This window comes from Thamnophis sirtalis, unplaced genomic scaffold, assembly GCF_051295495.1.
Source record: "Thamnophis sirtalis isolate CommonGarterSnake01/CBP01778 unplaced genomic scaffold, rThaSir2_p1.2 scaffold_9, whole genome shotgun sequence".
Lineage (NCBI taxonomy): Eukaryota > Metazoa > Chordata > Lepidosauria > Squamata > Natricidae > Thamnophis > Thamnophis sirtalis.
The window spans coordinates 24,742,128-25,030,485 of record NW_028261389.1 but is presented as its reverse complement, the minus strand read 5'-3'; the positions used below and the strand labels follow the sequence as shown (position 1 = coordinate 25,030,485).

The 288,358-nt window shown below is 38.6% G+C and overlaps 6 protein-coding genes across 10 annotated transcripts in view; 2 read left to right on the top strand and 4 right to left on the bottom strand.

Moving 5' to 3' along the window:
- Nucleotides 1-704: 704 nt before the first annotated feature.
- Nucleotides 705-36,147, bottom strand: RIC8B (RIC8 guanine nucleotide exchange factor B). The gene is made up of 10 exons (XM_087723099.1): nucleotides 35,984-36,147; nucleotides 33,982-34,029; nucleotides 27,739-28,347; nucleotides 23,043-23,137; nucleotides 17,644-17,806; nucleotides 16,846-16,941; nucleotides 14,794-14,938; nucleotides 13,166-13,310; nucleotides 11,212-11,331; nucleotides 705-1,878 (listed from the first exon to the last, which is right to left on the bottom strand). The coding sequence occupies exons 1-10, from the start codon at nucleotides 36,059-36,061 to the stop codon at nucleotides 1,767-1,769; spliced, it is 1,611 nt and encodes a 536-aa protein (XP_087579225.1). The 5' UTR covers nucleotides 36,062-36,147; the 3' UTR covers nucleotides 705-1,766.
- A 7,917-nt stretch (nucleotides 36,148-44,064) lies between these two features.
- Nucleotides 44,065-127,516, bottom strand: RFX4 (regulatory factor X4). 5 transcript variants are annotated; one of them, XM_087723098.1, is made up of 19 exons: nucleotides 127,408-127,516; nucleotides 98,064-98,150; nucleotides 91,685-91,745; nucleotides 89,867-89,953; nucleotides 83,114-83,237; nucleotides 80,386-80,447; nucleotides 77,974-78,187; nucleotides 76,923-77,000; nucleotides 73,056-73,219; nucleotides 70,889-70,989; nucleotides 67,994-68,052; nucleotides 66,142-66,286; nucleotides 63,661-63,755; nucleotides 61,112-61,229; nucleotides 57,983-58,102; nucleotides 55,527-55,688; nucleotides 51,357-51,519; nucleotides 50,595-50,733; nucleotides 44,065-45,901 (listed from the first exon to the last, which is right to left on the bottom strand). In XM_087723098.1, exons 4-19 carry the CDS (start codon nucleotides 89,884-89,886, stop codon nucleotides 45,629-45,631), a joined length of 2,037 nt encoding a protein of 678 aa, XP_087579224.1. In that variant the 5' UTR covers nucleotides 89,887-89,953; nucleotides 91,685-91,745; nucleotides 98,064-98,150; nucleotides 127,408-127,516; the 3' UTR covers nucleotides 44,065-45,628. The 5 variants fall into 5 exon arrangements, with proteins under 5 accessions (XP_087579224.1, XP_087579219.1, XP_087579221.1 ...); XM_087723093.1 differs by lacking the exon at nucleotides 89,867-89,953; XM_087723095.1 differs by lacking the exon at nucleotides 89,867-89,953 and having other exon boundaries at nucleotides 51,357-51,471.
- A 4,810-nt stretch (nucleotides 127,517-132,326) lies between these two features.
- On the bottom strand, nucleotides 132,327-206,621 carry POLR3B (RNA polymerase III subunit B). Its single transcript, XM_087723092.1, has 28 exons — nucleotides 206,220-206,621; nucleotides 204,232-204,264; nucleotides 203,340-203,396; nucleotides 202,616-202,680; nucleotides 201,923-201,998; nucleotides 201,465-201,565; nucleotides 197,138-197,229; nucleotides 196,268-196,385; nucleotides 194,370-194,478; nucleotides 188,668-188,790; nucleotides 187,591-187,707; nucleotides 185,947-186,081; nucleotides 180,599-180,760; nucleotides 178,827-179,027; nucleotides 177,895-178,057; nucleotides 176,353-176,506; nucleotides 173,844-173,918; nucleotides 172,297-172,395; nucleotides 171,724-171,851; nucleotides 167,394-167,603; nucleotides 164,831-164,989; nucleotides 164,294-164,411; nucleotides 163,479-163,621; nucleotides 153,995-154,098; nucleotides 152,358-152,524; nucleotides 150,078-150,191; nucleotides 148,266-148,439; nucleotides 132,327-134,064 (listed from the first exon to the last, which is right to left on the bottom strand). The coding sequence occupies exons 1-28, from the start codon at nucleotides 206,283-206,285 to the stop codon at nucleotides 133,935-133,937; spliced, it is 3,393 nt and encodes a 1,130-aa protein (XP_087579218.1). The 5' UTR covers nucleotides 206,286-206,621; the 3' UTR covers nucleotides 132,327-133,934.
- A 5,317-nt stretch (nucleotides 206,622-211,938) lies between these two features.
- Nucleotides 211,939-226,237, bottom strand: TCP11L2 (t-complex 11 like 2). The gene is made up of 10 exons (XM_087723091.1): nucleotides 226,175-226,237; nucleotides 225,451-225,610; nucleotides 223,117-223,252; nucleotides 222,518-222,638; nucleotides 220,619-220,839; nucleotides 218,500-218,636; nucleotides 217,870-218,060; nucleotides 215,933-216,114; nucleotides 215,662-215,834; nucleotides 211,939-214,777 (listed from the first exon to the last, which is right to left on the bottom strand). Exons 2-10 carry the CDS (start codon nucleotides 225,587-225,589, stop codon nucleotides 214,533-214,535), a joined length of 1,545 nt encoding a protein of 514 aa, XP_087579217.1. The 5' UTR covers nucleotides 225,590-225,610; nucleotides 226,175-226,237; the 3' UTR covers nucleotides 211,939-214,532.
- A 17,913-nt stretch (nucleotides 226,238-244,150) lies between these two features.
- CKAP4 (cytoskeleton associated protein 4) lies at nucleotides 244,151-252,837 on the top strand. Its single transcript, XM_014070690.2, has 2 exons — nucleotides 244,151-245,147; nucleotides 250,099-252,837. The coding sequence occupies exons 1-2, from the start codon at nucleotides 244,770-244,772 to the stop codon at nucleotides 251,422-251,424; spliced, it is 1,704 nt and encodes a 567-aa protein (XP_013926165.2). The 5' UTR covers nucleotides 244,151-244,769; the 3' UTR covers nucleotides 251,425-252,837.
- Nucleotides 252,838-267,341: 14,504 nt separating this feature from the next.
- NUAK1 (NUAK family kinase 1) overlaps nucleotides 267,342-288,358 on the top strand; it is a 64,769-nt gene continuing 43,752 nt past the window's right edge. The window contains exon 1 of the mRNA XM_014059718.2: nucleotides 267,342-267,752. Within this exon, the coding sequence (XP_013915193.2) occupies nucleotides 267,411-267,752 (342 nt within the window). The 5' untranslated portion in view covers nucleotides 267,342-267,410. The remainder of the gene's footprint in view (nucleotides 267,753-288,358) is intronic.

Below are 288,358 nucleotides of genomic sequence, written 5' to 3'. Positions count from 1 at the left end.
CATGGCCATTTTGGTGAAGCGGGTGGTGCTTTGGGAGGCAAAAAATGCTGTATTCAGTGTATAAGTCGCAACCAGATTTTCAGCCTCTTTTTTGAGGGAAAAAAGTGTGTCTTATACTCTGAAAAATACGGTAATGTGTGTCAGAGAACAGATACTATAGTCTTGGTGTTTGGATGATTTACTAATAGGGGTTTTAAATAATGTGTACAAACAGATAAAATAATGTGTACAATGTGTAAAAGGAACAATATTGAAAAAAGCAGCTGCCTCAACATTACCCATTCAAAAGTGGTAAAGCTATTTATTATATAGAACTTTCTTATAATTCCCTTGCAAGACAGAATAAGAAATTATACTACTGTCAAAGCTAGTCTATAATTAGATATTTCAATTTATCCCAGATATCTGAGTAGACTGAAATTGAAAGGCTGAGCAACTCAATAGTCCCCTACTAGCACACAAGATTGATCTTCCTTGAGTTTTTCATGTTGATTATTCTTTGCCTTAGTTTGATCAGGGCCTCAGTATAGGGTAGCATCTTGCAAGAACAAGAATATTCTTAGCCTACATTAACAATGGAGAAGGAGAGGGGTATAAATCACTCAAACATTCAACCTGGTTAAATTTAGTGTGGGGAAAAAAATGACCATTCCCTAATGAGATACTATTTGAAGATATGGGAACAACACAGTAGAACCATATGCTTACGTTGTATATAAAGTTTTATTGAGAGCTTGCAATATATTTCCATATTTGTTACAGAGCTAAATTGTTCTGACATTAACACAGTTCGAGACAAATTGCTTGTTTCCTCCTATTATAAAATTTTATTGTATCTATTTTTTTTCCAAAAGGAATTTTTAATACAGTATTTGCCTAGCCTTAAACTTTATATAACTTTTTGAAGGATGGCTATCCATTATTAAGAAGCCCATAACTAGTGATAGGGTTGAGACTATACTAGAATTGATATAGGTTCATACTGAATTTATGAACTAGCCATTTCAGCAGCTATCCTGCAAATATGGGGGACAAAACTGTTTTCCGAACTGGACTTGAGGACAAAATAATGATCTGTGTGAACCTGTAGTTTTAACTGTATAAAAACACTGAATCCATTTATATAATTTAATGGTAAAAAGACATTGATTCATCAAAATTCAGCATCCCTCAGATATTGGACAAAATAAAGGGCAAAATAATAGGAAATAAGAAAACAACCAATAATAAATCAAAGGCATCTGATAGATAGCTGTTTCTTTAAAGTGACAGTTTAATCATCATTTTAAAGATTTCACGTAATTTTAAAATCTAGATATTCTATTTCATACCTCAAAACAAGGAAATAGAGTACCTTTAAAACATAAAAAGCAGTACAAACTTATTATAATTACGTGAAAAACACTGATTTGTTTTTTTAAAAAAACAGAAGCTACTTGAAGGGCTTTAAAACACCTTCTACTTTCCTATTTCATGAATTACTCTTAATAGGGTTGATTTCAAAGCTAAAGAACAACATTGTAATCTTTTCAATTCTACACCACATTTTTCATCTTATATTAAACACAGTTACCTTGACGTTAATAAATGTTATTTCTTGTTGCTATATAAACTGGTATTTTAGAAATGCTAATAAGTACACCACATAATTTATAATTTAAACATTTCGATTTATAAAACGGTTGCAACAGTGCTTTAACATTCAGATAATGAACAATGCCACACGTAAAGGAAAAAGAGTGAAATGATGTGAAATAGCTGATATTTTAGTCAGAATCTGAAGTTTCATGCTCATTAGCTTGATGCTGAGAGACTATTTCTTCCAAAGGCGTCATGGTGCCATCTGGTCGTACCCCCATGGGTGTAATAACTTTGTCCCTACGTAAGGGAAAAGAAAAAGATTCAGATTTTGTCTTGTCATACAGTTAAAAATGGCAAATAACACGATTAGTCTATTCACATATGCATACATACAAATACAGGGAGTCCTCATGTTACGACCACAGTTGAGCCCAAAATTTATGTTGCTAAGTTTGAAATGTTTATTCCATTTGTATGCCGCCCTATTCCCGAGAGACTCAGTTAAAAACACAGCAACAGTTGTGGAGGAAGAAGGCGGGGCTTAGCAGTGAGAAGATGGAGTTTCAGGCTACTCCTGAAATTCCTCTATACCGAAGGATTTTTGGACGGGTTCTTTGAACTCTAGCTGTCCCGGAGATGACAGTGAAGGTGAGGAGAGACCCAGGACCTCAGAGACACCCGCAAGTCTCTGGGGGGGGGGTATTAACTCCTCGTGCCAATTCCTTTCTGGATTAGCTGCGTGCTAACTGAAACTGCAGGTTGCCCCTAAGAATGGTAGAAGTGATGTCATCTGGTAAGCTGATTTTATTATCCAAGAGAGACTGTTCGCGTTAAAAACTTAAGCTAACCTAAACCAAAGAATAGGAAAATTTAGCGGCAAATTGGCTTTTTTTAATGGATTTATGGCCGGTGGTTACTTTACTTCTTAAATGCTTCAAGAAACTCCTCGACATCCTCCCCCCTCTGACTCTCCTTAAGTGGATCGTAAAATTTATTTTCTACTAATTAGCCCGTCACGATTCGACATTTTTATTACTTTATTACTTGGCTCTGTTTACGATCAGATAAGATTGCACAGCCTGCAAGAGAATAAGAAAAGTGCTTTGAAGTCTGTGGGGAAAAAAAAAAAAGAGCTTGCAATTTTTAACTGCGACACATCATGGCGTCTCAAAACACCTCTAAGATTTCATTTCAGACTCTTTTTTCCGCATGTAGAGGGCTTTTTGACTCTTATCAAAGGCTGGAAAGAAAATTGGATCATCTGATTTTAAAATATGAAGTAAAAACTGAGATCGTTGAATGTTTAAATGTTCCTGAAATACAAATGGAAAATGTGAGAAATGGTGTCTGGTCTATCTCAGAGGAAGAAAGGAGGGGGGGAGCTATAAAGAAGACTCATTTAAAGAGACAGAGTGCAGGAGGAATGGAAAATCCACCCTTGAGAATCAAAGTTAATTTGGAAAATTTTACAAGCCCAGGACATTATTATTATTTCATCACTGACATTCAGAGTCCAAAGGTGCGAAAATATCTTTGTCTGGATTTGCTTATGAAAACATTTGGTAAATTTATCCAACGCGTGGCAATTGGTTTGAGAAGATTTTGCTATTGGAGAGACACTGGCTGGCAGATGGACACTGGAGAGATAGACACTGGAGAGATGGACACAGAGGGACACTGGAGAGACACTGGCTGAACAGATGGAAGAATGTAATTTAAAATTAGCTAAATCTGATTACCTTAATGTGTAATAGATATAGCTGAATAATGACTGATATGGATAGTAATATATATAATTTGGAACTGGCTGATAGATTGAAGAATACAATTGAAAACTAGCTAAACCTAATTGCTTTTTTTTGTAACAGATATAGTTGAATAATAATTGATATTGATAGTAATGTATATAATGTGGAGTTGATATGATAACTAACAATTGGATATGAGAAAACATCTTTAGATTATACATAAAGAGTATTAACTACAATAATTATCACTATTAAAAAAATTAAATAAAATACATACAATCAAATGTTAATCAATACTGGGAAAATGTTATGATATATGATATAATTAAATATTATGGATGTCCAGCTAAAATAGGACATGAGGATTTGATGATAATAGAGGATTCTACAAATAAGTAAATGAATTGTCAGCATGTGTTATGGATTAATTCTTTAGCATAGCTAAGGATGAAGGATGTTTAAATAACCATAGGTAATTAAAACTGGAGGTATAATGATGTTGATATGGTAAATATCCGAGTTAAGATATTTGAATTAATATGAGCTAATGGAAGAGAAGCACCAAAGCATGTTGTAACCAGTTGATATACTTCTTTTTTTTTTCATAATAGACACCTGTGTTTTGTTTTGTTTTCCTGCCTTGTCTCTTGTCGTTTTTGTCTTTTTTTGTATTATTTTTATTTTTTATTTTAATTTTTATTTTTTATTTGCCCTTTTTTTATTTTATTTTTTCCCACCAGTGTGGGCAGGTATTGTTCAAGATTATTACTTTTATTAATATTTCTAAATAATAATTACAGTTAAATGAAAATGGATATATAATAATGCTTGAGTTAATATGAGTTATGTTGGTTGACTGTGGAGGAGATGTACCAAAACTTATCTGTAATTGATTGATACATTTTCTACAGATGTAAAGAAAGATGCTGTACCTGTTTTAAATTAAAATTAAAAAACATTTATTAAAAAAACAACAACACAGCAACAGTTGCAACAATTCAAGTGGGGCTGGGAACTCATCAGCCCCAGGCCTGCCAGAACAGCCAGTGGCTTTGCGGAAAGCCAGAAGGGTGGTGAGGGTCCGGCTCTCCACGGGGAGATCGTTCCAGAGGGCCGGAGCAGCCACAGAGAAGGCCCTCCCCCGAGGAGTCAACAATCGACATTGGCTAGCAGATGGTATTCGGAGGAGGCCTAATCTGTGGGATCTAATTGGTCGTAGGGAGGTAATTGGCAGGAAGCGGTCTCTCAAGTACCCAGGTCCAATACCATGTAGGGCTTTAAAAGTAACCACTAGCACCTTGAAGCGTGTCCGGAGCCCAACAGGCAGCCAGTGCAGCTCGCGGAGGATAGGTGTAACGTGGGTGTACCGAGGTGCACCCACAATTGCTCGCGCGGCTGCATTCTGGACAAGCTGGAGTCTCCGAATGCTCTTCAAGGGCAGCCCCATGTAGAGGGTGTTACAGTAGTAACTTTTACAGTAGTGACTTTTGCCCCATTTAACTACCTTTTTTTGCCACAGTGGTTAAGTGAATCACTGCAATTGTTAAGTTAGTAACACAGTTGTTAAGTGAATCTGGCTTCCCCATGGATTTTGCTTGTCAGAAGGTTACACATTACCCCAGGATATTGCAACCATTATAAATAAGAAACAGTAGCAAAGCATCTGAATGTTGATCATGTGACTGCAACAGTCGTAACTGTGAAAAATGGTAACAAGGCACTTTTTTCAGTACCGTTGTAACTTTGAATGGTCACTAAAAGAACTAAGTCGAGGATTACCTATTAGAACAAAATGTGCAGTATGGAATTGCCAGCTGCTTCTTCTAGCTCATGTCAGCAATTCAATGGAATTATAAATAAGAATTTAAAAAATGAGTTTATGAAGTATAAAAAACAAAATCTTCAGAGCCAGTAGATGCTATCAAAAAAAAAGGGCAGGGGAATAATGCCAAAAGGCAGTTTAAAGTTTTGAAGGAATTTAGACCTCAAGGACTACGAAGATAAATGGGGTTACCCCCAAAATGTGTGCTGGCTGAGTGGGGGAAGCAAGGAAAAACATCAATAAAGACTCCATTCAGACAGCACATGTGCACTAAGTCAATTAAGGCCTATCTGAAAAAAAGAAATCAATTACCAATGGATTAGACCAAGAACAGATTCATTGTTGGTTAATTTTTTTTAAAAAAATGAGTAAATAAAAGGCAGCCTTTGCTTACTCCTAATCTGCCAAAGTCCCACCTGCCAGAGAATAGTCAATTCTCCCAGTTCAAAATCACAACTATATACATATGAATTTCACTGAATGAGAAATCAATCAAGAAAAGAGATATGTCTTATCAAACCTGCTTCTAGTGGAGCTTACGTACTAGAGCATTCACTGAGAGGCAACCGGATTTTTTTTCTCTCTTTCCCACTCCCTTTAAAAAAATACTGTTGCTTTTGTGTGCAGCTGTTTAATTATACGATTGACAGCCGTTTTAATCTCTTCAAAAGCACTCGGGGCCTCTCACCGTTAATCCAATTATATCTACTCCACAAGCTACAGCCTCCTATCAAGATGATTAATTATTGATTAAGCCAATCAAACAGTATTAGCAGAGACTTATTTAAGCTCTTCATAATCTTATTTAATATTTGTGGATTATGGCGAAGGTCATCAGGACAGTTACATTCTGATCTTCTGAAAAAAAAATATTCTCCATATTTTCACAGATGTAATAAATCAACAAACAAGGACATCACAGTGTATCGTCCTTCCCATTGTCCTTATCTTAAGGAAGCTCATCTGGGCATTAGAACCTAACAGCAGAGTAATATCTCTATGCACAACCGTCACTGACATTCCCCTAATTCATCAGAAATAGATCTGAAATCAGGTGATGTACACAATATCCCCCACCCCACCCCCACTGGGGCCATTCAACCCAACCCAGCACATTCAGATGGGTTGGGGCTACGACTGTTAGAATTCCCAGGTTGCATGTTGGCTGGAAAAAAATTGAGAGCTGTATTCTCAATGCCTCTTCTAGACACCCACAGAGGAATATGTGTAGTCCTCTACTTATGACTACAACTGAGCTCAAATTTTCCATTGTTAAAGCAAGACAATTTACAACTTTTCTTGTTAAGTGAATCCCTATGGACTTTGTCAGAAGGTGGCAAAAAGGGATCACATGAGCTCAGGACACTGCAACCATCAAGAATGTGAACCAGTTGCCAAGTGTCCGAATTTTGATCAGGTGACCACAGGGAGGCTGCAAACAATCATAAGCGTGAAAAACAGTCACACAGGTGCCACTGTAAATTTGAACGGTCACTAGACAAGCAAAGGTGCCACTGTAAATTTGAATGGTTACTAAACAAATTTGTAAGTTGAGGGCTACCTGCAATAAAAAAGGATCGCCCTAAAGCAGGGGTGTCAAACTTGTGGCCCGCGGGCCAGATGCGCCACACGCTGACCACGCCCACCTGTTTTAGTGAAGGGGGGGAAAGCCACAATACATCACGTGACGCCGTGACGCTGTGAGTTTGACATCCTTGCCCTAAACATTCTTCTTCTTAAGTTGCAATAAGCAATTCCTCCTAGAATCGTATTCCAAGCAGACACATATGTATATAAATATATTCTTTTGAATGTACTTGAGTAATTAGGGCTGGATAACTTCCAAGGCTGCGTTTTCTTTCAAATAAAAAAGGATATATTCAGTGCTGTTTGTTGGCAAACATGACAAAATGAAACGTTTAATACAAAGACTTTCTTCTTCCTCACCTCCAAATCTTTCACTAACGCTTCAAATTTATCTATATAACGCTTGTTTCTGCTTTCTGCTTGCCATTTAGTTGGTGAACTCCCAAACCACTGCCTTATTTTTCAAGGGTCTTCCTCGCCTGCTCTGCGCACAACAGCCAGTATTAACACACGGAACTAATGATAGTTGCCTGTAATAAAGCAAACGTATTGCAAACATTGGCCTGTTCCTTTGATAAAATAGTGTATTGGGGAATCCATTCACCTCTAATTGAGTGCTGCATAATAGTGCTGACCCTTTTATATACACTATTTTGTTCCACAATTAGAAAAGGAGAGAAAACCTGACAGAGGCACTGTTTTTTAAAGCCACTACTGTGATTAATTCTGCATTTTTAATGAGCAAGGCTGCTACTTAGGCTGGTTTGGGTTACATCCTTGTTTTACTGATTTCTTGTCGATGTACAACAAAACCCAAACTATGATAATTGGGGACTGTTTCATCAGCAAAAGGATTCCTACTATTAATACAGGGTTGGCTTGGAAAAAGCACCGTGGCATCATAATTACTCAATGAATTCATAGCTGTGCCACCAGTTTATAATAGCAAGAAAATATTTATAAAGCATTTTAATTAACACTGAAAACTTCCAAACACACAAAGTAGACAAAGAGCTGCATGCACATCACAACATTCATTTTATGCTAGATGGAAACTGGTATGAAATTAAGATTTAGCTATTACACTTCTAATCAGAAAACGGTATCAAAGATCACATCATTTTAAAAACATCTTGAGCTGTGTCTTGAAGTACAACGAGATCTCTCCTGAATTTGTTGAAATGTCTAAATCACAGAGCATTTGAATGAAATATTGCTAAGAGAAGAATAGAAATGTGGTGCCAAATATTTAGAAATATTCATGTTCACAGAGATATACTCTAGAATGCTTGGTTTTTAAAACCAATTGTCATCTAAGGTTGTGTTCTTTTTTAACACTTTATAGCAGCAGCATGGCTCACCTAAAATCAGGGGTGGGTTCCGGTTTCTTCAACTGCTGATTACTCAGGGACACACTTTGTGCATGCTTGATGCGTGCTATGCATGCATGCACAGTAGGTAAAAAATGCTTCTGCACATGCGCAGAAGCAAAAAACAAGATGGACGATATAATCAGTTCAGGGCCATGGGTTCCAAACCCAGCCGAACCGGTAGGAACCCACGTCTGCCTAAAATGATTGAATCTGCCAAGAAAAGTCAATAGAACCAGTTATCCAACTCAATGCCTAGGTCTCCAGTGTGTTCCAGTATACCCAAAGATACTTTTTTGATGCCTACAAGGATCAATGCCCCAACTTGATTTTGACTTTTTAAAAGAATCTTAAGATAAACAAATGGGTTGCTACCAAGCTGCAAAACACAGCCAGCTTCTAGCATTATCTTTTATTTCCAAGGATGTCTTTGGGCCCTACATGAGCATTAAGAGATATTCCTAGAAAATGAAATAATGTGTGCATCATTTGGAATCATGCTTTAACAACACTCACAGAAGTATTGTGGTAAAGCTTTGGTGCAGCCATCTTGAGAACCTTCCCAAATCTGCATGCATGCCTTCTACTGGAATTGAAGCACTTCTATAAATAATTCATACAGTGCCAAAAATTGTAGATGATTGCAATCCAATGCTTTGTTAGGACTGGGACCTCAGTCCAGGAAAAATATCAAAATAATCGGAATCATTACCAAGATTAGAAGAATATGGAGATCTTTATATCCAGCTTGCTTTCTCTTAACTGTTTTGGGAGTTCTATGACAATTCATTTGTAAAGTTGCCAATGGCATGTTCTAAAAATTCCAAATCTGCCATTGGCCCAATTATTATTATTTGCATTTAAAAAATTGGAGGAGGAACTACTTAAAAGGAATAGTCCAACCCACCTCCTAGCTAAGCTAAATTTTGAATTCTATCATTGTCCCATCCTTCTTTTACAAGTTGAAACTGGCTTATTTTCTCATCTTTATTCTCAAACTGGTTTCTCTTTGTCTATAAGTCTCAATAGTATTGAAAACAGTTTTAGAACCAATGACTAGCGATATGAATTAGACACGGGGGGTGCATTACCTGTTGTTTAATTACAGCAAAACTAACTATGAGAAAGATATAATAAAAACAAGAAAGGACCAGATAAAAGTTGCATGCTATAAATTTATATTCCCTAGTGCCAATACACACATGATCTTGGATGGGTTTAAATTGCTGACCAAACAAGTAGCATCACAAAAACAAAGAATGGGATAAAATTCAAATCTTCAGCACTGCAGGAAAGGTACAGCCTGAGAAACAGAACATGAACCAAACACAAAAGAATGAGAAAGGAAAGTGATTCTAAAGAACATAGGAGGAAGGGACCGAAGTTTCTGGATTTGGGAGTTGGGAAAGAGTGAAAGACTCTTAGCTGCAGTATGCATAAAAAATATGTTGCTTGGGGTTCATCTTATTTGGCTATCCCATCCTCAAAACGTGAAATAACTAAAACTAGAATGAATTTCAGCGGACTTATTTCATTTCTGATGAATTTAAATCTTGAATTGTGCAGAGTAGTTAGGAACTAAATGTTGTCCATCTATGCATAACCAGAATTACTGTGGTTTTTTTTGAGTATAAGTCACACTTTCCCCCCATAAAAGAGGCTGAAATTTGGGTGCATCTTATACTCCGAATGTAGCTTTTTTGAAGCCCTAATGAGGCGCTAACGAGTGATGTAATCTTCCATGCTTTGCTTGCTTTTCTCATTGCTTATCTCTCCGATGATCAGCTGGGCTTTGGAAGCTGTTTTTAAGCCCTAATGAGGCACTAGCGAGTGAAGCGATCTTCCCTGCTTTGCCTGCTTTTCTCATTGCTTCTCTTGCCAACGATCAGCTGTGCTTTAGAAGCTATTTTTTATCCCCAACCAGGGATAAAAAGCGTGCGCATGCACACACTCAAAACCAGCAAACTTATGTGCTGAAGATGACCAGACTAAGGACGCTAGCCAGATGAATACCTGGTAAACAGACCCCCCCCCCCTATTTTCCTTCCCAAAAACTAAGGTGTGTCTTATACTCTGAAAAATATGGTAAATCATTCCTGGATCTATGAAATATAGCAGTCCAACTAAACATCTTAACAGAATTAATAATCTGGAAGGAATCATAGTGTTTTTATTAGGAAATATTTGCAATACTCTCTCCTTACACATCAATGTGCCTCACATTTTAGAAAAGACTCTAGGTGTTTAGGAATACTTACTCCATCCCATGATATAATTTGATTCGGTGGTGTTTGGATGTAACAAAAGGTAATCTGTTTTACTTGTAAATATTACCCCAAGTTGGGTTGGGTAATTTAACAACCAGTTCGCCTGAACTGGTGCGAATCGGCTGAATCCCACAATTGCCCCCAGTCCTTTTCTTTATTAGATGGCACATACTCAGTTCCTACAACCATTCATCATGTTTAAGCCGCTTGACCCCTAATCATTTTGGTTGCTCTTCTCTGCACTCTTTCTAGAGTCTCAACATCTTTTTTATATTGTGGTGACCAGAACTGGATGCAGTATTCCAAGGGTGGTCTTACCAAGAGAGTATATAAAAGTACTAATATTTCACGTGACCTTAATACTATGCTTTTGTTGATTCAGCCTAGGGCTGCATTGGTTTTTTTGGCAGCTGCAGCACACTGCTGGCTCATACTTAACTGGCTATGCGCTAGAACTCCTACATCCTGCTGTTGAGCCAGATGTCATCTCTTCTATACCTGTGCATTTGATTCTTCTTGCCTAAGTGTAAAACTTTACTTTTCTTGCCCCTGAATTTCATTTTGTGGGATAGGTACACATGACCACAATTTGCAAAACTCTTAATGTAACTTACTGGATATATTTTTACATTTATTCAATCATGGCCAATGATCAGATTTTGCATATCTGTCAAAATTTATAACAAAATGATCCTTGGCCAGTGGAATACCGAATATCCTTTAAGAGCTGCACTGATGCAAACATGTAACTAATACATTATATTACTTATAGTAAAATTCTTAATGTTTAAATTGTATGAAGGATAAAGAAATGAATATGGAAAGAGATACAATACCTAGAAAGCTTATCAAACATATTGACCAGTTTCATTGCTTCGTATTCCTTTTGTTCCTCGGTCATTTCATCCATTGGGTTAGGCATTGGCTCTTCTAAATGACCTGTAATTAAGTTAATGCTTTGGGAAGTGGGAAAAGAGAAAAAAGAACAAGTTAAAAAAAAATCTTTAAGATGATTCCACCATTCCACAATATTTAAACTAAAACTGGAAATCTGAATTTATCACAAAATACAGCCCCCAGCTGCCTTGCAGAACCTTTAGTTCTCAAAATTGCACATCGGTTTAAGTGTTATGACTTCTCTCAACCTTCACATCTCAAACTGATTCTGCTCAAAGTTAGTTACAACCCATTACTTATATAAGTAGACTTCGCTTAACATCCATTCTTTCAGCGACTGTTCAAAATTATGAAGGTGATACATGGATTTATGACTGGCCCTCAAATTTCTGGCTGTTGCTGGTCCCCAGTGTCACATGAACAAATGTGCCTCTGTTGCACTGGGGCAGCAGGACCTCTCTAGTACCCTGTTCAGGGCCTCCATTCATGTCCCAGCCAGGGCCTTTTTTCCACAAAAGAAGCCCGATGTGTGAAAGGCGGCTTTGGCTGCACCAGTGTGAAAGAAGAACTCCTCTAGCTGTGTTCTTCTTTTGTGCCGGCACAGTCGGGGTCTTTTTTCATGCACCAGTTTTGCAAAAGAAGACCCTGAGCAAGGTGTAAACAGCGCCCTGGCTGGCGGGTGGAGCCCTTGGATGGAGCATGAGAGAAGTCCCAGCTGCCCTAGCACAAAAGAAGGTAGCATGAAAGAAGGCCCTGACTGCTACAGTAGGGACATGTGGTGCGGTGGAGGAGCAATGGACAAGGTTGGGTGGTAGGGGCAACTGGCAGCCACAGCAGGTTGTCAGCCAAAAGGTCAAAGATGGAAGGGCAGGTGGGGGAGCTGAAGAGGAGGCAGAGGAGGCTTGGGGTTTGGAAGGAACCAGGTGTGAATGACTTTGATTGGGATGTGTCCAGACCTAATGATCGGTAGGATTCATCTAATAATGGCAATGAGAACTGTCAGGAAAGCTGTTGTTGAGCAATGTGGTTACTTTATGAGCAGATTACTTAGCAACATAAATTCCAGTACCAATAATTGCTGTTACCAGAGTAACAGAGTTGGAAGGGACCTTGGTGGTCTTCTAGTCCAACCCCCTACTCAAACAGGAAACCTTATACCATTTCAGACAAATGGTTGTCCAATCTCGTTTTCAAAACCTCCAGTGTTGGAGCACGCCCAACTTCTGGAGGCAAATTGTTACACTGATTAATTGTCCTCGTAGTTAGGAAATTTCTCCTTAATTCTAGGTTGCTTCTCTCCTTGATTAGTTTCCATCCATTGCTTTTTGTCTTGCCTTCAGGTGCTTTGGAGAATAGGTTGCCCCCCTCTTCTTTGTGGCAGCCCATTAGATATTGGGACACTGCTGTCATGTCACTCCTAGTCTTTCTTTTACTGCCTGTATAAAGCAGGGGTGGGTTCTGGCTGCTGCTACTGCTGGTTTGCTCAGGGACATGCTGCGCACTTGATGCGTGCTACATGCGCATGCACAGTACTAAAAAATTGCACGCAGAAGCAAAAAACAAGATGGCGGTGCCAGAGGCTCGGGGGTGTTTAGGGTGTGTGGCAGGCCAAGTTACTACCTACTCGGCCGAACCAGTCCAAACTGGTAGGAACCCACCTCTGATATAAGGAGACCCAGTTCCAAAAGTCAGCGGCCAGTTCTCTGACAAACACAGAGTGGGGTGGGGTGGGAACAGAAATGATATAGCTCAGTGTTTTTGAAACTTGGCAACTTTAAGATATACTGGCTGGGAAATTTTTAGAGCAGAAGTTCACATAGCCTAAAGTTGCCAAGTTTGAAAGACATCATCCTACATAAAGGGAAGGAAGACAGAATTCAAACCATGCTGTACTTTGGCTTTGCAGACTTATATTCCTCCGTGTCTGTATCTTCATCATCTGAGTACCACGTTTCTCCTCTTCCTCCAGCTAAGAGGCCCCTGGCTGCAAGTAGGCCTGCTGCATTGCCATACCCAGTGTACTTCAACAAGCTGTCAACTGCAAAGAAAGAGGAAGCAATTTATTGGAAAGGATCAAACTGTGACTTGAAGATAGAATAAGATTAATTAATCTTTCTTTTTCATGTTTGGATTGGAATTTCAGAAAATCCCTCTTTGGGCATTAAATCCAACGGAGACACATGCATATATATGTATTTACTTACATACATACATACATACATACATACATACATACATGCATGCATGCATGCATGCATTTCTGTAAGGATCACATAACAGTGTGGAGTCACTTCAACCAAAGTAACTGAGTGGCAAATCGGAAGAGTTCTTCAACTTATGTTTGGTTAAGCAAGAGGAAGACTTTCCAAACAGCAGGAGACGAAGTTAATAAAGCAGAATGCATACACTTATTGAAAGCTGTATTCATATTTTAGGATTGGGGTTCTAACAGGTCAGTTTAAAAGAAAGGTTTCTGCATGGGACTTTATAACCTGTACTCACTAGTTAAGACTTTATGGCTGAGAAAAGGCCAAGGCTAAATTTAATAACTACTATTTGTCTTCAGATTAATCTGGCCTAAGATATTTCTAGAGATGCGGTGGCTCAGTGGGCTAAGATGCTGAGCTTGTCTATCAGAAGGGTCGGCAGTTTGGCGGTTCGAATCCCTAGTGCCGTGCAACGGAGTGAGCTCCCGTTGCTTGTCCCAGGTTCTGCCAATTTAGCAGTTTGAAAGCACGTAAAAAATACAAGTAGAAAAACAGGGACCACTTTGGTAGGAAGGTAACAGCGCTCCCTGTGCCTTCGGCATTGAGTCACGCCGGCCACATGACCACGAAGATGTCTTTGGACAGCGCTGGCTCTTTGGCTTTGAAATGGAAATGAGCACCGCCCCCTAGAGTTGCGAACGATTAGCACATATGTGCAAGGGGAACCTTTACCTTAAGATATTTCTAGAGAGAGAAACAATAGACTAGTTTCCATAAAAAGTAAAATGCCTGTGTGTATTTTATAAATTGTTGTTGACTGTCACATTTGTAAAATCCATCTTCCAATACTTCTAGATTTCATTTAAAAATATATATATTTCGTAACAAGTAACCAGCTCAGCAAATGATTATAGCTGGTCCTCATTTAGTGTACACTTGTTCAGAAACTACTTGAAGTTATGAGGAGACGTATAGCTGATCCTTGAAATTGCAGCCATCACAATGTTCCTGCAATCATGATTCAGCTGCTTGGCAACTGGTACACAATTACACTGGTTGCAGAGTCCCCCGGTCACATGATCTCCATTTGCGATCCAGTTTCCAACAAGCAAAGGAAACGGGTTGGAGCTAGGCTTAATTGTTGCAAGTAGAACTGCTGTTGTAAGTCGGAATGGTCATGTGATTTTTTTCTTTTCTTTACGCTTGCGTTGCTTAGTGACAGAGTTCCCAGTTCCAATTATGGTCATTAACGGAGGACTCTGTATTTGCACATATGCTACAACCACCCTTATGCTCTAGTAAAAATCTTTGTACCTCTCTCTTTGCAAAGAACAAAAAGGAATTCTGCAGCAATTTGCTTCACTCCCAGATCAACGTGCGTCATTAGACGCACTAATTTGTTTCTCAGCGTTGTGCCCACTTCAGGACGATTAGAAACATCTCTCAAAGGAGGCAGCACCTAAAGACAGAGAAAGATACGAAGAGGAATTCATCCCAGCACAAGGTATTGTCACACTTATTCCCTTGAATTCCTCAAAATAATTCCACATTGTTTTTTTTCTGGCTATCTAAACAATTTGCATGAGCACAAAGGAAAGTAGGAGAATTAAACTGCACCTTTTGCCCAACCCCCTCTGGCCCCTGAATCCAATTGGTTGGTGGCAAGGCCTGGGAGGCGAGTGGTGATTGGCTGCTTTGGTAAAGATTATACCCAATCATTTTGCAAGATAATGGAAAACAAAGCAATGCAACTTATAGTACAGTAATACACCAATAATACTCAGCTTTATTCCTTTCCCCAATGACTCAATGTAAGTTTTGAATTAGAAACTGCAGGTTAGGTTATCATTAAAGATTGATTTTAGGATACTTTTCAAATTTAGAACATCTTCTGTAGATTTAGGATTTGATGCATCACTCCTAAATCTTAATGATATAAAAATTGCTATGAGGGGTTTATCCTTAATGGGGTGAGAGAGAAGAAGGAGATCATGAAATATTCTGTTCTAAAAAAGAATATGACTCTCCATTTTTGAAACCATATGACACATGCCACTATCCTATTCAAGTATGCATGTTGCTTCTTATAAATGTTACATTTGCACCCATTTCATTCTAGAACACAAACACATTTTATTATTTTTCCAAGCAATCAGAACTTAGAAGTCTAGGAGAAACAACAAAAGGCTTTTTATTGTGGACTTGGGTAATGTAATCCTTCCTTCCTCAGAATGGTCTAACACTGTATCACTCTGCAGCCTTAAATGAAAACATCTGGGATGAACATAATCTTAATAAAAACAGGCTATTTTTTAATGATTCAGCAATTTTAACACTGTTGCTTTTATGCTCGTGTGAATGTACAGGTTTTCCTCATTTAATAATCGCTCATTCAGTAAACATTCAAACTTATTATGTTTAGGAGATGATCAGGCTGAGCCAGAGGGAGGAGTCAAACACGTCATCAGTCATGAATCTTTTCACACCCACAAGAGATCTAAGTCCAGCCCACCTTGGGCTTTGACTCTTATCTACATTATTTTGACTGCTAGTAGTTCAGATTCTTGTAGAGAGCTTAAGCTTGCAATAAATCTTTATAACCATTTGAACTGCCTGAGTCTCCTGATTCTCTGGCATTTCACATTATGGTGCTGAATGAATGATAGTTAGGAAAGGATCTTGTACAGCCATCATAGTATCCCTGAAGTCATGGGATCATGATTCAGGCACTTGGCACCTGATCATGATTCATGACTTTCGCTGCTGGCTTCTCACAAACAAAATCAATCGGGAAACTGGAAGGAAGCTGGAAGCAGCGATCACAAAGTCCTCACTTAACATCGAAAACCAGGACTGCCATTGCTAAACGGCATGCTCACATGATTCTTTTTTTTAACATTCCCAATCCCATTTAGCACTGTTAAATGAGGACTATCTGCATATCATTTTCCATTTCTTCTAAATAGTTGTTTTAGGCTGCCTAAGTTGTAAACAAGTTCCACTGAACAAAGATCATATTTACTTTTAAGAAAACATATACGTTGCACAGTTCATTCATTTATTTATTCCAGTGTTTCTCAACCTTGGCAACTTGAAGATGTCCAGACTTCAACTCCCAGAATTCCCCAGCCAGCATTCGCTGGCTGGGGAATTCTGGGAGTTGAAGTCCGGACATCTTCAAGTTGCCAAGGTTGAGAAACACTGATTTATTCCTTATTCAGCTTTGTGGTGCCCTACACATCTAATGCAAAAAAAAAAAATATTGAAGAAGGATCAGATTCTTTAATGAATAGAAACTAATATTTATACATATTCAATACAAGAGATTCCACTACATTGTAGTTTTTGAATACACCCATGTCTCACCTGAGCTTTAATAAACTTCCTAATGTTCCGATGGGACCGGCAGCATCTTGTTAGTAAACTGAGCACTGGAGTGAGGCCTTCCCTATAGCTGCTCCCCTAAAGAATAAAGAATTTAGCAATATTTTTCCAACAACACGACTCAAATGTTATGGCACACAAAATTCTTATTATAATAGATAAGACCACCTTTTCCACAGTCGTTCATCCAAACTTTAAAACATTTTTAAATGTAAAATCATATTTTAAAAAAATATTTAAAATCTCTGTATCTGGAAGCTCACAGGATACACACAAGCAGCTATGACTAAACAAGCTCCCCCAATATACGGTTGTGATGTTTTGCCACATACAGGAACATCCATAACATCCCCCTGATTGCAACACATAAATTAAGTCTATATTGCATTTCTGAGCAGAGTATTAAATATTGTGTCAATCAATACTTTTTACTGAAACTAAATAAAGCGAAGATAGGCAGGAAATTATTTATATTTTGCACTTCCCAAAGAATCTGAAGATTCTGAACAAACCAGTTGAACTTTTATTCTCTACATGCAACACGGAGTCAGACTTTTGGTTCGTGTTTGGGTATTCAGATGAATGTTCAAGTTGTTCCACGATAGTGTATTTCTCATGGCCTGCTATAACCTTGATTTGTTTTTAAACATTTAAAACTTGGGGATTTGTACGCATGGGCTATTTGGGTTAAGAAACATTAAATAATGCTACACAATTAAAGTTCAAGCAGCATTACGATGCAAACAATGAAACAAGGCTCCCAAATTCAAATGTTCTTACCTTGTCAATTCTCTTCTCCATGAATTTCAAAAGCACCTGAATAGCATCCATATTCATGCCATTGTATTTCACATCAGTTTCCTTTGCCTCTTCTTGAGTTGAGGGACTGATAAGGACATCCAAGCAAGAGACTGGAACGTTGCTTAACAGGTTGATCGCGTTGCTGAAAGAAATTTTAAAAATCATTCTCTTAAAATGCTTTTGTGCATAATAGGGGAATGAAGCCCTTGAAACATGGGTGTTAACAGCATGGATTATAATGTTGTTATAATTTTACAGAACAACTAATGCACCTCAATACCACAAGTTACTGGTTTATAAACTTTTCCAATTCATATTTTCAGTACGGTAATTCACTAAACAATTGTATTGTACTTTCAAGATGCAATATGGAATCAAAACCCAGAAGCGTCTTGGCTACGAATTCTGCCACTTTTAGGGGAAGAGTACAGAAGCATGCAGGCAAACGCTTACCCACGTCACAATGCTGCCTAGCAGCAGTGTGCAAATTGTTGCTTCTGCTAGCTTGCTTCTTGTGTCACCCAAGATTTAGACTGAAAGATGGTCATGGAAAAAGCAGCTGCCTGATCACACCATCGTTTTTATATTCTCTGTGGCATATAAGTAAACACTGAGTCCAATCCACCACACCACTCAGCAAAGGTATTCTGGTAACGTTCCACTTAGATTATTGCAATGCACTATTTATGGAGTTGCCTTGGAATCTAGTTCAAAAGCTGACTGATGAAATATTATGCCTGTGCTTTCTCATGTGTCCTGATTGCTAGTACACTTCTGGACCAAATTTAAATTATAAACGCCTAAAGGTTTGAGGCTCATATTGTCCTAAAAAACGGCATTACTCAAACTTGGCAATTTGAAGTTGTGTACGTAGATTTCAGCTCCCAGAATTCCCCAGCAAACATGCAGGCTAGGGAATTCTGGGAGTTGAAGTCCACATATCTTAGAGTTGCCAAGGTTGAGAAACTGTCCCACACTGAGACCTTCATTAAAGACTTTCATTCTTTCAGGTTCTCCAATCCTATAAGGTAAGGTAAGATGAGATAAAGACAACGACATTTTCAAAACCAGCAGTCCATTTCTGGAACACTCCAGAAGGGTATATTTGACCAACATTAGGGTCTTTTAACAGGAGGCAAGGACTATTTTATTTTAACAGACATTTTTGGAACTGCTGATTTAAGTGAGATTTTATCGCCCATACCTATAAATCACAACAGTTCTTATTCTTTTTTTTTAACCTGTTTATCATATATTGCATTTAATTTTTAAATTTTCTTTTACATTATGTTTACACTGTATATTATTACGATGCATATTATGCATACTGTAAATTACTGTATGGCATATCTATGTGGGAAGTTACTGCTGGTTAGCATTTTCAAAATTCTGCAAATAAGCATTTGCATTTTATATTACATTCCTACCCTCCCTCAAGTCATTTGGTCCATTAACTTTTTCTCTAAGTCTAAACCAGCAGTGGGATTCAAATAATTTAACAACATTAGTTCTCTGCCCTAATGATTTCTTCCAACAACCAGTTCACCAAACTGCTCAAAAAGTTAACAACCAGTTCTCCTGAAGTGGTGCGAACTGGCTGAATCCCACCACTGGTCTAAACCAATTCACCTTAAACTACAACAGCTGTTGTTATGTTCACGTATTAGTTAAAGAGTTATAGACTGGTGTATTTGGATCCCTGATTTCATTTAAAACAAGAATTTTATTATAACTGTCTACAAATACTATACTTTGTTCTCTTCCGCCAGTGCTTTTTAAAAACTCCCTTAAAGCAGGACGAATTGAAATTGAAATTCTTGACACATGCGGGATTGAGTTTCACTTTTCACAAAATAATCTGCTTGAAGCAAAACAAGAGTTGGTCAAGAACAATAGGATTTTAATTCAGAAAAATAAAAGAAGCCTGGATCATTTCAACAGAAAGCTCCTTTTGCTGGTTTCTTATGAAGCAATGGTGTTCTCAAACACCTACCAAATTAATTTTCTGGATCACTGTGCTCAAGTTATTCTTTTCAATAACTGGAGTCTGGCTTTGTGAACTTTGTCACTCCACCTGACAGTTTTATTTGTAGCAGAGGAGTGTATGAAATTCTCCACCTACCAGGAAGTCACTGACTATGCACAGATCGGCACAATAGTGTTTGCATTCCTTCTCCAGGGGGTAGAAATGTTGCGTATATTATTTTCTCTCTCAGCTTTCTGAAGATCATTAATCACAGAGACATGACATCTACCTACTCAGGCTCTCAGCCCCCTCCTGATATGCAAACGTGAAAGCAAACAACACTTTAGCACTAGCGAAAGCTGTGATTAAAATCTTCAGAGTGGGCAAACATGGCGTTTACCATAACTTACTTCACTGAAATTGTCTGCAGTTGGCTATTTTATGTGACGGAATGCATAGACCCAAAATAATCTCTTTACTATGCTCCTTCTTAATTAATGAAGGGAAAATCTTTTTAGAAGACTCTATAAATACAAATTTAAATTAATAAGAGGAATTTTCTACATTTTTTATTAACTTAAATTTATATTTTTAAGAGACATTTAAAAGAGAGCCTTCCCTTCAGGTTTTTCTTAGGAATTACATTAAAAAGTAATATCTGAATATACTTTTAAAGTCTCCATTCACACTCTTTAAAATTACATTCATGACCTTCCAGGCATACTTGAAAGAGTCACTTTACAAAAGGGAACTAGAGAACAAATGAATGGATAACAGATTAACAGAGTTGGAAGGGACCTTGTAGGTCATCTAGTCCAACCTCCTGCCGAAGCAGGAGACCCCATTTCTGACAAATGGCAGTTCTTAAGAGTCTCCAGTGATGAAGATCCCCCAACGTCCGACTTCTCTCAGCCTGCATTTTCCTGATATTCAACAGCTCACCAAAGTCTAAGCAGAGGCTTTTTCCATGATCTGAAATCAATATTACACTTAATCTTAGCCAAAAAGCTAAGAAGTGACTGATTGATTAATTTGTATATAGTGTGAGACAAGCATTATTTGAATTTATTTTTAGTAACTTATGAATATTGAGGTCTTTGTCAAACAGTCTACATTTTTTATGTCACTCAGGTACACCATTTCACTGAACTACCTTAATTCTAAAAAATTGGGCAGTATGGGATTTTTCTTAAGATCTTACCTGGATATAAATCCTGTCTTTCACAATTGCTCTCCCAAACAATGAAGAGCTATGCAATGAAAAGTTTAGGTTATCTCCCGGATATTTACATTAGAAGAATAGCAGCAATAAATAAGTGTGGCAGTAAAGTATATATTTTGAAATACTGTTTAAACCGAGCCTTTACTGTCCCAATTTAAGAACAATGAATCAAGTATCTGATATACAAAAAAATAAGATTTAATATATGCTCATTTTAAAGTTTTCAACTGACAGGGATTTCAGGGAAAAGCTGGAGAGAATATGCTATCATTATGGTTTCTGAAACCAGTTTTATCCAAAAGATGCCACTGAGATTCTTTCCCAGTGATTGGAGGCTATGAAAATCTGGATGGGAAAGAATGAGTTTTAACTCAACCTTCCAACTGAACCCTAAAACAAAATGACCGTGGGTCAGAACCTGATCTTTGGATCTGGATTTTCCGTCATTAACTTGGGTGGGGTAGCAGAAAGAACTGATGTCCAAGTTGGGATTTCTGGTGGCTCCTAGCAACTATGGTCAAAATGGGCTTTGCATAACTTAATTTGGTGCACCAATTGTACCCATGGGAGTGGCTGCTCACATCTCATTAATGTCTTTACTTGTCAGTTCAACCACTAAAATGCACTCTATATGAAAAGCATTTGAAAGATACAATTTTTCCAGAATGTGGCAGCATATGCAGTTTTGGGCACATTGTGATACACCCATGTAACAGCACTGCTATGAGAGCTGCACTGGTTTCCAGTAGGTTTCTGGATGCAATTCAATATGCAGGTTGTTACTTTTAAAGTCCCGTATGCCCCAGGGCTTGTGAGATTACTAGTCTCCAATGCTTTCTACCTGTCGCCCACAGACTAAATGTCCTTCAGGTTGTTTCTATATCATCTAATGCAGGGATGTCAAACTGGATTTCTTCAAGGGCCAGATCAGCATTGTAGTTCTATTCGGTGGGCCAGGAAAGGGTGTGTGTGTGTGTGTGTGTGTGTGTGTGTGTGTGTGTGTCAGGACGGACGCCTCCTGCAGCACAGCAGGGTGCTGCAGTCAAAACAGAGCGCAAGGCCTGCCTGCACCCCATTTTCAGCCTGGACAGCCTCCTACAGTACCCTGCTGGCCAAAATGGGCCACAGGGGCCACGCGCAGCTCCCACACTCCATTTTCAGCCTGGACTTTCCTGCATCACCCTGCCAGCCAAAATGGGGCATGGGGGGCACCCACGCACACACACACCGCACCCCGTTTTTGGCTTTGATGGCCTCCTTTGCTGACCAAAATATGGCAGAGTATTGCAGGAGACTGTCCATGCCCCTCCCCACCCCGTTTTGTCCAGCAGAGTGTTGCAGCAGACTGTCCAGGCCAAAAATGGTACACGGGGCACACACACATACACACCTGCACCCCATTTTGGCTGCCAAAGGCACCACAGGACAGTTCTTTACTATTTGCAGGCCAGCCCCATGGGCCAGATTTAAGCATCTTGTGGGCTGCATCCGGCCTGCGAGACTTGAGTTTGACACCGCTGATATAATGGGAGTCGGGGGATATACCTTCTCTGTCATGGCACATGCGCAAGGGAACAACCTCCCCCTGGAATGACATTGTATTTGGGCTCATCTACTAAACTCATCTACTATATAAAATCATTAATTCATTAACTGATTTAATGATTCATTAAAATCATTAATTCATTGAAATCATTAACCATCCTGCAGTTTCTTACTTTCAAAAAACTGGAAGATTTTTGCAGGTGGCTTTTTATATGTGGCTAGCTTTAACAGGTCTAAAACTAGAAGTTTACAGAAAAAAATCCTTAAATTGTTAACAGTGACAATTCTTTCCTAAAATGTTTAGAGAAAAAATACCATGGAAGTTATTGGACAAATCTGTATCATAACAATGTTACCACTGGAGTAAAACATAAATCATGCTATACAATATTAAGCAAGCAATCTCTCATTATATTAATTCAGTTTTCAACAAACATTTGGATGGTCAGCCATGCTTTCATTTTATAAAGTCCCTGGAATTAAGTGACTACTTTAAGAAGAGGCCAATTATTTCAGGATCTGTAATATTAATCATAATATTAAAACTTATGGAAGCTGTGTCCACTATGTATGAAAAACACTAACAATCATCATTTAGATATAATAGCTGAGCACTAGAGTTAACGAGAACGTAATTTCACTAACCTATGTAATTCTTCAGTTTTATCTTCAGTAGGGCCCAGAGTCAATAAGCAATGACGCAGAATGGCAGTCATATAACGAAATTCGTGAGAATCGTTCTGTATAAATCCAATTATGAAGAGGAACATATTATATTATGAAAGCTCCAAAACAGAAATTCAGAATCATGAAAAGAAGACATTAAAAGAAGACAATCACATTATGGTATTCTTATCAATCTGAAAGCTCTTGATGCACATACTTTGGATTATTCTTGTTTTAAACTACATGTTTATGAAAGCAAGCAGCCTCTGGACATCCCATAAACTGCACCATTCCATAGCACTGTTATTCACGCAGGAGTTTGTCACTTGTGTCCATCATTCTTTTCAACATTAAGCGAGACTTAAATAAAGCAACCAATCCTTATAAATACCAAAATCCAGCCTCCTTGGCTCTATTTTTTTCTAGTTTTGAATTGGTGAGCTCTACTTTTCACATTTAATCTAGCTATTCCTGGACTAATACTATTCAGCAAATTTTGGAATTAAAATTGCAGATTTGGCTACACCTTTCTCTGCCACTATCCATAGATCTGGTTCAGGTGCTCCAATTTACTCTTTAAAAAAATCTAACCAACCATCCATAAATGGTTACTGAAAAAGATTTCTATGAGAATCTGAACCGAGAAAACTTTATTTTTCAAAAACATCCCTCCGGTCAAGTTATATGTTTCAATGAATCTATGAGGATAAACAAAGAGATGCAGCAACTTTCTAAAAATTTAGCATTTATTGCATTGTTTGTTTGTTTGTTTTTGCTTACTATGAGACTTACTGAAGGACCTTTGCACAACTCCAATTACAATGAGCATTTTGGTAACTGAAAGAATGAAAACCTTCTATTCACAGTCACTCATACCTTGGTTATCTTTTGATTGGATCATTGCAATATGTTTATATGGGGCTGCCCTATAGAAGGTACACTAGTCCAGAATGAAGCTAATTAAGCTAATTAAGTTGGATCAGCACCAACTTTGCTGACCTTTTTTTAAAAACAGTAAAACATAAATATGTAAATAATTATGAGATCTGAAATGTGGTGTTTATTTTTTTTCCCTCCAAAATATCTCAGTTACTAGCCCTATATCACTTTTTAAAGGCTATTCTAAAACTCATTATTCAACTTTAAATTTGGTTAATTAACAGAGTTGGATATGTTCAAAGCTGTACACTGAAGCTGAAAAGAGGCTGAATGTTTTAGTAAGGCAATAATTGGAAACTTATCACTTTAACATCGATGTCTGAAGTGGTATGGTGAAGATGAAGTAAAGATGAGGCAAAAATCAAGGAACAGATAAGGAGACCAGTTCCTTGCAATCTCTCCGGATGAGGAAAGAATGAGAGATTGCCTACAAGTGCTTTGGATAGCTGTTCCTAACAAAGATAATGCAGGACAGCCGTTTTCTGCAATTTGAGTGCCGGGAGTATTATTATTAGGATGACAGGATTAGCTAACTTGCTTATGACGGTGGCACAGCCTTTTAAAACACACTAAATCTGCAAACTTCACTTTCTAATTCTTTTCCAAAATGACCCATTAACAATCTTAAAATGACAAATTTGAAAAGTCTTCTTTGGGTAAGTTTATATTATACTCTAAAAAAAAAAGAAAAATTAGTTACAAGCTTAAGAACTTAAACAGTTTGAAATGTACTGCAAAAAGCTAAGTAAGATTTTGATCTAAGAATCCAGAGAAATTTGGAATATTGTCTTTTACTATGGGGTTTTGGAATTAACTATAAAAAACAAAAACTTTTCATGGGAAACAGATTTCTTTTTGCCTATCTTGGCAATTACCAATCATAACAAAAGATAAATGATTTTAGACACTGGATACTAGAGGCATTAAAGATTTCAAGCAGAAGAAAGAAAATACAAGCCTGATATTAATACTGGGATTTATAAAATGTTCTAACAAAAGAGAACTTTGAAGAATGGAGCCAGAAATTAACTACAATATCAACATTGTGAACAACGATGTCTACTTCTATGGATAGACTATGTCTACAGAATGTTAATGAAAGAATGACAGATGTGGAACAAATTTTATCTGACGAGAGAGAAAATAAAGAATGTAGAACTACAAATGATAGGACAAGAGAATGATTTAGAAAATGACACTTTACTGGATATACAAAAGTAATTGGCTGAAGTTTTAAAAATTAAGAGAGAAATACAGATGATAAACTGAAAGAATGACCAGCAAAATATTTTCTTATTGGATGTGCAAAAGAGATTTGTTAGAGCCTTGACGAAATCTGTGCATTGTGATAAAGAAAAATTGAAGAGAAATAAAATCCTACAATAGTTGATTGAATTAAAGATGAAGAGTGTTAGAAGTAAATGTAAAGTTTGTTTATTTCATCAAGCTTAAAATAAGACTTGTTTTGGGCAATGTTCCGGCAACTCTTTATGGATTTTTTTGCTGATACCTGACTTGAAGTTTTATGTTTTATGAATTTGCTTATATATAAGATATGGAATATCGGATGAAGAGATACAGTATCTGTTTAACCTTATAGGTAAAGGTAAAGGTTCCCCTTGCACATATGTGCTAGTTTCAAAGCCAAAGGAAGAGCCAGCGCTGGCCAAAAATGTGTCCGTGGTCATGTGGCCAGCATGACTAAACGCCGAAGGCGCACAGAACACTGTTACCTTCCCACAAGGTGGTCCCTATTTTTCTACTTGCATTTTTACATGCTTTCAAACTGCTAGGTTGGCAGAAGCTGGGACAAGTAACGGAAGCTCACATGCGGCACTAGGGATTTAAACCACTGAACTGGTGACCTTGCTGATTGAAAAGCTCAGCGTCTTAGCCACTGAGCCACCGCGTCCACTGCTTAACCTTATACCATTAAACAATTATTTATTTGTAAGAGGGATATTGCAAGTCACCTGTTTCTTTTTCCTTAATATATTGTCTTTTCTTTAACTTTTTTCTTGCACTTTTTATTCTTTCCATTCTGTTCTCTTTCTCTTAAGTTCCTTTTGTGTTAGTTTTTACTCTTGTAATTAAAGTACTTAGAAAAAAAATATAAAAGACTTCTGCATTTATCATATTCACTACTGTCTTATTCTAAACCTATAAATGACTCACATTCAAATCTGCATACTGTTTAATTATGAAGATGAGGTTGTATCAGTACTTAGTGTTTCCCTGAAATGTGCTATTTAACCAGAGATGCCTAACCTCTTGCATAAAATTATATGTGTTTAGTGAAACTGCAAGGTGTTTTCTAAAAGTATAATGGAATGTTTGGACTACTATTAGAATAAGATAATTGTTTTAAGAAACCTATTTGTCCTATTAACCAAAACATAGAACACCTGTTACTTTTTAAAAAAATTGCATCACTAAATGACAGATATTGGATTGATACTCATAATGAATTTCTACTCCCTGCTTTCCTATTTATTTTTTCTTCTCCTATAACAGTGAGAGCTGACAACTTACTGCCTTTCAGACATACTTTACTTCAATATTAGCACTCTCATTCAATATAAGGAATGAAGGTAATGATGGAAAGTGCAATTCATCAATGTACAGATGGTTTGAGATCATAATTTTCACTTGTATTCTCCTTATGTAGGCTTTTGACTTTTCTCTTTTGGGGCATTAGTGATGGCAGAATGTTGTCAAAAGGCACCCAATACAATTTAGCATTCAAATAGTTTGTTGGAAACAAGTAACTTCTGGGAAAGTGATACCTAGAATTATTAGTTTACGTATTATTTTTCTTCTTGTTGTACATTACAATATATTTCTCTGAAATGCTAACCTACTGATATTTACCTCGATCTGTTTATTTAGGCTTTCTTTATTATAGATGATTTTACATGAATTAACTTTGCAATAGTTAATTTTGCTGTTCTAACTTGGTGTTTGCATGGACACAATGAAAGAAATGTACATATTTAAGTAGGAGTTGTAGGAATACCTATCAGATATGTTTATAAACACTTAAAGGAAAGAGCTACTCTTTCCATTAGTAGTTCGATACTTCTTGTCTATGCTAATTACAAGCCTGTGCAATAGAGAATAAATATATCCTTTGGTATTGGTTATTGGTTGAAATAATGTTTTATTGTGGAACTAAACTGCTGCCACTTGGGAATGAAAGAGTAACTGAGTATTTTATATGCAGGTAGTTCTTGACTAATGACCATAATTATACCAAAAAGTATGTTGTTAAGTGAGTTTTACCCCCTTTTTATGCTCTTTCTAGCCACAATTGTTAAGTGAATCATTACAGTTGTTAAGTTATTAACATGGTTGTTAAGTGAATCTGGCTTCCCCATTGACTTTGCTTGTCAAAATGTCACAAAAGGTGATCACATGACCTCAGGACACTGCAACCGTCATAAGTACGAGTCAGTTGCCAAGCACCCAAATCTTGATAAAATGACCATGGAGATGCTGCAATGGTTGTAAGGGTAAAAATCATAAATCACTTTTTTTCAATGCCATTATAACTTTGAACTGTCACTTAATGAACTGTTGTATCTCGAGGACTACCTGTAGTTTGTTCTGCATAAGCGTATTGTCTGTTGGCCTGCTGCATCTTTGGGCTGTACCTAACTGCATCCATAAACATCCATGCAGAAATCTACAAACAGAAAAAGATATATGGTCGGAATGATCTCAATTCAAGCCTTACCTCACTGTGTACATTCCAGCTGTCAAGAGTAACGTTAAAGAGAGCTTTCAGTGCTTCAATGGCACAATCCGTTTCCTGGAGAGACAACGGTGACACTTCTTGGTCTTCAGCTGTGATGTACTTATCTGTCCACGTGATGCTAAATGCACTTTCCAAGGCCTGAGTCAACAGAGGCAATCCCTGGAGGTCATTACGCAACTGGGATCTGATATCTGTGTGCAGGAGGGAAAGGAGGAAGAGGAGTCGTAGATCGAAGCACTTAATGTCTTCCACAAATTGCTGGTCCTTGCACTTTCTTAGAAGGTTGCAAAGCATAGCTGCCAAGTTCAGTTCTAAGCTGAGTTTCTGGGCAGCTGGGCTATTAAAAACAATATTGCAAAGGCATTTTAAAGCTTCCACAATGACAGGAAAATCAGTCACATCCTCCAAATGATCCTCCAAAGTATCCAGCTTTGCTAGCTTCATCAAGGTTTGCATGTTGGTCTTTGTTGTTACAGGAACTAAGACTTTCTTGTCTCTTGAGAGAATGCGAAGAGCTTCTAGGCAAGTGACTCTATAGGATGTGTTTATATCTTTGCTTAATACTTGCAATATTCCTTCACATAGTTGCTAAATAAAGAAGATGGAAAAAAAACCAGGTATTATTTCCTCTGGAATATACAAATCCATAATCACAAAGAGTTAATGATCTTTATAATGCTTATTTAATGTGTCCTCTGCCTGGTTTATTGCTAGAAAGTTATTTCAATAGAAAGTCTACTAGGTATACATTTAATACATGACCATTTTGTACACATCAATGTATATTTTAATTATTTTTGGCTCCATTAAATCCATGAAAATGTGTAGTGGTTTGCACTATTTCTAAAAGGCAAGACATAATTTTTTTCTCCTTTATTACTTGCCCGGCTGCTGGTCCTATCTAATAAGGATGTGGAATATTGTGGATTCAATTCCAGAAAAGTGCTTCAGAGTATGAAGGAATGAAAAAGAAGCCTCTCACTTTTACAATGATTGCAGCACAGTGGTGGGTTGCACATTTTGTTACCACTGGTTTGCCCCGCATGTGCCTGCCCACTTTGCATGCATGAAGTGCCTTCCGTGCATGCGCTTTGCTTGCGCACCTTCCGTCCATGCGCCCGGCCTCAAAAACATGCCTAAATAGGATGGCATAAAGCCAGGGTTGGAGGGTGGTGTGTCTACCCGCAATTTCTGCTACTGGTTTGGGCAAACTGGTCCAAACCAGCTGAATATCACCTCTGTTGTAACATGATTCTAAAGACTGAACTGCTTTAAAGAATTGCAGATAGAAGTTCTGTTCAAATTCTCATTTATCCTAAAGTATATTTTGGGAAAGAAATCAGAAAGCCTGAATAGGTTTACTCTTAATTACTTATTGCGCATACTAGGGCTGGCTTACTAATAAGTCTTAAAAGTATCACTAAAAAACCTCATTTCTACCCACAACCGGAACTAAAATCTTATTTATTTTGAACAAATAACTGTTATAACAAAGACAATGAGTAAAAGAATACAAAGTATGTTCCAGAATCAGGACATGTCAGAATGTTTATGTTCAGTTCTTAGGCTGTTCTCTGTTTCTCTGTTTGGTGTTTGGTGAGATGAAAACTCTCACACCTCAGTTAAAAACTTGTATTTCTCCAGTAATATCTATAGTCAGTTCATCATTATGGATTTCTGCTGGAATCAAGGTTTATATCCAAATTATGACCCATTTCACTCTTGTGCTTGTTTTGTGTTGTTTTTGCTAACTTTGTGCAAGCATACTCTGGGAATAATCACTGTCAACCAAATAGAAACACTGTATTATACTGTATATGTTACTATCCAAGTTTTAGTTTAGAAATGTATTCCAGAACAGCAATAATCTAGCTGAGTTTGACAGTTATTATTATCAAAACTACATAAATGAAACTAAAATAAAATAAACTGATCTGCAATAATCTCCTTCCACAATTTGGTATGCCTCTTCTTCAGAAACAAGCAATTATTTCAACAGGGTCTACTAACTGGAAAGCAAAATATAAGACCCCAAATTATCCAACTCAAATGATGTCACCTGGGCCACTCTATAGGCAGTCCCCAGTGTTTTGGTTTCACTAAGATTTGTTTGCCAAGTACATGATGTTCCTTGCCTCCTACACAAATAGTTGTCATTGTGTCATGCTCAATTGACCTTAAGCTTTTATAGTCCATTATTATGCTGAGGGTTTTTTTTTGTCCCAAGAACATCCCAATTCTAAGTTCTCAATTTAATTTTAATTAAATCCTCAATAGGAGGCTCATCAAATGGACATGTTTTTAAATGCACTGACCTCAATAGAGGCATGTAGCTTTTCACTAGGCTGTATGGTTATAATGAAGTGCACAAGAACTCTACAAATAAATTAGATAATAAATTTGCTGATCTCCCTTTTCCAGCTTCTATATAACTCATTCAGATTGTAGAAAGTCAACATCATTCCCACTATTGATTCTACATGGCACAAAGTGAGACTACAAGCCATTACCTAATCCTTGCTATTAGTGTCCTTGATATTAAGGTAAAGGTTCCCCTTGCACATATGTGCTAGTCGTTCCCGACTCTAGGGGACAGTGCTCATCTCTGTTTCAAAGCCGAAGAGCCAGCCCTTTCCGAAGACGTCTCCGTGGTCATGTGGCCAGCATGACTAAACGCCGAAGGCACACAGAACACTGTTACCTTCAAACCAAAGGTGGTCCCTATTTTTCTACTTGCATTTTTACATGCTTTCAAACTGCTAGGTTGGCAGAAGCTGGGACAAGTAATGGGAGTTCACTTCGTTACACAGCGCTAGGGATTCGAACAGCCGACCTTTCTGATCGATAGGCTCAGTGTCATAGCCACTGAGCCACCACAAGCCATGCTTGACATTAGCAACCACAATTTTAAGTGAGTTCAGGTAGGCAAAGGAGGGGAGGCGACAAAAAGAACAATCCTACCCTAACAAACCACTGTATGTTAATTGTCTAAGCTGATAAATTGTGCTAAGCCATAAATCATAATTTAAAAAACACAATGGCCAAATTCATTCTCCACATTGAGCCTAACCGTATTGTCTAACATGGTGTTTCCAAACCTCAATTCTAATATCTGAGAAGAAGATATTTAATCTAAACAGATGGAGGAAACCAGCTTGGGAAACACTACGTTTGAATGGTACGATCAGGCCATAGATAAGAAATAGCAGAGGGTCTGATCTTTGATCACTGTAATCTGTCACTGTCAATCGAAAGCCACATCTGCAGAAACAAGACCAGGTGAGTCTTAAAAAGTGGACTGTTTGGCACTTTCTGTTGTAATAAATGGATTTGTTTTTAAAGGACACCAGGATGAATTGTAACTTTTGCTCCAACAGATTAATATGGTTGCTCGACAAAGAACATGGATGGTAACTGCTGCCCAAAGACTGCTTCTACATATAAAATTAAACCGCACCAAGAGGATTTGTATTAAAACAAGCAAGAAGGGTGGATTTTCTACCTTTGGATAATACTGAAAATATTACAGTATAATTTATAATGGTTTTGATCATAAAACGTTCTTCTTTTAAACCATTTGCTGGTCATTTGGGTTTAATAAGAAATATACAGTACTTCCTCAAATGTTACCAACCATAATCAAATGAACTTGAACTGTCTGGCAACTGAGATGAGGCAAGAAAAAAAAAGCAGTGTAAATGGGCATAGATCTCAATAAAACTTTACAGTAGTAAATGTTAACAAAAGTTAAGCAAGCCACATTTGTTTTTCAACAATTTAAAACATTTCCATAGTCAGCCTATCAACTTAATGAAGATAAAAGAGTTTAGTTAAGCAGGCAGCCCTAAAATGTACTTTTAGATGGCAGAATGGATGAATGATTAGAAACAACTAATAAATTATTTAGTAGAAACAGAATCTGAACTACCCTTACTAATTTAGATAAATTCATTACGCAGATCAGTGGCTGGGATTATATAACATGCCAATTATTGAACGATTGTTCTTGTTTTTGGCTTGGAATAACGTGAACAAATAAATCACCTTTAAGGAAAGTATGTCACTTTGAAACCATGGGTTGCTTTAGCTTATTAACTGCAATTGTGACTTAGTGGTGTACAGAAATGGTGATAATTTGTATTTTCTTAATGTCTATGGAGATTCTCAGTCATCCAGATCATGGCTATCTCAAAGGTGCTTTTTTCAAAAGGCAACTGGACTATATTTTTTCTTTCAGAAGGAAGATGATGTTTAGCTTCTCATCCAAGAAGCTTCATCAATTCTGGCTGGGTGATGGAAGGTTTAGTTCTGACAGGAACTAATTTGCATTTTCTGAGTTTTTATACCTGAACCAAACCTTTACATTATTTGAGGAAACAAACCAGGAACTGGCTAATTAAGCAATTACAATTTTCTTATCTGCAAATATATGCCCTTTGTATCTGCATAATTCTCTATTTCAAGAGAATGCATGCAGCCTCATGCCATGTGTTTATACTGTTCCTATTTTAAGGATTTATTCTTCCAGAGCTTTCTCTTATGCAAAAATCACAAGTATCAGTCCTAACTAACACACACACACACACACACACACACACACACACACACACACACACAATTGTCAGAAGAAATCCAAGTATGAGGGAAGCTTAGGATTCATGTGAAAAATGCTAACTCCTGGGAACAGCAAAAGGTCTCTGATTTATGAAACATTAATTAGATGCTAGCAATGCTGAAAGCAACTCCTTTACATGCAACATTTTTGATAGAGGTTTTATATCTGCATTATTCAGAGATTTGCTTATAATTTCCATTTTCCTAAGTATACCATAATACTCTCAAAGGAACCATAAATTTTGCTTCCCTTTGTTCCTCTGACCCAACAGCTTGATATCTTTTGGAATTGGGTCTCTCATCAATTTCCCAAAACTTATTTCCCAGATTCACCAAAACTGAGAGGAAATGTATGCTATTTCTGAAATGCTAAGTAACCAGTTTAAGAAGTTTAGTCCCAAATACCTTCCAGAAGGGTATTGGTTATGTTAACAAGCTATGCAATAAAAAAAATACTAAAACATATGTTCACATTTATTTCTATTGTCTACTTCTAATAAGATAGGATGAGTTGGATTAATATTGTTTATTCTAAGAAAATATTGCGGATAATCTTCGACTTAACAACCATTCATTTAGTGACGTTCAAAGTTAGAACAGCACTGAAAAAGTGACTTATGACACACTTAAAACCGTTTTCACACTTACAACCGTTGCAGCATCCCCATGGTCACGTGATCAAAATTCAGACACTTGACAACTGACTCATTATTTGTGACAGTTGTAGTGTCCCAAAGTCATGTGTTGGCCTTTTCTACCTTCTGATGAGCAAAGTCAATGGGAAAGCCAGATTCACTTAATAACCATGGTACTAATTTAAAAGCTGCAGTGATTCACTTAATAACTGTGGCAAGAAAGGTCGTAAAATGAGGAAAAAGTCACGTAACAAATATGTCATTTAGCAACAGACATTTTGGGCTCAATTGTGGTTGTAAGTCGAGGACTATCTACATATACAGTAAAACCTCTTGTTCGCAATACAAACCATCTGCAGAAACCATTCTTTTTCATTTGTCTGCATCATTTTTCTTTTTTCTATGATTTGAGTACTGATCCCAGAGAAACCTAATGTACATATAAGTGTTTTCCAATCAGAGACAAGTTTGCATATAATGTAAAAAATGATGAATTTTCAGTTATTAGAAAATGTAGGCTTGGGATCCCTCTTATATAGTGCAGAATAAGCCTGCAATCACTATCAATTTATTTACTTTTAAGAAGGATCCTCAATCACCAACAATATTCCAATAATTCAGTTTGCATAATGTTAAAAACATTAAACTAAACAACCACCCATGTTTTTTAGTTCAAAAGGCATGATCTTAAAAAAAAAAGCTTGAGAAGCAGACAAGCACATTAAACAACTCATTGTGATTTTGGAATGCCTGATTCCTCTTTGGGAATGAAATGTTGGTTGTTGGTATTATCAATTCACTTGCCATATCTGAAAAATGTTTTTCCCCCTGTACCCTCAAGTACAATAATATAATTGTATTGCTGCTGTAAAAGATGTCCATTTCAATCACATGTACACCCTACTCAATCAAACCAAACTTCATATATATTTTAATGTACACATAGTTTAATGCCCATGGTTAACATGCTTACCTTTCTTTTTTCTTCATCTGATGACTCAAATTTGAAAGTAGTCCTATTCTGAAGAAATAAGAAAAAGTGAATATACATTTTTCATACAGGCTTACATAGTTTATTTTGCTAAAACAAACTTTAATTCAATGTCTGAACGTTTACCAAAATTGAGTTAACTTATTTTCCAATTAAACTTGAAAAAAGGTTAGCTAGCAATTCATTTGCTTTCCATGCCTATGTTTAATTTACTTACGACTGCTCAATTAGCGATTTTCCCCTAGCCAATTGACAAACCAACTTCTGAAATGCCAGCCTTAATACTCTGACAGGATGTGTACTTAGAATGAAACCCAATCAAGCTAGAGGGGTTTATACAGGATTGCTGTATCAGAATTATCACAATAGAGCTATTAGCAAAAGGTCCTTACCAAGATAGCACCAAGATGGATTTTACAAAGTATGAGTTCATGGACAACAGGTTACCATGACTATTAACCATGGCAACGAAATGGGAGCTAATAGGGGATATGGCTATTAAAATATTCAGCAGTGAAAGAGTTATTGCATCAACACTGTTCAAATAGAAGGTAATCTTGTGTAGAGAAGTATCCAAAGGAGAAGAGGAACTCAATTTTGGTACTCAACTCCTAACACACACACACACACACACACACACACACACACACACACACACTTCAAAGTGTGCTAAAAATATGACCCTGGAGAAAAATTAAATCAGTTACTTGTTTTCATGGAACTTGATTTTTGACTTTTTTTTTGCCTCAGAGGTGTGTAAAATATAAAATTGTAGCTCTAATTGTTATAGATCCTTTATTGTGGTTAACAGTGTCGTGCCTTTTTGCTACAGACTTTGTTGAGTTCATAGAATAAGCTTGCATTTTCATATGCATACACAGAAGAGGAAGTAATTCATGACCCTACAGGAAGTGAGAAAGATTTTTGAGAATGTATGCTTTATATTCTGGAAAAATATAAATACTGAAATAGCAGAAATTACAGCCTACAATAGTGATTACCATGGCAGTCCCGAATAATGGGCAGAAAATGACAGCTATGATGGGAAAATAGCATCGATATCAACAACAACAACAACAACAACAACAACAAGTAACTGCACTACTTGGAACATCATATATTTTAAGAAGGTACTTGGCTAATACCTAGAACGCTGGCAGCAACTTGTATCAACCATTAGTACCAGTCAATGGTATTTGTGATGCATTTTTGAATGTTCATTTGACTGAGTTTCATGTTTAATGAATAAAGTTTAATAATAATAATAATAATAATAATAATAATAATAATAATAATAATAATAATAATGCAAGTAAGAGAAAATAATGTTATTCCTGGGAAAGATACAAGAAATGGATTAAGCATAGAAAGAAAGATGATTGGCAGAGCTGAATATCTGGCAGAACAAAAAAGGCCAACTTCCCATTACAAAGATAATGATGGCATGGCAAGGACGTTGCAATCTTTACGCACTATTACCCAGATTATGCACTTTGCTGGGAGGAGTGGTTATGCCCAGCATACCCTCCAAACAGCCACACAGGAGAATCAACTTCGCCCAGTCTTGTGCCCTCCGGATGGAGATAGATGATGGACACGGCGGATCAACGCAGCTGGAGGGCACCAGGTTGGGGAAGGTTGAGGCATCTCATGCATCACAGTGTGTGTGGTGGGGGTGGGGGACGCAAGAACCGGCAAGGAAGGTCCGTCAAGGCTGCCCAATGAAGGGCTGAGGGGCTCAAGGAGGATGCCCAGCTGGCAGCAAAGGCGGGGACAACCTCGGGGGCTTCCTCCATCCTAGCATCCTGCAAAGGTGCGCGAACTGCAACTCCCATTCTCCCCAGGCTTAATCCAAGCGGGGATTATGGGCGTTGTCTCTCCAGCACCCGGAGGGCGGGTGATGGGAAAGGTGCCCGGAGGCTGACAAAGGGGGGGGGAGTTTGCCGCTAACGGAGAGCGAGGACCAGCGGGATCTTGTCAGTACCTGCTCGTTAAAACTGCTCAGGACCTGCTCGGCCCCGTGTCTCCCTCCGACCGCTGCCAGCGCCGCTTCCACCGCCATTCTTGACTAGGGCGCGGCCAGGCGGCCAGCTCGTCCTCACGGCCAGACAGCAGCAGCAGAAGCAGCAGCAGCAGCAACCACCGCCTCTTTTTTTTTTTAACTCTTCTACCTTTGACCTCGAATGACGCCACGGTAAGCCCCGGCAACCGTCCCCGCCTCCGGAGGCAAAAGCGGGTTCCGATTGGCTAAGGGGAAAGCCGAAGAGGCGGGTGTCTCGCCTTTTATTGGCTGGACTGTTATTTACCTCGGGGATGTTGCGGAAGAAATGGGCGTGGCATTCCTTTGGAGGATACTACATTTTCCGGCAGCCTTTGGGTTTCCCCTTGGAGACGCTTAAGAAAGGACGTGAATGCATTGTGGACTTCTTCTTTTTTGTTCGTTGTGCAATAAAGGGAAGGATGGAGGTGGGGAAGTTAGAATGGGACACGTTTGATTCTGTTCATCTGGGGCTCCATCAAAGCCAAGACTTTCAATTTCTGTAATCTTTCTGTAATCAATGTGAGCTGCTCTGTGTGTATGCGAGGGAAAAGCACAACTCTTTGGGAATAAGTCGTATTACCTGGGCTCATTGTCATCGGGTCCTCTCCCGCGATCTGAAACTGAAATGGACTTCCATTTCTCTCCCTTCCACCCCTCTATTTAGCACGGTTCCCCCCCCCCCATTCTCTGTCTAGCTTATACACCTTTTGCCCATGCTAGCAGGATCGCCCCGACATTAGCCACACTAAACACACCTCAGTGCAAGTGGAAATTCATTTAATTTAGTTTGTCACTCATGTACTAGATAAAGAGGAATAAGAATAAGCATGAATAACAACACAGGAAATGGGGACAAATAATTGGGGACCGTAGGACAGGGACGGAAGGCACGCTGGTGTGCTTATGCACATCCCCTTACAGACCTCTTAGGAATGGGGTGAGGCCCACGGTAGATAGTTTAAGGTTAAAGTTACTGGGTTTTGAGGATGTTCATTCCAGGCATTGACCACTCTGTTGCTGAAGTCGTATTTTAAGTTTGGAGCAGTTTACTTTGAGTTTCTATCTATTACGTGCTCGTGTATTGTTGCGGTTCAAGCTGAAGTAGTCATTGACAGGTAGGACAATGTAGCAGATAATTTTGTGTACTACGCTTAGGTCAGATGCTAGGCAGCGTAGTTCTAGGTTGTCCAAGCCCAAAATTTCAAGCCTGGTGGCAAGCCAGGGTTGTCCAAGCCCAAAATTTCAAGCCTGGTGGCAAAAGGTATTGGAGCAGAACAGAATTTTACTTTAAGCTCTAGTTTCTGGGTGGAAAAGTCTTAAATGTATAGCTGGAGAGAGGCCTACTGATGAATATGTAGAGATACCTACATTTATACATGGGAATCAGTTTGGTGCAAGGTAATGATTAAGGTACCAGGCTAGAGACTTGAGTTCTAGTCCCATTTTAGGCCTGAAGCTAGGTCACTTTGGGACAGTCACAGTGGTGGGTTCCGGATCCCGTGGCAACCGGTACAGTGCAATGGGGCTGGGCATCCACCACATGCACGCACGCAGCACGTGTGCAGCGCACGCATGTGTACTTACCACCTGTGATGCTCCGCAATGCTCCAGCTGCTCGGCGGAGCATCGTGCAGGCCCCGTATGCTGCGTGTGCGAAAGCCCTGATCGGCTCAAATACAGGTAAGGAGGCCGGGCAGGCGGGAGGGCCCTCTGGAGCACCGTACCGGAATAGTACCTGGTGCTTTCAGCAGGCACAGGTACATCTATACCGGGGCGTACTGGTCATATCCCACCACTGGACAGTCACTTTTGCTTAACCCTAGGAAGGAGGCAAAGCCAAGCAATTTCCCCCCAAAAATTGGCAAGAAAACTGCAGGGAGTCATCCAGGTAGTTGCTAAGAGTCAAAAGCAGACTTGAAGGCACCTCCCCAAAAAGTATATATGCATAAAATGTGTGTGTGTGTGTACTTTTTATTTTCTTTTTTACTCTCGGCTATTCTTATTAAAAAGTATTTTCTATGTTTTATTTCCATTCAATCTCAATCTGGAAATGAAAATAACATTTCCTGGATCTGGTCAAGTGGATTCTAATCCACAAAAACCTCCCGAATTACTATAATGAATATTGATTTGTTGAAGTCCATGATACAGTTTTTGCTGTAACATATTCACACAACAGGGATGCGTGGCTCAGTGGCTAAGACACTGAGCTTGTCAATCAGAAAGGTCGGCAGTTCGGCAGCTCAAATCCCTAGCACCGCTTAATGGAGTGAGGTCCTGTTACTTGTCCCAGCTTCTGCCAACCTAGCAGTTCGAAAATACTTTAAAATGCAAGTAGAAAAATAGGAACCACTTTTGTGGGAAAGTAACAGTGTTCTGTGCACCTCTGGCATTTAGTCATGTCAGCCACATGTCCATGGAGATTTCTTAGGACAGCGCTGGCTTTGAAACAGAGATGAACACTGCCCCCTAGAGTCGGGAATGACTAGTACATATGTGCGAGGCAAACCTTTACCTTATTCACAAAGAGCCAACAAACACTTGGACAAATGTTACTTTTTGTTTTTATAGATAACGTGTTCAAGGGGCACCTGGATCATAATTTATTTGACACTGTCAAACTATTTGGTTTATACCACTGTACTTTAGCTCAAGGGATTAATAGTTACTTAATATTAATTTAAATAATGCCTCCATGAGAATCTCCAGTTTAATAAACACCAAGAAATGCAAAGTCATTACAGTGCTCATTCATACACTTGGAAAAAACTCCAACATGTGTGTCCTTTACTATCTTCTTTTTAATCTATTGATCCCCACAAATTGTTTCTAAAATCCCTGTAATCTGTTTGAAAGCTGCACAAGACTTATGAGCTGTCAACGAATTCTTCTTCATTTGTGGAAAGAAGCCAAAAGTGGGCCTTCTGCTTTGTAGGTGTTAGGTTCTGGGAGAAGAATGGAAGTGAGGCCAGAGTGATTTCTAACAGCCCTTTATTCAATACTGCCTGTGAGGCAACTGAACTCACTGGCTGACACAGCTCCTTTGATAGGGAACTGCTCAGCCAAACAACCAATCAGGAGAGAGTATTTTCCTGCTTCCATAGAGGACCAGAATGAGAACGTCAACTGACAACTATACACAATATACAGTACATAATAGCAGGTATCCCATAACACTTGCTTTCTAGATTGTCGCAAACGTAATATTTTGAAAATCACACTTCAAAGGATTTTCAAGCTCTGATGAAAGGATCTCCCTCACAGAAGGAGTTTGCTCACATAACAGCAACTGCCTCAAGAGAGGCAATGGGGAGTAACTCAGTTCACATAGCAAGCAAGCTTGAAGAACTTGTTCATTTCTCTAATGTTGTCTGAACATATCCTGAAGTTATGATATGGGCAACTACCAAAGAAGCAATTTTTCCAGCATTGTGTAATTCATAGAGTAAATAGCTACCTTTATTAGCTATTAGTTAGGAAAAGCGTTTCTCAAGATTTTTCAGTAGGTTACTAAATGGACTGAGAAACTAGTCAGCATTACGTTTTATACTTGTGAAGTTAGCAAAAAAAAAGTTAAAAGATCAGAAATTAAATGAGAAAATGCAAAATAAATTCCATTTTCTTTATTGAAGATTGGAGTTTCCAACTAAGCACATGGTGCACGTTTTCTGATACTAGCTAGATTTAATTTCTGCAAGTATTTGGCAGTTGACTTCAGAAGGTTTTTAGGGTCAATCACATCAGTGCTGATGAGCTGAAGATCAGAATCCATTAAGGGCTACTGACCTTCGGAGTAAGTGGAAATCTGGACAAAAAAAGGTGGATTTATTTGATCAATCTAATTTCCATTGCTCTTCCCCTTCTAAGTTTCTAGCCCTCCAAGAAAATATAAGACTTAGTCCATTTAGTGTAGCAAACACATGCATAAATTTACAACATGGCTAGGAGGACAAAGGCCCAAAGGTATGTTGCCTGTAATACCAGAAAAATAACAGCCATAAGGCTCAGATAGCCTGATCTTTCATTAATCTGTCCAGTTCCCTTTTAAATTGGTTAATTTATCATGAGATGGCAGCAAATTCCACACTATTAATTTTGCAAATGTAATGCAAATCTCTGCCAACTTCTGTGTAAATCTTCATACATACAAGCAATTGCTATACCATAAGGAAACCCAATGATAATTTCACAGTATTTATTAGATAGGTGTTAACAGGAAATTAAAAGGAACCTTTGCAATGATGTTCCCATTTCACAGGAATAAAATCAGCACAAAATCATATTTTGAATGCAGAGGAACCAGACTCACTGCTAAGCACCTGTAGTTGAAGCTCCTAGAGATACTGCAGATACTAAAGAACCTCTGTATATAAAAAAAGTTTTATATAATCATATATATGTTCACTAGTACAAATAGATTCAATAGCTTCATTTACTAATCATTATTTAATCATTGTTAATTGAATTGATCTAATTGGTTGACTGTTGTTCCCGGAACTGTGCACAATCAATCATATTTCAATTTAGAATAATGTGCAAACATTGTCAATGAACACATCCTCTAAGGGTGGAAATGATCACAGTACAATAAGACTCTAAATGAACTAAAGAAATTCACAAAAGGAAACTTTTTCTTTTTTCTCCCCTTGTGTAGACTAGGATACATACTCAACAACTGGTGATGAATGGAAGAAGATAGTTATGCTTAATCAAATTTGTATGGCCATGGGAAACATCTTTCAAGAAACAGTTTGCTAGTGTACTAATCTACTTCCAGAAGTTCAAACTTCATATTAGCACTTTTATTTAAGAAATTTATTTATGAAAATTCATATAGCCATCCAATTCACACAGAGCAAAATTCTACATCTCCAAATTATCAGACATGCCTTCCTCGTGCCATAGCCCCAGAGCAGCTACAGATTTCTTGAGGAATGCCTTCTACAACTTTTTCATTTTGATATTTCGATAATAGTTACCACCTGATCAAGATAATTATTGAAAATTCTTTCCAGATCCAATGATGAGATGTTAACCAGGAACATCTATTCTGTATAAACCTAACATTTTGGAGTTGTGGGTGTTGCAGTTTACTTTGGGTATTTATATGATTTAGAGCCAGTTTGGTATTATGATTAAGGCACCAGGCTAGAAAGTGGGAGATGGTGAGTTCTACTTATTCCTGCCTTAGGCACAAAAGTATCTGGATGACCTTGGTCACATACACACTCAGAAGGCAATTATTCACAAACAGTCACCAATATGGTATGTAATTGTAGGTGACTCCCTTCATAACCAAGAGTTATAATCTCTCAAGAGTCCCAGAACTGAAAATATTTTTGACAGTGAAATCTGTTCAGCTCAAAAGCAAATGACACAAAGGATGGAATACAAAATGGGAATGCCATTGTTCACTGTTCAAAAGCCATCTTCAATAACTTTTTTCTTTAAATTGATCATTACCTGGGTTTTTAAAAAAAGTCTCTTCAAGTCAGTGTTGACTCAGGATGATTGCCTGGACAAGATTTTCAGAAATGGTTTGCTATTGTTTACTTTCTGGGTCTGAGACAACCCAAGATCATCCAGCTAGCTTTCATGCATAAGGCAGGTCTAAAACTCACAGTCTCTTGGTTTCAAGCCTGATGCCTTAACTCAGGGGTATCAAACTCATGTTGTCACAGCAGCATCATGTGATGTATTGGGACTTTTACCCCCTTCGTGAAACTGGGTGTGGGCGTGGCCAGTGTATGACACATTCATCCTGTGGGCCAGGAGTTTGACAGCCCCGCCTTTGTTGTTGTTAGTTGTGAAGTCATGTCCGACTCCATGGACAATTTTCCTCCAGGCCTTCCTGTCCTCTACCATCCTCTGGAGTCCATTCAAGTTCATACCTACTGCTTCGATGACTCCTTCCAGCCACCTCATTCTCTATCATCCCATTCTTCTTTTGCCCTCAATCGTTCCCAACATTAGGCTCTTCTCCAGTGAGTCCTTCCTTCTGATTAGGTGGCCAAAGTATTTGAACTTAATCTTCAGGATCTGGCCTTCTAAAGAGCAGTCAGGGTTGATCTCCCCAAGGACTGACTGTTTTGATCGTCTTGCAGTCCAAGGGACTCACAGAAATCTTCTCCAGGACCAACATTCAAAGGCCTCAATTCTTTCACGCTCAGCCTTTCTTATGGTCCAACTTTCACAACCATATATTGCAACTGGAAAAACTATAGATTTGACTATACGCCCTGCCTTAACCACTGCACAAAACTGGCTCTCTAATTTATTACTAAGCGATCATTAAAACATTGGGAGGACAGTGAGAAATAGCATTCAGGAACAAGCATAGAAAGAGCCCACTTCCTTTAAAAAATGTTGAATTACCAAAGATTTCTGATGGGCTATGGCTGCAGGAACTGCTTACGTAATTATAGTTAAGAATAAGCAGCCTGTTAATCGTCTCCTTTCTGTAGCTACCTGGAAAAAAAATCCTGAAAATCTCTGGAGATTTGGGGGAAGTCTCTGCAAGCTACTACACGTTATTCAGGATCAAAAAATATCTCCCCCAACTTTTTTGTGGAGGGAAACAAAGGTCTTGAAAAGGAGGGATGATCATATGACCTTACATTATCTTCTTTCAGAAAATTGCTCTTATACCAGTTGAGGAATCATTCCTACAAACAAACCATCAACTCTCTACAGATACTTTGCAGAACAGAGAGCAGGAAAGTTCTTCTTTAACTGGTTCCAAACTTATTTATTTTATGTAGTATACAGTAGATAATCTTTCTGACACATTTAGAAGTGTAATATATGTAAACCACCATTCTTGGTTCCTTGTCTAGATCTTAAAATATTTCAAGTTAATTAAGATAATATTGGTTCCATTTTTATTTAGGTGTGAAAAGTCTTTATATATATATATATATACATACATACATATATATTGGATAACTATACAAATAACACAATTCAATTTAAACCATAAACAGTTATCACCACAGTTGAGTGCTATCAAATATTTTATTTACAAAACAATTATTAAAACGCCTGATGCCAGATTTTCTTGTAATATCTTACCCATAGGGTAATAAGTCCACCATAATTACTAGGTGCTTTTTATATAATACAGAAGTATAACACCCTATGTTAATAGTTCTTCTACAAAAAAATTCACAAAGAACTATGAATTTGACCAAAAATACCAATGAAAAATAAGACTCAAAATTACAATTTCCCCTTACTTTACATAACACAGAATAGGTTTTAAAAGGCACAACTTTGAAATGTGTATAAATGTAAGGAATTGTCTTAGCAAAGGAGCCCAGGACCAGGCGTTATAAATTGGTTGTCATCTTTTATGATAAGTCTCACACATAGCAATTGCTTTCTTTTTGCTCTCATAAGGTTCTTATCATAGCAGTTGTCCTATAGGAGTCCAAATAACCCTTTTCTTGGATGTGTTTGTGCTAATTTCCATAGTCTTAATGTCCAATATCAAGACTTTGATAGATAATATTTAGGGCTCTTCCACACACCCCAATGGACCATCCAACTTCTAGCTATCCTTTAGATCAGTGTTTCTCAACCTTGGCAACTCCTAACATGTATGGACTTCAACTCCCAGAATTCCCCAGATAGTATACCATTTCTCTAGAGCAGTGTTTCTCAACCTTGGCGACTTTAAGTCCTGTGGACTTCAACTCCCAGAATCCCCCAGCCAGCAGAGCTGGCTGGGGGATTCTGGGAGTTGAAGTCCACAGGACTTAAAGTCGCCAAGGTTGAGAAACACTGCTCTAGATCACCATATTGGTTTACCAGCAACTTCAGGGAGAAAGAAGACCTAAAGATGTGTTTTCCATCCAGGGTCAGATTGAAAGCAATGTGAAGTTATGGAAGGAAGGATTTCACTAAGGCTGATGTTATACATCCAGTAGAAGCAGATGTTTTTTCCTACCTGGTCTTTACAATACACTTCTTTTCTTTCACACATACAGTAATGTTCTATAGAAATGGGGCAGCACCCCTTGTAATTAAGGATGCATTATGTTTAATAACAATAGAGTGATATAAATACTGATAACATAGTACAAAACACAGTAATTTAAGGCAGTGATCATTCAATATTACACATCTTTTTTTTAAGGTGACACTTATTTGATCAATGGGAAAGTGCACCACGATATAAAGGTACAAGTGAAATTCACCTAAACACAACTACAGTAATGTGCTGCTTTAAAAAGCCTCAAATATCATTAGAAACTCAGGGCAACAGTAACAACTCTGGAAAAAAGCAAGTGGAGGTTTTTAAAAAGAGACAAAAAACTTATTTCATTTTCCTTTAGTAAAAATTTGCTCATTCCAATGTGTTTTCCTTAAAGATCATTTACAACGTTTCAGTGAGAAAATATGGATGCTAATCAAACACTGCATGTCAAATATCTTTACAAATCCCAGATATATAAGCCAGTATTGTGATCACTGCATTACATGTTGCGTTGCATGAAGCCATTACTTGTCTGCCATGTGACACATCGATGCTGCAGGAGAAACTATGAAGAGCAGTACAGAAAAGGAAGGAGTTATCTTCCATTTTCTCTTGATTACCCTCCCTCTCAATCTGCTTTTTAAAATTTGGACTGCCTACCTTCCACCAAGAAGCTAAAATAAGCATGTGGAACAAGCATATGAAATGGGAAATGAATATTTACTTAGGGGGAAAGCATTGATACCCTCCTTTTGCCTGCCTGTAATATACTTTAAAATCTTATCTATTTTTTTTAAACAGAAAAAACAAACAAACCCAGAAGCAATCTGGTTTTAACCCTGGGCTTATTTCTGGCCCATAGGAAAACTGGGTGCTTCTCAGTCAACACTTCTAGCTGTTAAATTGTGTAGGTTGATAATGATAAAAATGCTAAGCCATGCGCTGAAAAAGAAAGCATGTCCTCCTTACTGTAAGATCTCCCCTATCTATCTTGAGGGACTAGACATTTTTAAACTGTATTAATAGCTGCATTTGAAGGAGGGTTTCAAGAAGCTAACTCCACACAATTTTAACACAAAAAAATGGACTCAAGACAGGAAAATTAGAGGATTCTGTTTATGGTAGCTTAGTGTGATGTAGATTATTAAATCAAGACTTTTTTTTTTGATGACCAGACTGGATGAGTTTAAAATCCATTATGCTTCCATGGTGTGCTGAGGAACATAGGCCTGTCTGATACAGATAACTTCTACTGCAATTGTAGGTTTATGAACAAGCAAAGCAGATGGAGAACATTCAGTGATAATTGAAATGACATATATTAGGGCAGATTTTAGCATGTGGAGAAAGACACACAATGAAAGACACACCTTGGCCTACATAATGCTAATAGCAGCACTAAAACCTTGCTTGCTTGGAGGAACCATTGCACTGGCCTAGAGCAGTAGAGCATGCCATGCTTATAGTCACGTGCCCAGGAGATTTCCCATCTTCATAGTCATTACCAATGTTCACATAAGACTTCCGTTACTCTACTAACAGGCATAGACCATTTTGTCTGTGTTGTTTTTAAATTAAATATGTAGGATTGATATTATTACCAGTCGTGTTTATTTTGCCCATCCTGTGGTTGCTTCCCCATTGATGTAGGCAAAGCCAGGAAAGTGTTGCATGTGCTCATATTCAGAATTTCTCCGTGTGGTTAACGGGGTGTACATGTCATTGGAATTTCCATATCTTGTGGAATGCATTGGTGGACTTGTATAGCAAGGGTTTGCTGAGGGCACCTCCGGCCAGCGAGGTGTAACTGGAGATGGATGCAATCTTGGGGTGCTGCTCATCAAGCATGGCTCCATCCGTGAAGACGGGCTATTGAAAGGGTACTAAAGACACAAAAGTAAATTGTCAAAACATTTGTCATGCAATTACAGTTCAGATTCCTCTGTCCCTCCACCCCCCCTCCACCCTGAAAAAAAAATGCAAATTCTGACAGCTGTCTCCTTAACTTTTTATGGTGGGAAATATAGAATTATAAACATCTGGGAAAACAAAGTTGGCCTAGGATTTTTTAACCCAGGACACAATAAATCTATCCCTTCTCCATCAAATCAGCAAGCACAAGATAAATAATAAAGGTTTGCTATTGCAATTAATATAAAATAAACATTCCTCTCATTGTATCACAAACTATCACATATTGTACAATTGTATGCAAACATTTAGGCACACATTAAACACTGAATGTTTTAATGAATTCCTAAGTGAAAAGTTCCTGATCTTGTAACTAAAGTTAAGGTGAAAAATCAAGCAAATTGGAGGAAGATGTAAATTCTATTGTGTGGGAATAAGCCTTGATGTGAAAGACGTTTTTTCATTCACAGTTTCCATCTTTACTCCAAAGCCTTTTTGCTCCAGATTTCAGGCCTACCTGAAACCTGTATTTCCTCACTTAAAAACCATATTCTTTATTTGGAAACAGAGAAAGGCCTAGTTTAAAAAGAAAACATTTTCAGTCAGACATGTTAATATTTGCTGAGTCTTTTCTAGAAGGAAACTTTACAGGGATTTTTTTTTTTTGCTGAAAGAAGAAAAAATGATATTATAATTCACAGGTTGAGGATTAAAAAAGTTATAGACAAAGTGAGGGCTTGAAGGAATTTGCATGACATATAGGAGGGAGGATTGTAGGGTTGTGTTTGTTGACGAGAAGGACAAAAGTCATATTTCAGCCCCCTTTTTTTCTTTTCTGTTTTTTCTTTAGATTTGGCTTTTAATGTATATAAAAGTCTTTAATGTATATAAATAACTTCTTGTATCGTTCATTGAGGCATGACACAATGCATAATACTGGGGCAAGACCATGGCTTCCTAGACCATGGTCTGCATTACCTGGGGCTTAATTCTGGTCCGTGAGGCCAGCCTTAAAATATCAAAGGATCGGCCTGAGGTGCCTCTGCTGGCCAAAATGGGCCACAGTTTTCAGTCTCCATGGCCTCCTGCAGGACTCTGCCGGCAAAAAACAGGCTCCGCGGAGGCACCCTTTTGGCTGTCAAAGTACTGCAGGCGGCCATGGAGACCGAAAACGGTGGCCCGTTTTGGCCAGCAGAGGCACCTCAGGCCGATCCTTTGATATCTGGCCGCAAAGTACTGGAGGTATCTTTCCAATCTTCTCCCCTCCTGCTTGTCTCCACCCCCCCCCGGCCCTTGGAGAACTACCATGCTGATCTGGCCCGCAAAGAAATCCAGTTTTACACTCTGACCTATGTGAAAGGCTACTGGCAAGGGACAGACTGCACCTCACAAGAACTGGAAATAATATATTTGGAAAATGACTGGCTCATCTTATCAAAAGAGCTTTAAATTAAAATTGAAGGGGGAGGCTGGCCAATCTTAATGACTTTTAGAACCTAATGCCAACTAAAACCACTAGATAATCAATCACATAAAGAAGTAGGCACTAAAAAGAAAGAAGAAATAAAAAAATAAAAACACAATGAAACAGAGAGAGATGGAAAGGATGGAAATCCCGGTTACAAAGTAGGAGATATAAGGAACATACCAAAGACACATAAAGGACTGAAATGCCTATAAACCCTCAAAATTTAGGGAGCAAACAGGGTGAACTTGAATTATTAGTACATGAAGGCAGATACGATGTAGTTGCCATTACTGAAACTTGGTCGGATAAAACTCTGTCTTCTCATTGGCAGTGCAGATTGACCGACAAGAAAAGAGTCTCCTTAAACATGGCCATGGATTCGATGATCCATCATTCCCCATTTTATTAACATTCTGAGGCAAGCAAGGCCAGACAAAAAGAAAGGGCTAATAAACAACTGTAAAAACAAGGGGAACAGGGACACAGTGAGTGGTTTCTCTGTATAGCCAGCCCGGTCATTCCCCTCCCCCACTCCCCATTGATGCAGCTGCATTTATGAATATGTCATGAATATAAGAAAGAATAATTGCTGGAAAATAATATGCCATTGCAAATATGTAGTATTTTTTTTACAATAAAATCTGTGATGGCTGAAACCCCAGCATGGAAAGATTTGTACGGGTAGGTCAGCTAATTGCAAATGAGTCAGGGACTTTTTTCCCCCACTTCCAGTGAAGAGACTATTGAGAAACAATATTTTTAAAATCCGCCTTGGACCCTGCCTGCCTATTAACTCCACCAGTGAAGCATCTATTCAGCCTTGTTGGAGTGTCCAAGGCTTCACCATCTGTGCGGATGCCTGCCCAAGAAGCCTCAATCACCTTTCACACGCCGCATCCGGTTTAATGAAGGGTGCTTAAGCATGCTGATCTCAAAACACTGGGGCCTACTGATCTTTGCGTAGTATAAAGGCGATGTTTGTTGGAGAGCTCTTGACAGGAAATTACCATTTTCTGGGTCAACTCACTTGCCTTCCCCATGCTGTTGAACCTTGACAAGAAACACTGGCCCCTTTAAGTTGGGGTGACTTTAAGCTGATGGTTGTTAAGGCCCTTTCTCCCCCAAATTTGAAATGAGCTCTAGTTCTTTCCTGTTATTGTTTTAGAAAATGCTATTTTAAGTTCTCCTCCCGCCCAACCAAGATTGGGTTCTTGAAGATCAGGCTGAAGAATAATTTCTTTCTTCTTATCCTTCAGCTTCCTGGTTGATTATGCAGAATTTAAGGTGTCTCTCTTCAAAGCAAAAATATTTTCCTTATGAATGCAACCCTTAACATGATAAGAGTTGTTTTCACGTTTTAGAGAATCTGATATAAAGCGAAATATTGCTTTCAAATATTTAGCCTTACAGAGTTGTAATATATTTCGCTGGTCTTTTAAAAATGCCCATTGGGTATGGAATGTATGTTGTAAAATCAAGACAAAATACAGATATTTTTTTAAAAAATGATGGTTTTATATATAATATTACAATCCTTGTTTTCCATGTCAAATGCTTCTCCGTCTTTCACTTAATGTACAATATCATAGGATTATTGAAATTCAGACTGAAACCAAATTTATTGGTGAATTCAGAAGACAGCCATATTGGTCTAGTGGTTAAGGCAGCAGGCTAGAAAGCAGAAGATTGTGAGTTCTAGTCCTGCCAGGCATGAAAACTGACTGGATGACTTTGGGTCAGCCCAATTCACCTCACAGAATTGTTGTGGAGAAAATAGCCAGAGAAAGGAATATTAGATATATTTACTGCAATAATAACAACAATAACAACAACAATAATAAATACAAGTCAATTGTATTTGTGAACCAGTCAATTATATCAATGGTATTTGTGACCAATCTTTAAATGTTAACTCGACTGAGTTTCATGCATAATGAATAAAAGAAATGATGATGATGATGATGATGATGATGATGATGATGATGATGATGATGGTGGTGGTGGTGGTGGTGGTAAAAACAATGATACCCATTGTCATCGGAGCACTTGGTACCATGTCCAAGAATTTTATAAAACACATCAAGAAATTGCAGCTTCCTGCAATAACACCAGCAGAACTGCAAATAACTGCACTACTCAGAGCATCGTACAACTTAAGAAGGTACTTGGTTGATACCTAAGATGCTGGCAGCCACCCGTATCAACCATTACTACCAGTCAATGGTATTTGTGATGCATTTTTGAAGGTTCAGTTGACTGAGTTTCATGTTTAATGAATAAAGTATATAATAATAATAAAAGTGGGATTACAAAATCCTGCTCTAGCTCAGGATACAGTCCTCTACTGTCCTGTTACTACCCTCTCTCAGTGCCTGGAGGCTATGGGAGCCTAGGTGTATGGAGCCCCCGAGATCCGGGACTTTGCCATCTTTAATTCTGGATGTGGTTGTACTACCCCAGATGGATCCAGTCCGCAAATTCGAGGTTCACGCACACATTTGTGAACTGGTAGGGAAAGTAAGTGAATACCACCCTTGACAAATAACTCAACAAGGTGAAGGATGCAAGTGCTCTGAACCTAAGAATTCACCCATCCATGCTGCATTTAAAGAAAAAAAAATCTTCTTTTGTTCACAATTATTTTATTCTGCTCAAAAGCAGTAAACCACTGTGGAAAATAAAATAGGCACACCAAACCTGGAGGCCTCTGAAAGTTTCTCTTTAGAAGGTTAATTGTTTACTGTTCATAAATATTATAAGAATATAGCCTGCATTTGTCAGAACTTTGTCAATTTTCTTATCAACTAACAAACTTAAAAGCAAATGAATAATCAAACACTGAGTGGGCACTTGTGAAAAGGGGCAGAGTTTGATCTTGTGGCCGCAGCTACCACCCTGGGTTTTTTTTTTGAAATCACTTCTTGTGGCTGCCATGATGGATGTTTTATTTAACCCAGGTGTCCCAACACTCAGGGCTCTCAATGGATTGGCTTTGTTCAATGGCATGCCAGAAACTGAGCCCTGCAAACAAGTAAAACCCCATTCACGGGATGCAGGCAACACACAAAACCAAGCCCCATCCAGTCTGCAGAAAAACTTCTCTCCATGGAACAGGTCCCTGGTGTCCAAAAGGTTGGGGGGGGGCACTGATTTAATGTAATGAGCTAGGAAATTGATGGGGAGGGATTGACACTGACCTGTGAAGAGTTTCTGTGATAAGCTGAGTAATGGAGGGGCGCAGAAATAGTGCTGTCATGTGGTAAAGATGGATATTGGCTCTGCATTGGGTGGGAGTGCTGGTTTCCGTAAGTACCATAGTTGTAACTTCCCGTGTACCTGGAAAAACATAGAAGAATCTTGGAACTGTATTTCATACAATAATCCCTTCCCCAAACTGAGGCTAATTGGAAAAGTTAGTTTGGTTTAGTGGTTAAGGCACCAGGCTACAAAGCCAGATATTGGGAGTTCGAGTCCCACTTTAACCATGAAAGCCAGCTGGATGACCTTAGGCCAGTCACACTCTCTCATCCCAAACCACCTTTACAGGCTTGTTTTGTGGAAAATAGGAGGAGGAAGAGGTGTTGGAGATGCCACCTTGAACTGTTTGAAAAAAATAGTAATGATAGCAATAGCACTTGGACTTATATACCACTTTACAGTGCTTTATAACCCTCTCTATGCTGTTTACGGAGTCAGCATATTGCCCCCAACAATTTGGGTCCTCATTTTACCCACCTTGAAAGGATGGAAGGCTGAGTCAATCTTGAGCTTGGTTAAGATTTGAACTGCCATCTCAGCAGTCAGCAGAAGTAGCCTGCAGTACTGTATTCTAACCCCGGTACCACATGGCTCCCATGATGGGATATAAATAAAACAATAATTCAAAGGGGCAATGCTAAGGATGGGTGTTGCATGCTAATGATTACCCTTTCCTCTACAAAAAAAAAGTATTAACCTACCCATGCTCTTCTCTGTGGTGATAAACAGGTATCCTATGTGTCACAGATGAATGAGGGACATGAGGACTTCTCATGCAAGGCAGCGGTTGAGAGTTTTCAGCAGGTGATCCAGCAGCTGTAGTTACAGTATACGTGAGAGACCATGTATAGGACTGCATGGCCCCTACGTAAAGCAGAAAGAATTAGTTAGCTTCAATATCACTTTATAATCTCCACTAAAATCAAATGCAGGATGCTCTGTAGATTTTGTAGATTCCAGGAGGAGGAGGAGGTCTTAAATTTTCAGGGTTGGATACTCCTGCTTTAAACGATTCAGTATTAGGAGCGCAACTGGGGTCAGATTGAGGAAGACATGATTACAAATATAATTGTAATAGTTAGCTTTGTCTCCTATCAGATTCCAGGGTGGTTTACATTTGCAAATTGTTCCCAGAAGATGACTGAATAGGCCTGGTAGCACAGGAGTTGAAAAATGGCAAAGGCTAGAAGTATTTACCTTCCTCACATTAATATATAATTAATTAGTATACTCATTCCAAACAGTCTTTCCAAACCTTTTCCTTTAGTAAAAGTGGTAATCAGGACTTTATTGTAGGCATTTGCAAGTGGTATTTACTTACTCTCTAAGGCCATTTTCATTACCAAAGAGAAGGAAATTTTGATTGCTGCAACTCATAAATTGCATCTTACCCTGAGGTAAGATGGGCAGCCAATACATTTAATAAATAATGAATAAAAAGAATATTGTAGACTGGAAAATCTGTAGAAAAGACTAACCAAAATGACCAAGGATGGGGATAGGGCTAGAACAACAGAATACCAGTGATGGGAATTTGTTTCCATGTTATTTCTTTCCATTCCAAATGTCTTTTTTCTGTGCTTATCTCAGAAATACATCTGGTTTTCTTTTAAGATTCTTGGAATAATTCTTCTGCAAAAACTGAATGGAAGAGAAGCACTGTACAAAAAGCAGATTGGGCCACTTGCATTTATTAACATCACAAATCTTTCTCTTCATGTGTAAGTCCAGTTTTCCTATCGTTTGCAAGTGTACAGATATTAGGTAATTATGAGTTGATGCAAAAACACCAGTATATTCTTTAAGAGTTGGGTTATGGTACTTGGACTACAAAAATTCAAAGCTGGGATGTCAGGGGTGTGTTCATCCATGTGAGGCTGTGTGAATCTGAATGGGGAGGAACAAACTCACACTCAATCCTAGCCTGAGTGGCTATGGATTTTTGTCTCTCTAGGATTTTTGCTCTTTAGTCCTAGATGATTGGTGCACAATCTTGGGGGTCATCTTACCTCAATAACTCAAAGAATATGTGGCCACTTTAAACAAGACAGCCATTGTCTATCAACTAGAGGGGAAAAAAAGGATTACCCCAGAGTTCTATGAACATTTATATAGAGAAAACCAAGACTATACAAAGGAAGGTATACTACAATATCTGGAAAAGTCAGATCTGCGAAAGATACCAGAGGAAATAAAAGATATGCTCAATGAAGAAATTAAAATATCAGAGATAATTGAGGCCATACAAAGACAAAAGAATAATAAAGCTGCAGGGCCGGATGGACTGCCAGCGGAAATATATAAAGAATTCCAGGATATGCTTGTTCCAACGCTGTTGGAAGTTTATAATGCTGTGTTGAAAGAGGCGAAGATACCGTTATCATGGACGGAGCCTAACATTGTATGATTACCTAAGGTGGACACAGATCAGATGTTTATACAAAATTACAGACCAATCTCATTGCTAAATGCAGATTACAAGATTTTTGCTCTGATATTAGCAGAATGGTTGAAAAAAATCCTTATAATGTTCATCCACACAGATCAAAATGGATTCCTCCCCAGAAGACAAATTAAAAACAATATGAGAATTATGCTGAACATTCTCGAATATTATGAAGTGCATAATGAAAAACAGTTTGCACTATTTTTTCTCGATGCCCAAAAGGCATTTGATAATGTGAACTGGGAATTTTTGCATCAACAATTAGAACACATGGAATTTGGGGATAAATTTATAAACATGATTTCAGCAATATATACAAATCAAAATGCCAAGGTAATAATTAATGGTGAATTAACGCAAAGTATAGCAATTCAGAAAGGTACAAGACAAGGTTGTTCTCTATCCCCGCTACTGTTTATATTAACCTTAGAAGTTCTAGCTAGGAATGTACATAAAGAGGAACAGATAAAGGGACTAGAAATCAAAAAGGAACAATTTAAGCTACAAGCTTTTGCGGATGATCTAGTTTTCGTGTTAGAAGATCCTATAAAGTCTGGTATGAAACTCATTGAGGAATTGACAGAGTATGGGAAAGTAGCGGGTTTAAAGATAAATATGACAAAGACTAAAATGCTGGTTAAAAATATGACATCCAAATTGAAAGAGGGGTTAACAAAGAAATTGGGTATCCAAACTGTCAAAAAAGTCAAATATCTAGGTATACATTTATCTGCAAGGTGTTGTCCATCAAAGAATACAACTATACTAATTTGATCAATAAAAATAAAAAAGATTTAGAAAAGTGGAAAAACCTACAATTGTCCCTGATGGGTAGGATCGCAGTCATAAAAATGAATGTATTACCAAAATTTCTTTTCCTATTTCAGAATATTCCCATTAAATTAGAAAATGTTTTTTTTAAGGATTTGAATCAATTGGTTTCGAAATTTATTTGGCAGGAAAGAAAACCAAGAATAAAACTCTAAGCTATGCAAGACATTAAGGAAAAAGAGGATTTGGTGTACCAGATGGGGAACTTTATTATACTGCGGCCACCCTAACATGGTTAAACGAATGGATAATGTTGAAAAATAAAAGATTATTCAAATTGGAAGGCCATGACCTCCAAGCAGGATGGCGTGCCTTCCTTTGGTATGAAAAAGGATCTGCACACAAATATTTCAATAGACATTACATCAGACAGTCCCTGTTATTAATATGGAACAAAATTAAACACAACTATTATACCAAAACAACCATTTGGCTATCTACGATGGAAGCATACATACACCCCAATTTAATTAATATGGAAAATATAGTTACATATAAAGAATTATTGAACAGACAGGGGGAGATTAAAACTAGATTAGAATTGGCATCACAAGGGGTACAGGTAGAGTGGTGGTCCTATTTACAGATACAATCAAGGTTTGCACAGGATAGGAAGAAGGAAGGTATTGCCAAAGATTACACAATATTAGACAAACTTTTGATACAGACAGAAAACAGATTGATCAAAGTGTTGTATAGATTTTTGTTGGAACATCAGCTAGAGGAGGAACATGTCAAAGAAACTATATATATAAGACAAGACAGCCCTTGCCAGCTGTGCTCATATCTTGATCAGGAGGCTGTCTAAATGATCACTCATACCTAATTCCCTCACAGATAGATCACAATACTGTGCTTTGCATGGGACTATCCTTGAAGACCATTCAGATGATGTAGCTCATCCAGAATGTAGCAGTATAGCATGCTTTGGGCATGCCTTGGTGTGTTTATGTAACAACACTATTCTGAGAGCAGCACTGGTTGCCAGTTAGCTTCTGAGTGCAATTTAGGGTGGTTATGACCTATGACCTATGAAGCCCTTCCCAGTGTAGGGTCTGGTTATTTGAGGGACAGTGCTGTCTCCCATGGTTTTTGCCCATTTGGAAAGATTGGATAGATTCAGTGTCCCAAAGGTGTTTCAAGAGGCAAGTGGACTTTCTGGGTTTTTTTCTTTGAAGATGTTTCTTTCTCTACCCAGAAAGTCCAGTTGCCCCTTGAAAAAGCACCTTGGGGACATCCGTGACCTGGATGACTGAGACTCTCCATAGACAATGTAAGCCACACAGAGTTGCTTAGAATTGGGTAGAATCTAAATTTCATTAATAACTCGATCAGTATATTCCATCCCTAATCTTCCTCCAGTTTTATTCAAAGGATTTGTTATGGCCTTTAAAATAAAGATGAATTTTGCAGCCCTACGCCTAATAATTCACCGATGCTACTGATGATTGCATAGTCTTAAAAAATTCTATTTTCATCCTGTATAAAATTGGGGTGAAATGAAAATTTCTTCCTCCCTTCTCCCTCACAGTTTTAGGTCAACATTATCCTTTCAAAGGTCTACAAACAAGCAGTTCTTCTTAGCCTTACCAACCTGTGGTGGTTGCTAAGCCAGCATACTCTGGGGACTGACTGGTTATAGGAGAGGGAACGGATGGAACATCCACTGAGGTGGCAGATTTCGCTGGAGAGAAAGCAACAGGGGAGGGACTCGATGGGACAGGTTCTGCCACTATGATCTCTTCTCGTACTTCAACTGCAGCCAGGAGAAAAAGGAGTAGAAAATATAAACATGAGAATTATATCCCAGCATTCATTATTTCCCCCCATTCATTATTCCCCTCCCCCAGGATGCAACCACCTCTTCAATAAAATTATAAATGAATATTGCAAGCTCTTAAAGCAAACTTTATCTCAAGGCACTTTAGTACAAACATCTGTCATGCCTTAAGACAGGGATGTCAAAGTCAATTTTATTGAAGGCCGCATCACAGTTGTGTTTAACCTCAGGAGGCCGGAGCGGGCATGGCCGGCTTGACTTCACTCGTGTCGGGGGCGCCTGTGGTGGCCTGAGTGCTCACGCAGCCCTCCTGAACTCTTTTTCCCTGGCAGAGGATTGCAGGAGGCCATCACAGAGACCTAAGCTCTGTTTTCGCTGGCAGAGGCACTCTAGGCCGATCCTTCGCTGTTTCCAGGGTGGCCCCCTGGGCCAGATTGAAGCACCCCATGGGATGGATCAGGCCCTCGGGTCTTGAGTTTGACACCCCTGCCTTAAGTGAAGCTTTTCTGGTGGGCCAGTCTTTCTCTCAGCCCAACCCACCGCACAGGGCTGCTGTTGTGGGGTAGGGGAAAAAGGAGGAGGAAGGAGTATTAGTGATGTTTGCTGTCTTGAGTTATTTGTAAAAATACTAAAGGTAGGACAAAACATAAATAAATAAATAAATCAACAAACAAATAAAATTGCTAAAAATGAATATTAATTACTGATGATATTTATTAACACATGTACATAAAATAAATAAACCTAAATCAAATGAATTAAATTATTTTTCCGGAGTGCTTAGTGTAAATAATATAGTGGAACCAGTACATGTGCATTGAGAACATCTAGAATGGGAAGTCTAGGTTCAGACAGCTGAAGTTAACTGCCCAAACTATCTGGATATAACAGGAATTTAAATGTAACACAATTGCAATGCATCAAATGGGAGACAACTGGTGGGAACTGAGATGTTTTGGGAATGCTACTGCACAATAACAGCTACTTTTGAGAGTAATTTGGAAGCAGCTGCGATTTTAATGTGCCTTTCTGATCTTCAGGGAAGGACTTGTTGCTATTTTGCTAAAGTGGGAGAGAGAACTTTGTATAAAGCAGTCTTTGGGAAAGTTTGGTGGCCACTCTTGATAAGTCTCCCCCTTCTGTATGATGCATCAGCTTATTAGCCTATAATGCCTTTCGCAAAAGGCATTATGCAAATATAAAAAATTATTGAATATCAAGTGTGGCAGTAAAAGAATTGAAGATGATAGTTAGGGAGGGGGAAATCCCTGTGATATCCCCCTCTCCCTTGGTGCCCTAAACACATCCTTATTTTGCTGAATGGTTAATCCAGACCTGAAACAAGGCTGCAGATGCGAAACAGGAGTTCTCTGCTGTTCAGAGATTACATAGGGAAGTTGACACACTCTTCTACTTGGGAATCAAAGTTTTCTGAGCTTTCTATGAAATAAGTTTAATAGTTTCTAAGGTTTCAAGCCTGCAAACTCAAGGGTTACCTTTGCCCTGATTTAGACAAGATAAAGGGAAAGCTTCGCCCCTGTTTGGCCGAGTGGGTAGTAACTCAGCTGGACTGAACCAGTTTTATCGGTGGTGCCGTAGGCGCCACCATTTTGTTTTTTTGTTTCTGCACATGCACAGATGCAATTTTTTACTTCTGCATATGTGCGCGTAGCGTGAAGCGCATCCTTGAGTGAACTAGCAGTAGAAGAAGCTGTAACCCACTCCTGGAAAGCTCATATAGTATAGTCTTTTGATTTATAAAACTTCCATCTAGCCCACGGGTGTCAAACTCATGACATCACATTGCCATCATGTGACATTTCGTGACATTTCCCCCATTTGTGGAGCTGGAGTGGGCATGGCCTGTGTGCGATGCCTCCAAATCACGGGCCACCAGTTTGACACCTCTGATCTAGCCCATAATGTTCACTGGTGCTTCTAGACCAGCTCCCCGGTCTCTAACAAAGATGTAGTAGTTCTTTTTATCTGCAAAGCATCTTTGTAACTATTGAGCGTTAACCCATAACCCAGAGTACAGAAATACAAATAATGGGGAATCGTATTAAGTCAACACCAGTTAAATTTCATTATGACTTATTATAATGTGTGAGCATAGTCAGGCCTAATCAATTTTTGTCATTTGTACCACACACAAAAGTAGATGTTCCGTTGCCACATTTTTTCAACTATTCTAACAATAACAAACACAGATAAACATAGGACCATTTGGGGCGGATTGATGTCACTTCCAGACCTTGATGTAACCTTACCTATTCCAGTGCCACCTTTCATCGCCCTCATCAGTTCATTGGCTCTCTCCTGGCAGTGGAGTGATTCTAACAAGTACAACACATAGTCATCAAACATCAGGTGAATAAGGTGAAAAGATCCTGGTGACAAAATAATGTGAGGAAAAAAGTGAATGCCATTTGCATGAAACTCATTGGCATTTACAGTCCTGCTATTACTCACTTAATTGTGAGCCCCAGGGGAAAGAAAAAAGCTATGGTACCCAAGGGAGGCAGTGGGATGAACAGCTCTGGTTGCAGGCAATATGAGAGGTGCTACCAAAGACCCAAAGAGGCTGTCCATGGGTGTGAAGTTGCACTGCTCCTGCCCTCCTGCCAATCAGTTGTTTATAGACAAAAATGCTGTTCCTTTGAGTCAGTTTTGACTTCTGGCAGCTGTTCTCTGCATGGTTGTCTCAGCCTTCCATCTTTCCAAGGTGGGTAAAATGAGGACCCAGATAGTTGGGGGCAATTTGCTGACTCTGTAAACCACTTAGAGAGGGGTTTAAAGCACTGTAAAGTGGTATATAAGTCTAAGTGCTATTTCTATTTCTTGGCAGCCTTTTTTGAAAGTGCTCAATATTTCAAGGGCTAAAAGAACTGACAGGGCCAAGTTGATCTATCTGGGTAGAGTAATACTAGAATCAAGAGTTGTTGATTCCTGGCCTCATGCTTTAATCACTACACCAAACTGGTGGTTAGCAATAAAAGGAAATGTTATAAAAAAGAACCATTGTGGTTGTCAAACATACTGGGCACACCAATGAATTAACTGCAAATCTAGGGCAATCAAGGAACTTGCTTCATAATAAATATGATAAGGTCAATCTGCTTTGTGTCATCTCACTTTGGTGCTTTTGGTTCAGCTCTATCACTGGGCAGTGTGATCTTTTAACTATTCTTTCCCAGCTTCTCCTCAATTGCCTTCTAGTGGACAAAACACATTTATTTATTACACTTGCACCCTGCTGAATCTGACAACTGAGTGCTCAGTTTAGAATAATGGCACCTTTAAGACACAAAATATAAAACAAACAAATTAATAGCAACATAACCTGAAGAAAATGAATGCATGTGTCCTCAAACTGGTAAACTGGCAGAATCAGCTGGTAAACTGGCGCAGCTTCCAAATTTTATTTTATTCTTTTGTTAGACAACTATCCTACCATCCATCCAAGAGCTCAGGGTGATGAAGACAGCAGTTCTGTTTTTCAGTACAAGAATGACTTTGGAGGGAGGGACTGGCCCAAAGTCATTCAGGGAGTTTTTACAGCTGATGTATCTTCATGGTGTTCCTACAACCCCTTAGCTATGAAATCACACAGGTTCTGTCAGCAGTATGGCATACTGGCTTTACATGCAGGATGGAGGATGGATGACACTTGGTTTTTAACTCCGATGGTACTCATGGTAAAGGCCTGCATCCAGATAGACTGGATTCGGCTTTTCTAATCAGCAGTTGAAAATTATCAGAAATGCAAGGCACCAGATTATGGAAGATAAAAAAAAATAGAGCACCCTTCCCTGGGGGACTAGAAAATTGCTGTGTCTAGAATGACCTTTATAATAATTATCAATTTCAGCCAGAGTTAATGGCTGTATTTTTCAATCTCATTTGATAATTTGATAATCTAGACCTTCTGTTATATATCAGTTCCCAAAGATTTGAAGCAAATGCAAAAAAACCTCCAGCCGATCTGACTTAAACTCAGTCAAAACCTGGACATGCTTGAGGACAATATTCTAGTATGATTGCCTTTCAGTCAAGCCTACCTTGGATTTTTCTTTTGTTTCTCTCTAACTTCTCCTAACACATTCATAGGGATCTATCTTATCAAATAACTATATAATATGTAGGGAGAAATTCAATATTAAGATGCAAAAATAGCTCTGATGCCTACATTAGAGTTAACAATTTTTTATAATGTGAAAAAGTGTATTCTGATACTGTTTTCCACTTCCCTCCATGCCAACATCAAAAATGACTTCGCATTTTGTCCTATGGGATTAAAGGATCCTTGACAGATGGCTGTCTAACCTCTAACTGAAAATACCCAATAAAGGGGAGATTGTCTGGATAGGCAATTCTACCATCAAACTCCTCTCATTGTTAATTTCAACTATTATCTTTTTATATTATGCCAATAATGGGGATGATCGTTTTTGAGAAGAAAAACATTCAGGCTTTTTTCTACAACCCTAACCCTTTATCTGGGATGCGGTGGCTCAGATCAGGGGTGGGTTGCTGCCAGTTTTACTACCAGTTTTCAACCTGCACGCGTCAGGCGCCTGACGCATGCTGCACACACATACACTTTTCAATGTAAGTTGTTCTTTGCACATGCACAGAACAATTTACAGTGAATTGCACATGTGCAGTCACTAAAATCCAAAATGGCAGTGACTCAGCGGCGGTGATGGAACCAGTTAAGAGGCATGGCAGGCCTGGGTCGTTGCCTGTTCTGAGACCCAGGCCTGAATTCCACTACCGGATCGTCCGAACTGGACTGAACCGCAAGCAACCCACCTCTGGCTTAGATGCTGAGCTTGTCGATTAGAAAGGTTGGTAGTTTGATGATTCGAATCCCTAGTGCCACGTAATAAGTGTGCTCCCATTACTTGTCCCAGTTTCTGCCAACCTCGCAGTTCAAAAGCACGTAAAAAATGCAAGTAGAAAAATAGAAACCACCTTTGGTGGGAAGGTAACAGTGTTCTGTGCCTTCGGCGTTGAGTCATGCCGGCCACATGACCATGGAGACATCTTCAGACAGTGCTGGCTCTTTGGCTTTGAAATGGAGATGAACACTGCCCCCTAGAATCGGGAACATTTACCTAACTCTTTATCTAAATCATCACTTTCTATTGTGATAGAAAGTGATGATTTAGATAAAGGATGAGGGTTGTAGGGGAAAAAACCAGAATGTTTTCCTTCTCCAAAATGATCATCACCATTATTACTGCCTTCAACTCCACTAGAGCTCATTTGCTCCTTGAAAACAGCCACTTCCCAACTTTGTACATATAGAAAGATATGGAACTTCTTCACTTTTTTTTTTTTTTTTACTATGGTACAAAATTGCTCTTCTTGAAATCTCAGGAAGAAAAAAGTACCGAAGCTAGGGGCACTATGCAAAGTCATATCCCGAATTACTCTTGTGCCAAAACAGGACCACATCAAGAGGAACTGCGGGGCCACTTTCTTCAGGTAACCTGGTCTTTTTGCAGCTACCTGTCAATAAAAAGAAACAAGTGATCCAAAATGTGCTTATAAGGTATCATCCAAAGTGCATGGTCAATAGTTTGCATATGCTACATTCTTGTTAGAGAAATACAGGCTGTAATATGTTGGCTTGCAAGGTGGTCTCTAGATTAGAGATCTTTGTTAATAGAGAATAGCATGAACCTATTTAATTAAAATTGCAATTGTTGGCCAAAATATGTCAAATCTGATTGGTACTGGCCTTAATATTAGTATGGAATGTTGCATTTGGCACAACAGTATAAGGCTGATAATCTAATCTATATCTTCTTTGTCATATGAAAGTCTTAGTTGATAAAACATGATAAGCAACAGAGGTCAATATATACAGGCCAATCTGAAGCTGATGATGGCATATGGAAGAGTGTGAAAGAAGTAAATGGTAAAGAAAATGAATTAAAACTTGAAAAGTCAGAAGGAAATACAGTAATGTTTTGTGAAACTAAGTAAAAAGTAAAAAGTGTCATAGAGGTGATTGAAACAGGGATGGGAAGCTGGGAGTTCGCAAAATTTCACACTGGAGTATAAGACACACCAAGATTTTGAAGAGGCAATTTTTTAAAAAAAGGTTTTGCACTCTGCAGACCTCCCAAAAACGGCCCATTTTTCATGAAAACGGGCCCGTTGTTTGCCAAAAAAAGCACATGAATAGCCTTTAGGCAGCTTGTAGCGTGCTCCTGGGGGCTGGGGGGGGGGGAATGAGCAAAAAACAGCCTGTTTTTTTCATTCATTTTTGCCCTCTCCAGCCCCCAGGAGCACTCTGGAAGCCTCCTAAAGGCTATGCATGGCCATTTTTGGAAAGGGGTTGGGGTTTCGGGAGGCCAAAAATGCTGTATTCACTGTATAAGACACACCCAGATTTTCACCCTCTTTTTTGAGGGGGAAAGGTGTGTCTTATATTCAGAAAAATATGGTAACTTTTTATTGTCATATTTCAATTTTATTATTGTTCAAATCAGCTGTCTTCTATTTTTTTGCTATTTTGGGATTCCCCTGATAGATTTGTACAGTGAAAGCAGTACTCCAGCAATCCCAAGTGATACCAGATAATTTAGGCAAAGCCCATGAACCCAGATAAGCTCTAGCCAAGGTAGGCCACCTTAGAGCTTCCAAATCGGTGCTGAGTCAATATGCTCTTTCTCTGTTCTCCCATATAGTTGCAAGCAATCAATCACTTACAACTTAAATCTGTGTTGCAAAAGTTTACTGTAATTATTGTGACCCACAGCAAGTAGATCTGGTAAGCAAGTCTTGAAATCCAAACCATCAAGCACTGAAAACAAACAAACCATTTGCTTATACAAAAATATATTGGTTACATTGCTCAACTCCTTTGCTAAGAAGTTGCTGAAAATGGTTGAATAAATAATAGGTGTGCCATTGTTTTCAACCCATAACATTTAAAAATAAAAATATTATTTTCCGATAAAGTTCTTATCAAAAAAATTAATATGTTAGAACAGAGGGTATGGTAAGGAAAAAGGACTATAAACTTGTTTCATTATTATAGAACAGTTACAGTTATCATATCAAAGATATATGGGTATGAAAACAACCCCAAGTCATGTAGAGCTTCAGAAAGAAACATACCGTAACACATGATAATATTGTTATTTCAAATAAAAAAGAGTTTACTACAAACACCTCACTCCCCTTCCTGCTACCAGATGACTCTGAGCTACTGTTCCTTTCCAGTTGTGGCTGGAGACAGCTGAAGTTTATTGGTAGAAATCATAATTTGCATGCAAAACATCTCCATCGGTGGTGGGTTTCTACCAGTTTGCACTAGTTCTCCCAAACCGGTAGCTCTGCCGCCAAGCAGAGAGAGAACTGGTTCTTTGTTGCTTTGAAAGTGGGCCTGCCCGCCCGTCCCTGGGTTATATCTAGCTTTATTTCAGCTTCTGAAGCCCAGCTGATCAGGAGCTGCAGATTAAATTGCTGCTCCTCAGCTTTTTTCCTTGCTTTCTGAGCAAGTTTCTTTCAACTGCACACACACACGCTCAGCGTACCAGTAGGAACACCGGTAGGAACCCACCACTGGTCTCCATCATCTCCTGACTGAGAAAGATCTATTTGAAAGACCAAGGAGCTGCTGATTGTCAAAATAGACAGCACTTAAGTGATTGGACCAGTGATCTGCCTCAATATGTTAAGCTTCCTATACACCTGTACCAATGCTTTGGCCAATGAGTGATTGACATCACCAACCCATTGTCTCCCAAGCTGAAGGAGGGGATGGTGAAAATCCTCAAGTCTGGAAATTGCTTCAAGAAGTTGCCTTCAGCTCAAGTTCTGGTTAAAAATTAACCAGTACTGGATTTAGAGCTCCACATGTGGAGGTTTTATGAGGTCTTACAAACCATGTGATTAGCTTCTTTCATCCTTTGCATGTTTTACTGACCTTCACAACACATCTATCCACCATGGAATCTAGCCATTCGATGTATGATTCAATGGGTGACTGGTCTTCCAAAAGGTGATCAAATTCCTGATATACTGGCAAAATAAAACCCAAGGAATCCAAATCATTAATGGTGTTGTCTCTTAGATGACAAATGAAAGCAAATGTAGAATGAATAAAAATTGCTTAGCTAAATTGAACAACAGAACATTAATGCTATATTTAAGAAGAAAAAAGCTAAATTGTTTCTCATGACTATTCCTATTTATTTATTTAAAAGATTTATACAGTTGCCCAGTTTATAACCACTCTGGTTATATAAAGTCCTTCTTCCCTATAATCAGTAGTTTTGCATGATTTTTTGCTACATTTCCCAGTATTGTTTATCTATAAGGAGAAGTCAGACTCCATTCTGAGAATCATTCTTCCACAGCTAATTCAAGACTCTGACCCTTCAGACAGAAAAGGTCATGCATGAAATTCATTTAGAAATGCATCAAGAGGCTATTTAAATCCAGGATAGGCAACACCTTCCCATCAGGAAACATTCTATAGAAATGCAGTAACAGTTGCAATACTTTAAAAAAATTGTGATTTCAAGAGTGGTATGAGAAGTTTAGATATTATTTGAGCACAGGGGTTGTCTTCAAGGACATATGAGGAAAATAAGCACTAAGTATGGTTTGTGGTATTTTTACTTTTATAAATATTGTATTTTTTTTGCAACTGTCCAAATTATCTTATGATACACGTAAATGGCATCCTTTTCAAAACATGGCATTATTAAGTTGCAACCCAAACATTCTTACCATAAACAAATGTAGATATTTTGAATTATGCATGAATAAAATGAACAAAAGCTGTCTGATCTCTAGATAAACATGACTGCTGTGTTTCGTAACTATCAGAAAGCTTTACAAACACATTAAAAATCATGGGACTATAAAAATATGGTTGGATGAGGTCAAAGGTTTATATGGACTGTAATTCTATGTAGACTGTAATGGCCAATGAGATACATGTTGAAAGCTCATAAATAGAACATCATGGTGAGAACTCCCTTCCACAGTTGCTTCCTGCTAATTGTACTTGCTACTGAAATACTGTAGGCATTGGTCATTCATTGACCAGATTATTTGCAGGATTACCTCTCCCTAAGGATTCCTAACCTGTTTTACCAGATTGGATAAGTGGGTACATTTCTAGTTCCCTCCCTTAAATATTGCTATCCTTATAGGACCTTGTGCCTTCTCCATGTCAGTCCCTGCTGTTTGAAAGACCCTTCCTTCTGAGGCTTGGCAGGCCCCCACCCTTTTAACTTTCCAAAAATCACTTAAGATCTGAGTGAGATTATGAGATGTACTTGAAAAAGCTATGGTGGTGCAGTGGTTAGAATGCAGTATTGCAGGCTAGTTCTGTCCACTGCCAGGAGTTCAATTCTGACAGGCTCAGGTAGACTCAGCCTTTCATCCTTCCAATGTTCTTATTTAATATTTAAAAAAAATCCCATAAGGTTTCTGAAAATAATTCTTTACTGTATTGCACATCAGTGAAATAGTCACTTGTCACAACCACAGTCCTATACTCAATCCTTACTAGTTAAAAATTCATTAGATGTTTTTTCACTCTGAAAACTGAGATGAAATAGTATCCAGCAAGCGTCCTTCCTTGGAACAGAAGCATCCTGAACCATTCAGGAAAATGTCCAGCCTTGCTATCAAGTGCAGGTTTCTTCAGAGATAATTATCCATATAAGGAACCTCCAGTCCAAGTCTCTGCGTACTTGGAAAGCACCTAATCTGCACAGCTTTTAATTGGGCATACATTCAAATATACTGTTCCTTGAAAGAATGTTTGAAAGATGAAATCATTTCTTAAAGTGCAGCTAGAGTGTAGTCATGAAAAAAGGTTTGCTAAAAAAGGAATTGTAAAGTGGTAATTGGAGGAAACAGGTTTTGGGATGTTATAAGTAAGAAATGCTAACGTTCATGTCAGCCACTCTCCTGTCATATTAAGGAAATGTGAATCTAGGTACCATTTAGTTTTACAAATACATCTAAAGAGGCAGAAATGTCATGGGGAATTCAGAATAGCAACTTTATGCATGCTTATTATTAACATTGTTATAGGATTTGCTTTTAGTAAATATACCCAAATTGCATAATAAAACCCTTGTATGGAAGTGCCCTCCCCTCTCTACTTTGCACTGCCCTCCCCTACTCTACTTTGCACTGTGATAGCTAAGTTGCTGGAGAGCAAAGAGAAATTTAACAGAAAGAAGAGAAAATGTTATGGAACCAATATTTCTCCCATGTCATCTGTGCTAGCATCACATTCAGAGGAGGTGTGGTTGTGTGTGTGTGTGTGTGGGGTCAGAATCTTTTATCATCTGAACTGATTTTGGAAACAACAATACTGGTACATTCTGTTTTGTTAACATTTGGAATTAATTTCTCTTAGTCAAAAGTCCTATAGTCTTACATTGTATTATAAGTTTCCTGTGCTCCTCTTGCGAATCTTCCATGGTGTACAGTGTTTGTTTAGTGATACTATTAAGATCCACATTCCTCCAATCTTCCAGCATTTGGAATGTAATGTCTGCACTGTGGATCACAGTTCTTGAAGCCTATAATCCAATTTAAACAACTCATTAGCTTAGAGTTTATTACCTTAGATAATATCACATTATCCCTTTATACGGTTTTGTGGTAGGGTTCTGCTAATGTGATTTTTCTCCTTGGGTTCTGGAAAAGTCATGGAGTGCAGGAGGTAATTTGAATATAACTTTTCCCAGTCCAAATTAGAGATGTGGAAGTTCTAAATTTAAGGTAATACTATACTTCTGCTTCTTTTCATTTGAGGAAAAAGGCATGTTTGTCATTTGGAGAATAATCAGTTTCTTCATTATGTCCCTTAAATTCAGACTATTTGTACCTTGACGTTCACTTTTGAAATGATCACAATGATTTAAATAGTACATTAATTCACAATTTCAAAATAATTGAAACAATAACTGAAATCTTCACACATCTATAATAAGTACAGTACCTGAAGAATATGTTCAATATTGGAACTAGGCTCTATTTCAGAGCAGGTCAAATACTAATAGATCTGAATGAACTTCTGTTAACATTTTGAGCAGTAACTGGTCACAAGTACATAGAAAGGGAGGTGGGGGTAGAACATTACAGAGTGTTTATAACTTAAATCTGAGATGGGACCTTCATGCATAACAATGGACTTACTCAGTAGAACTGCCCATATTTCCATTCAATCCATGCAAATGCTATTTACTTAGCTTTAAGTTAGTAAGGGAGGTGGATCTATGACAATGGCCATCTTGCCATGGCCAACTCGCCCCAGCCAACTTTCTTCGGCCAACTCGGCAGAACAAGACTTACACTAATATCAAAGAAATGGTGAAATAGAATCATTAAAGAAAGGATGCAAAAGGAGGGACAAAATGAAATGTGAATGACAAAAATTAAAATGTTTTTTTTATTTTAAATAATTAAATTGAATTGTTCCTTTGTGAGTTGTCCTGCGGCAAGTTGTCAGTGGTGAGTTGGCCATGTCAAGTTGGCTGAGGCAAGTTGGCCCATTCCGACGGAAAGCTGAGGGGAACTTCATTGCAACTATCTACATTGCTTTTGCTACTGCTACTAAAGATTTCAATGTAGTAGTGAATTAGAGGCTATTCAAAATACTGGAGCAAGACAGTTTGCTCAAAGTGTTTATAAACTGCTTACATCTCTATTTGGTCATAAACGGAACACAAACAATTGATGAGATGGGGTAAAACTGGGACAGTAAGATAATGCAAATATTATTTTCAATGTGTTTCCTTTACAATTTACTGTAACTCTCCAGTTAGATAACAGCAAGGAAAGAGGTCTATAAAATGAGAAAATATCAGAAGCAATATTACAGATGTAATCAAAATGCTATTTAGTTTGGCATTCTGGATCTCCCAGAGGTCAGTCAGATAATTTTTAGGATTCAGTGAATGGATATAAGGGTATAAATCCTATTTTACATTTGCTTCCTTGCAGCTATTATTTGAGGCCTGCTCTCTGGGGTTCTAGAATTTGCATTGAGAGATTAGTCATCATGAATAGGCGATTCTTCCCAGAATATGGAAAATAATTTAAGTCAACAACTAGCAAGCAGGTATGGCTTTTCTGCTTCATTTAACTCTGAATGCTTTTTTCATATCAGTAAACAAATCCCATGTAAAAGTTCACAAATGCATGTAAAGAATTTATCTGAGAACTAACATATGTGTGTTTGCTGAGGAAGGAAATAAACTTATGACAAAAAAAGGATAAAATACCTGACATAGATGGTTTAACGATGTCTGCCTCCGAAGAATCTGAGAAAATCTTCTGGATACTGACAATGAGATGATCATTTATGTAGTTAGCTAGAATGATTACTTTAGCACCAAACAATACATCCTATATCTTCATTCAGTTCTACTAACAGCGCATCTTTAACTGATTTTGTTTTGTAAGAACTTTTTCTTTCAACAATATTTATATCATTAGATATGTTTGTTATGGGAATATGCATATTTTAGCCATTTAAAAAAAATAATGTTTGGGATAGAAATCATTATCCAATAAAACCAATGACCTTAAATCCCATTGAAAGTTATCTATTTATGATCAAATTAAAGTAAAATGATCCTTAGTTCTGTGCTTCTGCAAAAAGTTCCATGTGTGCTGATATGCTAGTTCTCATGATTAGAAGATCTCTAATAGAGTTATTCCCTAGAAGTGTCAAAGGTAACCTTAGATTCATAGTATCCAAAGCCTTCTCATTTCTGAAACAATTCTACCCTAGTTCTTCAGATTCCATCTGAATGAAACTGGATTAGTAATTCCACTTTCCATTCCAACAAAAATTGAAGTGATCCTCCACCATAGAAACTCATCCTCTCGTTGTTAGGACTATTTATACCACTGAACTAAGATTCTCTGGTTTATGATTAGTGATTGCAGTACACAAATGATGATTAAATGTACTGTATGTTATGAGCCACGCGTGCAGTGCTTAGAGTGCACTACTGCAAGCTACTTCTGCTGAATGCTGGCCTGCAATTTGGCAGTTCAAATCTCACCAGGCACAAGATCGATTCAGCCTTCCATCCTTCCGAGGTGGGTAAAATGAGGACCCAAATTGTTGGGGGCAATATGCTGACTTTGTAAACCACTTAGAGAGGGCTGTAAAGCACTGTAAAGTGGTATATAAGTCTAAGTCTTATTGCTATTGTTATTATGTAAGCATATTGATAAGGCCATGTACAGAATGAAATCCATGATATCTATCAATCTCTTTATCTATTGGTCAACAGTATGACACTTTATATCCATATTTTCTTGGATAAATCCTAATATTGTAGATATACTGAGGTACTCGTCTTTTTATCACAGGTAAATAAATAGTATGCTGAAATCCACTGCATTGCTTGAAGGTACATTCAGATGCCAGAGATGTTCAAATACTATATGACTTCACTAAAGTGAAGAGAATCCACACTGATCTCTCCAGTTGCAACTCTGCTTTGCTAAGATCAATTCCAAAAGATATACTAAAACATATTCATTTTGAGGAAAGGAACATGCCTTGGGTTATTTGAATAAATTATTAAATTACAAAATCATGTTGTTGAATGAGCCATTTTCAGAGTCTCCTCAACAAAGGTTAATCCATCTCCTAAATGATATTTTTCCCTCCCTTTTTCAACTTCGCTCACATTTTCTGTCTTAAAAAAAACTTGTGATGTGGAAGTTAGCAGGTATAAAAGGAGCAGGATTGATGAAATAAAGCAGGCTTTCCCAAGATATAATGTTCAAGGCAGGCATCTACAGAGTGTAGTGCCCTTCCTATGGAGGTGGTATTATTTGATCATCTCCATTTTTTATACTTTGACACCTGAGGCAAAGGCCTTGGACTCTAGTTAGAAGAGGCGCTTGATTACTTGCATTTGAGAGGATTTTTAATTTAGTCCACAAAGACAGGAGACTTATTAATTTATTGTAACTGATCTGACTTTATCACTATGACCAGTCAGAGATATACACTCCAGAGGTGGCTTTCAGCAGGTTCTGACCAGTTCTGGAAAACCAGTAGCAAAAATTTTGAGTAGTTCGGAGAACCAGTAAATATCATCTCTAACTGGCCCCATCCCCATCTATTCTCTGCCTCCTGAGTCCCAGCTGATCGGGAGGGAATGGGGATTTTTTCAGTAACCTTCCCTGGCAGCATGCCCACCAAGCCATGTCACACCCACCAAGCCACGCCCACAGAACCGATAATAAATTTTTTTGAATCCCACCACTGATACACTCATATTACTGAAAGAATTGACAAAATGAATTAGAGATGATTAGAGATTGATAAATTAGAGATGCAATGATATTGTTCTTTTAAACCATGTCAGAGACATAAGACACAGAGCAAGTGTTAACCATCTTTTCAGGCATGTATGTAATTTTGCATACTGAGACTTTTAAAAAATCATCAAAGTATCTCATAAAAGTCCTAAACATTTTTGGCCATATCATGCCTAAGGTCATGTGAGATTTGTGGCATTTTTACATTTTGAAAGATTGCCAAAGCTTTTTTTTTTTTTAGTTTAATATATATTCTTTTGACATCAAAAGACACAGTGTTGCCTACTCCTTACATAAAATTAAAGAATGCCTTCAAGTTTATTCTAAATATTTATTTTCAAAATTTGAATAGCTTTTTTACATAAAATCTAATAATTATTCCAATCTTTCTTCATTTCAGCATCCTGATTTTGGAAGAATAAATTTAATTTTATAGATTAAAAAAATAGGATTGGGCCACCCTTAAATCTACTGATAGATCCTGCGCTATCTTCCACGTGTTCTTGAGGTAGGTGTATAAGAACTTAATCACAGCACAGAATATATGTGTCCTTTCTGGTTTTTTAAAAAATTACTCATAGAACATAGAGTGGACTGATTTGATTAAGAATATTGCTTTACCACATATGTAGTGGGAATTGAATTCTTTATCTGGCCATTTTTTAAAAAAAAAATCCTTTGCATTTTTAAAAAAAAAATCCTTTGCATTTTTTAAAAAAAGTTCTACCGGTGCCAGGAATCATACTGCCTTTTGATTAATATCTTTAACTTAATATTACAGCATCACAAACAATTTTTCCACTTGTATTAAGAAAGTATGTAACACGTACATTCAAACTTGATATTTCGTAGGTTTTCAGGCAAGTCATGAAGAGCTACCTTTAGCCATTCATCCAGTTGTTTGGCAAACTTGCGGATCACCTGTGTTAAGCTGGAAAGAAAATACTATTTCAAGAACATACATTGAGAGTCTTTCTTAGCAGAAGAAAACAGGAAAATATTTGCTATGCAACTCCCCAATTCTTAACCCTATAGTTCAAAATTGGTAAATTCTTCCTTTCCTGATCTATCTCGTATTAGTTCCTCAACTTTGTGAGACCTAATTTCCAGTCATTCATAGGATTCATAGGATTCACATTCATAGGATTGCACTGAGAATAGTATATATCATGTTATAGCTACCTAATAATAAGGAATCTGAAAAGGGCACCAAAGTATACAGAAAAAGTAATCTATAGAGTTCTGAAATGAATAACTACAAATTCTTGGATCTGTTGTTTCCCCTCCCCCTGATCTTTTTTTTTAAAGTTATATTCAATTTTTCAAAACTATGCCACTTTTCAAAATTATGATCCATAATTGCTGCATAACATTAATTTTCAGTGGTGTTTAATGTTTAGAACTTAGAAAAATAAATGTTATCGCTACTCCTCCTCCTCCTCCTCCTCCTCCTACTACTACTACTACTACTACTACTACTACTAGAACTGCAACTACAGTTATGTACTTTAGTTAACAGGAATAACTGAAACAGATTGAATTAAATGATTCCATTGCTATCTAGGAAATGTCGTGGTTAAGAACTGAGGACAAAAACACACTGCCTTGTTAGCCTCTCAAATGGTAATAAAACAGGCACACAAGACATACTATATTGCTGAGGGCATTTCAGACTAGTGTAGAGGGTCACACCATTTATAAACATTGTTCTCAGGCCACAAGACCATCCAGAGGTCTCAGGGTTCAAGAAAGTATGTACAAGAAGATCTAGCCCTTAAGATACTCTGGTTGGGAAATATGGAGTAGAAGTTGAACTCATCAATACACTACTAATTCCAGAAGGCTGGAATAGAAAACAATGTAGGAATGAAGATCTGTAACACTCACAGAAAAGCATTATTTAAGATGGAATTTCAAGGAAGAAAACCTGATAAATTAAAAATGTTGTTGACTGTACTTGTATTAAAAAGACCGCCAGAATGGTAAAAAATTTAGAATTCAAAACTGAAGCATGCAAACTGAGCATTGCCCGTGTATTTGTCTTTCATTCCTAAATGACAAATTCCACCATTCCCTGACATTTGAACTCAGTCTGCAGTATTCTGTCAAACCCATTTGATTATATTATTCACTAGCTGATATTGCCCAGGTATTTATTTAAAGGGAGAAAATGTCCAGAACGAATGTAATTTCTAATGTTGGATTTTCCCTCTTACCAGAGGGAGCCCCCTTGTGGAGTACTCTGAAGCCGTTACCATGACAACTCCACCGCGCTGCATAGTAGAAGCCATTTTACGGCAGTAAAGTAGAAGCTATTTTAAGGCACAACAGGCTGTATCTTAACAGAACACTCCCCCCCCCCCCCAAGAGAGGTTAGGGGTGTCTTACCCCCACAGTATTTGTTTCCACAGAGTAAGTCATCTGTGTACCAAGTTTGGTTGAAATTGCTTGAGGGGTTCCAGAGACACAGCCATATATATATATATATATATATATATATATATATATATATATATATATATATATATATATATATGTGTGTGTGTGTGTGTGTGTGTGTGTGTGTGTGTGTGTGTGTGTGTGTGTGTGTGTGTGTGTGTGTGTGTGTGTGTGTGTGTGTGTGTGTGTGCGCGCGCGCGCGCGCAGGTGCGTATATGTATGTGTATATGTGTATATGTGTATATGTGTATATGTGTATATGTGTATATGTGTATATGTGTATATGTGTATGTGTATGTGTATGTGTATGTGTATGTATATGTATATGTATATGTATATGTATATGTATATGTATATGTATATGTATATGTATATGTATATGTATATGTATATGTATATGTATATGTATATGTATATATATATATATATATATATGTATATATTCACTTGGTCTTATGTTAGAAAAATTCTTCATTTAAACTGAATAGAGGGGCATATGTCGCAAGCAAACTCACACCAATACACTCGCACAAAAATCAGTCTATAAAATATACTCACCTATCAGGTAATGCTTGCAAGACTGTTGGCATCAAAACTCCAGAAATAGCTTTATACAGTATTGAATCACAAACTCCAACTATATTTACTACAGTGGAAGACCCCAGTACAGGAAGCATGTGAGGTGGCATCCCTTGCCAAAAGTGCAGAAGAAAACTTTGAACCTAGAAATGCACCCAGACACAAGAAATAAATGGAATGTGTAATTGTTTTATTATTATTTGTCTTATCTTCTAGAGTGGCAGAAAGACACTTCTGATTTTCTTTTTGCCAAACACCATCAAATGGTATGTTCCACCCATGGCAGTTTGCTGATGAAAAAGGAGGGGGGGGAAGAGTTGCAAATAAAGGGTGGGTTCTGTTTTCTTTCTTTCATGTCCATGTACCACTGGGTTTCATTCTGCTCATCAGCCTTGCAAGATAGTCCAGATAAGAAGCATGCCCAAATAAACTATTTATACATTGTTGTGAGGTTACATTAACAGAATCTGGCATGTCTGAAATTACATTTAGTAGTTTGTATTTACAGCCCCAAAAACTAGGGTGGGTACATTGTGAGATGTTTGTCCCTTTCCATCTGCAGGCTCAGCTGCTTCTTATGTACATCTGTTCTCTTGGCTGTGGCTCTTCCCACATCTCCCAAGGGCATTCCCACATACCATTACACCAAGGGTGTCAAATTCAAGGCCTGAGGGCCAGATCTGGGCCGCAGGGTGCTTAGATTTGGACAGAGGTGGTATTCTGTCGGTTCGTCCTGGTTTGGGTGAACCGGTAGTGGTGGCAGTGAGAGGCTTCCCCCACCCACCCAGACATTATTAAAAATGCTCTGTATATGTGCAGAAGGTTCTGCGCATGCCCAGAAGTGCCACATATGAGCGAAATGAGTGCTCCCGGTTTTGAACTGGTAGCGAAGTTTAGAGCATTTCATGCCTAGATCTGGCTCTTGGGGCCACTCTGGAAACAGTTAAAGTTTGGCCTGCAGTGCCTCTGCCAGTGAAAACTGAGCTCCTGGGCTCCAGGACATCGAGCTGCCCATGCCCACCCTGGCCACACCCACTCAGCCCCCCAAGGTTAAACACATCCCTGATGCAGCCCTCAATAAAATTGAGTTTGACATCCCTGCATCAGGGGTGGGTTTCAACTGGTTCGCGGCGGTCCCCGCGAACCGGTTGGTTGGCGAACCCGGAAGTAAGTAACTTCCGGGAATGGTGAAGGGCCCACCCATCCGCCCGTGGTCCTTACCAGTCTTTGAAGGCTTCTGCGCTTCCACGCAGGTGCATGGCACATACAGCGCCTGCGCGATTCTCCGCAAGCAGCTGGAGCATCGCGCAGGTGCTAACACGCATGCGTGAACTACACGCGTGAACGAGGACGCCGCCGGCCCCGTTCCAACCGAACCGGTTGGAACGGGATAAGCAACCCACCACTGCCCTGCATTACACTAACAAGGAGCCCTAACAATTTTCCTCTGAAAGTACATGACCGTTGACAGAAATTTGGTTCCCTTTCAAGGTTAACAAAAGAGTTTTCCTATCCAATATGGAAGCAGTCAAAATGAGGAAAGAGGCATTACACTGAGGGGTAGGAAACAGTTAAATCATCCTGTATAGATTACAATTAACTTCAGGCTATCATTCATTGTAAATATATTTAAGACCTAAATCTAAATTAACATCACCTTGTGGTGAGATGGGCAGCAAATAAATTTAATAGATAGATAAACAAGCAAACAAATATGACCTTGCCCTGAACAAGAGATTTGTGCTATTAGAAGGAATTGGTTATTCTGGACTGACTACATAAAAAAAAATCATATGAATAAGAATTGAAAGAGAAACAAAAAGCAAAGAACTAGAATATGTTGTAATGTTGGAGTTTAACAGAGCAAGTTAGCAGGAACTTTGGAAATCAATATTCTGTACTAGTTTAATTGATCTTAGTGTTAAAAATGGCATCCATTTTAAGACATATTCACCAAACTAATATTGCAGAACTAATTATAAGATTTATTTCAAATATTATTGCATATAAAACTGAGCCATAGATATTCTCAGCCTTATGAATTATAAGTATATGTGTACAACTTTATATATAAGAGCCGAGGTGGCGCAGTGGGTAGAGTGCAGTACTGCAGGCCACTTCTGCTGACTGCTAGTTCAGCAGTTCAGCAGTTCAAATCTCACTGGCTCAGGGTTGACTCAGCCTTCCATCCTTCCGAGGTGGGTAAAATGAGGACCCAGATTGTGGGGACGATATGCTGACTTTGTAAACCGCTTAGAGAGGGCTGAAAGCCCTATGAAGCGGTATATAAGTCTAACTGCTATTGCTATTGCTATATAACTATAGACATGTGTATATAATAGATATGAAATACTATATGTATATCAGTGGTGGGATTCAATTTTTTTTTACTACCAGTTCTGTGGGCGTGGCGTTGCTTGGTGGGCGTGGCAGGGAAGGATACTGTAAAATCCCCATTCCCTCGCCACCCCACTAATCTGCTTTCCAGCTCCATTCTCCTGTGCAGGGCAACAGAAGAAGACCCATCTGATCAGCTGGGACACCAATCAGCTGGTGGTGAAAATAGATGTGGGGCAGAGCCAGCCAGAGGTGATATTTGCCAGTTCTCTGAACTACTATAAATTTCCCAGTTTGCCAGAACTGGTCAGAACTGTTAAATACCACCTCTGATGTATATACTTAATAAATTTCCATCCTCCCTTTAATTCAGGAGCTCAATGTAATGTACAAAGCATGTCTTCTTATTTTCCACAGCTCTGTGGGTGACCATGAACTGAGAAAGAATAACTTTCCCAAAGTCTTTCAGTAAGCTTCCATGACTGAGGGTATACTAGAGTCTGGATAACCCCACTACAGGGAAGAGCTTATTTATTCTGTTTTCCATTTATATTATCTTTTTTTATTTATTTAGAAATTTTATATTGCTTCCTACTCGCATATGATGACTCAAGGTTACAAGATCATGAAAACACAATATAAAAGAAAGAAAAAGAAAAAGGAAAAGAATAAAAGAATACCCCCCCTTCCCATGCCAGGGACAACACATGTTCATATTAGCCATTTAATGGGCTCAATCCTGCTCTGGTTTACCCAGGCCTGATGGAAGAACCACAACTTCAGGGTCCTTCCTAAAGAGTTAGAGTGGCAACCTGTCTAATCTCCAAGGGAATGATGTCCCACAGAGAGGGAGCCACCACAGAGAAGGTCCTTCTTCTGGATATCACCAGATATATCTCCTTACGGGATGGGATCTGTAACATTCCTTGCCTCCCTGCTCTTATCTATGTAATTTTAAGTAGTATAGAGGGTTTTTTTTTACAGTCTTCTATCTCATTAATACTTATGATCCAGAGGTGGGTTGCTAATTTTTTTTACTACCGGTTCAGGTGCGTTTGTGCGTGACGTTTCTGTGCATACGCAGAATCGTCCAGGTGGGTGGGCGGAGCCTCCTGCCGCCTCTGCTGCTGGTTCGGCCGATACAGGCCAAACCAGCAGCAACCGACCTCTGTTCTGATCTCAATTGCTCATCTCCTCCATCCTTTTATATAAGCCTCTTTTTTGTACTGCTGTCCTTCCTAATTTATTTTTCAGTACATTGCCTGATTGCATCATTTCTTCAGCTTCCTTGCCTTGAAGCATCCTGTTCCTTAGCTTCCTTTATTCTCAGAATCTTTTTATCCAACAGAACTAACACATTCTATTAGTTCCAACAGTTCCAGTTTTCAGTGGGAAACATTTTGAACCTTCAGAACAATGTAGTCAGTCAATATAAACATTTTCATTACCATCGATAAGTATAACTGAATGAAAACTATCCTAGGAAAAACTTTTTACTTCATTACAAACCTCATCAAAGTTGGCTCTTATTACAGTATCAAGTATCCTTTGACAATGTGTTCTGTACATCATTATAAAAGTAGATACCTAGAAAAATAAAAAAGAGCAATTCTTATTAAGGATGTCATAATTTAAAACAGTAACATTTCTAGTATAATCTATCATGATCTCCAGTTCCTAACAAATTCCTAGCAGCAGAGACAGACGTGAAGAAGGTTTAATCCTTAAGGCAGCAAAAATACTAGTATCAAACTCAGGTCTCACAAGCTGTAACTATAAACCTTAATCCAGATAGAGCCTAACCTAATACCCACATATCTTGGTTTCCAGATCAAGCTGCTAAAAGGGTGTCGTCTTTGAGTCAGAGCGTTATGTTTCAGAAAGTCTGCTTATCACCAAATGTACATTATTCCAGCAGAAGCATTCTGGACTAGAAAGTTACTCCTTCAAAATTCTGAATTCCCCCTCAAGTCCTATTCTTGAGAAATTGTCAAATTGTCCATCCAATTTCTCTCTTTGTCCATCCAATTTCTCTGTTTTAAATGTTTCTCAGTTAAAAACATTTAAGGGAGGACGAAAGTATTTGGGGCTGGGCATGAGCCATTTGCCCAAATTAAATTATTCTGCTACTACCACCACATATTAACTGCATGTGATTTCTTCCTCAGAATACCTAGTTGCAGCTTTGGGTTGTAATTAAGTTAGGGATATGATGCCAGGAAAAAGAATTGGTCCTCTGCCTTTTTGCACTAATCTACTTTCCCTAAGTTGCTGGGTTTGTTTTTTTTTACTAAAGAAATATTGGAAAATTCAATCATGGATCTTTAATGTGTTGTCTACTATGAACCAATACAAGCCTCTTTCATCTATAGATGACTGAATAAATGCCATAAATTATTTGTTTCAAGTACAGTGAGCAATCAAGTCCTTCATAAATTAAGTCACAGTCTTCTTAAACTCAATCTTTTGAAGAGGCACTTTTTCATACTTAAGTTAGCCTTTCCTCAACTGAGAAAAAGCAGAGACCAAAGCAAGCCAATGAATATTTTACTAGCGTCACCTTCTCTTCTGGCAGGCTGGCTGGCAGATTTAGTTCTTTGACATTTGGAAATTCTGGCAGCAACGTCCCAAGTTTGGATCGTGGTGAATATGCCACTGTCTGTTTGATTACTTCTTTTTTTCCTGTTTCATTGACCCAGGCTGCTCCTTTCTTAGAATACATCACGTCATAATACTGGGAGCTTTCTTTCACTGCAATGCCATAGTAATGGTACCTGAAATGTTGAATACACACTTTTTTTTAAAGAGAGAGAACTTGTTCACTCAAGTATGGTTAAAAAGGAAAATTGCTAACAAAACAGACTTCATGCCAATTTGCAAGTTAATGCCTGAGTGCAAATTCACCATCAGAACATAAGCGTGAGGATTCAAGTTGCCTAACAAGCTGCATTTTCCATCCACAGGAGCACCCAGGAAAGATACAAATTGGCAGAGCCTGGTGCTTTTGCCTCAGCCCTAAGCCAGATATTTGGTAGAAGCGAACACCTTCTTCTCTACTGTGATAATAAATTTGTTATATGGCAATTAATATTTTTCTTAAGCTCTCTAATACATGCCCCTTTTAAGAATAGTCATAGAGTTGCAATTTTTACTATATGCTTTAACTGTAGATGGCAGCTTCTTTTAGAACAGAGGCCTTCAAACTTGGCAACTTTAAGACTCGTGGACCTCAACTTCCAGAATTCTGAGAGTTGAAGTCCACAAGTCTTAAAAGTTGCCAAGTTTGAGGACCCCTGCTTTAGAAGTTTGCAACTTCCTTTAGAGGTTTGCTGGCAGAGCTTTTAGCTGTCTGTATTACTATGTATTGTGATGTTAGGAGGGTTGGATAAATTGAAACCTAAAGGTAATTTATAGCCTCTCAGACATATTTTTGCTGTGCCACTAGATTCATGCTGTCAATACTTGTTGGTATGCTAACAGACTTTCATAACACATTTTTTAAAAACAAAGTAATCCATAAAATAAGTATATTAAGCCTCAATTATTTTTTTTCCATTATGTTTTACATAATCTCCTCAAATCTGTCAAAGGGTTGAAGATTTAGTTTCAATCCTTCCGTGATGTCACCTTGTTTCTGTCACACCACCGTTTGCCTCCTTCTTTTTCTTTTAAAACGTAGCCTCCAATATAAACACGTATGTGCCTGAGGGCTAGTGATTCAATAGCTTACGAGAAGCATTGGGAAAAGATAAAAGAAGCTGTGGTATTGGTCCCTCAGCATCGGCAGGTGTATGACTGCTAAATAAAAATTACTGGCTGAACTGGTCTATGACATCAGCATCCACAAGAAATGCTGCTATCTATTTAGCCAGCAGTGCTGAAATAGTGATTGTCCAGTGCCCCCATAAAAGGCACCGTGTTCTCGCATTCATTCTTCCTACACCCTTCATTCAAGCCCTGCTGAACTCTACTTAAAAGGTATTACCTTCCTTAGGAAGCTGTGATTGGATGCTATTCTATTGCACAGAACATCTATAATGGCAAGTATATATTTCCATACTCTATAAAACCGCTCTGATGCACTAAAATGGTCTGGGGATAAAAGGTTAGGAACATGGAGTCTTTATATGTCACGGCGTAAGAATACATTACAGAAAAGATAAATTGACACGATGGCAACACACTTCTACACCGAGCCCAAATCGGAGAATAAAAAATACTGCATCACATCAGTCTAACAGGAAGGCATAGCAAAGGGCAAACAACCAACACATATCTCACCTGGCTAAGGGAAGCAGCAAATCTTACCTGTCAAATTTTGATAAGCATTTATAATAATTACCTGTATTTTATAATTCATCAGTATATTTGTATTTAGAAAAGATGCATTTGGTCTTATGTTTTTTTTTTAATTGGGAACCACACATTATCCAGTCTGTTACTCCTCCAGTGTGAAATATGACCATCATGTCTCCTGCAGGCCATAACTATCAGAATTCCAGGAGAGATGAAGAGCAGATAAGCAAAGATGGGGCATGGGACCAAGCAGACAATATAATTCCATCTTGTGCACCGATTGGTAACATGGCCACTACTCTTGGTATGTGGAATGGCGACTGCCACTTTTCTTAAGCTCTGGAGAACGGTAAAGCAGCGGCATACAAATTGTAGTCCAAAGTGACCTGGATTCATCAGGAAGCAGTACTTCTGTACCTTGAATAGCTGTGTGGAAAAGAAGATGTTGTCCCTAGTCGAAGCAACCTCTTCTATGCAATTATTAGCGGTATAGAAGCCTAGTCCTCCATTACAACTGACCATGCTATATCAGAGTTTTTGCTTTTCTTATTGATAGGCTTTCTCCTCGCCACACATAAGTATTTGCCATAGACATATTGCATAAAAATATTCTGCAATCACACTTCTGTAACACACTTAACCTTTCTATGATAATGAAACACTCATTATTGCTTACTTCGATTGGCCTCTGGTTCCTAATCTTCGTGTCGTTAACTGTGGAAACTGTTGTCTTATTATCTGTAAATTATAATTTAATAATAATTTCATGTTAAGAAACATAAGATCCTATTCCAGTCATGTATATTTAATCATGCTTATTTAATTAAGTTTATTTATTGTCATTGCACATCGTACAACAAAATTAAATGCTATCTTCAGTGTACATTATAATTATAAAAATAAAACACAAACACACATCTTTCATATTCTATATAATTGAAATTGAAAACCCGACATTGCTTATTGCACTATACCATAGAATTCAATATAGTTACTGCCCTGGGATAGAAGCTGTTTTTCAGCCTATTTGTCCCTGTTTTTATTATCCTGTACCGTCTGCTAAATGGTAATAGTTAAAAAAAGGTGCCCAGGATGAGATGGATCTTTAAGAATGTTTTTAACTTTCTTAAGACAGTTTTCTCTTATTTGAAGAGAAAGTAAGAAAAAAATTAAAACAATTCACTTATAAAGAGCTGTTTTAAAATCACATATTTTATATCACTGGAACATATTACAAAGCACAAATTATATATGCATACTTGGAAAGAATGGATAAAACTGCTATCATTATTATATATATGGTTGTACTATTGTCTATAGCTGTGATAGTTTATATATTTTGAATTTTCCTTACCTATCCTTACAATAATCATCTATTTAAAAAAAACTGGAGTGGAAGATTATTGCAGAATGTACTATTTATTGATTAAAAAAGAGAGCTATTTTAGATAGGCCAAGTTTGAAATAAGAGGGTTTTCTATTTCAAACTGGAAAACTGAACTTATAACTAGAACAGTGATGGCGAACCTTTTTTGGCTTGTGTGCCAAAAGCGGGGGGAGCACAGGGGGATCATGCACAGGTGTGCCACACATGTGGGTGCTTCCCCCCTCTGCGTACAAGACCAGCGCTCCCCCTCCCACTTTTTCGTGCTTTTTTCGCCCTCCCCAGGCTCCAGAGGCTTCCTAGAAGCTCAGGGAGGGCGAAAATAGCCTCTCCACCCCGCTGGAGGCCCTCCAGAGCGCGAAAAACCGGCCCTATGTGCAAACCGGAAATTCGGGAACAGCCTTCTGGTATGGCCATAGAGTTGTTTTTCGCCCTCCGGAGCCTTCAGGGAAGCCTTAGGAGGATGAAAAATGGCCTCAAAAGAAGGCCAAAGTCAGCTGGCCAGCCAGCTGGCAGAAACGCCTCGCGTGCCCTAACAAATGGCTCTGTGTGCCACTCGTGGCACGCGTGCCATAGGTTCGCCATCAAGGAACTCGAATATACCTGTTTCATTTTTAATTTTCGCTGCACAACTCTTTAACTGGAATCCCACTAAGATTTATCTGATTAAATTATTATTATTTACATCCATTCCATAAACATTCCCCTTTTTTGCATCTTGTTATACATGGAATCTTCCACACAGTCTAAGCCAAAATCAAAAACGTCTGTAAAAGGATCTGAGTCAAAGTATCATGTAAGTACCGTGATGTGCCATGATTATTTATCTTTCATTTTTACCACATTTGCTTATTGATTGATTGTTTGATTGACTGATTAAGTAATGGGGAACCAAAATGCTTTGCTTCATGAGCCTTCGAAGAGGGGAAAACATACAGATTTAATTCTGAACTAAAGGGTGGGGTGGGGGGGAGATCAGCAAACAGAAAAACACTTTTGTGGAGCTGTGAAAGTTCAGCCTAGCTATTTGATAAATGAGCAGACAGGCGGGCAGCCTCTTTCTCTGGCTCTTTCTTTTTGTGCTGATTCAATGAAGCCTACCTAAAGAACACCACATGCTGTTCCAGCTACTGATCTAACATTCCGCAACATCTCAGGCTTCCAAATTCTCTTTAATTACACATTAATCCCACCCATCTCTCTTTCAGTTTGGGCAGACAGAGATGGGGGCACCCAGGCACTGGGGATGTGGTGGGGAGAAGGCATTTTCTGAGTTTTCAGAGTGGACCAGAGTGCCTGATGTCATTTAGAATGCACGACAATTACTCCTCAAGTAGAATTTTTCTTCAACTACTCCAAAGACAAATAAAACATTCCTATTGGTTTACTCTTATTGTCTCTTGAAACTAGAAAAAACAATATACTTTGCTTTACCTTTTAAGAAATACAGGTCTGGAGCCCCTGTCAATGGGATATTAAAAATCAAAACTTATCTGTGCATCACACCGGGGACTGAGGATAAAGCCTGAATCCCCTTTTCACCCCAGCCTTGGTGAGGGAGCGTTAAACACCTTGCCTTATTTCATCTGTTGTACCTTGTTTGCCAGTGTTTAATTTTTATTGACTCTATTGTAGTTTCTTCGTTCAATAGTTGGGAGCTGCCCAGAGTTGTTGGGAGTTAGGGGGCATACAAGTTTAATAAATTGTTATTACATGACATACATTATTATATCACATACATATGAGCCATGGTGACACAGTGGTTAGAGTGCAGTACTGCAGGCTACTTATGCTCTGCCGGCTGCTTTCAATTTGCCAGATTCAAATCTCACCAGCTCAAGGTTAACTCAGCTTTCCATCCTTCCCAGGTGGGTAAAATGAGGACCCAAATTTGGGGGGGAGATATGCTGAGTCTGTAAACCATTTAGAGAGGGCTGTAAAGCATTGTAAACCAGTATATGTCTAAGTGCTATTGCTATTATCTTTCAAATCCCTGAAATTAGTTGCTTTTTATACTCACCTTTCCAAAACTAGCAGCATTGACAGGCTGAGTATCATTTTTCTCACAGAAATCCAAATAGTGCATGTAGAGGGCACTTCGAGGAATGCAGACACCTTCTGCAATCTCGTAATTCTCCTCCAGCCTTAAAAATGACAAAACAAAGACAGATATACTGACTTCTATGCACATCCATTCCATACCTATGTGTGTGTGCATGTGTGTGTGTGAGAGAGAGGGGGGAGATTCTACTGGTTCGGCCCGGTTTGGCCAAGTAGGTAGTAACTCGGCCAGCCATGCCCCCAAACTGTTCTCTCAGTGGCCCCATAGGCACGGCCATCTTGTTTTTTGCTTCTGTGCATGCGCAGAAGCAGTTTTTACCTACTGTGTATGTGTGCACAGCATGCATCAAGTGCGCACACACCCGAAGCACGTCTCTGAGCAAACTGGCAGTAGAAGAAGCTGGAACCCACCCCTGGTGTGTGTGTGTGTGTGTGTGTTTGTGTGTGTGTGTGTGTGTGTTTGTATGTGTGTATGTGTTTGTGTGTGTGTGTTTGTGTGTGTGTGTGTGTGTGTGTGTGTAGGCTTGTATCCATTACAAGGTCTGAACCTTTAAAGGCTAGCAATTTTATTTTAATTTTGTTTTGTTTTCCTTTCCCCATAGAATTCTAGAATTTAAAGCTTGGAAATTCCTTCCCAAGTGCAGGACTCCATTGCCACAGTATTCTTAACAAGATATTCACCTTCTGTTAGATTATCTTCAGCAAACAAGAGTCTATCACCTCCTAAGCTAGTTTGTTCCATTGTTGAACAGATCTTACCATTAGGAAATGCTTCCTGATGTTCAACCAAAATTTGGTTTTTTCGTACTTTAAACCCAATATTTCTTCTGAAACACGTCTCAACAGTTCTGCCCTGACTACTACATGGTAACCTTTCAGATACTTGAAGAAGCTTTCATATCTCACTAAAGTTTCTCCACACCTTCTGATAACCCTTAATCCTTTATTTCAAGTACCTTTTTTATTTTTTTTACATTGAATGCTTTTATAGATGAAAATTAGCCCCAGAATACTATAACATTATATGTTAGCTTTCGATCTGAAAAGAGCAAACATATGCTTACAAGAATCAACTCAGAAATGAATAGTAAATAGTAGATTGTCATCTAATGAACAATTTTCCAGGGACTGAATTTGCACATGTTCAAACAGACTTGTAAAATGACACATTCTTAGCAGTTTGCTATATTTTTATAATCTGCACATGTTAAATTGTAATGTAATTTTTAAAATTTTGTAAAGTATGAACCTATTCACCTTATTCACTAATTATCATTTATGGTGTTGGTCAGAGTACGAATCCAACCAATGAGTAAAAGAAATACAATTTGAGATATCTTACTATTTATTTATGCAATTATTTGTAACTCAATTCCAAAAGGATTCTGTAATATCATTTATGTTACTAAAGTATAAAGCATTAGAAGAAGAAAAAAGTCACCAGTCTCCTCCATACCAATATGCTCCATTTTCTAGTAATAAATACCAAGGTCAACAGGCCTAGCATGAAAGGCACATAGGGAATCTGCCAAACCATCAAAGGCTTTCCAAGACAGTCTTTCAATGTGCTCCTTATGTATCCTTTCTGTAAAATTTACCCCTTAATAATTCTGCTTGTATCTCAAGGTGCTAGAGGACAACATCCTATTACAGCCAAAGGTCATGCATAGTTAGCACTCTGGAATTTATTTCTAATCTTCTCTTTTAAAGTTTAAGGGGAAAATGCACTTCCTTTGTAGTATAATTCATATTAAGCAGATAGCAAAGGTAAGCCTTAATAGTGTGTCTTCTGCCTCAATTCAGAGTTTAAAACTACCTTTGACCTGAGGACCAAACACCTAAGGATGAGACTATCTTCAAAAGATCCGTTTACATATAGAGTCACAATTACATTTCTATGCTATTCACACCAGCGTTATCCTTTCTCCTTCCCCTTTCTCACTGTATTCCATCCACAGCATCCATCCTTCATTCTGTAGTAATCCCACCCAGGACAGAATCACAGAATTAGAAAACTAATTTAGGCCACTGAGTCCAGCCTCCTGTTCAGTGCAGGAATCAAGATTAAAACATCGCCAGCAGATGGCTGTACAGACTCTGCTTGAATGCATTTAGCCCATCCTTGGTAAAACAGTTCTAGGCAGTCTTGATTCTTACCTAGGTTGCTACAATATGGATTATCATCAATTGGATTATTTACCCTAGGCATCTGCTCTTTAGAAGGCCAGGTCCTGAAGGTGAAACTCAAATACTTTGACCACCTAATGAGAAGGAAGGACTCACTGGAGAAGAGCCTAATGCTGGGAATGATTGAGGGCAAAAGAAGAAGGGGACGACAGAGATGGAGGTGGCTGGATGAAGACACTGAAGCAGTCAGCGTGAGCTTAAATGGACTCCAGAAGTTGGTAATGGACAGGAAGGCCTGGAGAAACGTTGTCCATGGGGTCGCAATTGGTCGGATATGAATTCACAACTAACAACAACCCTAGGCATAAGCTAAAAGTAGCAACTCTGATTATGTCATGCAGCACCCAGAGCTCTTCTTGCAATTCATTGGCTGCTTGGATCTATTTTTGGAAGTATATAGAACCACTGAAGCATTACTAGAAGGGTGGATAATTCAGAAGAATCTGTGGTTCTAGTTAAATGGTCCCCTTAACCTTATTTCAGCTGTTACTACTGTTAGGAATAATGTTGATAATGTCCAATAACGTTAGAAGGATGAATTATGGAAGATGCATACTTGGGTCAGTGAAGAGTAAACTAGTTAGTGGAGACATGACCTAGAGAGAATATCAGATATCTAATGGGTTAAATTAAGCTTTCTACTTTGCTGTACTGTATACTACCTTATTAAACTGAGACATAAAAATAAGCTTCAATTAACACTAATTTAGAAAAATGTGGATTTGAAAATAATACTAATAACTTAAAGTAACCTGTGAGCTAATTAGCAGAGACTTTTCTTATAAAAATATGATTTATATATCTTGCTATATTGTATGGAGATTCTCTTCCCCAATACTCCATTAGCTTTACAATGGTATTTTTTTCCTTTCTACAAACTATTTCATTAAGATATTGAAGTGGTTGAATAGAATTGGTTTCTAAAGGCAGCATCTATTCTTATTTTCTCTCTACCACAATATCATTGCTGCATTTGCCCTCAAATATACAGACACTGAACAAAACCTCTTTTCATAGGACACAGCCTGTTTGTATGCCATAGGTGCTAATTGGCCCGTCAATTTCTCTGACCAGGAAAGGATAGGAAGAAAGACTCTCAATTATTTCTCTTCATAATATCTAATGATTTTCCTCGTTTCTCTCCATTCTTTCATGGTGAATCATTAGTCTGTGCTAAACAATCTTCTGTTATATCTGAACTTTTCTTTAATGATCAAAAACCATTTTGATCATTGTTTAAGTTTACATATTTTTGTCATTTCAATAGAGAAAACTTTGTCATATTTTGAACTCTGGACTAGCCTGTAGTGTTACAATGAACTTGGACTATTTATTTTATCAGCAATGTCCTTAAAACACTATCTTTAAAATTAGGTGCAACATTGCAGTGTATTTCATTTGCTAAACAAATTCATTCACATTCCATTATATAATCTTAAAAATCCAAGAAAATCAGCGTTATAAAACTGGTGTTTCATTAGAATGAAGGCCGGCTTCCTACATTAAAGACACCTATAATTTGCTGTGTTTGACATTTAGGTTGTGTGGTTACAGTCATTATAGATCATAAACTTTGGTTTATGGCCTAGCATATTGAAAGACATCACCCAATTATAGTTTATTAAATAATTTGCAGTTAAATGAACTGTGTTACAGTAAGAAGCCAGATGTAATTCTCCACAATCACCTGTTGTTTTGATTTTCATTACCATTGTAATAAAATACTCATCTATCATTCAGAGGGCACAATACAGAGAGCTGTAGAATTTAATGGATACTATGACAACTTGGTCTGGATTAAAAAAAGAATGTATCTGACTAAAGAATGCATTCAGCAACTGTACATTTCATTGTAGTTCAACATTATTCCAGTTCCATAAAGAGCTGCAATATCTAAAAGATGTACTATATAGTCTTTGAAGTGTTAATTGGTACACCACAATCTTTCCCATCAATCTCCTTTTATATTGCTGAAGTATCACATCTCTTCCCCATACTAACATAATCAAAAGGAATAGAATGTAAAAAGAAGAGTTTAAAATGCTGAAGGAGATAGCACACTGCATTTGGGGTCAGGTATCTATCAATGCTCTGATCCAAAGATATCCTCAAGGGTGTGTTCAAAAAAATCAAATTGGTATCCAGGGCAGCGTGAATGAACCTAAACCTATTTTTTAAAAATGTGCATCACATATTAAAATCATGTGGAGTCTTAACTGCACTACCTTGACTTTTTTTTAACCATACCCTGCGGTAAGAGGTTGGAACCTAGAATAAATAAAATATTTCCAAAATTCATGGATATCCTTAGGCTCTGGGTATCTTCAATCTTTGGATGAGGTTGCATTTTCCTATTCAAGATTGGTGCACAACTCAAGGGATCATATGGGATACACAGCTTCTACTGGAAGAGCAGGTACCAACTATGGCCAGGAGAAACTTGCTCAAGTATATTTAGTGTGCCAGGTGCACTCTTTCTTGGACCAAGGGCACATCAGGCAGTCACTCATAACCTCATAAATGGATTGCAACAATGTGCTGCTCTTGAAAACTGTTCAGAAACTACAACTCTAACAGAGTGTTCCAAAGGTGCTTTTTCAAGAGGCAGCTGGAGAGGCAATTGGATTTTCTGTTTTTTTTTTTAAAATAGCAATAGCAGTAGACTTATATACCGCTTCATAGGGCTTTCAGCCCTCTCTAAGCGGTTTACAGAGAGTCAGCATATTGCCCCCAACAATCTGGGTCCTCATTTTACCCACCTCAGAAGGATGGAAGGCTGAGTCAACCCTGAGCCGGTGAGATTTGAACCGCTGACCTGCATCTCATCCAAAAAGCTTCTTTAGCTCTCAGAGATGTTTGAAGCTCTTAGATAGCTGAAGAAGCTTCTTGGATGAGAAGCGAAACATTTTCAAAGAAAAATCAGAAAGTCTAGTTGCCTCTTGAAAAAGCACTTTTGGGACAACCATGACCCGAATGACTGAGAATTTCCAGACCTTTGTTCCTGAATGCAGTGTCATGGACAATTTTAGCAGTGACGTGCAGTCAGGGGAGGCAGGGGAGGCACAGCCTCACCACTGTCAATCATGAAAAGGAAAAAAAATGTAAACGGGAAAAGGCGAGTGCTGAGGTTAGGATAGCTAGCTGCTGCCACACCATGAATGACTGCCTGTTTAAAAAAGCCTCTAAAAAAGTGCCCTTACTATGAGGCAGGAGAACTGCATGCCTCATCTAGTCTGACTTTTTAGGTGCTCGAGCAGAGTTAAGCGAGGGTTAAAAGCCTAAAAAATCCCGAGGTAGTTGAGGCACGCAGTTCTCCTGCCTCATAGCAGAGGGTGCATTTTTTAGAGGCTTCAACTCTGTCATTCTTTTTAAAGCTGCAGCATCGTGCTCACTCTTCCTCCTCTCTTTCTCCATTTCTGATGCCCCCCACCCCCACCCCACGCTCCCTCTTTTCCTTCAAATTTCCTTTTTTTCTTTTTTCTTTAATAAATGCAATGCTCCTCTCCCCCGACACCCCACTGACTAAAGCACTTTCTTTTGCCCACCTGAGCTCGCGGCAGCCCGCCTGAGCTCACGGCAGCCCGCCTGAGCTCTGCCGCGAGCACAGGCGGGTGAAAGAAAGTGCTTTAGTCAGTGGGGTGTCGGGGGAGAGGACTGCCTCACCAGCCATAAACCTCACCGCACGTCACTGAATTTTAGGTATGCTTTGCTGTGTCTATGTGACCCCAGCTGCACCAGTAAAAGTTCCAGGTACAATTCAAAGTGCTATTTATCATCTATAAAGTCCTTCATGGAAAAAGGCCTGGATTATTTGAAAGGCTGTTTGATTCCAATTGCTTCTGTCCATCTAGTTTGAATGGGTGTGCTCCAGCTCCCATCACTTAACCGGTATCATCTTCTGGGGCCTAGGAAGTATGACTGCTGCAACCCTTGCCCTGTGGAATGATATCCTCACAGAGATCTGGTTGGCTCCCACCTTGATAATGTTCAGGAAATTATTAATGGGCCATCATGAATCTCCTTGTGTGTGTGTTTATGCCTTAAAATACTCTAATTATAAACTGCCCAGTGTTGTTTGGACTCAGGCAGCCTATAAATTATATTTATGCATGTATCTCTCTCTCCCTATAGTGTTCCAGATGCCTATGACAATATTTACTACAATAAACCTACAAGATTCTTAATATTAATCCCTACATAACTGTTTTCAAGGCAACACAGATCAACTTAAGAAATGCCAAATTCTGTGTCAGATACAGAGCACTAAAAGTGCCTGGCTCACTTGTTGTGGAATAATCAATGAATCCATGGACAAAAGGCAGATGATTTAAGAGAACATAATTTGTCCAGTTCATGGTAGCCAATTCAAAACTCATATATAACTAATTAATCTGTGAAATTTAAAAAAAAAACAGATGCACAGAAAGACACTTTTCCGTGCTCTCAGCCATCTCCTCACTTCTTTCTCTTTGGTTTTCTCTAAATTCTCCTTTCTACTGGCTATCCTCTCCCCACCAGCACATACTCATCCCCTGCAGCTTCCATTCTCCCTCAGCTGGTTAGGTTGGTCTCCATCATCTCTGCTCAGCCTTGATTGCATGGGCCAAACAATCTGAAATGAGATGCAGAGGATGTAGCTCACTCAGGTTGCTGCCACCATAATTCATTGGTCTTCCAAAGTCTTGGCCAGAGATGAAGCTAGAGCTAACATCAGCTAGGTAAATACACCATGCTATGCTGTAGTTTGCTAAGATAATAGTAATAATATTTTGCCAGATGCCACAATTAAGTTAAGTTCACACATTCCACTAAGCTCAAAGAAGCAAAATATATTATGAATAAGCATGATATATGGACCAAATCATATTATGTTAGCTAGCCTAAACATAGTTTAGACTAGGGGTGGGAAACTTTAAACAATCAAAGAGCCACAAAGGTCCTAACTGGAAGCCCCCCATTCAATTCTGGAGATAAACGGAAGTCTGGTTTCTCCACCACAGTCTCCTTCCAGCATGGCATCCTTTCCCCCCTACCTGTTCTAACCAAAAGACCTATCAATTGTGGATCTGACGGGCAACAGAGAGCCGCAGCAGAGGGATGAAAGAGCCACATGTGGCTCCAGAACCGCGGGTTGCCATCCCCTGGTTTAGACTGACTGGCACACTGCTATACCTACTTTGCCTCTTCTTGATTCCTTTTCAAATGCTCCTCATGCCACTCCAGGCTCCCCCTGACTGGACCAATTGCAATTGTCACATTGCTTAAAAGAGGAAGAGGTGAAGTTCTGCTGGCATATTAGGAGGCAGAATGGTGTGTCATTCCTTCCTTAATTATTGATGCCTCTAGTTCACAGTCATTGAATTGTAAGGACTTACAAGCTGAAGTTATGCAACTTAGAATCAAATGCAAACAAATAAAAGGGGTGATGGTTATTCTCAACATATTGTACTCTGGAGAACATGAAGTTCTTTTGCAGTGAGCCCAGACAAGTCAGGGCAGATATGACTGTAAGGACAAACAAGCCGTAAGGGCGCTATTAAAGATGGTGGCTTGAATGATAGTAAATGGCTTATTGCCTCTCTTGGGCAATTGGGACATGGTAGCAAATAATGGCTACATTCCAACAAGCTGAATATCCTGGGAGTTTGGGGATGTATTAACCTCTGTGATTAAGGATGCTACCATTATTGGCTTGTTTCCTCCTGAGAGAAGAGCTTTATGAGATAATTAGCTGTGACAATTTGGCTGAAACGAATCCATTAAATTATAGGAAGGACTAAGCAATTGCCTTCTGAGGAGGCATGGAGTAATCCAAAGTATTAGTTGCTGGACAAGAACAACAGTAACAAAAAATGAATTGCTGTTTAAATATTTGGGAAAGATTAACCATTTTTTGGCAGAGTTTAGGGTACCATAAGTTCAGAAAAGAATATGAAGATGTTCAACTAATCAGTTTCCAGAGGCCCTTCTCCATCTATGTTCATATGTTTCCAGTGATTAGATGGGTAACTAGAAGAGATATAACTGAACACTTTTAGCTGCCTACCTTGATTGATATTTTATAGTATTTTTGCTAGAGCTAACAAGCTATTTGTCTTTTGAAATTCTAGCAAAGCACAGATCCTTTACACATTTTTTTTAAAAAGATATTAATCCTCAGACATTGAATTCTGAGCACAGAACAATACTTAATGAGCATAAGCTAGAATGCTTATGTAGTCAATAATCTAGAATAATGCAACAGTGCCAAAATTATTCCTACATGTTTATTATGCTCTTGAATATTTCTAGTTTGCCTGAAAGTAGCTGCTAGAGAATAAATGTTTTTTTTTTTCAATCTTACCATTGCAGAGTTGCTGGGGTAGAGTGTGGTTTGGATGCTCTGTTATTCTCTTTCTCCTCATCTGTTGAGGAAAAAACACTATTAGGGGGCATTCTTTCAGCTGAGGTACTTGAAGGACATGAGAAAATTCCACTGTTGGGAATATTCTCTAATTCCCCAGAAACAAGCTTGAAATATGCAAAAAATACTTGAAGATTATGAGAATTGGAATGATGGTTTAAGTAATTGCCAGGCTGTACAATCTGATGGCTGTTCCCATGAATACCTTCTTTGGAACTTAAAGGAAATAAATGTTTCCATCTCATCCACCCTTTCACATCCTTTCACCGTGTTGGGTCATTAATCTACCTTCCCTGTTTAGAGACTCAAACTTGGAGAAAAGGTAAATCAGGACTTTCTACAAATAGTAAAATGCACCTCTTACAAGCTCCATGGATATGTTGCACTTTTCTTATTCTCTTTATTGCAGTTGTGACTATTTGAAAATATCATTAGAATATGAAGGTTTTATTATACAGTAGACCAGGCATTACAATAGACATTTCCTTCCACCTTCCTTCTCTTGCTGCCTCAAAACCAAATATTGAAGAATATGTCTAAACGGTTCTAAAGAATGAGCAGCCATTCCTACATTCAGTTTTCTGCTAGGGGTGTCATTATGGAGGACACATGCAGGATAGCATTGTTCTACTTATTTTTTAAGAGCTGTTGTAATGATGCTATTCTTAGGAACAAGGGGTATTTGTCAGGTTTTCTTTGCCCAGGAAGAAAACATAATTCTGACATTGTTTTGAGATTGTCTACTAGTGGACTAGCATATAAGGGCTGTGACTGACCTCGGGGGGTGGGAGCTGTCAGACTGGGGATGTGTGGCCAATTGAGTGGGAGTGGCCAGCTTGACACCACTCCCCAAACTGCTGGCATGTTTCCTCTTAGGTAAACCAGGCCGAAGCCATGCTGGCCTGATCTTTCCTCTTCACATTGGGTGGACTGGTCTGAAGCTACATTGGCCTCTCTTCACCTCTTCACATTGGGTGGACCAGGACAGCCCTGCGGACTGGATCCTAACCAGCCTTGAGTTTGACACCCCTGAATAAACAGTTGGACAATGAGGAATATAATCAAGCAGAGGTTGAATGACAGACCAATGGCCTGATTCTGTGGGTTCAACTCTTTTTTAGAAGATGAAGAGTGAGGTGAGCAACCCTACCTGGCAAAAACCATGTGGGACACATGGACTGGTCTGGGGAAGTATTAGTTCTCCTCCTGAGACTTACCAATTCAGAAGATTTATCTTGATGAACAATAAGTAGTCCTTCCTCAGGTCAGTTCTATGGTGAGAGACATGGCACTGAAGTAGAACAATGCTGTTACCTGGTACTGATTGATGTATTTGATCCCCTTCCCTCATGGGTGGTTTCTCTTTCCCATTCACAGACATTGAGGAGACAAGAGTAGTCTCATCTGCTTGAGGCTTTCACATTAATCTCTTTCAAAAGGGAACTATCTAGGTTCAAATTTTTACAGAGGCCGGTGTCTGCAACTTGGTTCCCCGAGCTAGGATTGCTGTGAATTCAGTGATATCACAAAGGCTAGGAGATTGACATCAGGTTAACCCAGTGGTGTCAAACCCACATGGTCATGGCGTTGGCACGTGACGTATCAGGTCTTTTTTCCCCTTCGCTAAACCTGGCATGGGCGTGGCCAGTGCGTGACACATCCGGTCCAAGGGCCAGGAATTTGACAGCCCTGGGTTAACAGATATGAGTTAAAGTGCACTGAACCACCTCATAGGTAGCTTTAATATCACCTAGGTTAGCTAGTAAACTTAGCCTATTGGCTATTTATGATCAGTGTAAAACAAGCAAACAAATCATGAGAAAATAATTAAATTACATACAGCTGAATCTGCCTAATCTCTTTACAAATTCATTTAAGCTATTGGCTATTATCATCTTCTGTGAAACATTACTCATTTAAAGAGGTAAGGCATTTATGTTACTATACTACTGCTACTACTATTATTATATTACAATGCCTACATTTTGAAGCCCAAATCACTGAAGCTTTTCTGTAAGCAAACTTGTTCTTCATTGTATAATTCTCCTTGAGAAATTCATGCTCATAATTATATTAGAGAAGTTAAAATAGGAACTTGTTATATGCAACTCCATATTTTACAATGCTAATCAGTCTGGTTAAGGTTTTTTTTACATTTTTATCCTGCCCACTAAATATTTCATACTTAATGTAGTAGCAAAATAACTAAGAAAATAAATTATACACTGAAATAATTGTTGTTACAATCTTCTACTATAATTCAATAGTGGTGTTTTTTTCAGAACAGAGAAAATGTTCATTAATATCTTAAGATGAAATACTGAGCATAATTACCGTATTTTTCAGAGTATAAGACACACCAGAATATAAGATGCACCAAGGTTTTGAAGAATCAATTTTTTTTTAAAAAGTAGGCAGGTAGATAGAGGGATAGAGATGGAGAGAAAGAGAGAGAAATATAGTAGGTAGGTAGGGAGAGAGAGTGAGTAGTTAGGTAGGTAGATAGATAAAGGATTATCTAGAGAGAGAGAGAGAGAAATAGAGAGTGTGTGTAAGTACGTAGGTAGAGGGATAGAGAGAGAGAAATAGAGAGAGAGAAATACAGTAGATAGGTAGGGGGAAGGGAGTAGTTAGTTAGTTAGTTAGTTAGTTAGGTAGGTAGGTAGGTAGGTAGATAAAAGGATAGAGAGAAAGAAATATATAGAGAGAAATACAGTAGGTAGGTAGGGAGAGAGAGTGTGTGTAGGTAGGTAGGTAGAGGGAAAGAAAGAGAGAGAGAAATACAGTAAGGTAGGGAGAGAGAGAGTAGTTAGGTAGGTAGGTAGAGAGAGAGAAAAATACATATAGAGAGAAATACAGTAGGTAGGTAGGGAAAGAGAGTGTGTGTAGGTAGGTAGGTAGGTAGGTAGGTAGGTAGGTAGGTAGAGGGAAAGAAAGAGAGAAAGAAATACAGTAAGGTAGGGAGAGAGAGAGTAGTTAGGTAGGTAGGTAGAGAGAGAGAGAAATATATATAGAGAGAAATACAGTAGGTAGGTAGGGAGAGAGAGAGAGTGTGTGTGTAGGTAGGTAGAGGAATAGAGAGAAGAAATAGAGAGAGAGAGAGAGAGAAATACAATAGATAGGTAGGTGTTTCTGCTGGCACAGCACTTGTTCAATGTAATTCTCATCAATCAGTTAAAGAGCTTTCCAAAAGGAAAAAGAAAAGTTTTTGCACTCTGCAAACCTCCCAAAAATGACCCGTTTTTCACGAAAAGGGGCCCATTTTTTTTTCCCAAAAAAGGCACGAATAGCCTTGGGAGGGCTTGCAGAATGCTCCTCGGGGGTGGGGGGCAAGAAAGAGCAAAAAAAAAAAAGCCAGGTTTTTTTGCGAAAATGGGCCCGTTTTTTGTCCAAAAAAATGCATGTATAGCCTTATGGAGGCTTATAGAGTGCTGCTGGGGGCTGGGGGGCATAAAATAACCTGTTTTGCTCATTTCTGCCCTCCCCAGCCCCCAGGATGTCTCTGAAAGCATCCATAAGAGTATGTACAGCCATTTTGTGAAGGGGGCAGGGCTTCAAGAGGCAAAAAAATGCTGTATTCGGTGAATAAGACGTACCCAGATTTTCAGCCTCTTTTTGGAGAAAAAAAGGTGCATTTTATACTCCGAAAAATACAGTATGTAGGTTGATGGGCATCCTTAAATGGAATCCCAGATGCCCCCCAGCTGCATAGAATCTTCAGCAGAACTTCCCAGATGACGGGTGTCAAACTTGTTGCGTCACATTGCTGTCATGTGATATATGACAACGTTTTGTTGTGGCCCATTGACAGCCAGTGGACCCAGACAATGAGGAGGTTGGGGAGGGACATGGGCCAGTCCTAGGGACTGAGGAAAGCTCACATGAGGGCTCTGTGTCAGAGGCAGAGAGAGCTAGACAGCAATGAGTCAGAGGAACATCTGGAGCGTGTTCCCAGTATGCGCATGGGCAGAGCTGCCAGAAGACAAGAACAACTAAGAAAGCAGGTTGACTTGGGAGTAAAGCCATACCTTGGAGGTGATTGGCCCCTCCTATAGGAAACAAAAAAGGAGAGAATGGGGAATGGGCTTTTGCAGGAAACAATTTGTTCCTTTGGTTGTTTCAAGAGTGGAAAGTTCTTTTTGTGACTATAAGAGACTCTGTGCCAAGTGTGGCCTTGCCCTGCATTTGGAAACTAGTTATCTGGCAGCTCTCCAAGTGAGATAAGGTTCGTGTTGATAAATATTCCTCTGAAAGACTGTTTACCAAGCCTTGCTGATTGTGAATGAAATGAATTCACAGTTGTGTAAATAAAAGAGGTTTTGCCGGGACCAGGACTCTGCTTCATGTTTTTTTTTTTAATTATTTTTTTTTCATTACACAAACAACAATGGGAAAGGGAGGAGATGGAAAAAAAAAAGAAAAAAAAGGGGGGGGAGAGGAAACCCATCTTCACATACAATATGTCGTTTGATCACAGGTGCATCCCTACTAAACATCTGCTTCATGTTTTTTAAGGAAGCCTAGGTCAGAACATGTTTTTCCTTTCACGGAGCTGGAGTAGGTGTGGCCTGTGTGGGATGCATCTGGCCTGCGAGCTGTCAGTTTTACACCCCTGAAAAAAGCTGCTTTGAGGAGTCAGGTGTGGGTTGACTACACTACAGTCCCAAGTCAAGGATGCCAAAACTCAGATGCCAGAATGCATGACACAAAGGGTTATTGCTCTCTGAATTCATTCTACAGCCATTTGGACTAACTGTCAGAAAGAAGGAAAGGATTCTGTAAAGGATTTCCCCTCCCCAAAAAGAGATTGTTATCTGAACCTGCAATGGAATCTAAGCATCTGTCCAGCCCTACTTCTAGACTTTTGATGAGTAGGCTCTATTCCATCCCAGTAATAAAGAGTAACAGGATAGGACACCCTGTACAAGTAAATAAGGAAAGGGAGAAGGGCATGCTTATCTCCCATGATTGTCCCTCTCCCATTGCTGTATTTGAACACTCTTTCTTTAACCATATTGCTCTAATATCCTCCTTCCCATTACAATGATACCCCCCGAGGCAATTAACAATATAAACCAAGTATTCCCCTTTGGTCTTGAAGCATTATGCTTCTTAAGGAAATGTCCACCTTTGCCATAATTATGCCCACTTCATGTGCAAAGTAGATCGATATGCTTTGCACTGCAGTCTCCGAAACAAAGCTGTTAACAGAGTCACAACTGTTGTCCTTGTTCTCCACACAAAAAGGAAATAATGGTCTACCACTGGTATTCTGGTAGAGCTCTAAAATGTCACCCTGCCTCTTTCATCACACTACCTCTCAAGCTTCTAACTTACCTACACTGGCTAGGTTGCTTGAGACCACTCCTATCAGGGTATTCCATATGGAAGGAGAAACACACACACACACACACACCAGGGAATTAAGCAGCCAGCTTTTATGGTGGTCATTAGCAGTGTTTCAAGAAAACAATGAAATTATTTAAAATCTGAACTGGAACCAACATTGGAATGGTTGTGGAAGGTGGTGAGTTGAGAATGAGCTGTTGAGTTGTCTATGATTAGAACATTCAGTAAGAAATTCTCTTTATAGCATTCCTTCTCAGGAAGATAAACAATTCTCTTGGCAATTAATTTCCTTTTGACTGATAATGAAGAACCTTCAGTCAAGCATCCCAATGGGTATTGTTTTGGTCCCAGAAGGGAGATTCAGGCTTCATCTACAAAGCTAGTATCTTAATGGCTTATCTTTAGGTCCCTCTGCTCATATATACTCAGCTGTCCAATATATCTATATATATAAAAACAGCTGTGTGTTTGTATGTCCTAACATAACTCTGGAACGCCTTGAGCAATTTCAACCAAACTTGGTACACAGATGACTTACTCTGTGGAAACAAATACTGTGGGGGCAAGAAAACTGCTCTGGGTGTGTGTTCTGTTAAGATACAGCCTGTTATGCCTTAAAATGGATTCTACTGTACAGCGCAGTGGAGTTGCCATGGTAACAGCTTCACAGTACTCCACAAGGGGGAATTCCTCTGGTAAGGGGGAAAATCCAACATTAGAAATTACGTTTGGTCTGGACATTTCCCCCCTATAAATAAATACCCAGACAACGCCAGGTTATCGGCTAGTTATAAATATAAAATGCTGTTTTTTCTGGCTGATGCAGTTGTAATCTAACTCTAACCTTTTCTCTGCTTGGAGATGTGGATGGGTGCTCCCTGACTTTCCTAGATCTACACAGACGTAAAGTTCAAGTCTTTTTTAACAAATGGGAATCTATATATTTCTATAGAAAATAAAACATACTTACTTTCATCATTAGAAACATTTGCCAGAGATGTGTGGCTGGAATAACGTTTGTTTTCACTTTCACTGAGACATCTTTCAATCCAACTCTCTGCAAAACATTTTTTTAAAACAAGTAATTAATCTGTATTAGACAATTTTTCAACATATCTGTGTAAAAGATTCAGAGAAGAAACCAGATTCATATTACACCCTACTTAAGCAAAAAAAAAAAAATGTTCTCAGCCACAGCTTCTTTGGCACAGATTGAAAATAAAACCAACATGTGACTTTCATGTAAAGATGTCAGATTAAACTATATCAAATATTTTTCCATTCTGGGGAAAAAAACAGAATATATGTGCCTTACACTAAAAGGTACTATGAGCCAAGGCTTTCTAAGATCAATGTGGACTGCCTCTGTATCATTTTTATTTCATTTTCCAAAGGATAATAGCATAGTCATTACAAAGCATTTGGCTTTGTAAGACTGAGTCCTGCTCCCCGAGACAAAATTCATGTGTTCAACCGAGGCAAAAAAAGAGAGCATAAGTTGTTTTCTTATACCTTTTACAGTAAAAAAGAAACATACATAACAATATGTTATTCTTTATTAATACTCACTACCAGCTGTCTAAGGCAGTTGTCCAAATGTTAAGACTAGCTATACGGTTTGGCATTTGCATCTAGATTCCATGGTTACTTGGTAAAATAGTTGTATTCCTGTCTATGTAAATGGTTCATTACTAGCTATAATTTGACAGAACGGAGCACACTGTAAACAGCATTTAATTCAAAACATAAGGCACAACATTTTTCAAGTGTTGCTTTGGTCACGTGATAACATCTCTTGTATCAGGGGTTACCAACCTTTCGGACCTCAGGGACCACTAAATTCATTGTTTTAAATCCCGCAGATCACTAATATCTGCCTAATGACCAGCTGGGTGGGCGTGGCTAGGTGGTCATGTGACTGGGTAGATGTGGCCAATTTGACGTCACTCATGTCAAGGGAAGCCTCGCCAGCCAGTACTCGCCCCTCCCCTCCAAGCCACTCCTCGCCTGCCCGCCCGGGCTTCTTAGGGCCCCAACAGGAAGCAGTTGTGGGAGCTAACCAGCCATAGCAAGAAAGAGCTGGCTCAGTTCAAATTGGATCTGACCAAAAAGGAGGCTCAGCAGAAGCACCTCACTAAGGACTACGAGCATTGGTTTGCAAAGCAGAACGAAGACCTGCCAGAGTGCAAGGCCAGGTACCAGCGCCTAGAGGCTCAGTGGGCTGAGATGGTCAGCCAATTGCAGATCATGATACAGTCCCCGCTGGAACAGAGCCCTCCAGCTCTTTGCCACCAGCAGCACTTCTCTCCAGCCTTCGGCCAAACCTCTGCACCAAGCGGCTGAAGCAGACCCCAAATTGGAATTTCTGCCCTCCTCTGACCCACACAAAAAGACCCCAAAGGGGGAGACTCTTGCAGCAACACAAACATTCATTGCACGTATCCAGCCCAGGGGCTGTAGTTTGAGGACCTTTGATTTATAGAAAATGTAAATAATGTTTATGCGGACCACCAAAATTATCTCACAGACCACCAGTGATCCACAGACCACCAGTTGGTCACCTGCCATCTTTTCAAATATGTCAGATTTTTATCCTGACTTATCTAGGAGCATTAGACAGAATGCACAATGCTTCTTCCTCTCTTTTTCTTCCATTCATCTGTATGAGGTAGGATTATTTTATTGTTTTAAAAAGTAGATACTATTTATAGGAAGAAAGCTGCTTTTGCCTCACTACCACAAAAGACTCCAGAAAAATCCTTCAGAAGTCTGTGGATGGAGATTCTTGTGTATTCTGGGACTCTAGGCATATCCTTCTGTATCTTCCACTCAGGGAAGAAGTAGCAATGACAGAGCTTTTCTCTCTCCTGCCTATTGTGCTACATGAGGTAAGATGTCATATTTAATATCAATTCTATAGAGCTTCGCGTTAAAATCTCAAAATTGCTCCTTCCTTCCTTCCTTCCTTCCTTCCTTCCTTCTTTCCTTTTGGAAATCTGAACTTGTACATTTGTATATGTTACAAAAAAATACTTTGTTTGAGAATGGTTTGAACATGCAAATATAACAGGGCACCTTGTTTTACAGGAAAATAATTTCAACCAGTTGGTACTATTCATCCCCCCTCTTTTTTAAACCCTAGCCCTGCCCATTTTTTTCTTTTCCCTGTGGATTCTGTTAGTATAGGTAGAAACATGGAAACCCCTCTCCCCCTAACTACACAGAGCGACTTGAAAAGTATCTAGGATTAATTTCAAATCGATTTGAAAGTTTTGAATGATAAATTGGGGAAACTGGACTTTCTGTAGGATTTGTGGGTGTGGGTTCATACTTTGGGGAAGAGAGATTACCTTCAATTGAGAATTATATTCCTTTAGGGGAAAAAGGTAAATTCTTGATTCTATGTTGCTATTTACCAAGTATGTTAGCCAATATGCTAGCCATAACTAGTTTTACAGTGAGCTGTCCAGGGTCCTGAGTAACTATGACTTTACCTTGTAGAGTTCCTGAACAGTTTGCCCCTATGTATGGAATGGGATCTAGCAAATCTATGCATCCTTATTAACTCACTAACATAACTGAGATCAATTCCCAGATAAATATGTGAAAGACCACGGTACCATTGATTCATTTAACACTTGCAATGTATTAATTAGCCTGGATAAATAATGTAACCTCTGTCCATCTTTGTTATCACAACCAACCGTACTATTTCAATACGATGCCTATTTATTTATTTACTTGGTTTATACACCAGCCCAACCTATGTAGTATAATCCTGGGTAGCACTGAACAACAATAAAGCTATTAAAAGTTTTTTTTAAAGCAACAGATCCCAACATATCCAAAATAAACTTTAGAACTTTATTCTGTGAATGAATTGCTTTGCATATTACCTTCAAAAGTATATAAATGTGTACTTACTTAATTTTTAAAATCCAAATTATGTTCACTGAATCATAGCAAGTTATTTCTCACAATCCAACTAATCAAAATATTGAGATGTAATGTATGCAAAAAAGATTGCTACTAACTAAAATAGAGCCACTTTGGAAGGCAAAGCTTTATATGAAAATGATCAAGGATTATCAGCTTCTATGTCTTTCCTTTGCCACACTGCCGAGTAATGCTATCCATTTGCCTTTATCATCCCTACATTTTTGCTATTTCTCACAGAAATGTCTGTCGTGATGGTCAAACAGGGAATGATGAAAGCAGCATTGTGCCATCAATATTCAAGCTCTGATCCTTTTGTACATGTATCAACGTGGTGCACACATGAATGAAAAGTACGGTGCTTGCATCATGACAACGGTATCGTTTTTCTTATTTTGATGAATATATCAGAGCCTGCAGGATATTGTGACTTTTAGTCAGTTAAAAGACCGAAATTAAATGCTGAACCTATTGTTGTTTGTTATGCTCTTTGAGGTGTGAAATATTCATAGCAGAAATGAACAAAGGTGCTTCTAATCCTAGCATGGCCATCCTTGCTGCACTTTGTGGCTTCTTTTATGTTTCTGTGCCTTTTCTTGGGTTTCCATGGGAGCCACATTGTATAAGGAAAAGATGCATTTTAGCTAAGAGATGAGTTGTTAAGAAGGTGACAACCGGACTGCGGCACGTGGTTGCAACTTGTCACCTCCTCTATCAGACCACCTCAACTCAAATACATGTTTTCCTCAGCTACTGTGAGAATTCAGGAAATACAAAATTTCTTCCTAGAAATTTGCTGACATATATAGCAGTCAGCCTTGCAAGATCCAGACAAGAAACACTTCCAGGAGTACTAGCCTTAACTTTATGATAAGGTTATATTATCAGAATCTTGCAAATCTGAAAGTACTTCTCTCCTCCTTATCCCAAGAAACTGGGGAGGGTCCCTTCAGTAAGGGATGTGTTTGCCACATCCCCATTTGCCACATCCCCAGCCAAGGTGGCGCAGTGGTTAAATGCAGCACTGCAGGCTACTGCTAGATCAGCAGGTCAGCGGTTCAGCAGTTCAAATCTCACCGGCTCAGGGTTGACTCAGCCTTCCATCCTTCCGAGGTGGGTAAAATGAGGACCCAGATTGTTGGGGGCAATATGCTGACTCTCTGTAAACCGCTTAGAGAGGCCTGAAAGGCCTATGAAGCGGTATATAAGTCTACTGCTATTGCTATTGCTATTTCTTCTGGGGTCACAGCTGCCTCGTTTATGACCTTTTCCTAGTCTGAAACTCTTCCTTCTATCTCCCAACCTCATTCTCACATACCACTTCATCTAAACCAATTACCACTTCATCTACACCAGCTACCACTTCATCTACACCAACTACGGCCATTTCTATTTAGTACTGTTTAGTACTGTTCAACAACAATAAAAAGAAATAAAAGCAATCTTCAATTAGTAAATGAACAAAAAACACCAAACCTGAATAAAGAGGGGGAAAAAAAGAATGCAAAGTTTGTTTTGTGGTTAACGTATGTATTTAATGACGTTATTTAATTTAGATCTCATCCAACTCCCCAAAGATTTAGATAGTAGTTATTAAGCAAAACATAATAAAGTAGTTAGTTTAAATAATGTAATGAAATAAGGACAGTATTATGTGATAGACACCACTAGCCCCAAGGTTCAGTGAAACAACATATTGATTGCTCTTCTCAATTCTGAAATAATTACTTGACAGTGAGATGGGCAGCATATAAATTTAATAAACAAACAAACTGAGGGGGCATCTAAACCTTGGGTGACAGACTATTACAGAATGAAATATCATTTCAAATCTCCATCCTCTCTAACATTTTAGAGAAAGAGATCTGAAGAATTGCTTCATGGTTAGAACACACAGAGCAGGCGAGCCCTGTTTGGAGAAGACATCCCCACAAATAACATGGATTCAAGCCACATACATCAAAACCAACACTTTAAATTGTACTTGAAAACATATGGGCAAGACACACGGCATCTGCAAAAAAGGTGTGTATATATATGTATGTATGTATGTATGTATGTATGTATGTATGTATGTATGTATGTATGTATGTATATATAAAGATTTTTACAACCCCTGGTAAGCCCCAATTATGGGAGGAAGCTAACTGCTTCCAACATCTGTCAATCGGCTCGTCACAAGAGTCCATCACGACAGAAACCCAATATTTTTACTGTTGCCTTTGTTATATTTGTGTTTTATTTGTGCTGATAAATAAATAAAGGGAGACTAGTATAGATCTATTTCAAGCTATTTAGCTCTCATCAGCTAGCCATACCCTTACTGGGATTTGAACCTGGGCTATTTGAATAACCAGGGGTTGTAAAAATCTAATAGATACCTTTCACCCTGGCTTCGCTGATAACAGATAAGAGCCTGTGGCCTAATGGCTAAGAAGTCTGCCTAGTATGTAATATAGCCCAGGTTCAAATCCCAGTAAGGGTATGGCTAGCTGATGAGAGCTAAATAGCTTGAAATAGATCTATACTAGTCTCCCTTTATTTATTTATCAGCACAAATAACACACACACACACACACACACACACACATATATATATACACACACACACATATAATTTTATTAAAAACAGCAGGGAAAAGAAATAATAACCAGACCTTGTTGGCAATGGCTAAGCAGAGGAAAATTGAAGAAAGAGACAGAGAGTCTAATTTTGGCTGCACAATACCAAGCCTTAGAACAAATGCATTCAAAACCAAAGTTGAGAAGTGGCAATAGATAGCCTCTGAAAAAAGCTGAAGAAACAGTCACCTGCTTAGCTGCTGCAAGAAGATTACACAGACTGTCTACAAACAACGGCACAGCAAAATAACAACAGTGGTGCATTGGAAAATCTGCAAGAAATACATTTCCCTGCAAGCAAAAACTGTTGGGCACATAAAATAAAGAAGCTAAAGTGCTCTGGCATTTTAGAATTCAAACCGACTGACACCTATCACATAACACCCCAGACTTAATAATTGTCGATAAGAAAGACAAAAAAAAACTCTGGATAGTGGAAGTGGCAGTACCTGGAGACAGCAGACTAGAAGAGAAAGAACTGGAGAAGATAACAGACTAAAAAAGCCTGCAAATACAAATAGTGGCAAATGATAGAAAGGTAGTACCAATAGTAGTAAGTGCCTTAGGTACAGTCCCAAAACAGCTGAAACATGAATGCCATCAGCACTGACGAAATTATCATCAGTCAATTGCAAAGGGCAGCTTTATTTGGAACAGCTTACATCCTGCAACAATATCTATAGAGTCTACAATATCAGCAATAGCCAAAGAATCTCAGATCTTTCTGCAAGACATTGTTCTGGTTGCCCTACATGCCCTGACAATCTGGAATCTAAATCAGAACAAAAATGAGTCAATTTTGTTTGTTTTTTTAAAAAAATTTTTGCAAATATATCACAGAAGCTAAAGAAAGATTACCCTGCTTATCCATCCTCAATAGGGAAAACTATTTAAACAGTTTCATTGATTTTATCTTTACCAGATAACTCACTCCAGGTCAGAGGTGGTATTCAGCGGCTTCTGACCAGTTCTGGAGAACCAGCAGCAGAAATTTTGAGTAGTTCAGAGTACCGGTAAATACCACTTCTGGTTGGCCCTGCCCCCATCTATTCTCTGCCTCCCGAGTCCCAGTTGATTGGGAAGGAATGGGAATTTTGCAGTATTCTTCCCCTGCCATGCCCACCAAAACATGCCACGCCCACCAAGCCACACCCACAGAACTGGTAGTAAAAAAATTTGAATCCCACCACTGTTCCAAGTCTTTATCCTGGGAACATGAAAATTGAAATATCCTAGTAATGTGTCTGTGATGTGAGGTTATGTAATTGCTACTGCTATTGGTTTGTTTCTAAGTCTAATAACAAATCCTGATGACAACTATTGCATGAATAGTAGAAAATAATGGTGAGACCAAGTGGCTAGTTGGCAAGTCTTCATGGGAAGGATGTGGAGGAAGATAAATCAATTCATATTTTAATACATGCTTCTCTGATTTGAAATATGTGAACCAAAATATATTTTCATTGAATGCTTCTTAATTTTGCAATCAAAAGTTTGTGTATATATTAGAGAAGGACACACAAAAATCTATATATGGATAATCCCCAATTTACGACAATTGAGCCCAAAATTTATGTTGCTAAGTGAGACATTTGATCAGCGAGTTTTGCCCCATTTTATTACTTTTTTGCCACCATTGTTAAATGGTGAATCACTGCAGTTGTTAAGTTAGTAACATGCTTGTTAAGTGAATCTGGCTTCCCCATTGAATTTGCTTGTCAGAAGGTCGCAAAAGCTGATCACCTGACTGCAAGACATGCAACCATCATAAATATGAACCAGTTACCAAGCATCTGAATTTTGATCAAATAATCATGGGGATGCTGCAATGGTCATAAGTCTGAAAAATGGTCATAAGTAACTTTTTCCCACTGCTGTTGTAACTTTGAACGGTCGCTAAATGAACTGTTGTAAGTCGAGGACTACCTGTATTATTGAAAGAAATGCATAGAAACACACTTTAGAGAGAAACTTGCTTAAAAAGGTAAATGTTCCCCTCACACATATGTGCTAGTCGTTCTCGACTCTAGAGGGCAGTGCTCATCTCTGTTTCTAAGCCAAAGAGCCAAGACTGTCTGAACACATATCCGTTATTATGTGGCTAGCATGACTAAATGCTGAAGGTGTACGGAACACTATTACCTTCCCACCAAAGGTAGTTCCTATTTTGTTACTTGCATTTTTACATGCTTTCGAACTGCTAGGTTGGCAGAAGCTGGGACAAGTAACGGGAGCTCACTCCATTACGCGGCGCTAGGGATTTGAACTGCCGAACTGCTAACCTTTCTGATCAACAAGCTCAGTGTCTTAGCCACTGAGACACTGCGTTCCCTATGAAACTTGCTTACCAAATGCCTATATGAGATAAAGTGCATACAGGATGGGTACATCAGAAGAAGTATACATGAAATAATGTTTGCAGATGGTAAGAAGCTTTGAAAATCAATTGCAAGCCTAAAAACAATGACAGAACACTATAGGAATTAAAAAATATAGGAATAATAAGTGAAACTTTTGTTCTTCCCTTTTGTGGCACAGTAAATGAGCTGTCCCTTTTTCTTCTTTGTAGAGATGACCCACCATCCAATCTGCCTCCATGCAACAAGTAGAGAAGATTCAACCCAACTGAAGGCAATTTAGCCCAGCTTGTAGTCAACATATCAACAAACCTATTCCTGTGACTGTTTCTAGGCACAGAGGTTGTGCCGGACAGCAAATTATGCCACAAAAGGACAACAAATGATTAGTTAATTTGTTAATTTTTTACCACCAGGGAGGGAAAAGCTACTTTATATGAACTTCTATCTCAAGTACTTGGGTTGACTGGGATATCACTGTATTTTCCTGCATTTGTGACTCAAGGAAGAAAGGGAGAATTGCATTACTGTTGGGGTTGTACAGCTATACAATGGCTTATCATGCAAAGCATCTTGTCACATGCAGTGGTGGGTTGCACATTTCGTTATCACCAGTTTGCAGGGCACGCGGGTGCCTTCTGCACATACGCCCGTCCTTCCATGCATGCACTTTGCTCACATGTGTGGCTTGAGCACATGCGCCCAGTCTCAAAAACGTGCCTAAATAGAACAGCATAGAGCCAGGGCAGGTGGATAGGCCCACCCACGACTTCCACTACCGGTTCAGGCGAACCGGTCCGAACCAGATGAATACCACTTCTGGTCACATGGATCAGTTCCAACTTTTCTAGAAAGCCTCCAGTTTCTCCAACTTTTATATATATAAAATATATTAAGAATTAAAGTCCAAATCACTCGTCTTTTGTTCAAATTCTCCATTCCCCTCCAACATTCAGTCTCCTTTGGAAAGATCCTGCACACTAACATTTCTTTCACTATGGGGCTCAGTTTTTCTCCGAGGGAAGTGCAAGACAGCCTAGAAAACATAAAAAGGAAAGAAGAGAATCTTCTTACGCTTTTCCTTTAGACTTAACAAAACAAGCATCTAGTCTTGAATAATCCTTGCCACTGAATACAAGTTGCTCAATAGATGGTTTGTGTACTGAGCTCAGGGTGGAAATGATCCAACAAAGAGAGAGCGCGAGAGGTGACCAGACTGTGCCACTCATCTGATTAAAATTCAGCTCCCTAAATTGCCACCCAGCACCAAAAGAATTTTGCTGCTTTTATACCCTACCATTTTTATTTTAAAATTTAGAGTATGAGAGGCCTATGCATTATTTTGGCTGCATGGAAGATAAGATATTCCAAGACAGCGTTTGAAGAGCCTGGACAAACAACGGTCAGCCAAAACTTTGCCACAAATGGAACTTTCTCTTTTGTTATTGCTCACCAAATGCTTATATGAGAAACTCCCACTTCTCTTTTGTAACTGAGAACCATTTATTGTTGTTGGGTTTTTAGAGCTATTTTGAAAGGACAGTTCTGCCCATCCACATATAGGCATCTTGATGAAAATAATGAAATATAGTAATCTGATCAAATGCATGGATCTATTTAGTTTAGTTTACTTTACTTTACTTTATTGTCATTGCACATCAAACAATGAAAATAAATGCCCTCTTCACTGTACATTATAACTATAAAAATAAAAACACAAATACACATCCTTCACGTGCTATATAATTGAAACTGAAAATCCGATATTGTATTAATATTGCACTGTACCATAGCACTTAATATAGTTACTGCCCTGGGACAGAAGATGTTTTTCAGTCTATTTGTCCTTGTTTTTATTATCCTGTACCGTCTGCCAGATGGTAATAATAAAAAAAAGGGAGCACAGGATGATATGGATCTTTAAGAATGTTTTGAACGTATTGCTTTTGTTGAAAAACCATAGTAATTACTCATGTTTAGATGTAGATCGCTAATAAAGCTTAATAAAACTAGTAGCTGTTTCAATGGGTGTGGAGAATTGTCGTAAGAACAATTTTCAAACAAAACACACTAACCACCCTCCCTTTGATTTTTTAAAAAATGGTTTGAACCAGGTATAACACTGAATCAAGTGCAGCAAACAGATGAAAATTACTTCTGAACGGGTAGAGAATTGAGCTCCCAGAATCTCTTCTAGGGGAGGCCTCTCTTCCTTGTGATGGTTGCACCAAGTACAGCCAGAGTACAATTTGTTGTTTCTCTTATCCAGCAACTGTTGGATGCTGTTCGGGGATTTATTATTTTTACAGATGAAAATAAATTGCTGCTAGGAAACAACGAAGAGGAAATAACTGGATTTCTTTTGTTTTTTGTCCCTCTATTTGGCTAGTTAAAAGAAATATTGCACAGCATATAGGAAGAACGGGGTGAAAAATAGGGACACTTCCATATTTTGGGAGGATTCAAATGTTTTGGGAGGATTCAAATGTTTTGGTTCTGTGGGCATGGCTTGGTGGGCCTAGCAGGGGAAGGATACTGTAAAATCTCCATTCCCTCCCCACTCCAAGGGAAGGTTACTGCAAAATCCCCATTTCCTCCCAATCAGCTGGGACTTGAAAGGCAGAGAATAGATGGGGGTGGGGCCAGTCAGAGGTGGTATTTACTGGTTCACAACTACTCAAAATTTCCACTACTGGTTCTCCAGTGGTCAGAACCTGCTGAATACCACCTCTGGGACATTTGCCCAGCACTGTAAAGCTGCAGAAGATAAGAAAGACACAGTTTGTGACTATATATAAAAGAGCCATAAATTGTATTGTTCCAAGTGCAGACATTGGCGATAGAGTGAAATGTAAGTTTTGGAATCATAGCTTGACTTTGAACTACTGGTTATGAGTTATAGTACTCTAATAGATTTGATGGATCTATTATATATAATTTTATCTATTTTAGATTGTGTTATTATCAAGGTGTGCTTGCAATTTTGGTTTTACTTTTTATTGGGGTTGACCACTTTCTTCCTTTTCAGATGAAGAGGCGTATAAAGTTAAATAACTACAATTCCATTTATAATCCTAAAAAGAAATTTTGTCCCAAAAGGAACATCACAAAATTCCAAATCTAACTTTCTGTCCTGCAAAATACAGGCTCAAGATTGGGAAGAAGAGGTGGGCATTTATTTTAGGAAAGCCGAACTGGGGATGAGTCTTTGTGGATGCCCTTGCTTAGTGTCCTAATTTAAACAGTTTATTGGTTAAACAGAAGGGGGGGACCTTTTGGAGAGAGGTGTGATTACATCCTCTTAATTTTTTCATTTTGTCTTCAGCAAAATAGTACTTTCAGAAAAACAAGATAACAGCATTTCACATTTATTTGTTTATTTATTTATTTCCCACCTTTTTACAAGTTACTCCAGACAGCCAACATATCCAACTCACCTGCCTCCTCCTATTTTCCCTACCACAACAAGTTAGGTTTGGTTTGAGAGAGAGTGACTGGTTCAAAATCACCCAGTTGACTTTCTTGGCTAAGGTGGGACTTGAATTCACAGTCTCCTGATTTCTAGCCTGGTGCCTATGTAATGTAGATTACCTATGATCAGTGGTGGGTTCCAGATCCTGTTGCAACCGATACAGTTGCAACGGTGCCCGGCATCCTCCACATGAACGTGTGCGGCGCGTGTGCACACACACACGCAGCGTGCGCATGCATCTTACAATCCAGCGACACCTCCGCAAGCCTCTGTGATGCTCCAGCTGCTCGGCGGAGCATCACGCAGGCGCTGTACATGACATGCACGTGCGTGGAAGCGCTGAAGGGTTTAAAGACAGGTAAAGACTGCGGGCGGGTGGTTGGGCCCTCCGGAGCACCATACCGGAACGATACCCGGTGCTCCGGGCAGGCTCCTGTATGCCCGTACCGGGGCGTACTGCCTGCAACCCACCATTGACTATGATGTAATATAGATTCATGAAATATATCTTGAAAATGCATCTTGCAACAAAATACTATCATTTTTCCACCTCCCTTTTAAAAATTATTTGTACAATGTACAAAACTTTAGCTGTTGTGCTGGCAGTGCATTCTGGGAATACCTAACATCATCCATTATATTGTCCAAGTTGGAAGAGAAGTAAGCAGAAAATTCTGATATAACCATCAGATCCTCACTACAGCAATTTTTGTCCAACAAAATATAATGCTCTTGCATACCCACAGACCCTCCCAAATATTGAAAAACCCATTGCAATCCTCAATTTCTGCCATTATCCCAGTTATACTGCCTTTGCCCTTATCCTTCAGTTCAGCCACAAAACATCCATTATACCAGCTTTCAGCCCAATAGACAGTTTACTCAGCTGTTCTAAATTTTAGGGTCAAATGCAATGCTGTAGTCTATTTCAGTTACAATTAGATATAGGCAAATGGAAAGAGAAGCGGAAATGGTCAGACAATGAACAAAACTTTGTTGTTCATATGAATATGAGGCGTTTTTCTGTTAAAATAAATGCAGTATATTGCATTAAGCACTGGTCTTGTTCATGCATTCATTCGGTAATAGCCCATAAGTGATTCTTTTAAAGAAGTATTGCAATAGTTTTGTGACCGGGTTTGGCTTCATGGAAGAGAATTATGAACAAAAAGTTCATGCCCTTGATCTCTGGATCTCCTAAATGTGGAACTGGAATTGACAGACAGGTCAGCCAAAATATTGTCCTGGAGTCATTTTTCCATTCAGACATATGGACAGATGGTGGTGATGGAAATGTTATTTGTAATTAAATGCCGTTGTACATCAGGATGAAAACAGGAAATGGTTCAGCTCAGTGGGTATCCTGCAATAAAATATTGGAGTTCAGAGTGCTGCTGTTTGTGATATTCCCATTTCATTTTTTCATTACTTTTTGTCTTCACAGTCACACCAGAACTTCTAAAGTATTCAGTTTTTATGGAGCTAAATTGAAGGAAGGGCAATGTATCTCCTTAGAGGTATTTTCTTTAGAATGTTTGGGGTTTTTTCCCAGGTTTTCCTCAGCTTACTGTTTTCTTTCTTTTGTTTTTGGATGGTGTACTTTTGGTTACACAGGATATGACACCGAAACAACTGAAATTGTTATAGAGCAACCTTCGCAGTCGTGGTATGCTTTGGAGGTGTTTGAGCCACAACTATCTGAAAATATTTGACAGAGTCATATTAATATGCTTGATGGAACTACATTGGGGAATTCTCTCTATAAGCTTTTGGAGAGTTAAAAAGAATACAGTAAAAAGTAATATTTTGCTGAATACTAGAGTTGAAAGAAAGGTGGCCAATTTTATATAACATATTAAGTTAAAATGTGCTGGATAGCTTGTAGTTCAGATTGTTAGGGAATCTAGCCAGTGTATCAACAGATGTAACAACCAGTTCTTTGAGCTCAGGCATGCGCAGTGCATTTGAAAACAGCTCAAAAACTTACCTTCTACTGCAGCCCCGGTGAGTAAAACAGCTGAGGCACGGCAATCCGCTCTGCCACGCCTATCAGCTGGGCTTCAAACAAAGGAAATATAGGTAAGTATAGCGCGTGGGGGGGGAGCAGGCGGGCCCACCTGATTGTCAAAACTACCAGTTCGCTCAAACCAGTCTGAACCAGCTGAATCCCACCCCTGAATCTAGCCATTGTTTAAGTATGTTGCATGAACCAGACCATGGATTAAATCATACAATAATTTGTTCAATTCAAGTTGCAGTGTCATCTTGGGTGTCTGAAAAAAAATTAAATAGAGTTGGACTTGATTTTTATATGAGTGGAGACTATGGGAAGTACCATGGCTGTCTGCTATACTAAGAATCTTTATTTTAAGCATGCTTGAAAAAGCCACAAAGGAAAAATTATTATTGCTGATTTCTGTGAAGTAATCAGGAGTTAAGCTAAAGTTAAAGGAGTTGTTATCTTATATGACTATAAATGTAATTGTCAAACTGAGTTCAGCATTAAGTGTGTTCAATAAACATGTCTATTTGGTGTAAGTCCAAGTTCTGGTGTAAATGTATAAACTACAGAATATGGCTTGTTTGTCTCAGCCATCACTTCCTCAATGGCCTTAGGCAACCATTCATCTCCCTCAGTTTATGTACAAACACACACAGCACAGAATGAAGCTACCATTGATTGAACCCAAGATCTTCTATACAAAAAACAAACTAATGGGTCACAATTCTGTTCCAGTACAAGTAATTTCTGTTGCTAAGTGTGACAAATTGCTACGTGAATTTTGCCCCATTTTATGACCTTTCTTGACACACTTGTTAGGCAAATCACAGTTATTAAGTGAATCTGCTTCCCTGTTGACTTTGCTTGTCAGAAGGTTGCAAAAGGGGATCACATGATCCTGGGACACTGCAACCGTCATAAATATGAGTCAGTTGCCAAGGGGCTGAATTTTGATCACATGACTAATGGTTGTAAGTGTGAAAAACAGTCAGCGGTTATTTTTTTTCAGTGCCGTTGTAACTTTGAACAATCACTAAATGAACTGCTGTAAGTTGAGGACTACCTGTATCCTTCCCACCTCAGGACTGGTGGCTTATATTGGAAAATTTCAGGAAAATCAGAACATCACGTCAAACAGTCCTTTTAAATAAACTGCAATTATTCTTATTGTTTCACAACTTAGGGTATCCTAGATTGTACGAAAAGACTGTATACTCAATCAATGTGATATATAGGAATTGTGCGAATTTTAAATCCAGCACATCAGGTGTCATCAGGTTGGAGGATATAAAAATAGTTCTTTTATATTTTTTTCCATTTTTGGAAAGAGATAAGAAATATTCTATGATGTACTTTTGCTATTGTTTCTTTAGGTAACTGTATTTTATGGGTTTCCATCACATTGACCATAAATTAGCTACATGAGATTTGTTCCCACAAAACATTAGGCTAAAATAAATTTGGCTTAGTTTGTAACGCTGTATACACAATGCCTATAATTCTGTAAAGAATGTTTATGATTTATGAAAATGAAGTTTCACATCTTTGTGCAAACTCAACAATTATAACATGAATAAAGCTCTTACATTGTAACCTTATGAAAGAGCAGGGGTGAAATCCAGCAGGTTCTGACAGGTTCTGGAGAACCGGTAGTGGAAATTTTGAGTAGTTTGGAGAACCGGCAAATGCCACCCCTGACTGGCCCCAGAGTGGGGTGGGAATGGAGATTTTGCAATATCTTTCCCCTGGAGTGGATGGGAATGGAGATTTTGCAATATCCTTCCTCTGCCACGCCCACCAAGCCACACCCACAGAACCTGTAGTAAAAAAATTTGAATTTCACCACTGTGAAGGAGACTTACTTAAGAGTCACTGACTTCCAAGCAATGGAAGGCTTACTTACAAGCAGCTGTTCATTATAGCCTGGTAGAAGTTGGGGAATTCTAGAAGTTAAAGTTCACTCATCTTAAAGTTATCAAGTTTGAAAAACAATGCTCTTGGTTTAGTGCATACTCAATTGGTATAATACATTTTTCCTGAAATGATTTCTTTTAAAAGATGGGGGAAATAAAAAACTCAAATGTTAAAATAATGCTTCACTTAGTAACAGGCCAAAACTCTAATGAACATTAAAAAACAGAATAAGGTCATGATCTATTATAATCAGTGATCAGAATGAAAAAAGGAAACCAATGTGCTAGGCTATGTTGACTGTGGTTGCCAGGATTGCTTACTTGTGGTTTACATAATTAATTCAATATTCTGGGTATGCAGAATATGATAAGTATAGGATTTATACATACACCAGGTTGAAATGTGCTTGATTGATACTGGTTCAGTCTGTCAAGCAAATCAAACTAATGTGGTTTTCTTGTTTGTGGATTAGAAAGTTGGGTGAACCCAGCAAATTTAACAACTACTAGCTGATAACCTGGCACTGCCTGGATATTTATTTATCCTGACCATCCTTCCATGAATGTCGCCGCAATTTCTAATGTTGGATTTTCCCCCTTACCAGAGGAAGACCCCTTGTGGAGTACTGTGAAGCAATTACCACGGCAACTCCACCATGCTGTACAGTAGAATCCATTTTACGTCAGTACAGTAGAAGCCATATTAAGGCACAACAGGCTGTATCTTAACAGACAACATACTCCAAGGGGTGTCTTACCACCACAGTATTTGTTTCCAGATAGTAAGTAATCTGTGTACCAAATTTGGCTGAAATTTCTTGAGGCATTCCAGTGTCATGCTGAAACACACACACACACACACAAACACACACACACACACACACACAGCCATTTATAGATAGATTATTTTGGTTTAACTTTTTGATGGATAACCTTCTCAGTTTTGCTGTCTTGAAAGTCTCCAGTTAATTCTCAATCCAGCTGTAGTACAAATTTTGCTCCCTCCCTCTCTTAAACTATCTAGGAATATTCCACTCGACTATGAAGTATTTTGTTGTTCTATGTCTTCGCTACAGAAGCTACTGAACTTATTCCAGAAATGAAATTCTGCTTCTACTTTGCTATTTTTCAGATAATCTCTCCAGTCATCAGTTTATACAAGACAGACGTTCATATGATGTTGTCAGGGTTTCAAGGTTATTGTCCTAATATTCTATTAAGTCCTATTCCACAATATTCTCATTGCCAGCAACTCACTGATAACATAAAATAGAGTTGAGGGAACAAAGCACAATTTACTGATGATGCTGTTTTTGTTAACTATATTGTCAAGGTCCAGGTCATTTTTTAAATCATTTAAAAATGTATTAAAATGTTTATCACAAGTTTGGACAGAGTAGCCTTCTAATATATATCCATTAGGATATATAAGGTGCCAACTAGACATATCTGCAACCAAGTTTGAATAGCACACCAAGTCATGACCTGGTGACAAAACCAGTTTTCTGGATTTATACCCTATGCTATGTATACGTCACAGTGGCATTCAGACAATATCAAATAAGTCTTAAGGTTATATATGAATGTCAACTTGCGTCAGCAGAGCCAAACAAATTACAGTTTGTGACTATGAGTCACACAAAATCGTCAGTCACATGCTAACTCTTTCCTTCCTTTGCAAATGTTGCTTGTGAAAATGGCCACTTTATCTATAAAACAAAGTTATGATATACCATATAAAAACAGCACCAGGAATAACCATTTACTAAATTCTTAGGTAAAAGAAGTTACTGATGTTAACGAAATACGTATACATATGTTTTGTTAACAGCCAAATTCTTTTATCAGATTGTGCTCATTCTTTTCACTACTTGGTGTTTGTTGCTTATAAATGTGAGATAATGAAAGTTTTTGTATTTTATTAGATATATGGCTGCCGGTGCTGCTGTAACAAATTTGAGCAGATAATAATAATTAAATATCCTATAAAACAGGCCCCAAACAACCAAAAGAAGATATCCCCAAATTTACGAGAACAATTGGGCCCAAAATTTCTGCTTCCAAATATGGCAGTTGTTAAGTGAGTTGGATGGTCACTAAATGAACTGTTGTAAGTCAGAGGCTATCTGTATGACCAATTCTGATCATCAAAGTAAAAGCAGTGCAATAAACGAAGACTACCCCAGCTAACTTCCAACCTCCATGCCCTGGGAGCACATCCAGGTCTTTAAGGCGTAATGATAGGCCAGTAAAGTTGGGTTATGACTCTTCATTCAATGTAATTCATTATCGTGCACACATTTTGCTCCTGCTTCTTTACCTCTTTAATTGTGTTCTCTAACATCTGTTCAAGTAAGTTTCATCACTATCAAACATTATTTGTATTACTATTTGTTAGTAATTTAATTGCAAGGATTTAAATGCTCAAATCAAAAAAAAGTAGTAGCAAAAATACTCATTATCTATATTAAGATGAAAAAGAAGTGATTTCTAAAACATTGGGATTCAAAACTCATACAATCTGTGATGCAAGCTATAAAAATGCCACATTTTGAAATTATCCCAATTTGTTAGGAGTTGTCAGTGGTTTTATCAGGGGATGTGGTAGTGCATTGGGCTTAATGATGCTGGAACTGCGGGTCAGAAATGGTGAGTGAGCTCCCATTGCTTGATCCTTAACTCCTGCCCACCCAGCAGTTTGAAAGCTTGCAATATTGCAAGTAGGTAAATGGGTACCATTTCAGAGGGAAAAACCTTGCTCCATTTGTGTATGAGGAGAGCAGAAGCCGGCACTGGACCTGGATGGACTTGAGGCAATGCAACACAAAATGAAGTGAGGTGAGACTGGCGGAGGTGCCTGGAAAAACCAGCAACCCAGGAATACTTGCTCATTGGTGTAAAGCTAGTTTGACCCCTGCGGTGCACCAAGGATAGGTGTACAAGTGCCGAACAGAATGAACTAGCAACCTAGGCTGTCTGGACTGCATTGCATTTAGCATGGGTAGATTTCCTTGGCATTGCTTGCTATACACTAAATTAATAAGTGGTTTCACTAATATCGAATCTGTATTGGTTTCTCCCATTAATACAGTTGGGAAAGCTAAAGGAATACAATCAGGTTCACCCATTCCATTAAACCATATTTAGTCTAAACATGGTTTATTAAATCAACGCGTGCAAAAGCACAAACGTTTGTTTACAAACAACATGAGCTGTACATTAAGCCAAAACCAAACAAGTGACTATATGAAGTAGTTTGATGTATGATTTCATAAATATATAGTTATGAGATCTCTGTCCATATGAATTATGGATTGCCTTCCTTGTTCAATATGAACAATGCCTGATACCCTTAAGGAATCGAGTATTAGCCATTCTTGATTGCTAAGGACAATACTTCTAACATTCCAAAAGTTTTCTTTCAAATCTGAAGCTGCATCCTAAATACTGAATCAGCTGTAAACCCATAGATTTTTACAACATATCACTTGAGCTGTCCATAATAAAACGAATGGACCCTAAACTTACACTTGTCCTGTAAAGATCAAATGGAAGTGAACTTAATTCAGAACAATAACATCAACAGCAACATTTTTATATTTAATATGTGTCGATTGCCCTTTCACCTTAAGGCTTCTCTTAAACACAATCCCCAAGCCAATCCAGTGCAACATTATGTTTTCACATTATCTAAACAGAAACCTCTGAGTCTTTAAACAGAATATGAGCACATTATCAATTAAAACTGGAGAGGCATGCCACACAACTCTGACAAAGAAAAGCACACAGCAAATTAGTGTTTAGAAAAGAAGAAAGTTTGCTCAAGTATCAGATAAATTCTACAAGATGACAGCCTGAGTGTCTATTTTGCTTTGTATCAACTTGTCCTCCTTTTCAAGTTCTTTCAATGTTATCTGGCAGACTCTCAGCCAGCACTACAAGAAATCAAGATACCTCCATCAAAGGAATTTTGAAACATAACCTGTGAGCCATGAGAAGGCAGGAAGGCAGGAAGAAAGAAAGGAAGGAAGGAAGGAAGGAAGGAAGGAAGGAAGGAAGGAAGGAAGGAGCTCCAGTTACAATTTGGCAGTGGTGAATCTTGTGCTTTGAAATGGCTAAGAGAAAGATGGAGTCTGCTTTCTCCAAAGCTTTTTTAGACAGCATTCTTAATGAGTGATTAAGAATTGTTTGTTGAGCACTGCTTCAGCAGGGTTTCTTCTCTTCTCTTTTGGACGGTTTCATTTCACAGCCAATGGAGGGGCCTTTGGTATTGTCTGAGGAGGGAGGGAAGCGTGCACTTCATTGGATCTTTGCTCCTTTGCCTCCCTCCTTCCTCCTTTGTTGTATGTTCACAGTCACTCTTCGGGTGCCCCCTGCTTCCAATCCCTGTTTAAAGCAGAACTGCAAACTCATAATATTTTGCCTTCTTCCCTCCCATAATTACAAGCAGCTGTTTCCCTCTACAATACCACCCCCTCCCCAAATCCGACTCTCAGCAATCACCATGGAGATGTCACTAGAAGGAGCAAGGCTGTGGCTATGGAAACCTGCTAGTACTTACTCTTCCTTGTAAAGTTTTATCTGCATGTGAGGGAATGTGAAGGAGCAATAAACACAGGGACTACAGGATATATGTAAGATTTAGTGATAATATTTTGCTTTGTATAGAAGGGACTTGGGAATTTATATGTATATTGCACATATACACTGTATGTATGCATATGTATATATACACCTGCATTTTTTTTTACATCTATGTATATGAGAGCCATTTTTGTGTATTGGTTAAGATATCAGGCTAATAGTTCTTGCACCACCATAGACATGAAGCCACTTGAGTGACATTGCCAGGAGTCAACATTGATTGAAAGATGTGTGTGTTTGTCCGTGTGCGTGCGTGTTTGTGTGTGTGTGTGTGTGTGTGAGAGAGAGAGAGAGAGAGAGAGAGAGAGAGAGAGAGATGATATTTAGATATTTAGATATTTAGATATTTAGATATTTAGATATTTAGATATTTAGATATTTAGATATTTAGATATTTAGATATTTAGATATTTAGATATTTAGATATTTAGATATTTAGATATTTAGATATTTAGATATTTAGATATTTAGATATTTAGATATTTAGATATTTAGATATTTAGATATTTAGATATTTAGATATTTAGATATTTAGACAGACAGACAGACAGATGGACAGACGGACAGATAAAAATAGTACCAGAGCCACTTAGATTTTAAAATATGAAACTTTGTTTCTGGCAGAGTCAAACACTACAACAAATATTGATTGGTTGTAGTCCTTGTACAAAGTCATTGTTTTAGTACATAATATTTTGTGGGCTAAGATACATTGACTTGGTTCACTCACTGAATTAAACCAAAAACGTTCTTTTCCGTCTCCAGTAACTGAATGTATACAGTTTTAAAACTAATCAAACAATGCTACAACTTCACTATGTGTCAACCCAGACATTGTGACACACATTCTTTTGGTGCAGAATTGTAGATCCTTTACTGATTCAAAATTATTTATATGACATTTTACGTTTGTCTGTTACTTTATTTTTTACATTTCTTGTGTGAAATTCAAAAAGTTAATGTTAAAGGCCATTTGTAGTAGTAACTTGGTGTATGACTAGCCACTCCCTCTGTCTCATATGCAAATCCCCAAATACCAATATCAAGTCAAGTCAAATCAATGTTTATTACAGTCAAAGACCAGAGCAAGTTAAAAACAGTCAAGGAAATCCAGTTAATACCAATATCAGTTGAACCTGTCTCCAAGCAATCCTATATAAGTAAAATTCTTATTTCAGTGAAGTCTAACAGTTATGATGGACCACAATATTGCTATGTCATACTAAGTTTAGTATCAGCCCAATTAATTTCAACATGGAATCTAATATGCCAGAATATTAATAGGAATGAGAATGCAAATGAAAAACCACATTTTGAACTGAACGAAATCTTAATATGTTTACTATTGCAAACAATATTTCTTTCAGTTTTAAAAGCCTTTTCACATCCAGGCAACCATACAAAGAATGTAAAACGCTTTCTTTTTGCTAGTACAGGTCCCCTCCCCCCAACCTTGGCAATTTTAAGATGCTGGCTGAGGAATTCTGGGAGTTGAAGTCCACACAGAGTAAACTCGCTGAGACTGAGAAACATTGAACAAGCAAAGATACATATTAAGTAATTAAAAAGTGAGGCAGATTAATCCACTCAAGCAAACATTAGCACTGCTTCCTTAAGAGATGAAAAGCAATTCATATCTAAAATTAATGGCAGTGGTAACCAAATTAATAGTGCATTTTCACATTGAGACTATGCAGTACTTAGGAAGAAATTTAGAAAAAAAAAGTTCTTCAGAGCAATTCATTAAAGCAGTTGCATCTTTACCAGGCCTGGATTGCCAGTTAGCAATCTGCAGCAACCATGTGATTCTCACATAAGGGGAAAACATAGCTACTTTAAAGAGCTACAGGCAGGTACATTTGTGCCCATATACACCTGAAACACTTCTTTGAAATCAGATCCGAAACACTGCCCAAACCCTATTTGCCATCCCTCTGTATATTATGTGGTAGAATGAGATGATAGAACTTGAAAGGTATCTCTTCAAGCAGCATTAAACAAATGATTTTGATACATAAAAAGCACCCTATAAATACTATACTGTACATTGATGAGAAGGCAATGTTACATCTTTTCCCCAATTTAGCAGTTAATTACACAAAGTTGGCACATTTTACAAATTACACATTTTTTGCATATGATTAGTTACATGCCCCCAAAAATTGTTCATATACAAGGACTTTGAAATTATGGCTATCATACTTATAGCTCCTAGTGTTGTGGCCTCAAATTCTATCAACTCAAAATCCCATCTTATTCCAAGGTAAAGGTTCCCCTCACACATATGTGCTAGTTGTTCCCGGCTCTAGGGGGCAGTGCTCATCTCCATTTCAAAGCCGAAGAACCAGTGCTTCTGAAAATGTCTCCATGGTCATGTGGCTGGAATGACTAAATGCAAAAGGCGCATGGAATGCTGCTACCTTCCCACCAAAGGTGTTTCCTATTTTTCTACTTGCATTTTTACATGCTTTCGAACTGCTAGGTTAGCAGAAGCTGGGATAAGTAATGGGAGCTCACTCCATTACGTGGTGCTAGGAATTCAAACCATCGAACTGCCAACCTTTCTGATCGACAAACTCAAAATAATGTGACTTTACTGTATTTTTGTGTACAGTACAAGAGTAACACCATTGCATACAATAAATTGTTGAAATTGTATAACTGTTTCTCCAAGACAAAGTAAATTGTAAATTAATTTTATCATAAGGATTATAATATTGACATACTAAGGTAATTATAAAGTTTGCAAGCTATTTATAATATTTATAATGTAATTATAAATAAAGGTAGCAACATTCTCAAGCTCAGCTTGTCTTTAGTTGACTCTATTATCATTATTTTTTAATATAAAGGTGACATGACGCATACCACTGCAGTCCTCCAAGTTGCTATTGACTTCTCAGTTAAATCCAGGTGGTCTCATCCCAATATTAACCAGGTTTGATTCTGCTTTAGTAAGCCAGATGCTGCCCCTTCTGAGACTATTTATATAGTTTACACTTTTCACTTTTAATTCATTCTGATACCAAAATCACATTGATTCTAAATACCACTTTAGTTTTCAAAAAGCTGTTTTAACTGAACCAGACCATCAAGGCATTTTTCATTTCAGTTTTGTCTTGAACAACAACAAAAACAACAATAGCAACAATGTTGGCCATTTTTCACCCTAGCATTGACAACAAATAAATATTCATGATGCAAGTGAGTCACAAAAAACTCAAACCTAGCCACACCATGTATGCCTAACCCCAAATATCCCACTTCTGTCGATTCTTGCTGGTAAGAATGCAGTCATGATCAATTACAGATAGTCCTCAATTTATAGCTTGGGATTATCATCATTAAGTTGGGGCATCACATGACTAGATCTGATTTTTTTTGACATTTTTTCCAGCAGTCATTAACTGAGTCCCTTTTCCCTGATGGGTGGTTTTTTTTACTGGAAATCTAAAACAAATGCCAGAAACCTGAAGAACTTTGAATGGTCATTAAGAGACAGGTTGCAAGTCAAGAACTACCTATAAATTAACAACATACTGCTATTTCCTACACTCAAAACCAGTTGCTGGGGAGGCCACTGCTTCATTCCACCCAACCGAAGATGAAAAACCTCTGTGAGGAACAAAATCTCTATTGCCTATTGTGAAAAGGGATTCAGGATTGCTCATGATTTATGAGTCAGATGCTTCTCTCAATTATATCTTATTTGCTTCTCCCTCTACTCTTTGGTACCCAGGCAGTTAAATTTGTCCAAGGCAAGTAATAACTTCACACACAAAAAAGAGTAAATGCCTCAGAGTGAAAGAAAGCAAAGAACATTGTGATCCCTTCCTCCCTCCCACTTCTTTTGATAGCACTACTAGACAAGAATTTATATCCCTCCTTCCCCAACACATAGTCCTGGAGTCCTACTGAGGGTATTTGAAGGTAGCAAAATGAATGGGAAACTTTCAGTGTGATTTAGGGGAACCCGTACAAATAAGGACCTTCTCTTCAGTGAGATTGGTGAAAAACCACCATCCTGTCTTCAAGCTAACAGTAAACCTTATATGATTTACTAACTGCACTTTATCCATTCCTTCATTCTCCCTTCTGTCTGCAGGAGCTCTGTGGTACCCAAATGTATTTGCATGATGCCAAATGCTATCTGAGCCAAAGCAGAATTTGTGATCAATATTACCTCTCGTGGTGTTATTATATGCATTCAACTGCAGCTTCTTTAATCCCAGGCCTTCCCTTTTAATGGATCTTAATCTTGTTAAACTTTAACTTATTGTTAAAATAACCCATCTCTTTATTTAATGATCTGAAATCAGAAGACAACAAAGATCCAATTTTGCACGCATGTCTGTAAATTCAGCAGTTTTATATACATAGAATTCAACAGCCAGATATGTATTTCACCTACAACTAATATCCTGCAGAATAGAAGATAATGGAAAAAGATTGTCTGTGCTACTATCTTATTGAATGATTCAAACATCTCACAGATTAGAAATGTTCACTATTTTTTTCTTAGATGAAATTGAAAATTTTATTACTGGTCAGCAAGGAATGAGCAAATGAAAAATTGTGATTTTTAAAAAGCACAATTTGGATAACCTTGCTTTAACGGACTATGGCACTGTTGGGGTGGGCGGGGGAGATGCACCCAAATATGATCTTCATGGAAACGGTTGAGAAAAAGTTGTAGAAACAGCTTTTGTTGCCCAGCTTGCAAACATTTAAACAAAACCCTTCCGAGTTGCCCATTCTTGCTTATCTGTTAAGCCTAAACTTTTGTAATTGCCAAGACACATTTATAAATTACAAGAAAGCATGACTGGTGAATAAATGGCATAGTGGATGAAGTGTCTTCCCATGTTGGAAAGTCTCACTGGTTTCTCATATCCTCTGTTTCATTCACTAAGTATCGAACTGTTGAATAGTTATTTATAGATAGCACTTCTGGAATTCCTGATCTCCTATCCACCAGACAAACACCCCATATTTTCTTTTCCTTCAATCTTTCTAAAACAGCCTCTGCAGTGCTTAATGGGGAAGAATCCCCTCAAATATCAACAAAAACACAGATATTCCTAGAGGTGTCAGTGCAGGAATTGGCAACAATAAAAATAAAATATGAAATTATGAACTTTTTTTTTTTTTTTAATGACAGAGCCTGCAATAAACAGACATGAAACATGAAAGGTAGGTGTAAAATGAGAGTAGGTCTAGAATGTGAGAAAACAGCCTTTGGATGGCCATCCTGGACTGGGGAGCTACTTAGGACCTGTTGTAATGAGTATGCCTTCCTCTTTAGGGAAATGTTCACACATTTTGGATGATAAATAACCCTCTCACATACCGATCACTTTCCATTTCTCCCATTATCCAATTACCATGAAGAGGATCCAAGGGATGTGTTTCCAAATTGGATGGCAATGCCTTCATTTAATTCTCATTGAAAAGGACAGTCAATAACCATCCCTGCTAAAGTAGCTGAGTTCTGCAAGCATCTTCCCTTAGCAAGAGCAATGGGGGGAGGGGCTTGGGAGAGAACAAGGAAAAGAAAAGGGGTCAGCAGCTGAAAAAAATGAAATGGCTAACCTTGGTTCACCAAACTCTAATCCAGTGTGTATTAAGGCGGCGGCAGCAGCAACTAGTGGCTTTAAAATTTTCATCCCAGGGCTCAAAAAACTAAAGTGTCACTTGGACAGGATTTAGGGATAGTCCCTGTGCAAAAGAAAATTAACAGGTCTCCTAAGGACAGGATTCCTGGTGCTTTACTATATTTTGAAGGAAACCAATTCCCTCTAAAGCATTGAGGGGTGTTTATAAGATTCATTTCAGATCTGAACATTGCCTAATTCTATTCCTATTGGAGACCCTAGCCGCATCTGTTTAGGCATTACATTTTATCACATACATGTATTAAGATATTTGCCTTGACTTCTACATCACACATCCTAGAGCATGAAAAATGGTTTCTAACAAATCGCTGTCTTGAAGTGGGGAGGTGTAAAGAAAAGGAAAGTTCTATCACTTTTCCTGGGCTTCTGGATTCTGAGAACAGACTCTGGAATTATCCCAAATCAGGACCTCCAGGCTGGCTGCTTCTATCAATTTGGCCACTTCTCAGTTTCAATTAATTCCTTAATTAATCTTGTCCCTGTTTAACAGAATGGGCTTTCTTTTTCTTTCACAATTTCTTTGGGAGAGATTGAATTTAGGGATCTGCTTAGCTATCCGAATTAAGTTTCCTGCCTACGATCATTTCATATTTACAAAATAAAATAAAAATTTAAGCACACACACACCTGTTAACAACCTATTTTCCCTTAATGTGATACATTGTATGCATTTTCATTCTACATTCAGATGTTAAGTGTTGAATGTATCATATACCAAAGGAAATTTGTGCTTTACCTGAACTGGGCAAATAGTCTTTATCGATCAACCTGTTGAATGGGTTTAAATTCATTTAGCGACATTTGATGGAATCAACATTGTTTGAGATATATACTGAAATCAGGAAGAGATTAGAGTTTGCTCAAAACGGCTCAACCACAATTATTGTTAATTATACAGGCGTGTGATTACTATTAATTTAACCATTCCTTGCTCGGTTATAACTGCTCTAGAGATAATACTTGATACAAACTAGATATAAGCAAAACTGCAATTAAGCCTCCAGATTCCAATTGATTTCCCCAAAGAGCGATAGAAAGGCACGTATAGGTTGGAGAAGGGATGTGAAGGATCAGGAAGAAAAAATTAAAATGAGCTGCCTTCCCAGACCCCCCCCCCGACCCCCTCCCTCGATGAATCTATATTTCTCCGCCGACGCAAAAGGATTCTTTACATAACAACTGAAACTCCGAAGAAAGCCTAATTGGATTAAGTCCTCTGAAAAGGAGGCGAAAGTTCCTGAATGGGGCAAAGCCAAAAGCTCCACTTTCCATGCCATCTGTTGAGCAAGGTCGGGAAAGTGATTCCTGATTAATATTATCTTAATCAATCCCGCTGCCAGCTAGTCGCGGGAACGTCGCGCTCTTGGCCCGGCGAGCCAAGCGTCCCGTTTGCCCGGTTAAGGAAGAGGCTGGAAGGCGGCTAGGCGTGGGCTCCCCCAACGCGGGAGGAATCGGCCAGAGATCGGGTTGGAGGTTCAAGGATCTCCAACATGTATAGCTATTGATCACTTCTAAGGCGCTGGGGGGTTTATTCCACTTTTTTTTTGGGGGGGGGGGGTTACAGCAAAAAGCCTGGTCCCCCGCTTGCCGGTGGAGGCACCCGATCCTTCTGCCCAGACGGTGCGAGCTTCTACCCCTCCGTCACCAAGACCCCTCTAGATAAGTTTTTACCACGCTCCCATCGCCCCTTTTCCTGAACATCGCACTGGTCCAACGTTGGCTCGGTTCGCTCTATTGATCGCAGCTAAAGAATCCTAACAAAAGTTTCAATTTTACACGGGGGGTGAGGGTGGGGTCCTAAAGCCATGGCTGTCCCCTTTCCCCCGTTTTAGTTTTCAAAATTTAAATGTCGATAGGTAACCTCTCTGCCCACGTTGGGAGTTTCGGATTCTCTAGTTCGTGGGACACTTTTATTCGTTTTGATTTTGAGTTTCATTATTTTGGCATTCCTTCCCGTTGGCCAGATCCTAACGACAACCGGCCGGTCCCCACACCCACACAAAATTGAAATATTTTTTTTTGTAAATCTTCCTCATCGAGATGTCCAGGGCGCCATTCGGCTTTTAAAAATAATAATAATAATAATGGCATTCTCCCCCCCCAAAACCCCCAACCCCGGCCGCTGTTGTGTTGAGGGGGGGAGGTTTTCCCCCAAAATAGAGAGCGACAGCAACAGCGCTGAAACTTCCACCCTAAAATCTCTGGGTGGAGAGTAGGAAGAAACTTCTGAAGACTTTGAGGTAAATGGCCGGGGTCCGATCCTTCAGCCAGGATCCCTTGATCTCCCTTGTTTTGGCTTCCTATGGATTCCCAAGCACGTTTTTAGATAACTATTCAACTATAGCCAGCTCTTCCCCTCCCTCCCCCCGCCCCTATAGGTTTCTCAACAGGCCCATTTAGATCTAGCTTTCAAATTTCAGTGCAATTGAGGCGCTATAATCCCCCAAATAATCCCTTCTTGTAGAACTTTCCCCACTGATTTTTCATGCGATAGGAACGAGAAGTCGACAAACCCAAGAAAAACAACTGTCTACGATTGAATAAATCTAAAATAAATAGAGGGGAAAGTTGCCATCCGTCTCCAGAGATAAAGCCCCTTCCACCACCACCCTTCCGCCTCTGCTCAGCACCTGCTGAGATTTTACAGCCCCTGCGCCTAGAGAGTCCTATCCAGCGCCTCGTGCAAGCTAACCGCCCACCCAGACTTCATCTGGGGTATCCCTGGGGGAACAAAGCAACAGTCACTTCTTGCCGCTTCACTGGTGCCTCCAACCAGAGAGCCTCCAGATTTAAGGACTAGATTGCCCCTGAGTAGCCAGGGAGAGGTTAAAGCAACCTGAACAGATCTGGAGTGAGCAGAGGATCTAATAAGGAAAGGCTGGGGTGATTATTTTTTGGGGGGGAGGGGGATTCATAAATCCACGAATGGGAAAAGAGGGAGATTAAAGCTGATATTTTAAACTGATTTAAGGGCTGTAACAATTAATAGGACTAATTCCAATACAGAGTTTTCATTGGAGATAATGGGAGTTGCTACATAACTGTCCAGTATTCCAATATAGGCCTATGGATCCTAAGTAAAGATTTGTCCTAAGAATTAACTAGCTCTCCTCCTCTCCTCCTCCTCCTCCTCCTCCTCCTCCTCCAGAGTATCAAAATATGGCAAAGCCTTTCCAGCCACATAATCCGAAGTATTTCTATGGCTCCCCCCCCTTTTCCCACCTGGGCCCCTCAACTACTAAGCCAGGCAAAGGTCAAGTCTCCAAAGTCTCCCTGGAATTGCAAGAGAACCTCAGACAGAGGTCATCTGCCACCCCCACCCCCAAATCTCTCTGTCTCTCCTTGTGGTTAGTTCCATTCTGGTGGCCCCCCAAAGTCAACTCCATCCTAGAATATTCCCTTTTAAAGCGCCTGGGCTGCTAGAAGCCTGCAACGAGAGTTTTTGAGGAGGGGGGGGTAGGTGGCCCCGATCCTTCCCAACCAGGCTTGGAGAGGGAGGCAAAAAGCCTGGGGCCCATCCTGTGGGGCCTCAGTCTCCTCCAAGCCTCCCGAGATCCAAGGCGAGGCGAGCCGCCTGGATCCAAGGAAAGGAAGGGAAGGCTGACAGGTCGCACCAAATGTCCTCTCCGTTCCCCGGCTACTTTCTTCCCCAGCTCTGGGCTGTTGTGGGCCGCCCCGACGGCTTGGACTGACCTGTGGAATCCATGTCAGGTTCCTGCAGCAACCCACAATGCATGCTGATCCCATGGACAGTACAGGAGCCCCAACGTCCGAGGTGCGTTTTGGGGAGTTCCCCTTGGCTCCGAGGGACAGGAGAGAGCGAGGGGGAGGAAGGGTGTGTGTGAGAGAGGGGGGGAAGAGATGGGGAGGCCAAAAGGGGAGGGGGAGAGAGGGTGGGGGGGAGAAAGAGAGAGAGAGAGAGAGAGAGACACCCTCAGTAAATCCAGCAGGGCAACGTCGGAGCCGTCAAAATGTTTGCGGATGTTTCATGGGAAAAAGCGTGATTTTATAGGAGCCCTGATGGGAGAAATGTCATTGATAGGCCGGCCAGCCTGATGAATGGCTGCTAGTCAGATGGGGATGTGGCAAGGCTCAATGTGAACCCCATTGTGCCACTGTTTTGAATAAGAAAAGAGCTCCTCCGGCAAAGGGGGGGGGAGGAGACTTCGGAGCTCTTCGGCGAGTGAGCCCCACACTTCTTTCGGCAGCCTCCCCCTCCCCGCTCGCCCTTCGGGAAGGCTGGTCTTGAGGAAAGTTCCACGCACAGCCGGACCCCCTTCGCCCCATTACCCTCCCACCCCTCCACCCACCCCTCCCCACGTTGGGCTCAGGACAGCCTGGGATCGACCCGGACTTCGCCCTCCTGCTCCGGCCCGACTGCCCCCCGCCCCTCCCCCTTCTTCTGGGAGTTTGCTCTGAGGGAAAGAGCCTCTGGCCGCCTCCCCCTCCCTCCCTCCCCTCCTCTCGCTGGGTGTTCCGGGGGCTTCACCCGCCGGGCCCTCTCCGTCTTCCCCCGACGTGGCTTGGCTCTTGCCGAAAATACGCCCAGCACAACATTCAAAGGTGGCCCCAACGTTCACTAACGTCTCTCCCCAACCCCCCAAAAGAGAACAGAGCCGGGCTTGGGCTGAGGCGTCCTGGCCTAGGCGCTGAGGGAGGCGCAAAGGGACCCTCTGCAGATAGACCAGAGGCAGAGATAGATATACACAGGTGTGTGTCTCTGTGTGTATTTGTGTGTGTATTTGTGTGTGTGAATACACATACACATATACATATATGTGTGTATAAGTACATAATCACACACACAGATATATATATATATACACATACATATACATACACATAGATACACATATACATATACATATATATGTACATATACACATACGCCTACATACACGTATACACACACATATACACACGTGTATGTAGGCGTATGTGTATATGTAAACAAACACACATGTATATGTGTGTGTGGTATGTGTGAATATGGTATACAGAATTGTGTGTGTGTATATATAACATGTATGTATGCATGTATGTATGTATACATATACATACATGCACTATGTACATACACACACAGTGTGTGTGTGTGTGTGTGTGTGTGTGTGTGTGTGTGTGTGTGTGTGTTGTATATATATTCCGCGTGTGCATGTCTATATGTCACAAGTAGTTAAAGAAAGGGGTCTTGAGGTCGGGGCGTGGGCAGAGGAGAAAGTGCCCCGAGCCGTGGGCCCCGCGCGGGTCTCGGGTGGGAGGGCGAGGGGCGCGCAAGAGAAGCCAGCCGAGCCGGGCGAAAGTGGGGCGTCTCTTCGGAAGGCGCTTCTGTGAGCCACGCAAAGAACGGAGGAGCCGAGCCGAGCTGGGGCTCCGATAAAGTGGCTGGTTTACAGAAGGAAAAGCTGTGATTAGAATATGAATAGAGCTCCAGGAGAGGAAGAGAAAGGGGGATTACGGCTGAATTACTTTGACCATGGACAGAGCCAAAGTGCTTTTAGAAAAAGACCTCCCTCTCCCTGCAGCCTCTGGCTCGCTGGCTCTCTCCTCCTGCTGCTGCCTCCCGTTCCCCTTTTCCCTTAAAGTAGACAAACAAGTAGCAAGCCCCCCCCCCCCGCCTTCACATACGAAAATACCCAGCCAGAAACGTTGGTGGAAAAAATACGTTAAACACGCTCCCAACTTCGCCCTCATTTCACACGACTAGCGTTTTGTTTTGTGTTTCCCTTTAAGGGAGTGGAGGACAGGGATGAATTGGGGGCCTAAGAAAATTTGCAGATCAAAGACCCTGGACAAAGTTAAGTAGAAAAGCTGAAGCTCCGAGAGAAAGAGTTAGAGGGGGAAGGCTGACTAACAAATCCCAATGTAGCAGTTAAAGGAGGTGGGAGGAGAAGGGGTCTGATGCTGCCCATCAGCAACTCACACCACACCAGAGGAGATGAAGGTGGAACATTCCAATGAAGGTGGAATTAAGAGCAAAAGGTTTCAAATAATTCCTGCTGGACTAATTTTCTAACAACTGAAATTTTAGAGAGAACTGAAAGTGGCAGTTTGGGGGATCTCTCTCCCTCCCTCCCTCCCCTCTTCGCTGTTCAACTTGAGGATAACTCTGGGTGGCTTCACAATGTAAAAGTAAGTCACTCAGAAGGAACATATCAGACTCATATGAACTACTCCACCAAATTTATGGGGCTTGACCACAGACTATTGTAAGTTTGGAGAAAACCCCCAGTGTATAATGCTCATTTAACGGCTGGAAGATAGAACTAGAAGTGGTATTCCACAAGTTCTGACCAGTTCTGGAGAACTGGTAGCGGAAATTTTGGATAGTTCAGAGAACTTGTAAATACACCTGTGACTGGCCTCGCCCCCCCCCCATTTTCTGCCTCCTGAGTCTCAGCTGATCAGGAGGAAGTGGAGATTTTACAGTATCCTTCCCCTGCCATGCCCACCAAGCCACGCCCACCAAGCCATGTCACGCCCACCAAGCCATCCCCACAGAACCAGTAGTAAAAAATGTTGAATCCCACCACTGGATAAAACCCATAAATATCTCCAAATCTTCAGGGAGAAAGTTCATTTCCTGGGTCTCCTAAATGATGGTTGTTTGATTAACAGGGCACAAAGTGAAATCTTGGACCAGACAACAGCAGAACTCACTTGGAAAAATGGGGATTTCCCCCTCCCCCCCCAAGCATACTGAATAAAAACTGGCAGTCAGAGCTTTAGTTCAAGCAGTCTGTGAAATATATATTTAAATAAATATATCAATCAATATATTAAGAGAATTATAACTGAATCCTGATATTTCATATCAGATTAGAACTTTTTAAATACTGTTTGCTTTCTAGTTCCTAGTCTCATCTTGTTAAATGCCATTTTTTTTCAAATTTATTTTTATTTGCTGTTCTCCCTCCACCCCCAAACATTTCAGTACAGAACATCCAAGAATGAAAGCAAGAAATTTAAGCAATCGGAAATGTAATCAAAGAGTTATATAATACAGTGCAGTCAAATTTATGTTTGCTCAAAAGAAACTTCATTTGTGTTCAGGGATGCACCAAGTTAAATAATTAGGAAGAGAATTGCAGCTTTTAAAAATATTATATTAAAAACCTACTCTGGGTTTTAAAACACAATATAGAAATTTAATTCAGAATTTGGCAAAGAGCTGCGGGGGGTGGGTGGTGGTGTCCCTTGGACAGTGGAAAAAATGGCCCCAAGGAGTAGTGTTTTCATGGTTGGAAAAGTGCTTCAGTTGTGTAGATTCATGAGCCTCTTCCCAACTTTGGGAGGGGCCTGGATTAAACTTCAGTGATCTGGCATTATAATTCTGTAAGTGGAAAAGAAGGGAGAGAGGGTTTCATGTGGTAATTGTTTCCCAGATAGAGACCATTTAACCCATTGAATTCAAGTCCCTGCTCAGTGTGGAATCAAAATTGAAACATTGCAAAGAGATGGGGGTCTCACTTCTGCCTAAATGCATCCAATAAAATGGAGCCGCCATCTCCTTGGGGAATTGATTCTGATATCCAGCGGCTCTTTTTTTTTGGGGGGGGGGGTTAGGAACATTCTTATTTCTGCACTCTGGGACAATGAAGAAGATGACCTTCTAGGAGGCATTTCCCACCCCCACTCCATATCTAAAAAGTGGTATCATGTTCTCCTTCAGTCTTCCCAAGGCTAAATAGTCTTGGTTCTGCGGAGTTAAATTTGGGGGACCATACTCGAAACTTCTGTGATATGCAACCATTAATGAATTCTCTTTTAAGATGATTTTTCCTCCCCCCCAAAAAAAAAACTTTTATTGAATTTCAAAAGAATGTAAAATACAAGAAAGCCTTAAAGAAGAAAAGTTGGAAAAAGGAGGAGCAGGGAAAAAACAAAACTGAGGTGTAGACAAGAAGAGAAAAAAATATAGAAAAAAGTAACTTCAGACTTTCTTTGATACAAATGCAAGTATGAAATTCAAAGACTCCTTGAACTAGAGTAAACCATAATACACAGTACTTCTGCAATCATACACAATTCTAATCCCAAGGCTAACATCTTGTTTCTTGGTTTTAAGCAAAAAGTCCAAAAGTGGTTTCCAAGTAGAAACGAAGCCTTCCAAGATGATTTTCAAGTCAACTATGTGGTCACATATTTGTCATGCTATCGATCTCACACTTAACTGGCACACTAATCAAAATGTCACAGGTACTATGACAAATGCTTTGCTGAAATCAAGATATATTACACCTATAGAATTCCCATGATCTATATGGGATAGAGAATACCTTTTTTAAAAAAAGTCCAATCTCTTAAGACTTGGGCTTGACAAATCGATCCTGGATCATTGATTATTCAGTTCAATTATTATAATTTTTGAATTATGTTTTTTAGGTGCTTATATTTCTTTTTGATGTTCTCTAGAATAATCCTACAAACTGGCAAATGTGCCATTTCCAAAATCTGCATTCTTTTAAACATAGAGGCATTTCTCATTCTCTAGTCATGGCAGAGTTGGGCAATAGGTAGCTGTCTTCAATGGAGAAAATAGAACAAAGCCAAAATTGGTGCAACCAAAAAAAGTGGTATTGAGTTTGAAAATGGGTTAGATCCAGCTAGGGCTGGGAAAAAATAAATCCAGAAGAAAAAAATCAAAGCCATCCCTAAGGGAGAAATAATACCCTCCTGGTCACTGCAAAGCTGCTATTAGGGATCAGAAAGAATTCCAGAAACTATGCTCTGCATGATATCCCTAACTGGTTCTTAACATCCATTGTCCACTTTAGCTCTTTCTTAAGCTTAAACTGTCCTGATATTATTGCAACCATTCCAGCTTTCTTTATATATTCCTTCTTGATCTCTTGACCACCTTTCCAATCTCACTTGTTTTCAAAGCTTCACTAAGTGCTTAATACAGTTACTTTGGCTTCTTTCTTTTCTGGATTCTTTCCTCATGGGAATTATTTGCACTTATATTTGAAATATCACCTTTTCTTTCTTTTCTTTTTTTTAGGAAAACCCACCCACTGAGGCTTTCACTTCTCATTAGCTTTTTCAGCTTTTGAATCTTCTTAACATTGCTCTAAGTTTATTAAAACCAATACCGTGTTTCTCTGAAAATAAGACAGTGCTTGGCCTTATTTTTGGGGAGATCTTGTTATTTTTGAGGTGCAGGAGGCGGCAAGCGTGGTCACCTCATGGCTTCTGCTGTGTTGTAATATTTTGGGAGAGAGCTTATTTTGGGGGAGGGCTTATTTGAGCACATGCACTCAAAAGCCCAAATTGACTTATTATCAGGGGAGGTTTTATTTTCAGGGAAACAGGGTAATACAGCCAGACTGATATCTTCAGATGTTGACTTCACCCAAATGGTGGGCAAAATCTTTAGCACTCTTTATGGTTCATACAAAAATTATTTCATCTGCTTTGCTAGAGCACACATTTATTAATATAACACTTAAAGGACATATTTGCCTTGTGGATTGGGAACAGCTGAAATGTTGGAAAAAGCAAATCTGGCTGAGGAATTCTGGACGTTGAAGTCCACAAGTCTTACAAGTTGCCAAGGTTGAAGACCCCTGCTATAGAACACCACAGACAAGAAAGGGCAGCCTACTTTACAACAGGTAGCTGCCTCAATCCTGTTTACAACTATTAGTAATATTGTTATCCATATAGATGCATAAGACGTTTGGCCACTAAAACCAAAATTGGACAATATCTTTTAATTATTTTAATTATTTTATTAATTTCCAATCTCAGTGAATAACATTAAAAAAAAACTAAACTTGGTACGGGAAAAGAACCTCCACTTATTAAAAATTACATTTCAGTCACCAAGACATCAAAAGTTGATCCTTTAAACTTCATAGATTTTACCAGTGTATTGCTATTCCAAATGTTTATTTATTTATGTATGCTTGCATTTATGTTGCTTGTTCTGTTACAAATGGCTAATCTGTAGGGGTTTCCCTCAGTTCAAAGGATACCAAGACGCTGCATCTATTTCCTTTTCCATCTTCTATACAAAACCTCTTGTTGTTTGTCACAGATAAACACAGCTTGAGTCTTGCCCTTGCAGCTTCTAACATTCTCTTGAGGACTGTTTCCCAGCCAAAGAGAGAAAAGAAAACCAAGAGGAACTTGTGGCCTATGTGGTTTAGCACTTCCACTTGAACTTGTTTTGATTACATTTCCACCAGCCTCTTCTTTCTTTGCTTGTCATTTGTTTATTCATTGTACTTGGACAATTTTAATCTGGGTATAATGTTCATAGATTGAAGTTCTTGGAATAGAAGCTTACACGCATATGGTATACGGAGAGAAGAGACGTGGCATGAAGATTTGCAGTAATGGCACCTAAAAGATAGGAAAAATAGGGTGTTATTTTCTTTGCACATTATACAAACACCTCACGAGTACTGTAGCTATTTCACATTTCTTTAAAATTACCTTCCTTTTACGTCCCACGAGTCCCAGCACAATAGCTATAAAAGGCAAGTTACATGGGGCTCAGTGGCCTTAATAAACATACCCATAAATCAACAAGTACAAGAGTTTTCCACACAAGTTTGAAAAAATGAAAGACGGCCTACATTTCTAAAGATAGCAGAGAAAGAATTCTGAAAATTTTGGGCTCCATTTCATAAAAGACTTTTTTTTATCCTTGGCTCCCCAAACTGGCTCCCTTGTTAAATAATAAGATTCTCTTCTTAGAATTTACATAAAAACCTTACAAGATGCACCAGTTATGTAAATATTTTGCAGGACAGACAATTTAGCAACAGAACTAAAATTTGTACCTATATTACATTCCCCGAGGACAGACTATCTCTGACGTGGCTCCCAACCTTTTGGGAACCAGGAACTGGTTCTGTGGAGAGAGATTTTTCCATGGACCGGAGGAGACATGAGTTTGTGTGCTGGCTTCATCCTACGGATGGGGCTTCGCTTGTTTGCACGGCCTGGTTTCTGGCATGCTGCGAGCCAGTGCCTGTCCACAGACCGGGGATTGGGATCTATGGAACATTACAACTGTGTGAACAATTAGTCAATGGAACAGCTTGTCTCCCAAAGTTGTAGGTGTTCCACTGCTGGAGGTTTTCAAGAAAAGATTAGACAACCATTTGTCAGAGATAGAATAAGGAGTCCTATTCTGGATAAAAGTTAGACTAGAAGACCTCCAAAGACCCTTCCACCCCTATGGTTCTAAAAAAGATAAAATGGTGTCTAAACCACCTAGAAGCCCCTACAGAATCTTCTCCCCAAGACAATATTACAATTTCCTACTGCCTAAAGAGTTACTTTAATTTCCTATGCTTTAACTTCTAGGCTTAAATAATGAAATTAAACCTTATCTTTACTCCAAAATTCCAATACCAAAAATCATTATTCTCAAACATACCAGCATGATGATTTCCTTGATCTAACAGTGGTTCTTAAGTGTTGGAAAAAAAGGGTGGCACAGTTGATAGCCATTGTAAAGATACCTGGTACTAGCAGCCTTCCACTCTTAAACCCCACTGCTAGAGGCAAAGGAGCATGCTAATTTATTTAACTAGATACTTTTTTATTGCGCTAGTTCAATTTAATATATGAAGTTCAAGCTTTCCATCCCAAATGTTATCTCCCACATTCTTCTAAGTGAAACATTCTAGCTACTCTCCCACCTTCCCAAGAACAAATGGACCACCGAGATATTGTCTCAGGGAGATTAAATTCTACATCTTGTTAACATAAGAACAGACTATGGGATGTAACAGTGCAGAATCTGCATAAATACTTTACACAAAATCAGCTATTAGTGAAATGTCTATAGAGATTCTCAATCATCCAAGTTTTGGTTGTCCCAAAGATGCTTTTTCCAAAAGGCAACTAGACTTTCTTGGTTTTTGCTTTGAAAATGTTTTGCTTCTCATCCAAGAACTGAAGAAGTTTCTGGGATGAGAAGCAAAATGTTTCCAAAGAAAAAACAAACCAAAGAGTCCAGTTGCTTTTTGGAAGAAGCATTGTTTAGTCAATTACTGAGATTCATTCAAAACTTATGTTTTTATGTTATTTTTGACCATGAGAAATTAAAAAAGAGGAAAAAAAGGAGATTCATCTATAAATAACAAAATATTTGTAGACAAAGTTAGATATTGATGTACTGTCAAGGCTGGCTAACTTTTGGATTGACTGTGGGCACCTTTGTACTCTGGGGTTGACATCATAAACTCCAGCGGTACCATCCCAGTAACTCCGCCATTTTAAATTTCCCCCAGAATTTGAAGAGATGCTATTACATTCCAGGACATTCAGCAAATTTAGGCAAGAGTTTTAAGACCTGGTGGGTCAAAGGGATATTGCAATGAATGACATTCTGACATCATGCGGCTTAAAAAAAATATGTTTGATAATCTCAGAAGTTGAGGTAGTCTTCTTGTATATTTGGTGTATATAGTTGAGATAGTTCTCCTGTATATTGTGTATATTTATTGTAAATTGTTTATTGTATATAGTGAATTTGGGATCAAATCATGCTATCTATGATGCAAGTGAAATATTGAAGGTATTCCTTTTAGGTTTAGGTTTAGGTTTAGGTTTATTGGATTTATATGCCACCCATCTGCCAAGGACTCAGGGCGGCGTACAACATAAAAGAAAACATATATTACAAAAATTAAAAGGGACATTAAATAAAGTATCCCCCCAAAAAACCCAATTGATATTTACAATAAAAATTTTAAAATTAAATTAAAATTAACAACTAAATTAATCCTATATTTTATTCTATTCAGGCCAGGCCGGCTTGCTGGAAAAGCCATTTTTTTAGGGCGCGTAGGAAGGACCAGAGATTGGGGATTATGGGAAGCTCCGGGGGCAGCTCATTCCAGAGGGAAGGAGCTCCCACAGAGAAGGCTCTCCCCCGGGGGTCGCTAGCTGACAATGTCTGGCTGACGGCACCCTGAGGAAGCCAACTCTGTGGGATTGCACTGGACGGTGGGAGGCTACTGGTGGCAGTAGGTGGTCTCGCAGGTACCCTGGGCCTAAGCCATGGAGTGCTTTAAAGGTCATAATTAGTAACTTGAATCTCACCCGGAAAACAACCGGCAACCAGTGCAGGCCGCCTAAAAGGGGTGTAACATGGGAGCACCTAGGTACTCCCATGATAACCTACGTGGCCGCATTCTGGACCAGTTGAAGCCTCCGAGTACTCTTCAAGGGCAGCCCCATGTAGAGAGCATTACAGTAATCCAGGCGAGAAAGGACGAGGGCATGAGTGATTGTGCACAGAGCATCCCGATCCAGAAAGGGGCACAACTGATGTATCAGGTGAACCTGGTAAAAGGCCCCCCTGGTCACGGCCATCAGGTGTTCTTCTAAACTAAGCCGCGTATCCAGAAGGACTCCCAGATTGCGGGCTCTCTCTGAGGGGGGTAAAGTTTCTCCCCCTATAATCAAAGATGGAACAAGATGCACAAATCGGGATGACGGAAACCACAGGCACTCAGTCTTGGAGGGATTGAACTTGAGCCTGTTCCTCCCCATCCAGATCCGCACAGCCTCCAGGTATCGGGACATCACATCGAGGGCATTGTTTGGGTGGTTTGGGGTAGAGATGAAAAGTTGGGTATCATCAGCATATTGATGATACCATACCCCAAAACCATGGATGATCTCGCCCAGCGGTTTCATATATATGTTGAACAGGAGGGGTGAGAGAACCTACCCCTGGGGCACCCCACAAGTGATGCACCTCAGGGCTGGTCCCTGTCCTCCCATCAACATGAACTGGGACTGATCCGACAGGTAGGAGAACCACCGCAAAATGGTGCCCCCCACTCCCAACCCCTTGAGTCGTTACAATAGGATACCATGGTCGATGGTATCGAAAGCTGCCAAGAGATCTAATAGGACCAGGACAGAGGAGCAGCCCTGTCCCGGGCCCGCCAGAAATCATCAACCAACGTGACCAATGCCGTCTCCATGCTGTACCCAGGCCTGAAACCCGCCTGAAACAGATCCAGGTAGGCAGCTTCATTCAGGTACTGGGGAAGCTGACGTGCTACCACACTCTCGACAACCTTCACTACAAAGCGAAGGTTGGAAACTGGACAATAGTTGGCTAAAGAGGCTGGGTCCAAGGAAGGCTTCTTGAGGAGGGGCCTCACCATTGCCTCCTTCAAGGCGGTGGGAAAGAACCACTATCTCAATGAAGTGTTGGTAATCGCTTGGAGCCAGCCTCGTGTCATCTCCCGGGAAGCCGAAATTAACTAAGAGGAACACAGGTCCAGCACACAAGTGGCAGCACTGAGTCTCCCCATAATCCTGTCCATGCCCTCAGGGGTCACAGGGTCAAACTCCTCCCAGATAGTCTCCACAAGATTCACCCCCATCGACTCGCCCAAATCTACCCAGTCAGAGTCCAAGCCTGTCCGAATCTGAGCGATTTTATCCTGCAGATACTGAACAAATTCTTCAGCCATACCCTGCAAGGGATCTTCCCCAGTTCCTTGGTTAAGTAAGGAGTAGGTCACCCTAAACAGGGCGGCCGGGCAGGATGTGATAAGAGCGGAAAAATGTTGCATTTTTGCTGCTTTTATCGCCATTAAGTAGGATTTAATATGAATTCTTACTAGTGTTCGATCAGATTCAGACTGGCTGGCCCTCCAACCACTCTTTAGGCGTCTTTTCTGGCTTTTCATCTCCCGGAGCTACCCAGAATCAATACTGGGTCAGAGGACGCAAAGGTACAACAATGTCCAAGGCCCCAGTGGCCACCCTATCCCAGGCTTCCACTAGGGCTTCAGTCGAGCTGTGAGCAAGGGATCCAGAAAAGGTCCCAAGCTCCATCAGGAACCTTTCAGGGTCCATCAGGCGCCTGGGGTGGAACCATCTAGTCAGTTCCGCCTCCCTGTGGTGAAGGGTAGCAGTATGGAAGTCAATCCTGATGAGGAAATGATCAGACCATGACAAGGGTTGGATAGAAATATCCCCTAAATCTAGATCATTCATCCAATGCCCAGAGATGAAAATTAGGTCGAGCGTGTGTCCTCTGTTATGGGTGGGGTCTTGAATTAACTGAGTTAGGTCCATAGCTGTCATGGAAGCCATGAACTCCCGAGCTGACTCAGATGTCTCACCAATGGAAGGCATATTGAAATCCCCCAGGATCATAAGCCTGGGGAAATCAACCGCCAATCCGGCTAACACATTCAGCAGCTCTGGCAGAGCCGATGAAATGTAGCAGGGAGACAGGTACGTAACAAAAAGGCCCACCTGAACTCTAAGACCCCAATTCACAAAAAGGGACTCACACCCACCTATCTGAGACACAGTGACCTCCTGAGGTCCAAGACTTTTCCTAATAACCACCGCCACCTCCCCGCCCCTGCCCTGGGCTCTCGGCCCAAGAAACACCTGGAAACACCACTAAGGGGAACACCCCCCCTCATGGCCCAACCAGGTCTCCGTAATGCACAGATACTACATTTAGGATACTACGATTTCTTTACATTTAAATACACTATAGATGAAAGTGTGATCCCAATTAGCCAGTTCTAACTTTTAGGATGGATCACTTTGAATGTTGAACTCGCTTCCCCTCCCCTTCAATTCTACTGTTAATCAACCTATGGTAACCTTTAATGGACATGGATGTACTAACATATTGGTGGCGCACTTTAAGTGCTGTGAGAGCCTCAGCTGCAGTTCTCCATTACCAAGGAAACTCTCAGTCAGTGGCACAGAAATGTTAATTATAGTATTCCAATTTAGGGGTGAAGAATGAGATTTCCCTTCAATCTTAATTTGTGCACCAATGAATGGCCCAACCTGTACTTGCTAGAGCAGAGAGACAAGAACAATACCCTGAAACCCATCAACAATAACAATAACCCACCCACCCCTGATAATGCCTATCCAAAAAGCTCACTAATTCAGCCACCGGGTTTTCACTCATCATTTTTAGGGACATTTTCAAAGCAAAAGTTTTAAGGGAGATTTCTTGAATGTTTTTCAGCAATGTGTACAATGAGATTAAAATTACTTTTCAGGTGACATAATAGGAAGGCATAGAAAGTGACAATCTAAAAAATAATCCCAGAGAGCACTGCCTACAGCTAATAATAATAATTATTTTTTAAAGTTTTTATTTTTTTTAATGAAAATGTCAAATCAATGCGTGAACAGTGTGGTACCTGGGCGCCATACATTCCAATCCAAATGAAACTAATCAGATTAAATATAATTATTACGTTCAATTAACTTATATATTTCTAATAACAATACACATTTATATTAGGTTGCAATCTATCATTCCACATTTTCTCATTATTACTTTCATTTTATAAGATAAACATGTAGACATTAATATTCCTTTATTTCTATCACTTATTGTGTCACCTTTTATTGAGAAACTTTTTCTTTCTTTCCTGTCTAACTTCTAATTATGTCACCTGCCTAAAAAAAGAGAGAGAAAAATGGAGGGGGGGAAGGGAAGGAAGGAGGGAAAAGCTACTCAAAACAACAATAGAAAAGCGGAATCATCCACATCATCTCTTGTAAACAACTAACAATTATTAAAATACAAAAATACTGAAAGTGAAAAACATAAGTTGAAAGGCCAAAACTAACCAACAATTAAGAGCTGGTGAAGAGATGTAGAAAAATGCTTCTTTTCTGCTTAGAACAGCAATGACCATCCCTCTTGGAAACCAGAGGTCACATTTTGTAGGCAGGGCAATGAAAAATGGGCAAAACCAGTATTTTCTGGATTTCCCCCCCTTATTCCACCCCCCCCCCCCCCCATCCTTTCTTAAAACTACATTAAGCCCATTCTGCAACCTAGCCACAATTTTTAAAAAGTTTTCTACTTCAAAATGAACAAAAAATATGTGATTAATCTTTGGTAATAAGAGAGTTGTAGGTTCCCCTTTGGTTTTGTTGCTTTTCTAGAAAATGTAGAGACCCAAAACTATGTTGGAAAGGATTTTGCTCATGGCAGGACAAATGATATTCCTATACATTATTCTTACTGATACATTTTGCATATCAGATGACTACAAAGGGCCGAGATATTCTTTTGACACCTATTGTCTATCTAACTGGAAGAGCAGCCACTTGGCATGCGCATGCACACTGGGCAGCTGCTCTTCCGATTTCCAGTGCTCCCACATGCAAGAAGACCAGCTGGTTGGCACGCTGGAACCTGGAAGAGCAACAGGCGATGGCTCACGTGCCAGGAGAAATGGCTCTATAGGTTCGCCATCATGGGACTATAGCATCCAGTCTTTAGTACGTACTGAATTGATTTGCTGGGAAATTTAGTTGTTGGGTTCTTAGTGCACTGATAATGATGATAATGAAATGTCCTCAGGAAAACAACCAAGCTCAGGTGACACAAGAATCCAACATCTGAAAAGACACCACCCCAATGTGTGTAATGTTTAAAGATTCACTATAAGTGAAATATTGGAACTCCACTTAACACATTACAATTCTATAGCTTTCACTGCCATGATGAATGCAGTAAACTGTAAAGCATCTGATAAACTCTAGACTGAGCATACAATTTCAATCTCTTATGGTGTAATGTTCCAAATAACTCATGCATTCAGAATCCCCAAGCAGAAAGAGTTGATCTATGGGTGCTGTACCTTTAAAGGAGCAGTCTCTGAATAAACAACATATTTTGAAGAATTAGTTCAACACCAGAAGTAATTTAGTCTTTTATAATTTAGCAATAAAATTAAATCTAGCTATTATGACATTTGCTGAATTTTCAAAGTTTGGTTGACATTTCCTTGACAGTTTCAATCTGAGTGCCATTCAATCTAAGTACACTGGAAGCATCAAATACCATATTTACTTGAAATACTTTTCTGATTCCTAATTCCAGCTATACCCCTAACATCCAATATTTTCATTTTCTACCTTCCCTATCATTTTTTTCCAAGGCATGCTAATTTAAACAGCAATTCCTCACTAAAGCTGGACTTACTAGCAAAGGCCTTTTAGAGATCTAGAGTTGCTATAATTGCCTTGCTTCTATTGTGCTGCTCATTAAGGGCTGCTTGGCTCCTACTATTGACAGACAGAGCATATAATCACCTAATAACTGGATAACAAACCCAATTATAGGTTATGATCACCATCAGATAGTGTAAGACCAGAATTACTTCCTTTGAACATATTTTCCACATTTATGTAGTATAACTCACCGCAGAGAACAACTTTTCTAAATATTCTACAAAATGAATGGCAAGATTATTATTTTTTTCATTTTTCCTTTCATGCCATAGCTGTGGGTAGAAATTTTCTGTATTTATATTTAGCATCTCCTTTATGGCTTTCAATTACCTTTTTTTTACATTAGTTCTCCTGGTCATCTCTTTAAGCACCATAATTATAGCTTTAGAGGGGCAGATTGAGAACTTTTATGTCTCACTTTCACTGAGTAACTTTTCTGATATTATATTTTGTGTCCTGTGGTACACAAATTTCTTTTAAATAATTGTTTAAATAATTAACTGTTATTTCCTAATAATTCAATGCAATTTCTCATTGTAGTACTGTAATTATTTTTCACAATCACAAATAAAAACTAGAATCAAAATGGAAGATCTTAGGCTTTATAAAAGAGCTAATTAGTGCCAACAGGTAGATACTATAATGTCTTTGTTCTCACCCATTAATCCAATCTGTTGCCTCCTCCTTCCCTGAAACTTCCCTCAAAAAATCTATGATCTGTTCCCATCACATGACTTTCTATTTTCTGTTTTGTTGGTCCAGGGACAATTGACTATTTCCCCCCTTACATTTCATAGTTTTCTCAGCAGGTGTCTTGCTATTTCCATAATTGTTTAATATCATTTGCTTTTATTATCTATAATTCACAAGATTACTCTTGAGTATACCTCCTCCTTAAATGATCAAATTTTCTAAGACTTATCTAAACTTCTTCAAACATTACCTATTTTTATTTTCTTCTAATGTCCCCCCATTTGTTAATATTTTTGAGAGAGATCATCTTTGTTTCTTGCAGTTTGCATAATTACCCATCTTTCTTGTTGGTTTTTATATTTGGTATTTTTTTGCCATGATAATACCTGGCTCTGAAAGACAATTATTGATTTCCCCTTTCAAATTCTAAGAATATACCTGTATTTTCCTTTGATGATGTTTCATATCTCTTTCAATAATTCCTCAGTTATCTTTTTACATAAGATAAGCACTCTTAATCTGCCCCATAGTTAACTTTTTATTATAGTTGCATGACCTCCAGAGGATAAGCAGGTTGAAACCTAGCTAGAAGCTAAATATTTCCCAAAACTACCTGATCTTTAGACTATACTAGTATTTCAAAATAATATCATGGAAGAAGCAAAGGGAAACCACTTCTATACAATTGCCAAGAAAATTGCATTAACATGCCTATGAAGTCACCAGGAGTCAATTTGAAGGTGATTGTCCTTTTAAAATATTTAAATATGCTTGTATAGGACAATGTGGGCTGGTCAGATCACTACTAATGGGATAGAACTACGTAAAAGCTTACATAATAGTTTCTTTGCCAATTTCTGTTTCCCATCAGCCTGAATATTTTATGCCCATTATGAAGAGGCTCAAAATAAATAGATGGGTTTCTAACCAAGCAGAAAATAAGCTTTGGGCTTTTTCCCTTATCAGCAGCCATGCCATCCCTTACTTAGTCTGGTTTGGCATCTGCCTGTCATAGGAGAGTTCCATTTCATTCCTCCTCCTTTCCTCCTGACTTTATTTTTTGCATCTCAGACCAAGGCACTTGACAGTGGTACCTTGGTACTCAACTGCTTTGAAACTCACTGAATTTGGTACTCAAGACATTTTGACGTGAACCATTTTGTCCTGGTGCTCATCGTTAATTTACTACTCAGTGCACAAGCTAAAACATGTCAGTGTCAGGTGACCTGTGACTCACCATATTATTCCTTATAGGAAAAATGTGTTAGGTACTCATTGTGCTTCCTGGAACCAATAAACAATGACTGTCAAGGTATCACTGTAATAACTAAGTGAGGGACAATGGAACCAACCAATGGGACATAGTTAATTTTAAAAGGGTCTAAGGCAGAGATGGTATTCAGCAGGTTCTGACTAGTTCTGGAGAACTGGTAGCGGAAATTTTGAGTAGTTCGGAGGACTGGTAAATACCACCTCTGCCCCGCTCCCATCAATTATCTGCCTCCTGAGTCCCAGCTGATCAGGAGGAAATGGGGATTTTGCAGTAACCTTCCCCCGAGGCGGGGTGGGAATGGAGATTTTACAGTATCCTTCCCCTGCCACGCCCACCAAGTCACGCTCATCATGACATGACATGCCCACCAAGCCACACCCACAGAACTGATAGTAAAAAATTTTTGAATCCCACCACTGGCCTAAGGAAATGGCACAGTAGAAGCAGGCAGGGATCAGTCCTCAAAATAGGGTGAAGAAATTGAAAGAAATCATCTTCATGGCTCAGGCCAAAGTTTAATCCAATTGAAAAATCTGTTTAGAAATGATGGTGTTTAGGAGAAGGGAAGAATTTTTTCTCTCTTACAACCAGACCTCCTGTCAGCTACACTGGCCAAAGACCTGCTTCTGATTCTCCTATCCCAAATTTGGTATCTTTGTGGGTATAGTATCACTTGAAGCTTCAGGCTTAGAGGGCTGGATAACCACTCAGTACTTCTCTATTCAATTTCCTTGAAACAACGTGAAATAATAAAGTATACTATTTGTATTATTTTCAGGAAGCCTGACGGAATTGGCTGAAAAGGATATTAATATCTGTTCTTATTTTCCCGAAGCTAATTGTTATATCCTTTCAGATGAAGAGCCTAGGAATTCTCTATTCTTCAAAATTTTACTTCAGCCGCTTCTCTTCTAATCACTTAATTTTTTTTCATAGACATTGTCCTTTCCTCATGCAAAGAACTGTCCTTAAAGTCCCTTTATCAAATATGGATATGAGGACACTGGGAGTTTTTGTTGGTTTATTGCTTTTTATTGCTTTATTATTGTTTGTAAACCACTCTGGGTTATGATATGCAAGAAGGGTAGTTATATTGATCTTTACATAAATAAATAAAATTTTAAAGAGGATATTGATCTAGCTTCTCCTATCTTTTCCAGGAAAAAAGGCTATTTGTAGTACAGGCAGTACAAGTAATCACATTATAGTATAACTCCTACATTCAACTAATGGACCTTTACATCTCTGTCAAGTTTAGGCTTAAAAAAAAAGTATTACAAGATGTCCAGAGAAGTACCATATTTTTCAGACTATAAGACACACTGGAGTATAAGACGCACCAAGATTTTGAAGAGATAATTTTTTTAAAAAAAAGTTTTTGCACTCTGCAGGCCTCCCAAACCCTCTGCACACCTTGTTTTTTCTGAAAAACAGGGCATGCAGAGTTTGAGAGGCATGCAAAGTGCTCCTGGGGCTGAGCAGGGGCAAAAATGAGCAAAAAATGGACCATTTTTTGTGAAACCAGGCCTATTTTTTTTCTTTCCAAAAAACAGGACATGCATAGGCTTTGGGAGGCTTGTAGAGTACTCCTAGGGGCTGGGGGGGGGGGGAATGAGTTAAAAAACAGCTCATTTTTTCCTTGTTTTTGCCCTCCCTAGCCCCCAGGAGCACTTTGCAGCCTCCCAAACCCTCTGCACCTCCATTTTTGTGCAGAGGGTGGGGTTTAAGGAGGCCAAAAATGCTGCATTCAGCATATAAAACGCACCCAGATTTTCACCCCCTTTTGGGGGAGAAAAAGGTACGTCTTATACTCCAAAAATACGGTAGATGTAATTCCAAAATACATCTACAGTAATTATTCCAAAGACCCGAAAGTAAGGGTGATGAAGAGTGAAGATGTTCTTATGTAGCACTTGCATCCTGCTATGGCAGATCTGGGCATTTTACAACCCTGGGGCCATAACTGGCCCTTTGGCTGCCCCTGTCTGGTTCAAGTGAGGTAAATCAGAAATTAGAAATCAAGCATAAGTAAGTGTATGCATGCACACAATGCAACTGTGTGGCTTTTATTCTGAAGGTGGCTTTTTTTCCAATCTAGGCATGTCCATGTGTGCCTATGCACCTTCGCAGCCTTATTGGTTCAGCCCTCCACAACAGTCAGGGTTTAATTATATGGCCCCTGAGAAAATTAATTGCCCAATGCCTACCCCTATATTATGGTCTCCAACTAAATCCTTAACTCAGAAGTGGAAGAGGTGGACCTGAAGTGTCAGCAGTCAATCAGACATCTGTAGTCACTGAGTTTAAGCAGCTGAAATAATGAGGGGCTAGATTTTGGGAGGACATTAGTCCAAGAACCTATCAGCAACAACGCAGGCTGAGACACAGAGATCAACACAAGACCTGAGAGGAGAGGACAGCAATACCTCTAATCAAGCTAATCACCACCTCCAGGCCCTTGTCCTCTGTTGAAATAACTTTCTGACTTCAATCCTGGGTTCTTGCTAGTTTTGTTCCTTGCCCTGCATTTAAACCCTTGGCTTGACATTTCAATTGGCTGGTTGAATTCTCTGGTGTTCCTACTCTGGACTGTAAGAGACAACATTTGTATTTCAACCTCTGCCCTTTGTCCTGCTGACCACTCAAATCTGAAGTTAAAACTTTGGGCTCTGGCAAATCACTCGCTCCATTACCAGCTGTTATCGGGAAGTTTACAACATGGTAGTAAAGCCTTTCAAACCTGTAATTACCTGGCATTTTGTTTTGTCTGGCAGAGCCAGGGGAGACAAAAGTGATCACCGTGATGTTCCCATATGTATGTGGGTTGTGAGCTTGAAACCAACACCATACTTAGAGCTACTGACAAAAACAAGTTTCAGTTTGGAATGTCGGTGGTTCTAGGCACTCAGTGACTGAACTGTAGAAATATCCAGTCTGTATCAGGATTCCGAAACTAGTTTGGATTTTCAGCACCATCACAATGCCTAAATATTGGTGAGTTACACTGCAAATCTGAGCTCTGCTTCATTTCTTGTCATCTCTCCTTGGGAGTTCTTGATGATGAGAATAATAACATCATCATTTCCTGGCATGGATTCTGCCTAGGACAGGGGTCAGCAACCCACGGCTCTGGAGCCACATGTGGCTCTTTCATCCCTCTGCTGCGGCTCTCTGTCTCCAGTCGGCACTACAATTTTGAAAGGAGGTTCCGTTTTTTTGGGGGGGGCAGCAGGGCACATCAGGAGACACTATCGCAAGGGGTGGGTTTTCCAATCAGCTCCACGATTTATAGGGCTTTCAGTTAGGGAGGGCAGAGGAAAAAAGTTGCCGCGCTAGAAGGAGACTCTATGGTGGGGAAACCAGACTTCTGTTTGGCTCCAGAATTGAACAGGGGGCTTCTGGTTAGGACCTTTGTGGCTCTTTGAGTGTTTAAGGTTGCCGACCCCTGGCCTAGGAGGAGTCAGGACTTTTACTGGTAAATTGCCTCACAATTTTGGTATTGTACTGATGTTTCAGGAGGAGAGCGTCTTATCCGAGTACTTCTGTGAAATACCAGACTCTCCATGGTAAGCAAATTCTCAGTGTGTAATTGTGCTACTTTTCATGTACAGAGGAATGGAGTCCTGCCAGCCACCAGGTGTAAGGAGTGAATAGTGATGTCTTTTCATCTACCTAAGCCCATAACTCCGTAGGTTTCTAGGCAGACTTCAGCTGTACTTGTCCCATAACACACTGCACTCATTCTTTAAGCTACTCTCATTCCATCCAGTACCTGGAACCTTACTCTTACTTTGCACCAGTATTTGGAACCCTGCAGTGTATTCTTGCAGTCAATGCTTGCCGTGCCAGAGCTGATGGCTCTCACAGGTGTCACTGGGATGACAACATCTTCCAAATTAACCTTCTGATGAGCCATGAATTTAGCAGCTATCTAAGTAAGGATCAGCCTGGGTCAGTTAGAGAACTATCCACTTGATTATCCCTTAATGAGGAAACACTTACAGAAGAAGATATAATTAACAAAATACTAGACTGTGCAGAAATGGACAGATTGACACTGATGATAAAAGAAAAAGAAGACACAGAATATTTTTGAACATGGGACTTGTTTTACCAATGGTAAAGAGAAAATGTATAAATAAACTACTGTATTTTTGGACTATAAGACGCACCGGAGTATAAGACACACCAAGATTTTGAAGAGGAAAACAAGAAAAAAAAAGCTTTTGGCCTCCGCGCATGCGGTTTTTGCTCTCTCCAGTCCCCAGGAGCAGGCCTCCCAAACCCTCTGTGTGCTCCAAACCCCCCATGCATGCCATTTTTGCTATCTCCCGCCCCCAGGAGCACTCTGAAGGCCTCCCAAACCCTCTGTGCTTCCTGTTTTTGTGAAAAATGGGTACATTCTTGGCCAAAACAGCTGCACAGAGTGGGGTTTTGGGGGATCAAAATGGCCATATTCGGTGTAAAAGACGCACCAACATTTCCACCCTCTTTTGGGGGCGGGGGGGGGCGTCTTATACTCCGAAAAGTATGGTATATTAAAAAAAAAAGAAAATACACTATCAAGAGGATGTCTACTCACCAGCCAGAGTAGCCCAGTAATCCACACTGGCCACATACATCTACTTCAAATGCATCGCTTGAAATCATAAGCCTCTCCAACAACAGCATGCTGGCTCCATAACCTATCAAGCAATCTCTTTCCATTTCTCCCAGACGTAGTCCTCCATCGCGGGATCGGCCTTCAGTGGGCTGCCTTTAAATCAAGATGTTTGTAATTATTTTATTTCCAGTGACACGTGCAGTTATGCTTCAGCAATATGTATACAGGTAGACGTCGACTTGCTACCATTCTTTCAGTGACTGTTTGAAGTTACAATGGCAGTGACCTACGACTGGTTTTCACACTTACGACCCATGGCTACGTGATCAGAATTGGGGCGCTTGGCACCTGGCATGCATTTTTGAGTCACACTATCCTGGGATCATGTGATCACCGTTTGTAACCTTTCCCCAGCTGGCTTCTGACAAGCAAAGTCAATGGGGGAAGCCGGATTTGCTTGATGAGCGCATTATTTACTTAACAACTGCAATGATTTGCTTAACAAAGATGGCAAGAAGATTGCAAAATGCGACAAACATCAGTTAACAATTTCCTTGCTTAGCAATGGAAATTTTGGGATCAACTGTGGTTGTAAGTTGAGGACTATCTTTATAAATTGTGTCTTTCCTTTAATTAGCTAAGGATCCAGCAGTAGAAATAGGAGAGCATCTGATCACCTCTATATAATGCAAAACAGAATACTTTCTTCTGCATAATTTATTGGACATATCCATTCAGTTTGTATTGGAGTGATCCGATGGTCTAGAGGTAGAGCTTTTGCCTCACAATCAGGAGGCTGTGAGTTTGATCCTAGGTAGAGGCTGATATTTCTCTCTGGGCAAAATGAGAATATATCTACTGAACAAAAACTCTGCATTGGTGACAGGAAGGGCATCCAGCCAAATAAACACTCAGCTCCATTCAGTTGCCCAGACTCCACCCCACAAGGGATTATAGGGACATTAAAAGATGATGATATATATATTATATAAAGAGTATAATGTAATATTTAGTTTTTTAAGACTTCAAGTCCAACTTCAGTTTGAAGCTCCTTGGATGGTGCTTGGTCAATTATAGTCACTCTGAGCTCTTCCTTTCTCACAGAGGTTTTATCTGAGGGAAACTGGAATCAAGCTTTGAGTGGAAATGGAAGACACGAGTCTAAGAAATAATAGTAACTACCAGTAATATAATTGAAAACAATTTGGAATATATGTGAAAAAATGTGCACTGGTGTAACAGCTGAAAAATAGTAGCAATCTCTATTCAGTGGCTTTCCTTACATCATTATATATTAGTGATGGCGAACCTTTTCGGCACCAAGTGCCGAAAAGGGAGCATGTGCGCGGGCAGGCAGCATCAAGGGCACTTCTGATGGGCGCACATGCTTCACTTATGCGTGGGCGCTAGTCTGGATCACCAGGAAGAGGAGCTGCCCAGGGGGCACGCACGTGCCGGAAAATGAACTTCTGGTTATTGGCGCGCGCATGTGCACCAGCCAGCATGTTTTCCAGTTATTGCTGAGCATGCACACACACCGATTAGCTGGCCGGCACACATGCTCACTCTGGAAAATGGAAGACGAGCTCTTCCGGTTTCCGGAACTGCCACACGCACACCAGCTGATCATCGCATGTGCATGTGCATATGCACCAGAGACCCGGAAGAGGAATGGGTGACACTGCCAGGTGACATAGCTCTGCGTGCCACTTGGGTATGTGTGCCATGGGTTCGCCATCACGGTTATATATTATTTTGTTTTGTACATTTCTGTCCTTGTTTCCATCATACCTGGTAAGAACTGCTCTGGGTCCTCTAGCTCTTGCATGCATCTTGTCCAGCACCATGTGCTTCAGTTTCTGATAATACACGGGGCCAAAATAGATATAGGCTTCTAAGGGTTCCCTGAGAAGGAAATTACATAAAAGCAGAGAAATGAACTGTAAAATTATGCACGTCAGAATTTTACAAAAATACATGACTTTTGTTAGGAATATAATTCTAACGGTTGGGTTGGCAATATATAAATCATGTAACAATATTGTATCTGTTTCTTTAAACATGCTGTAAAATGTGATTGGTTGCTGTTTTCCTCAATCAGCCATAAGAGGGAGCCAGAATGACTGTTAGCGCTCTCTCTGTTCGTTAGATGCTGGGCTGATCTGATCTGAGTGTTTTGGAAGCTGGCTGTTAGAAAGTGCCATGAGCTATTGTAAGTTTTGCAACTGTTAGCAAACTTTGTGAATGCCAAACTGATTATATGATACTGGACTATGTTATTTGGATTATCCCTTAACTGAAAGACATTGATGACTGACTGTCTTATCCATGTATGACTTGGACTGTTTGATGGACTCTGATACCTCTATTTTCACGAAAGTAAAAGCCTATTTAAACTGCAGTGTCTCTGTATGCTAGTTTGTGTGTTCTCCAACACAACTCTCATAACGCTTCACTGAAAGTACTCGCTCTCCCAACAGGGAGCTTACCTAACAACTTTAAAATAACTGGCATCCAGAATAATGGTGCCACATATGGAAAAAACTGCATGGTAGATAATTTGTGTTTTCCCCCCCCTTCATTATGTCTTAGCCAAGTCCCATCCTCACAGAAGCAAAAACTATAACTGTTACTCAATTGAGAGAGAAAAACAAATATCTGATAAAAGGTGAATATTGTTATCTAAAAAGAAAAAAAAACCTAGCTCAGTTCTTTCTTTCTTTTTTTTTTACATGAAGGAAATTCCTGAAAAGGACTTTTAGCGTAGCTACCAAAGTGGAGGGCCTAAAAATGGGACCCCCGGAAATAAAAATAAGTGGAGAAATAAGTGTTAAGCAATGGGGACAAATTCAATTTTCCCTCTTCCTTCTCCTCATTATTGTGGGATGCGGTACAAATTCCTTCTTTCCCTTTTTTGTAATCACCAACTCTTCTATTTTCCTAAAAAGTTTAATATTTTTTTTAAAAAGATCTGTTTTACTGACTTGCACACAGAAGTATAACATAGGGGTGGACAACGTGAGCTCTGAGGAAAGCATCTAGTGTCTAACCTCTTGATCAATATTACTGCAAATCAGTGGCACCATTCTATGGTAGGAATCACACAAAAATATAGCGTAAAGCCTTAAAATAGAATTTTGTTTAAACTAAAAGGAAGCCACCTGCTGCGGGCTACTGAAATTTGCTAACGTAAGAGGGAGAACAAGCAGTTTTTAACCAACAAAGGCAAATTACAGACGTTCATTAAATATGTTGAAGTAAGATTTAACATCTCAATGCATTGGGTCTGGAAAATCATGTCAGCTTTTTAAAAAAATGTTCATTTCCCTTAAATCAAATTTGATTTAAGATTTTTTTTAAAAAAAGTCCTTCATACTTGGAATAAGCTAGTGTCAATGGTACGTTGGTTTTGAAAGAGGAGGGAATAAGAAATTTAAAATCAGAATGAAGATAAAGACACATGTCACATGGCTCCATCCTGTCCTTAAGACATCTCATATTCCTTTGAACACCACAACTCCGAAGATAGTTTAATCAACACAGCAGGAATCTCAAGGATCAGTCAGCTCTGCCAGACTGACTCAATAATTCACAAAAGCTCCAAGAGAAAAAAGCCCCAGTTGATTAACACCTGCCTCCAATACAATATTTTATATGACTTTATACAATAGAAGGTTACTAAACTCCTATAAAACATCTATCATTAGCAAAATATTATGAGCAAACAAGACTTCCTAACTCGGAAAAGTTTTGTTTTGTTTTGTGAGATGATTTAGGGATAAGGGGTTAAAAAACCCCTTTAATAATGGGTTTTTATCTTTCTGGGCGTTGATGACAAGAGGAACTGATGTAATTACTACTTAATACAATAGGAAATTGGCTATGTAATAGTATACATGTGATTATATGTTATGAAAATGGAAAATAAAAAAGTATATTTTAAAAAAACCCTTTTGAAATAGTTCATATAAAATTTAGTACACATTATCATGACATGTATCATCAACACATGCAGATGCATTAAAAACTGGAAGTGCCATGTCTTGCAATACCCTTTCAAGGTCTTCTTACCCTGTGATGCCAGATGTTACGTAATCCTTCCCCAAATAGTTATAGCCATAACGAACAAGATCTTCGCATACGTCTTTAACTTTACTGCCACCGAACGCCGTTCCGTAATGAAATCTGCCATCTAGGACTCCAGCTTTTCCTGCCAGAAGTTCAATGAGTTTTCCTACCTGGGCAACACAGAACAGTGATAATGTTTCACCACAAGCAACCTGTGATAAGGTAGTGGAGTGTTGTACTTAAGGTACAACAGAAGAACGGAAGTGTTATATTTAAGGTATCTTAGCTCTTGGTGTACGTTTAGTGAACACCAGAGAGAACACTTGGTCTGACCAAGATTGCTGTGGCCCGCCAGTGGAGCTGGTAGCAGATTCAGACAATGAGGAGGTTGGGAAGGAACATGGGCCAGTTCTGGAGTCTGGGGAAAGGCTCCAACAAGTGCTCTGCATCAGAGGCAGAGATGGGGCCAGGGCAGTCTCACATTTATCAGCTGCCTTCGGAGTTAGACATCAGTGAGGCAGACAAACAGCTGGAGCCTGTTCCCAGTGTATGCATGTGCAGAGTTGCCAGACGAAGGGAACAGCTAAGAAACAAGGGTCGACTTGGGAGTAAGGCCACAGGTGGACAGTGAATGGCCCCTCCCATAGGGAATAAAAGACAAATGAAAGGGGAGGAGTGTATGCATGGAGACAATTAGTTCATTCCTACATTCTTGCCAAATATTGTGGCGTCTGAAAGATATCGACCTGGCCACTCTCCAAGCCTGATAAAGGTTGGTAATTGTGAACTATCTTGAAAGATGGTAGGAGAGGAAAGACTTTGCTGGAGAGGAATTCACTGTAAATTAAATAAAAGGGGTTTATCAGGACGAGACTCAGCTGTATGCTGCTGGGGAAGCCTAGGTCAGAACAAAGTTAATGTTGGCAGTAATATTTAGCTACATCATATTGTATTCTTTTACTCTATTTCCACACAGTTTTATCCATTCTCCTTGGGCAATATAACCAAGAAAGTCTCTTTCCTAACTGAGCTTGTTACAAGTTTATGATGATGATGATGATGTACAAATAGCTATATTTCTTTACCATTTTTAAAAAGGAGTATAGAATCAGTGAGCTAAAGCAAAACTATGAACTGGGGCTGATCAACCAAGACAGAGAACAAGAAACCTGGGATGCCCGCTCTGACATTTAACCAATGTTTTATAAGCAACAAATCGAATTAGGCAGAAGGCAATTAACAAAGGCTACGTAATGCAGAATCCAACACATTTATGTTTGATCAGGCTGGCAGTAACTAAGAGAAGCACAGATTCATTTTTACCAGATTCTTCCACCAAAGCAGCTTCCAACTGCTTTATGAAGATACGCATTACTGATAAATAATTAATGTAAAGGTCCCAATAGATAAGCATAAACCTGGAAAATATTATTGGGCCAACCCGGTTTCTTTCAGCGAATAGAAAAGCACAGGCTTTCAAGATACATAATGGGCTGCACATTTGTTCTACCCTATGAAGAATAATGTAGAATATGGGAATTGACATTGCCAATAGACAAATCTATTAAAAAGGATAACAACTGAGCATTAAAAAAATCCATTAAAATGAAACACAGTTATAAGTGTATGCCGTTACATACCGTCATACGTGATGGGAAGCCATGGGGATTCATGATGATATCAGGACAGATTCCTGAATCACAAAATGGCATGTCTTCCTGAGGTACAATCAGTCCACAGACTCCTAGAACAGAATGCATCTTTCAAAGAAAAGCAAAGAATTCATACTGTACATCAGATCAATAGCGTAGTCCAATTCTTATCCTGAGTGAAGAATTACTGGGCAAATGTTAAGTTTTATGTTAGAAAAAAGTGTTAAAACATTTCCTACAAAAATATTCTTATGTGCATGAGGGCATGAGGTCTTAACTTAGAGAAAACCTAGTAGTCATAAAGAGCTGACTAAAAATAATTTAGTCAACTACCGTATTTTTCAGAGTAGAAGATGCTCTGGACTATAAGACGCACATTAGCTTTAGAGGAGGAAAACAAGAAAAAAAATCTGCCTCTGCCTCCCAGAATCCATCTGTTTTCCGCTAGCATCAAACATCCTGGGCAGTTTCAGCACATTATCATAGTCCCGGCATGTGGCTCATCAGGGCTCTGCTCTGTTGTGCCTACCACCAGTCCACTGAGCTGAGCTGCTGCCGCTGCAAGGAAACATTGGAACAGCTGAGCAGCTGATTGGTGCTTGGATGTGCTTCCAAGAATACCGCCGATCAGCTGTTCTAGGCGGCGGGGATTGCCAGCAAATGGGCGGCGGCGGTGGCAATCCCTGCTGCCTAGAACAGCTGATCAGCACCGCACCAACCCCATCTCCCCCCACCGCAATATTTGCTCTATAAGACGCACAGACATTTCCACCCACTTTTTTTGGTGTGTGTGTGTGTGTGTGTGAAAAATACGGTAACTGCCTTACTTTTGAAGGGAAAGAAGTATAGTATAGTGATCCTGGGACTTGGTCAGAACATAAACCAAAGAACTAAGCTCACAGGGAGTAGGGAAAACATAACAAGGCAAGATTTTTTTTTAAAAAAAATGATTTAGTGATTAGATTGATAACCTGTCTTTCTTCCTCAAGGCAGTTTACATGATGATTTTCCTTCATTTTTAACCTCCCAATAGAGACCAGAGACTGGCCTTAGGACACTCAGTGAGCTTCCATGCTAAAAATGAACTTGGAATCAAGGTCATTCAGTTCTTCTCTAATACCTTAACCAGTCTATGCAGTCTATACAATTTAATTCATAATTAAGTAGTGATCCACACTTTAATTTGGTAAGATTGTCAAAAACAGTTGAAAGCCACATTTCAAAAGGAGCAACTGAGCTACCACGAGGTTTGATAAGTACAAATAGATCAATGGTTAATGTATAAAAATGAATGGCCATGAGGAAAATGCATGTAGTCCACGATAGGCAACTGGCTATTTCCTAGCAAACATGAAGTTTGAGAGAGAGAGAGAGAGAGAGGGAGAGAGAGAGAGAGAGAGAAATACAGATACAGGGGATGTTTACCAAGATAATTGGTTCCTATGTACATCATGTATTCAACACCTGCTTCACACAGGCGCTATTTATTTATTTTGAATGCATAGAATTATCCGCTTTGGTCAAATCTACACATTTCCCTTCACTAGGAACTTGCTTGGTCTTATTATGCTGAAAGGGCACCTATAAGGCAAAAATTAAATCTGGGCTGACTTAAAATTACTTCAGGCACTGAAACCCTTTTATATGCCAAGACGGTTCCCATAGCAGACAGCCACTGTGTTGTTTGTTTTGTGTGAAAGTGAATGATAAAAGATCCATGAAATCGACACAGAAAGGCAGAACAGCAGAAAGAACAGAGGCCTCTCCATCATAGCAGCTTCTACCCTTTGCTGACTTGTATAACAATGGAATCGAGACGTCCAACTGCAGATCTAACACAGCTGTGCATTTCATTAGATGAAGAGCACTAGTGACACAAGTAAATAATTAACTTATTCTGGTCCGCTGACTGTGCTTATGAGACCAGTCATAGCTGACAGATTTTAATACAAGTTAAACACAAAGAAAGCATAATGAGATTAGACGTTAAAACAAAATATTTAGAAAGACTCATGTGGGGAAAAGAAACCACTACTTTTACAAGACGTCTTTAAAAGTTCCTATTTTCAGAAGCAAGTTAAAATTCTTAATTCTAATCAAACTCTAAAAAGTTAGTCCATTGGAACCTAACATATACATTTATAAAGAATTGATTAATAGGACTTCTGCTTTTTTGTCTCTAGATTGCTAACAATATTTTTTTCAGTCTAAGAATATATTTGCTTCATTATTAAGTTAAAATGTTATTTTAAACTACCGGGTTTACATATTACTTTATACTGAAGGCTTTCTAATACAGAAAAATAAGTCCTTTTCAATTTCTACAACAAAAGTAAAAGTTGAGGCACAAAAACTACTCTATGTATATGAATGTTTAAAGAATTATTCCACTACCTAAATATATATACATACACACAGAACTTTGAATATGTACAAAAAATAGCTAAAGGGGACAACCATTATATTTAAAAAACAAAGTTTTAGATTGCCACTCTATCTTTCAGTGTTTTGGGAGTAATTTTTTTTCAAAACCAATGGCATGTAATTTTAAGCACACGTGCATACTATCAATTATACTTAAAAAAGAAAATCAGGTTTATATGAAGGTACACCAGATTTCTATTTCAATATAATGCTCATTATAAACTAGAGTACCATATCAATAGATTATATGCATTTTGCATGCCCGATTTCTGATGAAAGTACCCACTTTTTTTCAGGAGCACATAATTAAGATCTATGTTTTGACAAATAAGTCTTTGTATAGCATACTTTATGAATATTTGCCCCCATTCCAACTATTTCAACAGAGGAGAATTGATGAAAAACAGAACTGGTTATTTGAATATTAACACAAAAAGCAAAATCTTAAATGCACTTTTAAATTAAGAATATTTTGACATTTTTTTTATGAAAGGGGTTCTTCATTTGTCTTTTTTATTGCTCTCAAGGATAGATGATTTTGTGCACTTAAAAGAAACTCACGGGGATATGAAATGTTACCCTGACTGATAAAGGAAAAGTTATTTAAATCAAAGACAATTAGTCTTGGAACTTCTGAACTGACATTGGTGAATATGCCTGTGGCTAGGATAATGGTTACATTAAACAATCTCCTTTATTTAAATGTGCTGCTCTTCAGATCAAATGCAAAAGAGATGCTTTCAAAGGTGACGTAGCTTAAGGAAACTATCTCTTTTCCTGGTGTCACACAAAAACTCTATCACATAGGAACATGTATACATTTCAAGAGATGGCACTAAGGTGCCATGATTGTGTCATACTCTGACAGCCCCTCCATATCTCAAAGGTACATTTTATTGGAATTAGAATAGAATAGAATAGAATTATTTATTGGCCAAGCGTGATTGGATACACAAGGAATGTCTTTGGTGCATATACTCCCAGTGTACATAAAGAAAAATAAAATAGAATACATTTATCAAGAATCATAAGATACACACTTAGTGATAGTCATAGGTTACTAATAAGCAATCAAATTATACTAGGAAACAAATAAAACAATATAAATTTTAAAGATACAAGCAACATGTTATAGTCATAAATGGAAACAGATAGGTACTTGGAAGGAAGAGAAGAATAATAGTAATACAATCTTAGTAAATTATTTGACAATGTTGTGGGAATTAGTTGTTAGGCAGAGTGATGGCATTCAGGGAAAAACTGTCCTTCTGTCTAGTTGTTCTGGTGTGCAGTGCCCTATTGCATCATTTTGTATTATGTATTATATTATTAAATTATATTATGTATAATTTGTATTATGTAGTTATTAGGAAAAAGTAATTCTTTTTAAAGAAAGGTACAACAAAAATGACCCCATTCTCCAAAGTACCTTTTCAGTTCTATATAAGAAAAGCTGCACATGCAGAGTTGTTAATTAGAAGTCTGGTTTGGGATAGTGTATGTGAAGTCCTGGTTTTTCAAGCCTAAATACTCTGTAATTTTTCCCATGCGCAAAATCAAAAATTAGTTCATGTTTATAATGTTTCTTTTTTAGCTGTTAAAATCTGTACTACTCTGTAACCATGCAAAAAAAGGCAGCAAGAACAAACCGATACCCATGGAACTAAATAGTAAAGCACTTAAAATTCAGAAAGACAAATAATCCTATGACATTTAAACCCCGATTAAGCTCTACAGTATAAAGAATGTAGGCCAGGCCACAATTAAAAGATCAGAAGCCACAGCTGCAGTATTATCAGTTTCTATTGAAAAGATTAAAAATAGAACTTGCCATTAGGACAGTATCTTCTAGATATTTAGTGTAATTTTAAAACTTTATGTACCATGTTCAACAGAAGATCTTTTATTACATAGAATTTACACTGCATCTCCCACTATTCTGTTCTTAAAATTCTGCAGCATATCCTCAAATGTTTTTCATTTAATATGCAGACATTTATATATTTTAAAATATTTTAAAACACATATTTCTTAGAAATTTATTAATTCCAATTAGTATTAAGGGTTCATGATAATCTTCATAGCCACCTTCCCTTTTTTCACTTAATTTAGAACAGTACAGGTGGATTTATTGAATCCAGTTTATTGCTATACTTCGGTATGAAACCCCCCCAGAAACCAATGGTTTTCCAGATAGTGGAAACTTTTTGCCAATATGCATAAATTCCCCTAACAGAGAACAATTGATTTTTCAATAGTGAATAATTTGCTGTTCTGTCATCTCATTGGACAGATTTTAGATAAACAGAACAAATTTTAACCAATAAATAATACATAAGGAACTTGATTAGCCTCTTTATTAAAACCATTCCAAGTTAGAGGAGGCGCTAAAAGACAATGCCTCTTATAGTTTGGTTTCCCATGAGCTGCTGAATGGCCTGATGTGATAAATTTGCATAGTCTAAAGGACAAAAAGAACTGATTAACTGACAATTTTACAATGCTCCTAGAAGCAGTTACTGTACGTAAAGAAATACTCTTAAAATACATATAGGGAACTTAATCATGACCTTCAAGAAAAAATGGTTTTAAAATGTAAGCAAAAATAGCTTTTTATCCTAAAATACATTGTAGGAAGGGGAAAAGTAAAGGGGGGATAATTACTGAAAAGGTCAGAAGGTTACCTGTTTGCTTCTTCAGTCAAAATGCTCATTTGATGTTAGAATAGTGTTAAATACCTTGTTAAAGAAAATATGACAAAAAGCTTGAAGGTTTGAATGGACTTGCTTTAAACTGCCAAAGAGTGAATTTTTTTAAAAAATAATGATATTTGGTTATGTATTAACTCAGTATGATTTCGTAAGGTCTTTATGAAATGTAACCTGATTCAAGATCTTGGAATAATCTTGGGTAGCGAAGAACCAAAATAGAATTGCATCTTTCTGTGAATGTAGTTAAAACTATTTCCTCACTTGCATACATTGTTAAACTTTGCAATATGTTATCTGTGAAAGATGAAATCACATCTACAAGTATAGAATAAAATAAATCAGGGAAGATAAGGCTATCAGTAGCTTCTTGTTAACTGTAATGTTAGAGACCTTTTTGGATAATATAGTGTATAGTGCATACTTATACTCATGTCTTTCTAGCCCCACATTATTTTGAAAACAGGCTGCTAGCTTATAAAGATTAATTTAATCCAACATTGCTCTTTGTAGTATTTTGTTTATTAAGTATAATTCCAAACTTTTAAACAAGAAACCCACACATGCCTCAAGGATAAAGAGTCCATATTAAATTAAATCAACAATTTATAGAATAAGAATGGCTGACCATTAAATGCCAGCCATTGGTAGTGGTGCCTTCCGATTTTGTTTATAGAAAACTGTATTTATTAGAACATTTATGATAATAATCAACCAGCATGATTTTTACTAATTCAGATCCAGCTTGATTTTTTTCTATCACTTGATTTATGCTTCTAATGGCATTTGAAGTCCAGTTTTCTTTTCTTTTTTTAAGAATGCATTCTTTATGCATTTATCTGGGAGGAACTTAGTAAAGCATTAATTTAAATGAAGCACTTGTAGGATTGTGTTAATTGGCTTATTTTATTTAAACTGTTTTGGGAGTCTGTTGGTTGAAAAGGAGTATAAAAACATTCAAGACAAATACTGACATATTCAAAGGTGTCCAATTCAAGGGGGGAAATATCATATAGATTTAAGAAAAATGTCTCTGTACCAGACCAGGCCTTAAAGTTAATTTATAAATGTCTTTTTACATTATTTATTAATAGTAAGACATAATCAGTATTGCAAATAAAGTATAATCTGCACTAAAATAAACACATCATTTTGCAACAGAATTTTTTCATAAATATAATATCAATGAATGTAAAATCATTTCCTTGTTTCTAGAAGTATTTTTATTGTGGATTCTCAAGAAAGGTTTAAGCCTTTATCTGAGATCTTTGGCTATTAAAACAGGTTCTGTTTGCCATTTCTATCCTCATTGCTTAAATACAGTTCTTCCACTTGAAGAATACTGCTCAGCACTAATGTTTAGTTCTGTGATTTGCACGACCTTTGTCAGTAGTGTTAATCCTTTTTCACATGAGAGACTGAGACCGGTCTTTCAGAGAAGTGATAGATTGCTTTTTCACATCAAAGGACTCTAACTTTTCCCTTTCACTGAGATTCCTGCAGAAGGAAAAGAAACTCTGGAAATATAGAGAGATGTAAGAAATATGAAAGCCTGAAATTATATCTCAGTCTTGTCTGAAACTAAGAATGATTGAAATTTGGGTGAACTGAAAAAAAAAAGTGTGATGTCTACCAAATTGTTCTCCTATACCAATATTTTTCCAGAATGTGTTGGGTTGTTAACTCTTTTAGATATGCTGGCTGGGATTTCTGGAGTTGCAGTCCCAAATCATCTAACAAATCTTGAATCTATAGTGTTTTCCCAATCTTAATAATTTTAAGATGTGTGCTGGCTCAGGAATTCTGAAAGTTAAAATTGCCAAGGTTGAGAAACAATGGTCAACAGATCTGAAAGGTGACATCTTGGGAAAGGCTACTTCTGCTTTTCTCAAATTATCTGGATAACACTAATGAAAATTTAAGTCATTCAAGTCACTTATAAATCTGAACATTAATATTCACTAAAATACTTGTTACACTAATAGGATGAGCTTGTGAAATGTCAAAGATTGCATAAGTCTTAAATTCCAAAATTTAGAACTTACACATTTTGACTTATCCAGTGTAAAATTGTTCCAACTTTCTAACTATAGGAAACATATTTCCCAAAGCACTCTAACAATTGTAGTCAGAATTTAGCTGCTGTTTCCTTTTAGAGGTACATTTCAACATGTGTCCAGTTCATGTACAGCACTTCCTGAATTGTGGAGATTGTTATCCACACACAAAAACTAAAATTCAACTAAAAAAGCACAGGAAGGAAGAAGTTAAAAGAACCTCTAAGTTCTGATAGAAAAAGAAAGATTAGTTATTTTATGAGGACAACTGATTTAATTGGCAGGGATTTATATTTTGTTGACATTCTTTGTCAACAACTTTGACATATCCAAGTTGGAAGAACCCAAAAAAGTAAATTGAAAGGATGGGATGTGGAAACTTATTGCTCAAGAGTTATGAGTCCTAAAACTAGATATATCTCATCAATGATATTTCCATGAGTCTATGATTAAGATATGCAAGTACACAATTTCAATTGCACTGAAAATAATATGTGAAATATTGAGGATCCTGAAAGTAGCTGGAAACCATGTCAACCATCTCTTTATGAAAAGCACTGAAGACTTCTCCATTTCTGGCTGCACATGTTTCATTGTATGTGGATGGTTCATTATACATGAACATGTTTATGCACAAACCAAAGTTCATAAGGCACTTATAGGATCACTGCTCAATCTGCCTTCAACTATTTGCATCTACCTACCTGATATCTAAAAGCAATAGGGGAAAAAAAACAATCCTTGTTCAGTAGTGGTCTTTATAGGGAGTCCTTCACGTATGACAATTTATTTCTAACCAATTAAAGTTAGGATGGTGCTGAAAAAAAAATAGACTTACAACTTGTGTCTAAAATTATGGTCATAGTATCACATCCTGCAGTGACATGATCAAAATTCAGGCACTTACAATCATAGGAGCATGTCAAAATCCTCCATTTGCCTATTTCCCACTATCTATGCCCCCTATTCTGATTTAATTATTAGTATTTTATTGCATTTTATCTTTGCAATTGCACTAAGCTACACTGAGAGATGATGACTGTGAGTTCTTTCTATTTGCAATGAATAGGAAAAGCATAGTTCGATAGATAAATGGATGGATGGATGGATGGACAGACAGACAGACAGTTGGAAGGACAGACATCTTAAAGAAGCTGGGATGGATTTAAAAAATGTCAATGTTAAATCAGCTAATTAAAAAATTGATCATTTTTCACATTTTTTTCCAAATACACATATTGTATTTTTCGGAATATAAGATGCACCTTTTTCCCCTCAAAGAAGAGGATGAAAATCTGGGTGCATCTTATACATTGAATACAGCATTTTTTGCCTCCTGAAACTCTGCCCCCTTCACCAAAATAACCGTGCTTACCCTTATGGAGGCTTTCAGAGAGCTCCTGAGGGCTGGGGAGGGCAGAAATGAATGAAAAATGGGCCATTTTTTGCCCCCACCCCAGCAGCACTCTATAAGCCTCCATAAGGTTATGCATGCAATTTTTTTTGAGGAAAAAACGGGCCCATTTTCACGAAAAATGCTGTTTTATTGCTCGTTTTTGCTCCTTTCCTCCCAGGAGCAGTCTGCAAGCCACCCCCTCCCCCAAGGCTATTCATGCCTTTTTAAAAAATGGGCCCTTTTTTGCAAAAAAACATGCCATTTTTGGGAGGTTTGCAGAGTGTAAAATTTTTTCCCCCTACTGTATTTCTCTCTCTATCTCTTTCTATTTCTCTCTCTATCCCTTTACCTACCTACCTAACTACCTGCACACACTCTCTCTCTCCCTACCTATCTACTGTATTTCTCTCTCTCTTTCTATTTCTCTCTGTCTATCCCTCTATCTACCGACCTTTTCTAAAAATTTGTCTCTTCAAAATCTTGGTGCGTTTTATACTCTGAAAAATACGGTAATTAACTATTGGAGTTACAGTTCCTGTTAGTGGTATCTCATGCCTCCATCGTAGATAGAGGAAAAAGACACAAGTATTTTTAATGACTGCCTGTGAATTTATTTGCATTATTACCCATTCATTTCAAAATATAATAACTTGCATTGTATTGCATTTTTTTCATTAGAGCAGCATCCATTCAGTTTTAAACTTCTAAAGAACCAGAGCAGCATTTATGCAACCAGATTTGCTCTTTCCAGAAGCAGAAGATTAAAATTCTAATTGAATCCAATCCAGGCACTTATAATGATTATATTATTTTACTTTGCTCCGCTGTTGTGCAACTGGATATATGTTTTGATTAAGTTGAAACCATTAAAACGTCATAAAATGTACCTTTTTGCCCATGACGACTGCTAAACTTGTCTCCAATTTCTGGGCGCCTAGTTTGCCTTAGTAATATTTTGATTAAAAAAGCATCTTCTGCATTGGAAGATATCATGACCTTTTCAATGTACGAATCAGTTGCACCTTTGTAACTAATGAACAGAAAATGTACATAGTTTAATTCAAGAAAAAAGGCAGCTGAGTTTAATTAATACTAGACACCTTTAAAACAGTTTACAAATTTTAACTTCAAGTGCAAATTTTACGGCTTCATGCAAAGTTTCAATAGTGAAAGCAATTTCAAAACAGCTATAGGAAACCAGTAACAGTAGGAATGGTAAATGAAGAAAAGTTTCTTTGCCCATTTATAGTTTAAGAGCGAACAAAAAGGACCCATGAGGAACTTGGATATTAAAAAATACTGAAACAAGCTGAAATCCAGCTTCCTTATACTGTGTTTCCCCAAAAATAAGATAGGGTCTTATTTCCCCCCCCCCCCCCCGAAATAAGCACTTGGCCTGATTTTTGGGGAGGTCTTATTATTTTTGAGGTGCAGGAGGAGGCGAGTGTGGTCACCTGATGGCTGCTGCTGTGTTGCAATATTTTTGGGGAGGGCTTATTTTAGCGCATGCACTCAAAAGCCCAATTGGGCTTATTATCTGGGGAGGTCTTATTTTCAGGGAAACAGGGTAATATATATAATGTGACATTACCAAGAAAACGAAACATTTGAGCCCTTTTAGTAACTGGTACGCCTGACATGGCCAATTTCTATTTTCTTTTCCAGAACTCAGCAGAAAAAAAAAAAAGGTAGCATGTCATACATTACTGGCACATCTTTATACTGAGATTGCTGAGATGCGCTGCTCCCTTCCAGAGGGGTTTGGGTCACTGTGGGCATCGATTTATTCACAAGCACTTGCTTGTTTTCCACTTTCTCACCTGTAAGTATATGAGGAAATAATATGTTTATGGCCTGTTTCAATTATTTTCATTATCTCAAATGGTGAAGGGAGGGGGAGGCTGTGTTATAACCTGAGACCCTAGACCTCACCCAAGTGCCTTATTTATGCTCCTTGGAGTCAACCAATATCATGTCACCAAAATTTGGCAGCAAAACACTGAAAAATGAGGGACTGATTTTTGAGAGGTTGTTAAACCATCCAGTATACTGTATACCATGAATGTACATAATTAAACACCAAGAACAACAACAAAAAAGCTTTCACTGAATCGGGTCACTATTACTCCTCATGTTATGAGACAAAGCCTACAGATTTGGGATTGACTATGACAATAGCAAATGAACAAAAACAGTGGTTCAAACTAATAATACTTGTAAGAAAGAAAAGAATGTATACCTGGAGAGCAAATACCATCAGCATCTAAAATTTCATGTCGCCAAATCGGTTTACGTGTTCCCGCATCCAGCATGGGCCCCATTACTTTATCAAATGTTTGATTTGTGTAACGCTTGAGAGTACACTTAGCATTTTTGTACACAAGGCATCTTCCAAAGCCTCAAAGAAAACAAATATATCAATCAAAACTACTATTAGGGTTATCTAAAATGAGAATCAGATTATGTTTTAAATATACTATACAAATCCATAGTACAGAAAACAGTTGCTTGGATAACTGTTTATGAAACAATGCACAATATGCTGAAATGGTGGACAATTTAGAAACTATGGCTGCAGTCCAATGGACTTTTTTCAAGCTATTCAAGTACACTTATTTCATAATAATTTTAATATGGCATGAACCAAAATGTATTGTTAGAAATGCAGTGGCTTATGACAATGAAATAATATGTCATAATATTATTTGACACACTTCAAGGTGTCACAAGATATTTATAATCTTTCATTAAAATTAAAACTTCATTATAGCTACATTTCAAAAGAGCTAAATACACAATTTGTTATAATTGGAGAATTAAATTACATGTATATTTCTGAAAGAACTTTGCAGTCTTTAGAATAAAACATTTACAATTTAGAATGTACTATCTTATGTAATTTAACAGGTTTAAAGAACGATAAAATGTACCTGATGTCTAATTCCCACATTTGTTTTAAAAGACAATACTTTAATTAAATAATGATCTGGGATATTTTGTAAAAATATCAAAGCCCAAAACATTAATTATTAACAATTAAAACAATTTGGTTGCAAAAATCTTTAAATGCGCTGCATTTCTTTCATTATCCCTTACTGGCTTAATAATTCCTAAATTTGGAAGAATGCTTCTTCATAAACTTTATTCTCTGAAAGTGTTTTTTCCAGTTGAAGTTATGCATAGTATATTTGTATCGTTTGGCAGTACGACGTAATTCTGGAGAGTATTTGGTTTCCCCCCTAATGTTACTAGTCTACCAGAAAGAAAACATTTTGCTTTAAATCATGTCTGCCATTGTTTTAGGCAAAAAAGAATAAATTAAGTGTGCAGACATTAATGCCAAAGATACATGTCCAGCAATACTACTAGTGCTGCCTGGCAACTGGCAAAAGGGCTCTTAAGGATGGGCGAGTGTAGTAGAATGTACTGCAGTATGCAAGCAGTCTGACCACACAAAGTAAACTCAAGGCACCCACAATATTATGCCTCAAGCAGAGGAACTGTGTTTTAAATATGATTGATGAGGCAACACTAAAAAGCGTAACATCCAGACAAGTTTGTTAGAAGTGAATGCAAGGAATACTCTTTGAAAAGCACCGAATATGCTTTCCCTGAAAAAGATTTAATGGGCCCTATGGAGAAGGTGCCTGATTGGCATTGCAGCCTAATGATAAACCACAAATATTTTTGCTTTCTTAAAAGCAGGTAGCAAATTTATTATGAACCACATTTATTTGCTAGGCAATTTAATACTAATAATTTTTGGGGGGTCCAACTAATTTTTCTCAGAATATTATAAAAAAATCCTGATGGTATTCAAGGAATACAGGTCGCCCTCGACTTAGAACAGTCCATTTAGTGACCGTTTGTAGTAACAATGCCACGGAAAAAAGTGGTTTCTGACCATTTCCCACATTTAGGACCATTGTAGCATCCTCAAGGTCACATGATCAAAATTCAGATGCTTGGCAACTGACCCAAATTTATGACTGTTGTTGCCGTGTCCCCGGGTTCATGTGATCCCCTCTTGTGACCTTCTGACAAGCAAAGTCAACAGGGAAACCAGATTCAATTAACAAACATGTTACCAACTTAACAACTGCAGTGAACACTTGTGGCAAGAAAGATCGTAAAATGGGGCAAAACTCACTTAACAACTATCTCACTTAGCAGAAGAAAATTTGGGCTCAATTGTGATCCCAGTATTCATTGCCACTGAAATGTCTATAGAGTTCAAATGTTACTGGTTTTCATTATTAATGAAAAAGTAGTATTTTGTAAAGCACAATTAAGCCAAATATAATTGTTTAAAAGTCAGATGGTTAGTTTATTTCAGTTACAGTAGTAAATTTGCAGCTCCCCTTAAGATGCATTTTCTGCAGTAATTTCTCATTCTAATTCTTGAAAAGTGTTATATTAGAGTTCAGTTGAGATGTAACTATAATCCATTATTATGTTAAAAACAGATTTTCAAACTCTACTCACAAAGTGAGGCCACAAAAATAAAAGACAATCAGATTTTGAGCTATCTGCTTTTTTCCATCGGCTCAGTCTTCTTTTTTTGTGATGAGGTATTTCAGCTAATGTGATCTATTATTTCAAATATCCCAAGTGTGGTTTAGCGATTTAGATATCACACCAAATCATAGTTTTTACTTACTGTGGTATATAAATACACCTAAAAATGAATCGTGGTTCGTCAATTTAAACATCAAAATTGTGATTATTTTCCTTTATTCATAGACGTGAACTATTTGTATTGAGCTGACATAACTATCCTATTAAAAATAGAGACTTCCTACCGCGGTCTAAAGAAGCCTTGTTTAAAACCAGAGCATCCTCAATGTCATAACCACTGTAACTCATCACAGCAACCGTCGCATTCTGTCCAGCCGGCAGTTTTTCAAACTCAATGAGTTCTATTGTTTTTGTCTTAACCATTGGTCTTTGAGGATAAGCTAACAGATACATAAGGGTATCAATCCTATTCCTTTGATTGTAGCCAATGGTACCTGCAATGAAAAAAAAATCTTCTTAAGCAAACTTGGTAGATGCTTGATTAGCTACAAAAATGTGGAGAAATCAACAGAAATAGCAGCAAATATTTTATGCCATCCTTGGTGTTCATTTTAGCTGAGAGCTAACTAAGCGAAAATGTGCAATACCCAACTTTCCCCACACACTTTTTACATAGAATGTAAATTATAGTAGAAAGTTCTCAGTGTAGACCTCAAACAGTTTTGAGCTTCTACAATTTTATTTCGAGAATGAATTCATCTTTGAGTTATTCTAGAGTTAGATTGCAATTATAGTTTTCTTTTTTACTAGACGCTTTTGAGGAGTAGATCTGTAGTAATCTAGTTACAAATACAACCACTGCTTCAATGTACCAGCCAGCGTACAAAATATAATGACCACAATATTGAGAGTCTTTCTTACAGCCTTGAGCATGAAGTAATTTCCGAGGCTCCATAAATTGATAAACATGATGTATAAACAGGCAAATAATTCCTGTGTATCTGGAATATGATTAGAATTATTTCAGCCTCATTACTACCTATCTGATTACTCAGATAAGCTGCCCATAGACTTCTTGAAAGAAAAGTCTATTAAAAAAAATAAGTGATCTTCTAACTTTTCAAAATTATTTCTACAAATATGATTTATTTCCATTTATACCTATTGTATACCTTCCAGCATATATCATCAGAATTTCAGTTCATCTGTTACGTTCTGTGTTATTTAAGATCCACCGATCTGCCTAATTTTTGCTAAGCCTCAAGGAAGGCATTTCTCAGGCAATGGAAGTATTCAAATAATCAGAATGGGGCAATGCTGAGTAACAAGTCCTTTCTTCTCGGCAGGGAGCCAAAAGACTATCTCAATAATCCCGAATTCTTGACAGCCCAGGAAGTGACTAAATGGACTTGAACATGTATCTCCCAGAGGACAATACAAAGACTGTTAGTGGCAGCGGGTGGGGAGGGACAGCCAGAGACAACCATAAGGGAGGGCTGACACTTTAAAAGAACTAACGTATTTTGATGTGATGAATCACTGTCCAGACAGATTCAAAATAGCCAACTCATAAGTTACAGCACCAAATGTAAACTGTGCAGATGTGCCTGAAGTTAATTCGTAGCCAATCTAGGATTACAAGAATTGAGCTTCCTATAGGCGCTGTGTCTATAACTGTATTTTTTTTTAAAAAAATTGGTGCTTTGGTTTATAACTTTTTTTACAATAGCCAGCTGGTGATTATAGGAACTACAGTCCCACACAACTACAGGGCACAGAAGGGGAAAAAAAACAGTCTAGACACTATTAGCAAATATTCAGCACAAACTAGATGTTTAATGTGTATATGGTTGTTGTTTTTTAAATAGTCCATTACATCTCAGCTTTAAAACTGTACTTTTATCTCCTTGCTCATTCCTCAGGTGCTTGCAGTAGCACACAGAAACAAAGCCTTTAACAATAATTACTAAAGATATTCAGCAGCTTTTGTATTCCCATCGTCAGCAGCAACGTCAGAGGATTGTATCCAAGGAGCTAAATGTGCAAGACCCTGGGTCAAAGCAGCTGAATACACCAACCTCAGAAAACACAGACAATGAATTGCAAATGACACTGAAAACAAAATGAGAAAAAAAGACCTTCACACAGAAAAGTACAAAAGAACTCTACAGATTCTGAATTGGCTTTCTGTACACACTGATCCTGCTTAACTGTGTGTGGTAACCAACCAAACCTTCTGAGGCTAATAGTCCTAAAATAGATTCTCCTGGAAAAAAGAAAGCATGACAAAGAAACAGGATGCAATTAAAAGAAAGGGATGGTGTGTAAAATATTTTTGAAACGTTTCTAATGTGCTGAAGGGAGAGAAAATGTATTACATAGGGGTTTTGTCCATGTAAAAATGATGATCTAAGATAATTTTATTTCCCTTCTCCCATCAACCAAGAAGCAGCATTATTTGGCTATATATTATACTCCCTGAATTTATGAATTTATGTGACCCCCCCTCCCAGGAATGACACACTAACTGAATTTCTCACTTAATGTTTTAAGCAAATTGTAATGGCAACTTAGGTTCACTGAGAAAAGCCTCACTGAAATGAATGGATGGTGGCGAGAAGGTTCTCTGCCATAAAGTTGCAACTGCTGCAGAACAGAATCCTGCAGGTGTTATTTAAGGTCTGGTGAAATGTCTTCATAAAGCATTTGTTTTGGGAGATGAAGAACAAGCCAAGTTAAAGCTACACAGCAACATGTAATTTGCAAACAACAGATGGTACGTAACAATTTGCTTGCCATGGTGAAGAACTGGAAATCCACGTGTTACACAAATGTGTAATGTATAAATAAGTGTTGTGCAATGCATTTGAGACACACAAGCTCAAACAAGTAAAGCACTGGTCATCTAATTCTGAGACTGTTGTATTCCCCAAAAGCCTTGTGTACGGCGGTCCCATGCCCAGTCAATGCTTTTGCTGGCAATGTCAAGCAGTTATGCGCCCACATGTGCGTAGAGACAAAAGACTCATGGGAAAAGACTCCGAAGCCCTGCATGATCATTCCAGGGGAGGGGGGGGGGGTGTCCTCAAAACTTCAAAAGGAGATGCTTTGTTTTTGGCAAAATGGTTTACAAAGCACCAATTCAAATGTTTTACACTGTCTTAATGTATATTAACAGGTATATGTCCATATTAGTTGCTATGTATGTGGGCTGTAGGGGACAGCAATATGTATGTTTGTATGTATGTATGTGTGTGTATGTGTGTGTGTGTTGCATTTGTGCTGATAAATAAATAAAGGCAAATGCAACACAAATGTAACAAAGGCAACATAAAAAAATGGCTTTCTGCCTGGATGGCAGAAAGCCATCCTTGCATTTGTGTTGCATTTGTGCTGATAAAGCAAGCAGTATGCTTCCTCCATATTTGGGCATACCAGGGGTTGTGACACAATACATACCTATTTCCCTGGCTTAGCTGATAAAGGAGGAGAGCCTGTGGCCTAGTGGCTAATATAACTGCCTAATATGTAATACAGCCCAGGTTCGAATCCCAGTAAGGGTATGGCTAGCTGATGAGAGCTAAATAGCTTGAAATAGATCTATACTAGTCTCCCTTTATTTATTTATCAGCACAAATGCAACACAAATGTAACAAAGGCAACAGTAAAAATAATGGGTTTCTGTCGTGATGGTCTCTTGTGATGAGTCGATAGACAGAAAAGGAAGCAGTATGCTTCCTCTATATTTGGGCATACCAGGGTTTGTGACACAATACATACATACATACATACATACATACATACATACGTACATATCCCTAACCTGTATATATACATATACATACATACATACACACACACACACACAAAAACACACACACGTGTGTGTGTGTGTTTATATACCTATGTATGTATATATAAAAGTGACCCTCTTTAATGCTTATTTAAAAGTGGCAAAGAGCAGGGAAATCATTGCTGAATTGAAACAAAACAAAGCAAAACAATCAAACGCATCAAAATAGATGACTAGTTATGTGTGTGTTCACTTATATTATATACTGTATACATATACACACAGTTTCCCCTGCTATGCTAATTATGAGTCCAATCTATTAATGTAGATTAATATTAATAAATATGTATTAGGAAAAGGCTGAACCACTGATAGACGCGCGCACACACACACACACACACGACATACAACAGAGCTATGATGTGGATTTCTTAGTCATGAATTTTGGAATTCAGTTTTAAAAATGAGGCTTAATAATGTCACTTAAGAAATAATAGCGCTGGTGAATTGGGGATTTCCTGTTTTCTGACTAGGGAGTTATAACTACATTACCCTAAAAACAATCTTGATAATTTAATGCTGATAAATGAAAACAGCATATCATAAAATATCTCTCATAAATTCTTTATCTTAACCTCTGAGTACATTTCTAATTTTGTTTTTTAAAATAGGAAGGCATATAGAAAGTTGTGCCAAAAATTGGGGATATGAGAAGGCACATGTTTTCAAATCAGGGTATCAGAAATATTTAACAAAGCTGAGGGAAACTGAATCTGGGATGCATGAATCTGATTTCTGATCTGAAGGCGCAGAAGTCTTACCCATAGCTTGCTTTCCCATAGCGCACTGGTAAGTGTTTCTTGGAGACTGGTTATGATGGGGATACGGAATGAGACCAGCACAGACTCCAAGAAGAGTAAAAGGTTCAATCTCCAAGTGTGTTGTCTCTCTAATAAAGGAAAAAATATATATAGCTAGATTTCTTAAAAGTTAAAATCACATGGTTGTATACTGAAAAGCTGGACCTATGAAGTAAGAATGCCCCCCGCCGATGGCTTTCTGGAAGTAGGTGAAAACCCAGCTGTTCTGAAAGACCTGTGGAAATTGATTAGATCCAATGGTAATGAACTGAACAAATGATGAGTTCGACAATTGTAGTACCAAATAAGGAAATCAGATTTTGGAGTTTACTATTTTAATTATGTTACCAAGTCACATAAATGTTCTTGAAGACAATGTTAATAAAGAAAGGAACTTTTTTAAATGTATACATCTCTGCGCACAAAATTTCATCTTTCTCTTAGAATATATTCCCAAAAAGATTAAATATCTTCTTGCTCTAATTTCAGTGTTACAATACAAAACTTAGGTTTTAATAATGCTAGAATACTTACTTATTGATTGTATGTTCATAGAGTGCAATGTTGCAATCATTTTCCTCATTCACATCCAAATATTCAACAAGGCTTTCATGTAAAAAGTCTTCAAAATTCCTGAATATAAAATATTTATTTTTCAAAACAATGTATATATGCTCACATAATTCCATGTGCAAATGTGCCTAAAAGATAAACAATAAACTAATACTAAAGCAAAGTGAGAACAGGATTTTTCATATAAATGAATTTCCACACACAGATTTCTACCTTAAATAAAGTCCAGAATAACTTAACTTAATAACACTTAACTAAACACTCAGTAGCTGTTCAGAGGTTCAGGTACATCAGGGGTCTCAAAACTTGGCAACTTTAAGACTTGTGGATTTCAACTCCTAGAATTCTCCAGCCAGCAGAGTTGGCTGGAGAATTCTGGGAGTTGACGTCCACAAGTCTTAAAGTTGCCAAGTTTGAAGACCTCTGAGGTAGAGGATTGACTGTCCTGGAGATGCTAAGGACTGAATCAGATTTGGTTTCCACAGATTTGCTTTACTCATTTAGCTAGGTGCTTCCTTATTTAGCTTTTGTGGTGCCAATGAATGCATTTGAAATGGACACTCTCACCACACTAATGTAGTCGTGGGTATGGTGATCATGAGGCACCCATATACTGAATGGCAAACAAAGTATTGGTCTGCAACTACCTACCATGTAATTTCTTACAGCAAGGAGATGCAGGAGATTCATTACTGGAAATAGCCCCTCTCCATTGAAAAAAAATATCTCAGAACACAACTGCATCACTAACCACTATATATTTTTTTACTTCAAAGAATGAAATTTTTGGTCCCATCAACCTATTAGCTAGCACACACAGCTGCATCAGCTAATGAGCAGAATAGCCTATACAAAAATCCTGTCAATCAAACCCACATTTTGGCTAACAAAGAGCTTGATTAGCCAATGTGTGAACCAACCCCTCCTGAAAATCCCTTTAGTCTAATCTACTGCTGGCTAACATGGAGATGAATTAGCCAGTACATACATGGCCTGATTAAAAACCCCACTGGCTCAGTCTACATATTGGCTAACATGATGTGCTGTTAGCTAACCGGGGGGGGGGGGGAGGAGGGGGGGCTCACCACCCCAACCTTCCCAAACTGAGGCAAACACAAGGCATGTTCTCAGGGGTGGGACAAAGTAGTCAGGCACCTCTTTGTGTTCTCATCCTCAGATCACTAGCTCTGTGTAGAGCTCCAATACAGCTGCATACATGGCAAACTCTTACATTAGCCCTGCTTCCCATTTATTTATATATTTTTAATTAATGATATACAAAAATAATTTGGTGAAGAGGAAAATTTAGTGGCTCCGGCCAATACAATTTCATGAATCAGTTTGGTTCATGAAATTGTTCATTGGTTCATGAAATTCACGGGTAGCTTGTTGATGAAGAGTATGGAAATATCTATGCTTAAATACTGGGTTGCAAACATAGGAAATTTTGTTTTTATGAACAGATGGATCCTGGTAAAGAAACCAGGATAACTTGCTGAGTTGTTTACCTATAACCTTGTGCCAGTTCTTCCATGTGCTTTTCTGTTACAGAGGGTTTTTGCTTCTTCACAATAATATAGGGCCTAGATCAAAGGAAAGAGAGCTGGCACATTATGTATTTTATTATCGTATCATTTCAGAGATGATATGAAGATCTTGTTAACAGCAGAAGTTAGCAGCATGAGGAATATAATAGGGAATTACAATTAGAGTGGACTGAAGCAGAATGGATCCTAAAGACTTAGAGCCCATATACTCAGTCTTAGCTGACTGTATATATTACGCTATTAAAAAAAGGTAGACTACTCTTGTAAATATAATGTGCAAATTAAAAGGTCAGGAAAGAAAAAAAGAAATACTTATCATATACAGGAAAATGACATACTGAAGGAATAAAGGGCTTCCAACTGGCATACACAACAGCTTTCATTGTAATATGGGAATAGATCTGCACATACTTTCCATTGCCCTTACAAAGATATTCCCAAAATAAAACAGGAAATCGCACACAGGAATTGTATTTATCCATAAGGTGGTTCATATTAGGCTATCAAGTTTGAAAGGCAGATGTACCTGCAACTCAGTTATTGGCATTTATTTTCAGTTACAGCGATCACCAGGAAGCACCACTGGTGATCAATGTAACTAAAAACACAATTCAGGACAAACCACACAACTGTGTACAAGTAGAAAAATTGCCCTTCTCACCCACTGATGTGTGTGTGCATGTAAGTCATGAGAACATGACATAATGTAACATCTGTATTATTCTGTATTAATGTGCTCTGACAATTTAACAACAGGCAGCTGTATATACCACTCTTACAAAGATTTGCATTTATTTTCTAATACATATGGCTAGCATATATATATATATATATGTATGTATGTATGTATGTATGTATGTATGTGTATATATATATATATATATGTATATATATATGTATATATATATATATATATGTATATATATGTGTGTGTATATATATGTGTGTATATATATATGTGTATATATATATGTGTGTATATATATGTGTGTGTATATATATATGTATATATATATGTATATATATGTATATATATATATATGTATATATATATGTATATGGCTAGGGAATGCATATAACAGGACTCCATTTAGCTTTTTCATCAATGACTGCGAACAATTTTTAACATTAAGCAGAAAAGTTATATATTTTAAAGAGGGAATGGCTATAACCCTCTTAGCAAATACTTTACTATCACTTATTTCTACATTTAATAAATTATTTAACTTTATAAACTTTAAAAGTATAAATGAAATGTGAGTGAAAGTCTCTTGAATGAAAGAGTAGTCTTTTTTTTTTAAGGATATGACATAATGTAGAGCACTCTGTGGGACACAATTCAGAGGACATGGAAATTTTATATCCCTACCAGTTTCATATCTCTGAAAGAAGAGAAATGCTTGAAACTTGGGGAGCCACATCTTTCAGTATTAACAAAGCCTGTCGTACTCCTTGTCTATGTGTAAGAGATTCTATGTTCATGATGGCGAAACTATGGCACACTTGTCACAGGTGGCACACAAAGCCCTCTCTGAGGGCACACGAGTCGTTGGCCTAGCTCAGCTCTACCGTGCATGCGGAAGACGGACGCGTATGTGTGGGGGGATTGCATGCTCATGCATGGGGGGCAGGGGGAGTGGGGGGGGGAGGTGCGGCACCCCTCACACCCCATTTTTGGTCCCAGGAGGCTTCAAGAAGGCCTGCTACGTTTAAAATGGGGCATGGGGGGTTGTGTGCGCATGTGTGGGAGTAGCATGAGGGGGGTGCATGGGGGCGAGCACAGGGGGAGCGCACATGCGCATGGGGTGGGGCGCATGGGGAGGTGTCGCACACACATTGCATTAGGGGTGTGGGCACATGTGCGCTGTCATGTGCGCACATTCGCTTTTGGCACGCGAGGACAAAAAGGTAGCCATCATTGCTAAAGTAGATAGATTTACATTCTGTAGTTGATTTTTTAATTGTTTCTGATTTTTTTAAAAATTAAATTTAATGCTTTAAATCAGCAAAGGCTTTTTATCATAAACATATAAGCAATGTTACAAAGAATGGCATGCCCAGCTAGACATCAGGGGTTGTTACTACTTGAACATAATGTCCAGTACGACCTAAATAACCACAATACTCCAGTTCAAGCAATCAGTTTAAGAGCTAATTCCTGCTTTCAAGGTTGAAGTGGAGATCTCAATAACTACAATAGGATTAAAGGAAAAAACCACAGCAAAATTGAGAAATTAAGTAACACTAATCATACAACATGATAGATACTTTAAAACAGCTGACATGCGCACCCCTTGAGTTCCAATTTATATTGGGTTATTTGTGAAGTGCCAACTGCTTGCCAATCAACTTGTGGACTGCACACATGTCTAAAACAGTTTTTTGTGAATGAACTGAACAACCTGATAGTATACTTGGAATAAAATATTCTGGTGCCATGGCCTGGGAAAAGCATATTCAAAATTCTTACCTACATAGCCTTCCACCATCACTAGAAATATAGACACATCTGTCTGCAAGATTTGTGGAGATTGAAACAAATTCATTGATATAGCCTGCTCTACGCATTAGCCGGAATGTGTAGACCAGTTTCTGATGATCTCGAATGACACCAAGGATGTTACCTGTTCAAACAAACAATTAAATGATTCTGTAAATGTTACCATCATTTCAATGGATAAAGCCAAATGTTGGCTTTCTGTGGAATAACAATCCAGGTTGTCATCAGCATAGTTATGAAATGTTTGATCAATTTCTATTCTGTCCTGGGACATAAACAGGCAGCAATTAACAGTAAAGTCAATGCATTTTTCAAGAAATGATAGTAGGTAATTCAACTGGATTTCTGCTATAATTTGGATTTGGATCAGTCATTCCTAGAAATGAAATGGTAGCAACCATTTAAAGCACTGACATAAACCTAAAAGAGAACAATTTTCATATTCTAACACAAGCAATTTTATTATCCTTTTGTTGATATCATGATTACTTCAAAAAAGTAATATGGTCTCTCCTAAAAATTTAAAATTAGGTATATGGTAAAATCTTGCAGGGTTGGAACTTTCACAGTTATAGCAGATTGAGAGAAAAAGCTTTATTTTACCCTCCTTCTACCATTTCTACACATTTTTCCCCAATTGGTATTTTCCAGATATGAGGGATAGTAACTCTCAACATCCCCAATCAGGTATGAATTTTTCTTAAAAACAATTTCACACTGTACTAAATGCACTTTAAGTATTTATTGCATATACTGGGAATATTTTGCATGAGAAACAATATTTTGAGAATACCTCGTAGCAGTATTGGGATCAATGCACAATAATTGTGCAGGTACAGATTTTACTATCTCACATCTTTCTCCTGATTTGTCAACAGTGTTGAGGGTCTATTTCCTGCCATAACTGCATTTAGGTACTTTTTAAATGTGGAAGTGGGTTTCTAAAGCTTTGCCTCATGTTGTAACTAACATAAAAGGTTTAGAATCATGCTCATTATATGAAAACCGTATCTCTAGAATGAAATATATTAGAGATTAATAAAAATTAGCTTCCCCAATCAATGTTTATATGTAACTTTAAAAGTTGCATTTATGCCATGGGATGAACCATCAAAAAAAGAGAATGCAAGAAGAATTCTACTGGGCACATACGCACTCTACAGTTCCCAAACTTTGTACAACACAGTGTACTCACAGAGGCACCATGGGATATTTTAAATTATCAAGGGAAACAGTGATATTTAACATTAGCCAGACACCACAAGAACTACTAACTTGAAATAGTTCAGTTTTGGCATAGCAAGTGCTGTGAAAATAAATTACTGGGATTCTAATTGAAATGATGAAGTTTGGGAACCTTTAACTGCACTGTTAACATTCACAATCAGACATTTAAAAAATCTCATTTTCTGAAAAATTACTTGATCAAGTCTTGATTATTGTGAGAAGGACATATTATTTATACTAAACTTCTAGCATCCTGTTTCATTTGGATTAAAAGCAGTAACATACCATTAAGGAAAACAAGAAACACGTTTGGATATGAAAGTTCCTCTCCACACAGAAGGTTTACATCTTCTACTCCAAGGTTACCAGCTAATTTAATAATAGGGCCGTCTTCCATGTCAGTAGTGATGTGAGTCATCAGTGCTAGGTTTTTAACCAAGCCACAGGCCTGACGAAAACAGAAGTCAGTTAAAAAATTAAAAAGGAAAAGAAGTATATGAAATCAATTCATATAACTAAAATACTAAGAGTTAAATTTAACAAACATTCTACTTAGGTGGCCATCAAATATGTTATTATGCATCAGATATACTAGTGTGCAATTTTGTGCACTGTTGTAGCCACTGTTATTTGGTGATTGCTATCAGAATTTGACTGGCTAGTGACAACTAATTCCAAGTTATATTAAAAAAAACACAGAATAGAATTCATAATTTAATCCTAGAAAACACAAGTGACATCACTGATATTTATAGCTTTACAACCATACTTGGAATTAAATTTACAACTTTGTTTTTTTGTTTATACCTATGAGGGCTAGTTAGATTGTTTTACACTAAACAACAGATTTGTTGTAATCTGCCATTAAATAAATGTATGTATTGGCAATTTGTTTCAAACAATTCAAAGTTGTCTTTTTAAAGAGGATAGCCAGCCAAAAGAATTCAAGGACATAAAATCTTCAATCAAAATTGAAGAAAAACTTAAGAGCGTGAAAATAGCTATGAAAAAGGTTTGCTGAATCATGGATATCCCAGAAGGATTTGGTTAACAGCATGGAAGCAGTAGAAGAAGTCAATGCATGGAGGTTCTTCATTTTGAGGGAAAAAGACAGCAACAAATGGATGGGAATAGGCAAAGGCAGTACATCCGTATAATAACCTGTAAAGTATAAGATAATATGACAAGGGGAAGTGCATTAACCCAATAGAGCTTACCTCTCCTTCAGGAGTATCTGATGGGCACAGCATTCCCCACTGAGATGGTTGCAGAGATCGGGGCCCACTCACTTTCCTGGTCTTTTCAAACTGAGAAGAAATCCTTGTCATCATCCCCAAAGCAGAGATATAGGACAAGCGTGACAATACTTGAGTCACACCCTGTCGATCCATCTTGAATCTCTTCAATGACCAATTTCCCTAAAGATAAAGAACTATGTAAAACTAGTCAACGCTTCAAACAACCTTTTACATTTCTAAACAGTATCAGTGTGGAAAACATGGTAAAATAGGCCCAGATATTCATCTATCAGGAAAATCTAGGAAACTTTTTTGTATAAATGACAATAATCATGCTGTTGGCCATGTGTTGAATTTAAGCATGCTAAGATTTTGATCAATTGTTTGTTACAGGCAAACTTCTTAATTGTTTAAAGTCCATTTCAATTTTTATTTGGCATTTTGATATAAGTACTAAGGTGAAGAAATACATAAGCAAGACATTTCTCTGTTGGTAAACAACTGGAATGGTTGGAACAGCCCAATACATTATTTATTTCTAGGGTGCATTATAATAATACATTTCCTGAACAGGATCCAGATTTAAATCACAGAGTTTTAAAGTTGGAAAGAGTCTTTTAAACCACTGAATCCAGTTCCCTACTTAGTGCAAGAATTCAAATTTAAAAATTAACAATACACTTCCCTTTCTTTGATAATTGGTACTACTGTTCTTAACTTCAGGAACATTTTTTAAAACATCCATTCAATTTAAAACTATTATATTAAGTCCTGTACACTGTTACGAAGAACAGATATTGGCAATAATATAAGAACACACCAAATAAACCAAAGTAGTTAAAGACAGACTTGTTCTTTAAAAAAAATAAGAGAGTTATAACATAAATTAAGGGGCTTAGAAACACACTAATCCCTAATCTTTTCTTATAGCACAAAGATAATAATCTAGATCAAGGGTAGTGAACCTGTTCCCTACTGCCCACTAGTGGGCATTCTAGCTTTCATGGTGGGCGGTAGGGGTTTGTTGTAACTCTGCTTTATACATTTTATAAAGTTACTTCCCTACTTTATAAATCACCATTACTGTGGAACCGGTGGGCGGTTAGAAAATTTTACTACTAACAAAGATACAAAAGTGGGCGGTAGGTATAAAAAGGTTGACTACCCCTGATCTAGATGCTAAATTGTACTGTTTGGAGTGGACATTTAACGATTATGCTGCCAGACCTAAAAAGATCCTTTACACTTAAGTCAAGAAACTAACTGGATTTGGTGATACACTTTGCTCACATTCTCAAGAAAGACATCCAACAAAATAGAGACAACGCTTTGAACACCTCCATCAACTGACAGAAATGTATTGCACTAATAAAGGAGAATATTTTTAGCTTGGGGCTGAGATGATGGGTCGGTGCTTTCTTGCAAATGTTTCATTACTCAAACTAGGTAACAGCGTCAGTGGTGGTGATATTACCTAGCTGAAATGTCTGCAGGAAAACAACCAAGCTCAGAGAGCACCAAGGGCCCCTTATATACTGTACTTTCTAGATGATAGAAACCAGAAGTGGATGAACTGTAAAATGACTTACAAATATAACACAATAAGTTACTAACAATTCTTCTATAAACAAATGCAAGGAAGATTTTGAATTAAAATTGGAAAAAGAAGCACCATGCTCCTGTAATTTGCACTTAATCGTGTTGCTTGGCTCATGATATCTCAAGGCTGTCCATCCAAATGAAACACTTACGGTCGAAATGGCATTCACCATACCGTTGGTGATCTGATCTTGCCGCATGTGCTTAACTACATCAAACTGGGCAGCTCTTTGCTTGGGAATTACTTGGTCAGCGATTTTCTTCAACTCAGAGTTGAATTTTTTGAACAAGTCTTCAAATAGAAGGGACAGAAGCTGCAATAAAAATTTAAAGTAATTAATTTAATTTAATACAATACAATAGCAGAGTTGGAAGGGACCTTGGATGTCTTCTAGTCCAACCCCCTGCCTAGGCAGAAAACCCTATACTGTTTCAGACAAATGGCTATCCAACATCTTCTTAAAGACTTCCAGTGTTGGAGGCAAGCTGTTCCACTGAGTAATTGTTCTAACTGTCAGCAAATTTCTCCTCAGTTCTAATTTACAACCAAGGAAATGTTGAAATGGAATGTTGTTGTATAATATGGTTTATCCAATATTTATGAAAGGAGAAAACTGAGGCTCCTTCTGATTCTGTGGCATTTTAATTGTCCCCTATGTAATAAATTCCTTCCAACTCATTTTATTTTTTTAATTTGATTGTCACTTTTTTTAGTTGGCTCACTAGTTTGCCCATTCACATGCAATGTTTTTTCCACTAATGCATGTGTGTGTGTTATTTTTATTTAAAGCTATCTAACATGTTTCACAGCAAGGTAGCCAGAGATTAAACACTGCTTTTCATTCTCAGCTTCTTCTCGTCTCTAGAAAACAGCTCCATTCCAAACTTTGCTTTTTTAAAACAATTTTAATTGTCAGGAAGACTAAAATACAGTTACTAGGGCATGCCAAAAATGCAAGTTCCCAGTGTACAATACATTGTTAAGCACCAAACAAGCTAAGTATTTAAACAGGCCGTTAAGACACTCTGGAATCTATTGCATAATTTAATTCCTGCAGGGAATGAGTCTGTTTTAAAACTGTCTCCATTTTCTTAGAAGTTAGCAGAACTCTGCCCCTTTTGGTACAAGGCCAAGTATCTACTTTGCTTTCGAAATTAACATTTACACTGATTGTATTCATCATCTTTCCATCATTGTATCCCTAATAGTTTATAGAAAACACTGGTTGACAAAGCTCCTTTTGGTTCAATATCTAGATCACTTTGAACACACAGTAATTGAAATGCTTTACTATTAACTGTGCATATTCCAGATTTTATAAACTGCACTCTAAAATATAACTTTAAAGAAACAACTTTTGCAAGCTGTTATTACTTTGAGTTTCTCTTAACTTCCGAGTCTGAATATCACAATATAAATTGCAATAAACTGTACATGATTATTTATAATCATAGTAGCTTCATACAATATATTAGCAAAACAAACAAATCTTTTCATGTTTTATAGTGAATTGAAGCACTTAAGTGGCAGTAACTATCCAGGATTCCATACAGAACGATTTCCTATATAGAATATATAATAATGTTCTATAAATTTTTACTGACTTCAAAAAGGTTTCCATTAAATCACTAATTTTCTTTCTGTTTCGATCTATTCTAAAGTTAGACTGACTTTTATTTTTACTTTGGTTTATTTTAAAAGGGTTTATTCCTAAGAGCATGGCAAAGATTCACGATAGCCTATTTTTTTTAAATCAAGGGTAAGTGATTAAACACAGAATGGAATCCCAGCAATAATCATCATTAAATGTTCATTGCTAGCACAAGGCCTTTCAAAAAGAGGACTGGGAAGTAAATTATACCCAAATGTGGTTGAAGGTATAAGGGAAAAAAGTGACAGTTCATCAATTGATTTCCACGGAAAATCCTGAGGAAAAAAAATTAATAAAGAAGTTAAGCTGCTGAAATAGAATTTCACAAATTAGCTTAATGTCAGAGAATTCTAATTAGCCTCCTTGAGATTGCCATTTACTGTTTAAGGCTTTAGAGTGCCAAATTCTCCTTTTCACACAAACTGGTTGCAAAATTAAAGACATTAGGCAGCCTTAATTATATTATCAGAACAGCTGGGATTAGTCAATCTCTGAAGTCAAGACGGTTTTCTTTTGTCATAGGGTAGAAATCCTTTCCTTTCCAGGGTGCCGGATTTTGGTGCTGTTCCATATCTCACCCATACAAAGCAAGCCGAATTAGAAAGAGAGGGAGAGGGAGAGGGAGAGAGGGAAATGCCAAACAAACCCCGAGGACAAAGAGGAGGGAAATGCTCAGCAAATAATGAACACATTAAGGAAAGAGAAAAGGTAGGTGAAAAGATTAAGCTTGGAGTCTGTAGGTTTCGCTAACACCTCTGCTGGCACCTGGCCTGCCAAGCCTCTTGTGGGCTGAAAAAATGAAGAAAAAACTCTGTAAACCAGCTTGGCTAGTGGAAACAACTGTTATCTAAAGCTAAAGCACATTTTGTGCTCCCTTGTCCCATGGGGTGTGAAATTAGCTACTATTGTTTTCACACATTTTTATAGACACAATACCTTTTATGTCTTCACATTGTGCAGACTGCTCTGCTTTTCTCCTTAATACAGGATCAATCCCTTTTCATTCAAATTTTTAAGCAACTGAATTTTTAGCCCAGAAATACTGCCAGCTTTTTAAAGGATGAAAGCCATTTAGACGGAAACATTAACTGAAAACACTGAGTAGCAGGCTTAAAGTAAGGTGCTTTATTATTTTGCAGATATAATGCAAACATTGTGTTAATAACAGCAGAAACACGTCTGCAAGATATATTTTTAACTTACAAAAGTATCATAAATATTAAAATATCGAATAAGGCAATAGGTAGACGGTACTATTTATGAAACTCTAACTTAAAAACCATTGTATTTGAAAATAATTGTGGCAAGTTCAAGGTATATTTGGACCAGAAACTGCTGTAATGATTTGTAGCTAAGCTCTAGCACAAGGAGGAATAATGTAATGAAAACAAATTATAATTGATTAATTTGCTATAAAGTGGAAAGTTAATCAACTAAACACACATAGAATTGTATTTTTGACTAGTATATTTTTAAAAATATAATAAATAGTAAAGAATTTTGTAGTATGTTTCTAAAAAATTAGAACAATTACTACATAAAAGGTAAATAATGCAGAATTCACCATTCAGCACTGCTCAAAAACTTATTTTTCCTTCTTTCAGCAGTGATGAAACAGATGGAATTTTATCTACATTAATGCATGTATAAACTGAAGAGACTGTTATGATCTGGGGCATGGCACGAAAGCGACACAGCCAGAGAACAGATCTAACTCCTCTTTATTGATCCAACTTTGCCCCCAAATGTTCCCACATTTACTACAGGTCCTGGAGCAAAGTTCCAGCACGCACCTTCAGCAACCTCTGGCTGCGAATAGTCCAGTAAGCAAGTTTAGCCAAACAGTAACCAGGGTCAACAGTCCAATAAGCCAGGTTTAGCCAAATAGAACCAGGGCCAGCAGTCCAGTAAGTCAGGTTAACCAAGCAGTAATCAGGGTCAGCAGTCCAGTAAGCCACGTTAGCCAAACAGCAATCTCCAGGCATCAGCAAGTGCCCACAAGGCTCCACAAATTCAACACTTGTTCCCAACAAATGCCTTTCCCACCAGCACCTCCTTACAACTCAGTCATAAGGTGTGTCTTGTGAAGGGGGCATGGCACTCTCCTTCCTCATAGCTGGCTCAATCTGAGTTGTTCTCGCCTCCTCTCTTCTCTTCGTGCTCTAGGATCAGGAGGGGATGGTCCTTGCTCTTCACCTGAGCTGTGTCTCTTCTGCTCCCTGTCTACAAGCCTTTCTAATACTGAAAAGCCCTGGCCAAACTGACTCTGCCCATCCCCAGTTTCCTCCAAGGTCAATGGAGCCACCTTCTTGATCTCTGTTGGCTCTTGTTCCAGCTAATCGTCCGCGGCAGATTCAGATTCTGAACAGGCATGACAGGAGACCTTTACTTTTAAGTGTACTTGCTCATGTTTGGGATGTCCTTCCTCCCACTCCTGCTCCTTAAAGAAGATGAAAGGCAGCTTTGTCCTTTTTGCATTTGTCATACTTTTCTGCTGAATTCCAGAGCCACCTCAGCATATGTCATGCAAAGGCTCTCTCTACTCTGCACTTGGGTCAGATTGAGATAAACACTCTACCTGCAGCATTTATCTCTGCATTTCAAATGGGGGGGGGGATGCACATGAGGAGTTCTGGTTGACGTCATGGCAGGAAAGGATGGAAAATAATGGAGCTCGGCCGGGCTCTGTGAAATGCAGCTGGCAACTGCTTGCCGGAAGATCCTTCAGGGTCAAGCCGCTCTGGAAGGGTGGTGAAGAAAGGAGATGTGCTTCATCGATCACGAGGAAACCGGAATTTCCTCACTGATCTGAAGAAAGCAGGGACACCCAGTCACAAGCTGGCACAACCAGGATATTAAGATCTTTGCTGGAGCGGTGCGTGGATAGAGCAGTGAAACTGGGTAAGACAACTTCCAAATTTTACCTTAAAGATTTAGCTAAAGTTAAAAATTCAAAAAACCAATATTCAAACATTAAGAAAGTGGCGATTGGATTTATGGAGAAGGATTAAAGACTAAAAACCAAAGAAAAAGATTAAAGACTCAGACCTAAAAGAAACTAAAAAAAAGTTTTTAGATATTGGGATACTGGAATATATTGAGTAACTTTTGATATATTAATTTGGTACAAAATGACTCAGCAGGAGACAATAAAGTTCTATGAAGAAATATTATTGATGGTTAAAAGGTTTATGAAAATGTGACAAAAGAATCATAAGGAGATGATGGGATTGTTCAAAAATAAAGATGTGAGTGTAGAACCTCAACAAATGGTGGGAAAAGATGAACTTGGTTAGAAGTTGGAAGATAAAAACTATGTATATGTAATTGTATTATTGTTGTTAGTACTGTGTAAAAAATGTATTGACCCAGTCATTACACTGTCCATAAAATATGTTGGTTGTTAAAAGAAAACTACAAATAAAACATATACAAACAAAGAAAAAAATGAAACATGCACATGCGAGTAGATAAATAGGTACAACTTTGGTGGGAAGGTATCAGCACTTTGTGACATCATGCTGGTCACATGACCACAGAATGTCTTTGGACAGTGTTGGCTCAATGGCTTTGAAATGGAAATGAGAATCTCCCTCTATAGTCAGCAACGACTAGCATGGAGTAAAACCCGCAGGAATTCCTTTACCTTTTACTTTTTGGTTGGATGGGAAGGCAATCTTTTGCAAATGCCTTTTCATTTTAAATCAAAGAACATAATTTTTATTTCATGAATTTGGTTAAGAAATTATCGCAACTATATTGTTTAAATTAAATGACCATGTGCATTTGACTGACGCATTAGGCAATACAACGTAATCCAATTTTATTAAGCATCGAGGTGCACTTACCTGTCCTGCTAGTTCCAGCCTCTTATTTCCGTAATAATCTCTGTCATCCACTTTGTTATCTCCCTGAGCTAGTATCACCCTGCGGACCATCACAGCTGTGTAGGTGCACTTGGAGCGGAAGTTGAATTCTTTTACCTAAAATACCAAAAATGAGAAAGTTAACTTAAGAGACGGCTCCCTGCATGGAAATGTCTCAACTTTGATGTTTTTAACTCTCTTGGGCATGGTAAGTAAAGGGTCATGCAAACTGAAAAGAATGAATAGTACAGGGATAAATTGCATTTATCATTACAGTCTCTCCTCTCTGCAACGGTCTTGGATTGTATCATTCATCTACCATGCATCATATGCTTGGATGCCACTTTGATTGTAGCTGATCTCTTTCTTCCTTTCCCATCAAGACCTACCTTCATCATGATACCAGTTTTCCCAAGCTTCTGATTTCTGGGAATGGGTCTGACAGTACACAGAATATGTCTGGAAACTCTCTTTCAATTATTCTGGGTAAAGCTCCATATTACACTTCTCAATATTATCCACAGCTAGATAAGAGTACTGGAGAAAATGTCATCTCAGAGCAATACATTCATTGTTATGTAAACTACAAACCAGATAATTGCCCGATCATTAACTTAGGGCTAACTCTGCTTAATTCTGTTATTACATATGGTCAATTATATCTTTTTATAGTACAATATATCTAGTATGTTGCAGAGCATAGTGCTTGTTCTGGATTCAAGCCACAAAAGAGACAGAGAACCAGGGAAGAAGAGAGGCTGCAGTTATGCAATCCGTGTATCATTAATAGTAAAACCATTCCAATGAATGGTTTTATTGTACTGTTGGTAATAACAATTCAGTGGTTATTCCGTATAATATGGGAAAGGAGAATACTGTTTTATTTAAAGGGCAGATAGTTTTTCAAGGTTTAATAGATATTAGGATCACACTCTCTCTGATTATATACATATCACTCAAAAGTTCTAAGTAGGACTGCTTTGCGTCTCATCCAGGATCAATAATCTATTCTGCAAGATAGACTGCAAATTCATCTGCATAAGCATGTTAAAGAGATACGGTTGTTGCATGCATTTATAAATGAGGATACCAATTAATACTAACATTGAATGAATAATGGAAAATTGATATACTTTAAATCTGTCACTCCTGCTTAAAATTATATAAAATTTACTTTAATTACTTTTTGCTGTATTGATTTATAGATGTAGGAGATGAGCAGGCTCTTCTGGAGGGCAGGGTTAAATGTATAATGAGTTTGGAGTCATTGTGCAACCACAAAAGACCCATGTCCACCCCCCACCCCTGTGAATTCCATTGGCCTTTACAGTCCAATTTAGCTTGGACTGTTACCTGCTCAGTCTTGGGTATAGGTGACAAGAATAAACTTTTAGCAATTTGAACTCAACACCTGTTCCTGATTATTTGTGCCTGACAATCGTTGATGTTGTCTTGAGTTTTATGAAGCCAGATGGTATATAAGTGGTTGTACATATAAACTATCACCAGAAGCCAATAATAATAAATTGAGCAGCAGTTCTTCCTGCGTTCAATTTTCTCTATCATTCCATAGTCATCTCTGCAAAGTAGTAAAAGCATCTGGCTGTTTAAGACCAAATCACTTACCGGCACATGGGCAAGAATAGTTGTTGCCAACAACTCTCTTGCTTCCTCCATCTTGGTTTTCTTGGGACCTCCCCACATTCGCTGCCTTCGGACTTTATTTCCCAAATATTTCAATGCCTGCAAAGCGAAATGAAAAGACTGTGTGCTAAAAATCATTATTGTCATCATAATGTACTATACATGTCACAAATCACTGTCAATGTACTTTTTTCCTCTTGAAGAAGTTCAGTATTTATCGAGACGTTTTATTTTACAAGGAAGCCAACAAGCCAGAATATGACAGGCTTGAAAGCAAAACCAGAGAGCAGAACAAGGTTACTTTAAACAAGTGATGGGTAGAAATTTCTGAGCAGTACAATTACTCTGTTACACTCTGTTATTTCAAATTAATCCCTTATAAGAAAATATATCACCTAGTTTGAGATTAACACTGAATGGGGAAGCATCTCTTTTTCTAGCAATGCAGTAGATGGCTTCTGTTTAACAAGGCTCATTTTCATTTGATCATATGGGCCCCTTCTGATATTAAAAAAAAAATGCAATCTGAAATATAAGGCAAACCTTCAGTTTATGTAAAGAATATTTACTTTTATTTTGCTTGTCTGGTTTCATCTCAGGTAAATTTCAGTGAATCTGCTAAAAGTCCCATTCATGTAGTCAAAATACTGTGTATGAGCTCGGTTTTTCCTACCCGTCCAAGTAATTTGGATGGGACAAATGCTTCAGTAAATATGTACTGGGCTATTTCAGATTTTGGTAGGATATTTTAAAATGTTACCCCTACCACCATTTATATGACACAGGTTTAATAATTTAGTATTCTAGAACAAAGTATAAACTTCATTAGCCATCTAATGGAGCAATCCAGAGTTTTATTACTTGAACCTTTCCAATTAACGGTTCGCTATTGTATAGGCTTTTGGATATGGGCTTACTCTCGTGACCTAATTAAGCAAAACAGGGGTGACAAGTAAAAGATATACTGGTGCGTCTTCTTGCTACTCACTGTTTTTTAAGGGGTAAAAAGCCCAGTTTCATTACAAATGTACTATAGATGGATGCTTGAATATCGCACACCTGCATCTGTGTGAAAATCTGAGCTTTTTGGCATTCCTCCAAGCTGGGGCCAAACGCAGCCATCACATGCTCCTCTGTTCCAATCATCTGCACAATCTCTTGGTCACTCTCAACCCCCATGGCCTATAATAGAGGGAGGAAGAGAAATAAAAGGTAGAAAAGGGAGAGAAAGAATGTTGGCTTTCTGTTAACTCGCTGACATTTGCTTATGCTAATTTGGTATTGTAGTCAGCAAACTCTTAAGCAAAAGCGAGTTCTCTCAGAAATAGGACCATCTGGCATTGGCAGCAGCACCTCCTCATCAAAAGGAAGTCTTGATAAGCAGCACCGAAAGCAGGAAGGATGAATGGCGAGACAGTATATTTTTTTTACTAGAAAGTTATTGGCTGATGCATAAAGAAACTTCATGCATTTTCTCAATAAATAGCAACTGACAACTGCAGCAGAATCAACTAGCTGAAGAGCTTACAGGAATTGGGGCTTGTATATACACAATCCAGTAAAGCTGTATAACCTTATGACTGTTCACGTTCGCAATATAGAATAGAATAGAATTCTTTTATTAGCCAAATGTGATTGGACACACAAGGAATTTGTCTTTGGTGCATATGCTCTCAGTGTACATAAAAGACAAGATACATTCACCAGGAATCATAAGGTACAACACTTAATGATAGTCATAGTCAATATGCACCTCCCTTTCTCAGGAGTAGCTGCATTTAAGGTGGGGTTAATGAAGACTATCAAATCCTGCCTCTGACCATGCTGCATATTGGAAGAGGAGTGTGGATTGTTACCGCAGCACTGTGTAGGTGCTTAGCATACAGGCACAAAAACCAGCACTTAGCAAGCATGGACCTGCTCCCATGAAGAATGAAGGATACGCAAAGGAAAGTGCAAAAACAACAACAACAACCCAACAACCCCAAAACCAGAAACTTTAAAAACACTCCACAGTATGGTAGAAAATTAAGGTAGCGAACTATAGCCTGCCCTCTTTACCGTCGCCTGCCATGTTTATGGATTGTCTCAACCAATGAAGTGGATCCAGCTTCTACTTCTTTGTGATGCAATATTAATGAGTATTGGTAATGAGTCAAATCTTATAAAAATAGAAGGTTGGGATTTCACACATAGTGCTATCCTTAGAATCATGTTATGTTATTTTGTTTCCCAGACGTTTATAAGCATCGGATTATATTTTATATGGGGGGGGGGGAAGGGATTACAATATAAATGAGCTTTTCAGGTTTTAAATCTCCCCAATCTCTCTATAAATAGTGCTTCAAACTGGCACAGCAGTGCAGATCTTTGTGAATTGCAGATACTGTTAAAGCTTCTGCTTTCACCTAGCTCCTTGGAATTACACCCTACCAAAAATGCATATTAAAAACACAATAGTTAGGATTCAACAACGTTGAAGGGGTCTAAATATTTGGGAGCTGCTAACTTAGAGTCCCTCTTGTTAGCAGCATTGCCTTCAAGTAGAATACAAGAAAGGGACTTTCTTGGTGGCAATTGAGTAAGTAGAACTACCTAAAGGTAATTGTTCCCCTCACACATATGTGCTAGTCGTTCCCAACTCTAGGGGGTGGTGCTCATCTCCGTTTCAAAGCCGAAGAGCCTATGCTGTCCGAAGATGTCTCTGTGGTCATGTGGCTGGCATAATTAAATGCCGAAGATGCACAGAACGCTGTTACCTCCCCACCAAGGTGGTCCCTATTTTTCTACTTGCATTTTTACATTCTTTCGAACTGCTAGGTTGGCAGAAGCTGGGACAAGTAACGGGAGCTCACTGTTACGCGGCACTAGGGATTCAAACCACCAAACTGCTGACCTTTCTAATTGACAAGCTCAGCGTCTCAGCCACTGAGTCACTGCGTTCTTAGAACTGCCTATCTCAAGATATTAGATGGTGTTCTTTACTTCTCTTTAAAATACATTTGATTCTGCTATGATTTCCTTTACAGGCTGTTAGATTTTACTTTGTGGCTACCACATGGGCTGAGAGCTAATAGTACTTCTGAGCTGTATTTCTCTTTTCCTGCAGGTTTACATTTGGCCATCTCAAAAGCCTCTGAAAGATTGAATGGTTTCTGACAATGTGGGCTAGACGTCAGAATTTAGAAAATATTTATTTCTTGGCAGGCTACAGTAAAAATCTTACAACTGTATTTCATCAGTCAGGGAAAACAGAGAGAGGTGCATTCATGAAGCAACTCAAATTATGTACCCAGTCCTTCTGGGAAGCAGTAATCCCATTCACAAACAGATCTACACCCCCGTCCCCACAATTATGACTCCTTGCAACATTTTGTCTGGATTCCATTTTAATTTGTTATCCTTCGCCCAGCACATTAGTAACAACTACAGACAGGCATTTAGCGCTAATTCATTTCTTGTTATAGAAAATAGATTTGGGTGTCACGTTGATCATACCCAGCAGTGTTATTTTGAAAAGTATCAGCAAGAGAAGGGATTACCATAAACCAGTGGTGGGATTCAGCCAGTTCGCACCTATTTGGAGAACCGGTTGGTAACTTTCTAAGCAGTTTAGAGAACCGATTGTTGGAAGAATTCTCATTTTGTTTTTCCCCACTTTACAGGGCTAATCCTGTAAGGAAGGCAGGAAGGAAACATTCTGGTGTTGTTTCTAGCCTAATCTTTATTGCCCTGCATACAGAAACTGCCTCTCCAGTTAACCCTTATTACCATTGTAACAACTAAGGCGAAGTGCCCATCGGCCTGAGTGACATTGACTTGGCCATGCCCACATGATCACATGACCACCGAGCCCCGCCTATCCAGTTGGTCATTAGGGCAGAGAACTGGTGGGTAAATTATTTGAATCCCACCACTGCCATAAACCATACAATAGCTCCCATTCTAAGAGCAACTCTAAGGAAGACCATCTAAAATTTACCCGTGAGACAGGAATGAAACCACTTACAAAGCCATGTGTTTCCAATTTCTATTTCCAATTGTCTCAGTCTATCCAGAAAAAATATACTACTCAAAGGCTATTGAAAGAGTTATGAGAAGCAACAGGAACACATTCTCATTATTGATCCTCAAAGATCAAGTTGACCTATGTGGTATCAACCAGTTCGTTCTAAAGCTTTGTTTGAAATGGTCAAGATAACCTGTTACTATGAGCACAGCCTGAGAACCCGCCAAGCCATGATCCAGATGATTTGCTGGTGAACATATGGCAGAGCTCATATTAAAAATAAACACCTTAACCCAGAAAGTTATTTTTATCTGGTCCCCAACAAACTGACAAAGTATTAATGAATATCTGGTATGAGAGATAATACTTCCAATTATTCAAAGAATTTCTAGGGGTTATCAATGTATATTATGGTTCTTCAAAAATAAATCCTACTTATTAAGTGCCAGATAACAGTAATTTTGAGAAAATTATTTTATCATACGTTATTTCACCCTTATTCACTGGTAGAGCATGGGTTGCTGCTAAGAAATTTCCCCAAAGAATTTAGGATTGTTTGGGATTTTATGAGTACTAGTAACCTGTTTTTCACTACATCAACAGATCAATAAATAAACAGACAGATAGATTTGTTTGCAAATCACTACATAAAAAATACTACTATCTAAAGGTTAGTTGCTAGTTCATATATAATGTAAACACAAACAGCAACATTTATTTCAAATAATTACAGAATGTAGTGATAATTAATCTCTTGGCAAATATTTTGCAAGTCAAATCCAAAGCATGATAGTATAACTAGGATTGTATTATTGTAATGTACCATTCAAACACTGCAGTCAACTTGCTCTTATCTTAATAGCCTACTGCTAGCAAAATATTTATCCATTTCATATATAAAAAATGCTATCCAGACAGCCAGAGTTTTATCCTCCAACCATGTACACTACTCTAAGAAATGTTTTCTTTTATGAAATATAAAGATGTAAAATTTAAATTCATAGTTACTGACACACAAATAGGAAAAGAAGTTACATGCTTTCAGAACATGTGATGTTCTTCTCTGATATGAACAAATAATTGATCTGGCAAAATGAATTGGAAGATTTTTCTTATTAGGAACAAATAATGTACTATTAAAATCAGAAAACACATAAAAATCCTAATCCCTAAAGATAACTTTTCAAAGTAGCCCCAAACGCCAACCCATTTTTTGGTTTGTTGTATTGTGATCAAGCACTGCCCTCTTCTGGCAATGCTTTTCAGATCTGAGATGTTAATACAACACATCTAAAGGATGTAAGATTATGGAAGACTTCTATAAGTTTCTGCCTTATAGAATTCCCAAGGGAAAATTAATGAGCTTAAGAATTCAGTGGCCAGCAGCTGCTCCACAAAAGTTCAATTTAATTGAGAGGCTGCCTTTAAAATATTTATAAAAATACTGTTTTTCTTCCAATAGAAAGAAATATATTTTATGTATATATGTATGTATGTATGTATGTATGTATGTATGTATGTATGTATGTATGTATGTATGTATATGTGTGTGTGTGTGTGCGCGCGCGCATATAATTAATGTATCCAGAAGATACATTTTTGGATGAATTTTGAATGGAGATCAATATTAAAACTCTCTCAGAAACAATAACAAATTTCCAACCAAAGGTCTCAAAAATCTTGTCAGTGTGTACTAGCATTGGCAACATCTGTTATCCTCAATGTCATTACTTACTCCATCACAGGAGTGTCAAATTCGATTTCATTGAGAACCACATCAGGGTTGCATTTGACGTCAGGGTGCCAGGGGGCATGGCCAGCTTGATGTCCATTTTTGGCCATGATGGTTTCTTGCAGTCCTCTGCCAGTGAAAATGGAGTTTGGGAGGGCTGCATGTGCCCTCCCCCCAGCTCCATTTTCGCTGGCAGAGGCACAACAGGCTGGTCCTTCGCTGTTTCCTGCGGATCAGATCTAAACATTCTGTGAGCTAGATCCGGCTGGCGGGCCTTGAATTTGACACCCCTGCTGTATCACAAATAGACAACCTTTTTGTTCTGGAACCATATCTAGAGTTTTGAGAGCTTGTAATAAGCACATTCACAAAATGAAGACTTTATTGTTAATAAAATGGATGCCCTAGTGAGTTTGGCAAAGCAAATCACCAATGTGCTCTCTACCACCTTTTTAGGGAATGTAAATAGATCTGATGCTTGTGATAGATCCTTTGCCTTTAGTAAGTCAACTTTTAAGACACATAGGCAAGGGACAAGGAAGATATCATAGTACCATATTTCCCACTCTTGTGCCACATCCTTTTATATTTTTTCTCCTTTCTCACTCACATCTTTTTTCCCATCTACTCAAGATATTTTCTCCTTAAGTTGCATTTTTGTTCTCTTCTTATAAAGAGACAAAAGGAGAAAACAGTATGAACATTTTGACAATGCTCAAATACAACCCAAGTGTTCAAAACCAATGAAACAGAAGTGTTTTTACAAGCCCTACAATATGGAGCATACTGCTAAGATAGCCTTTCCCATCCAGGCATTCTCCAGATATTTTTTGAAAACTGCAGTCAGAATCCATTTTTTAAAAGTTGGAAAAGGCTGGATAAAAAAACAGAAGACCTAAACAAAATCAGTGGACTTACATACACAAAAGCTAAAGTTCTCACATCATTTTAAATAATGTTTCAAATTTCTGAAGTTCTTTTTAACAGTAACATTATTACTATGGTGTTTATTAAGAATACCTTAAAGATTATTGCTATTGGAATATCTTCTGAAAGGGTGTTGTGCTTCAGATAAAATCTCCCTTGCTTCACAGTTATATTTGTTCTGCTCTTCTTTTCATGCGTAGAGCTGGGCATTGGTTACAAAAAAAGGAATATAGCATTAATGTTTATATTTTTTATTCAGAGAGAGGAAAAGGGGTCAACACTTCTTGTAGTTGGAATTTCATAGCTCCAAAATATGTTCCTGTTGAAAATTGAAAATTAGCCTCTGTATCAACCATTTCTCTCTTTTTGGCTGTGAGCAATGACAAGATGACCCAGTCAGAGGACATTTCAAGCATCTATTCCTGACTAGAGCTGCCAGGCCAGGAATAGCCAAAAAGATTGATTGGAAGCAGGAAAAATCAAAGTGAGCTGCCAGTCAGTGGGAGATTGGCCAGTAGTTAGACAGAAAAAGAAGCTAAGCAATAGAAGCTGGTGGCAGACTATGTGACTAAGTTGGATTTGGAGGCAACCATGCCAGAGGTCGAATGATGGAGGGGACTGGTCTTTGTTGATTAGAACAGGAAAGATAATGGTGGTGAAGAAGAGAGGAAAGGTGAATGAGGCAGAGATAGTGGATTGAGCTGAGAGAGAAATGTGTGTGACTGCTAAATGGGAGGTTGAAGGATGAAAGTGGATGTGAAGGGCATTGCTGTGACCCAGGCTTCCTTAGAAAGCAAGAAGCAAAGTTTTGGTCCCTGCAAAACCTCTTTTATTTACACGACTGTGAATTCCTTCCATTCAGTCAGCAAGGCTTAGTAAACAGTCTTTCAGAGAAATGTTTATCCGCGCTTCAAGGTGCTACTTACCACCCATAAATCCCTTCATGGTAATGGATCTGGATACTTGAGAGACCGCCTCCTGCCAATCACCTCCTCGCGACCCATTAGATCACATAGATTAGGCCTCCTCCGAGTTCCATCTGCCAGTCAGTGTCGACTGGCAACTACGCAGAGGAGAGCCTTCTCGGTAGTAGCTCCGACCCTTTGGAACGATCTCCCCGTGGAGATTCGTACTCTCACCACCCTCCAGACCTTCCGCACAGCCCTTAAAATCTGGCTATCCCGTCAGGCCTGGGGTTAAAGAATGTAACTCACCCCCACCCGAATGGTATGAATGTTGTGTTCTATTTTTAATTATGTATCATCCTTATGTGTTATTGTTTGTATCCCCCTCCCTTTGAGTTGTAAGCCGCCCTGAGTCCCCCCAGGGAAAAGGGCGGCCTATAAATAAATTTTCAAATACTCAAAAAAATACTCAAATACACATGCACTTTATCTCGTTTGGAGCACTGCCAGATAACTAGTTTTCAAATGCAGAGCAAGGCAAACTTTGCAGAGTCTCTCTTAAAGTCACACACAGAACTTTCCACACTTGAACCGACCAAATAAATAAATTGTTTCCTGAAAAAAGCCCACTCCCCGTTTGTTCTTTTTTGTTTCTTATGGGAGGGGCCAATCACTTCCAAGGTCTTACTCTTAAGTTGACCCTGATTTCTTAGTTGTTCTTGTTTTATGGAAGCTCTGCGCATGCACACACTGAGAACAGGCTCTAGCTGTTCTTCTGCCTCACTGCTGTCTAACTCCCTCTCTGCCTCTGATGCAGAGTCCTCATCTGAGCTTTCCTCAACCACCAGGATTGGCCTATGTTCCTCCACAACCTCATCACTATCCAACTCTGCTGCCAGCTCTGCTGACTGCTGGCGGGCCACAACAGACATTGAGGATTATCAGTTTGTGACAGGCGATTATGTTGGAAAGTATTTGAAAAGAACTCATCCTCAACATGCCCAAGTTCTTGAATAATTCTAAAGCATCTTCTTGAATTCCAGTCAAGCTCAACATAAGAGAGTTATTCCGTAATTCTTTACTCACCTGGTAACTGAGGCACCAACTGTTCCTTTTCTGTCAGCTTCCACTATTATTCGGTTTTTTGATAATTGCTCTTGAATAAGAATTACTTTTTCCACTCCTTTGACAATGAAGTAGCCACCTACCAAATAGAAGATGAGCGTTTATTAAGTTGCTGAATTCTAATTAAGATTTATAGAATTTTGACATATGCATTTGGAATTTTCTGAACCCTCAGCAAAATAATAAATCCCTAACTAAACCTGGACTCCTTTCAGTTAGGATATGGATATGAGATGGAGATGATGTTGGTCACTCTTTTAGATGATCTCTGATGGGGGTAGAACAGAGGTAGTACATCCATTTCTTCTTGACTTCCTGGTGGCATTTATTATGGCTTTACCATGGTATCCTTCTGGACCAGCTACACTGGCTGGGAATGGGTAACAGAGTATTGTGCTGGTTCACTTACTTTCTGTGTGGGGCCAGTACCAGTCAATTGGGAGAGGTCCAATCCTTAACCCTTATTTTATGGAGTTCTGAAAGGTTTGGTACCCTCTTCATTTCTATTTAACACCTACATGAGCCCACTATTGTTGTGTTGTGTGCTGCCCAGAGTTGCATGTCTGTGAGACAAATGGCTCTATAAATATGCTAATTAAATTTAAGGAATATCAGGAATCTGAATACAAGCAAATCGTATGAAATACCACTACCAATGATGCTGCTTTTTCCTTGAAGGGAGACTTAGCAATTGTTTTCACTGCAGCTTTGAGTTGCAAAATCTCAAGATCACCCATTAATTCATAATTGCAAAATCTTAGTAATTACTATCTTAAAAGGAATCAATGCTTAACCAAAATAGCAAAGAATATTAGAAACTAAATTTGCAACCTGGATCTAAAGGACACTCATTAAGCTTTGCAAATTCTGCCGGAGTCTTCCCAGTGAGAACACAATTGGAACTGCGTAACATTATCGGCATTCTATAGGAAGAAAAACAGCATGTTAAACGGTATATCAGCTCATCTTTCAGACAGCTAAATAACACTGCAAAAATAGTAAGCCAGATAGTAATGGTGGTAGCCAATGTCTTTTTTCGTAGTTCCAGGTAATAAGCAAAACTTTTGTTTTTATATATGAACAGAGACGTTCTCTATTTCATTGCCAAGGCGAAGAATTATCATAGATCAACTATGACTTGGATTATGTTAACATTATTTATGCTAGTGGACAGCCAATCATACAAAGCAGAAAGAAACCACTTTATTGATCTTTACCTGCCAAATCAATGTATAACAGCCCTTTTGGACTGTTATAAATACAGTTCTTATAACAAGTAGGCCTTGGGAAATCTATAAACAGGAAACCAGATAATGAGGTACGAATATATAGAAGTTTGCTAAATGGAAACATTCTTTATAACCTTCTCTTGAAGCTTTCCATATTTCACATCTGTTTTTAAGATTAGAAATGTTTGCACTAATGTGGTGAATATGTGCAAATAAAGGAATTTCTTTAGCCAAATAAACAAGGCTCATTTGCTGGAGAGAAATTGCTTAATCTGCCAATCATCGTAGAGCAGCAATATAGTTATAGATAGTGCTTATTTAGTGACAATTGGAGCCACCAAGTGAAGCAGTCACTAAGTGAAATCACAACTTTGCTTATGATCTTCTTTCAGGTATCCTTTTCTTTATAAATCTGCAAAGATTATAAACCAAGGATTGATCATGAAGTTAAATTTTCATCACTGTCATAACTGCAAATGATCAATAAATGAGGCAGCTCATAAATGAGAATATCCATAACCTAATTACTGAGTTGCTAATTTAGAAGGTTCATTCATTTAGTACAGAGAAATCAAATTGCATATATGCAAATGAGTGTAGAACAAGAAGCAATGGGTGGAAACTAATCAAGGAGAGAACCAACTTAAATCTGAGGAGAAATTTCCTGACAGTTAGAACAGTTAGAAATTTCCTGACAGTTAGACATTAATCAGTGGAACAACTTGCCTCCAGAAGTTGTGAATGCCCCAACACTGAAAGTCTTTAAGATGTTGGATAGCCATTTGTCTGAAATGGTATAGGGTTTCCTGTCTAGGCAGGGGGTTGGACTAGAAGACCTCCAAGGTCCCTTCCAACTCTGTTATTGTATATTTGTAAATCTGGCACCAGTATCCCAGAGAAACAAGGCAGAGAAAACAGAAAGAACTGTTTTTATATGCAAATAAAAAAATGATTTACATTCAAAGCTGTGTAAGTACTTAACCTAAATTGCCTGAAATGAAAATAGGAAAGAAAATGCAGGTAATTTGTAGGAATCGAGAGTAACCATTTACTCTGGATTTGATGATAAAACAAAATTTTAATAATGCTATATGGTAAATTGACATTAGAATTGACGTTACAGGAAAGATTTTAATTGCATTTCTATAATCTAATTATCTACCCATCAATTCACACAGGCTCAAGATCCAAAAGATCTAATCAAATCAGAGAACCTTACTCATGCTAAAGTTTTCACATCCTATTTTGTTTCCTGTCCTCTGATGTTAATGCATATCAGACTGGAATACGATCTCCAGCTTGAGATCTATTCCTCCAAAGGACAGTTGCTGCTTGCAATCAAACCACATGATGCAAAAGTACTATGCCCAAGATATGCAAATCGGATTGCACAGCCAGTAGTCATCACTGACTATCAATCCCCTATAGCAGATGGACGTGAGGATTTTGTCATCTGTCTACTAGGCGTAAGACCCAACAAAAAGTTATTTTCTTTGTTGCCCCGTGATTTTATGATTGCGTTAAGAATCATTGTTTGCTGGTTGCAAACAAGAAAGGGCTTCTACTGCTGCTTAATTGCATGAATAGCATAAATTAGCATTACAAAAGCAAAATGAAAGATACTGACTGTCACTAGTTACCAGTATAATAAATATTAGCTTTTAAATGCACTAGCAGCTCATCAACAAAGCACAATAGGCAACACACTATGTACAAATTGGCATACTCTTTTAGTCCTTTAAATATGCCTTGAAGCTTAACAAGACCAAAGACCAAACTAGCATAAAAGTCTTTTTTGCCTTTTAAAATGCATAAGGTCCACATTAATAGTATAAAAGCTCACCAAGAGCTTTTAGAGAAGTATTTTTGAAGAGATAATATATTGGCCGATAACTGGAGGTCTATGAATCTACCACCAAAATTTCACCAATATTTATGTGTGAAACATTCACACCCTTTTCATTTATTTAACCACTTTTTGTATTGCCTTTATTACTTTATAGGTAACTCAAGGCTGTAAACATACATAGTACTTCTTCTAGTTCCTACTTTTCCCATAAATCTGTGGAGTGAGTTGAGCTGAGAGAGAATGACTGGCCTAAACTCAGCTGGCTTTCATGTCCTAGATCAGTGATGGCGAACCTTTTCGGCACGGAGTGCCAAAAAGGGAGAGCATGCACACTTGTCTTGGATGCAATGCGGAAGAGGAGCTGCCCAGGGGACGTGCGTGCCAGAAAACGAACTTCTGGTTTCCGACATGCACATGCGCAGTGGCCAGCTAGTCTTCCAGTTACTAGCGCGCATGCATGCGTGACCATCAGCTGGCTGGCGCGCATTGTTCATACCGGAAAACGGAAGACCAGCTCTTCCAGTTTCCACCACTGCCACATGCATGGCTGATCGTCACGCGGGCATGCACACCAGAAACCCGGAAGAGGAACAGGCGATGCCGCGTGTGCCAGGCGACATGGGTTTGCCATCACGGTCCTAGATGGAACTAGAACTCACTCTCCCGGTTTCTAGGACAGCATCTTAACCACTGCATCACACTGGTTCTCTTTATCTTCCTTTTTCAGCATGCCACATGAATTGAAATCTACCCATATAAAATCTAACTTCTTTATAGCAGAAACAGGAGCTATAGCTGGTACTTCACTTCAGCATGAAGTCAGGCTGCAAAGGATCTGCCATCCACAAGGTAACCAACTTCTAAAAAAACATTTGGCTCAATACAACTGTTTCTGTGATTAAGAGGACAGTCACAAAGAATAGCTCAAGCCTAGAGACTGTCTTAGCTATGGGATTCTATTCCTAGGAGTAGAGACCCACCATTGCATATCTTTCCAGATTCAACCTACTACCTGGTCTCAGACAGAAGTTTCATCAGGTAGATTTATTCTGAGTGTTCTAATCCTAAAATGGATTAAATCCAAACTGCTAGACTATTACAATGCCTCTGCTTTACACTCAGGTGAAAATGACCAGTATTACAGTACAGGGCGGGGCATAACCTTTTCCTAGGGGGTCACAGCAACACTTGTAATAACAACACAAATAATTCATACACCATTCGAAAGCCCATCAAAAACTGAGTTTATTGACACGATTTAATAGTCAGTATGACCACCATTAGCCCTTCGAACAGCATTCAAACGAGGTGGATAAGAACACAACAAATCTTCAAACAGTTCCGTTCGATTTTCCAGATTTTTCAACACAGTTTCCAAATTCATTCTCAAAGTTTCAACCGAATATCGATTTTGACCTTGCTCCTGAATCATCAGAGCTTCCACTTCATCCTTAATTATGGCCCCAATGTTCTCTGCCGGATTGAGATCTGGCGAATTTCCCGGCCAGACGTCATTGCCCCAAAATTCGACATTGTTTTCCTTTAACAATTGCTGAGTCGCATTTGCACGCATGCAAGGAGCTTTGTCATGAAGAAAGACAGCCTCACCAACCACCAAGACATTGTCTGGATCACTGAGAAATGGAATGACATTCTCCAATAAAATTTTCTCACGGAAATAACTGCCATCCCAGGATTCCCCTTTATCCTTCAAAACCCAATGCAGTTTCTTGGCTGTGAAAATGACGAAAATCGAAAGGCAATGCATTTTATTCTGTCAATGATCCTTTGTTCTTCCGAATCGAATTTTCCAGCCATTCTTAAAGCAAATTTAACATTTAATAGCTCATTCAATTCAGTTTTTTATGGGCTTTAAAATGAGGTGTCGCGGAAGTTGTAAACTGCTGTCGATCTTGCTGTGACCCCCTAGGAAAAGGTTATGCCCCGCCCTGTACATTGTTCATAAAAGTGCTAGTTGTAATACTGATGCCTGTTTAGCTCAAGGTCATGCACATTATCCAGCAGAGTTCCTAACTGTTTTCTGGTATGTATTAGCTAAGGCTAAATATTAGTTACTTACCTGCCAACAGGTAATGCATTACGAATAATTCTTTGGCTGCCTCGAGTATATTCAATGTCCACAGTAATTGGGGCAGAATAAGTCATATCTCTCAGGCGACACTTAAAAGAAAAAAAATGTTCCATATGTGGAAGTCTTCAACACTCCTTCAAAGCTTTTCTGAGAGACATATTTTAACTGCTAGGATTTTATTTATAGCACTACAGCTAGCAATATTGCTATCCATACTATTATACTAAATTAAAGCATTAGAGTGGAATTGGTTTGGTGGATATCAGAAGCAATGGTTAAAATCTGTGCAAATATTACATGCACAAAAATCTGTTACATACCTCTATGTACACTATTATTCTACTTTAATAGACAATCCCCCTTAACTGAGAGCTTATTGTAAACTCACTCTAATTTGCTAGTTGTCAAAAAAATTCCAAAGTGAAGTGCTAAACAGAATCACATACCTCATGAGGAGAAACAGGTCTTGTTACATTAAAGCTTTCTTCAACATCTGGAGTACCCACATAAATATTGAGATATCTGCAAGGTTAAGACCCAATAAAAATAATTATACAGTATGAATCAATTGCCAAATATGCAGTTCATGTTTTAATGTTATTATATTTCCATTTAGTAAAACTAATTATGAATATTTACAGAAATTTACAAATATATAAACTGCAAGAAAAAAATCTGTTTTTTTAAAAAAAATAAAACCTATTATTTGTAGGAAAACCATCCATTTAATCCATCTTAGCTCAATCAATTATATCAGGGGTGTCAAACTCAATTTCATTGAGGGCCGCATCAGGGTTGTGTCTGATCTTGAGGAGCCAAGGTGGGCAAGGCTGGGGTAGGTGTAGCCAGGGTAGGCGTGGGCAGCTCAATATCACTCAGGTCGGGAATTCCGTTTTTGCTTGCAGAGGTTATCATGGGCTGGTCCTTTGCTGTTTCCAGAGTGGTCCCACGGGCCAGATCTAAGCATTTCATAGGCTGGATCCGGCACACAGCCTTGAGTTTGACACCCCTGAATTATATTATATTATATCTGTACATCTGCAGCATTTCATAGCAGATTTTATGGATAAAACAAAACCTTCCATGGAAGTTGGAGCTCAGGATATTCAAGCTACAACCGGAATAAAATTTAGACTTACTTTAAATACCACATTGGATCAGCATCACTTGTAATTTTTTCATTGGCTTTCATTATTTTCTTTATCTGAAAATGAAGGAAGGTTTACATAGGTTGAAGGATATGCTTAACAGATAGTCCTTGACTTATGATTGTAAAATCAAAGTTACAACAGCAAAAGTGACTTCCAATCTGTACTTGGACTTACAACTGTTTCAACATGCTTACAATCACGTGTTTGCAATTTGGGTAATTGGAAATTAGCTCGTATTGTAGCATTCTATGGTCACATGATTGTGATTCGCTATTTTTGCCTATTTCTGGTAAAAAAAATATGCATTGGGGAACCTGGATTCACTTAATAGCACTTAGACTTACATACCACTTCACAGTGCTTTTACAGCCCTCTCTAAGCAGTTTACAGAGTCAGCATATTGCCCCAACAATCTGGGTCCTCATTTTACTGACTTCAGAAGGATGGAAGGTTGAATCAACCTCGAATCTGGTGTGATTTGATCTGCCAACTTGCAGGCAGGCAGCAGGTAGCAGAAGTGGCCTGCAGTACTGCATTCTAACTACTGCGCCACCACAGCTCTAATAAACATGTGATTCATTTAAAGCCCATAATAAACATTGTAAAGTTGGGTTTAACCTGACTTATGACAAATTCAGCTCCAATTGTGGCTATAGGGCAAGAACTACTGCATATTACAGGCTTTAATATTCAATAAAACAAAATGGCTTACCTCTACATTGATGAAATAATTGAATGAATCTATATGTTGCTTTACAAGTCCTTTTACCTAAAATAGGAAGATTACCTTCAGTGAAGAAAATATATAGAACTTTTGAACTGCTTAAATCTCATTTAATACTTTGAAGTTTTACTTGAAGGATTTCCATGTCTTACTTAAAAATGAATTTGGTTTTACATAAAGAATTCAACTATCCTGGCAATGTGAAGATTAGTGCATAATGCATTAGTTATTATGCATAATAATTACATATTGGATTGCTTCACATACTAGATTTCTTAGTATACATTTAAAACATAAAAGGTGAAGACAACATATAAGTATAATAAAACTTTTTAAAAAGAAAACTTGGATTGTATCTTCCAGAATCAGGGAGAGTAGGCCTGTAGTAACACTGTTTACTGAGGTACAATAACATGAAAAGACTTACCGTATGCTCAAGCTCTGCTTATAATGAACTAGTTGGCCCAAGATAAAGAAGATAAAATAGATCTTCCTTCTGAACCAATAAATATTTTAAAATACAGATATAGCTAATCATATAAACAAATAATGCAAACTAGGAAGGTAACCAAACTACATTATTCCTATTGGCTGCTGTTGTATTACCTTTCAGCCCACACAAACTCACTCTAATTTTAATTCCAAAATATACCTGAGAGAGTAAAATTGAAAGGAAAAGATGTAATATTATGCAAAATATTAGAGAAAGAAAAATTAGTAGTCCAGATGAAAAAATAACAAAATGCACACCAAAAATATTCTATTTTAAATACATTTTCTCATTACTGCAGACAACAACTGAGAAAACCAGCAACTATATGTAATTATTTTGTGAAAAAAAGGAAAAAGATTTCCCCAATCTGGTTGTACTTGTACTAACCTTCAAAAAAGCTGGAAGTAGTCTCCATTTTTCCTGAAAACAAAAGTACATCAAAACAGTAAAATATGTGAAACACAAATTTCAAGAAAAATATTTTGTTTTTTAAAAAATCAATAATTTTATAATTATTGTTTTATCCATAGTAATATGTACTAAGATATATTTATTACAACATGTATCTAGAACAGGGGTGTCAAACTCCCGGCCCACAGGCCGGATGCATCAAGTGCTGGCCCCACCCGGTTTAGCGAAGTGTGAAAAAATCCCGATACGTCATGTGACGCTGCCGTGATGCCGCGAATTTGACACCCCTGATCTAGAAAGTCTACTAGAACTTTTTGATTTAGATGAATGAATACTAGTACAGAAGATTGCAAATTTAGTTCATTTATATTGTATTTTTTATTCTACAGAATTTAAGAAGTATTGGACTTCCTAACAGATTTCTCATTCAGATTTTCCATAAATTTAGAATTCTCTATTTAGTAAGGAGGGTAGGGATCTTCAAAACCAGGCTTCTTTAGCAAACAGGTTAAATCATGGCCTTAAAGCCAATGTAAATATAAGAAAATCTTGCTTATATGCAATAGCTAACAGATTAATGTGAATAAACTAGAATATTGGGACTCACAAATGGTTGCCAGATACACAGATGTTAAGGGTTTTGTTTTACTGAATGATTTTTATTGGCCAATGGCTGAAATAAAGTTTCTGTCTCTTAATGAGCTAGCATGTTGAATTCCAATTCTTGGTTATTTCTAAATGGCTCCTGCTGTCAAACAGAGGGCTAAATAAAACATGGAGGATATCATAAACCCAAACCAGAAATTCTGGCTAGAATCAGAAACCTAAAAGCAAACCAAAGTGATTAAGCAACACACTCATTCCTAGTAAACCAAAATTCTTGGAAATATTGGCTTACTTTGGCAAATCAAGTCTCCCATTGGGTTCTTCTTCCATTATTGTTTCTATTAATGATCTACTATACCATTGCAGTCTTTTATTTTGGTAGGAATTTGTCAAGAAAGTTCACAAGCAAAGTGCACATATGTGAGAGATGCACAGGCACCTAATTATTGAAGAACCCATGAGCATCTTTCTTCAGTGGTGGAACAAAGCTGCTCTGATCAAACACAAAATAGCAACGCACTCTAACAGCTGTTGGAGCAACAGCTGTTTTATCTGGACTTCCTCAAGCTCCAACAAAGTCAAGTTTCCCGAATTTCTGATCTCTAAAAAGAGAAATATGGGAGACAAGAATAGCATCTGGGCCCCACAAGTACAGTCAAAAACAGAGATGCATTAAAAACTTCTGCTTCAGGAATATAGTATTATACATACAGGAACACTAATACTAGCAAATCTACTACTGCTTTTTTTAAAATCAATCTTTGGATTTCTTATCTTAAGAAAACCAAGAATTCTATCAAGGATAGCACTACTTGTCTGGAGTGAGTCTCTTTCTAATCACCAGGATGCTGAGAAGGAAAGAGATTCTGACTTCATGTAACTACCTACTCTATGCTTCATCTTACAGAGGGATTAAAGTCAAATCAAAGTCAAAGCCTTTATTGCAGACTTCTTCAAACTTGGCAACTTTAAGACTTGTGGACTTCAACTCCCAGAATTCTCCAGCCGGCTATGCTATAATTCTGGGAGTTGAAGTCCACAAGTCTTAAAGTTACCAAGTTTGAAGACCTCTGCTGTACATCATGAATACAACTAAATTGGTTTAGCCTCCACTGGTGCAGTCCATACAAGAATACAAGACAACATGAATAATATAAAGAATAATCCTCATACTAATGCCTCTCTTATAATCTCCAATAGCAAAAAGAGGGTCAGAAAAGGATATGTATTTATAATGAAATTCTAATCGGAAGCCTCTAAAACTAGATTTACACACTCTCTCTCTTTTTGTCATCAAGTTTAAAAAGCTTCAGGTTCCACAATCGCTTTCTGTTTTTGTTCCCGCTGCTTTCACTCACCTCCACCGTATTTATAGGAGCCGCCGCTTTCTCGGGAGTAAAAGCTCCCAACTCTGCTGCATCCATGGTGCAGAACGCTCCCCTTGCAGACCCAGCGTTTCCTGGGACAGATTTCAAGCGTGTATCCTTGAAATCTCTCCCCTCTGCAACTCACCAACTGAAAAGAAGGTTCCGTTCAATGCTCTACTAAAAAGCTGATCTGTCGTTAGAAAATGTACCGCTTGATCAGAGTTAAATGCCTGTTGTTGTCCATGCGTGTACCGTAATTCAGGCTCCTTGGACGAAACTCTTTCACCAAGAGCAAAGCTCATTTAGCCCATACTAATCCTGCCCACCCACTATTTTTCATTGTAAAGAAATTAAGCAGTCAACATAATTAGAAACTGCTTCCAACAGAACAACCTTTACACAGGGCAGCGTCTCTCAACTTGGCAACTTTTAAGTTGTATGGACTTTGATTCAGTTTACCTGGGGAATTCTGGGACTTGAAGTCCGTGGATTTTAAAAGTCACTTAAGTTTGACAAACACTGCTTTAGAGTGTAAAATTTATGTGTGAGTTCTATGTGACACATAATAGCCAAACTATTTATTTATTTCATAAATACTAAGAGTCTATCTATAGGGTTCCTTCAGAAGTGTAAAGGATGTACCAACTGGACCATGTCTGAATGCAAAAATCTGAAGAACCACTAGCAGAGAGTTAAGCATATTCTGTGTTTCTATGTGGTATCAGATGGTTGCCTGGATTGTTAGTTATATTATGGATATAAAGTGCATAATCGTGCGAAGAGGTTAGTCAAAGAGACTGATTAGCCAAAGGCACCACAGGATTGAGTTGCACCAGGTCCTGTGCCTGTGCCATACCATGTGGCATATAAAGTAGCAAACCCATATTCCTTGGTGTATGCATTAGTAAAGTTCAGCATTTTTATCCACTTTATAAAATTTATTTTATAGATTAAAATATAACCATTAACGTAGTTGGCACATTTACTTCTAAGCTCCTCTAAATCCATTGAAATTAGTTTGTGCATGGATTGAGTGTGGTCAGATTCAGACAATATTTTAAAGGAACTGCAAAATTTCAGACAATTAAAAAAATCCCATTTAAAAGCAACTGGTATCTTTTTATGTTTATGCTTAGTAATACATTTATATTTGCAGAATCCTCCTAAGTATCTCTTTGGACACAGGTATATAAATATGTATTTTATACAAATTTTTATAATAAAACAGTTGTTCTATTGTCTGCAATCTGCAGTTGATTTATTTCTAGTTTCAGTCTCAGTGTGGTAATTTCAAGTTTATTTTTTACTTGCAAGATTTGTCTTTTGCTTTTTCTCCAGGATCTTAAAGCAACTGTAATAGTACTCCATCCCCTATTGCGAAATAGGTCTGAGAATGATTAGCTCAAATCACCCACCAAACATTCATAGCTTGAATCTGAGCCTCTGCAGTCCACCAAGTCCCCGTTTCTTTCACAGTCAAGTCTTCAATTTTTTTGGTTGAGTGTATTATATAGACACAGTTTGTCTGATGGTATCAGGTAACAAAAAAAAGGTTTAAGCTTGAAATGGGCAGCTGGGCCTGGTATAAAGAAGCAAATAGTGTAATCTGAAATATGTTGGATATTTATGTTAAGTGATTATGACAGTTGCCATCAGGGGTGGGTTTCAACCGGTTCGCGGCGATCCCTGCGAACCGGTTGGTCGGCGAACCCGGAAGTAAGTAACTTCTGGGAATGGCGAAGGGCCCTCCCGCCTGCCCGCGCTTCTTACCCGGTTTTGATGAGTTCTGTGCTTCCATGCATGCGCAGGACGCATACAGCGCCTGCGCGATCCTCCAGGAGCAGCTAGTGCATGAGGACGCCGCCGGCCCCGTTCCAACCGAACCAGTTGGAACGGGCGAGAAACCCACCCCTGGTTGCCATGTATGTAGCAATCAGTGACGTGCAGTCAGGGGAGGCAGGGGAGGCAGAGCCTCACCACTGTCATCATGAAAAGAAAAAAAAATTAAAAGGAAAAAGGCTGAGGTAGTTGCTGCCAGAGTCACAGTGGATGACTCTGCTTAGTGCTTAACTGTTTAAAAAAGCCTCTAAAAAAGTGTCCTCTACAGGAGGAGGTGGGAGAACCACGTGGCTCATTTAGTCTATCTTTATGATCACTCGAGCAGAGTTAAGCAAGGGTTGAAAGCCGAAAAATTCCTTATGTAGATGAGGCCCTTGGTTCTCTCACCTCCTCCTGTAGAGGGCACTTTTTAAAGAGGCTTTTTTAAACAGTTAAGCAGAGTCATCCATTGGGGACTCTGGCAGCAACTAACCCAGCCTGACCTCAGCAGCTCTTGCCTTTTTCCTTTTACATTTTTACATTTTCATCATGGCAGACAAGAGCAGAGTTGAAATCCTCTGTGAAACAGCTGGAAAAGGTATGTGGGTCAGAGGGGGGAGGAGGAATTCAAAATTAATGTAATTTGTAAGTAATTGTATTATTGTAAGTAATTTGTGTATGTGTGTGTTTTACCCGCCTCTGCTGACGTGCGGGCTGGCACTTTTTTTTATGTCGGACATAGCGGCAGGGCTTTTGGACATAGCGGCAGGATGGCTTTTGCCTCTAGCGCCGGGGCAGCAGGGTGGTTTGGTTCCATCCAGCATTGATTCTTTGAAGCTTTCCATAGGTCCTCTCTGCTTTTAAAGTCTTCCGTTAGTCTAAGGAAGTTTTTCCTCTATGGCGGACACGGCGGCAGAGCGTCCAAAAGCCTCTATGGTGGACACAGCGCCGGGGCTTTTGGACATCCAAAAGCCCTGCCGCTGTGTCTGCCATAGAGGTGGGACGCGTCCCGCCTCTATGGCGGACATAGCGCCGGAGTGGCCAAAAGCCTCTTGCTTGAAAGCGTCCCGCCTCTATGGTGGACATAACGCTGGAGCGAGCAAAAGCCTCTTTCTTGACAGCGGCCAAAAGCCGCTTTCTTTCTTTTTGCCTCACCGGCCATAAACCTCACCGTATGTCACTGGTAGCAACATCAATACATCTCAATATGCTGACTAAAACATTACAGCCTAATTTAATGGTTCTGATACAACATACTTTTATTGCATTTTACTTGTTTTCTTTCTTCCCCCTTCCCTTGCCACTAAGGATTGTTGTTACCCTTAAAGTATCCATTGAAAATACCAAGAATTACTGTAGATCCAGCAACCATGTTTTTGTATTTATACATTAAAATGAGAATCTGCACACATTTTAAATGAAACCAAATTTAATGAATGAATTTAAGACAAAAACCACTTAATAAACCAATTACATACATATCTAACTTTAGACAAATGAAGTAAATGTACTTCAATAATATCAGTAAGTAACATGCAAGAGGAACAACTGTACTTTAAATTCTGAACATTAAAGAGATTATGAAGGTTAGCTGTGAGATATTCAAAAACTGTGGACATACATATCATGCTATATTAAAATGCCCCTTTCAAGTCATTTATAAAAACCACACAGTATCTTCTGCACGAACATTGCACAATATAGATAGGCTGGATTCATACACTTAATTACAATTAATATCCACTGAAATAAATGGGACTTGTTCTTTTGACTAGTTCCATTGTTTTCAATGGTATCCAGGTTAAACAAATTTAGATCTAATCCTCTAAGTAAATTAAAAATTTGTGGAGACATACATTCACCACTACGCATAATGTAAAATGCTTAAAAATAGAATATATATACACCATAACATGATTACAGAAAGTTTTTTTAGTAGATATTATAACTTCACAAACTTATCAAAATATGTATAGGTCCAAAATATTTTACACTTTTTAAATTTCAAGGTTTAATTAGATAATTGCATTTTCAGTACATGGGATGGGTTAGTAAAGTATAGCCCTCCATTTGTTGAGCTACAGTTTTTAACAGCCTTAGCTAATATGACCAACATGTAGGATGCTAGAAATTATAGTATTGCATCAAAGGACCACATTTATTCACTATATTTGGTATTCACGTATTTACTTCTTGATACAAGTCACTAGTCAACAAATATTGTGTCTCAATACTTCCTTTAGCCATATAGGTACGTTTTGAGAGCTACCACAATCTTCTCTCAATCCTGTCTTTTCAAACCTGCTAAAATTTGTTTAGAAAAATGAAAGATGGGATATTTGAGAGCAAGGGATACCAGAACAAGGAAGATATTCTAAAAAACACTAAGATACTGAGCCATTTAAGAAAACTGTGTTGTAAAACCTCTGGATTGCTGAATATATATTCATCACAAAAAGTTATTTTGTTCAATACCATGTGGAATTGACATGTATGAATAAAAATGGTTGTCTCCTCTAAAACAGGGGTCTCCAACCTTGGCAACTTTAAGAGTTGTGGATTTCAACTCCCAGAATTCTTCAGCCAGCTGTGCTGAGGAACTCTGGGAGTTGAAGTCCACAACTCTTAAAGTTGCCAAGGTTGGAGACCCTTGCTCAAAAATATCCTAGCAATATATTTTTGAATTTTTTTTTACAAAAAGAATTCATATCAATCTTCCTTAATCTGAAATCTCTTTGATCTTGAAGAGATTCTAACTTTCAGAACTCCTTGCTTATCACCAGGTTGATGGGCTGAGGTACACAGTCCTATTTCTGTAGGAACAATTACCTATGTATCAGCAGTTGTTTTAAACATTAAGATCCTTCTTGAAAGTCTTTGTGACAGTCACTTCAGAAGCATTGTATGGCAAGGGTAGAGATGGGAAGACCTGGAAAAAAACTGTTAACAATTGGGAAGAAAACCAGGGTTGTTTTTTTCCAAAGCCATTTTTTTCCAGAAAATTTGAAGAAAAAAAGGAGTGTGGAATATGTCCTTTTCCAATCATAAATAATATATCTATGATATGGTATTCAAACTATAACATGAAGACCTTAATGAAAGATTTCTGAGACTTTTTGTAAAGTCTTAAATTATTGCAAATTCTCTCAGCTGAAGACATGCAAATTCTAGAATACAATTCAAGTAATGCTGTACTTCTCAATGCAGTTCTCAAAGAAGAGAAATATGCATTTGTGCCACTAGGAGGGCACTGCAGGTGAAAGACTCCAGTTTAGTTTACCTAGGTACCTCGGACTTCCTACAGTTGAGTGATTTTTGGTATACAGTAGGCAATAGTTTCTCTCCTTTCAGGCCTTAACTGACTGGTCAGAAGAAAAATTTGTCCGACAAATTCGTTTCTCTTTTGTAACCCTTAAATGATTCCTCTTAAATTATCCATCACACAATAATGTTTATCTATAGTCTAGTCAGTAAATTGTTTTTTCTTTTCCTTCTCTCTGTAAAATGGTGAGAGTTTGGAAGCATTTTCACAGTGCAATTTTTGCTGAGAGCAAAGCTGCAGTTTGCAGATATTGTAAGAATATACTTTTCCAAATGCTACAATGATGACAAAACACATCCTTGCATGCCAGAGGTACCCTAAAGTCATTAAAGAATACTTTATGGAATGAAATGATGAGGACCAGAATGAAAGGGCATATTGCTTTTCCTTCCAGAGTTCTAATTCCAGAAACACTCTTTCTGCTGCTTCTGGATCATCACAAAATGTTTCTTAAACTAACAGCAACTTCAGGTAAGGAAGTGTCGCAAACCACTGCCTTACAAAAATACACAAGACCTTCATTTATAGATAAAATGACACCTGAAAATCAGGAGAAAATTGATCATACTCTTACAAGAGCAATATATGATTCTGGATCAGCTTTGATGGCAGGAAACTTTTAAGTTATTATGACCATATCATGGAAAAATAAGCGAAGCACTATTTCTTGCAGTACTTACGGATGGACAAATGTTCAGGGAGAAGGAATCATTAACTTTCTGATAACAATACCTCAACCAGTCTTTTATACAAGCATCGAAACAGGAGGGAACAGACATACTGTGCAGTAAGCAGTGAAATATGTGCAATTTTAGAGAAAATTGAGAGTGATATAGTGTTTGCTTTATTGACCGAGAATGGAAGTAATATGAAAGCTGCATGGAAAATCATAATGGATATATATTACTGCAATAGGATGTGCATCTCATGGACTAAATCTATTTCTTAGTGACTTCATGAAACTGGACACCCTTCAAAGGATTAAAGAAAATCATGTTGCCACCGCAGTCTTCAAGCAGCAGCAAGAAGAAAAATGCACAGAATAAAATAGTGACAGTGAAGTGCTGTAGTAAAACACCTTGGGGTGGAGTGGTGATCCCTTGAAAGTTTACTAAAAAGACAAGTCTTCAAGCAGCAGTAATAATTGAGGATCTTAAAATTCCCAGAAATATAAGGAACACTGTGCTTGATGAGGATGTGTTTTGGGTTCAGCTGCAGAACTCCCTACAAATTTTAATGCCACTTTTTTCAGCAACCCATGTATCTGAATCAGACACTACACTTTTGTTAGAAATTCCTAACCACATGGCTATGATAAAAAATATCCGTTTTTTAAAATCTAAGTGCATCTCCACTTGCAACTGCTGAAAGAGGTAAAGTGAAAAATTTTATTAAGAAACTAGAAGAATTTTGTTGCCATTCAATATATGCTGCTGCAAATCTACTGGATCCAAGATTCAAAGGCAGTGTAGTGTGAATGATGGGAATACAGCTGCTGCATTTGGCTGGATTATGAAGCAAGCTGGGCACTTAGAACTTGATGTTGGAAAAGTACTTTCAAATGTTGCAGAATATAGAACATCTTCAGGGATTTTGGGCCAGGAATGCGTTCTGGGATTCTGCAAAACATATCCCTCCTGCAACATGGTGGCAAGGTCTCTGCACCACACAACCTCTGACACCTCTTGCATCTTCTGCTGCATGTGAAAGAATATGTTTGGTAATATTCATACCAAATCAAGAAACAAACTGACCTGTGACAGGGTAGAAAAGCTTGTTTCAATGCGTGCAACCCTAAAGATTTTAGAAGTCCATGAGAAAAATGACGAAGAGGAAGAAGAAATGGAAAATGATAGCAGTAGTTCAGAAAATGATAGAATAAACTGCACGTATGTGTTGTGCCTTGTGTTTCTTTTTTTTTAAAAATGCCACTCAAAAGGTAAACCTTCTATGGAGCTTAAATACTGAAGTGGATCTTAACGTTATTTGCTATTGGTGTTAAGGGGCAAATCTGATTAGGGGTGGTGGTTACTTTTTTATTGCAAGCATGATACTTTTATATACACTGCATTTCATGCAATTTATAAAACTATTCCACACCGAACTTTTTTTTTCAATTATTCAAAAAAAAATATTTTTTTCTGGAAAAAAATGGGGAGGGGGAACGGTTTTTACTCATGGCTTTAAAATTTCCAGAAATTTTATATCTCTAGGTAAGAGCGTTTCATGTTATGCCCAAAATAATAACTCAATTTTTATTTTAAAAAAGCAAGTAAAATATCAACTGGAACTAGTTAGTGACATAAATCTGCAAAAGGTGTTCAGCATTTGTTGCTTAAAACCATACATTTGTCTTCTCGAGTTCCCCATTTCAAATTCTGATTCATGTTGGTAGTAAACAGAGAATTATATGTTCAATGTATTTTAACCCTTCAATAAATTGAGAAAAATAAAATACATATAGCTTGTATATAATACAGCAAGTTGTTAAGCAAGTGAGTTAAAATATCATAACTTATCTTTTTTTAAAAATGAACTATTCTTCCAAGTGAAATCAGAGGCTACTAAATTCTAAACAACTGGTACTGATTATGAAGACTGCATACATTAAAAGCTCAAAACAGGAAACAGCCTTGAATAAATTTGACCCATGATCTTCCCTATCATCTCACTTGTGAGAAGAGAGAAATGGGGGGGGGAAGGGGGGGGGTTCCTTGAGCAATCCATTTTGGGTAAAGGCAGAAGGCAAATGCCCTAACAATTATTTCAGATTGAAACTGAAATATATATTTATATTATTGCACCATAGTCATTCGCATAAGCATATTAAACATTTAAGAGATTTATATCATTTAGGCATTTATCATACATGTCTGAAATATTTTGTGTAAGAAAAAGAAAATTATAGAAAATAAGTGCCACATGTTATAATCCATAGCTAGAAACAGAATTAATCCTTTCAAAAGTTACCTTTTTAAAATGTAGTATTGCTTTAATTTGGAGGGAACTTTTATTTATTTGACTGTAATCTGTATAATATAAACACATTTCTCTCTGTCTCACATTAACAGCCATCACTGCAAGCTATGCATAGTCAAAAGAAGAATGCAGATCACAATATAAATATTGTGAAAAGGAGGGACCAAAAAAGAAGCTGTACATTTTCAGTTGGTAGAAGTCTCAAGTTCTGCTTTGTTTGTTTCTGTCTCATTGTACAGCAGTTTTCGAAAGATACTTGCATAGAATGGTCCATAAACCTGTTTATTAAGGTTAACAATGCTAGCATACTGCGATCCAATAGTCTCTATCTCTTTCTGAATCACATCAAGACCTCCAGAAACTGTAGGCATAGATTTTTGAAAGCATGGAGAAACAAGCAAGCTTTTCATGTACAAATGAATTCGTTTACCTGAAAAAGAAAAAAAAATAACCACACATACATGTACAATTAGACTTCCTGGCATTATTTAGGACAGCATTAATTTCTCATGATGAATGCAAACTGATCAACTAACATGATTAACTACAAAGCATTCACACATCAAAAAAAGACAGTGTGGCTATACAGATACCATAACACACTGACTGATACTGATGCATTAGAAGTTGATATCTAATCTATGTAAAATTTGGCATGTAGACTGCAAAATGCATTGGAAATTTATACAAAGGACATCTTTCCTCTTTCAGGGAAGTCTACAATGCAGTCATATTCAGTGTGGACAATATGAGAATTATAATTTAGTAACACTTTAAGAGCCATAGGTTTCCAATTCCTGCTCCAAATGCCTTAGCAAACTCCAGGTCTCCAGTTATAGCTATGTCTGCCAAGATTCACATATCATAAGTCATAATGTTTGCTTGGTTTACAGTAATTTGTTTAGCGAACTTCAGCGCTGGTTTGTAAAATATGTGATCAACCCAATCAACTGGCTTATTCAACAGTTAACAAGATCACAGTCAATGGGAAGAATCATCTGCATAAACTATTGCAAGCTAGTGTCGGGTTCATGTTTTAAATAGGGGAGACAAAGCTAGCTGTCCTGAACCGGTGCTCCTTTCAAATATCAATCTGGCTAAAACTGGGGTCATCATTTAGTGCAGCTAGGATTTCTGGATTCTGCAACTTAAATCTAAATCTATAACCAGCAATGTACTATTAAACATGAGAAGTAGGTGGGCCCAATCTTCACAATGAATGTATATGAGAGAGTGCTCAGGAATCATAGGTACCTAGATACATATAAATATACATTTTAATATTAAGAATATGTCAAGTAATTTATCACTAACCAATTAAAGTGATGACAGCATTGTCTTCTTCAACAATGTTGCAGAGCTGACCTACCACATTTTCTTGAACTTCTTTATTTAATAGTTGAAAGCCTCTCTTTGTGAGTGATTCATTAATTGCACTACATGTCTGAATACCTATTGCATTAAGAGCTTCTTTTAAATCAAAAGTCCTGCAAGAAAGAGGGAGGGAGATTAGAAACAAAATGCTATCACATAATGCTTTGGCCGTTTTAAAAATCATTATTCAGCCCTTCATGTGTTTACGTACTCCTTATGCATTCCTTCAAGCAAAACAAAAGAAATCCTTTTTTGTTTCTCAACGAAGTCTGGAATATCCTCAATAACTGCAGGCAGCATGTTGCTTGTTATGAGAGAAATACACGCTACAATCTTCAACTGATTCAATTTCTTGGATAATTCTTGGAGGCGAGCTTCATCTGTTATTAGTGTCTGAAACAATTGGAAGAGTGACATTTATGAACAATCATCAAACCTCTGACCATATTTAATAAAGTACATCTTTGTGAGGTCAACTTTTTCATCAGGTCCAAGATAAAAGAAGTCTCCTGAAAAATGTAATTACCACCACAGTAGAAACCTTCAAATTTCTAGGTATCATATCCCAAGACCTAAAATGGACACCTAACATCAAAAATGTCATCAAAAACGCACAACAAAGAATGTTCTTTCTGCGCCAACTCAGGAAGCTCAAACTGCCCAAGGAGCTGCTGATACAGTTTTACAGAGGGATTATTGAGTCTGTCATCTGCACCTCTATAACTGCCTGGTTATAACAAGACAGACACAGATTTCAGAGGATAATCAGAACTGCAGAAAAAACAATTTACTGCCAACCTACTTTCCATTGAGGACCTGTACACTGCATGAGTCAAAAAGTGGGTTGTGAAAATATTTACAGACTCCTCACATCCTGGACGTAAATTGTTTTAACTCCTACCCTCAAAACGACACTATAGAGCACTGCACACCAAGACAACTAGACACAAGAACAGTTTTTTTCTGAACGCCATCACTCTGCTAAACAAATTATTCTCTTACCACTGTCAAATATTCACTAAGGCTGCATTACTATTACTATTAGTTCTCTCATCGTTCCTATCACCCATCTCCTCCCACTTATGACTGCATGACTGTAACTTGTTGCTTGTATCCTTACGATTTACATTGATATTGATTATTTCCTGATTGCTTATTTGTACCCTATGACTATTATTAAGTGTTGTACCTTATGATTCTTGACAAATGTATTTTTTCATGTCCTTTTATGTATACTGGGAGCTTATGCACCAAAGAAAAATTCCATGTGTGTCCAATCATACTTAGCCAATAAAGAATTCAATTCAATTCAATTCAATTCAATTCTATTCTATTCTATTCTATTTTTTCATTATATTCAATACTGCTGGTAACACAAATGCAAAATGTCCATACTCTGTTTCTTTATTAATATTATTTTATAAACATTTAAATGTAAATTAGTTTAAAGAGAAAATGGAGCTTACAGAGGTATTGGTTAAAGTCCAAGGCTGATCCCAGCTTTCTATATCACACATTAACCAACTGGATTCATTTAGAAGCTCTTAAATGTAAATAGGAGGATCTACTCTTCTTCTGCTGTTGTTCCCGAATAACTGCTACTTAAGGCAGTAAAATTTTAAGCACCTGAAGGTACTAAACAACATTTAAGACTAGGTGTTATAAGCTTAACTGTCATGACTTTCTCCTGTCTCTTAAAATTATTAAAAGAATTATTGCCATTGCATCTGAAGACAGCATATTCTGCAGTTAGGTGTTTCCATTAATTTCTGTAGGACGAAGCAAGTAGGTTACCACACAGTCAGAGCCTAAATGAATAACTAATCATACCAAATACAAGGCATAACATTATAATGTAATGAAATGCAGGGCTGTCAAGCCATTGGTTCACATTATAAAATATTTATCCAAGCTTGAAAAAAGTATCTATCTATGACATTGTGGATGATAACAACTATGAAAAATCTACTGGTCTAGAATCAGGCAACATGCTAACCTATAACATGACTTGTTTTGGGATTAGTGTGTTGTACTTTACTCCATAAATCATGCTTAAGTAAACCATGATTTAAGTGTAAATTGCTATCCACTGTATTTTACAGAAAAAGAATAAATTTTGTAGCAGTTCTGAGAGAGAAAGCAACTTACCTCTGGAATTGTTTTTTTCTGATAATCCCACTCTAACAGTTTCAGGTAGCTGTTTGTTAACACTGTAATTGGGCTAAGATTTGGTTTTGACATCCCATTAGCACCAGGAGTTGATGGCATTTCACAAGAAACAGAAGATAGTTCATCTTGTATTGATTCCCTTATCCATTCGGTTGTCAGGTCTAGGGCACCTGAACATTTGGAGACAAAGATAAGAAAGTTCAGACTTGCAATGTTTGTTTTACAAAGGCATGCACCTAGTTCAGTAAATAAGCTAGGGGGGGGGGAATAACTCCAGGACCTGATCACCAAAAGAAAATTAAACAGGTGAATATTGAAAATTAGAGAAAGTTTTTAAAAACCAACTAAGCTTACGACATGACAAAGTAACATTCTAATCAGGCATAAGCATACAGTGTAAAAATACATCCAGACAGTAAAACATGTAAGCCAGAGCATTTTTGCAACTCAAGATTGTTTTACCGACAGTAATCCTCAAAATATTTTAGAATATTTCTCTCCCTTCCCCAAATCTGTTGCAGCCTTTTGCTCAACTGCTTCAGATCTCATACAACTGACTTTGTTGCCACTTCATTGTCTATCCCCTTTTTATGTAAACAAAGAACATACTTGGAGTTTCTTCTAGTATATCTTGGAATTTTGCTCTTTCGTAATCTATCAAGTTGCGCTGAACGTGAGGTCTAAGACACTGTATGGTAAAATTAACCATATCCATTGTCATGAGATCCAGAACATGGAATATTTGCCTGAAAGAATACAGAAATGACAAATTTGCAGTATGTTCAAACATTGTTACTTACATATTTTTAGTCAGTCATTCTTTCTCACAATGTGAACATGATATGTACTTTTATGATAATTTCCCAAGAGTGTAGTTTTCATAAGAAACTACATCCAATTCCAAGCTTCAAAGATAAAGCGTGACATTGTAAAGCTAATTGAGCAGAATTTCAGGTGTTTTGCAATGTTCCTGTAGTTACATCTTTATACAACGTATAGTTATTACAAATGCAAAGATCACAAGAAATGATAACACAAATCCTATCCATTCTGCTCCTACCAAATGCCTGTTAAAAAGAGTCACTTTTTAAACTCTTAATCAACTAGCTTTAAAAAGCAAATAGCCATCAAGCTGGAATAATATCCATTAAGATTAAAACAATAATACTGAAAGCTGAGTTGAACCATAAGAAAATATAAGGGTGCTTCTTTTACAAGAGCCAAAGTAATATGGACGTGGATGGTTGCTTTTACAAAAAGTAGGGGATGGGGGTAAAACAGAAAACTAAAAAACAGCCAAAGATTCAGAGATTAAAGTCAGACTCAAGATAGTGATTGTATTTGGAATTCTTTAGTTCAGGTAAATCTGTGGATATTCTCAGTCATCCAGGTCATGGTTGTCCCAAAGGCAACTGGGCTTTTAGAACTGAAGAAGCATCTTGGATGAGAAGCAAAACGTCTTTGTTGTGGCCCGCCGGCAGCCTGTGGAACTCACAATGGAGTTGGACAGTGAGGAGGTTGGGGAGGAACATGGGCCAGTTCTGGAGTCTGGGGAAGACTTTGACAAGGGCTCTGCGTTGGAGGCTGAGAGAGGGCCTCTGGAGCCTCCTGAATCTGACATCAGCAAGGCAGAAGAACAGGGGGAACTTGTTCCCAGTGCGTGCATGCACAGAGCTGCCAGAAGGCAAGAACAATTATGACAAAAGGGCAACTCAGGAATAAGGCTTGGAGATGACTGGCCCCTTCCATGGGACATAAAGAGCCGAGGTGGTGCAGTGGTTAAATGCAGCACTGCAGGCTACTTCAGCTGACTGCAGTTCTGCAGTTCGGCTGTTCAAATCTCACCGGCTCAGGGTTGACTCAGCCTTCCATCCTTCCGAGGTGGGTGAAATGAGGACCCGGATTGTTGTTGTGGGCAATATGCTGACTCTGTAAACCGCTTAGAGAGGGCTGAAAGCCCTATGAAGCGGTATATAAGTCTAACTGCTATTGCTATTGCTATAAAGGAGGAACAAACAGACATGAGCTTTTGCAGGAAACAACTTTGTTCATTCTGGTCAGTTTAAATTCTGAAGTTCCGTTTTGACTCTGCTCTGTTTGGCCTTGGAAAACTAATTGACAATTAGATCTTTGCCAGCATTCCAAGGGAGATAAAGGTGGGTGCTTATCAGCCTTATGCAAAAGACTGTGGCAGACCTCTGTCACGGTCTTCACAAACAGTTTGTGACTCATTAGGGGCTGTGAATGAACATAATTCAGAGCCATTGAAATTTAAAAAAAGTCTTTTTGGGACTAAGCATATGATTTTTATTGTCTCAGGAAGCCTAGGTCAGAACAGTCTTCAAAGAAAAATAAGAAAGTCCAGTTGCCTCTTGAAAAAGCACCTTTGGGACAACCATGACCTGGATGACTGAGAATCTCCACAGACATTTATCTGGTCCAGTTGCCTCTTGAAAAAGCACCTTTGGGACATTTTAGTCCAGGATTTCGCAACCTCAGCAACTTTGGATTGGGTGGGCTTCAACTCCCATAATTCCTCAGCTAGCAATGCTTTAGTCAGTATTATTGATGTCTGACTATCAACAGTAAAAGTCAAATGTAAGAATTCCACAGCCATGTTACCTGGGAATTCTAAATGGTATAAAAGACACCTGAAATTTTGGGGAGGATTGATTCAGATCATTCTTTTAACCACCACCTAATGTTGAAAAGCAAATCACATACCAACCTCAACAATGCTACAATATTCCCAGTGGGCTTTAACTGGTTGATATCATTGTCCCTTACTGGAGCACACAGCTTTCCCATGGTGCTAATGACATAGTTTGCAAGACCCTGGATATCAACTGCATTGTGCTCAGCCTGCTGTCTTATAAGGTCCGCATCGAGGACTTCACAAATTTGGTTGCGCATCCTGTTAGCCCCCGGGTTCAAAAAAGAAAGAAGGATCTGCAAGATGAAAACCACAAGTCAACTAAATGGCAATTAATGACCCATAATAGAAATGTGTGTTTCATGGGGTCAAAGACACACAATAGAGAGAACCAATCGATAATATAACTTAGGAGGAATTTCAGCAACTGTGGCTTTATGTTTCACATGCCAAACGTCCCTCTTCAAGAGCAATTATGAGTTCTGCCCTTCTTGCCACTTGAAGTGACTCTATACACTTCGTAATTCAAAGGATATGAATGCCATACCTAGATGCAAAACAAGTACATGCTGTTCTACATCTAGATTATCTCACAAAAGTGTTGTTTGGAGGAACTAAGTGGCCATAAAGCTAACAACAAGAAGATTTTGGTTCAGTTTGCTCCACTCTCCCCCCCCCCCCCCCCGCCACCACCACCAGGGGAAAATTCAGGGAAAACCATGGAGGCAATTTTGAACTGCCTTGAAGTTCACAAACGTTGTGAAAAATTAATACATCCAAGTTGTACTAACAGCAAGAGAGTCAGTTTGGTGTAATACTAAAAACTACAAACTAATGTTATGATATTATGTAACGTTGTGGTGAAATGTAGTAGTCATAGCAGGATCTCATTTAGGCCCTGTTTAAGTACCCGGCATATAAATACTAACACACATAACTTTCAGGCAAAGCCTGCCAGACCCAAATCTATTTTTAACTGGCTTTCAGCACTGACAGGATAAGCTGAGCAACCATTGTGGTCACCTTGAACATATAACAATGCTACATCAGAGTCTAACACCACCGTAGGGAAATATTGAAAGGGTTGGCCAAATCAGCATTTTTCCTCTGAGAATTGGACTACTGAAATATTTAACAGTTGCTAACCAATAATATTGGTCCCTATCATACCCCCTTGTATGTAAGAACAAGTATTAAAGAGGAAGGGCTACAGTGAATGTTAACAAACTTTTTATAATTCTGCTTCTGGCAGCCATGCCACCATAAACAAAAAGGAAAAAAAATGCTAAGCTTCAATGTACCTACATATAGAATTTTTTTAATCATTTCTTTCTGCCTGTTACAAAACTTTCCAGCAATCTTCCCCACCCTGGTTGCCTCTCAGGTGTGCTTAAACTCAACTTTACCATTCTCCCAGCCATCATAGTCAAGACACCTGAAAGACAGTTAGACTAGGGACATCTTGAGAGGCTGCACAGTTTACATCTACAACTTTGATTTACAGAATCCCAATGTACAGACATTGTACATTGTCAATGTACAATGGACATTGTGCACTGAAGGGACGCAGTAGCTCATTGGCTAAGATGCTGAGCTTGCCGATCAGAAAGGTCGGCTGTTTGAATCCCTAGCGCCGTGTAACAGAGTGAGCTCCCATTACTTGTCCCAGCTTCTGCCAATCTAGCAGTTCAAAAGCACATTAAAATGCAAGTAGAAAAATAGGAACCACCTTTGGTGGGAAGGTAGCAGCATTCCGTGCGCCTTTGGCATTTAGTCATGCCGGCCACATGACCACAGAGACGTCTTTGGACAGCGCTGGTTCTTCTGGTTTGAAATTGAGATGAGCACCGCCCCCTAGAGTTGGGAACAACTAGCATATTTGTGCGAGGGGAACCTTTACCTTTAATGTACAGAACCTGTTCCATGTCTGCTTAAAAACAAACTTAGCTTGAGAGAGCAGGACCAAAACCCCACCTCTTTAATTTCCTCAAACAATTTGATTGCATGCTCATACTCAGGAGGGTCCTCCTTCAAATCTTCTTCCAGGCGATCCCAGAATGCTTTATGTACAATTTGTTTAATCCTTCCAGGAAAGCTGTCAGGTATGAGAAGGGCAAGACAGGAGAGTGTAAGCATTCAAAACATTCAAAGAAAGCAAAGTGCTAAAACAAAAAAAGTCAAATTAAGTTCCAGCTTAGAGAAAAGGACCTATCGTTTTATTAATAGAAAGATCCTAGCCATAGCAGTTTATGGATCAGGGCTCAATTATTTGTAAAATGGGCCATTGCAGTTGTTACAGAGGCCATGATTTGTGTGATATGTAACTTTAGCCAGTATTTACAGGAATACTGCACATTCAAGTTCTTTTTTAAGTAGCAACGTTTAAGTCTCAGTTTGACTCACAAGCTTAACCTAAAAAAAAAAACTTACTTAGCTTGTTGAGTACACATTCTGTACCAAAAGATGAACATTTGAAATGACCCCTGAAACTATGCAAACCATTTGTGATTGCTTGTTGATCTGTTTAAACTCTGGCTCTTCTTCTCCCCATTCTTTTAAAAACCTGAGCCTACCTGTTCTGAGGCTGCTCTATGCGTTCCAAATGAAAATTCTCATTTACAGCAATTTCGTGAGCCAGAGACAGGTTTGACATATTCCTTGCAGCTGCCATCATCTCATCAAATGTAACCATTTTGGGAGGACTTGTTGCTGGAACCAAGAAATAAAACACATGACACGTTGACTTGACATGAAAACCTATCAATATTTTACATTTCTGAGCTGGTTCTTTACACTGAATCTATATTTTCACTAAATACCATATTTACTGGAGTATAAGACGCACCATGATTTTGAAAAGGTAAATTTTTAAAAAAAGTTTTTGCACTCTGCATGCCTCCCAAACCCTCTGCACACCTCGTTTTTTGCAAAATGCAGAGCTTTGGAAGGTTTGTAGAGTGCTCCTACGGGGTGGGATGGGGGGCAAAAATGAGCAAAAAAATGGTCCATTTTTTGAAAAAAAAGAGGGGGGCATGAAAAAGCTTTGGGAGGCTTGTACAGTGCTCCTAGGGGTGGGGGGGGCAAGAACGATCAAAAACAGCTCATTTTATGTTCATTTTTGCCCTCCCCAGCCCCCAGGAGCACTTTGCAAGCCTCCCAAACCCTCTGCACGTCCATTTTTGTAAAGGGGGCAGGGTTTCGGGAGGCCAAAAATGCTGTATTCAGTGTATAAGATGCACCCAGATTTTCACCCTCTTTTTTGGGGAGAAAAGGTGCGTCTTATACTCTGAAAAATATGGCACCTCTTCTTCTTCTTTTTTTTTTTTTTTTGCAAATTCCAAGCCAGGATATTTAGTTACCCAAAATACAATTCAAAAACTGCCAGTCCTTGTTTCTCTATCATTGTTCCTATAACAGGATGTTAGTATTTATTCCTGAGCAACAGGTGAATTTAGAAATTAAATTTAGGACAAGTTAATTCAGTCTCTCCATAATCCTATAGCTGGGTTCCCATACCATACACTTTGTTTTGACTTGCATGTTCAATTGGTATCCTACTGTGGCTAAAATCATGATTTATGAAATCAATCAGCCAACTCTACCTTATTCAGCAAGCTCTGGTTAATATGTGCTGCCCCAGAGAATTCCTCCTTTCTACTTGACCCTTTATATAAAAGCTAATCAGACTGGCACTTGTGCTTTATTTTTGACAACAAAAATAGAACAAGAATGATAACTTTACTCGAAGGAGGCAGATTAACATCAAAGTGTATATGGAGATTCTCAGTCATTCAGGTCATAGTTCTCCCAAAGATGCTTTTTCAAGAGGCAACTGGATTTTCTTGTTATAAGAAAGTCCAGTTGCCTTTTGAAAAAGCACCTTTGGGACGATCAGAGATTCAAGACACTTTTCACTCCTTCAAGTTTCATCCACAGTTGGTCCATTCTGTCTAGTGAAAAGGCCAACTCTGATTTCTGGACATCAGATATTGCTTGTTCTTTGAAGTCAATTAATAAATCTCTTTTAAAATGTATCTAAATATATGTGCTTGATTCTGGGTGTTTTCTATTTATTGGCATGCAACTTGTTTCTATTTTTACAAGTTATTATTTCCCTTTTTCTTCAATTTCAAGATATTTTATTAGAGATATCCAACTGAAAATGTATTAATAAAGTCAGTGAGTAAATACTGAGCAGAAGTGAATTAAAATGGGGAAATACACATTCTATTCAAAGTAAAAAAATTCAAGCATCTTAGTGAAATGTTTTTGCACAAAATTATATTTCCAGCCTACCCATAAATTATAGAATGTTCTGGATCTGTTCTAAGATGATCATTTAATTCAGCCAGAGGACAACTCAAGCATTTTGCTATTTTATACTTTTTCTGCAAAATTTCAAAAGGTACCTAAGGATATGGATGGCATATCATTGCAGACAGCAATTATAAACATAATTCAGGAAAATCCTTCATATCTTTACTAATGCCTACCATCAATACAGGGGCAACTGCTAGGCTCCAAACCTGTGTTGGTCATACATTAATAATAATCTCACATTCTGGCAATCTCTTTCACCCACAAGATTTGGCATGATGTCATGGAAGATAGCTAAAAAAAAAACCTTCTAAAATTTGGCCAGCTTCAACTCCCTTAAGAAACTACTGAAATTTTGCACAATTTGGGAAATTATTTTGAGTGTTCTGAGGACACAATCTAGAAGTGTCAGAGACAGTGTACTGTTCTCTTTTGACAAAAATCCTACAAATGCCCAAATAAGGCCAGAAGATAATAATCCACCAACATCCTCCTCAAAATGGAGGAGGATCTGCATATCCAATCTGAACTTATCCCAGACACTTTCGGCAATTCAAAGGCACATATCCAGGTAGGTGCTTCTAGCTTACAGACTGGAGAACTGGGCTTGCTTGAAGAATCACTGGTAAAACTCTGCCTTGAGTATTCAGAGTCACTCAATGAAGAAGCTGCACTTTCTGAAGATCGCGAAGAATCACAGTCACTGCTCTGTTCATCAGTGAAAGGCATTTTGGACCACTTCCGTAGAACCTGCCAAATTTTTAAAAAGGGGTTTACTAAAATATGTTTGATACAGCTATAAGAAAGTCTTTACAAATGTTAGCACTGAAGAGCATTAACACTGAATTGAAAAGAAGATAAATAAGTTGGAAGGAATCCGTAGATTCAATGAACATATGGGAAGTAGGTGAGTGTTTTTTTCTTCTTCTAAGCTTCCTTTGAGGGATTGTGTCATCTGGCCTTTGGATAAATCTGATACGCAAAATTGCCTATCTTAAATACAACATCCATTTTATTGTACATTTAAAATGGAATCAGGCAGTATTATTAAATGTCTTTGGGTTTTAAACCGACCTGGCTTAAGCTGTATAGTATACAGAGTAATGCTGAGACTTTGGGAAAAATAATTAAAATAAGACACAGAACCTAGACATCTTTATTCATAATCACAGATTATGTTCTTTATACGATACAATTTTATTACAGTGATTCTCAACCCTAGTCACCCCCAGGTTTGGCTATTTTCCTAGTTGATGATCATGACAAACTGTGGACAAGTAAATTACTGAATGTTAGTCAAAACGGTATACTAACCTGTGTAAGCAAGCACCAAATGAAGTTATCGCAATTGTCTAGAGGTAGTCAAGATGCAGTCCTCTTGAAAATTAAAAAGAATTTTTAAAAGAATTAGAATTTAGCTAATACTTCAAAGGATTTTCCACATATATCATTTCATCAGTCTTTAGAGGGATTGTATAAGACAGATTCATATTCTAAAATAAAAGCCTAGCCTGGGTATTTAATGTCAAATGTTAAATAATGAAAATCATTTTAGGCTACAATCTTATAGAATTTAGGATAGCATTTTATGGACTACTGGAAACTGAGATGCTCTTCCTTATCAAGATGCTATTATCTAAACTCATAACTGAAGAAGTTCCATTTTTCACTGGAATTTTAAATAGAGACAGTATACAATGGGGCTTCATTTTTGATATGGAATCTAGCACCTACTACTAGAATCAGACTAAGAGAAACTTTACTTCCTTTTCTAGAACAAATTATTCTTACTCTATTCTTGTTAATAAAGAGTTACTACAACAAAAAGAGAAGCAATCATTTTGAATTATTTGAATATTCAAAAATATTTAACCAGTTAAATAACTGGAAATTATCCAACTGATCATGAAACTCAACATTGAGGTCAGTGCGATAAGAGATTTAAACCAGTCACTACTCAATTCATATACTTTATCCATTATTATGCAGTACCCCTATTCACTTTTGAAAAACCCATAACCAAAATTCCATTATTAACATATAACACCTCTTGTAGTGAACCATCAATAATTATCATGATTTAATGCAATTAAATACTTCCTGTGCTAAGTAAAAACAACCATTTCTAATGTTGGTCAGATATTTTAAAAATCCCACCAATCATATCTAGGCCCATGTGCAGAACAGGAAATAAACATGACATCATACAATTTAAAAACTACAGTTGGAATTTACATAGTCATAGAATTATAAAACTGCTCTGGCAATGAGTCAACAAGTACTTCATGCAAGCATGAACCTCTTGTTTACAACATGAATCTTTTCCAGATGTTCCTTGGTTCCATAGGAATCTTCTTAATCAAAACTACTAATGAATGGAAAGCCAATTAATTGTAGAGATGGTGTCATCTTTGTGGACTTGAGGATTAGCTCTACAACTGGTGAAGGAGAGGCAGATTAGTATGCTAGTCTTCATTCCTCTTCTTCTATGTAAACTTAATAAGTTTACATACAAGAATGAATAATGAATAAATAGAATGAAACCAGATATCCTAACTTTGTGTCCTCAAGATGTGTTAGCATATGGCAAGGAATTATGGAAACCATTTTTTTAAAACCAGGACGACAGAATTTAATCAGGAGGACAGCATTTGGATAAAAGGGACCATAATATCTTCACACGTAACAGGTATTTTCTACTTTTTAATATCAAAAGGGTAAGTGACAACACAGCTGTCATTTGTTTGAATGGTTCAACTAAAACTCTTTGTCCTGAAATATACAAGATACTTTACAGTAGCAGCATAGTAGTTCCCCACCCTTGATTTGCAAGTGAAGTTCCTTGTGCTAAACAGTAATCTTGATGATCATAGTAATAAAGACCCTAAAACATTTTATTCTTGGACAGTTATAGAAAAGCTATGACAAGGTAAACAAAGGCATGGTCTCAAAAGCAGCAAATAAAAACTATGGTGTGTATTTGAAGAACAAGTAAGACTAAAAACTATGGTTTATCAATGACAATGACTGAGTTTACCTAGCCCACTAACCCAAAATCAAATAAATTACACTATTGTTTAGGTTGGCGTGTGAATAAAACCACAATATGAATGACAGTCTAGGAACAATTTACCTAACTTACAAATGTCAGACCCAATGAAGAATACTGACACAATCATGACAGAACTTTACATACTTTAGAGTTTTGAAACTTTATGTCATATTGTATAAAGTACACAAGAACATGAGTCACTGAGCCAGGCAATTAAATGAGACTGTCCCTCATTTGCACAGAGTATGACAACTCCGGAAAGAAATTTGAGTTGCTTCCCTTCCAACTTCATAGTTTCTTTCTTTGGACTCTCATATCTTTGGTCTTTTAAAAATAGCTAATAGAATCAGCTTCCTTTCCAAGTACATTCTACTTCTCAGATATTACCATTACTGGCATTTAGAAATGGACATTAGAATAGAATAGAATAACAGAGTTGGAAGGGACCTTGGAGGTCTTCTGGTCCAACCCCCTGCCTAGACAGGAAACACTATAACATTTCAGATAAATGGTTATCTAACATCTTCTTAAAAACTTTCAGTGTTGGAGCATTCACAACTTCTGGAAGCAAGTTGTTCCACTGATTAATTGTTCTAACTGTCAAAAAATTTCTCAGTTCTAAAGTTGCTTCTCTCCTTGATTAGTTTCCACCCATTGCTTCTTGTTCTACCCTCAGGTGCTTTGGAGAATAGCTTGACTCCCTCTCCTTTGTGGAAACCCCTGAGATATTGGAACACTGCTATCATGTCTCCCCTAGTCCTTTTTTCCATTAAACTACACATATCCAGTTCCTGCAACCGTTCTTCATATGTTTTAGCCTCCAGTCCCCTAATCATCTTTGTTGCTCTTCTCTGCACTCTTTCTAGAGTCCCCACATCTTTTTTACATCATGGCGACCAAAACTGAATGCAATATTCCAAGTGTGGCCTTACCAAGGCATTATAAAGTGGTATTAAAACTTCATGTGAACTTGATTCTAACCCTCTGTTTATGAAGCCTAGAACTGTGTTGGCTTTTTTGGCAGCTGCTGCACACTGCTGGCTCATATTAAAATGGTTGTCCACTAGGATTTCAAGATCCCTCTCACAGTTACTACTACTGAGCAAGGTACCACATATACTGTACCTGTGCATTTGGGTTTTCTTGCCTAAATGTAGAACCTTACTCTTTTCACCATTGAATTTCATTTTATTAAATAGTGCCCAATGTTCAAGTTTGTCAACATCCTTCTGTATCTTAAGCCTGTCTTCTGGAGTGTTGCCTATTCCTGCCAGCTTGGTGTCATCTGCAAATTTAATGAGTTCCCCCTTTTATCCCTTCATCCAAATCAAAACCTTCTTTTTAATTTTTTGCTATAAGCGATGTAGCAATCATCAAAGTACACTTTTCTATTTTCTGGAAAAGGTTTTAGGAAAATAATCTTATATAAAAATAAATCAGCTACAGAAAGTTGCAATTTAAAAATGCACACATCAAAGATGTTTGTGCATATAATGCACACACAGTATGAACATTGTGCATCAATGTAGAACCTGGATACACTAATGACCAAATAACCACCTATTAATATAGTAGAAAGAAGGATATGGTTATTTCTGTGTGCCATAATATTATTCCCTGGATATACTCTGATTCTGAAAGGAATGATCTTTACATAAATCAAACCAATACTGATTTTATATCTTATTGAGAAGCAAGGAAGGATGAAGTAGTTGCAAATACTTTTCTTACCTGCTTATTCAGAATATATATACAAACCATCAAGAAAAATATTTTAAATTTATTCTTCAAGTTGCATACATCAGAAATTTACTAAAGCTAGTTAAACTCATTTATTATTCTCTCTCCTCTACACCTTCCACTGCTTAAACAAATAATAAATTCCTAAGGTTTCACCAGCCCTAAATTGCAAATAGGGGGTATTTGGCTAATGCTGTTAATTTGTCATTTCACATTATGAAATGAGTTTGCCCTTAACTGACTATTAAAAATTCATTTTTACAAGAAGACAAACGCCCCCACTGATAAAGCAGACATTAAATGAGCATACTGACAAAAGCCAAATAATTAAATCAATAAGAAACAGAGAAGAATGGAAGGCGCTGCTGGTAGAAAGTTTCTGATGTACAGATATTTGGAGTGAAAGGTTTTCTTTTTAACTTTTTGCTGCAGGGCCATTTGAAAAACATGGAGGCCTCAGAAAATTAAGGACAGTCAGTAGGTATGCTACTATATATAGATGCAACCAACCAGAAATAGAGTGATAGAGTCCATGCATCACTGGAGTGGACAGGATTGTGGAGTGGATAAAGTTGCAGTCTCCACATTTCATGCTATCCGGGGGAATTGGAGGGCTACTACTAATAGCCTTATAAGATAAGGCAATAAATAAAAGTAAATATGAATAGCTCTACATACTTCACTTATTCACCCTAAAAAAACATAATAGATCTAAGCAGCATATCTGTCCTGCGTGCAACAATTTAGGACATGCATACACAACAAATAAAAGCAGAACCTAAAACAGAAATTCACAGCCTTACCTTATTTTAGTTGGAAAATAAGCTTCATTACAAATTATACGGTAAGAAAACTTAAGATAGTATTCAAATGCTTAAAAGGATATTATTTAAAAATAAAAATACATGCATATATGTGATCTATTAATAGCTTGCTTACCGTGTTTACTGCATTACTTTTAGACTTGTCTATCCTGGTCAATCCTTACCTGTTCAAGAGTTGCTCCCTATGTGAGATTTGATGAAGTTCATTGGCAGTTACACTTTCAATTTGTATTCTGAAGATCATTAAAGAAGTGTGTAGCAGATCTGCAAAGTGGAACACAAAAAAGAAGAAATTTGAGTAAAACCAATATAATTGTATAGCATGTTGTCAATGTATGTATTGTGCTTATTTGGAGTAGAAGAAATGAGATAAGATGGAATTTGCATAGCAGTTTAGACTCTTTAAATCTTCATCACCATCAACATTTACATTGTTGTGAAACACCTGCAATTTCATTTTTGAACAATATTCATTTCTGCCTGAATACCTTCACAAGCGTATCAAATATTTTAAGTTGATGCAGAGATTTTATTAAAATATCACTTACATCTTACATCTATCAGTAAATACCTATAGCGTGGCAAGGGCAAACATAATATAACTCATGCATAAACTTGCCAAAATCCTAATGAAAACCTGAGGAAATCATGTCAAAAGAATGGGATTATGGAGAGTCATGCAATGTTCAAGTTGCATAATTCTACTCACAAATGTAGATCCTGTAGTGGCAGCAGGTTTTTTATTACTTAAAATGTTTCATTTTTCCCAAGTTGATGCTTCTTTGATTGATAATTCTTAGCTTCTCCTGACAAGGAATAATGTGAGTTGAAAGCTAACCCATCTACACTCTACGCTAAAACAAGGCTGGAGAATAAATAATTCTTTGAAGAAGCAGAAAATTAAAACAGAAAAGTGGTTCACTTAGTATCTCATAATGGGAATAAATCATTTAAGGAATGTACAACCTTTCTTCTTGCACACAAGAGAATCAGTGCTGCTGACCAACTTCAGTGATAGTACAATACTTCACTTACACATTCTTCTTGTGTTTGTTTGTTGTGTTTCTCTTTTCAGAAGAGAAAAAGGATCCAAGAATATACTGATCAGAGTAAATAAATCAGCATGACTTAATGGCGATATATGGCTTCAGTGGAAGATTTATATTTTGTGTGTGTGTGTGTGTGTGTGTGTGTGTGTGTTTTGGGAAATTAGCAGATATCATAAGCACATCTTTTTGTTTTTAACTCAGAAACATAGCAATTCATATACAAAAATATAGCAACAATCATATTATTAATCTCCCAAGGAATGGAAACTGAGCAGCAGTACTTACTGTACTAATTGCAGAGGTGTAGATAATTGAGTGGGAAATAGGTTTCTTTAATGAACTTTTCTTAACAGGGAATTCCATAATGTAACATCATTAGGTGAGAATTTAATTTGATTTTATCAGTGGGGTTTCATTTAAGTTGATCTGTTTCTTGAGAAAACATTGCATGAGCATCCTTAATCCAATAACCCTACTGATGTTTGTAAATCAGACTCTGAACATTTAGTTTTATGTATAACTTATTGCAAACATTAATCCAGTCATTTTTCTCCTGTTGTGAGCTAAATTCAGTCTTTGGAGCAGTAACCTTTTTCTTTGTTTTCTCCCTGCAGGCTAGTAAGAAAGAGACAACTCTCTCCAGAGATCTAAAATAGATAGGTACAGAGTAGCTTCTGCATAGACTCTGGCATTAGCTAATCATTTAAATTGCATAATTTTTACCAAGAATTACGAGTGCTGTAGTGACCTTTCAACCTATTGTTCTTTCCTACTCTTGCATTTTTACTAAATGCTTCAGCTCTCCTAGCATTTTCTTTAAAACTAAGGCAAACAGATCCAGTATTGCGCCACCAACAGACTGTTGGTGGCGCAATACTGGAAGAAGGAAGACTTGCCTACAACTCAAGAATGGACATTGAAAGTTACAAACCTAGCCGAGATAGCTAAAATATCGGCATATCTTAAAGACCATTCAAATGAGAGATATAAACGAGACTGGAAAAAATGGATTGACTATACACAAAACAAATACGGGACTAAGAAATTCCAGATAGCCTATGTTTAAGATTAGGAATAATCTAAACTGCTCAAAGTTAGTGCAACAAGAAGAAGCTGAGTTCAATGCAGAGATGTTATTAACTTCTTTTTTTTATTTCCTTTGTCTTAATACATTTTAGACTGTGCTTGTTAAAAATCTATACTGTGTACGGACTCTGGGAAGTCGGGGGGGGGGGAAGGGAGGTGGGGTGTTAGGGGGGAGGGGGGATATATAGTATGTGTTAGATTTCAAAGTAACGAGATTGCACTTGTATACTGTTGCTCTTTAATTCCACTGTAAAAATAGGACAAGCGGAATATATTAATAGATAGTAGAAATACACCGAAGGGAGGAGTAGAGGGATAGAAGAAAGAGGGGGAGAGAGGGTGGGAGAGAGGATTGGAGGGAGGGTGAGAAGGAAGGGAGGGAGTGTACCGGGAGAGAGGAGTGGTAGAAGGCGAGGGGAAGTAGGGTAGAGGGGAATGATGGAGGATAGATGGAAAGTTGGAGGGGGGCAAAAGAAAGGGTGTAATGAGGGTCGAAGAGGTACATTGGGTTTCTATTTGGGGGGTATTGTTGACAAGAGGAATGGATGTGTTTATTGTTTAATGTTATATGGCCCCGGTTATGCACAGTATATATGTGACTGTACGAAAATGAAAATGGAAAATAAAACACATTTACAAGGAATAAAAAACTAAGCCAAACATGACCTGGGAAATCTGTAACTGGATTCTCTTCTTCTCCCTCCCGCAGTATCCGTATTTCATATCTAGATTATTCTTCATTTAAAAGGATAAATGCTAGTTTATGAAGTAGCAGCTCTAGAAGAAAGAAGGCTTGAACTCCCTCAGAATATTGCTTTTCAAAGTTACTCCTTTGAAACTAAAGTGAATTCCCCCAAAGGGAAGAGAGAAAGTGCATCTCAGTTAAATCACAGTCCATTATTAAGATGAAGAGACAGAAGCTTACAGAATTTACCGAAGTCTTCAGAATGTAGAGTCCAACTCCCCACCCCACCCTGTCCTCCAAGAAAATATTATTCATTTAATCATTCATATTTATTGCAGGTTTATTTAATGCAAGTCTTCTGCCTGCAGGTTTCTTTCCTGGTATTGAACAATGGGTTGCAATGTTATGTACATCTATATAGAAATAAAACTTCAGAGAATATATTAGTGAGAAAAAAGGGTTGCACCACAATTCTATCAATGTTAGGATTCTTAAAATACTGCAAAGTTAGACTTCACAGATCTTAAGTCAAAGGGATTAGTGGGGAAAGATGGTGAGCATTCCGGATTTCCATTTCTGATTCACCTGCAATAAAGTGTCACAGTAGACGGACAGGTCTATTCTGCCATCCCATTAAAGTGAGTGATTATTATTAAACATAATTTTCCTTTCCTATCAGGGTGCAGGTGCTATCATTTATGAGAATTTGTGGAAAATGTTTATTTATACCTGTTATTATCACTGTTATGCACTTCCCTTGGATTTTTGCATCTGCTCACATTATCTATCTATCTATCTATCTATCTATCTATCTATCTATCTATCTATCTATCATCATTATTGTGGATGATCTGTATGTTCTCTGTGTTGTGGTATCCTTGGTACTCTCTGAGTTTGGTTGTTTTGTTATTGAGTAATGAAACATCTGCAAACAGATAGCCCTGCTATAGTTCAACCCTGAAATATTCTCTTCTATTACTCTCTGTATGTTTACTTCCAGACTAATTTTGTCTGCTTTGAATTTTATAAGCAAGTTATCGCTAGGTAAAATGAAAAGAAAGTTATTTTTGTTTGGAGCCAAACATTATCGGTCTTGTGATTGTTTTTGCCTATTTAGAGGATATGATTTATCACTTTGTTTCAGACAAACTGTGTGTAAAAATCATGAATATTCATGATGATGATTGTCTCAAACGAAAGTTTCTTGCATTAAGTTCCAGATCCTCAGATCTGTGGTTTCGATGTTTAGTTTTATGCAAAAATATATGATCAGTGTTTTGGCAATTATTTCAACTGGATCCAATGTAAAAAGAAAATGATACAGATTCATGCCTTGAATCTGAGTATCCAATCAATTGATTGGATCTATCGTGATAGTTCACTGTATATAGACAAAGGTGTTTTGTGACTTTAGAATGATTTCATGTGACTCCCTTTAAAATTGATGCAAAATCAAATTATCTCTCCCCAACCCAATTATTGTGTCATGTTGGAGCCAAAAGTGGTGAGATCCATGATTGTCCAATTGTGTGGACCTGACAGACATAATTTATTTCTTGATGATTTCATATAGGTTGCGTGTAAAGATCCAGGCTTCAAATTATTTTTTAATACTGCAATGGGACCACAAGGACTCATGACTAAGAAGCCTCATTGAAGCAAATGTGTCCTGTGATTTGAAGCTGGTTTCACGTGAACTCATGGAAAAATCCTGAAAAATCAAGAGACTCTGTGCAGAAATAGAAATGATGAGATGTGCAAATGTTACAGTGAATTCTGTGCTAATAGACATCTTATGGTTTTTCAGTTATTTATTATTGCTTTTAATGTACATTTACAAACTTTTAAGTAATTTTCTACTATTTGTCAAATTAGGGGAAAAAACCAACATTGTTAATTAAAATGAAATGATTTAAGTGCAAGAATGTTTATAAATATCTGAACCATATGCTACCCAATCTAAGCTGCAGAAATCTAGACAGCCACCGTATAGAAGTTTTGCTTTTTAATTTTCAAATAAGGAAATTGACTAAAACTAATAATAAAAATGCAATGCATAAATACCAAACTGTTGCGCATGGCTCCCCTGTAATGATCACCCAGATTTTTCTGGAGGTTGCACCTGAGACTTTATTTCGGTAAGCCTAAACGCAATGGGCAGAATAAGAGGATGTAGTCCTCGACTTACAACAATTCCTTTAGTGACCATTGGAAGTTACAACAGCACTGAAAACAACCTTACAGTTGTTTTTCACATTTATGACCATTGCACCATTCCCATGGTCACATGATCAGCATGGGTCAGATGCTTGGCAACTGACTCATATTGACAATGGTTGCAGTGTCCTGGAGTCATGTAATCACCTTTGGCGAGACCTTCTAACCTTTTCACTTAACAACCACATTACTAACAACAACCACAGAAATTCACTTAACAGCCGTGGCAAGAAAGCTCGCCAACTGTCTCACTTAGCAACATAAATCCTGGGCTCAATTGTGCTCGTAAGTCGAGGACCACCTCTACTAGCAGTCAACAGGAGAGCAGCGTCCTCCGCGTCCACCACTGTACCGTCCAAAATTCACAAGAGCAAACCAGTAACCCGACGCCCTTCCTTGGATGGAAGGCGAAAACAGCAGCTCTTCCTCGGCTTGGCCGATTCCCCTCCCCGCAGATGTATTTTTGGCGTCGGCTCAGAGGCTCAAAGCCTCCTGGCACCCTCCGGTCCAAAACAAAACCAGCGTTTCCAAGGAAAACCTCCAAACAACAGACCGCTTCTCGCCTTCGCGATCTCTGCAATTTCTATCAACGCTTCCGGATCTTTAACCGCATCCGAGAAGTTGCGCGGAAGGGGGGGGGGTCGTTTAAAAAAAAAGTGTTTCGAAATAAATAATTTGGGTTGCCAACGACGGATTCCTATCCTCTCCCACCGGACCCCCAAAAGGGGGTTATTGCTCGCCTCCCCCCCCCATTCAGCTTTGCCCGGCTGCAAAAGCGCGCTTTGCGGTCGAGAGGAGTCACCTTGAGCCTCCCCAACCCCCCCCCATGCTTGTTTATTTAGGAGGCTAAAGAAATCAACATGTGCCCATATTCGACCAACGGCGTAAGCCATTAGCCATTGTTTGCAAATCCGAACCACGGGGTCCGGCACGGGCTTTGCTTCCCGTCAGGATCCAGCCAGAAGGATCCTGCGCCTTTCCCCCGCGCTGACGGGTTCTCCCCCATGCAAGCGAAGCGTTTCAAGGGGGCTCCCGAGGCAACCCGGAGTTCAATCGTCGGTAGGGTTGGGGAGGACGCGGAGCGCTTCTTTCCCAAGAGGAGGAGGAGGAGGAGGAAGGCAAATCGAGACCCACTCACCGCAAGATACCCCTTTCCAAGCAGAGGCGTCCTCGGTTCCTGCCGCCCCACCGCTTCTGCCTGGGCTACCCCTCAGCTGTTGTCACTCGGGCTTTAACTCTCCCTCCGCCTCCCCCCGTTTGGTTTATACATAGTCTCGGGCCGTCTATTAGCAGCTGCCTGGACGCTCCCACTTCTCTGCGAGGAGAGGGGGGGGTGAAAACGTTTCGTTCCTTATCTTAACCAACGCGACAGGCCAGGAAAGCGACGCTCGGAGAGCGAAGCGACGAGCTTTAGGCCGGACAGGTCGAATCCTGCTGCGGGGTACTTTTCCAAAAAAGTGAGGCAAATCCGTCCTTCCATGTCAGGAGCCTTGCTCCCCTTCCCCCGGGCACCAATGCTCTCTCCCTGCTGGAGGGGCGGGGCTGAGCGATGTTTACGGAAGCGAGCGGGTGTCCCCAGTTCTCCCTGCTTGCTCGGCTGGGAGGTTGCCTCCTCCGGGCGGCTCTTGTTGTGGTTGGGCGTGCCAGCGCGGGGGCCAAAACACGGCTCTTTCCTGCCCTCTCAGGCGGCCGGTTTAGGTTGCTGCAGGGACGTAGATTGTTCGGTTCTGTCCTGACTGTGTCCTAATGCTTGCCTTCTTGAGTTGGCCACCTGTATGTGATAAAACAGCTTCTCGCTGACGGCGGAAGATAAGAGCAGGAGCGGGTTTCGCAGAAGGGAAGCGAAAGAAGACAAGAGCCACGACGTTGTAAATTGTTGGCCCCAGGATGCTAAATTTAAATGGCTTTGTACTGGGATTCATTCAGCCTCCCGGATTTTCAGGTTCGGGGTCTGTAGAGAGTCTCAGTCATCCAGGTCATGGTTGTCCTACAGGGGCTTTTTCAGGAGGCAACTGGATTTTTCTTATTTTTTCTTTTCAGTTTTGGAGGTGTTAGCTCCAACACGTCCGCAGTAGCTAAAGGGTCTGGGCCAGAAATGGATCAGACAACAAATCCATGGAAAGGTTTGCCTTAAAGCTAACTCCTTCGCGTTTTGTTCCTTCGTTTGGTGGGTCCTTTAATGATTGATTAATCTTTCTTTAATCGATTTATTACAGTCTTAGACCAGAGACCAGAACAAATAAAAACATTCATTATATATGCAATTAAAAATTCTAGTATAAAATAATAAATAACAACTAAAATCTATAGATCATTTGGTGGGTGTCATGATCCCTTGGGGTACTTTACAAACCTTGATATTAGGGGAAATTTCCATTTTCAAAGGCAACTGAAAAGCAGTTGGAGGTAACAATTATGAAGGAATGTTGCCCTGTGATCTACTTGGTAGCTATTGGAGACATAATTGTTATGGAAAATAAGATGAACAGTATATAGTTAAATATTAATTTTATTTAGCAATGCTGTTTTACTGTGAGACACTATGGAATGAGCAGGAGAGTACTGACACTTTTGAACTTTGGTGTTGGAGAAGACTCCTGAGAGTAGTGTGGACAGGCAAGAAAATGGATCATCAAACACATTAACAGAGTTCTCATTGGAGGCACAATTGACTAAACCTCAAATTGTCCCACTTTGGACACATAAAGACTCAGCTCTCTGGAAAAGGCTGTGATGTTGAAAATGTTGAAGGAAAAAGAAGAGGATGACCAGCAGTAAGTTAGATAGACTCTGATGTGGTGGTGATGAGTGCACCATTAGAACAGTGTTTTTCAACCTTTTTTGTGCAAAGGCACACTTTTTTCATGAAAAAAATCACGAGGCACACCACCATTAGAAAATGTTAAAAAAAATTAACTCTGTGCCTATATTGACTATATATAAAGTGTTTTTCCCACGGCACACCTTACACTATGTCACGGCACACTAGTGTGCCGTGGCACAGTGGTTGAAAAACACTGCATTAGAAGACCTGAATGATCAGGTTGGGGACAGATTGTCATGAAAAAAAAAACCTGGTCACTAGGAACCAAGCACAACTTGATGACAGATAATAAAAAAGTCTATTTTAAGTTCTCCCCAAAATCAGTTTTTACAGTAACAAAATGACCTGTCATAAAGTAGATCACAGATTTGTTTAGCCCCCAAAATTGCCTTGAAAAGATTAAATTTTTTGAAAGTCCAATGTTAAATTTAAATTATAGCCAACCTATTTCAAAATATATGCTGCAGTTTCTTCCATTAATGCTTTAAATATTAATAAATCTTGAAGAGATTAAGGTACATATTTGTATTTGCTAAACTGACCTACCCCATTTCTTGGAAGAACCAACTCTTTATCATATGGGGCGCCACCTGTTAGGAGGGCAGGATGGTAGACTTTTTCCAGCTTTATAGTCAAGACACTCCCATACTACAGTAGTGTCGTTATTTTTCCTTCTTCCCCATGACTATTTAAACAGCCACACCCAGCCACTGTTACAAAATCTATTTGCTCAGTTCTCTCAGAAGCTGAAGAAATATCATTGCTCAGTCTAGAGTGAAAAGTCATTCTTCAGGTTGAGAAAAATTGCCATGGCTGCAAATATAATCCACATATTACAATAGACAGTTGCCAACTATATGTAGTCTATTGTGAGGAATGAATGCTTGATAAAAGAAATTAAGGGTGTGTGTAAGATCTGGTTCCTTTTATAAAGAAGTGAAAATTGGATATGGCAGAAGAAACATAATTTAAATGCAGTGGAAATGGGATACATAGGTCTGGAATAAAATAGGTAGCGTCAAGAATGATTGGGTTGAATAAAGAATTGACCAAATCATGAGTATCAAAGAAAAACATTGGGGTGTTTTTGTCATATTATAATGTACAGTAATGGATTTAGTTTGATTGCAAAATAAATGAAGAGCAAATAGATGAAGAAGAAACCTGATTGGGCAGATTTGACAAGATCCTGAAAAAGTGATGAGAAGTCTAAAGATCAAAGATCAATATACAAAATGAGTGAAATTATGGCTTGCCAAGCAGAAAGGTATACTGAATGAATTTGATTGCTAAATATGAAAGGTGTGATGGATATGTACATATGCCAACTGCTTTTCTTCTGGCAGGCCTCAATACTTCTAACTCTGCATTTTGGGTGCTATTTATCTATTAAAGCCAGCAGGCTCAGGATCACCAGCAGAAAAAGTACCGTAGTTGGCAATCCTACTTACAGATCTACACTTACCCTTGTTTACAATATTTTATCATGCCAGCAATGATTAAAATGTGAAGGAAATAAAAGCACATGGAATTTCACTTTAATCAGAAATTCATAACTGATTTTTGTTATCTTTTCAATGTATTATTCAAAAAATGTTTAAAATGAAGCTAATTGTGGAGGACTGGAGTACATCAAGTTCTACTAACAATACAAAGATATAGATTTGTTTAGTTCTATAAATACAAATAAAATATAACATATTTGTTTTAGTTATGCTACCAGCAGGGAATTGGAAGCATCTTTTACTGGCTGTCAAAATTATTTCAGCAGACTGTTTCCCAGTATTCCTAGTTTCTTCCAGCTGTGCCCAGGCTGGCTTCAAATGTTTGATGTCTTATTACTCTCACAATTTCCACACAACATGAACAATAGGCTGCCTGGGGATTCTGGGACATAAAGGCTGAACACTTGATTTAGGAATGCTGGTTTATCCTTTTCCCGGCCTTTATAACTATCATCTGTCAGAATTTGAGATTGGATTTGACTGCTAAGGTGGGCAAATACTATCTAAGTGCCATTGGTCAGTGAGCTGTTTATTTTCATTTCTTATTTGAGTAAGTCAGGCTGTATAGGATACATAGTTTTTTCTTTGACATAGCTGACTTCTGGAGAAGAGATAGGGCAGTAGGGCATAATATCCAGATGAAAAAAAAGCAATATCACTGAAGGAAGGCCCAGAGGAAATTTCTGTCTCAGGTTGCCAAAAATATACACTCCATTTAAGCACAAAGACAAAGCAAGAAGGCTACTGTTGACTTGCTCAAACATATTGTCTGTTTTCAAGTAGTTTTTCTTGGGTATTGTTAACATGGACCTGGCACCCTATAACCAGGTGGCACTTAGAGCCATATCTGAGGACATGTGAGGTGTTGCCCTATGTCAGCTCCAGCGCGCATGCGTACGCTGGCCAGCTGATTTTCAGCCTTCTGGAGGGCGGGGGGGGGGGGCGTTTTCATCTTTCTCAGACTTCAGGAAAGCCTCTGAGGCGGTGGATGGCGAAAAATGGGCCCAATGATCTACCAAAAGCTGGGCCTGTTTTTCACGATCCACAGGCTCCGGAGGATTTCCTGAAGCCTGGGGAGGGTGAAAAACAGCCCAAAGGGCCTACCGGACATCTGGAGGCTTCAGTGAGGCATGCATGCATGCACGAGGGAGAGTACAGGAGGGTTGTGCATACATGTGCCGGGGGGGGGGACTACATTATGGGTGTGGGCACGCATATGCTATCGCACACGCTCCCTTTTGGTACCCAAGCAAAAAAATGTTCGACATCATTGCCCTAGCCTAGAACATACAATTCAGTAAATGGACTGTAGTTATAAAAAAATATGCCACAAGGAAATGCTTTTATTTAAGAGAGTATGTATGGAAATTTGAGAGGATGTTATTAGTGCATTCATAAAACTGCAATGTTGATTTATGGCCAGTAACCGCCATTTATTAAAAGAGAAAGTGGTGCCTTTGAGTCTTGTTCTTGTTGCTCCTTTGTTTCCCTTTACTTCTGCCAGAATGATCCCTAGTATCCAATTACATTTTTCTAAGTTGATGTTCTAGTTATGTGAAGCTGATAAAGCTCATATGGAATAAAACCTGTAAAGGTTCTGATCGCTAATTTTATTATGTGCATAATAGTTCAGCAACAAAAATGTTCCCTATCCAACTCAAACAGTACAGCTCAAAGATCTTTATCCAAAGGGAGATATGTACAGGTAGTCCTTGATTTATGACCATAATTGAGGCCAAGATTTTAGTTGCTATGCAAGATAGTTAAGTGAGTTTTACCCCATTTTACAACCTTTGTTTCCACAGTTTTAAGTGAATCACTGCTGTTAAGTTAGTAACATGATTACTAACTGAATCTGGCTTCCCCATTGACTTGTCAGGAGGTTACAAAAGGTGATCCCATGATCTTGGGACACTGCATCTGTCATGTGTCAATTGCCAAGCACCCAAATTTTGTTCACATGACCATGCTTCAACAGTCATGTGAGAAACGGTAATGTCATTTTTTCAGTGCCATTGTAACTTTGAATGGTCACTAAGCAAACAGTTGTAAGTTGAGGACTGCCTGTAGATTTTGTTTTCATTGGTGTATTCATTCTACCTAGACCAGGGCGCGGCCCATGGGCTGGATGCATCATGCGCTGGCCACATCTATGCCTGATTTGGCGAAGGGGGAAAAAGTCGCAATACGTCACGTGACACCTTCGCAACAACTTGAGTTTGCAGATGCATCCAATTCCATGTAACAGTACATTAACAGCAAATGGGAAGTTAGAAATTAGAATTAGAAAGTTGGAAGTCATAGTCCTTGGTCAAAATAAAAGTCTGTAAATATTATTTAACTAATACATTTTTCACAGAAGTACTTCAAGTTTATGTTTAGGGTTTTTTTTTAAAATTCTGCCCTTACCAAGGTCAACCACCGTTCATGGGGATTACTTGAATCCATTTACAAATGCTAGGCTGCTGCCATGTCTTTTTAGTTATCTAGAAAGTTTACGAGACCTATTTGGTGCATAAGGTTTATAAAGATGAAGTTGGAATTTACACCATGCAAGCATCTCCTGTCAGAAACTGCTGAGAAGGTTGGAGAAGGTAATCTTCCAACATCCCCTTACTATTAATCTAGAGTAGTTCTTTTCCCATCAAACAGACTCAATATATTCTGCTTTTAGAGAAAAAGAAGTATTTAAAGAAACATCTATATTTACCTATAGTCACAGCTGTCTGAAATAGCTTCAACATTGGCCTCCCCCCCCCCTTGTAGCAAAGTTACCACTTGAAAGAGTGCAATGACAATAGTATAATAATTACACTTCTGCAGTTTGCAGCTGGATCACAGAATCAAATTCTTATCCCTCCTTAAAAAAATTTATATTTGGCAAAAGTTTTAAAAAAGTTTTAAGAATTGCAAAAATGCTTAGCTTTTTTTCATTGTGCAATTGCTGTGTATCACTCTCAGCATTTCACAGAAACCCTTCTTCTTTCTATAAATTGTTTTCGTTTGATATTATTAAAGGCTCAGTTGCTTCTGCATGAAAACTCCTTGCACTCCTGTCAAAAAGCGATGTTATCTTTTCCTTTCCCTACAACTTTTTTTTCTGAAAAAAAGTGGAAGAAGCAGTAGTAAAACATTAGGATACAAATGGAAAATATCTGAAGGCATTGTTTGAGTGGGAAGTAGATCTAACTTCCCAGTAACAAAATAAATTGCATCACTAGGCACATTCATTGCAATAAATTCCAGTTGCTTCCTGCTGGAATAACAAGACTTTGTATGAGCAGAGCCTTACCATCCTGTGTGCACAAAACTATGCCCTCAGTGCAGGAGGGCATTTGGACCTAGCAAATGGAAAGCACCCAACATTGGCATCAACCTGATTGGTGGCAGAGATGTCAATTTGGTTCTAGCATAGATCTACAGCTTCTTTAGATCTGACCTCTAAATTAATAGTTTTGCTGAAATCTGGCCTTTATGAGTGACTAGGATTCAGAATATGGCACTTTCCCATTATAGAATATTATTCCTACCACCAAGAATGTTTAAAGTCTAGTCCTATGAAATAGTTTACATGCAGGCACGCAAAGGCTACAGGTTCAGGAAGACAATTTGCCTGCACATATTCCATATATGATGTCTTTCCTCCCTCCCCCTTTCTACAAAAGGTGGGTCTTTTCTCTGAAAACTCATACATTGGACTAGCAGACCACACCACAGAAATTAACAGGATTTTTTTTCCAACTAAGAGTACTGTACATGCAGTTCATCAAAAATCTCCTAAGTGACAATCCCTGCTGAGTCTTTTCCCCAAATTGCACCTAATCACAGCACAAAAACCACACATTTTTTATCCAGCCTCCTTGACATTACTTTCATCTTATCCTCAGCCCATAGATAAGAAAGACTCAAGACATTCTTAACTGGTCCGGAGTTAATAGTTTATTAGCATTTTCTGCCTTATTCCCACAGGGTTCAAGGACAACCTCAAGGTGTGTAAAATCTGCTGGGCTTATCTGAGAACCTGAGAAGTAAGTGACTTGAAGAAAGACAATGCATTAGCAAAATAGTAAATTTTATGACAAAAAAAAATGCTATCAGGGCTTGTTTATGATATGACTAGGTATGAGTGGGAAAAGGCCTGTAGCCTGCAATTATAATATTAAATATATCCATTTTATTCCTCTTAAAAGAAATAATTAAAAGCAATATTTAAACAACCAGGAAGAAAGAAGCAATCATTTGGGCCAAATTTTAATATAAGACTAATCTCTGACTACATGAAACAATCCCTGTTAGTTCATCTACCCTGCCACCCCCGTGTTGATCCTCAATTTCCCAAACTCTCCCAGGATCTCTTTAGGTTCTCCCCTAGATATAATCCAAGTTCAAAATTCTTGGATATGAAGGGTTTTCCAGGAAAAAAAAATCGAAGCGGCTGCGCTCAAGGCAACAAAGAGGCTTTTAAGGCTGCAAAAACCAACATATTTATAACTTCAGAAATGTAGGTGAGGGATTTTTTTTGGGGGGGGGGACAGGAAATTTCACATCACTTCGCCCGAGTTTGAAGCAAACTTTTGCCAAAGCGCCGAGCGCAGGAAATGCAGCTCCCCTCCCCCTCATTTATCTCTGCGCTCCCGGGCCATCCTTTTCCTCCTCGATCGGTGTGCGTGGCATTTCCCACCCCTCCGTTATGGAACTCGGGAGGCGGCGCTCGCCGTTGGGCAGGGCGGAGATGAAGCCCGCCTGAATTCCGTGCCTTCCCTCCCGTCTCTCCGTGCCGAAATTGAATGGAGAAGCAGACCCTTCTCCCAGCTCCAGCCGCTTTTCTTCTCGCGCGGCCTCCAAGCGCGCCTCAGTGAATTCTCCCCATCTCGCTCCGACGCCTTCAAGAGTACGAAAGGATCAAGGGCGCCTCGCTCGGCTTAGCATGTCATCCTCCGCGGCCAAACAAAGGAGCGGCAAGAACAGCGGCAACCCCACTTCTTCCGAAAAGGGGGCCCATTCCAACCAACCCGATGACGTGGCAAAGAAGCAGCAGCAGCAGCAGCCGCCGCCGACCCCGGCCCACTCCAAAGGCAACAAAGGGGGCTCTCCGCCGTCTGGCGGGGGCAAAGCTGCCTCATCCTGCAGCTGCGGCGCCATCCTGAACTTTCTCCTCTCCGTGACTTTCTTGGCAGCCGCTGCGGCTTCGGGATATTACGTCCATCACCTTCTGGGGGAAGTCAGTCAGATCAGCCTGAGGCAGGAAAGCTTCGCCAAACAGCGGGAAGAACTGGCCCGTTCCTTGGAAGGCGCCATGCAAAAGGTAGTTGGGTGGGATAATGAAGAAACATTTTTTCCCCGGGAAAGGCCGAGTGCAGCCCTTGCGAGGCCGCCGAGCTGGAGCGTGTGGTTGTGTGTGTGTGTGTGCGTGCGTGCGTGTGTGTGCGCGCGCCCATCATTTGCCCCCGGTTTTGGATTTAATTGCTCCGAGTGTTGCGGCAATATTTCGCCTGGCTTGAAACGCCACCTAATTTGCTCGCCTGAAGCAACCGCGCCGAAGAGGAAGGCTTTAGTTATCTCCAATGGTTGTCTTTCCGCGGAGAAAGGTGGAGAAAGCTGCTGGTGGTCTCCTCTCTTTGTTATTTGGGTTGAGAGTGGAGGGATTTGCCTTTGCTCCTTGCAAAAAAACCCCCAAACATTTTCCTCCCAAGGAGCGGGTTTTTTTTTTGCAAGCCACGTTTTAGCACGTGCGGTCCATGCGCCGCTTGCAATGCGCAGCATGGCATTTGCAGAGAAGAGCCAGGCAATAAAGTTGAAGACTTCGGGGAAAGAAAAACAACTACATTAAGGATTAACAATTGATTGTTTTCTGATAATTTGGAATTCCTTTTTAGTCTTCGCCAGACAGTATGGCGACAGAGAATGGAGAGGTTCGCGCAGTTGTGGGGTCCCTAGATTTTCTAGTTTTTCCTGTTTGCACGTAGAAAATCGGATAGTAAAAAAATATACAAGTTTTCTCAGCCAATCAAGTAGTGTTTACTCTTTGAGAATTGCCCTCAGAGTTGCAGCCCAAGAAGTCTTGTGAAAGTCTAACTAACCCAACGTGGCTTAAGTTTTTGTGAGCCATACATAACACATACTTGAATCTTGACTACAAAAGTTAATGTTGCAGTGTTTTCAATGAGTACTTTCCATCGGGTGAGGATGCATTCATAAGATAATTGAATGCTTATTCCGCTGTTCCCAAAATGGTGCCCTTGGGAGTTATTGTACCAATTCCAAAATTTAGTTTTACTGAGTGGAAATTTCAGGGGTTGAAATCCATTAACTCAGGAGTGGCCCATTTTGTGTAAAGTGGATTAGAATATGAATTCATTCTTAACTATATTTGGATATTTAATTAAATACACATTTCACTTTTTTAAAGATGAAGTCTCCAAGATTTCTGTGAACAAATTACAGATTGCGCAGCAAAGCTATGGAGGAAGTTTGTGGACCACAGATTGCTATGTTCATCTTTAAGTAATCTAAATCGGTGGTTCTTTTGATGTGCTGGATTTACAGTAATTGGCTTCTAAACTTCTGCTCAAAGGCCACTGGGCATTGTAGTTTTTGGGATGAGGAGGGCATAGCTTCACTATATAGTTGAGGACAGTATTTTATGTAGTCATAGAATCTAGTGGTTATCTTTCAATTTGTTCTGTTTGCAACTACGGTATAAGAGTTAGAAAATCAAGGTTTTCTGGGTTTTTTTCAAACTATTTTTTAAAATGTTTTTAGAACTTTAAGATTACATTATAGGGTTCTGTAAGATCATTTTTTTAAAAGTTCACTTGAACAGAGCCAATTTTTTTTATCACTGTTCATTATTGATGAGGAGCTTGAGGAATTATTTTTTACCTGATGCTTCCATGGCTTGAAAACTCTTAAGTTCCATCTAGGACAGAGTTTATTAACCTACTATGGACTTCAACTCCCAGAATTGCCTGGGCAGTCCTTACAGCACATATTAAAGCAGCTGAGGTTGCAAAACACTGCTTTAGTGAATTTATGACACAGGTAAATTTGAAGCAGGGTGCTCTGTGATTAATCTGTGGTGTAGTACTGTGTGACTGAGGTTTAAAGAATTATGTGCCCAGATTTGTGGTGTATGTATTAAATCCAGTGTAGCTCACATTTTTGCTGATTCTCATTTTTGCTGATTTTGCTGATTTCAGTTGAATCAATACAATACAATAAAATACAATAGCAGAGTTGGAAGGGACCTTGGAGGTCTTCTAGTCCAACCCCCTGCCTAGGTACCATTCCAGACAAATGGCTATACCATTCCTATACCATTCCAGACAAATGGCTATCCAACATCTTCTTAAAGATTTCCTGTGTTGGGGCATTCACAACTTCTGGAGGCAAGCTGTTCCACTGATTAATTGTTCTGTCAGGAAATTTCTCCTCAGTTCTAAGTTGCTTCTCTCCTTGATTAGTTTCCACCCATTGCTTCTTGTTCTACCCTCAGGTGCCTTGGAAAATAGTTTGACTCCCTCTTCTTTGTGGCAACCCCTGAGATATTGGAACACTGCTATCATGTCTCCCCTAGTCCTTCTTTCTATTAAACTAGACATACCCAGTTCCTGCAACCGTTCTTCATATGTTTTAACCTCCAGTCCCCTAATCATCTTTGTTGCTCTTCTCTGCACTCTTTCTAGAGTCTCCGCATCTTTTCTACATCGTGGTGAATCTAGGACAAGGCAAGAGATTCATTCCGTTTATATTACTGATAAGTAAAAGCCCCAAATTCACATTTCTTAAAATTCATCTGTCTTCTGCAAATAATGTCAGTAGATCAAAACGGTCATATTAGTTACAAAACATAAACCATTGCTACTATATACTTTACGATTTATTATCCTGTTTGTTTGTTTATAGAATTTATAAAGCAGTTCCTTTCAAGTGAGTGCCTCTGGGCAGCTAATAGTGCACAAAAGAATGTCAGGCTCAACTGACATCCTGGTCTCAGTGCTTGAGGAAAAAACAGGTCTTCAAGGCTTTCTGGAAGATTACCAGAATCGGGGCCCTCCCTATGTCATGAGCAGAACAGGGGGCTGTTTTATAGGACAGGAGCCACAAAAGGAAGACATACAGGAGACTCTGTTTCAGAGTCAGCAAAAATCACAAGGGACAAGAGGTCTTGCAAGTAATCTGGTTTTGTACTTTACATCAGGCTTGGGATGTAAGTGCAAGTTTTCCTTGATCCACATGCAAGATCCCGAGGGGATCTCAAAAGCAGCGTCTCTGTTTCAGTCTTACCTTGTATCCTGTTTTAAGATAGATAAAGCAGATATAAAGTTTTTCAGTAGCACCAGGGTGTTGTGACCTGCCAATGGCCAGCAGAGCTAGAAGCAGATTCGAACAATGAGGAGGTTAAGGAGGAACATGGATCAGTCCTGGAGTCTGGGGAAGGCTCTGATGAGGGCTCTGTTGGAGGCAGAGAGGGGGCCAGAATCGTATGCCAGTTATCAGCTGCCTTCAGAGTCAGACATCAGTGAGGCAGACAAACAGCGGGAGCCTGTTCCCAGTGTGCGCATGCGCAAAGTTGTCAGACCAAGAGAACAGCTAAAGAACGGGTCGACTTGGGAGTAAGGCCACAGGTGGACAATGAATGACCCCTCCCAGAGGAAATAAAAGAGGAGCGAAAGGGGAGGGGTGTTTGCAGAAGACAATTAGTTTGCTTAATTGCTTCATGAGACTCCTTGCCAAGTTTTGCAGATATCAGCCTGGCAGCTCTCCAAGCTTGATAAGGTCTGTGACTGTAAATCCACCCTTGAAAGACTTTGCTGGATGTGAAGGAGCAGAATTCACACTAAATTAATAAAAGGGTTTTTTGTCAGGGCAAGGAGTTTGCTTCATGCTCTTGAGAAGCCTAGTCAGAACACAATGTATACTATCCTGCTTGGGTCTCTGTGGTTGAAATTGCCCTTTGGGTTAGATTGCAAAGGTATTTAGAATCTGCATGGTTAAAGAAAAAGTGTACAATCCACCCACCCACCCACTCCTGGCAAGGTTTGACTATACAGTACAGACATAGCCCAAATTTTCTGTACAGTATGGGTTTATATTGGCTGTGAATGTGAACACATTTTATCTTCAATATTTATCTCCTACAAAGCAATATGTTTACAATTGATATCAGCCATAATGTTGTTGAACTAATGTCTTACTAGAAGCCAGAATGGCATTCTAAGTCTTACAACAGGAAAGTCGTCCCTGTCCTAATGTCCCCATTTATTTGTACCCATTTCCTGTGTTCTTATTCATGTTTTTTCTTATTCCTCTTATCTTGTACATGAATGATAAGCTAAATAAATACACAAAATATCCCATTGCTCTTTAATAAAGGAAAGGCATTGGCCACAATAGTATAGTATATAAGCTATCTTGGTTTTTGGATGAACAGAAAGTCTGCATATAAATCCAGTGATAAATTAGAAACAAATTAAAACTATGCTTTACTATTCACAGGTATTGGAGAGTAGTGAGTGTTTTTAACTATAGAACACACACAGCACACAGACACATATATATATATTTCAGTGGATTAATTTAGACTACTTGATGGGAAAATAAGATTGTATGGTTTGCATAATATTTATGTTCTGCAACAGAACAGCATCCTGAGTACATACATGTAGCAATTTATTTGAAATTACTAATGCAATAGTTGCATAATTAAAGGGATACCATGTCTAATAATGACAACCAGCAAATAGAAGGAAAAGTTAGTTTCCTGTGTCCCTGTGCTGCCATCTAGAGGTGATTATGGTTTTTCAGCCCAGATTGGGTAATGCTAATGTTGAAATACTTTCATTGTACTGTAACATGTGCCTTTCATGCATATTCCATGTGAATCTGCAGCACGGAATCTAGCTATTGGCACAGAAATGGATTATGAACATTTTAGACTCCATTTCAAAAATGGCAGTTTTTTATTGTGCTATTACTTTTTATTTCCATCAAAATCTTTGAAAATGGAAGCTGGTTGCTATAAAAAAAGTACAAGTCTGATAGGAATACAAATAATGTCACAAGGAGAAAGCTGTTAAAGCTTTTAATCAGATCACTAAACCATCTTATATTATAAATATTACATATGTATTTAAGTCATTTATTTTGATGTATCATATTGTCCAACGTCTTAGTTACTGACCATCCTATGTAGAACATGATCCATTTCGTTTTGCTAACCTTAATTTATTTCTATCTTTCCATTTCTTTTGTAGATGCAGTCTTTACAGTCTGCTTTTGGTGGCTTTGAATTGACATTGAAAAATGCTCAGCAAAAACAAGAAATCACTGAGAAGACTGTTAGACAAGGGGAGAGTGAAATCAGTCGCATTGGTGAAGTTCTCCAGAAACTACAGAATGAGATCCTTAAAGATTTGTCTGATGGTATTCATGTTGTAAAAGATGCCAGAGAAAGAGACTTCACGTCACTAGAAAACACCGTGGAAGAAAGGCTGACAGAGCTCACAAAATCTATAAACGATAATATTGCTGAATTTACACATATCCAGAAACAGAGCCAAGATGAAATCAATGAAGTTAAAAAAAAGGTGGCTTCACTTGGTGAAACAGAAACATACAAACATGACCTTCAGGTTTTGAAAGACGCCGTTGATGAGATGCAGAGATCCTTGAAAACCAAAGGGAAGACTATAGAAACCTTGCAAAGTACCATAGATTTGATGGAATCTGATGTCCTGTCTGAAGTGAAAGCACTTGTCAACCTCAAACAGGAACACGAGAAGTTTAAAGAAGTAGCTGACACAGAGCGCCTTTCATTACAGACTTTAGAAGAGAAAGTTCTTAAAGCAGAAGAATATCTTTCTCATCTTCCATTGGAGCTGAAGAAACTTAACGATGGCTTGATGCACATCAAGTCTTCTGATGGTATGCAAGACAGCTATGTGTTTTCCAAAGAGGATATAGAAAGTCTTCAGAAAAGCAATAAAGAATTGGAATCCAGGCTCAGGTCCATAGAGGAGAATGTTCAAGCTCCAACATCATCCTTTGCACAGAACACAGAAGGAACAGAAGCTTTTATTTTCAAATATGACACTAAGCTAACTGCGTTAGAAGAAGGTCTAGATTCTGTCCAGAGTACTATAGAAAATGATATACGATCATTGACTGATACTGTGAGGAGTCTTGGGGAAGCACAGCTCTCAATCTACGGTGATGTTGATGAACTAAGGAGAAGTCTGAGTGATCTGCCAAATAATGCTGATGCACTCGATCATATCCAGAAACAAGTTCTTGCTTTGCTGGACCAGGAAAAGTCTTCAGTGAATGTAGAGCAGTCTGGAGATAATAAGGCAGAACTCTCTTCCGTCAAAAATTCTGTTGATGATGTGCGATCTTCTCTTGGTCAGGTAGAATCTGACTTAAAAATGCTTAGGACAGCAGTTGACAGTCTAGTTGCTTACTCAGTGAAAATCGAAACCAACGAGAACAATGTGCAGACAATGAAGGATTCCTTAGATGACATAAGGAATGACTTGGATAGGTTGTTTGTTAAAGTGGAAGATATCCATGATATAGTTTGAGTATTGAGCATGTTTTAATTCTGAAATACAAAAAGAAAAAAATGTTTTCCTAGTCCAAAGGAGCTTTGTTGTTTTGGGGAAGTTGGTAGAATGAACTATTGATATCTCTGGAAAAAATGTTAAAATAATCCAGTTAGGTAGGTCCTATTATTCTACTATTTTAATTGCTAGGGCAAATTAATTTGTTTTCACAGCTTAATCTGTAGTACACTGGGCAAGGGTGTGGACCTAAGAAGCAAATTATGATGGCCATTGTCCTCTTAATTTAACAAACATGGGGGCAACATCATACTCAAAAGCTGTCCCACTCCTTTGAAAACCAATATACGTATGCATTATATTGCATACATCAGTCTTCTACCATTGAAATAAAGCAGCCAATCATAGAAGGTTCTATGTATTAATTAAAATACACAAAGGGCTGTAATTATATATAACAAGAGTATTCATATGGAAATTATTGTATGGAATAATCACATTTGAGTTAGGATTCTTCCATAATCCATGCTTGTCAACATAGCCATTCCATAACAAAATCAATGTAGCCATTCCACAACAAAACCAAAGGTGCTTTTGATGTGTCCAGAAGCAAATATTTGCAGTATTGGATAGAACTTTGCCATTATAGTAGTGCCTATTTTGGGGACAGTTTACTGTGATGTCAACTGAATTTGCATTTACCGTTTCTGTCCTAATTCATTGGTGCAAAGTTGTATAGGGTTAAGGTAGGGAAATGAAAAGGGGGGGTATACATGGAACATACCTCCCCCCCCAAAAAAAGAACAAAGGGCAATAAAAACAGAATTGTTTACTGCATTTAACATTTTCCTTGTGATATAACAAGATGCAACAGTGACATCTAGTATTAAGTGCCTTACGGTCTTCCTATTATTGACTTGGATGAAACAAAATTAGACTTGAGATTGATCATTTAAAAAGTCCAAGACATTAAAAATTACCTTTGGATTTGCGTAATTCTTCAAATAAGAGATATTCATAATGTTAATTTTACAGAACCACTGAGTTTTACAGTTGGGTAGATTCTTGTTTATCTTCTTTAGAAAATATGACCCTGGTTCTTCTGATGATTTATACATAATTGTTGAGAAAGATAAACAGAAGACAACTGCAAAGAATGCTCATAGAATCAGTAGTAGAGGCAACAGGTAATCCTCAGGAAGAGAAGCAGACAAGGTACGCAGTAGCCATTTATAACATAAGCAGTATATTCAGTAACTGCTTCTGTAGAAATACAATGCCTTAAAAACCAGAACTATGCCTTGTATTGAGATCAAGTTATTATTTTTTGGGAGTGCTTTTATTGTCTTTTTTTGTGAATCTTGAATGACTGTAGTTGGCTGTGAAAAACTTTCTTGGTATGTTTCATTTGAATAAACACTTATTCTTGTTGTAGTCAACCATTCTTTTCTAGTTTTGAGGAAAACAGAGTAATTATATAAGGAACAAAACAGACATAAGAAGTTCCTGAAGGTCTCTGACAGCAAAAAGGAGGCTGGGGGCGACATGTGCAAGTGAGGTGAGTCAATGGATGACATCCCCTCCCCCCTGAAAATAAGACTTGGTGCCTTTTTGGGTGGCAAAATATAAAGGTCTTATTTTCAGGAAAACACGGTATCTACCGCTTCACAGTGCTTTACAGCCCTCTAAACAGTTTAGAGTCTGCATATTTCCCCCAACAAGCTGGGTCCCCATTTTACCGACCTCAGAAGGATGGAAGGTTGAGTCAACCTTGAACTGGTTAAGATCAAACTCCTGCCTGTGTGCAGAGTTAGCCTGTAACATTGCCTTCTAACCAATGTGCCACCACACTTCCTATGAAGAAAGAACATTCATATTTCCAGTTCTAAAACAATTCTGACGACTAAGGTTTCTTTTGGTATATTGCTATTTTTCTAGGAATTCAGAATGAAGCTGCCGGTATGGTGTCTGAATTTCCATGGTTGAGGGTTGACTTGACCTGGGACTCCGAAGTGTTAGGTCCAGCATTTTAACCACTACAACAAACTGATTTGTTTGGCAAATATATAAAGTATATATATATTAAAATAGAGAAGAAAACTAATAGTACCTTCCTTCAAAATATCCATATGGCATGGGAGAGGAGGCAGGGGATCCTTGCTTTATGAAGGTGGCTGAAACCAGACTCCTTTTTATATAGAACGTGTTTGTCACTATTTTGATGGTTTTATTTGTCACTCATGGATACCCCTGAAATCAATGGCTCTTAGATATAGAAAACTAGAGAAATCTACAATTAAAACCAAAAGCAATGATTATTTAGAATCCTCTGTTCTTTCAACTTTTTTTATTTTATTTAGCTGAATTACATTTTTTTAAAAATCAGCCTGCAACTGAAAATAAGTCCTATTGTTGGATCTTGCATATGGTTAGAGCATGTGTGGCTGAACGCTAGCCGTGGGGTCCTTAATGTTCTCTGATAGTTTTCTTGCAGACGTTTCATTACCAAACTGGATAACATCATCAGTGCATTAGCTACTTCAGTTGTGTGATCTACCATATTTTTGGGAGTATAAGACACACCTTTTTCCCTCAAAAAATGGTGAAAATCTGGGTGCGTCTTATACATAGAATACAGTATTTTTGGCCTCCCGAAACCCCACCCCCTTTGCAAAAATGGCCATGCATAGCCTTTACGAGGCTTCCATAGTGCTGCGGGGGGCTGGGGAAGACAAAAATGAGTGAAAAATGGGCCATTTTTTGCTTATTTTTGCCCTCCCAGTCCCCAGGAACACTATAAGCCTCCTAAAGGCTATGCATGCCCTTTTTTTGACAAAAAAAATTTCTGCTAAAAATGGACCGTTTTTGGGAGGTCTGCAGAGTGCAAAAACTTTTTTAAAAGTTGCCTCTTCAAAATCTTGGTATGTTTTACACTCCAGTGTGTCTTATGCTCTGAAAAATATGGTATATATCACACAGTGGGAGAATATTACCACAGGTGCCCCAAACATAAGTGATGTTGAGCTGGCCATGCCCACTCTGGCCATGCCCACCCTGTCCCCCCCAAGGTTAAACACAACCCTGATGTGGCCCTCAATGAAATCGAGTTTGACACCCTTGCCTTAGATGATGGTGCTTTTAATCCTTGAGACACAACATGGAAATATATGGATTCAAACTCTATAATAGAGTTGGAAGGGATTACTCAAATCTCATTGCATGCAAGAATCCAGATTAAATCTTCGTTGTCAGATTGATGTCTGGTCTTGATTTGAACACATCCTGTAAATATATTAAATTTCACAATTTTGGATAATTGCAAACATTTGCCTTCATATTCACACTAATACACTAAAACAGTAATACATTGCAATTATGTGTGGTGTGAATCCATACATCAATATGAGAGCCAGTTTGGTCTGGTAGTTAAGACACCAGGCTAGAAACCAGGAGATTGAATTCCAGTCCCTCTTTAGAGGCATGAAAAACCGGCTGAGTGACTTTGGGCCAGTCATTGTCTCTTAACACAACTCAACTCTGAGGGTTATTGTGAAGACAACAGGAGGAGGAAGGAGTGTTAGGTATGTTTGCTGCCTTGAGCTATTTATATAAACAATAAACACAGGATAAAGTAAGACACTTTAAAAATAGCATGGTGATACACTCATATACATTAGTATCACATTGACTTACATTAATACTTTTGAACATCTTTTAATTCCTCCTGTGAGGAGAAGAACAATCTTCTTGTGCCATTTCCGTCATTGGACGTTGGCTATCATGTTGGCAATCCTATTTTTGTCAACAACCGTATGAAAAAGTGCTGCTGAGTTTTGTCCAAATCAGTCCCCTATGTTTGCCTTCAATCTTTCCCTGGAGGATTAAGTGAAGTATGTCATATTTTCCTGGGTGTTGCATCACATGTCCAAAATATTATTTCACTTTTTAATGGCTTTGATGATTTCCCTTTGCTTTCCCAGGCAGCTTATCACCTTCTCATTTGTGATGTTGTCAACCCAACCTATATGTAACAGCTGCCTGTAAATCCATATTTCAAATGCTTCTAGTCTCTTCAAGTGACTTTCTGTCAGAGACCAACTCTCCACTCGGTAGAACAGGATAGAAAAGATGTAAGATCTGACAAGTCTGATTTTGAGTCTTGGGCTTATGTCGTGACTGACCCTTTTCACGCATATAGAAGAACATTGCAAGACTATTACCATAGTTTTACCACAAAGTATTGACCTACATGAAATTGGTTTCCGGGTCCGCTCTTCCTTGAAGGCCAACAGAGATGAACAAGCACAACCTCAGTGCTTTCTGTGCCCCTCAATATCTTTTACTTTAGTACAGAAGGGAAAGTCTCCAGTTCAAGGATGTCTTCAGAGATACTAGGTTCTTGGCTTTAATTAGTAAATCTCAGGAACCCGTGATCCTGATCAACTGAGCTGTGAGCTCCCAGAGAATTTAACACCGGAACAGTTGGACACTGTCATCTAGTGAGAATGTGTGGTAATGCTACGTAGAATTTCTTGGCAAACAAAGTTCAAAGCTTGATCCTTAGTATTCCATAAAGAACATTATTTTCTGTCAAGTATAAATCCGAATTTATGATAGTGTTAAAAACTGAGCAGGAGGAAAAAAACTGACCAGAGCTAAGGGAAAAAATCATATTCAAACAGATTAAGAGTGAAAATATTTTTGTTTTACAATACACTATTTTTAAGTACAGGGAAGAAAACAATAGCATTCTACATGTGTCCAACTTCAGTTTTATATATTTACTAGCTGAATACCTGTGCTCTACTAGGAAACTCTGTGATCAGGTTTGACAATTCGACACAGCTTGGAAATTAATGACTAGTGACAATTGGCCTCTCCTCTCCCCTTCTCTCCCTCAGCCTTGCCCCACAGAAGCCTCACTTATCCTATCCCCTTCTCTCCCTCAGGTTTGCCCCACAGAATCTTCCCCTATCCTATCCCTTTCTCTCCCTCAGGCTTGCCCCACAGGAGCCTCACCTATCCTCTTCACCTTCTTTCCCTCAGCCTTGGCTCACAGAAGCCTCACCTATCCTCTCCACCTTCTTTCCCTCAGCCTTGCCACACAGAAACCTCACCTATCCTATCCCCTTCTCTCCCTCAGGCTTGCCCCACAGGAGCCTCACCTATCCTCTCCACCTTCTCTCCCTCAGCCTTGGCCCACAGAAGCCTCACCTATTCTATTCTCTCCTTCAGCCTTGCCCCACAGAAGCCTCACCTATCCTATTCCCTTCTCTCCCTCAGGCTTGCCCCACAGGAGCCTCACCTATCCTCTCCACCTTCTTTCCCTCAGCCTTGCCACACAGAAACCTCACCTATCCTATCCCCTTCTCTCCCTCAGGCTTGCCCCACAGGAGCCTCACCTATCCTATTCCCTTCTCTCCCTCAGCCTTGCCCCACAGAAACCTCACCTATGCTCTCCACCTTCTCTCCCTCAGCCTTGCCCCAAAGAAGCCTCACCTATCCTATTCCCTTCTCTCCCTCAGGCTTGCCCCACAGGAGCCCCACCTATCCTCTCCACCTTCTCTCCCTCAGCGCCCCACAAAGCCTCACCTATCCTATTCCCTTCTCTCCCTCAGCCTTGCCCCACAGAATCTTCCCTTATCCTATCCCCTTCTCTCCCTCAGGCATGCCCCACTGTTTCCTCTTCACAGTATTTTTACTGTCAGGATTTCATTTCCTAAGATTCAGTTCGAATCAGCCTTTCTGCCTTTCTGGCCTCTGGAACATGTCAGAGTTGAATGCAGCATCTCTTTAAAACAGTGTTCAAAGCAACCTTTGAATTCAGTGTTTGAGTCCCTGTTGTATCCCCTTAACAGCCCTACTCTCCACCCCAAATCTGAGCACATACGTACTCAGTCATACATGCTCATACTCATGTGCGCGCGCACACACATATACACAGAGTTAATATAATTTGAATCAGGTAATGCTTCACTCCATATGCCTCTGCATACAATTTTATTTTTGCTTACTTGATTGTTACTCTTTCTCCCTCACTTGTTCCCTCTCTAATCAACTAGTTGACAGAGAAGCATCAGTTTGGCCGGCTGACAAATCTGGATTGAACTTCCGTAATTCTTTTGGCCTATGTATTCCCTGCTTTGCAGAAGCTATGAGTTTCTAACCCATCCTCTAATTCATTCGTCTGTGACTAATTTAAGCCTTTCTCTGCTCATGCATCTGTAAGTATAATGGCATCCCCAACTCCACACATCAGAGAGAGAAATCAACCAATGACAGAGTGAGTTTGAAATCTACAGAACTGTATCGGCATCAGAAATCTGTAAAGAAGGAACCTTACCCACAGAACACCATGGGAGAAAATGTTCAGTGACTCAGAAGGAAAGATAACTGGGCAGCCAGTTGCTGAGAGAAGTGAAATGGAAAGGCTAACAAAGAAACATAGATTAATAAGAGAAGGATGGAGACAGCTCATTGTCTAGATATGTTATGTCTTGGTTCACAATGAGAATCTTTTAAACAGCACAGAAATCAAACATATTAAGGCAATTGTGATGAAGGAGTAGTATTTCCAATCCTCCTTAAAAACTCTCACTTCCTGAAAAAAAGTGAATAAAGATTGAGTGTATAAAATGAAAACAAAAAGCAAGCTAACTTATTGTTAGATAAATAGAGATGAAGGAATCTTGAACTCTAATAGTCCTTCCTGTGCAATTTTGATGGAGTGTCTCTCATTTTCTTTTTTTATCTGCCCAACTGCTGTACAAGAAAACAGGAATGCTCAGGTGCCCTATTGGTATCTGAGTCCAAGAAGGAAAGTGGAAGAACACATGTAACTGTGACTATTACTGCATAGACTTTTCAACAAAGGACATTAAAAAAAGAAAGATTTTCATTTTAGCAGCCTAAATGATTGGAAAAAGTATTCTGATTGAAGTGTTAGTCATCTCCACCCACTCTTACCATTCCATCACAATGACAAAAGGACAGTTATTCTAACTAGGTCAGCAATAGAAGGGTTTTCTCACTGAGCTAGACATAAATATACAAAATCCCAGCCTTTCTTATCCAGACCACCTTGGTCTGCAGTGGAATGAAAACGTTATGAGACAAGGCAGAAAACATAATAAACATAGTACGATTAACAATTTTCTTGGAATTCGTTTGTGAATTCAAAGTGAACTTTCTTTGCTATTTTGCTGTTAACATTCCATCTCTGCTCAACAGCCCTTCATTAATTTGTAAAAAGAGCTAGAGTATGCCTATAAATGTGGGTTTTAAAATTCTTATACATTACTAGGAAAATAGTCCGGTTGTTGACTCTTTTTAGTAGTGGGAGGAAGCTCGGCTTTCTATGCTCTGTAAAACTTGGTTGAAATTCAGTTAGGGACATGGCAGGGGTATTTGTGTATGGGAGAATGGTGGGATTATAAAAGATTAATGATAGGGGAAGCCCAAAGGTGCTTTTTCAAGAGTCACCTGGACTTTCTTGTTTTTCTTTGAAGACATTTCGCTTCTCATCCAAGAAGCTTCTTCAGCTCCGACTGAAGCTGAAGAAGCTTCAGCTGGCTGGTGGGAGAACAAACCCACCAGGGCAGTCCATATGTCTTTAAAAGACAAAGGCCCCCTTTTTTAAGGCAGAAAAATCCACATTTTGGATAGAGAGAACTGCTGTTTTGAAAGAGGGGTCAAAGAGGCCATCAAATTGAATAGCCATCTCTTAACAGAGGGGGAGAGGTATGACATCATCTATTTCCAGTCCACCACAGACCTTTCAACCAGTTCCAAGAAGGCTCCACACCCATTTACAATACAATACAATAGCAGAGTTGGAAGGGACCTTGGAGGTCTTCTTGTCAACCACCTGCCTAGGCAGGAAACCCTATACCATTTCAGACAAATGGCTATCCAACATCTTCATAAAGACTTTCAGTGTTGGGGCATTCACAACTTCTGGAGGCAAGCCTTCCACTGATTAATTGTTCTAACTGTCAGGAAATTTCTCCTCAGTTCTAAGTTGCTTCTAATGTGCACTACCTAGATGTTCCTGATGATACAGATAAACCTCCAGGTGGTCTCAATGACTCTATAAAAGAATGCAAATGACCAGCTGTCTGCAAGGAGTATAAATCCTTCCATCCCCACCATCCAATTAGAGCTGAAGAAGCTTCTTGGATGAGAAGTGAAACATCTTCAAAGAAAAACAAGAAAGTCCAGTTGCCTCTTGAAAAAGCACCTTTGGGACAACTATGACCTGGATGACTAAGAATATCCAGACAAATGGGAGAAGTCTGTTGAATGTTTGCCTACCACAAACATATTAATAGAACAGCAGCCAGGGTTATATTACCTATAGTAGCATGATACATATATCACATATCTCATTAAAGGTATTAAGGCCTTCATAACAATATGCTCAATTATTGATGCACACATGCATCATGATTGAGAAGGAAGAATTTGTCTTAAAGCAAATTCTTAAATATCCCAGTTGATTGTTGCCTTTATAAGAGGGTGAGAGACAGGTACCTCGGTCTATAAACTAAACTAAATGAATGATCATTGGGAACCTTAAGCATGGCCAGAATTTGAAAGCAACATTTAATACAGCACAGTAATTGAGCAAATTGGTTCAATTGAGATTGGCATACGTGGGACTGATTGGGGTAGATCGTAGGGGTGACACTGAAATATAATTTTATCATATTTTATTTATCCATGTATTAAATTATTGTATTTTATTCCAATCTCATTTCAAATTGTATATTTATTCCAATTTCATTTTAATTGTATTTTATTCCAATTCCATTTTAAATTGTTTGTATCGGATTTTAGTAATAATTTGTCTTTGGAACTCTGCACTTTGATATGGCTTATAGGCTAATCAATAAAGTAAGCTTAAACTTAAACTCATTAAAGATATTAATGCCTTCATTACAATATGCTCAGTTATTGATGCACAAATGTATCATGATTGACCTACACAATGGCAGCTATTTTGTTGGAACACATTCCACACCAACCCAAAACTTTTGCCTGTCCCTGAATTACAGACACCCAATTTCCGCCATCTGAGCATCAGAGGGTTACAGAATATAAAACAATTGATTAAGCCAACTCTACATTAATGCATGTTTTAATTTCAAAACATTTGCTTTTTACTCAATATCTTGACCTGAAAGGCTTAGATAATCAACTGTTCTTCAAGGAAACTATTGTCCTATTCAGAAACCTCAGTGGAAATGCATTTATTGACTATAATATACCCTAATTTTCCCCAGGGCTTTTTTCCTTTGAACATACACAGCCTATACATGTGGTAAGAACCATAATGAGAGTATGGCTATGTACACCAGGGAACTATTTGTCTTCTTTAACATAGTGAATTTGTCACTTCTCTTATTACTTGCAGAAGCCTTTGACTGACAATCTCTGCAATTCCATCTGCATTATATATTTTTTATTATAACAACCAGTTAAGACAAATGTTCTGAGAAAGTATAATGTTTTTATTATAATAATTGAACATATAAATATATTTATTAACATAGATTCAATATTTTTAGCTGAAAGATTGCATTTGCATTACAGCATCTTACAAATTGAAGATTTAATTAAAATGAGGATATGATTTTATTTTTGAAAAGCCATCTCTCCATCATGAGTTTTCCAGGAGCATGCAAGAAAGGTATGTACAGCCAACTGAATCTTCCGACTCAATGTAACAATCAAAAATACAGTTTACTTCAGTTTTTGAAATATATCAAATAGTTTTTAAAAAACCAAGCAGAATAAAAAGGAATCAAGTACTCTGAGATGTATTTCTCTTATCTTCCGTTCTTAGTTCTGCATGCATTGATTTTATTAATGTCACATTGTATTTGACTTTCCCTTTAATAACATTATTTTAACTCTCTTGAATTGGAAAAAATCATGGCCATTTTATATGGAAAGTGGCTAAGAGCCTCCAATATGTCAAAATATTGATAAATTCTTTGTACTATAATACACTTGGCATAAAATAATAATGTTCACCACCTGGTGGAGCTAGTGTTTGTAAAAAACCGAAATTGTACAAAGTTTGACTTTTCCTTACTTGTTTTCTGTGAAATAGCAGACCAATAAATATTTGCTACATAATTGGTATATTTCAGGCTAACATGACATACCATGACAATCTGAATTGTTGTTTTTGTACTAATGCAACTGGAATTCAATGAGCTCAAATTAGGTGTTTTAGAAATGTATTGTACTACAACTTTTATCATCTTCAAATAGCCTAATCTATGGAATTATGGAGTAGTCAATTATACATCTGGAAATCACAATGAAATGAGAAGGCCAGGTGTTACATATGAAAAACGTATGAAAAGCCTGTTGGGAGTTTATTTTAGATACTCTCAGTGAAGTATAAACACGAAACATTCATGTTTGGCATTGTTATTTGCAACATGCCACTTTACAAGCCATGTAGGGCAGGGGTGTCAAACTCAATTTCATTGAGGGTTGCATCAGGGTTGTGTTTGACCTTGGGGGCCTAGGGAGGCCATGACCAGTTTGATGTCACTCATGTCAAGCACCGTTTTCGGCTGGGACGACCTCCTGCAAACCTCTGCCAGTGAAAACATAGCCTTCCCAAGATCTGTTTTCAGCTAGGATGGCCTCCTGCAACCCTCTGCCAGCAAAAATAGAGCCTTCCCAAGATCTGTTTTCAGCTGGGATGGCCTCCTGCAATCCTCTGCCAGCAAAAACAGAGCTCAGGAGGGCCGTGTGTGGCCCTCCTAAGCTCCATTTTTGCTGGCAGAGGCACTATGGGCCGATCCTTCACTGTTTCTAGGGCGGCCCCTATAGGCCAGATCTAAGCACCCCACAGGCCAGATTTGGTTCACAGGCCTTGAGTACATCACCCCTGATGTAGGGGAACTAATACCAATTTCCTTTTTCAAAAAGTAGCTTTCCTTGTATCATAGCCATGATACAGGATGTAAGTTGGTTATCCTGCTCTTGGATCCAGAATAGTAGTTTTGTTTTTCTTCTCCTCCTCCTCTTCATCCTCCTTGCTCTCCATTCCCCTTCCCTTCCCCATCCCTTCCCCCTCATATCTCAACATTCAAAGTAAAAGCTAACCAGGGGAAGGTGACAAAACTATTTACAGAGCAGGACCCACCTTTTTAAACAACAATTATTTAAACTTACCAGAATAATAAATAGTTCAAACCTGAATCTTTTAGCTCTGTTTTGCTTTTCTTGGGCTCAGCATAATCTCTGGTGAATAAACTGAAGTAATTTAGTTAGTTAAAAAATAGCTTTGTCACATAAATAGCATGTAAAATATGAAAAAAGGTTTACATTTCAGCCTTGCACAAAAATAAAATCCCTAAAATGTAATCTATCATGTAACTATTTTCAGCCTCTTTCCAAAAGAAATGCATGCAAATTCTCTGCCCATTTCCATCATTCCTCTATATCTATTTGTATGAATCATCCATCGTAGAATATTTCCATTGCTGTTATCATGTTTTACGGACAGTCTACTTACAACTGCATGCAGCTGCTTCTGGAAATTGGTGAAAACATCTGATTTACAGAAAGAAGACTTTTCCTGACCTATAGTTGTACCATGAAATAAAGCTATTATTAGATGCTCTACTTCATGACTCATCCATTTGAAAGGTGACATTACCCAACACATATAATCTTATCGATAATCAATATTACTGCTATTTTCATTGTGATACCCCATGGGATAAATTCTCCAGCTTTCCGAAATATCTAATATGGTTTAAAAAAACTATTTTTTTCCTTAATCTGTTGGTTAAAGTCTTCCTGCTGTGGCTAGAGATATGCAGATAAATTTAAATCCCACCCAGTTTGTGAGACAAATTTCCATTCATACAGATTTGTGCCTGGTTTTTAGTAAAAAATCTGCGCACATAAAGATGTGGATAAATTTGTAGGGCTGAAGGTTTTATTTTTGAAATAGCACAAGAGGGCAAGTTTCTTGGCTTTTCCTTTTTGTCAGCAAAATGGCTCTTGTTTTGTGTATGCAACATCTTGATAGCTGTTCCTTGTAGCATTTCTTTCAGACTTTATGTAGCCAGATGTAGACAGAGCTCTGTCTTAGAAACACATTTCATGTAACTTCCTATCTTGAGATTAAATTCATATGCAGCTCTCCCACATACTTTCTCTTCATGTATAGGAAACTGGCTCAAACATAGCTTATGTCATGGAGGATAGAATATGCTTGCTAAAGAAAATCAACTTTGCTCAAACTAAAATTATTAAAATACATATTACAGATAACGTTTCTTTAGAATATGAGGCCCATTTGTTCATCTGGGACAAATGATTAAAGCAGACAATTGGTTAAAGCAGGAAAACTGAGTGATATATAGAGTGCAAAAAGAGTGCTAAAGAAAATGTATATTTCCTGAAGATTTAGAGTATATATTGGTAAGAGTGAAAGCCTGGTAGCTCTAACTCATAGCTGATGATGTGTAGGTGAGAAAAATATATTACTAAGGAAAATCAGTAGTAAGAAATTAATGTTCTAAACCTTACAGCTTGCTGATTTATCTAGCTAATATTTTAAAGCTTAATGATCTGCTAGATTGTGTCTTATTCAGACTCCCTATAACCTATCGTGAAATGAAAATAGATAGCAAAGAGAAGGGAGTACCTAATCTAATTTAGGAAATCTAAACAAGTCTTTCTCTAAACATATTTGATAGAAAAAAGACCGTTAGGTTTTAATTCTTAAATCCTTCAAATGGTTTACTAGGAACATAACTGACCAGAAAGGAAGATAGAATGGGTGGATATTGAGAGAAAGTACTGATGATTAAGCACTACAGGATGAGAGAGAAAACAGGGCCCATCCCATAGCATTCCTATTTGAAGATTATAATAAATGGTTGCATCAAGAAATGGAAAGTGATAATGATAAGATTGGAAAGTTCATATTTGACTTGTCAGAGATTTTTTTAAATCTACCAGTTAACTTATTTTTTCCTATGCAAAGCTAAAATAAATTAAAACAAATTGGGGAAAGTTTTTGGGGCAAATCTGTGCATCTATTAAGGACTTCCAAAACTTGGGAAGGCAGGAAGGAAGGGAGGCCTTCTTCTTCCCACATTGACCTGTTTCTAAAGGCTAAAGCAAGGGGGCCTCTATAACAGCATCCTTGATTGTCCAGTTAGGAATTTGTGGACTCCCTATTCTAAATGAAAATCCACCCATTTAGTCTGATAAGAACACCTGTGGAAGCATTACAGTTTCCATCATTAAAATAGTTGAGAACTTTTCTTAGATTCCATTTATTTATTTAGCAAACATACACATTTTCAATATCAATGAAGCGATGCGCAATGTATTTAATAGAAAACATAATAAATTAAATTAGACCAAAAGGGGGCATTCTCACATCTGGGATTAATTATTCCACTGGATCGGATTCCTACAGAGAATACCTGCTGTTGAGTTCTTTCTGGAGATCCCTTTTGTTTTCCATAAATAAGAGTATTTTCAATTCTTATTTATGGAAGGGGAACCCAGTATGTCACACATTCAAGAAAGAACATTATTAAATATCATCCTGCAAATGTGTGCATGTATTTCCTGAGTACAAGAGATGGTCCTGACAGCAGGGGAACTGGACAACATTGGAGTGGAGCAAAATGATCCTTTTTGTGGCACAAAAATAACTGTGATCTTGTTTTCTGGCATGCAGAGCTTGAGACAATATTATGTCTATTAATGGACTGCCCCACACATTACTGTAATACTATTCTACACTGTGCAACAATTGTAAGGTAAAAGTTCCCCTCATATGTGCTAGTCATTCCCGACTCTAGGGGGCGGTGCTCATCTCCGTTTCAAAGCCAAAGAATCAGCGCTGTCTGAAGACGTCTCCATGGTCATGTGGCTGGTATGACTAAACGCCGAAGGTGCGCGGAACGCTATTACCTTCCCATCAAAGGTGGTTTCTATTTTTTCTACTTGCATTTTTACATGCTTTCGAACTGCTAGGTTGGCAGAAGCTGGGACAAGTAATGGGAACTCACTCTGTTACGTGGCGCTAGGGATTCGAATCGCTGACCTTTCTGATCGACAAGCTCAGCATCTTAGCTACTGAAACAATTATAGGATCCTACAAATAAAAGTGGATGAGCTTCATGTTATATGATTTTTAGGAGCCGAGGTGGCGCAGTGGTTAGGGTGCAGTACTGCAGGCCACTTCAGCTGACTGTTATCTGCAGTTCAGCGGTTCAAATCCCACCGGCTCAAGGTTGACTCAGCCTTCCATCCTTCCGAGGTGGGTGAAATGAGGACCCAGACTGTGGGGGCAATTTGCTGACTCAATTTGCTAAAAATCTGTAAACCGCTTAGAGAGGGCTGAAAGCCCTATGAAGCGGTATATAAGCCTAATAAATAAATAAATAAATAAATAAATAAATAAAAATAAATAAATAACAGATTACCTCAGATTTCTTTACCTGCTAATCTGTTATTAAAAATCATATGTGCTTGTACACAGTGAAGTATAAAATGTATGAATCCAACTATTTTGGACTCCCTCTGAGTGCAAAGACATGTATCGGAGTTATAAATACTGATGCAGTCTTCCTTCCTTTTAAAAAAGAAATGGGAAGGAGACTCTCCTTTTCTGGGCTTGTCTGCACACATGTGGTGTGGGGAATACTTTTTTGTACGGGGAGTCTTCCAAAATCTGTCATCAATCTGTCATCAAATGACTGCTTCCATCTGTTTTCTCCATAACCATTCTACTTCTACCGGGCTGAGAGGCTTTCTTAGGTACCCTTTGCTTGCAGACAACAACAAATTGGGAAGAGTGTCCGGTCTCTCTCTTCCCCTAAATTATCCGTGTATTCGGCCGAAATAATGCAGCATCCTTTGGCACAAAGGCCGGCTGGAACCTCCATCCCCGATTTGTCTCCCCTCCCCGCCTTCTTCGGGGGTTGCCCTAAAGAGCCCGCCCAGATCAGAGGCCAGGCTCGGAAGGGGAGGTCCCCGGCTCCCACCCGGCCCGTTAGTTTCCGAGAGCAATTTCTCTCCGCGCCACGCCCGGCTCGTTCCCAGGCCAAGAACCGCGCCGGGCGGCCCCACCGCTCGGCCGCCCCCGAGTCGCTGGCTGGGAGTCTCCGAGGCGTGGCGAGCTCTCCCAAGCGCCTCTCATGGCCAAATCAGCCGCCGCCTCGCTGACAGCACGAATGGGGAGAGGCGGCTCTGCGCTGCTTTATATCGCCTCGGGAGTCTGCCCCCGCCGTCCAATTGTCCCTAAGAAGGAGCGCCGGGGAAATTGGCTACTGCAACCCGGACGCGTTTAGGCTTTGTCCCGCATCCCTTTTTAAGGCGGCTGCGGGCCGGAGGAAAGGAAAGGAAGGAAGGAGAGAAAGAGGAAAGGAAGGAGAGAAAAAGAAAGAGAAAAGGCAGGAAGGAGAAAGAAAAGAAATAGAAATAAAAGGAAGGAAGGAAAGGAAGAAGGAAGGAGTTAGAGAAGGAAAGGAAAGCAAGGAAGGAGAGAAAAAGAAAAAAGGAAGGAAGGAGAAAAAGAGAAAAGAAATAAAAAGAAGGAAGGAAGGAAGGAAGGAAGGAAGGAAGGAAGAAAGAAAGAAAGAAAGAAAGAAAGAAAGAAAGAAAGAAAGAAAGAAAGAAAGAAAGAAAGGAGGGGGATACGGCTTCCCCCCCTTTCCCCTCCCAACTGAAAAGCGTCTTCAGCCAAAGGACCGGGTGCAGCCGGCCATCCTCCGGCCCGGCCACTTTCACCGTCCCCAAACCCCCGTCTTAGTAATTGCTTTTTAGGTACCCCAGCGGGGAGTGTGAGAGGAGGGCGCTGTGGCCTCCGGTTTCTCGGCCTCTCTCCCCTCCCGCCCCGAAAATATGAGGGCAGCCCTCGCGGAACACGCCTGAAGGGAGGGACCCCGAGGCTCCTCCCGCGCCGCTCCGAGTGCCTTTTAGGCGCACGCACGCCGGAGAGGGAGATGGATAGCACTGAGCTGGATGGCAGCGGCAGCACAGAAGCTCCCCAGCAATGCTGCCGGGAGGCTGCGCGGGCTGTCGGTGAAGCGGCGGGAGCGGCTATGGAGGAGTCCGCAGCGGAGGCTTCTTCTTCAGGGGACTCGGTTGCTTCGGCCCCCAAGGCCGTCAGCCCTGTCAGCGCTCCCCAACAGGAACTGAAGCAGCAGCAGCAGCAGCAGCAGCAAGGGGTCAAGAGGCACCATCACAAGCACAACCTCAAACATCGCTACGAGTTGCAAGAAACGCTGGGCAAGGGTACCTATGGCAAAGTCAAGAGGGCCATCGAGAGGTTCTCAGGCAGAGTGGTAAGAGCTGAAAGGACTGGCCCGGGAGGGGCTGCTGGGAGAGAGTTGGTGGCACTATTGAAGCATCTAAGCAGGGCACTTCTTGAGTGGACCTTTTATGTATGGCAGCCTTCTCTAAGGTGACGGTGCTCGCTTTGTAGGCTGCTTCTGGAGCAAAGGGGTTTCAACATCTTAAAAATAAAAACATGAACTCACATAACCATTAACTACAAAACCTGAGAGTTGTAGTTCTAACACCCCCTGGGAGGTTACCAGCTTGGGGAAGACTATTTTGTGATATACCTAAATTTCCGAAGCTTGATGGTGACTGTAGTGCTGCTTTTGCTTTTGCTTTCTTTATCTCAAAGCTGTATGTAGCCTTCTCTTAGCCTCTAGAGAGTTTGTTATGTTCTTGCCTCCTCCTCTCTTACTGAGATCCAAAAATTCACTGGAGGAGTGTTTATGACCTCTCCAGAAGTGTTTGATCATGGAATTTTATTTTGAGCCTTTCTCGCCAGATGTCAACTGAGCTCATTTATAGAAATCAGAGGTAGTTCCTTGAATAAGGAGAACTGGATCATTGGTAAATTGGCATTATTTGTCTCTTTCCTTCCAGCAATCAGACATTGCTCTGTTGTTCAAAATGTGGACATAACATCCATTGAAATACATAGCTTAGTTTTCTAACCAGAGATGGCTTTGAGATTGTACAGTTTTTAAAGACCAACAGTGCGTTAGTGCGGGTGATGACATGGACTTTATCAACCTCTATAACAAACATATTGATGCAATTGCTCCTATCAAAGCGAAGTTTAGAGTCCACTTTATTTTGCAAACTAATGTTGCAGTGTACTGTAGCTGTTCTGGGCACAACGTTGTTGCTTTTTGTCACCTGAATAGGTGCCTGAATATCAGAAAAATTCAGGCACGTGTATCAGGTTTCATGTAATAGGCTAAAAGTACGGCTATTTTCCTTTGATGCTGTCTACTAGCCATATCTGATGGTTCTGCATTTAAATCAGGTATGCATGTGCTTTCTGCAAAATCATACAATTGTTTGATCAAGTGCTTTGCAGTAGATTTGGTTCAGGCTCCATGTTTTGTTGGTATTTTCAATTTTTCCTATTGCTTGCTCAGTCAGTGTTTTGAACAAGAGACTCAAGTAAACAAGTAAGCAAACAATAGAGTAGTGAAAAGCACCTTAGCTACATGTGGTGTGATTGTGTATGTGAGAGTGTCCTCTTTTAAAGAATATTTTAGCTTTTCCATGGTGTGATTTGTGGTTAAAAACACTAAATCCTAGCGCAGTGGTCAAAATAATTAAATAATATCTCAGTGCTGTATAGCATGAAAAGAATCTTTAAACACCTGGTTCAGATAAGTCTTAATGTTGTATTATGCTCTCTGTCGTTTTACTAAATCATTAAGATAGTTAATCAAAAGCAGAAGTGAGTGCTCATGTTCTTTTTGGCTGCCTGTTTTTTTCTTTGAAAAAGAACATTGCCTGGAGTGTATCATATTACAGGGGTTTAAAATTAGCAAAACATCTAGCTCAAAAAAATGTACAAGCCGAAGAGTATCATTTCCAGATTGTATTAGTCTGCTCTTTTCAATAACTTCATGTTTATTAATTTTATGACAGCCCGGATAGTTTTTTTAGGTTTGCTTTAGAGCAGTGCATTTGCAGTTAAAGAAAGAGACAAACCGAAGAAAATGGAGCAAAATCATCAAAATGCAATAGCAGTGATATTTATAATATATTTACTTGTTTATGGATTCTTGGGTTTTAATTCAGAACGTGTGTTACATACCTCATGATAATGCTTGGCTGTGTTAAAAATGGCAATGTACTTTATTGAAAAACATATAAACATCTCTTGTCTGTTAATATGTGTAATATACCCTCTTCACACATAAGAGTGTTATGAAAAGTATTTGGCCCAAAATTTAAACTGGGAATTCATTTAGCCTACTTTTTCCTATCTGTGCTATCTTTCTCCTTAGTCATAACTAATGGAATCATTAAAGGGCTTTGATTAGAGTGACTGTGTATTGTAACCAGCAGAGGGGGTCCTTGGTACAATGTGACCAGCATAATTCCTATCATGACCTCATGTAGAGAAAAGTTTAGGACTCTATTAGAAATCTCAAGGTCATGTTGTCACCTATGTCATTTGTTTGCTGTCATATTAGTAGATGAGGTAGCATTTTCCTACACAGTAGTATATAAATATTTGGAAACATAGGGAAACATCTTGAAATATCCTAGGTAGCTTACCCTCACCAGGTTACCTAAACAAAAACATTTCCATTAATATTTTATTACTTGTAATTTTAGTTTGAAGCATACAGCTGTGGACTTTTTATAGAAAAATCAGACACCACTAATTAGAATTTCAGATACTGGCTTTTCTTTTGGCTTCTGAGAGAAATCCTATGAAATTTGAAGGAAAATCTCTAAACATCCCCAAATGGGAGAAAATATTCAAATTTGCATTTTAAGAAAAAAGGTTATGTAGTAACAATTATAACCTGTGTGCACTCTTTTCTTTTGCTTTCCTACACACAACACTCCTCCAAGGTAGATATTGGCATCTGGGAATTTGATAATTTTTTATTCTGAAAAATGCTTATAAGTTTGACATTGGTTTTGAGAAATGTATAATACTTTCTCAGCCCTAGTTTATGTGATGGCTGTTGAGCTGTGACTTGGATTATAGATATGTTATATTTAGTTTGTTGTTAGCAGCAACTTGTTATTTATTCTTGTCTACTTAATAATGTAGTGGAGATTAGGTTGCACACTGAATGAAACGAAACACAAGAATACAACCTACATATACTGAGGCATCTTACCTGCCAAACATTCACTGGGATTCTGAAATTCAAGTATGATTTCTATAAACACGTAACAGTAGTAATCTGTAAAGTAATCTGTATGGTAGGCTGGCATTTAAGGGTTGGTTGTGTGCCATGGATTACATAGAATTATATGCAAGGAAGAAACAGTCTTTGATATGGGTTATAGAATGAAATCTGGCCTCCTAATTTCTCATTCTCTTTCCTTGATTCTGCCTAGTCATGCCAGATGTTGAAGTGCTTCTTTGCGCCTCTCTTCCCAGTGAAGATAGCTACCGGTATTTGCTTCTAAGTAAACCAGGCATATGATTAATTTAAAAATCCATTGTGCCTTGCTGCAATTCTATCTGTTCTTAAATAGGCAAATTCATTTTTGTGTGGGCACATTTTCAAGGCTACTATACTGAAAAAAATGGTCATTTTGTTAATTCACTCAGATACAGCTCAACATAATTTTATGCTTCATGCAAAATAGGAGGAGGGCAATGGATTATGTTTGCCACCTTCAGTTATTTGTGAAAATACTAAAGGCGGAATACAAATAAATGAATACATAAATACACATTTACTTACCTTAAATTGCAATTCAGGTAGTCCTTGTATGGTGAGCACAATTGAGACCAGCAGCTTGGTCATTAAACAAAGCGGTTGCTAAGCGAATTTGTGATTATAGTCATTATCTTATTCAGCTTTCCTTTATTTTACCGACCTGCAAAGGTTGTAAATGCAAGAATTGATTGCAAAATTATTTTTATCACCATTTATCTGTGCAAACAGTCCTTAAACAAGGCAGTCGCTAAACAAGGTCTACTGTACTAGCAATCTGTGAGTTAATTATTGAAGAAATGTCTCCTAGTGATCATCAACAGAACAGAATAGTTTGATTCCTTTATAAAAACTCTAAGCAGTGTCTATCTCTACCACTACCACTACATCTAATCCTATCCCTATCCCTATCCCTATCCCTATCCCTATCCCTATCCCTATCCCTATCCCTATCCCTATCCCTATCCCTATCCCTATCCCTATCCCTATCCCTATCCCTATCCCTATCCCTATCCCTATCCCTATCCCTATCCCTATCCCTATCCCTATCCCTATCCCTATCCCTATCCCTATCCCTATCCTTATCCCTATCCCTATCCCTTCTGTATCCATCTAACAACCACCTGTTTCCCCCAAAATAAGACCTATCCTGAAAATAAGCCCTAGCATGTTTTTATGCATGTGCCTAATATAAACCCTACTCTCAAAATTAGCCCTACTTAAGAGCCGGCCACCTGCCCATTCTGTCTGGTTGCTCATGATGCTGTGGCCATGAGGGAAGGTGGGGGGGGGAGTGATGGAGTTGCCTCACGCACCCCGCACTGGCTTACCTCAGGGTCGCCACAGCCAGGCCATCCATGCCCCGACACAAAATTAGCCCAACTTAAGAGCTGGCTGCCTGCCGATTCCTTCTGTTTGCTCATGATGCTGTGGCCATGAGGGAAGGCGGGGGAGTGGTGGAATTGCCCCACGCGCCCCACACCGACTTACCTCAGGGGCCCCACAGCCAGGCCATCCATGCTCTGACACCTGCCTCGTGGCGGCAGCACCAGCAACTATGTGCAGCAGAAGCCCACATGGCGGCCGGGCCACTTCTTTTTCTTGCTCGCAGCCGCAACAGAGCAGGAGGCCAAGCAGTGTGTTGGTGCCGCTTCCATGAGGTGAGGCAGGTGTTGCGGCATGGATGGCCTGGCTACGGGAGCCCTGAGGTAAGCCAGTGTGGGTTGTGTGGGGTAGCTTCACCCCCCCCGCCTCACAGCGGTGGTACTGGTGTGCTGCACAACCTTCTGCCCTGGCGCGGGCAAGCAGAAGTGGACCTTCCGTACAAGGGGAAAAAATAAGACACTCTCTGAAAATAAGCCCTAGTGCTTATTTTGGGGCCTAAGCATGGTACACACACACACACACACATTACTGAAAGCTGAGCAGGTAGAATTGGAAAGGAGACTATTAGGAAATCTAAGAGCTTTGTATTTAAGAAGAAAGTTTAAAAAGCATCTCATAAAAGGATCTTGGCAAATCATCCTGCACTGTTGCCAGAAAACTACATGGACATATCTATAAAGTTACTTGGAGTTGACCTCAACTTGAGATATACTTTATTATTTAAAACCCTGACTAAGTATAAAGAGTATTCAAGGAGGAAAATGCCTAAAACTAACTCTATCTTCTCCCTCTCACTCCTTCCCTCCTCTCTCCTTTCCTCTCTCTCTCTCTCTCTCTCTCTCTCTCTCTGTCTCTGTCTCTGTCTCTGTCTCTGTCTCTGTCTCTGTCTCTGTCTCTGTCTCTGTCTCTCTGTCTCTGTCTCTGTCTCTCTCTGTCTCTCTCTGTCATACGCAGTGTTCTCTCATTGTGGTAGCATTGGGAATTCCCTTGCTTTTCTCCCATTTTCTTTTCCAAGAATTCTGCACATCAGATTGGTTGCTTTTCAGTATAAGATTTTTTTTCTGATACTACTTAGTATTGCATTTTATTTTCTATTCCATGTGAAATACTATTTCCCTTATACAACATTTTTGTTCCTTTATTCTCACCTCCATCCATTACCCTGAGAACTTATTTGTAATAAATAATGGCATGTTTATAGAGGCATGTTTGTAATATCTTTGCAATTAAAGAAAAACATTCTAACTCCATTTGTGGACTATAGTCAAAATAATTAATATGATATCAATTTTATCTATAAATCAGAAGGGTAATGAACAAGTCTATTAAATCAGGGGTCTCCCAACTTTGATAACCTCAAGATTTGTGGACTTCAACTCCCATGGTGGCTGAGGAATTCTGGGAGTTGAAGTCCACAAGTCCTAAATTTGTCAAGGTTGAAGAACCCAATATTAAATTGTTAAATTGTTCATCAATATTTCATGACTATGTCTTAAATTCTACAAGAATACATTCGTGACTCGCTTGCAAGTATTATTAAGACAGGGAAACCAGGCAATGGCTAGTGAGCTATATGTAGCAACCAGAGATGGTATTCAGCAGGTTCTGACCAGTTCAGGAGAACCAGTAGCGGAAATTTTGAGTAGTTTGGAGAACCAGTATATACCACCTCTGACTGGCTCTGCCCCAATCTATTCTCTGCCTCCTGAGTCCCAGCTGATTGGGAGGAAATGGGAATTTTTCAGTAACCTTCCCCTGGAGAGAGGAGGGAATGGATATTTTACAGTATCCTTCCCCTGCCACACCCACCAAGCCATGCCACACCCACCAAGCCACACCCACAGAACCGGTAGTAAAAATGTTTGAATCCCAACACTGGTAGTAACCCTAGGCTTTTTAAAAGGAAAATACGAATTGCATAGCAATTGCAACACACCTATATAAACAGTATATAAAAGCTTTAGTTCTTGCAGGTTAATCATAAGTGAAAAAGCTACATAAAGTGAGGATAATTTCTAAAGGGAAATCTAGCAACCATAATACAGAATTATAATCAAGCATCATGCAAGGGTTAATAAAAAGATAACCACTCTGTTATTTTGTTTAAAGGAAAAAATAATTCTATTTATTTTTAAATCAAAGTCAGTCTAGTTAAGTTTTGGCTTGTCATACTGTATGTGGAGAGATGGAGAGCCTGTTTCCATCCAGCGTGAAAAAGATTCCTGGGAATGCCGAGATACATATTTCTCAAATATGTTGCTTCAGTGACAGGAACTTTGTTCATCTTGGAGCTTAGATATTTTATTCAATGAAATATTTAAAAGATATTTTTTTATAAAGGTAATCAATTAAAAAGCTATGGTAATGTAAACACAAATACTTGAGCTAACTTTACTTGAAGAGGGTATCAGAGGTGGTATTCAGCAGGTTCTGACCACTTCTGGAGAACCGGTAGCGGAAATTTTGAGTAGTTTGGAGAACCAGTAAATATCACCTCTGACTGGCCCTGCCCCCATCTATTCTTTGCCTTCCAAGTCCCAGCTGATCAGGAGGAAATGGGGATTTTGCAGTAGCCATCTCCTGGAGTGGGGAGGGAATGGAGATTTTAGGGTATCCTTCCCCTGGATTGGGGTGGGAATGGAATTTTTATAGTATCCTTCCCCTGCCATGCCTACCAGGCCACACCCACAGAACTGATAGTAAAAAATAAATAAATCTCACCACTGGAAGGTATTTCTTAAGTTTATCATATTAGAGCTTTTTGGATGTTACCATTATTGATAACTTCACTTGACATCTTAAGACAACATCAAAGTTATTTCTATCATCCATGAAAAATTGATGAGCATTTTGCCCCAAATTTAGCTGAAGTAAATGAATGCTAAGTAGCTGTTAACTAAAAGCACTGTTGCATTCTCATAAATGATCACTAACAATTTTAGGACCACATTTGAGACAAAAGATCATAATCAAATTGATAAATAATGTACTTTGCAAGTGGGTTTCTTAATATAATTATGTTTGAAGTTAGGAAATTATCTGACATAAAAGAAATTTTATCTGAATAAAATTACATTTTGTGATATTCACTTGGGGTGAGTCATTTCAGGTGATATAGGCAGCCATATAAATTTAATAGATAAATAATATTTATGGAATAAAGCCAGGGACGTGCACTCACTAGAGGCAGGGGAGACGGGGCCTCACCAGTCTCCTCAGGAAAGGAAGGAATTTTAAAGATTTTTTTTAAATAATTAAGGCCAAGCTAGTTGCTACCAGACTTCAACTCACAGTGATTTGGAGTGTATATAGTGTTTAAGTATAGGAGGAGGCCAGAGAACTCGGGGCCTCCTTTGCATAAGGATTTTTTTGCCTTTTAAGGGTTAACCAAGGATTAAAAAGCAAAAGAATTATATGCAAATGAGGCCCATAGTTCTCGGGCCTCTTCCTGCAGAGGGCACGTGGTGGCTCTAGGAGCCACTATCCTAGCCTGCCTGGCCCTGGCGCCTAGCTAGACCGAATCTGGAATTTTGGCGTAGCTGGAAGGTATGTGGGTCAGAGGGAGGGGGGGAGGAATTCAATTTATTTGTAATTTAAATAATTGTAATTTGTTTTTATTGTGTGTGTGTGTGTGTGTGTTTCTTTCTTTCTTAACGTCACTCAAACAAACTCTCTCTCAATTTGAGAGAGAGTTTGCTTGAGAAGAGAGGGAAGGAGCAGACTCAGGGAGGGGAGCCTTGTTTGTTTGAGAAGAGAGGGGCAGCCCTCTCCCCCCCATCCTGCTCTCCTCTTCCTTTCCTCCTCCTCCTCTCCCCTTTCTTCGCCGGCTGCCACCTCGCCCCCTCCGCCTCTTCCGTCCCCCCCCGCTGTGTCCGCCAGGCGTCTCGTGTTTATGGCGGGCATAAACCGATAGAAGCGGAGCGGATCCTCTTGCTGCTGCGGGCCTGGCTTGCGGAGTGCCAAAAGGGCAGGAGGCCTCTTAGAACACCCCCCACCCCTCTTCGCCTTTCGTCTCCGCGGCTCTCACTCCAGCCTGCTGCCGGGGGCAAAAGCCGCTTTCTTTTTGCCTCACCAGCCAGAAGCTTCACCGCACGTCACTGAATAAAGCTAATCATAACAAGCAGCTCATGCACGAGAGTATTTATTCTTCACAAAACTCGGGTCACACATTCTTTAATTCTTTAATTGGTATACATCCTATGTAACAAATGCTGTTCCTTTTTAACAGATGCTGTGGGAGTTCATCTCGTAAAATTAAAAAGGCATAGTTCTCTTGCCGAATATTTTTATGGGAGGAACAGTGAGAATTATAGGAAACCAAATATGCCGTATTTGATGACTAGTTCATTAAAGCCACAAGTGTGCTGAGGCTTTCATTTGTGTTTTCCTGCTATTGTTTCTTGGACTCAGCCCGTGCAGTCAGGCATAGGATTCTCATTTGTCTTGCCCACATGAAAGTCCTCAGCATCTGTAAGCTATAGTTTGTGAAGCACAGTTTCAAACAGCACATATGTATCACCATGTCTACACAGACAACACTGTACATTTGAATAAATTAGGAGGTTTCAGAGGCAGAACATTAGGGGGATGGGTGAGATATTGCATGGGAGTTGAATGTTTGCCCATGCTGATCAAATATCTTGGATTCATATCAGAAATTCCAGATGTTTAATGCATACAAAATCCCCTCAGTAATGTTCAGTTTTAAATGAGAAGGAATGCCTGTATTCACTAGTTAAATGTAAAGTTATTTGATATCCAAACTATAGCAATAAAATATATAAAAGAAACCACATGTATACAAATGAGTCATGTCTCCTTTACATTCAACTTAGATAATAGTTATATTTCGACTCGCTTTAGGATGAAAATTGATTACTACCATCTATGTTTGATTAAAATGAGAGATCTTAAAAAGTAAACTGGTTGTCAGCCTCTGCTTTGCTGCTGCTTCGGCTGCCATTGAAATGGGGAGGGGGGGCATGGTATTTGGGAGAAACCCAAACCTAGCAAGCCGTTGAATTGGACCATGGAGTGTCAAGCTGCTTTTGAAAAGTTGAAACGACTTTTTGCCAAGGAGCCGGTTCTGAAGCATCCGGAAATGGACAAGCCCTTCGTCGTTCAAGCTGATGCCAGCGATGTGGTTGTGGGGGCCATATTGCTTCAGACCAACAACCAAGGTAATTTACAACCTTGTGCCTACACCTCTCGTAAACTCACAGACACTGAGAGACATTGGGCGATCTGGGAGAAAGAAGCATTTGCTGTACGTTGGGCTTTGGCCACATGGTGCTACTTCCTGGAGGGCGCTAAGCACCTGTTTGAGGTGTGGACTGACCATAAGAATTTGGAGGCTTTGAGGACTCCCAGGCAGCTCTCCCCTAAGCAGATGCGCTGGGCTCAGCATTTCAGTCGTTTTAATTTCACACTTAAGTACATCCCAGGGGGGAAGAACTTCATGGCTGATGCTTTGTCCAGACTCCCTCAATACAACTGCTCTAAGCTCAGCATTGTCCAGCCCGTTCTTCTCACGTCAAGCCTCGCTGCTCCTGTTGTTACTAGGCAACAGACACGCTCTAAGGTGGACGTGTCCCAAGATTTTCTTTCCGACCTTAAGAAGTCCCTTCCTCAGGATGATTGGTTCCAGCAACATCAAGGTGAATGCACCATGAGGGATGATTTGCCATGGATTGGAGCGAAACTTTACATCCCTGCCTCTCTTCGTCTCGTTGTTCTCCAACGGGCTCATGATTCCAAGTTGGCGGGGCACTTTGACTTTGTGAAGACGCTGCATCTGGTGAAACGGCAGTTTTGGTGGCCCTCTTTGAAGAAGGACATTGAACTTTATGTCGCCAGCTGTCCCGTTTATGCGGCCGCTAAACGCCCGCCGGGGAAACTGCAGGGTTTGCTCCAGACTGTAGCTTGCCCTGTCGCCCCCTGGAAGGAGATTTCTATGGACTTCATTGTTGAACTTCCTGAGAGCCAGGGGCACACTGTCATATGGGTGGTTACTGACTTGTTCTCCAAGCAAGTTCATTTTATACCTTGCCCAAAGATTCCTTCTGCAAAAGCGCTCGCTAAACTATTCATCTCTCATGTTTACCGTTTGCACGGTGTGTCTGATCGCATCATTTCGGATAGGGGCGTGCAATTCACCTTGGTCTTCTGGAAAGAATTTCTTAAGCACATTGGCTCCGCCCAAGGCTTAAGCTCTGCCACCACCCTCAGACTAATGGGGCTTGCGAGAGGACTAATTCTGTTCTGGAACAATATTTACGTTGTTTCATCAATTACCAGCAAGATGATTGGGTGGACTTGTTGCCACACGCGGAAGTGGCTTATAATAATTCTGTACATAGCAGCACTGGGTTCACCCCTTTCCGAGTTGTGTTTGGCCAGGACTTTGTTCCTATTCCCGAAGTTCTTCTTGAGCAGCCGCAGGTTTCATCCATCTCCGAGTGGAGTGAGCGGTTGCGGCATATTTGGCCTTTGGCACTTCGTACTTTGGATGCTGCGCATCGCGCGCATAAGAAACAGGCTGATAAGAAACATGCTCAACCTTATCAGTACAAGGTGGGTGATCAGGTTTATCTATCCACAAAGTTCCTTCAAACTACGCAGAAATCAAAGAAGTTGGGCCCTAAGTATGTGGGCCCGTTTCCCATACTCAAAGTCATCAATCCTGTTTCTGTTCGCTTGCAGCTACCCAAGCACCTCAACCATGTATATCCTGTTTTCCACGTTAATCTCATTAAACCTGTTCGTTTTTCATCTTTACGTCCGCCAGTGGATCCGCCACCTGCCCCCCTATTGATTGATGGTGAACAGCATTTTGAAGTTCGAGAAATTTTGGACTCTCGAAAACGGCGGAATCGGATTCAGTATCTGGTGTCTTGGAAGCATTTTCCCCAGTCTCATGCCGAGTGGGTGGACAAGTCCCATCTCCGGGCCCCCCAACTGCTTTGCCAGTTCTATTCTGCTTATCCTGACAAGCCCTAATTGTCTCTCCTTCCTGACTTTCTCTCCTCCCCCTATTTTTCTTTTTCTGTTTTTTGTTGTTCGTCTGTTTGTTTGTGTTTTGTCGTTTTCCAGATCTGACCGCCTTTTTCCGGAGGAGGGCCGGATGTCAGCCTCTGCTTTGCTGCTGCTTCGGCTGCCATTGAAACGGGGAGGGGGGGCATGGTATTTGGGAGGGGACTACTAATTGTGCTGAAGGAAGATTCTGGAGTTTCTGCTGCCTGTCTTACTGCGCATGCGGAGGAGGTTTCCCGCCAAGGCCAACGGCACCGACATTCCATCTTGGTGATGCCTTTCGAAGTTATCTCGCACCTGACATTTGGGAGAATTATGATTGGACTGTGACTGGGATGCCAAGGCGTGGGGAATGGGTTATTCTATATATCATTTGCTTTCGCGCCTAAATAATCAGTCTTCGCTTTGCTACGCTTCTGTTCATTTATAATTAGTAAAAGTACACTTGATTTCTATCAATGGAGTCTTGTGGTTTTCTTTCCTGATTATCCAATGAAGGAGTGCTGACACTGGTCTAATATTGTACAACTAGTGCAACTAGATCTTATATATTTAGGGGATATGGATAAAAACTGTTTGTGAGAAACTATTAATTTAAAAAAATAATGGCTATGAAAAAAACCTTCCAGGATTAGAATGATATAGATCTGGTTATTGTCAAACAATATTTATATATTTATTAAAGGGTGTCAAAGTAGATTTCTTCGAGAGATGGATCATCAGTATTGTAGTTCTCCTCTGTGGGCTGGTGGTGGGGGGTTTGATCTGTTTTTGGCCTGTTTTCCAGTCTGTTTTTAGCCTGTTTTTCAGCCCTGTTTTGGCCAGTTTCCAGCTTGGTTTTCGGGCTGGTTTTTGATGGCAGAGTGCTGCAGGTCATGGAGAGTGAAAACAAGGCGCGGGGGAGCCATGCGCGCCCCATTTTAGCCACCAGAGGCACAGTGGGCTGGTCCTTTGATATTTCCAGGCCAGCCCTGTGGGCCGGATTTAAACACCCTGTAGATCGGATCTGGCCTGTAGGCCTTGAGTTTGACACCCCTAATTTATTAAATTGATATAGTACCTTTACTTTGTATAACTCAAAGTTGTACCTGAGCTACTAAAACTAGTCCAATGCCTTAGACACCACATTAAGTAATGCTAGACATTGGGCTAAACTATGATGGTCATTTATTTAGTTTGGCTCAATAGGACTTAGAATATTTTGGAAAACAAATTAAATTTTAAAGTTGATCATGGCTTAGTAACGCTTGTTATTTTTCAATAGTATTTCATCATTTTATGCATTTTAAAGGTTTCTCTGGTTTTAGATTGTTCATACATATTTCCCAGCCACGATCCTCACTTATAAAATAGAGATATAGTATGTTAAGAAACAAAATCTGAATAGAATACAGCCTGATTCCAGAGGTGCAGCCCACTTCTTAGTTTACCAAGATTGGAATCTTAATTTGTGTTGTGTGAACCACTGGGAAGTGAGCTTCTGAATTCATTTGAAGTACAGTGAGATTTGGAAGACCTCTGTGTGAAGACATCTATGCATGATGAAGACATGTGCCACTTCACTATAGCAGCAGTCTTTGTGAAAATATTATTTGTGCATAGACACATGCACAGAAGATAAGAGCAGGCCCCCTCTGGCTTCTGTTTTTATTTCTTTCTCTATTTATTAAGAGGTAGAAATACCCTAGTGAGAATAGGGGTTGTGAAATTTTCTGTTCACTTCCTTCTATCAATATCAGTATGCCAATTGTCTGGCCTGGACAGTCAATTTTTTTTCTCACTGCGTCTAAAGTTTACTGAATTATAGTTTAGAAAAATCAAGATTTTACCATACAGATTCTGTGAAGTCTCTGTTGAAAGATCAGAAAGAGCTAACAGTTTCCCTCTGATCACAATTTAAGATGTTGATATTGACTTTCAAACTATAAATATCTTAAGATCTGACTACCTGAAAAATTTGTCTTTGGCTATAAATCTGGCTGGTCAGTTAAGTGAGCAGAAGAGCCCTTTTGAAGATGCCCCCAGCGCCAGAATCTGGGTTATTTGGTACATAGGAGAACATTGCTCCAAGCCATATTTATATAGGTAGAATGATGGGGTACGAATTGAACAGTACACATCACAGGTTTCCTGTAAGGTGATACTATATTGCCAAAAATATTCACTCACCCATCCAAATAATCAGAATCAGGTGTTCCAATCACTTCCATGGCCACAGGTGTATAAAATCAAGTACCTAGGCATGCAGACTGTTTTTACAAACATTTGTGAAAGAATGGGTCGCTCTCAGGAGCTTAGTGAATTCCAGCGTGGAACTGTGATAGGATGCCACCTGTGCAACAAATCCAGTCTTGAAATTTCCTCGCTCCTAAATATTCCACAGTCAACTGTCAGCTGTATTATAAGAATGTGGAAGTGTTTGGGAATGACGGCAACTCAGCCACGAAGTAGTAGGCCACGTAAACTCGTCCAACATCAGTGTGTGACCTCACAAATGCGCTTCTGGAAGAATGGTCAAAAATTCCCATAAACACACTCGTAAACCTTGTCGACAGCCTTCCCAGAAGAGTTGAAGCTGTTATAGCTGCAAAGGGTGGACCGACGTCATATTGAACCCTATGGATTAGGAATGGGATGTCACTTACAGTAAATTCATATGCGAGTAAAGATAGGTGAGTGAATACTTTTGGCAATATAGTGTTTATACCAGTGTTTTTCAACCACTGTGTCGCGGCACACTAGTGTGCCGTGACATAGTGTAAGGTGTGCCGTGGGAAAAATACCCACCTATAGTCAATATAGGCACAGAGTTACATTTTTTAAACATTTTCTAATGGTGGTGTGCCTCGTGATTTTTTTCATGAAAAAAGTGTGCCTTTGCACAAAAAAGGTTGAAAAACACTGGTTTATACGATGGCCACCACTTCATTAATTTGCAAGCACGGGCAAGGTTAATTTAACAAAGGCAAAAAAAAAGCCATTGTTTTTACTATTCTTTTGCATCCAGTCTTGCTACCATCTGGCCTACCCTGCTGAAAATAGGCATGGCTTATTACTAAGTTCATGCTATCCCAAGGAAGATAAAATTAATATCCTTAGCCAATCCAGAGGAAGTTGCTGATTAGATATATAGAATGATTTAAAAATTACCCAAGTATCCCTAAAAATGGTAAGATTTTTTTTGAGCCCAGTTTATGATGCTCAGGCTTTCAGCTACTACAAAAGAATTCTGCCCAGCCTTCCTTGGGAAACTCCTGACTTCAAATTGCTTTGTCTCCCTCTGGCTCCAAAGTCCATCTAGTATTTCCCAATACTGTGTTGATTGATGGAAGCACTTGAGTGTATTTCATAGTATTTGTGCATAAATGTGCAATCACTCTTTTAAAATATTATTTTAAAATCTTACTGCATAGTGTGTTTTTAAAGTGTGGTAGGAAAATGACAATTAATTTGCAGCAAAAAATCATATTATTTAAAACATTTTGACTATTCATATATATTACATTTTCAACTTAAGCTTCTCCAGTAGGAATTTCAATGTAGATATAGTGTAGATTGAATGCTATATCTTTCTTGGCAATTAAATATTTAGAGAAATCTGGAAACATGCAAATGATGATCATTAGCATAGTTTAAATGCCTGTAATCAGGCATTTAATTACAGTTGTCAGTATGGCTGTCAACCTGAACAAGATAATCCCTCCCTCCTTTAATTAAGAATGACTTTCAGTTCAGTCTTGCATGATCAACCCCAGAATATAATTTTAGAGCACTGCTTAAACCTGAACATATGATGATCTGGTATTTTAAAAAAATAATCTTATTTTCATATCACAGACCTGTTATAATGGAATGCATAAATACAGTTAGTTCAGATTGGTTTTTGTTATTGCATTTTATCTCTCTTTCAATCACTTTCTTTTTTCCAGCTGTTTTGCCCACTTTCAGTATGATCAAATGTTTAGTATGATTCAGGTTTATTTATTTATTTGATTTTAACTGTTATATATTGTTAGAAGATTTTGCATATCTTTATGAGAAGAGGGCATGGATTTCCAAGAAGTGAACAGTAATACACTGTGCATTGTGACAGAAAGTCCTTATTGTAAATGCATCATTTACACAATGTAAGTAAAGGGCTAGTGCTTGCGCGCTTTAGTCTACCGCGGTTTTGTGGTGGAACCCAGATGAACATAGCCCTAACTCAGAAGCTGGGGTTTTTTTCCCCAAGAGGGTGTCCAAGTAGAAGAGCACCAGGCAGAAGTGTGTCCATTAGGCTTATGTGTGATAACACAAAACCCTGCCAGCACTGTCCGCAACAAGCTAAGATTTTACTAAAAGGATAAACTATTCCTTTTGATGTCACAACACAAGCACTAGCCCTTTACTTACATTGTGTAAATGATGCATTTACAATAAGGACTTTCTGTCACAATGCACAGGGTATTACTGTTCACTTCTTGGAAATCCATGCCCTCTTCTCATAAAGATATGCAAAATCTTCTAACAATATATAACAGTTAAAATCAAATAAATAAATAAACCTGAATCATACTAAAACATTTGATTGGTTCCACCACAAAACCGCGGTAGACTAAAGCGCGCTCGACGAAAGCGCGTACCTGATGTCATCACAGCGTGACGAAAACATCACGCTGTGAGCGGTAAAGTTAAAATTAACGCGAAAACCTTACCCTAACCCCCCCAAACCTAACCCTAAACCTAACCCTAAACCTAACCCTTAACCTAACCCTTAACCTAACCCTAAACCTAACCCTTAACCTAATGCTAAACCTAATGCTAACCCTTAACCTAACCCTAAACCTAACCCTAACGCTTAACGTAACCCTAACCCTAACCCTTAACCTAACCCTAAACCTAAACCTAACCCTTACCTTTACGTGAATCGGCTTGCTTTAAAAGCGCTTTTTAAAGCGCCCTTTTTTCTCCGCGGTGGTATTTGTCGCGCTGCTGATGACGTCAGGTACGCGCTTTAATTGGGCGCGCTTTAGTGGACCGCGGTTTTGTCGTGCCACGGTTCATCTGGACTCTGGTTATCATTTGTTGGTTTGTTGTTGCAATATTTATATACCACTTACATCACTAGACAGTTTACAGTCCACAAACGTAAATCAATGCTTTTTTCTCTGGGGTTTAAATTAATTTTGGTGTTGGGTTCCTTAACATTATCATAAAATAGGTTTGATGTGATTGTTTCTGGTTACTTTTATCTCTTCTTGTAGAGATTCTGTAGACCTCTTCTTGTAAACCTCTCCACTTTATAGATTTTCTTGACCTGTATGGAGATTCTGTGTAACTAGAATCAAGTTGCCAAGTCTTAAGATATATTTATATTTATTCAGATAGAAACTAATTTTGTATATGTCAGCCATCTTGAAATCTTGTTGAATTTTGAGACTCTTCTATGCATTGAACAGGCAAACATTTGATGTCTTAAGTGGCAGCGCATAGAGGAGTCTCAAAATTCATCCTGATCAGCCTTTTTAAAGATAAAATAAAATATCTTCAAGATTTTTGAAATGAAATCTGAGAAAATTGAATTTATTGCTATGTCTAGAAATAAAAAATATGCAGTTTTTCCCACTTTAGTGAAATGAATCAATATACATCTAGGATTAAAATAAATATGAGGCTACTAGCAGACACATAGAGATGTGTTTAGATCATATAAATTCATATGTAAACGTATTGGAACAGATAGCTGGGATTAAAAAAATGTAAAGATTTCCCTTATCCAGTTATATCTGACTCTGGGAGGCAATGTTCAGCTCCATTGCTTAGCTGAGAGAGCTAGTATTGTCTGAAGACCCTTCCGTGATCATGTGGCCCACATTACTATAGGTCAAGGGGCAAGTGGTACCTATTTATCTACTTGCATTTGCACACTTTCAAACTGCTAGGTTGGCAGGAGCAGGGGCTAGAATTGGAGCTCACCCTGTCATGCAGTATTTGAGAATTAAACCACAAACGTTCTAGTCATCAAGCCCAGGTCTTAACCGCTAGGCCACCACACTCCCTGTCACTGGGGTGCTCTGAGGATAAGGATAAATTAAATCAGTCACTATGTAGTGCAATTTGTCTTCTTCCAGCCTCTGATAGTAAGAAAAGTAAGCATTGACACATATACTATGAATTCTTGAGATTCTTGGAATTATCAGGAAAAGAAAATAGGAAATTACATGGCTGTTGGTATCTCTTGTGTCTTCAGAATTGGGTCTTTTGCTTCAGTGGAAAGTATAACAGAGAAAGTATATTAAGGATGTATTTAAAACAGTCTGTGTTATTGTCTGTTGAGCTAAGTTTGTTCTTTATGAACTGGATGATCATAAAGGCAGCATAAATCATGTAAAGAATTCTCATCTGCTGTTTCTTCTTTTTACAGATGGAGCTTATAGAGTAGAAATGCAGTCTGCTCCAGGATATTTTAGCTGAACTGTATGAGTCCATTAAACAAATGTAATGGGTTTTTGGAAAGACTTTACTATGCATTTGAAACCAGATGTTTTACACAGAGAACATCTGGGAAGTATGGGTGTTCGTGTGTATATACAGCACATTGGAAAATAGCTTTATTGAGCCCAGCTGGGTGGCTGCTTGGGATGTGGTTGTAGAATATAACAATCCAGTTGTTATAAGAAATAATTTATTTGAAGTGTTGCCATCAAATGAATGTTTGGCACAGGAGCCAGCATCTTTGTTTCATTTTGTGCACAAATTCTTCTCATTATCATTCCAACAAAACTTGCTATGACATTTTATATCCTGTTATATAAGTTAATTCAATCATGAGCATGCTTTTAAGTTGGTATGAACATTATAGAGCACACTGCAGAACAAAGTCAGTAGTTAAAAAAAGGGGTTGCTAAGATTAGGCTATCAAATGCAGTCACAGAATTTATGAAGAAATTCTCCAAATCCACTTGTCCTATTGGAAAGTATCATTATTATATTTATAGCTTCATTCATGTGCGCTTATTAGAGCAATATAAAAGTCATTGCATGGAAATATATATTTCATCAGCATCTAATGAAATAATATAGTATAGTATGTTTTTATGTTTTCATATCATATTTTCATGTCATGTTTTCAAAGCAGTTTTCATTTTAACAATTATTGGTATACAAAATTGATATTTGTATAAAAAGAGAGTTTAATTCTTGGCAGGATTCTTTTTTTCATTTTGTGTTAAATTGGTTTTTCCACTTCACTTGATTTGCCAAGTACAGGAAATACTTTTCTAGGTTCTGATGTAGTAGCATAATCATTTCATTTGGGATAACTCAAATAGAAACTTTAAAGTCAGAAAGACTGGCTTAAACTCACTGATTCCCATGGTGCAGTATAGGTAGTCCTCAACTGACACAATTGGGACCAGAGCATCCATCACTAAGCAATGGAGTCATTAAGTGAATAGTACCCAATTTTATGACTTTTCCTGGGGTTAAGTGAATTGCGTAGTTGTTAAGTGAATCAGGATGCTGCACAACTATTGTAAACATATGCCAACTGCGCAAATTTTGATCATGTGACTACAGGAATTCTGCAACTGTTCTAAGTATGAGGACCTTTTTTAAGCATTGTAACTTCAGATCAGTCAGTTATTAAATAAATGGTGTAAGTTGAGGGCTATTTCTACAAGTTTTAAAAATAGTTCTCTATGGAATGGCATGATTTACAGTATTTGTTGAAATTAAATTCTAGCTAAAATAACCAGAATGAGATGTTGTTCTATACACTTTATCATGTTTGTAATAAAGAAATTGATTTAACTTACAGTATCTTTTTTGTAAAGGATGTGAAATAGGCAAAACGTCTTCCCCTATATCCTGACTTATACTCTGAACAATGTATAAAGTTGAGAGTGCTGATACTGCCCTTCGTTTTTTACGAAAACTAATATTTTAAAAAATCTATTTTGTTCAAAAATAGAATTCCTTTCTAAAATGTAAGCGGTAAATATTTTTCTTTAGTAGCGCTTACAAAACAATCACAAGGTTTTACTATAGATTGTCAGAATTAACAACAATCAAAATGCAGAGCTATCAAATAGCAATTCACATTGATTCCAGATCTCAGTGGAATGAAGTTGTAGAAAATCGACATAGTACTACTGTAGAAAAGAAAAGAAAAAACTGGAAATGTTCACCAATCTTGTTTATTTAAATTAGATTTATGTTGTGTTTGCTTCTTCCTCCAAAACTCAAAGTAATAGTACTGTATTTTTATCCCCCAGAAAAACTGGGATAGTTTATGCTGAGGAAAATTGTCGGGTTCAAAGTCACCTCATCCTTTTTCCTGGCTAAGGTAGACCTTAAGTTGCTTCCTCAAATGGTAATCCAACATTTTAACTGCTACATCACAATAACAATACAAATGAAACAAATAGCAAATTAAAGAACAGTTAACTGTTTCAAAAGCCTAAATTATTTCAAAATATTTTAAAGTGACTTCATAGATTAAAAATATGTAAAAAGTAAAAATAAAAATAAAAACAGACATAACCTCGGCAAAGGGATTCCATGACTGTAATAATTATTGCTGAATAGTCTCAGCACTCCCCCCCCCCCAGTTGTCTGCAAATTTCATAACTAAAAATGTAGACTAGAAATGAATTACAGGGACCCTATTAATAAATAATTACATCTTCACAGGTTTAATAGAGAATCATTCACTATTGCAAAGTTATATTCTAATGTATCTTGTTTTATGTTATTTCATTATAAACAAAACATTATGCCTGAATTCTTTTTAATACTCAATCACTCTAACTTGGCTCCTGTGTCAGTGAGAACAGCTAAATTAACCAGGACTTATGTACAGTGCAGTAGGGAAAAATAATATTATATCCGAATTGGGACTCCTGGTGCTGCTAGCAAACTATTAATTGAAGTTAGAATTTGAAGTTGGCCTTTGAATTCAAGCTCCTTTGAAGAGCAAGAAGCCAAGATCCAGATTTCGTTATATCTCATTATACCCCTTCTTTATCTTGCATTGTTCTTGGTTTGTTTATTTATCTTTGTTGCATGCCTCTTACCATGACACACACATGGTCTGGTTTCAGTGGTGGGATTCAATTTTTTTTACTACTGGTTCTGTGGGCGTGGCTTGAAGGGTGTGGCAGGGGAAGGATACTGTAAAATCTCAATTCCAACCCACTCCAGGGGAAGATTACTGCAAAATCCCCATTCCCTCCCCACTCCAAGGGAAGGTTACTGCAAAATCCCCATTTCCTCCTGATCAACCTGGACTCGGGAGGCAGATAATATATGGGGGCGGGACCAGT

Coding starts and splice junctions, on each gene's coding strand:
- RFX4 (XM_087723093.1), bottom strand. CDS start 127,450: ATGCATTGTGGGTTGCTGCAGGAACCTGACATGGATTCCACAG. Junction 98,151..127,407: donor ACCTGACATGGATTCCACAG/GTCAGTCCAAGC, acceptor AATGTTTTGCAG/AGAGTTGGATTGAAAGATGT. Junction 63,756..66,141: donor CAGGAAACTTATAATACAAT/GTAAGACTATAG, acceptor TTATTTTGCCAG/TATATCAGGAATTTGATCAC.
- RIC8B (XM_087723099.1), bottom strand. CDS start 36,061: ATGGCGGTGGAAGCGGCGCTGGCAGCGGTCGGAGGGAGACACGGGGCC. Junction 17,807..23,042: donor AAAACTGAAGAATTACATAG/GTTAGTGAAATT, acceptor AATTTCTTTCAG/CAACGCGATCAACCTGTTAA. Junction 1,879..11,211: donor ATGTTTGATAAGCTTTCTAG/GTATTGTATCTC, acceptor TCCCTTACGTAG/GGACAAAGTTATTACACCCA.
- POLR3B (XM_087723092.1), bottom strand. CDS start 206,285: ATGGATGCAGCAGAGTTGGGAGCTTTTACTCCCGAGAAAGCGGCGGCT. Junction 173,919..176,352: donor GATGGTGGAAGGCTATGTAG/GTAAGAATTTTG, acceptor CCTTTGATCTAG/GCCCTATATTATTGTGAAGA. Junction 154,099..163,478: donor CAGTCGTCATGGGCAAAAAG/GTACATTTTATG, acceptor ATTCTGTTCTAG/GAGTCTGTGGACTGATTGTA.
- CKAP4 (XM_014070690.2), top strand. CDS start 244,770: ATGTCATCCTCCGCGGCCAAACAAAGGAGCGGCAAGAACAGCGGCAAC. Junction 245,148..250,098: donor TGGAAGGCGCCATGCAAAAG/GTAGTTGGGTGG, acceptor TTTCTTTTGTAG/ATGCAGTCTTTACAGTCTGC.
- TCP11L2 (XM_087723091.1), bottom strand. CDS start 225,589: ATGCCTTTCACTGATGAACAGAGCAGTGACTGTGATTCTTCGCGATCT. Junction 218,637..220,618: donor AATATTGTAGCATTGTTGAG/GTTGGTATGTGA, acceptor GTATTCTTTCAG/GCAAATATTCCATGTTCTGG. Junction 218,061..218,499: donor TATACTAGAAGAAACTCCAA/GTATGTTCTTTG, acceptor CCAAATGTTCAG/GTGCCCTAGACCTGACAACC.